Genomic DNA, 288358 nt, shown 5'->3' on the forward strand with positions numbered 1-288358 from the left:
GGCTCCTATTTCTTCTCCTGTTGCTGGCCACCTTCGCCATCCGTATAACGACGAACTGCCGTCTGTGCCAGCGTCTCGCCCGGGTCCGTGTCCTCGAAGGTCGCCGTCACCACGACGTCGGTCCCTGTCCCCCATGCGGCCAAGTTCGGCTGCTCATGAGGGATAACTAGTCGTCGCAGTCCCAGAGGCAAGAACTGCGACGCTATCGCATTGTGAAAGCCCTCGGAGCCGCCCGCCTAATGTCATTGACGTGCTTGTGGACGGTGTTCATGCATCTGCTCTTATTGAGTTTGGAGCTGCCGTATCAGTTATGAACGAAAACCTTTACCGCTTGCTTCGAAAAGTGACGACGCCAATTTCTGGGTTGTCCCTTCGTACTGCTAGTTCACATTGTATTCATCCTACAGCAGGCTGCACAGCTCGCGTTGTCGTTCAGGACGTTCTGTATGTCGCCCAATTCATCATCATTCCTGCATGCTCTCATGACGTCATCCTGGGATGGGATTTTCTTTCCCGCAACGACGCCATCATTCATTGTGCCGCCGCCGAAATTGAACTCTCGCCCTTCTCGCGTTTGACGCCAGAAGACGGTCCCTCGACACTGAGCAAGATTCTCGTGAAAGACGATACTATAGTGCCTCCAAGCTCGACGATGGGTGTATCGGTCTACTGCACTGGTCTCTCCGACACAATTGCACTTGTTTCGCCATCCGACCGTGCTTCCAGGAGGAAAGGGTTGCTAGTGCCTTTCGCGACCGTGAAAATCATCCAGGGCAACGCCGCTATTTTTCTGATCAACCTATCTCCGTACACTGTTACCTTGGTTCGAGGGAAATGTCTCGGCAGAGTGGAACCAGTCGACGACGCACAAGTCCTGAACGTACCCGAAAACTCGCGTTGTCCCGATTCGCGTACCATCAGTGCTGTTTCTACTTCTGATCCATTATCTCCTGATGTATTTGGCCCATACATTGATGACAACCTTACGTCAGTACAGCGTTCCCAGCTTCTGGACATGCTGCAAGAATACCGTTCTTCTTTCGATGTCGGGCGAAGTTCTCTCGGTCGCGCGTTCAACTGTTACGCATCGTATCGACACTGGTGCCCATACACCATTACGGCAACATCCATACCGCGTGTCGCCTGCTGAACGCCGGGAAATTAACGAGCAGGTTGACGATATGCTCCGACGCGATGTCATTCGGCCCTTGGACAGTCCATGGGCGTCTCCTGTTGTTCTTGTTGCGAATAAAGATGGTTCTGTGCGGTTCTGTGTGGACTACAGACGGCTCAATAAGATCACTCGCAAGGATGTCTGCCCACTGCCGCGCATCGATGACGCAATTGACAGCCTTCACGGAGCCCAATTTTTTTCTTCTCTCGATCTGCGCTCGGGGTACTGGCAAGTACCCATGGCTGATGACGCTCGACCGAAGACTGCCTTCATCACACCCGACAGCCTGTACGAATTCAACGTCATGCCGGTATGTCTGTGTAATGCACCTGCGACATTTGAGCGCATGATGGACACCGTTCTGCGCAACTTGAAATGGTACACGTGCTTGTGTTACCTCGATGATGTTGTTGTCTTCGCTTCAGATTTCTCCACGCATCTCCAACGTCTAAAAGACGTTTTCGCACGTGTGAGCAATGCCGGCTTGCAACTAAATCTGAAGAAGTGCCGCTTTGCAGCACGCCAACTCACAATCCTAGGGTACGTCGTGTCGAAAGATGACATTCTTCGTGACCCAGCCAAGCTTCGGGCCGTGGCCGTATTCCCCAAACCTGCGTCCGTCAAAAAACTGCGTAGTTTCGTGGGCCTGTGCTCGTACTTCTGACGCTTCATACGAAACTTTGCCACAATCATATCACCCTTGACGAAGCTCCTTGGAGGTAACGGGCCCCTTGATTCGTGGTCATCCGAGTGCGACGACGCGTTCGCAAAGCTCCACCATTTGTTGACGTCTCCTCCCATTCTACGCGACTATGACCCTACAGCTCCAACGGAGGTGCACACGGACGACAGCGGTGTAGGCCTCGGCGCTGTCCTGGCGCAGCGCGAACCCAGATTCCCTGATTATTGTCGTGGCATATGCAAGCCGTAAGCTCACGAGAGCCGAGACAAACTACACCGTTACCGAAAAAGAGTACCTGGCGATCGTCTGGGCCCTTACAAAGTTTCGACCTTATTTGTATGGTCGCCCATTTGGTGTCGTCACCGACCATCATGCACTATGCTGGCTGTCATCATTAAAGGATCCCTCAGGCCGTCTCGCCCGTTGGGCTCTTCGCTTACAAGACTACGACATCCGCGTGCCCTACCGCAACGGACGCCAGCATGCTGACGCCGACGCCCTCTCGCGCTCCCCTCTGCCTGAAGCTGACGTGCTCTGCTCAGTATCCTCGGTTGCTGCTTCTGCCATTGATGTTGACATCATCGCTACCGAACAGCGAAATGATAATTGGATCGCCCCACTGATCGACCTGCTCTCTGATCCATCCGAAACGCCATCCACGCGTGCCTTGCGTCGTCGAGCTCACCATTTCGCCATTCGTGACAGCCTCCTACACCGACACAATTACGACGCCGATGGCCGGCAGTGGCTACTCGTGACACCATACAGTCTGCGGTCGGAGATATGTGAATCTTTTCATTCTGATCCGCAATGCGCGCACTCTGGGGTATTCAAAACGTACCATCGCATTCGACAACGCTACTTCTGGCGCGGGATGTACCGCTACGTCCAGCAGTTCGTTCACTCCTGCCTCACTTGCCAACGCCGCAAACCGTCCACACACGTCACCAGCCGGTCTGCAACCGTTACATTGACCTGACCGTCCGTTTGGGCGCATTGAAATCGATTTTATGGACCACTCCCACTGACGTCCGCTGGCAACCACTGGGCCATCGTCGCCGTAGATCATTTAACGCGATACGCCGAAACCGCCGCTCTCCCTGTGGCTACTGCGCGTGATGTTGCGTCCTTCCTACTGCATCAATTCATACGGCGCCACGGTCCACCCCAGGAGCTTCTCAGCGATCGAGGCCATGTCTTCTTGTCAGAAGTCGTCGACGCCATTCTCACTGAGTGCCATTCTGTCCACCGCAAAACGACTGCTTATCACCCGCAGACGAATGGTCTGACAGAACGCTTTAACTGCACCCTCTGCGACATGCTTTCGATGTACGTCGCCGCCAACCACACGAATTGGGATACTATACTGCCCTTCGTCACCTACGCCTACAACACCGCCCCTCAGAGCACGACCGGTTTTTCACCTTTCTTCTTGCTGTACGGAAGGCACCCGTCACACACCATCGACACGATACTCCCGTACACGCCGGATCCATCTGAGTGTGCTACTATTTCCGAGACAGCCAGGCTTGCTGAAGAGTGTCGCGAGCTGGCCAAGACAAGACATTTACGACGCATGAGCAAGAGTGGCAGAAGAGTATTCGTGATGGCTCCGCCACTCCTGAACCCACGTTCCTTCCTGGTTCCCTTGTATGGCTCTCAATTTCGACCTATGTAGCTGGTTTTTCTTCCAAACTACTGCCAAAATATGAAGGTCCCTACCGTGTGATCGAGCGCACATCTCCAGTCAACTATCTTGTCGAGCCAATTGAACAATCTTCGGACAGGCGCCGTCGCGGGCATGACATAGTCAACGTGGAGCGCCTGAAGGCTTACTATGACCCGCTCGTAGTGACAAGCTGTTAGGTCGCCAGGCGGCTCCCTCTTCGACCCCGGGGTAATTGTAGAGAAGCCGCCGAGCACTGAAGTGGGTCAAACTCTCAAGTGTTTTCTAGTGGGTCTACCCAAAAAGGACGCCGCTTGCGCTGCGAGTCCGTTCTTGGCCTTGATTGTCGCCATTGTGTATACTCACTGTGTGCCTACTTCTAGTAGTTGGTCGTATGGCAAGGCGAAGGCTCACACCACAAAAAAAGAAAGAAGTGCGCATGGGCCCCCCGCTCTGGAAAAACAAGCCTTTTTCAATGAGCATTGGTCCCGTGTATATAAGCCCCAAGTGCTATTTGTTCAAACACTTCGAGATGCTTTAAATGTTAATATATTCGAGATCACACCATCTGTCAAAGCAATCGGCCAAGTGCAAATAGAATTTGACAATATCTTCCCCATGAACGCTAAACACTTGCCCTCTAAATATTTGATTGGTTTATTAGAACAACACCGGTCTCAATTAGGTACTAATACAGTAATTGCAACGAATGCATCTCTGAGTGGCGAGAAGGCAGGTGTGGGTATTTTTCTCTCTCATTATTCTCTCTCATTATTCATTTCCATTACGCCTCCCAGATTATACACCAATATTTGAAGCGGAATTAATGGCCGTTATACTAGCTATTCGTAAACTTCCTGCGACTCATTCGACAGCTGTGATAGTGACTGACTCGTATTCCGTTTGTTCATTCTTATCATCGTCGTCGACATCAGCAGTACTAGAGACTTTTAAATCATTAATACCAGCAAACATTCGTCTAGTGCGAATGATACGAGTGCCAGGCCATCGTAGTATATTTATAAACGAGATGGCTGACAAACTTGCGCGAACATCTCTTGATCTTCCGATTGTGCCAATCATGCCTCCTACAGCTTATGTAACAGCAGCGAGGTTTAGAAAACTTTCCCTTCTTGAAGACTCATCAAAACCATGATACCGAATCCAGATTTCTCGCACCTGCACTTCACATGGAATAAAAAATGGTGTCCCACGCGTAAATTGGAAGTCTTGGTAACAAAATTACGTTGCCGTGTACCACCTCTTAATTTCTACTTGAACAGTCTGGTCTGGTGCCGTCCCCTCTGTGCTCAAGCTGTAACGAACCTGAACATATCGACCATTTTCTTATCACATGTCACCGATTCAAAAATCAAAGTAAAAACTGCTTCGAAATTTTATTCAGAAAATTAGGAATATCACTTATTACTCCCAATATTTTGTCTTTTGGGGCCACTTCATTGGGACACAGCGACAGGAACATCTGCGGGGCTCTCTGCGAATTCATATATAACACAAGAAGATTAGCTTGCTGAGTCAGCGATCAGCTCTCGAATTTTACTAGTCACACTACCACTTATTATTTAGCTGATACTTTGCAATGATTCAACTTTCAGGAAAATTTCATATAACGATTCCACCACAGATATTCAACAAATTCTATTATTTCTCCCCCCCCCCCTTTTTTTCTTTTTTTTTCTGACATTGCGCCAAATTGATTTCACAGTCAAAACAGAGTAATTATATTCCCCTAATCTAGAAAATCTATAGGTATTTAGGTATTTACGTGCATTAACCACCGGCTTCTTGGCCAATCCCCCTTAGTGGGTGAGAGCCACACTCTTAAAAAAAATGGAGTGACGTACTCTCCATTTAGAGAGAAACGGCGATGTCCCCAATGTTCGTCTTCAAATAGAGAAACGTTGCTCCCTCATCCACGGAGAAACACGTTTCTCCTTATGAAAATCAACATGGCTGCCCCCCGACGAAGCGAGTAGGCTTAGCAAATGCAACGATTCTCGACTGGTAAGGAGTACACGGCACTGAAAGTTACAAAAAACGGTCCCGCTGAGCTTAATATTGAAGGAAATTGTTATAAAAACAAGCAGACGAACCTGTGGCGGTGAACACATCGCGAAAGAGAACGATGGAGCAAGTACGTTTCGTTCGGTCAGCGAAGCCACGTTCACTCCGAAAGACACGGTTTCTGCAGAGCCCTCACCTGAAGAGTGCATGCTAGGCTTGCTGTATTTATTTCTCGCAGATTCACATAGTGTAGCGACGTTATCCATGCGCTTACGGGTCCGCAGGTCACGAGATGTGCCTCCAAACCGTACACTCGATCGCAGCGAAACCATTCCGAATCCGTAGTGCAGCTTTGATAGATAGATGTTCAACAATATATAAATGGCTGGAGGTGTGAGAGCGTCAAAGCAATGAAGTAAGTGGTAGGTGGCGCCATCTAGAGGGATTGTTCAAAGTTAAAAAAAAAGTTGCCTACTGCGACGTTTGTTGTTATCACCCACTATCACGGCTTCCTTGGGGATATTTTACGCATCAACCCCATTCAAGACCACTTACGGACACCGAAAGCCATTATGTGCTGATGCAATCTATATAGCTACACATGCACACATCATCACATAGTACACAAATAGTACGCAACAAGTACACTAGCGTATACGCTAACAAGTACGCAACAAGAGCACAATCAACCATTCAAAACCAACGGCTTACAGCTCGCCGTGTTTACTCACACTCTACTGTGAAAGCGCGCCAGCTTATATAGCAATGAATTTCAACTGACATGAGTGGCACAGGTTACAAGTAGGTTTCTTTACACTTTTTTTTACGTTTTTTATCAATACCACAACATGCGCACACGTAAATATATTGTATCTGATGCTTAGGTAAACCTTAGTTAATCAATGGTTGCACAGTAATGAACGGAATAATTACTAGAGCTTATCAGGTTTTCACGAAGGCGGATGCCCCAAGCCGTGCTTAGAATGCCCACGGCAATTCGAACACTGCGCCATCTGTCGACCACTGCCACAGTTACTTTTTTTTTGAAGCCTCTGAGAGTGCAAACACTTGCCACGCGTTAGCCATTTCGGAGGTCACGTTTTTTTTTCGTTTTCTTTTTGTTACTTCGAGAGGGCGCAGCATGCAGGCCAAACTTTGTCTCTGTCGTGGTAGGTGTTCTGTGGTCACGTCGACCTCGTTTAGTTGTTTCGTCTTAACGTTTGCTTATATTCTTTTTACGTGCGTATCACAAGTGTGGCCGTTAGCCATGGATATAGTACACCACTAGCCCTTCAATGACAATGTTTTAATGCGGTAAGGACCGTCCTAGCAGTGTATACGTACGTTACAACGCGGGTCTTGCGAGATAAATAAGCGATGACCTCGCATCCGACGGTATTTTTTCGTGAGCCATGACAGTGGCTGTTGGCGTCGCGGGAGCTCTCATACTTGAGTGGAGGAACTATCGCTGCAGTGCGCAAGTTTACTATAACTTTATAGAATGTTGTGCCTGCATACTTTTCTGCTTCAGATGCCTCTCGCGATTCGCCTCGCGTGTTAACTTGCAATCATAGTGCGTGCCACAATTTTGTTGTTAGCGCTGTGGCTGTAGTGGTTATTACTCTGGATTCGGAATACTCTTTTCACAAAGGTGAGTGAGCGTTAGTATTTACTTGCTGTGCACAGCTGCTACTAGAAGTGCATTTTGTGTTGAGTTTCTCACGACAAAGGAGAATCATGGACGAGAAAGACATACTGCTCGCGTGCATAATTCCTTCCTACTTCTCAGTGCTGGCATGGGCAATTCAAAACGAATGCGGTTGAGAATTTGGTTTAACCTACAGAAGTCATTGGTTCACTTTTCACAAACGTTTAGTTATGATGATGTTTAAAATGTTCCTGATGGTTTTAATCTATTCTGGCGAATAAACGCTCGGTGAAACTTCGCAGCCTGTTTCCCTTTGTGCTTTCACCTGCGGGGTAGCATAGCCTTATTGGGTGTCGTGTGACTATGCTGATGGACGCAGGTACGACTTCCGGCCACGGCGGCCGTATTCGAAGGGGGGTAAACTGCAAAGAACATCCATATGGTGGTAGTGGCACGTATAACTCTATCAATTGTATATGATCGTACTTTCACGCATGGAGTGGTATCAAGTTTCCTACACTATTGAAAAAATAAGTGTGATGCTTTTTTACGCGCCTCGTTGAATTCATGAGTGCTGTTGGTGCCGTGCGAAACTAAAAAATGCGTGGGCTTACCAAGTATGTCGACACCGAAAAAAATCATTATTTTTTTTTACTCTCTAAGGTAATCGATAAAGCAAGACTGCTTGGGAAGCAGAGCTCCTTGTATTCGTGACAAATTGGTAGTATGAAACAACACGAGACACACATGGAAGTGTGCGGAGCATCGTGCGAGTGCCTGACGATAAAAAAAAAGAGAGGCTTTTACTCTATACTAATAAAACAAAAGAAAACGTCATTCCTGCATTGCTTACAACAATCTTAGGTTAAAGCAATCGCTCGCGACTGGCCGCGGGCGGCTATAGGCTTGGCGTGCGCATGCGCGCGAGCAAGACCCCCGTGATTGAGGAGTAACTTGAACGCTGAAGGAGAAGCGTTTCTCCTTTGGTCCTTGCCGCGAGAGGGCGCGGCAGGTAAAGCGCCCGAAAGGGAGGAAGTCGCTGCGCCGAAGGAGGAACGGAGCCCGTTTCTCCATTCTCGCTCCCTTTTTTTTAGAGTGCACAAAAGAAAGGAACAAGCAAGCAAGCAAACAAGCCTAACCGACGCGCTTGGTTAGAGCCCTGTTGCTCAGACGTCAATAAACCTTGTTGACACCCCTGGAGCGACGTGACAATTGGTTGCGGTGCTGGGTAGCCCCTCATGGATGTTTCAGACCCCTCCTGGAAGCGGCACCCAGTGCGAGTCAACACTCCCGTTCACCGGACAAGTCGCAGGATCAGGGGATTACCTCCCGAAGCTGACCTTACAGTTCACACCAGTATGATAAGCACGTCCAATAAAGCCACTTTAACAGGTACGGAAAACCCCACGGTGACTCGGTACACCCTCGAAAGTCCACAGGTTCCGACAACATTTCATGGCACCGAGTTCGAAGACGTCGAGGACTGGTTGGTCGACTTCGAGCGCGTAGCTGCTTTGAACGAATGGATCGACGCGGCCAAACTACGGCGTGTGTACTTCTATTTGGAGGATGGAGCACGTACGTGGTACATGAATCATGAGGAACAGATGACATTGTGGCCCGAATTCCTGCTTGAACCTTTCTGTGGCGTTGTGCGGAGACGTCGAGCAAAATCCCGGTCCTACTGATGAAATACTTAAAATGGTGATAGAAACAAATGCTCGATGCATTCGAATTGAGGCAAACCAAAGCAACATTGCGCAAGCAATAGACGACCTTACAGCGGCCCACACTTCTTTGGTGTCCACTGTATCAGGCATTAATGAGCGCTTGCAGTCAGTGGAACAACAAAGAGCTTGTTTCGAGGGATTTCAGGGAGACGTCTGCCGCACACGTGAATGTGTAACTACAATGCAAAAAGAACTAACCACTATGCGTGCTAGACTTGATGATGCTGAGGATCGTTCTAGGCGGGACAACCTGCTGTTCTTTGGCATTGAAGATGATCATCTGGAAAACTGGGAGCGATCATCAGCAAAAATTATCGCGCTTGCATCGGGTAGACTACAGATGCAGCTTTCGTCAGATAGTATTGTACGTGTCCATAGGTTGGAACGATACAAAGCAGGGTGTAAGAGACCCATTATTGCTAAGTTTGCTGCAGACAAAAGTAAATATTTAGTTTTCCCAAAGCGTTCTCTGCTTTCTGGAACTGAACTAAGTATAAATCAAGACTATTCACTCGCTACGCGCACTGCCCGGAAAAAACTAAGTGAGTTCAGCAAAACACTTAACATAACCACTAAGTTAACCCACAACAAACTTCTCGCAGGTGGTAGGCGCTATATTTACGATCCAGGCGAAGACAGTGTGTATGAGCGTGTTCGCGAAGAACCTTGAGACAATATGTGTAAGCCTGCGTCAACTTCTTGCTCTTGTCAGAATGCCCCTCTCTCGCCTAGGTTAACGTGCTCTAGCAGAACGCAAGCCTCAAAAAATAGGATGCCGCGAGGGGTGGTGGCGTCTTGTTTCCTATACCTGTTCTGTATACCAATATCCGCAGCCTTAGCAATGAAAAAGAGAGCCTCAGTGCTTTAATCAACGATTCGGATGCAGATGTCGTTATATTAGGTGAAACTTGGCTGTCAAACGAAATAAAAAACAACGAGCTGTTTCATTGCAACAAAAAGTTTGTTGTGTACCAACGTGACCATGACGAGAGGATTGGTGGTGGTGTTTTGATTGCTGTAAATGAAGCATTCGAGAGTTTCCTAATTTCAACTGCGAGTAGCTTGGAAATAATTTGGTGCTGTGTAACAATCAATTTCAAGAAAATAATTTTTGGTGCCTGTTATCGTCCTCCAAGTTGTGCCAGTGGTTTTTTTGAGGCGTTTCATGACTCGGTGAATGAAATCACTGTCAAATTTCCTGCTGTGCCCGTCTTTCTTGCTGGTGATTTCAATTTTCTACATATTCAGTGGCCAGAACCTTACCTGTCCTCCATTTGATCATCCGCGGAAGCTATCACTTTTATTCATGCATGCCTCGACATTAAACTGTCTCAGTTGGTAACTGGGCCAACGCGTGTAACTCCCACCGCAGCGTCACTACTTGACCTGATACTAACATCAGTTGCTGATATCGCTTCCTCTGTAACACACACCCCTGGCTTAAGCGATCATGACGTACTTCACTTTACCATTACCCTTCCTAGACCAAACCCACGTAGACAGTTGAAACAGATAAGAGACTACAGCAAAGCGGACTTTGATGCTATAAACTCCAGTCTCTGCTCTTTTCTCGATGAATTTCTTTCAGATTATTCTCACAAACCTGTTGAAATACTATGGCAGTCATTCAAAGTAAAGGTTGCAGAACTAACAGCCCAACATGTCCCTTTAAGAACTATATACAGCATTTCTAACGCACCTTGGTATTCTAGGCACCTTAAAAGGTTGTCGAATAAAAAATCACGGCTGTTTTGTGCCGCGAAACGATTACAAAGCGCCGAACGCTGGTCTGTCTATAAAACGGCAGCTAAGTACTACAATGACGCTCTCAATAGTGCCAAACACCATTTCTTTCACTTCACACTACCAGCAATGTTACAAGCTAATCCAAAAAAGTTTTGGAACACATTTAAGCTGAAAAAGGATTCAACTCTTTGCCTTGTTGATGAACACGGTAATCCAGTCCCAAAAGATCCCTGTGCTTCATTACTGAATGAAACGTTCGCTTCTTCTTTCTCCAACTCCATCATTAACAATCATCCATGCATGCAGAATCTTGACGTTCTTCCTATGGATCCCATTACCTTTAATACAACCAGCATTGCGACACTTATTGATAAGCTAAAGCGATCATCTTCATGTGGAGTTGACTCAATTAACTCTAAAATTCTTCAGAATATTAAGGAATACAGTTCCATTATCTTAGGCTGCCTCTTTACTAAATCGCTCCAAGATAACTCTCTACCTAAAGACTTGAAAACCGCGTAAGGTGATCCCACTCCATAAGTCTGGTGAGAGACATAAGCCCCGTAATTATCGTCCTATTTCTCTCACATCGGTCCCTTGCAAGCTAATGGAGCACATAATTTACTCAAACCTCGTTAAACATTTCGAATCAAATAACCTCTTTCATAACTCTCAGCATGGTTTCCGCAAATTTTTCTCTTGCGAAACACAACTAATACTATTTACTGATGATCTCCACGCTGCACTTGACTCAGGTGCGACTATTTATTGTATAATCCTAGATTTCGCCAAAGCTTTTGACAAGGTTAACCATCAACTGCTCCTACTAAAATTACATTGCTTGCGCATAGACCCTTTATTAGTTGACTGGATAAAAGAATTTCTTTCTAACCGCACACAGTTTATTTGCACTAACGATATTAATTCCTCTGAGGTGCCCGTGCGTTCAGGCATACCTCAAGGTTCTGTTTTAGGCTCACTACTATTTTTAATTTATATTAATGACTTGCCTAATAACATATTTTCCCCTATTTGCCTCTTCGCTGAGGATTGTGTCATTTACCGTACAATTACTGATCATAACGACTACCAAACCTTACAAGCCGACCTAAACAACATTTTACATTGGTGTTACCTTTGGAAAATGGAACTTAACATTTCTAAATATAAAGCAATGAGAGTTTCACGTAACCACACATCTATCGATAACTATTCCTACAGCCTGAACGCAAACCTTCTTGAATATGTCCGGTCTTATAAGTATCTTGGTGTTTACATTACTAACTCGCTATCATGGTCCGACCACATTAATCACGTCACATCCAAGTCTAATCGCATGCTCGGTTACTTAAAACAAAACTTTCCTGTTGCGCCGACTTTTTTAAAGAAAGAGCTGTACATCCACTACATCCGTCCTCTACTGGAGTACGCCGCTTGTGTATGGGATCCCGGCCACATAACACTCGTTAAATAATTAGAGGCAATCCAAAACCGGTCGTCACGTTTAATTCTTTGCAGCTATAATCGAACATCTAGAGTAACTGCCATGAAGGTCAGGCTTAATCTCCCTCCGCTTGTCATGCGTAGAAAAATCGCTCGCCTTTGCGCGTACCAAAAAATATACTATCACAATCATGTTCTAAAATCACGCTTATTACAGCCTGCATCTTTCATATTATCCCGCATAGATCACCCCCACAAAGTGCATATTCTTCGAAGTAACACCGTCACCTTTTCCTATTCTTTCCTTCCTAACACATGTCGCGACTGGAATCTTCTGTCAGCATCAACCGCCAGTATTACTGACCCTGACGCATTCCGTCAGGCCTTGACATCTTCCATGTCGATTGAATTTAATGTTGCGCACGCGATAATTCCTCATCGTATTCGTAACTTGTATTTCACACCGCATTCTCTTTTTTTCTTCTCGTTTTTTTATTATTGAATCTTTTGCATCTTTTTGGTGTTGTCTGGCTTATTACGTGTATTTTTTGCTTTTTGCCCGTTGCGCTTTTGCCCGTTTCGCTTTTGCTCGTTTTCTTATTATTGAATCTTTTGTAGTTTTTGTGCGTTGGCTGACTTATTACGTGTATGTGTTGCTTTTTGCCCCTCCCCCCTACAATGCTGTAAAGCCCTGAGGGTAAAATAAAGAAATAAAGAATTCCGCCGCCGGCTGTTGGATACTTACAGAAGTGCTGATCGCCACGAACGAGCGGAGCGAGCGATCCAGGCCCGCATCCAGATGTCCAATGAAACTGTCATGACCTATGTGGAAGATATGACGCACCTGTTCCGACGGGCTGATCCGAGTATGACAGAGGAAAAGAAGTTGCGTCATCTGATGCGGGGAGTTAAGGAGCAGCTTTTCGCTGGCCTTGTACGGAGCCTTCCGAACACGGTCGCCGAGGTTTCGTCCCACGCCGTCACGATGGAAAAGATGCTTCAGCATCGATCCACCCTGTATGAGCGGCAAGTGAACACGTCCACTGCTCAAGTTCTCACGACTATTGGGAGCAACGCCGAGCGTCTGCGCGACCTTATCCGCTCTATAGTACGCGAGGCGCTGCAAAAGGCTGCCGCACCACCACTACCTACGGTGAGTTCCATTGCAAGCATCGTCAAGGACGAGCTGCATAATGCCCTTCGTGACCGTGTGAGTCTGCATGACGCCACACCCGCCCTGGCGGACTACCACCGTGCGACCTATGTGGAAGCCTTGAAGCGCCCAGCTTCCTCTTTTCCGCTGTTTGTTCAGGCACCTCCTATGGTTTCACTTCAGTTGGCGCAGCATCTATGGTACTACGAGAACACACGCACGCCCCCACCCCTCGTTTGCGCCAGCCCTGTACATCTCGCGGAACAACCAGCACACTACCTAGACGACAGACGCGCTTCGCCTCGGAAATCTGATGTTTGGCGCACTCCTGATCGCCGACCTCTGTGCTTCCACTGCGGTGAAGCTGACCATTTGTACCGCCAGTGTCCGTACCGGCACCTCGGGCTGCGTGGCTTTTCAGTATATTCAGCGCCTCCTCGGTATGACCAGTGACCCCGGGACATTGAGGACTACCTGGCTCAACAGCGCATGCCACCGCCTTCTGGACGGCAGCCGCGCTCACCGTCGCTGAGGCGCTTTTCATCTTCGCCCCAGCGACATGCTGGCGCACGGTCCTCCAGTCCCCGCCGGGAAAACTAACGCAAGCGACCCTTGGAGGCGAGGTCAGTGGCAGTCGACGGGCTGAAGACCGCCGATCGACGCTAACAGGAAAGGGTGTAGATTCGACTGAGCGATATGTGCGGCTTTCTCTGGATATACCGGTGCTGATGGACGGCTATGCAGTAGGTGCTTTAGTTGATACTGGGGCTCACTATTCGATACTAAGCAGGAAAATGACCAGACTACTAAAGAAGGTAATCACGCCCTGGCAGGGCTTCGTGATCCGAACGGCTGGTGGCCACACCGTTTCTCCGCTTACAACCTGCACGAGCAGAGTTTGGGTATGCGGTTATACTTTTGTAGCAAGTTTTCTTGTGCTCCGTGAATGTTCACGCGACGTTATTCTTGGTGTTGACTTCCTGCAGGAGTATGGAGCTGTCATTGATCTTCAAGAGAATCGCATCACCTTCTCAGCCGACCGAGCAATCGACAAGCAGGACGACCAACAACGAGCCGACGTTCTTCGTGTTCCTGCTGAAAGCATAACGCTTCCTCCAAGAGCCAGTGTTATTGTCGACGTCACATGCTGTGGATTGCTAAATGGTGAAGCGATTACAGAAAGTAATTTTGAACACCTGATGACTCAAGGTGTTTGTGTGGCTAGGAGTATCATACAGCTACGTGCTGGCCGATCTCAACTGCTCGTTGAAAATTTCAGCTACGAACACCGACACCTTTTCCGTGGCACTTCGTTAGCGTTTGCATACGAATTAGGAACCGTTTCCATCTGCTTCTCGTTGGACGCAGTGTAGGCCGCCGATACGTCCCTAAACAATATCGATATTAATTCTAACCTCACACCAGAAAACGAGACAGCACTGTGAAAACTCTTGGTTTAATTCAAGTCATGCTGTGCTACTTCCTCTAAGGTGTGCCAGACTTCGATCACTAGACACAGAATCATCACTTACGACGACGCCCGCCCAGTACATCAACAGCCTTACCGCGTGTCAGCGAGGGAACGAGAAGGCATTCGTACGCAAGTTCGAGAAATGCTTGACGACGGCATCATCGAGCCTTCCAACAGTGCGTGGTCCTCTCCGGTCATCCTAGTGAAGAAGAAAGACGGAATGCTACGTTTTTGCATCGATTACCGGAAGCTGAACAGCGTGACTAAAAAGGACGTGTACCCGCTGCCACGCATCGATGACTCGTAAGACAGATTACGCCGCGCAAACTATTTTTCCTCTTCGTATTTAAAAGCGGATACTGGCAGATTGAGGTTGACGAGCGAGACCGCGAGAAAACGGCCTTTGTGACCCCAGATGGCCTGTATGAATTTCGAGTCCTTTCTTTTGGTTTCTGCTCCACGCCCACAACTTTCCAGCGAATGATGGACACTGTGCTTACTGGTCTGAAGTGGCAAACTTGTCTCGTATACCTTATGATGTCGTTGTTTTTCTGAAACCTTCCAGCAACATCTTCACTACCTCAGGTGTGTGCTCCAGGCTATTCAATCAGCAGATCTTACATTCAAACCACAGAAGTGTCACTTTGGTTATAGAGCACAAATTCCTTGGGCATGTAGTCAACGCGAAAGGAGTCCACCCGACAACGACAAACTTGCCGCTGTAGCCGCGTTTCCGCATCCTACAGACAAAAAGGCTGTTCGGCGCTTTCTGGGCTTGACCGCCTACTATCGACGATTTATTAGAGGGCTTTCGAAGATAACGGAACCCTTGAATCGCCTTACACGCAACGACACACTGTATGGGCTACCGAGCAACAGGCTGTTTTTGCCGAGCTACGACAACGGATGCAGTCAGCCCCTGTTCTTGCGCATTTTGACGATGATGCTGACGCAGAGGTGCACACTGACGCTAGTAACATCGGCCTCGGCGCAGTGCTTGTCCAGCATCAACACGGCATACAACGAGTCATAGCCTATGCCAGGCGCTCACTGTCCCGTACCGAGGTGAATTACACGACCACAGAGAAAGAGTGTCTCGCAGAAGTGTGGGCGATCACTAAGTTTCGCCCGTATCTCTATGGTCGTCCATTTTAAGTGGTGACCGACCACCATGTCCTCTGCTGGTTGGTCAACATACGTAATCCCTCTGGACGACTCGCCCGATGGAGCTTGCGTCTACAGGAGTTTGATGTGACCGTCGTATATAAGTCTGGACGGAAGCATGAAGACGCTGATACACTGTCGCGTGCACCCATACCTTTAGTCAATGAAGAAGAAGAGGACGATGATGGTTTTTTGGGCGTCCTTAGCTCATCTGACTTTAGCAGACGCCAGCGAGAGGATGAAGAGATTCGACCACTCATCGACTATCTGGAGGGTCATAGCGCCGTTATACCTCGCCATCTATCTCGCGTCGTGACGTCTTTCTGCTGCCGATATAATGTCCTGTACAAAAAAAAAACGCCCGTTCTACGAGCCGCGCTTACCTCCTCGTCGTTCCGAAGGGCATGTGGGACGAAGTTCTCTCCGCGTGTCATGACGAGCCCACATCTGGTCATCCAGGTTACTCGCGAACGCTCGCCAGAGTAAGTGAGGCGTACTACTGGCCCGGATTTTCGGCAATCGTGAAGCAGTACGTCAAAAGCTGTCGTGAATGCCAGCGTTGAAAGTCGCCACCAAGCAATCTGGCTGGATTAGTTCCGCCAATTGATCCACCCCACAAGCCATTTGATCAAGTCGGCATGGAAATTCTCGCCCATTTCCTTTATCGTCCGACGGCCACAAGTGGGTCAGTGTTGCAACTGACTGTTTGACCCACTATGCTGAGACACACGCGATACCACGAGTCAAGGCTTCTGAGGTAGCACAATCCATCATGTGCCACATTGTTCTCCGCCACGGTGCTCCATCTACCGTGATAACCGACAGAGGAACAGCGTTCACTGCACAGCTTATTGATGAAGTTTTTCGACTAACTAACACTAGGCATCGAACGACGACTGCTTAGCATCCGAAGAGCAACAGCTTAACCGAGCGACTAAATAAGGCAGTCACAAACATGATCTCCATGTACATCGACGTCTAACACAATTCATGGGATCGCATTTCCTCTTATGTGACGTTCGCTTATAACACCGCCGTTCAAGAAACAACCTGATTTACATCGTTTCGCCTTCTCTACGGCCGTGAAGTTCAGACGATGCTGGATGCGATGCTTCCTTGTGAAGACGCCGATCAATTAAGAACTAACGCCGAAGAATTTGCAGAGCGTGCCGAGTAAACTCGTCAGCTTGCCCGGCTATACATTGGTCAGCAGCAACAGGTCAATGCACGACGTAACAATATGCGTCACAATGACGTATCTCACACTCCGGGAGACCAAGTTTGGGTTTAGACCCCTGTTAGTCGCCGTGGCCTCTCCGAAAAGTTGCTCAGCAGATTCTTCGTTCCGTATAAATTATTACGCCACATGAGTGACGTAAGCTACGAAGTGGTTCCGGAAGCTACGTCGTCACGATGGGTACAACAAAGACAACCGACCTCTAACATAGTTCACGTGGTGCGCATGAAGCCTTATTTTGCGCGTTCTTAAAATACCACTTTTCCTGTGTTTTTTTAACTTGTGCTCCAACAATTGCCTCATCATTGGTGAACTTATCGCGTGTAACGTTTGGATATTGGTGCGCTTTTTCACTGTTTAAGCCACTTTGTTGTGATTTATTTTTTTGCAATAACTTTACAGCATCGAGACGATGCTCTTTCTTTTTTGTTGAGGAGGAATATAGCCACCTACTTCTAGTAGTGGGTCGTGTGCCAAGGTGAAGGCTCACACCACAAAAAAAAAGAAAGAAGTGCGCGTGGGCCCCGCTCTGGAAAAACAAGCCCAACCGACGCGCTTGGTTAGAGCCCTGTTGCTCAGACGTCAATAAACCTTGTCGACACCCCTGAAGCGACGTGACTATATATATATATATATTTATATACATATATATATATATATATATATATATATATATATATATATATATCGACACAAACTGTCGGCACCAACAGCCGACAGTGTGTGGCCGCTCTCATCCAGTCAATTAGAGATTTTTCAGAGTTAAGATGTGGATTCTTCAAAAAACTTTCCGCTCTTGCCAATATCCGCCAATATCCGCACGCCATTTGGTACCTGGAAGCTGCTCGTCACCGTCGAATCAAGACGTATTTGTCATTGGGAAAGGAATATCGCGTCAATCATGACTGTACCACTTGTAAACATGAAGTCGAAGGACGTGTTCTTTAGTAATTTTGCCACCTAACAACCGAGTTTGCAGTGACGTAATCTTGCCAAACCGGACGTGCACTAACATCAGCACGGCGCATTGTCATTCTAGATTGCTATATACCGTAAAGACCCGGTAACAGAACTAGGTCGACAGTTATTCCTTCTTCATTTGATACCGGTAGAAATCTGATTTCGTAGTGCACGTCCGGTTTGGCAATACTTCTTTCAGTCTGTCTGTTCGTTCGTGGAATTACAAAAGCTTCTACAAGAGGTGCCCGAATGGCTTCATCAAGTAGGAAGCCTTCTACAGATAAGGAATTTTAAAAAAGCCTGTTATATGTGACGCTTTTTACCTCTTTTCTTTTGTTCATGTTTGTCCTTTGTTTAAGGTACATTTGTTTGTGAATGTTGTATGTACACAGGCAATAAACAAAGGAACAAAATTTTGCCGTGGCGTAGTCAGTAGAGTACTCGGTTCAAAATCAGAAGGTGGTGAGTTCAAGTTCCGTCAGAAGGCATTTTTTGGATTGTTTTGTTTTTCAAATTTATTGTGAATGCGCGTTATCTTACTTATATATTTATTTATATTATATTATATTATTTATTTATTTATAAAAACCAGCGCCACTGGGCACCAGGTTTCGTTACTATGCCTGATTATGGGCCAATATTTTGCTGGTATCAGCGGCTCCCAGTGCTGGTACTGGGACGCTTGAGCATCAGCGTCCCAGTTCCAGCACGATGCTGAGTAGTCTGCGCAAAATGGTTTCACAGGGTAAAACTGGGGTTCCCTTTCTACATAAATCCAGAAATATTTAAGTAAAATAGCGTGCAATCACAATAAAAATATGAAAAAAAATTGGCAGATCCCTTGTACAGTTGGGAATCGATGAAATGCGAAGCACGAATGAGAAATGTTCATATGTTACTTTAAGATCAACACAACCTTATAAGGTCGAGGTAAATGATGCCGTACATGGCTTTCGTTACATGATTATCATGTTTGGATGTGTCGTTTACCTTCGTCATCTGTTCACGTCACCTTATACCAAATTTAGTATATGTTGAGCTAGCGAAATGGCTGGGAGCACGCTATGAGCGTGGTATGTTCTCACGTTCCTACATGACACGCGTCGTTTACCTTCGTCATCTGTTCACGTCACGTTATACCAAATTTAGTATATGTTGAGCTAGCGAAATAGCTGGGAGCACGCTATGAGCGTGGTATGTTGTCACGTTCCTACATGACACGTGTGTCAGGATTGTCATGTTCGCACTGGTCATATATTTCGTCATCCATTGACGTCACGTTACATCACATTCGGTATATATGGAGCTAGCAAAACGGCCGCGAAGGACCTAAGGGCCGAATATACCCCAATGAAGCGTTGACGCGCGTCAGCCATGGGCACAGCGACGCTACGTTTGCAAAACGCGAGCACTCTATATATTCTGACGCCAGGCGCGACTGCCGCGACCAGCGTCCGTCGGTGCGGTTCGACGGCAACCGACGCGAAATGCGACATGTTGCGATTCGCGCCGGTGCGTTACCCAGACAACACTGCGTCTCCCTCTTTTCGTGACGGAGGGATGCCGGACGCGCTACAATGCGCATGCGTCAAAGCAACGCAGTGCGGTGGGCGCCTGCGAGTATATGGCAGGACCGGTGCATGGCGTGGCACTGGCGGCGTGACCCGACGAAACGAACGCAGGTGAGCACGCGCACCGCGTCACGTCGAAATGTATTGGCGCTTTGACTGTGGCGTATAGTCATGTTCTCACATGACGCGCATCTCGTGATTATTATATGTTTGCACCAGTCGCATACCTACGTCATCTATTGACGTCACGTAATACAAAATTTGGCATATGTAAAGGTAGCGAAACGGCTGCGAGTGCATCATGAGCGTGGCATGTAGTCATGTTGGTACATGACACGCATGTCGTCATTATTATGTTACCTATGTTGTCCGTTCGCGTCGCTTAACACCGAGTTTGGTACATGTGAAGCTAGCGAAACGGACGTGAGCGCATCATGAGCGTAGCATGTAATCATGTTGTTACATGACACGCATCTCATGTTTAGGATGTTTGCGCCAGTATCCTACCTTCGTCATCCATTCACGTCCCGTAATACCAAATTTGGTAGACATGATGCTAGCGAAACGGCGGCCAGCGCATCATGAGCGTGGCATGTAGTCATGTTGGTACATGGCAAGCATCTCATTATCATCATGTTTGCACCAGTCACATACCTTCGTCACCCATTCGCGCACCGTAATACCAAATTTGGTATATGTGACGCTAGCGAAACGCCCGCGAGCGCATCATGATCTTGGCATGTATAGTCAAGTTGTTACATGACACGCATTTCACAATTTTCATTTTAGTGTCGGTCGCTAGTGTTCGCCATGCAATCATGTCATACCATACCAGTTTTGCAACATGCCATGGGAACGAAACCACCGCAAGAGATGCAGGACTACAAAATGTAAATCATGACATTCATGTCATGCATGGGATTGTTTTCATGTTATGACTACTCAAATATGTTCTTCATACAGTCATGTTATGCCATACGAAGTTTGGTATCGATATCACGATCGGAACGGCCAGGAGAGCTAAAAGATATAGGCGGCTAGATAGATAGATAGAGGGATAGATACGCTCAAATATAGATAGGCGCAAAGTCGTAGAAGTTCGCTAAGAAATGCTTCGCATTTAAAAACATTGCCTCCTGGCGGGATTTGAACTCACTACCTTCTCATTTTGAACCGATTACTCTACTGACTACGCCACGGCAAAACACGGTTGTTGGGTGGTACAATGACAATTTATCTAAAGAACACGCAATTCGACTTCACAGTTAAGATTGACGCGATATTTCTTTCCAAATAACAATTGCATCTTGATTCGACGGTGACGAACAGTTTCCGGGCATCGCATGACGTACGGATTTGCGCTCTTGCCAAAGAGCGCAAATTTTGTTGAAGAATTCACATCTTAATTCTGAAAAAGCACAAATATACTAGATGAGCAGCGACAGACTGTCGGCTGTTCCTGCCGAATTTGTTTTTTTTGATAGTTGATTCTAGCATTTGCTACTGGTCAACATGTACAGATGATTTAAAATAACTTGTTCGGTACATAGCGCACATACGAGCTATATTGAGTATTTTGTTTTCGCGCCAACGACGATATAGCAGTATACTTTCGGCATGCCAGTGTACAGATTTGCAGTTATATCGATACCTGCAACTAGGAAATCGCCAAAAAATTACTAATGCAATCCACTGAAAAACAATGCCAGTGTCTTAGTTCACTACGGCGTACCGAATCACCAACTCAAAACGGCGTGTTCCTAGATATAACTCAGTGAAGTACCGGCTTCTGGGCTCGGAAGGAAGCTTTCGGCGACAGCCTGCGTTGTTGAAATCGCGACACATATGTCATCGTCGCTTCTTGTGCGCGCACCGCACACGCGAAGAAATTGTTCGTGTCGCCTCAGGGATGTCTAAACTGTACTTCACAGTCATTATTACACTTTAGAATAGTGCCTACCTAAAAAAAAAAGCGCCAGGAGCATGCATACCGACGCGGTCGGCACGATAGGCCTCGCTGAAACGGGGCACTGGGTAAGGCCGCTCTTGAAGCAGCTGAGTTGCGATGCGTGAAGTTTTTTGCATTTGAGCTTCGCAACATTTCTAACTGTTACCTATACTGTACCTGAAGTAAGGAGAAGGTCATTCAATGTCAAACATCCATTTCCGTAGTGGCGATACTGAGCGACAACCTTTTTTTTGCCTCCGCTGGCAGTATACAGGAGGCGTGCCAGTGTAAAATTTACAGTTATATCAATACTAACAATTAAAAAAGGCCCAAAACATACTAATTCAATCCATTTAAAACATACGCTAGGCAGTCAGTTCACGAAGGCGTACACAATTACCAACTGATATTTGCGTGTTGCTACACATCAGTCAGAGAAGTACTAGCTAAACGCGGCCGGCAGCTTTCTGTGACAGGCTGAGTAGCTGAAAGCGTGAAATCGAAACAAGACAAAATAGTTGATTTAGGTTCATGTATGTCTAAACTATATTTTACAGTTATTCTCACACTTTCAAACTTTGTGCACGTGAAGCAAGTCACGCGGCCAGCACAATAGGCCTATATATTTTACAGTTATTCTCACACTTTCAAACTTTGTGCACGTGAAGCAAGTCACGCGGCCGGCACAATAGGCCTATTCTCGCTGGGCCGGGCACTGGGTAAGACCGCCCTCAACGCGGTGAGTTGGGATGGTTGAAGATTCTGTATTTCAGCTTCGAAACATTTCTAACTGATACCTGAAGTAATTAGAAATATAAGCATGGCCAGACATTCATTTACACGTTGTCGCGGAATCGAACGACAGCTTTGTCTCGCGCCTTCGCTGGGAAACCATACGAAGCGATCGAGAGAGCTCATTTACGTTTCGTCCACTTGGCGGCAAAAACGATTTTTCGTTTTAGATGCGGAGCATCTAATACTCGAGGCTTGTAGTGCGGCGCCGTCCGCAAGCTTCCTCCTCCTTCTTCCACCATCTGTGCATCCCTTTCTCCTCTACACACCGCGCGCGCTTCACTCCTCCACCATCTGTGCACCCTTCCTCCTCTACACACCGCGTGCGCTTCTCCTCTTCACGAACATTCGCTAGCTGTATAATGTAGCGCGCATGCGCCGTCACGCTTCGAGAACATTGGCAGCTGACGCGCGCGCATGCGCCGTCGCGCTTCGAGAACATCGGCAGCTGACGCGCGCGCATGCGCCGTTGCGCTTCTCCCCCTTCTCGAACATTCGACAGCTGACAGTGCATGCGCCGTCGCGCTGTATATATACTCAAGGTCGGCGCTCGCTCGCTCAGTTGCCGCTCGTCGGTTGGTTTGTACGGCGCGTCGACGTCCAAGGTCATGGTGAAATGAATTCCAACGAATCTACAAACACAATGATCGACGTCCCTTCGACCAGCGCCGCCCTTTCGCATACGTGTGTACGTGTTCACTCATTTAACACCCCCTCCTACAACCATGTTAACCAATTTAGCCATCGACCCAAGTAAGTCGCAATTTAACACTCCATTTCACAACCACGTTAACCAATTTAGCCATCGACCCAAGTAAGTCGCACTTTAACACCCCGTTAACCAATTATATGCTCCGCATCCTCCTCAGTGTTCCCCCGAGGGAAGCTGCGGGGAATTTTTTGTTAGGAGTGGCGTCCAGCTCCACTGCAACATGGAATTGTTACATCAACACATGGCTGACGCGAATATGACCGGTATACCCGGGGGCATGCGAAAAAGATGCAATTATTGCTGCGATATGCGCGCGGCACAAATATACATATGCTTCGTATCTGTTACGGTATATATATATATATATATATATTCAGCAGGAAGTTCAAGGGGTCTGGTACGTATAAAGAACAGAGCCTGTTTTCCCTGACGAAGGCCGTGCCACGGCTGAAACGTTGGCATAAAAGTATTGCTCTTTCGTACGTGTACTCGCTTGTGTTCTTTATATATATATATATATATATATATATATATATATATATATATATATATATATATATATATATATATATATATATATTCTCTTCGTGCCGTCTAATAAAGCATTTTATATCCAACGACACCGAAACATACCAGGGCACACGCTACAATAATGTGCATGCTGCGCTGGTAGAAACGGTGCTTGCTCCAGTAATAAATGTGAAGCATTTCTTAGCGAACTTCGGCGACTTTGAGCGCATCTATCTATCTATCTATCTATCTATCTATCTATCTATCTATCTATCTATCTATCTATCTATCTATCTATCTATCTATCTATCTATCTATCTATCTATCTATCTATCTAGCCGCCTACGACTTTTAGCTCTCCTGGCCGTTTGGTATGGCGTAACATGACTGTATGACGAGCCTGTTTGACTAGTCATAACTTGAAAATCATGACATGTATGTCATTAATGTCATGACTTACATTTCATGGTCTTGCTGCGCTTGCGGTGGTCTCGTTCACATGACATGTTGCAAAGCTTGTAGGGGATGACATGATTGCATGGTGAACACAAACGACATACCCTAACGTGCAAATCAAGACATGCATGTCATGTAAGTCATGAGTCATGACTACACCCCACGCACATGATGCACTCGCAGCCGTATCGCCAGCTTCACATATACCAAATTCAGCGTTACTTGATGCGAATGGATGACGAGGGTATGTGACTGGTGCAAACGTGATAATCATGAGATGCGTGTCATGTGGCATTATGACTACAAGCCACCCTGATGATGCCCTCACAGCCGTATCGCTAGCTTCACATACACCAATTTTTGTATTACGGGACGTGAATGGACGACGAAGAGATGAGACTGGTGCAAGCATGATAATGATGTGATGCATGTCATGTAACAACATGACTGCATGCTGTGCTCATGATGCGCTCGAGGACGCTTCGCTAGCTTCACATGTTCCAAACTCGGTATTACGCGACGCGAACAGACGACATAAGCAAATGACACATCCAAACATGATAATCGCACGCGTGTCATGTTAACAGCATGACTTCATGCCGCACTCATGATGCCTTCGGGGCCGTTTCGCTAGATTCATATACGCCAAAATTTGTAGTACGTCACGTGAATGGATGTCGAAGGTATGTGACCGGTGCAAACATAATAGTTTGAGATGCGTGTCATGTAAGAACATGACTACATGCCACACTCAAGGCGACAATACACTTAGACGTGACCCGGTGCGCGTGTGCTCCAGCGTTCGTTTCGTCGCATCGGCCGGTGATGCCACGCCAGGCGCCGATCTGCCTGGCATATACTCGCAGCCACTCGCCGCATTGCGTTGCTTGGACGCATGCGCGTTTGAGCACGCCCCGTGTCCCTTCGTCACGAAGCTAGGCAGACGCGGTGCATTCTGGGTAACATCGTTGGTGCGAAATGCAGCATGTCGCATTTCGCACCAGTTGCCGCTGGACTGCGCCGACAGACGTCTGTCGTCCGACTATAGAGTGTTCGCATTTTGCAAGCGTAGCGTCGCTGCGCCCAGCGTGCGCTCGTCAAAGTTACGTCGAAGTATATTGGGCCCTTCATAATGCTCTCCCCGGCGTCTCGCTAGCTTCACATATTCCAAGTTTGGTATTACGGGGCGTGAATGGACGATGAAGGTATGTGACTGGTGCAGACATGAGAATCATAAGATGCGTGTCCTTTAACAACACGACGACTTGCCACGCTCATGATGCGCTCGCGGTCGTTTCTTTATCTTCACGTATACCAAATTGGTATTGCATGACTTCAATAGACGGCGAATTTAAATGACACGTCCGAACATGATAGTCATGATATGCGTGTCATGTAAAACATGACTACATGCTACGCTCATAGAACGCTCGCGGCTATTTCGCTAGCTCCACATATACCAAATTTGGTATCAGGTGGCGTAAACAGATGATGAAGGTAAGTGACACGCCGAGACATAATAATTATGACATGAAATTTATGTACGGCATAATTTACCTTCACCTCTTAACATTGTTCTGATTTTAAAGTGACATATAAACGTTCCTCAAACGCGCTTCACATATCATCGATTACCAATGTACGTGCGATCTGCCAATTTTTTTAGCAGCGCTTTCCAGTGAAAATTCCAGCGCTTCCAGCGCTTAGCAGTGTGCACCAGCATCACAGTGGTTAAACCAGTGCCCCTACCGGTGTGACACAGCTATTTACCAGTGCGCCCAGTGAAGTGCCAGTAATTACCAGCGTGTGCCAGTGTCTCCAGCTTGTACCAGTGGCCAAGACGTACTGGCATCACCCTGGGGATGCCCCTTTAGGGGCGAAGCTTTTTATAGCGGCACCCGTTCGTTCCTCGTAGCCATTGTATTATGTAACAAGTATAATATTTTGACCTCCAAGGTGGTACTGGTGAGAGATTTCTTCTGTGCGTTGTTGAACAATAAAAGATAGAGCTCAATGTTCATACAAATGGCTGCTAAGGAGGAATGAGAGACAGGAGCATTCGGCTTTTAGTTAACGCGCACGCTGCGATCCCCATTAGCAGCAATTAGCATGTACATTGAGCACTACTTCACAAGAAAGGGTTGCTTCGTTATACTCGCTGGGTGTAACCTCCTAAAGGCTGGTGCACGCAGGCGACTAGCAGCGGTCGCGCGACCATTTGCGACTGGTGACCAAAAAGCGACTGATGTTCACACCGGCAGCGGCTGCATGCGAGTGACCGGAAGTCGCGAAAGCAGAGAGCCACGTCCGGATCTCGTTATCAGTGAGAACTCTAGAGACCGGCACCGATCAGTCGATCACTGCCAGCTGAGTGAGCAAACCGGGCGCGTCGCATTTATTGTTTTCGTCCGTTCTCGCACAGCGTTCCCAACAGGGTCAAGTTCGATTGAAGCAAAGAACTAGACATTGTCATGGTGCTGATGCGCTGTGCCATGGTGTCAGCGCTGGCATCACAGATGCCTTCAAAAAAAAAAAGCCGGTAGTGGGTGTGACGGTCATTTCGATCGCGGGAGTTGGCCGGCGATGCAAGCCACCTGCCTCCCGAGCTGCGCTGAGACGATGAAGAGTGTCTCCGAGAGTCGTACGTATTCAGAAACAGTCTTTGAATTTAAATTGACTTGCCACAGCCTACAATACAGCACAAACGCGTCTCGAACGTGGTGTCTTAAGTCGTTGGAGAGGCATGAAGCACAAACTCGTTCCAAGCGCGCTGCATTAAAGGCGGTGACAAATCATGTTCAAGCCAATAAAACGGTTCTGAATACGGGGAAAAGATAGTGCACAATTTATAAAGATAGTGCACAACAGTGTTTAACTTCTTGCGATTACCACCACGTAAATTCGACACTTTGATCGAGCTGCTGCGCCCCGCCATCTCCAAGCCAAGCATTCCGTGGTGGCCATGCTGCCACAGACCCAGAGGAATGCACTCGTTTTATCTGGCGGCAGGAAGCCAGCGCAATGAAAAAAAAACAAAAATGTAGCATCACTGACTGGTTCCAGCAGCTTTGCGACTGCAATCGCGCGACTGAAAAATCGGTCAGGAAGCGACTAGCCAAAGCAGTCGCTTTGCGACCATTTGCGACCGTTCGCGACTGTTTGCGACCAGTCGCAAATGGTCGCGCGACCGCTGCTAGTCGCCGGTGTGCACCTGCCTTTGGTTTTAGAAAGCTTTAGCGAGCAATGAGCCACAGTGCTGTGAATACAATGAACTAGTATATACCATGAACTCGAGGTGGGTAAAGGTGGGAAGTAGATACGAAGCACAAGCCGTAATGAAGTAAAAGCCGAATTCTCCTGTCTCTCATTTCCCATTGGCAGCCATTGGCATGTACATTCAGCACTATCTGCAGGAAAAAGGTTTCTACGTTATACTCGCTCGGCATAACCTCCTTAGTTTTAGAAAGGTTAACGAGCGTTGGGCAGCAGGGCCATGAATACAGTGAACTGGTATATACAATGAACTCGAAGTGGTTAAAGGTGGGAAGATAGACCCGAAGCGTAAGCCGTAAGAAAGTGTGCGTGTGCCACCTCTCGTTTAGTCCTTGGAATGTCTGCTTGATGGTGGTGCTTCTATATGGGGAATATATGATGAAAAGATGTGAGATGGCGGTACTTGGAGTGTTGAATAGATGGACGAACGGACACACAGAAAGCTGCATGGATGGACGCATGAACGGACGCAGGGGCGGATGCATGGACGAACGCAGGAACGGACGCACGAACAGACGACGCATGGACGGGTGGATGAACGCATGGAGGGTCACACAGACAGACGCATGGACGGACGGAAGCAGGAACGAATGGACGGATGAATGCTTCGCCCCACTCTTCATCATTCACTCCGTGAATATGCTGCCATTTTTTTCGCAATAGGGCAACTAGCGTAGCTAACCGCTCTCACAATCCATAATGGTGTGTCTCTGTGCATGATCCACGATGATCTGTTTGTTTCCGGATTTCGACGTCGGGAACGGCCCCAGTAAGTCAATGCCTATTTGCTGAAACGGTGGGCGAGGTGGCTCGATAGGCTGGAGAAGTCCGGCTGGCCTAGATGATGGCGGCTTTCGTCGTTGACAGTCTTGACATGTCCGGACGTAACGACTGGCGTCGGCAGCAAGTCGTGGCTAGTAATACTTCTCCTGTATTCTCGTGAGTGTACGGGAAACACCGAGGTGTTCAGCCATCGGGTCGTCGTAAAGAGCGTCAAAGGCTTCTGAACGTACTACGAGGATGTAGTTGTCCAATGTGGTGAAAAGCTTTTTTTTTGACGAGGATGCCGTTCCACAAAAAAAAAACGACGCCAGTCCTTGCTTGAATAACTTTGGAACAACGGCATGCAGTATTTCCCTGTAGGTTTTCCACATGGCCCGTGTTTTCAGGGTCGGTACGCTGTCGTTCTGCTGAGTCATCGACGCTTAAACTTCCCAGGAGCAGTCGCCATCCTCGTTGTCCTGCGGCTGCGGGTCGACGGGGGCGCGAGACAGGCAGTCAGCGTCACGTTGCCTTCGCCTCAACTTGTAAACGATGGTGATGTCGAATTCGTGAAGTCGCAGACTCCACCGTGAGAGGCAACCTGAAGGGTCCTTCAAGATATCTAGCCAACAGAGGGCATGGTGGTCGCTTACAACATTGAAAGGCCTGCCCTAGAGGTAAGGGCAAAACTTGAAGGTACTCCAGATGACGCTCCTTTTTTGTTGTGGAATAGTTAACTTCTGCCTTGGATAGCGACCGGCTCGGCTTACTATGACCCTTTCCAGTCCGTCAATGTTCTGCACTAAGACAGCTCCGAGCTTTACGCTGCTTGCGTCGCTGTGGGTTTCCATGTCAGCGTTTTCGTCGAAATCAGGAAGTATTCGCGGTGTCTGCTGGCATCGTGTTAGTTTTTTAAATGCTTGGTCCTGCGGGGTTTCCCGCTTGAACTCGACGTCGGTCTCTGTAAGGTTAGTGAGTGGCTCGGCGATGCACGCAAAATTTCTTACGAAACGCCTGTTATAGACGCAGAGACAGAGAAGTCGACGGACGGCCTTTTTGTCGTTGGGTGACTAAACTGAAGCGATGGCTTTTGTTTTCTGCGGGTCGGGACGTACTCCAGACTTGCTGATCGCGTGTCCAAGGAACGAGAGTTGCTCGTATGCAAAGCGACACTTTTCTGGCTTCAGAGTGAGTCCGGATGTTTTTATTGGTTGAAGTACACCTTCAAGGCGCTAGAGATGGTTTTTCAAAGCTTGAAGAAAACACAACTACATCGTCCAATTGATTGATATGTGGGGTTTAACGTCCCAAAACCTTCATATGATTATGAGAGACGCCGTAGTGGAGGGCTCCGGATATTTCGACAACCTGGGGTTCTTTAATGCGCACCCAAATCTGAGCACACGGGCCTACAACATTTCCGCCTCCATCGAAAATGCAGCCGCCGCCCGACATCGTCCAAGTACACGAGGGAGGTCTGCCACTTTAATCCAGCGAGCATGGTGTCCATAACACGCTGGAACGTCGCAGGCGCCGAGCAAAAACCAAACTTGAAGATGCCGTGTGGTGATATGAACGCAGTCTTTTCTCAGTCTCTTGTCTACTTCGATCTGTCAATAGCCTGTCTTGAGGTTCATCGATGAGAAGTATTTGGCGTTTCGGAGTCGGTGAGTGTCGTCGTCTATTCGGGGGAGAGGGTATACGTCCTTTGTTATGTTGTTCAGTCGGCGATAGTCAATGCAGAAGCGTAGTGTTCCATATTTTTCTTTACTAACACTACCGGTGACGCCCATGGGTTCTTTGACGGCTGGATAATGTCGTCTCGGAACATTGCGTCGACTTGTGTCTTTATTGCCTCACGTTCTTGCGTCGAAGCTCTGTACGGACTTTTACGGAGTGGCCTGGCATTTCTTCTATTGAAATTTGATGTTTCGTGACAGGGGCCCATCGAATTCCCGATGACGACGAAAAGCAGTTCTTGTATTTCAGCAGCAGGTTTTTGAGCTGCTCTTGTTTATGCGTTAGAAGGCTGGGATTAGCGTCGAAAGCAGGTTGGACGGTTTCAGTCATTGGAGTAGATTCGGCGTTGCTGGCATCAAGTAGATTCAGCATTGCTGGCATCAAGTATCTCTTCGATGTGGCAAACCATCACGCCTTTGCTCACGTGCTTGTACTCGTTGCTGAAGTTGGTGAGCATCACTGATGCGTTTCCTCCTCGCAGCTCGTCTATTCCTCTAGCGACGCAGCTTTCGTGGTTGATCAACAGATGCTGGTCGCCTTTAGCGACGCCTTGCATGTCTGTTGGTTCTTGAGTGCCTACGGAAATGCTGACGCTGCAGCGAGGAGGAATAGTGACTGGTCTTCTAGCACATTTAAGGCGTGCCTTCTTGACGACGTATGCGGCGGCAGTGCTTTATCTGAGGATAGTGTTATGGACTTTGTTCTCAGGTCGATGACGGCAACATGGAGGCTTAAGAAGTTCATACCAATATTTCATCTCTCGAGCAGTGCTGTAGTACAAGGAAGCTTGCGTGGCCACAAGTTCGGCCCAAATAAACAGTTTTTTTTAACCTGAAGCCTGCTCTCTTCATTCACATCACGACCCCATGACATCTGGTGGAGGTGCGGTGTAAATCTAGTTGTAATGGTCACTCTGACTGTACAAATTCCTGACGGCGTAACTAGGCGACCTCCAGCAGTACGAATTTCGGGGCCTTCTTAGGCTGTCCTAACTTCCTTCAATTCGCGGCGAACGTACGAACGATGATGGATTAGTCGGCCCCGTTGTCGACGAGAGCTGTGACGCTGTATCGGTCGATGAGGACGCCAAGGTCACTTGTTTGTCGGCTTGCGTTGCAGTTGAGTTGTGGCGTCGGAGCACGGCTACGACAATTTGTACCGCTGCTTTGACGTTGCGTCGTCAGGTATTCCGCTGGCTGAGAAGTATCGGCGTGAGAGCTGCGTTCGAGAACCGGCACATTCTTGAGGCTTCGTCGCGTCGCCGTCGTCGGCGGCAGCAGCGTATAGAAGGAGGATCTTCGGCAGTTAGTCGTACAGCAACCGCACCTCCATCGGTTGCTGCCTTTATGTCACAAAACGAGCGCTCAAAAAGGGCGCGCCGCCAAAGTCTCGCGATGAAGCGCCAGAGTGACGCCGCGAGGTCAACGAAAAAAAAAGAAAACAAACATACAAAGACCCCCGGGCGCGCGCCTCTCCCCTCGGAAGCGTGGCTTCGCCGACGAACCTCCTCACCCCACATCGGCAGCCGAGCAAGCACTCGAAATTTCTCGATGGAAAGAGGCGTGGTGACGCTGGCTTGAGTCATTCGTCGCGGACGGCCCTCGTATCGTCTCGACCTTTCCCCCAGCCTTGGTTGCGCATCGCGCCGACGAAATGATGAGAACTTTCTGGAATCTCGCGCGGAAGGTATTTAATCGAGCAGCCGAGACGAAAGATCAGGAGAAGACGGAAGTAGGCGCCAGAGCGCGTAGGGATTCCGCCGTGTAGTCGGCGAAGGTTTTGTCCGTAGGGACAAAGCAGGAGAAGACGGAAGTTTGCGCCAGAGCGCGTAGGGATTCCGCCATGTAGTCGGCGAAGGTTTTGTCCGTAGAGACAAGGCAGGAGAAGAAGATGATTTCCACCTGAGGGGTGACGACTCGAGCTACAGGTAAGAGTTTGTGTTTACCGCTATCGAGCGAAGACGCGTGGCAACAGCTGCGTGTGTGAAGCCGACGTGTTTCCGGCGAAGAAGTTAAAGCTTGGAGAGTGGCCAATTGAAGACGCGAGGTTTCCTGGAAGAGAAACTTCGGGAGCAGCGGAACGACAACAACGCTGGACTTTGAGTGAGTGATTCTCGGAAGAGTGTCATCTAGACTTTTGTTCCAAGAACTTTGGACTGAATAGGTTTGCTATCTCTTTAGTCTTTAAGTGTCTTGGTTGTTCAATGCATGCGACTGCATTGTAGCGCGTATTGTTGTCTGTGTCCGTTGTTTCGAGTGTGGCTGATTGTACTGTATAGTACGTTGTTTGGTGGGTGACCCATTGTATTCAAGTATTGTGGAGTGTGCATACTTGTGTATTGTTTTGATCTGCCATATTTGAGAATATAATTCTGTTTTGTTTATCAACTCTCGGCTCTGACTTGTTCTTTGGGCCACAGCCGGCGTCCGCTGGCGCACCAAAAAGAACCACCTCTAAATTGTTCACGCTTTCGTGGTGCGGTTTGGGGTGCCAATACTTCGGCCCTTGGAATTAGCCCGGCGATTCCCCCCCTAATTAACCGGACCTGTGTGACACCTTAGTTTTCCTGATACGCGCTAGGCGACCAGCCCCTGTTTGGGCCAGTGTACTGCCGACGGTGTGGTGACATGTTGCGGCCTGGTGATGGTGAACGAGATGATCCCCGGGGTGTCCTCTGCGCTACGGCGAGATAGTCGGTGATTTCACGTGGCCTTTTGCCCCGCCGTGAACGCGGCGTGTCGATGGCTAAATCACGTAATCTCATTCGGCGGTACTGGCAGCGGCGGTACGTGGGCCCGGCTTCACCGCAGTGGTAGATAAGTGGGCGGTGGTAAGGGGCGCGCCAGAGCTTAGTCTTCCACGAAGCGTAGCGATGTCCGGAAGGCGGGTGGTATGACGTCGGTGATGGTGGTGGCGGTGCCTGGCGGAAGAACTGCGGCGGGGCAGTGTCCTGATGAGGGCGTGGAGGACCATTGCGCCGCACTGCAGTGGCGTAGCTCATTGCTTCCGCTTCAGGCTGCGATACTTTGGGGATTCCAAGTGCTTGTTGGACTTTTTGACGATCAACGTCTGTGATTGAGTCCACTCTAGGTTGCTATAGCGGAAACATCTTACGCAGCTCTTCACGTATGACCGCTCGGACTGTCTAACGCAGGTCGTCGGTGCTGAAGGCTTGAACTTCGGCGTATCTCGCAATCGGAGAGCGGCGGTTGTATTACCTTGTTTTCATCTCGAGCGCCTTCATTATCGTTGTAACTTCTGTCAGGAATTTATCGACATTCTTGGGTGGGTTGCGAATGAGTCCCGCAAAGAGCTCCTGCTTAATACCACGCATGAGGAACAAGAATTTCTTGTCCTCAGCCATGCCAGGGTCGGCGTGACGGAACAAGCGGGCCAATCCTTCCATGTACTGCAAGCGTTTTTGTTTGGGAGCTGTACACGGCTCTCGAATATGGCTTCAGCTCGTTCTTTTCGGAAGAAGCTTGTGAAGGTGTCCAGAAAGCCGGCATAAAAATATCCCACGTCAGAAGTGTAGCTTCTCGATTTTTGAACCAGGTACGTGCTGAATCTTTAGAGGAAATAAACGTGCCGCAGCTTGTCATCGTTGGTCCAGGTGTTGAAAAGGGCGACGTGGTCGAACCTTTCCAGCCAGCTTTCCGGGTCTTCGAGTGGGGAACTGCAAAAAGTGTGCAGCTTCTTGTATTGCTGAAGCAAGATCGGTGCAGGTGGCGCAAGCGCTGTCATTGTTGCCGTGGTCAACGTTAAGGTCTTGGTCTTCTGTGTCGCGTCGGGTAGAAGCCCGTACTCCGGTTGCTGACCTTGTTGCATAAGGCTAACTCGCTGCTCGAGTATGGCATAGGTGTCTTCTCCACGATGGGGACTGGGCTCCCGACTTGACGGGGGTGTCCGATACATGAACGAAGCAGCACCTACACCAGATGTCACGGGGTCGTGACGTGAACGAATAGAGCAGACTTCACGTCGAAGAAGTAAATATTTTTACAGGCCGAAATGGGCAGGCAAAAGGAAAGTAAGAGACTGGCACTGATAGCGGCGAACAGAGCGTCAGCCGTCGATCAACTGTCAAGCGGGGATTTGTGTCGGCATTTATTCACTTGCCATAAAAAATTCTAGCGTTATCGCTAGCGGCGACGTATGTTCCACAATAAATTGTAATGTTCACGAAGTGGGCGTAATCTTAACAAAATGACCTACTGCCATCCCGAAGTTTATCGAACAGTGTAGGCTAGGTTTGCGCGGAGAATTCTTGGCAGTGAAACCGTGCGATAACGAAACTTGAGGACGGAACGTGACAATGTAGAGGGCACTGGCGAAGAAAAAAATTACAGTCCGATCAACAAGCGAAGTGAATAAAGTGCCGCGTTCTACGCTCACAGGTTACACTCGATTAAAAGGGTTGCCTTTTCTTTCCCTACATGAAACTAGCGCTGCTTGTCATGGTAACGCTGCTCGAAAAATAATCCCGTTAATCCGCAGAAGCAGGATATAGGGAGGACGGTGCAGGTGGTTGCCATGCGTCTTGACTATGGCTAGATTGAACGTCGCTGTTTCTCTGGAGACCACGGGCTGGTTATGGCTCGTTTCGGTCACACATGGTAGCCTATTTGCATTGTGTATTTTACGCTGTTCAGTGGATGCATTGGGCTGTGTAAGAGCGAACATCGAGATGTTTTCTTCTTCAACAAGTACGCAACACGCGTTCAGAATTCGATGTACAGTGGCGGTCAAATTCAATCTCTTTGCTAAATACAAACATAGTTTGAAAAGTAAAACCAATTTTCTAACACTGTGTCAGCTAAAAGAGTCACCCGCAACACCTTACAACATGAGGAAAAAAGACACATGGCAAATACCGTTTTCGCGAACGAATTACGGTTTTAAAAGTCTTAAGCATATCATGCCAAACTTTTTGAATCACCTAAACAACAAAGGCATTGCGCCTGATACGCTGACAAACAAGCAGTGGAAAGAATATTTAATTAGCAACCCCAGAGAGTCTGGGAATTTGATCAATTAATCTCGAGTTCATTTTCACTATGTATTATTTTATAGTATCATATTCAATTGGATAATTCATTTGGAAAGAAGTGCTTTTTTGCCTTTTTATATGCACTTGTATGAACATGAACTGTTACATGCATTTGTGTTTTCGTTATGCATACTGTTTCAAGGTAGTGTTTCTTATATATATAAATTATGTTCTTTTGTATTCCTTCTCACTTTGTTCTCCTATGTTATGCCGTATTCTTTCATTGTTTGCGATTTTACATTATGTCTGCAGTTGAAGTTAGCTGCAAATTTTGTTGATATTTTACTTGCTTGAGTTATGCGTTCTTCTACTTTTTTCGTTTTACTTGCTTCTATTTTATTTCTTGCTTACATCACCACGAGTTTGCGGCTAATCTGCTCAGGGTCAGGAATCCGGTCAAGCTGCTTTTTAGCAGCTTTTCATTCCTGTCCCTGCAGAGTGTATTAGGGAACAAACGGGGGTTAAGGATATCATAGCTGAAATCAAGAAGAAATGGACATGGGCCGGGCATGTAGCACGTAGACAGGATAACCGCTGGTCGTTAAGGGTAACTAATTGGATTCCCAGAGAAGGCAAGCGGGTTAGGGGGAGACTGAAGGTTAGGTGGGCAGATGAGATTAAGAAGTTTGCGGGTATAAATTGGCAGCAGCAAGCACAGGACTGGGTTAACTGGCGGAACATGGGAGAGGCCTTTGTCCTGCAGTGGACGTAGTCAGGCTGATGATGATGATGATGATGATGATGATGATGATGATGATGATGATGATGATGAATTCCTGTCCCTGCATCTTTTTCACTTTTTAATCTGACTTACATTTTGTTTTGTGTTGACCATTGCCATTGTATAAAAACATCTAATCACTGTACTTTAACATGATTGCTGAAAAAGATTGTTAAATAAACTGAAACTGAAAAGTTTGAAGATCACGGGATCACGTGGACAACAGCACCTCGGTGTCTTCTCACACTTACCAGATAAGCTCGAGAGAGCGTACTGCGCAAGCACATTCTTTTCTACCTGCCAGCCTGCGCTTTCGCTCCCTTCAACAGCGTGCACACCGGAACGCCGGGAAAATTTGGACGTGTTATTTTGCAGTCACCCCAGAAGCACGGAGTGATATATTGTAAAAAAAAGTATAACTTGTAGGGGCTGTGCTTGGTGCGCGCCGTTTCCTCGTCTTCGTTCCAAACGTTTCACGGCGCGCAAAACACACTTGCTTTGCCAAGAGACAGCATTGCTCGATACTCATATCACATGTGTCTATTTTAAATAAAAACAACTGACGCAATATGCGTGATGTTGCCGCCATGGACCGTCTTTAACGAATGAGCAAAAGCGGCGCACACCGAGCACTGTCATTATAAATTAGATATTTTTGTTGCGATATGATTTCTTGGTTATTCCACGGTGCCTGCAAAAGAAACCACTCGCAATAGGTGACTGGTTATATGGGTAATCGCAGGGAACTGTGGGATACGAAGGCTTCCGGTTTGATGCAGCACGCGGGTTAGCAGCGGCACGCGCGCATTTTTGTACCGCTCCGTTGAAGAAAAAAAGTCTCCACGCAATGTCAGTGCTTTAGAAGTTGTTTTTTTTTTGTTTTTGCTAACCGTGACTCTGTCGATGACAAGCTACGAAAGCCATGAACGGCAATGAAACTTTTTTGTCGCACTAAATTGATCTGCAATGCTTTTATGCTGCTCGGGGTACTGTCAGTTTGGCTAGCAGATCAGTCGATATAGAAAACAGTTTTCATTATATCGTACGTTACTGCTGATAATACAATCATCATTTTAAAGATCTCGGAGAATGGGGATGACTGTAGCACTGTGCTAAGAGTTCATTTCAGTATCGCTGCTTCGGCTGACGTCGTCGGTCGATCGGCATGAAGCGCAGCACTTATTGAGCGCGTTGAGATATTTTTTTTTCGACCATTCAGGGCAGTATAAGATGAATTTCTCATTCGAAGTCAGATGATTATTTGAAAGCTGATCTTGATAAAGCTGCGCAGCACGGCGGCACATAACCAATACAGTCAGACATAGACGGCTTCAAATAATCGAAACCCTGCGCTTGTTTAACAAACTTCTTCCTTTGGGTGTCATCCTGGCGCACAGTTTGACCAAAATAAACGCAAATGGACTCAACTAGCACTTTGTGTACACTTACTTTTGAGTGAAGCTTTCGCGTTTTTTGTCATATATATGGGTGCAATGGCCGGCGCTAATCTGGCCAGGCAGGTAGATTCCGCCCGCGCGTTCCTATAATATCTTTGCCAAGCACGCCTGCGCGACAATTTATTTCTCAATATAATATTCGCACCAAATCACGCGTAAACGTTTTTTAGTTAGGAATACACAAGTACCTGTGATAAAATGGTTTTCGCGCACTCTGGCTTCAACGTTCTATACTTAAAAGCTACCTGTCGCTGTGGCTCTCATCACAGCCATGGCCCACTTCATTTTTCTTTCTTTTGGTTCTAAGGGAATCGATACACGCCCTTTGCCTTTCACGCTCGAGTTGGAAATGGTGGTGGTGGTGGTGGTTAGAAGATGAGAAAAGGCACCTAATTTCTGCAACCCGGTCGGGAGCACGGCGCAGTGCCTTTGGAAAAGCCAATGACTCGCTTGCTTGATTCCGTGCCGACCAATTGTGTGTTCGCGCGCGCGCGCTTGCTTGCGATCTCCGGGGTCAGCGTAGCTCTGGTCGACTGGGCTTGCCCTACGTCACCTCCTGACGCCGACGACCTTCGACGACAGTGTAGCTCTGACCGACTGGGCTTTGTCTACGCCATCTACCGACGCCGACAAGAGCTCTCGCAAGTGTGCCCCGTCCTCGAACTCCAGTGACCGTGCTTCCATCTTTCCTATCTCTTCTATCCCCTCAGTTTGTTGTCGCTCGCTCTGGCTTACCACCTCACGTCTCTTCCTCTCTTCTTCTTCTTCCTCTTTTCTACACCTTTACTCCTACCCCTTTTTATCCCCCCTCACCCCCATCCCTTGTGAGCTACTGTTGAGGTGTCGCTCACTGAAGCAGACGATTACGGGGCTCACTTTTCTCTTCCTTTCTCTCTTGAGAATCAAATCACTTCTCTGGAAAAGCCAACGGCTGAACAAACAACCATGGTTTATCAGAACGAAGATAAACGGGCGACCACGCCCGTTTATCGGGATTTGGGCGACCGCGAGCGCGAATCCCGAAAAATCTGAGGCTTGTGGCGAAGCAGTTCACCGTCGTCTACTCTTCTCGAACCGGACGCTAGTAGCAGACGATGCATCCCCCAATCCCTCGTTATTTTATTGGTCACCGATTTCTCTGGCGTCCCGGTGTGCGCGCAGTTGAAAAGAGTGAAAACGCAGGCTGGCCGATAGAAAAGGGCGCCCTTGTGCAGTGCGCCCTTATGAGTTTCTTTCATGGCCCATAGAAGGCGCCCAGGCGCTGTTCTCCGCACGCTCCCGTAATCTGCACAATTTCGATCACCACTGTACCTGGTGTGAAACACTGTGGCATTACATAGCAGTGACCAATCGCACTCAATTTTTAGTAGCCTACCTCGGTGAATACTTAGTTTTCATCAGAAAGACACCATTATGCTACATGCGCCACGCTTTGCTTTGCGTGCAGTCGAGAGTACAGTGAGTGAACACAACACTTATACTGCCATTGTACTACCAAAATGTAATAAAAATTCAGATGACGAAAAATGAGATGATGACAACACAGGCGTTTTCACTGTGAAAGACGGAGGGAGTAAATCTAAACTGAATAATCGAAGCCCTATACGATATTCCAGCAAAAATCTTTACACGTACCTTCTTTTAATGACGTGACCAGGGCATCCAGTTATGTAGAGCGTAACTGCGCTTCAGTTTAGTACTTCATGAATATCCGTACGTGACATAATAGTAAAATTATGAGTCAGGCTACGAGAGCAATACAATTCCACTATAATAATTTGTTCAGTTTTCCCCATAGACGTTTCCAGAAAAAACGAGGAACACTAGAATGTCTCTGTATTTCTCAAATCGAGGTATTTTGCACCGAGACAAAATGGACTGTAATGAAAAAGAGTGATACTGCCACAAACGGATTGATGCCTCCTTACAATTACCTATCAGGAAAATGCAGCAGTTGCCATGCTTTTCTTTGCCAATTGGGTCAAATTGAATGCAGTAACAGAAAAAAATACTTTCCTTCAGTTCAGCCAGAAGATCCTGGTGGTGAATATTTCTCGTAGGAAAAAAAAGACCCTGAGTATGCTGGAATTCTGTGCGCTTAGCTCCATGGCATGATAGATAGTGAAGGAAAAGCTGCAGATTTGAGTGGGGAGTGAGGGGGCGCTTGGAGAACTACAAAATGGGTTCCGTAAACGAAGGAGGTTGGAGGGCAATGTGTTTTCATTGATGCAGTCTATTAAAATAGCGGAAAAAGAACACAGGCCCCTGTAGCTCGCATTTAGAGATATTAAGGTAGCTTACGATAGTGTGATTCAAGAAGACTGGGGGGTTTACTTGACACACTGGATGGGAAGATGGAATGACTAATCTTATAAGAGATATCTATAAAAGTAACAAGGTATTTACAGATTGGTAAGAACAGGTATCCGAACCGATAGAGATACAACGCGGGCTTCGACAGAGATGTCTCTTGTCACGTTTGTAATTAATGCTGTATCTACAGGGACTAGGAGCCAGAGGGGAGTGGACTCGGCTTCAGCCGCTTTTTTGGCAAACAAGGAAAACACGTTGAACAGTCATCACCAGCATTAATGTATGCAGGTGGTATAGTTTTATAGCCGACTACAAGGGAGACCGGCAGAGATTGATAGACATCTGTGGTACTGAGGGAGATAGATTAAATTTGAAGTTCAACAGGGAAAAATTGAGAATCGTGATTTTTAATGATAACAAAAGCAGTGAGCATAAGATAGAGGAATTCGGGCTAGAAATAGTGGATATGAATGAAATAAACTTTATTTGGACCATGCTCTTAGTACTTCAGCCCTAAGGAGGTTGGCCTCCTCATTCCAGGTAGTCATGGCTCGCTGCCGCCGCTCGTGCCCGGTTCACAAATTGTAGCTGGTTGTCAGGGTCTTGCGTCACCAGCAAAGCCTCCCACTGGTGTTCAAATGCTTCCTCTTTATACGTTTCTTTCTCTTCGTTTGCGTTTGCACTTCCTGGTGACGACGGTGGTATGTCCGGATTGTTGCGACACTCCAGCACCATGTGGCGCAGAGTGTCGCGCATGTCTGGAGGGCAAAACTTTCAGTCCCGCCTGAACGCTCCTGGAATTGTGGCGTGCATCAATGTTCCGTGCGGGTAAGTTCCGGCTTGTAGTCTTCTCCATGTCACCACTTGTTCCCTACTCAGACTCTTGTGTGCATGTCACCACTTGTTCCCTGCTCAGACTCTTGTGTGCAGGCGAGTACCACGTCCTGTGCTTCCTGTGTTGTGCCGAAATGTCTGCGTACTTCTTCGGTATGCACTCATGCTCGTCGTGACAGCCGTCGGTACGTGATCACAGCGTGTCGGAGATGTTTCGACGTGCATGATCTGGAGTCACGGCGTGCGCCGCCTGGTTCCTCGCGAGAGACTCATGTCCCGGTGTCCAAAGGATGGTTAATTCGTCTACCTTGGTGCTTTTTAAGACATGTAGTGCTGCCTTTCCAATTCTTCTGTTCATGTATATTCTACACGCCTCTTGCGAATCTGTTATAATGGTAGACCACGTATTCTTGCATGTAGCTATGGCCAGGCCTATGCCCAGCTCCTCCGTAGTACTGGCGTCCTTGGCAAGTATGGATGCTGCTTTCAACTTTTTGCCGCTTTCGTTGATCACGCTTAGAGCGAAACGGTCATTTGTAAGGTAAGCCGCTGCGTGCGTGTATCTCACATTTTCTTCATTGCTGTTGGTGCGTTGTAGTATGTGCTCTAGTAGTTTTCACTAGCTTATATTCTTCCTTTGTCCTACTTGGGATGCATGTTCCTAAGTGCAATGCCTATATATATAACTTATTTATGATTTTGTACGGTATACGCTGAGGGACGTGCATGTCATCCTCGATGTGGTAGCCCAAATCTTGGAGCAGGGCTCTACCCGTGTTCGTCAGCTGCAGTCTCTCCAGCTGGTTGACAAGGTGTGCTTGCGTGAGCTTCCCATGTGTTGCGCACTCCCACTTTAAGCAAATTTTCTGAGGAGGGAACAGGCCCATGGCCATCTTGTAGACTTTTCTGATAAGAGTGTTAAGTTTGATTCTGTGGTTATTCTTCATATCTACATACGGGGTCAGGTACGTGATTATGATTGTGACTAACGCCTGGTTCATTTTCGTGCAGTCTTCTATTTCAATTCATGGCTTTTGCTTGTCACCCATTTATCAGGTTACGGACCTAATGCATGGTTTTCTGAACCTTTTCTAACTCGGCTCGTCCGACCCCATCCTTTTGAATAAGCAGTCTGAAAATGAGCAGCGTTGAAACCTGAGGAATTACGATGCCTCCCACCTTCACTTCTGGGTCCCGTGTCTGTTGAGGTTGTCGGCCTCTTGAGCGCTTTCTTAACATTAGGTGGTCAGACTTTTCTGCGGTGCACGTCAGTCCACATGCTCCCAGATATCTTTCTGTTCGTTCGGCCGCTTTTCGCAAGCTCCAAGATATCTTTCTGTTAAGTCGACCGCTTTTCGCCAGCGTCTTGCTGTTGACCTGTGGATCCCCCTGTAGTCAAGATGGTGAGGTCGTCAGCATATATTGCATGGTAAATTCCTGCTATTCAAGAGGGTTGGAGAGATAACGGAGCCTTGGGGCGTACTCTTCGGTGGTATTTCAAACTTCTCAGAGTGCAAGTCACCTATTCTTACAGCAGCTGCCCTTTCTTTCAGAAAAAATCTAACGCAGTCATACACTTTTCCCCGCTACTATAGATGTTAAGGTGTTGCCGTATGGCTTCGTGCGACACGTTGTCAAAAGCCCCTTTCACGTCTAGTGCAAAGATGGCTCTCTAGGTGTGAGTGGTCAGTCTGTCTATGACTTTTTCTTTGATCTGCCATAGGATGTCTTGCGTGGACAGGTGAGCTCTGAATCCAAACATGGTTTTTGGAAAATGGCTGTTGTCTTCGAGATATTCGACCATGCGATTATTTCAAGCACACGAGGTCAGAGATATAGGTCCTAGGTTCTGAATTTTAATAGGCTTGTTCGGCTAAGGAATCATGATAACTTCAGCATGTTTCCATTCTGGTGGTACTCTACCGCTGTCCCAACAATCATTGATAAATTTCAAGAGAGCGTCTAGAGATGGTCCATCTAGATTCAGGAGTGTCTTGTTATTTACTCTGTCGTTGCCCGGTGCCGTGTAGCGGGTTAGCTTGCTGAGGGTCCTCTCTATCTCGGCCACAGTGAAGGGTCAATATAGTTCTATGTTGGGGTTGCCACAGCACTCATCAACGCGTGAATGAACACCAGTGTTCCGCTCAGTACCAAGGAACTTCTTTTTCACTTCTCTGACGATGGCTTCCGCGTTTCCTTGGTGGTTATGTATGAGTCGGTGCACTTGCTGTTTTGATGCGCTCTTTGTCTCTTTCTTGTCTAATAGATTTCTTAATATAGCCCATGTACGCTTGGTGCTTAGGGTCCCTTGAAGCTTGTTACAAGTGTCATGCCAGTTCTTTCTTTCCCGTTTTTGAGAGTACTCTTGCGCCTCCTTGACCAGCTTGAATATTGGAATGTTCAGTTTTCGGTTGCACTTGTGACGTTGTCAACGGTTCGCGAGGCCCCTTCGCGCCTCCCACAAGTGCAGTAAGTGAGAATTAACCACGGGGGTGTCGCACGACAATTGGATCATCCGTGTGGTGTGCTCCGCCCTTTCGACGATTCCTTGAGTCCACCTTCATATGTCGTCTATTGTAGCATCAGCAGCACTCTCGTCTTTGTGAATGGCTTGCCAGTCCGTTATGTTGGCTTTCCAAATTTTCGCCGCCGATTTGTGGTGTGGAATGATCGTTTGTATTATATAATGGTCACTGTCAACTTTTCTTTCATGCAAGTCCACTCATAATATTTGAGGCCTTGTAGAAACGTGAGGTCCGGACTGGTGTTTCATGATACACTGTTGCCAATGAGCGTGCGTGTCTGAGGGGTGTTTAACGGGGTGAGGTGGTGGTGTCGCATGACGTTGGGCATGTCTTCTTTTTTCTTTGATGCTGTGTAACCCCAAGCTACATGGCGAGCATTAAAATCACCAACCACTATTAGCCCTTGCACAGCATGAAAGATCACAGCAGAATACCAAGCCAAAAGGAAACGTTGCTTAAGAAGAAGATGAAGGAAACAGAGAGGGACATGTGAAAGGTGGGATTGCTTACGAAATCATCACTGTAGTTCTACCGAACTTGTAAACAGGAAATTACAAAAGAAGATATCTACAATAATTCTCATGGTACTTCTGTGCTGTTCGAGGCCACAACGCAAATATAGGGAACCAAGACGCACTGAAGCAAATACGAGGGCACAGACACGTTATGTAGTGCTTGTGGAGAGCAGGAGGAAACGGCTGAGCATTCGATACTGTTCCCTAAAGGGCTCCATCCTATAGTCTATGTCACACACTTCGGGTTAGGCCCCGCCGATCCAACATCGACGTGCGGCAGACTCACAGGCTTCCACATTGCGCTTCCAAGTTTGCGCCAGGCATTTGTGGTCTCCAGCCATTCGCGTCACTAATTCCATATTTGTTATATGCGAAGCTTGCAAAACGCGCAAGCACGCTATAAGCGTAGCATGTAGTCACGTTTTACATGACACAAATATTGAATATTATGTTTGAATGTAATGCTTTTGCTGTCCATACACGTCACGTATTACCAAGATTTATATATGTGAAGCTAGCGAAACAGCCGATAGTGCATCATGAGCGTGGTATATAGTGAAGTTCCTACATGACACGATTGTCGTGACTAATATGTTTGCAACAGTCATACACATTCGTCATCCATTCACTTCATGTAACATCAAATACGGTAAATGTGAAGCTAGTGAAACGGTCGCGAGCATACTATGAGCGTCGCATGTAGTCCTGTTATTACATAACAGGCATGTCATGATTATCATGTTTGCACCAGTCATATACCTTCTTCATCCATTTTTATTTATTTATTTATTTAACATACTTTACAGGCTCTCGTTAGAGCATAGGGTAAGGGGAGGGCTAACAGAAAAAAGAAAGAAAAATGAGAATGTATACAGTTCAAATATACAAATAAATGCAACATAACAGCGCCACTAATAACAGTAATAGAACAAGGCAAATACAGTCGCCAAGTATATGCACCTCCATACAAATGTCTATGAAATGATGCTTGATGTAGTGAGAGAGTAGTTTCTCGCGGAACGCGTCGTTGTTAGTGACTGGAACTATCTCGTCGGGAAGATCATTCCACAGTGAGATTGCCTGTGGCAAAGCAGATAAGTTGAACGTGCGTGTTCTGCCAAAAATACGCTTAAAGCTGCGCTCATTTCGCATGCGCGCAGACATGCGATCCGGTGTGTGTAGAAGGAAAGCGCATAGATTTCTGCTATTAATGTACTTATGAAACAACACAAGGAGGGCTATCTTGCGGCGGATATCCAATGGTTGTAAACCGATCTCGCGTTCAATTTGAGATACACTGCTGTGACATTGGTAGTTCTGAGTGATGAAGCGGGCTGCTCTGTTTTGAGTGGCTTCGATCATCTGTATTAAATAGTTTTAATAAAGTGACCAAACTGGTGAGGCATTTCTAACTGTGGACGTACGAATGTTAAATAGGCTATTTTGAGGACGCTCGATGTGGAGTAATGGAGATTTCGACGTAAATAACCAAGTGTTTTAGATGCCTTGGAACAAATGGAAGTTATGTGGGAAGACCATGAAAGTTTAGAGTCAATAATAACCCCTAGATACTTGTATGATGTAGTTCTAAATACTCCACTATTTTTAATTTTGTATGAAAAAGTGGAAATCGAGATTTTTCGGGAAACCGACATTATTTTACATTTTGAAGTGTTCAAGCTCATTAACCACTTATTACACCAACTGCAAATGAGGTCTAGGTCACCTGGAAGGGCCTCATGATCAGAGGGAGAAGTTATGGTTCGATAAATGACACAGTCGTCTGCAAACAGGCGTATATGGGATGAAATGTTAGTCGGCAGATCGTTGATGAAGATTAAAAAGAGTAGAGGGCCAAGGACGCTACCCTGCGGCACTCCTGAAGTGACTTCTGCGATATCCTAATGAGAATCATTTGCAAATGTGAGCTGTTCACTAAATAAAAGAAACTTTCGAAGCCATGATAGCGTTAAGGAGTTCAATTTAAGAGAAGACAGTTTGGAAATCAGACGACAATGGGCGACACAGTCAAATGCCTTCGAAAAATCGAGGAAAGCGCAATCTGTCTGTGTGTTCATGTCCAAGTTAGTCTGTAGATCTGTCGTGAATTCAAGTAGTTATGTATCGCAAGAGAAACCTTTCCTAAAGCCATGTTGGGTGGAACTAAAAAAATAGTTTGATTCAAGATGACTGGAAATGTGAGAAGCAATGATATGTTCAAGTAATTTACAGCTGATAGAGGTTAACAAGATGGGACGATAGTTTTAAACCTGATCTTTACATCCTGGTTTAAATATGGATAAAACTTTTGCGACTTTCCAGTCCCTAGGAAGCTGACCGGTACACAAAGACTGTCTGGAAATGTGAAATAATATTTAAGAGGACGTGGGAATTGTATTTTTTAGTATCTTTGAATTGATATTATCTAGACCACTAGAAGTAGAAACTTTGAGCTTGTTGATTAGTTTAGTGATGCCCTCAATGTTAATATCTACGGGTGCCATGAAAGGGTAATCAAGTGCCGGAAACTCAGGAATGCTAGAATGATCTTCCCGTGTGAAAACAGAAGAAAAAAATGTGTTAAATGCAATTGCACACTGGTCTCTTGGGAGAGGTAATTGATTTTTGCCTTTCAAAGTAATATCTGTCACAGCAGAAGCAGGTGATAATTGTTGCCAAAATTTTCTGGGATTGCATTTTAATAATGATGGTAGGTCATGTTGAAAGTACTTGTCTTTAGCAGTGAATAACGCAAAAGTATAACTTTTAAGACATTCGTTATATGAATTTCAAGCAGAGGCACTACAAGCGTGCATCGCGGTCCTATAAAGCCTTTTTTTTTCGATTTCTCAAAGTTCGCAAATATTTGTTAAACCAAGGGTTTCTCTTATCATTAGATATGGCAATTTCAGGGACGTATTTGTCGACTAACAAAGTAATCTCCTCTCTAAACAATGACCAATTTTCATCGACGGTATGACTTGACAATGAGGGCAAGAATGTGCTGTGATAGAATTCTTCCAATTCAAAATTCATACAACTATAATTGGCCTTACTGTAGTCTCTAATCACTTTTGTAGGTTTACGCGCAACTTTGAGAGGAATGTTTATTGATAATTGAACGAGCTTATGGTCACTAAACCCTTGAAGGCAAGAGATTTCACCTACATTATCAGGATCTGAGGTAAGTAATACATCCAAAATATTATTGCCCCATGTTGGCTGGTTGATTATTTGAGCGAAATTAAAATCAATGGCAAAATTCACAAAGTCAAGAGACATTTTTGAGGTGGCTGAACAATTGATCCAGTCAATTTCTGGTAAATTGAAGTCACCCAACAGATAGACATTAATAGTGCGGTATTTCTCAATAGCTAATGTGGGGCTGCTGCGAAGGTGATCTATAAATAATGGTTCAGAATCGGGAGGACAGTAACATACGCCTACTAGTATTTTAGTGGCACAAATCGTGCACGCGACCGAGACAATTTCTAAGTTTGAGTTTGTATCGAAGACAAAAGTAAGTATAGATTTTTTATAGCAATAAGGACATTTCCCCCACGTTTGCTTTGACGATCACGTCGGAAGACGTTATAATCGGCATTCCCGTGAAGAATTTCACTGTCAACATCCTGAGTAAGCCACGTTTCAGTGAGCAGCAGGATATCAGTTAGGCTATCTTCTAAGAATGAACAAATGAGATCACGCTTGTGCAGTGCGAATGTTAGTAAAGGAAACACATAGAGCCGGTGCAGATCTACTCCGAATTTCTCTAAAGACATGCGCACGCCTATGCCTCAGCTATCTAGCAGACAGCTTGACTGCATGAGCAGCACCATCATATATGTACGTTTTATCGCCCATGCACAGGCGATCAACGACGAGCTTGTAGGGTTTTCATTTTTGGCAAATTCGATTAGCTTTCTTCTGGCTTGTAGCGTGGGTAAAGAGAAATCTTCACGTACTGAAAATGTCGATCCCTTTAGTTTATGAGCTGAAGCAAGAACACTCTGCTTCTCTTTGAAAAAAGCAAATTTTGCTATTTTAGGCCGGTGTTTGCCAACAGCAAAGCGACCAAGTCTGTGAACTCGTTCAAATTGCGCGGCACTTGTATTCTTCTGTAGTTTCTCCGAGCAAAATTTAATCACCTTCTGCTCAGATGCATTCCAGTCCTCGTTTTCATCATCTTCTATTCCTAAAAAATAGCAAGTTACAGCACCTGAGTCTGTTTTCCGTGTCATCACATCTGGATGTGATTTCCACGAGTTTCTTAGAGATGGAGGACATAGCAGAACTCGAAGTGGCATCTGTGGTATATGAGGAGTGTAGACTACCCTCCAGCTTCGACACCCTCTCTGAAAGAAGCTTTATTTCAGCGTTCGTGTTTATATGGCCTTGTTTTATGCCCCTGACCTCCTCAAGTAAAGCAGTTTGAGTAGCTTCAATTCGACACACTGTTTCGAGTACCGCACTATCCGATTTTGGCTCAAATGTAAGAAAACCAGTATTATCTTCGAGTACTGACACTCTCTGCGAGTTTTTCTCAAATCAGCTTCTATGCGCTGCACAGTCGACAAATTCTACTGAACATATTTTCCATTTTGGCTCCAGGCCGGGGATTTAACTAGACGTCACCCGACAACACAAGCAACAACCCTAAGTACGCTGAGTGCACATTTGACAGGCAAGATAACACTTGTTTCATAGCACTGCAAAGTTCAGGTGGGCACGACAACGCAACAAGACAGTAGTCATTGCTTTTGCAACATGAAGCATTTGCGAAATATCTAACCTCGAAAAGCAGCATATTTAAGTGCGCCGTTTTCGCTGCGGTGCCGTTCCCAAGGAAGGTTGGTCTCGGTGGGCGTATATATGTGTTCGCTGCGGTGCACATCCCAATGGACGCGTCACTGTATGACCAGGGTTGCTTGGCGAGGCTCGTGTTGTCGAATGAACTTGGCTGCACGGGTAGATCCGATGCTGCAGGCGCCAGTAGATCCATTCGGCTATCAATCCAAGCGTTTGAAGTTGAAGCCAAGTTGAAGCAGGGCAGGACACAGGAGAGCATCACCTGGAAAAGCAGCATATTTAAGTGCGCCGTTTTCGCTGCGGTGCTGTGCCCCTTGTAACATATAACATTCTTGTAACATATTCCCAAACTTGGTATATGTGAAGCTCGCCAAACAGCCGCGAGTGTGTCATGAACGTAGCATGCAGTCATGTTTCACATGACTCGCATGCCAAGATTAGCTTGTTTGGAAGTGTCATTTGCCTTCGTCGTCCGTTCGCGTCACAAAATACCAAATTTGGTATATGAGAAGCGAGCGAAACAGCTGCGAGCGCATCATGAGCGTGGCTTGTTGTTTTGTGTTCACAAGACAAGCATGTCATGATTATCGTGTTTGCACCAGTCACATACCTTCGTCATCTACTCACGTCACGTAATACCAAATTTGGTACATGTTAAACTAGCGAAACGACCACGAGAGCACCATGAGCGTATGGCGTGTAGTGAGGACTTACAGGACACGCATTTCATGATTTCCACGTTAGGGCCTGCCCCTTACGTTCGCCATGCAGTTATGGTATACAATACCAGTTTTGCGGTATGTCAGGTGAACGAAACCGCGTAAGAGCACCAAATCACGCAAATCATGCAAAAATGCAAATCATCACAATCACGAAATGCCATGATTTTCATGTGATGACTAGCCACTTATACTCGTCATACAGTCGTGTTATGCCATAAAAATGTTGATATAGATCCCATCATCGAAACGCCAAAGAGAGATATAAGTCATACGTGGCTAGATAGACAAATGGATGGATGGATGGATGGATGGATGGATGGATGAATGGATGGATGGATGGATGGATGGATGGATGGATGGATGGATGGATGGACGGACGGACGGACGGACGGACGGACGGACGGACGGACGGACGGACGAATGGATGGATGGATGGATGGATGGATTAGATTGGATTGGATTGGATGGATTGGATGGATTGGATGGATTGAATGGATGGATGGACAAATGGATGGATGGATGGATGGATAGATGGATGGATAGATGGATGGATGGATGGATGGATGGATGGATGGATGGATGGATGGATGGATGGATCAAATTGGCTGAATTCGCTAAGATACGCTTCGCATTTAAAATCCAGAATTGTAAAAACTGTTTTGTTTATTATTTTACTTAAGCGATTGTCATAGAAGCTGGTGTTTTGATTTCTTACATAGGTGACCACATGCCCATTTTAGTTTTCTTCAACCCTCACTTATAAACACATCGAAGGCTCTCCAATCAAGCTTTTAAATGTAGAAGGATAAACAAAACCAATATTGCTGCTCTTGAAACATCTGTTTGTGAAATTACAAGGTCTGAACTTTATCAAGTAACAGATTCTGTTGCTGCTTACAAATATTTTATCGATCACCTTAAAACTATATATGGAGCGTTTCCTGTATCAACCAACAAATAAAGAATAAAATGAAAGAAAACTTTACATTTTGGCGGCTCTCCTAAAGTGAATGAAAACACTAGATAGACTTTCCAGTGAATTTATTGAAACTAGGCAGCCTGATCTACTAGTTGTATATAAAAAAGTCAGGAACAAACGACACCGTATTATGGAAAAAGCAACAAAAATATTACAAAAATAAGTTCGAAAACGTTCTCAGTGACCAGAAACGTGTGTGAAAAACAATAAAATGCCTATTACTGTAAGAAGAACAAATCAGCGTCACTGAAATTGTGGATGGGGATATAACTTATTCAGTGGTATCTTTATCTAATAGGTTTAATGGACAATTTTTTAAATGTGGAGCATCGATAAGCAAATAAAAAGAGACTAAATCTCAATTACTGAAACTAAGATTGCGTCCGCATCTAGCGAGTACGATATCAAAGCCGAGCCGATGGAAGCTGTTTTCAACCACATCAGCAACCGTTTATCACATATATGTAACCTTATTTTGACTTCAGGTCTGTTCCCTGATAGCTAAAATCACAAGAGTAACAGTTGCATTTAAAGTAAGTGATGGAAATAATATGAACCAGAACAGACCAATCCAGATATTCCCATTAATCTCAAACGTTTTTGAAGGAATGAATAATGTGAGAATTACGAAATTCTCCACTAAAAATGGTATACTTACCGATAACCAACACGGCTTTCAAAAATAAAAGTCTAGTGAACTGACACTTAAAACTATAAATTAGGTAATCATTAAGAATTTTGAAAACAAATTGTATGCTCTAGGATAGGCTTAAACATCACATCTTTTAAAAAATAGGCGAATGTGGTATTAGAAGAGTCACTCTAGACCTGATACGTAGTTATTTTAGAAACCACTACCAGTACACAGACACCCATAGTTCAAAATCAGTGTTGGGGGAAATTGAATATAATGACCCTCAGAGTTCTATTGGTGGGCCACTTCTTTTTTAATTATATTAATGATATAAGAAATGTTCTATTCATTCCCGATGTAATACTTCACGCTGATGACACGACTGTATTCTCTTGGGAGAGATATTAGATGTACTTCAGTCCCACGTTAATAAATGGCTCAATAATTTTCCAGAGTTGCTTACTTTAAATTGGCTGGAAATAAACACCAAGAAAGCTCAATATACAATTTTCTCCACGAAATAAAACTATCAGGAATGATATATACTTGAGATTTCAAGGTAAAATTATTGAGCGTGTAAAAACACATATTTTTCTTGGTGTTATTTTCAAAGAAAATCTCAGCCGGTCCTCCCATATTGCTAATGTTACAAAACGCATCTCACGATCAATAGGTATTATAAGTAGAGTAAAACGAATTCTGACGCGGTGCTTGAAACTTGAAGTGTAATAAGCACTAATTCATTCCCATTTGCAATACTTCCTCCTTGTATGGTGAACAACAAGCAAAACCAATAATATTGAGATACATATTCTGCAAAAACGTATTTTGAGAGTTATTGAAATAGTACCCTATACAACTTCATTTGTACCAGTTTTCAAGGCGAATAATATATTAACAATGCAACCCATCGAAAAAGAGAAGAAATGCATTACAATAATTCAGTTATAAAGTTATGACAGGATAACTTATCGACAATTTCTGTCGAAGCGGCATAATCAGAAAAATAGAACAAATATTCGTGTCAATGGTTTTACACAGACTAACTATGGCGTGCAGAAACAATCTTACGCAATAGCACACTTCTGAAATCATTTGCTGTTGTGAATAAGGTACAAGAAATGACACATAATAAATGTTACCTTTCATCATAACAAAAATATTAGTTTGTTTTGCTTGTTTTTTGTTTGTGCTGCAATCCGTATATGCATTTCTCTTATGCTCTTACATGTATCAAGTGCACTTTCATAATTGTATTCATCTTGTATTGGTATAGCTAAGTATGTATCGTATATATAATCTTGCGTATGTATTAATCTATGCTCCTGTAAAGGCCTCTGTTGTTTGAGTTATGTGTCCAGATAGGGGTGTGACACTCAGGCATTCGTGATTTTTTGTCACCCTCCTAGACACGACAAATGTACACTTGTAATTATTTGTTGTTTTAAATAAATATGTTATCTTCTCTGATTCATACTTGTAAAAGTATTTTCGGATTTTTTGCACGGCAAAGTATTCTGAATAGCTCTTTCCCTTTCCAATTTATTGAGTAAGGAAGGTAAACTATGTCTCAACGACTGCTTCAGATAATTTGTGCGCCTGTATGGTACAGGTCGTGTGTTCTTGATGTGAGTGCACGAGTAAATATTTTTGTATTCAAGTCGTGACGTACGTTTTAAGAAGGAGTTCATTATGTCAAAGCCGAAGAAAAATGAATATAGAAGTTTGTATTCGTGAAGACTTGTCTTCCGTATTATAGTATGTTCTTGAACAAGTGGCGCAGTGGAGTAAAAATTACGTACACTGGCTATTTGTCGAAGGGTGCGTTTTTTTAAGTTGAAAAACTTCACGAAAGTTACCTTTTTTGATCGTGGCCCACACAAGCGCACAATAGTTAAGATGCAGTTCAAACAAGCTGTAATATATCTGCAATTTTAACCTCTTTGGAAAACGAATGTTCACAGCAAGAAAGCACACCGATGGCAGATCACAACGATTTTGCTACTAGTTCAACATGAAGGGTGTAGTTCATATCTTCTGAAAACGTAACGACGCATACTAGTGATTTCCTTCGAATTTCGATGAGAGCGCCATCCAAAAACGATTCTTCAATAATTCTTGATTCCTACATAATCTTTGAGATTTTTTTTTGACACTCAGAGAGCTGCTCATGTGGTTTCAAAGAGGTGACTTCCTGCAGGACACCGAAATATCTTCAAATTGAAGCACTGGAGACTCAGTACCGTGCGTAAGGGGCAGCTCTGTTGTCATACCTTGACAGAGAATCCAACGTATGTTGCCCAAAAACGTTTGTGCAAGAAGCCTCGACGTGCCACCTTTGGCACTCGGCTTGGTTGTGGGTATAGCACTTGGCCTCATGTGGCAGGAAGCCCCTAATGAAAGACACCAGAAGAACGCGATTGCAGTACCAAGTGTGCCAAAGACAGCAACTTTGGACAACGGCGACACCGCCCTTCTCCGACGCCATCTGTCAGTCATGAAGAGCAACGGTGCTCTGGTCACGGCTCTCAAGAACCAGCACGTCATCGAGGTGCTGCAGAAAGGTGCGACACTTCCTAAGTACCGAATCTGTAATGACAAACAGTGAAACAATGATTATGAGTAGCTCAGCGCTTCAGGGAATTCAGGCACGCAAGAAACACAATAATTTTGGAAACCCCAGCAAACGGAAGATGGAACGGAAGCTGTTGATGAAAGGAATCTGTGAATGGGTTTTTCTGCTGTAGCTTTCGTTTCGGCAAGTAGGTTTGCGTTTTTCAAGGTTTGAACTGTTGCAGCCTTGAATAAGACAGGTACATTGGTCGGAACGTGTACTTGAGTACGCAACCTATGTTTGCGGCTGTTTTCACGCTATAATTTTGTAATATTGCGTAAGTAAGTAAGGGCACACTAATATCTAACATCGCTGTCTAACAGTCGGCTTTTTGGGGCGCACGCAGGCCTTTAGACAATTTTTGCAGGTGGTTTCGTCAATAAATTGAAATGACGCATCTGGAATCATGGCCTTCCGGTTGATAGGCTTGAGCGGCGCTGCTGAATACGCGTCACATTGTCTGCTTACCAGCCGTTAGCGTCAGTGAGCATGAGTCGGGTGAGTAATGCTGACCAGACAGCAGCACCGCAAAAAAAAAAAAAAAAACACACGTCATAGTGACACCCATCCATGCATGGCCTTTCTGCCTCAAATTTGTCACGTCATGTGTGCCCATAAGTTCGAAGCCTATGCTTTTTAAAAGTGATATGGTAAAAAAGCTTGTTCTACAGAAGTAGCAGTGTTGGAATCAGCGTCGTAAGTAATGAGGGAAAGTTTGAGTTTTTATGTGAGGAAACACCGCGTAGATGCAAATAAATAAAGTATGAGTAAAGTTTCTTGCATTTTCAACCTTTAACATTCTGAAATCATAATTTGTTGTTGAGACCTGAGCCTCCAGAAGAAGGTATAAAACAGCTACATCTTGCCGGTGCTTATTTAGGAATTAGAAACCTGCAGGCTGACAAAAATGGTTCACTTTGTATGGAGGACGATCCTTTCTGTAAGACTAGAATATTACCGAATAGTAAATGTGAGTTACAAGGAAGACACAACTGAACTATTTTCACTGTATACCCTTTTGCGCAATTCGAGGATCCTAGCTTGCTTTTGATGATGTCAGTAGTGTTTCCTAGCCTATACGGAGAGCTCCTCTAAAATAATTTGCCTTCTTAACGCAATGTCAAGAAAACTGTTCGCATTTACCCTGTACTTTCATCGCTTTCTCGCCACCGACTAGACACAGCGAAATGTACTTTATGCATTGCAGATTTGGCAGCAGAAAAACTGCAGTTGAAGGTGGCGATCTTCTGCGTAATACACACGTTCTACGTAAACTACACCAACTTGGACCTTATCGTGAACGCCAGCTGGGGGCGCCACTGCGACCATTTGCTTTTCGTAAGCAACGAGTTGGACACAACGCGCACCAGACACACAATGTACGTCGAAGAGGGCAATCCGATGAGGGCCTGTTTGGCAGTACTGCGCTACCTGTGGGAGTTCAACAATGATGCCGTCAACGTCAACTGGTTCCTCTGGGCTTCCGTCCAGTCGTTCGTCATTGTCGAGAACCTTAGGTAGAGTATCCGCTCATCATGAATGCATATTGTTAAAATTTCCCGATTGATTCAATGAATTTTTGCTGACAACATGCCCACGTTTGCTTTTCTGGCACCATATCCTACCGTCCGTGCTGCCTCGTGCTGATCGCATTTTTCATATAATATGCAGTTTACCGCCGTCCAGATTACTCAATCATTACTACCGCGCACCATCATCACTCGTTAGTAAGCATTCTCAACACTGGCCTACCTTTAAATCTTTAAAAGCCCACATCCGAGACTGCCATGGTCTGAGACCATGGCAGTCTCGAATGGATTTGTTGTTACAAGCAAAAGAAGTTCAGTTTCATGTCAGTGAAAATTTTCACAAGGCGCTGTTTTTTAATTTACTGAACGTGAATAATGTGTATTTATTACTATATATACAATAATCAAAAGGGAATTCCGAAGGCTCTGAAAACAAAGGTGAGATGTGCTCTGGCTACCCTACCACGTAACTCATTAGGGAAATAAAACAGCGTTTTATGAAGTGCGTCTTTGGGATTATTAGACATTTTACAGAATTTTCGCAAATCAGCTTTTCCTAATAGCTACCCAACTTAGCGGAAGTAAATTAACTGCAGAGAAGACTGAAGAAATTCTGTCATTCATAGAAAGTAGAGAAGATGAATTCTTTCATTGATAAACGTAAAGAAAGATCAAGCTTCACATATATCCCTGAATATCTCAATAAACACGACAGAAAGCTCCCCAAACGCAGTCCCGCCCCCAAAACTCAATACAAAGTGCAAAGGCGATAGACATATCACAAAAGTCGACGTAACAACTGTCACTGAAGGACGTGCTGCGCAAGGGCTCGATTTTTGACCAGTCATTCTGAGGTCCAGGTACTAATCATCCATGTCATCGGTTTCCCTTCGCTCATCGAAATATTCAGATCTTTTTGAGCCCACCTCTACGCCTGTGAGTGCGACATCGATAATTTTTTCACCAGTTTGAATCTTCTAACGAGTGGCTGCCAGAAACGTACTTTGCGTTCCTTAGCCGCAGCGCGTCTCTACTGCCGGTGAGGTGTTGGCGTTCGACGGTGGCTGAACTGAGAACAGTAGCGTTTCGGCTTCAATGACCACCAACCCGATAGATTGTTGGCGTCCCTGCCATTACACAAGTCTGTGTAAATATTTAGCCTCCCTGTTGTCACACATGCCGAAGGCGCGTACAGGTTCGCTCTGGAGAACTCCATTGATCTGCCAGGAAAAGTTACAGAGTGCGCTGTCAACACGGCTGCTGCGGAAGCTCCGGACACGATTCCGCCTGCGCCCACCAGAGATGACACAACGTCCCCCTTCAATGACGATGGCTCTCTTTGGGTGCTGGTGCAGAAGAATGAACGCACGCAAGCCAATCTGTCGGTCTCTCAGCCGAATCAAAGAACTCAGACAAGTGAACTTCAAGGGGATACCACTCAACGTAGGCCAACGAGATCGCGGTCACCAACCTTGCTTCTTCACGACTTCGGCGCAATCTTACGGCCACTGGGAGGCCTACGTTTGGACCAATGCACCTGCCCCACACTCACGCGAGCTATTGGAGAGGCCGCAAGCCTACCTCCTGCCGAAGTGGACCAGCTAGTTTTCCGTTGGCGTCCTGAACGAAACCTCGCAGTTAAGCACGCCACATTACCACATCACCCTAAACCTCTACAACGTCTAGCACCTTAATCAAGGCGAGCATAACTATCCTGCGTCTTTTTTCATTGCCACACGTGACAATTCGTGTAAAGGCAATATCTATGGTGTCGACCCGGAAACGAGCCCGTCTTAACCAATGAATCATCTCGCTACACCAATCGTTATCGTTCTACAGGCAAGAATGAAGGTAAAAACAAGCACGGCTCTCATTACCTTCGAAGGATTGCAGGTGCTACGATACATACGTTATTATGGCGCTGAATACCGGTGCTACGTGCATCACCACCGCAAGCAGGCTCGCACGGTTTGGCTCCGGCAGAGACATTGATCTGACAACTGCCCTATACCAATGTGCGTCACACGCAAAACGTGCGGCCTTGAGAACTAGATACCGGAGCACTCATGCTCACCGAGGAGATTACTCCACCACTGACACGGGCTGTCCAGCCCACGTTCGGCTTCCCTTCAGCAAGCAACGGGTCCGGAACGCACTTCAGCAACAGTAACAACGACTTGTAGGACATCACCCCACACCATCATCGCCGTCAAAAGGCGGCTTGTCAGCAGGAGGTTCCACTCCGGGTAGGAAATCTCGGTCACGGTCTCGGTCCAGGCGTTCTCTCGTTCCAACTCCAGGACGGGTTCATAACGACCATCTCTAAAGCGGACGGCCACATTGGAAAACACAGCACTACTGGCAACAAACAAGTCTCGTCTCAATTTGACAGACGGCAACCAGCCATACAAGGATCAAAGCTGGAGCCAAGGAACGCCCGAAAAACCTCTGGAGGTAAGCTGCGTGAAGGGGCTTTCCCTACTTTCATATTTTTCCACTACCCCACCCCCAACCTTAGCTTCAGCTTCACACTTGACACATAATGCAGAATCGAATGCGTTTCATCTGCCTCGTGCAGAAATGGAGGTCAAACTGCGGGATCTAGGTGCTCGACTTCGACGTGAGGTAGAGACTGTGTGGCTGCTATTAAGCAAGAGTTCCCCAATATGCTCAATCAGGTGGTGCCTGCTATCCAGGACAAACTCAAAAGCAAAGTAGCGACGCTTCACACCTAATTGAGTAGCAGCATCTCCTCTCTGTCTACTGAATTACAACAAACTGGGCGAAACATGCACCAAATTCTCACGGAGTTCACCTCTGCTTTAACACTCGCACCGAATACAAAGCGCTCCCACCCATACGCACGCCCTGTGTCTCTTTAGAGGGAAGATGGTGACGCGTAATCGGGATCATCTTGTGGTCTGGCAATGGAACTGCAGGGAGCTACACCGAGAGCGGGTCCCCCTGCAGCAGTACATTGCCATGACATTAGTGGCTCCTGACCTCATACTCCTTCAGCAGCCCCACAGCACCTGTTCTCTTGGAGGTTCCAAAGCGTGATTCAAGCCTCACAGGGCCACTTGTGTCTAACCGTCTCACGGTGCGCCTGCATTCAGTCGCCAATGTCATTTCCCAACAAATTATAGAAGTAATCACCCCAAACGCAGCCATAGTCTTTTCATTCTAAATCTTTACAGTTCTCATGCGCGCACGCAAAGTGTTCATTATCTATTTACAAAATTTAGTAAGTTGGATAATAGGTTCTTGTTCTGCGGAAATTTTAACACAGCGCACTCAGCTTGAGGATATCTCAAGAGCACTGCAAAAGAACGAAATTGTGGGACACCATATGTCATATGTGCTCCACGTTGCTTATTGATCCCACACAACGAAGCCACGCAGAGAGTAGCGTCCCACGAGATACGTGTCTTTATCTCGGGATGATTTGCGGTACCGGTGCAGTCCCCACAATAGGGCCCTTAGACGAAACTCTAATGAGTGACCATCATATAATCGCAACCGTCATTCCTCTTGCCAGTTTGCGCTGGCTGAACATAAAAAAATCATATAATGAACTGTGCTGAATTTTGACAACTATGGACTGCCAGCCCAGAAGTGGATGGCTTCGAAAACTCGCTCACGGCTCTTACGGCTGTCTTGATGCCACCAGGCAGTCGATCACCATGCTACGCCCATCAATACCGGTGTCGACCTGCACCAGCTCCACTTGCAGAATGCTAAAAAAGTGCTGAAAAAGCGTTGGAAGCGTCAGCGCCTAAATCACAAACTCAAACTTTGAATCGCGCGTATCACGCGACAACTAGAGGAATACACCAAGACTTTCGCGAGAAACAACTCGAGGGGAATTTGTAATCGTCATCGTTGTTTCGTTGTTTGTGTAAATCACGGTGTATCGTTGTGGTGAAATAAATTTCAACTTTCAACTTTCAACTTTCTTGTTTTGCCGGCACCCTGAGTACTGCTAAGACATTGAACACTATGTGAGCACTTACAGACCCTTCGGGCACAATCACGCCGACTCGAATGCGGTTGCATGGCCTCAATCGTTTGTTTAGAGACTCTCCTGACAGACCCCTGCAGGAATTAAAAGCACGTTATATCCCTTCAGGAGCGAGTCCTCAGTATCACCCATATGACAGATTCGCCCAGTGCCTTAGATGCTGAAATCACAATTGAAGAGGTCCACTCCGCAGTATAAAATATGCGCAAAAATTCAGCGCCGGGTTATGATTACATCCGGTACACGACACTTCGAAATCTCAACGACGCAAATCGTCCCGCCATGGTGGTCTAGAGGCTGAGGTATTCTGCTGCTGACCCGAAGGTGGTGGGTTCGAATCCCGGATGCTGCGGCTGTATTTACGATGGAGGCGGAAAAGTTGTAGGCCCGTGTGCTCAGATTTAGGTGCACGCTAAAGAACCCCAGGTGGTCGAAATTTCTGGAGCCCTCCACTACGGCGTCTCTCATAATCATATGGTGGCTTTGGGACGTTGCACGCCACATATCAATCAAATCAACGACGCAGATCTTATGCACCAGATGGTCACGTTTATCGAACATTGAATGAACGGTGCGCTACCCCATGCATGGTGACGTGCGGAAGTTCTCCTCATCCCAAAACTCGAGAATCCCACCTGCGTCGAAAATTTGCGATCAATTTCCAAAACGGCATGTATAGGCAAGCTCATTGAACATGTCCTGCTGCACTTGCAGCCATTCCGCGAAGACCAGTCTGCTCGCATGCGCAGTTCGGCTTTTGCTAGCACTAACCACGCAAGGTTTGTTGCACCAGTTGAAAGAGCAGGTTTTCGCCCATCTCGGGGTGTCCCAACCCGCACAAACCCGCGCTTTGCTTGCGCGGGAACTTAATTCAATCTTTGACAGTGTAGAGCATGACCTCAATCTCAGCAATCTCGCCGAATCGTGCTACGGCGTTCACGTTTATAACTATGCCAGGGCCATTCTTCGTGATTGTACCGCAAAGATTGGTATAGGCCCGCATCTCTCTAGTATCATCCACTTAACAGGCAGAGACACCCCTCAAAAAGCTGTGATTTCACCAGCATTATTTATTATCGCTATGACAGGTCTCCCTAAACAACTTGAGCATATTGAGGTCTTGCACCATGCCATCTATGCCGACGATATCACTCTGTGGCTGTTTCCGGGTTCCGACGGCGTATTTCAAGACTGGTTTTATTAAGCGACAGGGGCCGCGTCAGACTATGCTCGAAGGGGCGACCTCACTAGTACTCCAAAGAAGCCTGAGCTCCTTGTGTTTCGCGGCCGCAATAAAACTTCCCCATCTCACATCCATGTACTTGCTGGAGAAACAATTATCCCTCAGGTATAGTGAGCACACGTCCTTATACTTTACGTTAAAGCAGATGGCCGGGCATGGCACATCATCGCCCTACTGTCCCACCAGACGGAGCACAACATCGCCATGTTCCTACTCGTAATAGGGGCTCAAAACTTCGGGATATATATATATATATATATATATATATATATATATATATATATATATATATATATATATATATATATATATATATATATATATATATAAACTCCCGAGCTTCGAAGTTGAACCGCCTCACCGCACGCCAGTTGTGTCGGCGGAGTCGTTGGTTGGGGGCTCGTGGGAGCACTAGTGTGGCAAACACCATAAGAATATCTGGTCTCTCATGCCGGAGGCAGTCAAGGAGGGCGACGTAAAATGCTGTAGGGGCATCCGTATTGGCCAGGTCGCTAGTTGCAATGTGCAGAATAAGGTTCGAGGTACCTTTAGGCACGAAGTCCAATAGCTCTCCGATGTCGTCAATGCATGCACCAAGCTGGCAGATGAAGGCAGGTGAATGGGGGCTGGCCGGATCGAAGTGTTGATGCAGGTACTTTAGTTGTGAGTCACTGACTATTGCAGTAGAGGCTCCGTGGATCGGAAACCTCCATGTAAGTTGTTTGCGAAAAGCGCGGGCAGCAGCCATTTGTGGTAAGGCTTATAAGCAGCAGAATAACTTCGGTTGCCGCAAGGTTATAAATAGCAAAGTAGATGCGCTTTCACATACCAACTGTTTATAGTGCCGACGTTTCGACGGGAACCCCGTCTTTTTCAAGGCATAATACTATTTACACATGTTCCGTGTCTTCTTATACCGTGTCGAGACAGGAGAGAAGGGGTCAAAATAAAAGTAAAAAAGGGAAAAAAAGAAAGAAAAGAGAGAGAGAAACAAAGAAGAAAAGGCGAAACGGGAAGACAAACATTAAATAAAATATAGAAAATCTAGGAGAAGAAGCAAGACCGACACGGCGTAATTAGAAAAGGGGCAGCATCTCAACAGAGTAGGGCAGAGGTAGATGAGCAATGTCATCATTGTCAACAATACCTCCCCCGCACCCACTCTTCCCAAAGGGGCAGTGAGCCGCCATTCTTGTATCTCACCTTTCCGTGTAGTCCGCTGGCGGCTCGTTCCTCTTTGAAGTTTAGGACAAGTTAATAGGGAGGGCTTAAACGCTTCGAGTGCGTGCTGGTGGCGTCGGGAGGAATGAAAAAGCCGGTGATTGAGGCACCGCCATCGATATTCATTATATGCAATGGCTCCTTCTCAGTGAAGGAACAGAATGTGGGTTAAAAATTAAAGAAGGAAAAAAAAACAGGGGGGGGGGGAGACTATACGACATCCGGGTCAGTCACCACACAGTGGCGGCACACCGGGAAGACATGCGCGCATGTATGAAAACGCTAAGGAAACCACCTAGCTGTCAGCTCCTTTTCAGTGAAAGAACAGAATGTGCGTGAAAACTTAAAGAAGAAAAAAAAGAAAAGAAAAAAAGGGGGGGGGGGGCGTACGACATCCGGGACCACTTATCTGTGCGTTCCGGCTGTGCTTGATGAGGCAAATCATTTCTTTGTTGTCAGATGCATAGGCCAAAAGCTTTGTTAGCGGGTAATATTATTGTCGTAATGAAACCGGACTGATTAGAGAGAAGCGTTTGCGTCTTTTAGCGGTCGTAACGCTGACAGAGTGCCTGAGTGTTCATTTATTCCGTAATTTATCGTGTTAAATTTGTAGATAAAATAAGATTCCCGTTGTTCCCGTTCTCTGATTGTTTGAAAGTTGTTTTCTAGTAGTGTAACCCTGATGTCATCAAAGCTGCGGTCTTTTAATGAGCAGTGTTTTGAAAGTGGAAGGCCTGGCAGAGATCGTACATGTGCCTTATGGTTGTTGAATCTAATTCTAAACGCAGTGTCTGTCTGGCCCACGTATTGCTTGTTACATACCCCACATTCCAGGAGGTATATGACGTTGTCTGAGTCACAGTCTAGTGCACCTCTTATCCTGTGCTTAAAATCCGAGTGGGTGCTTTTCGCCACTGTCGTTGTCTGCAAGTGTTTGCATACCTTGCATCTGCTTTTTCCGCAAGGGTGACGCCCAATTTGAGGTTTCACACCAATCTTTGAATTTATTAAATGATCCTTTATATTTTTTGGCCGTCTGTATACAACAGAAGGAGGAGAAGTGAAAATTTTGGATAGTCGCACGCTATGTTCCAATATGTTAAAGTGTTTTCTTAGGACCTTGTTTATGTTCGGTGGGTTGCTCGTGAAAGTTAATAGCAAGTTTTTGTTGCGGTGTTGGTCGGCGTTTTTCTGGTGGTTGAGAAGAATCTGGCGGTCCAGATTTTCATTTTTTGATGGCGTCATCGATGATAGCTGGCGGGTATTCTTGATCAAGGAGTACTTCGCGCATATGTGTGCTGTTTCTGTGGAAGTCCTCGGTGTGGGAGCAGATTCTTCGGAATCTGTGTGCTTGGGAATAGGGAACGCTGGTCTTACAATGTCGCGGGTGGCATCTTTTGAAGTGCAGGTATTGTTGCCTGTCCGTAGGTTTTCTGTATACGTTAGTTACCAACGCACCATCGTCAACTCGAATGAGTACATCAAGAAAGTTTATTTCAGTGTTAGAGTAGGAGTGTGTAAAATAAATGCTGGGGTGTACCTGGTTGAATGCCTGTATGAATTTGAGGAGCTCGTTTTCCGAATGTGTCCAAATTATGAATATATCATCTAGGTACCGTTTATAGAGTAATGGTTTGATATTACAAGATGAAAGAAAATTGGACTCTATGTGGTGCATGAATATATTAGCGTAGTTTGGGGCCATTCTTGTACCCATTGCCGTACCGCTGATTTGAACATAGTACTGGTTGTTAAATTCAAAGCTGTTCAAATCGAGTACAAGTCTTGTGAAGATTTCAATTACTTTTTTGCTTGGATAAGTGACAGGGTTGTGTGTGACATACGATTCAACAAGCGCCCTTTCACCATCGTCATGTGGGATATTTGTGTAGAGTGAGCTAACATCCAATGTAACGAGAAATGCACCGTCTGGAATTTTCACGTCTGCTATTTCCCGAAGGAAGTGGTCTGTGTCACGCAAGAAGGACTCATGTGTGGGTGGTATGTCTTTGATTAAAGAATCAATATAACTGGAAATGGGTTTCGTTAACGTTCCCGTGCGTGATTAATGGGTCTGCCAGGGTTATTCTCTTTATGAATCTTCGGCAGCATGTAAAAACGAGCAGGCGCCGAGTGTACCGTAATAAGTGCCTTTTTAAGCTTCGAATCAATGGCGCCTTCACGTGTGAGATCCTCTAGGGTTGTTTCAATGATCTTTTTGTGCTCCGTGGTAGGGTCAAAGTCGAGGTGTTTGTAGAATTGTTTGTTATTTAGTTGTCGCTTGCCTTCCTCAATGTAGTCCGATCTATTCAGAACAACAATCGCGCCTCCTTTGTCTGCTGGTTTAATGACGAGATCTTCGCAGTTGCTCAACGTGAGTAGTGCCTCTTTTTCTTTTTTTGATATGTTATTCATGCTTGGTTTGTGCACCTTGTACGCATGTATAACATCTTTTTGAACCGCGTCTAATAGAGATCCAGATGTCGATCTCTGTTGGTGTCTGGGGTCCATTGCCGTCTGATTACCCCACGAAAAAGTGCGTTATCTTTTTCGGGTTTATCAAAGAAATATTTCTCCAATCGTAAATTTTGTGCCAAATTGTCTAGGTCTTTTAGGAGCGTGTGTTCATCATACCTTCCGTTGCCAGGGCAGAATGTGAGTCCGCGTGATAGTATTGACATGTGCGGTTCTTTTGGTTTACGAAGAAAGCCGCTATCACTTTCCAGTGACACGCGTGCTCGTTGTGATTGTTTGCGGGGGAGCATTGTTATCACTTTCTGTTAAGCGCAACGCAGGCCGCGTTTATCTTGCATGCCACTCTGGAACCATGTGGATCATTCTTGAAACTTTGCATGCTTGACGCGCACATTTTAGTAACTTCTGGAGCTCCAGAAATAAATCGAGAACGCGATATGACGCGTGTATAAAAAGCCGGCGCAGTGCGCCACTAGTCAGTCTTTTTCCGTCGACCGACGACTGTTCACGCCGCTGTTGCTGTGAGTTGTGTTTGGCCTTGTTTTGCTGGGCACAAGTTCGCCCAATAAACAGTTCGCCCGACATCACCCTGACTCCTGTGTGCTTCCTCTCAAGTGCTGCGTGTGTCACAACCGCGTGAAATCTGGTGGAGGTGCTTCTCGGTCCATGTACCGTACGCCCCCGTCCAGTCGTGAGCCAAGCCCAAGCCGCCAAGAGGACGACGCCGACCCGGTCGTTCGAGTGAGCCGAAGACAACAAGGACTACCGCCCAAATACCTGCCGCTTCGCGACAAGGACAAGAAAACAAAGGCTGCTACGAAGCCGGCATCCACGATGACGGAAGCAAGGTCTTCGGCAACCGTGGTCGTCAACCAGCCCAGAGAGCCGCCTACCTTCCGCGGATCGACCTACGAAGACCCGGAAAGCTGGCTTGACATTTACGACCGCGTCGCAGCCCTCAATAAGTGGGACCCGGACGACAAGCTGCGTCATGTGTATTTTTACCTGAAAGACGCCGCAGGGACGTGGTTCGAGATCCGCGAGTCAACGCTTCGAACCTGGGACGACTTCCGCGTTGCTTTCCTGCGCACCTTTGCAAGCGTCGTGCGGAAGGAAAGAGCCGCATCACTGCTTGAAACTCGGGTGCAGCTCCCCAATGAAAACGTAACGATCTTCACGGAGGAGATGACGCGACTTTTCCGCCACGCCGACGCCGACATGTCTGAGGACAAGAAGGTTCGCCTGCTTATGCGAGGAGTGAAGCAGGAGCTCTTCGCCGGACTGATTAGAAACCCGCCAAAGACGGTACAAGAGTTCCTCTCCGAGGCTACCACCATCGAGAAGACTCTTGAAATGCGGACCCGCCAATACGATCGGCGCATGTCGCCAGACGTCGCAGAAGTCTGAGGACTCTGCCCCGACGACCTACGCGAGACCATACGCGCTATTGTTCGTGAAGAACTGCGCCGCATGTTGCCATCGTCTCAGCCCCAAGTCGCCTCTCTCGAAGACGTAGTCCGCGAGGAACTACAGCGCTCACTGAGCGTTCCTGAACGGCCACAGCCCCAACCGGAGGCGATGACCTACGCTGCTACTGCACCTGTCGCCGCTCCTTGCCAACGCCAGGACCCAACGTCTCCGCAGTTTCGTCGCCAACCACCGCCGCCACCCCCGACACCTTCCCGCTCGCCAGTAATCCAGCGCTCGCCGAGGAAAACTGACGTTTGGCGCACCCTGAACCACCACCCACTATGCTACCACTGCGGCGAAGCCGGGCACACCTACCGCTACTGCCAGTACCGTGAGATGGGACTGCGTGGCTTCGACGTGAACGCGCCGCGTCCGCGCCCAGGTGAGCGACCTCGCGACATCGCCGACTACATCGCCGGATCGCAGTGGCAACGACGACGACCATCCCGTTCACCTTCGCCTGGCCGCTACGCCTCTCCGGATCGCTGCCAGTACACCGGCCCTAACTGGGGCCGATCCCCAAGCCCCTACCCGGGAAACTAAAGGCAGCAACCGATGGAGGTACGGTTGCTGCACGAAGCAATGCCGAAGATCCTCCTCCACCGCCGCCGCCGCTGCCGATGACGATGACCACGACGCACGAACTTTCCCGACGTAGTCGCAGTACGCCGCCTGAGCAGAGTCTTCACGACAAAGCCTCGCCGCCGACGCGACATAGCAGCGCCGGACCAAGCCGACGCAGCCGTGATCCGACGCCCCGACCTAACCGGAACGCCAGACGACGAACCACCGACCTCGACGTGATCATCGACGGCCACAGCGTCACCGCCCTAGTCGATACCGGCGCCGACTACTCTGTCATCAGTGGTCTCTTCGCCGCTAAGCTCAAGAAGGTAAAGACTGCATGGGAAGGACCGGATATCCGAACAACAGGGGGCCACTTTATAACACCGACTGGAACCTGCCCGGCAAGAGTCACGATTCACAGCCAGACGTATTCTGTGAGTTTTGTGGTCCTGCAGCAATGCTCGCGAGACGTCATTTTAGGCATGGATTTCCTGGACCAGCAAGGCGCAGTCATCGACCTAAGATCCAGGTCAATCACGCTGTCCACGGATAATGCAACGGCGTCAGACTGCAAAGTCGCTCACAATGCCTTGAATGTAACAGAAGAGCAGGTAATCATCCCGCCACTGTCGAGCGTCATCATTTGCGTCGGCACCAAAGCGTCTACCAACTTACAAGGTGTCATCGAAGGCGACCAGCACCTGCTCCTAGACCGTCAGATGTGCGTCGCAAGAGGCATAGCCAAGCTTCATAACGGCGAAGCCAAGGTAATGGTGACGAACTTCAGCAACGAATATAGGCACTTGAATAGGGGCACGACAGTAGCACATCTAAGCGAATTTGTGGAAACGAGCAATGCCTTCGCCCTCACCGATTCTCAGGGAGCCGCAACGTCGACAGCAGTTTCCGTGCCCGCCTTCGACGTAAGTCAAGACCTTTCCAGGCAGCAACAAAAGGAGCTCAAAGCCTTACTCCACCAATACAAGGACTGCTTATCGTCGTCATCGAGGCTTCGTCAGACCCCTCTCGCGAAACATCGCATCATAACCGACGAATATGCCCGTCCGCTCTGTCAGAGCCCCTACCGAGTTTCTGCACGGGAACGCGAGGCCATCAAGCAACAAGTCGACGAAATGCTGCGTGACGACATCATTCAGCCGTCTACGAGCCCGTGGGCATCACCCGTGGTGTTAGTGAAGAAGAAGGACGGAACCCTAAGTTTTTGCGTCGATTATCGTCGCCTGAACAAGATCACGAAGAAAGACGTGTATCCCCTCCCACGGGTAGACGATGCTCTGGACAGACTCTACAACGCCAAGTATTTTTCGTCGATGGACCTCAAAACCGGCTACTGGCAAATCGAAGTAGACGAGAGAGACCGAGAGAAGACTGCCTTCATAACACCAGACGGCCTGTTCGAGTTTAAGGTCATGCCCTTTGGTCTTTGCTCGGCGCCCGCGACGTTCCAACGGGTTATGGACACAGTACTCGCAGGCTTGAAGTGGCAGACTTGCCTCGTCTACTTGGACGACGTAGTCGTATTTTCTTCCAACTTCGACGAGCACCTCCGGCGCCTTGAAGCTGTTCTTCGGGTAATCAAAGCCTCGGAACTTACCCTGAAGCCAGAAAAGTGCCGCTTCGCCTACGAGGAGCTATTGTTCCATGGCCACGTTATCAGCAAGTCGGGAGTGCTCCCTGATCCACAGAAAACAGCTGCGATCGCCGACTTTCCTGCACCCACCGACAAGAAAGCAGTACGCCGATTTCTTGGCCTCTGCTCTTATTACAGGCGCTTCGTGAAGAACTTTTCGCGGATCGCCGAGCCACTGACGTACCTCACGAAGGCCGACGTCGACTTCAAATGGGAAACGCCGCAAGTCGAGGCATTTCAAGAATTAAAGCGACGCCTGCAAACGCCGCCAATACTGGCGCACTTCGACGAAGAAGCTGACACCGAAATTCACACGGACGCAAGCAGCACAGGGCTCGGCGCCGTGCTCGTGCAGAGGACCGACGGACTTGAAAGGGTCATCAGTTACGCTAGCCGGTCACTTTCGAAGGCAGAAGCCAATTATTCCACGACAGAAAAGGAATGCCTTGCCATCATCTGGGCTACATCAAAGTTCCGCCCCTACCTGTACGGCAGGCCTTTCAAAGTCGTGAGGGACCACCACGCCTTGTGTTGGCTAGCTAACTTGAAGGATCCATCAGGGCGCCTCGCACGGTGGAGTCTCAGACTACAAGAATTTGACATCACCGTCGTCTACAAGAGCGGACGAAAGCACTCCGACGCCGACTGCTTGTCTCGCGCCCCTGTCGATCCGCCGCCCCAGGATGACCGGGACGACGACTCTTTCCTGGGACCCATAAGTACCGACGACTTCGCGGAACGCCAACGAGCTGACCCAGAGCTCAAGATCCTCATGGACTACCTGCAAGGCAAGACCGCCGACGTGCTGAAAGTATTCCGCCGAAGACTGGCTTCGTTTTTCCTGCGGAACAACGTCCTCCTGAAGAAGAACTTCTCGCCGCTCCGCGCCGACCACCTCCTCGTGGTGCCTTCAGCGTTACGTCCAGAGGTTCTGGAAGCATTACACGACGACCCGACAGCCGGACATCTTGGTGTTTCCCGCACACTGTCACTAATACAAGAGAAGTACTATTGGCCTCGCCTCACTGCCGACGTCGCCCACTACGTGAAGACATGCAGAGACTGTCAGCGACGCAAGACGCCGACAACTAGGCCAGCCGGACTTCTGCAACCCATCGAACCACCTCGACGGCCATTCAAACAAATCGGCATGGACTTACTGGGGCCGTTCCCGACGTCAACTTCTGGCAACAAATGGATTGTCGTAGCGACTGACTACCTCACCCGCTATGCCGAAACAAGGGCCTTGCCCAAGGGCACTGCCGCCGAGGTCGCCAAATTCTTCATTGAGAACATCGTCCTCCGCCACCGAGCCCCCGAGGTCCTCATCACCGACAGAGGTACGGCCTTTACGGCTGACCTAACGGAGGCGATCTTGAGGTACAGTCAGACAAGCCACCGCCGAACCACCGCGTACCACCCACAGACGAATGGCCTCACCGAGCGTCTAAATAAGACCATCGCCGACATGCTGGCCATGTACGTGGACGTCGAACACAAGACGTGGGACGCCATACTCCCGTATGTAACCTTCGCGTACAACACGGCCGTGCAGGAAACGACGCAGTTTGCTCCATACAAGCTCGTCTACGGACGGAGCCCAACAACGACGCTTGACGCCATGCTACCGGTCGGCACCGACGAAGAAGACCTCGACGTCGCCAGCTACCTGGATCGCGCTGAAGAAGCTCGACAGCTAGCGCGCCTGCGTATCAAGAGCCAACAGACGGTCGACAGGCGCCACTACAACCTTCGACGACGCCACACCGAATACCAACCCGGCGACCTTGTCTGGGTCTGGACGCCGATACGACGACGGGGATTGTCTGAGAAGCTCTTGCGACGCTACTTTGGACCCTACAAGGTAGTCCGACGTCGTGGTGAACTGGACTATGAGGTCGTGCCCGATGGCTTAACGTCATCCCAACGACGCCGTGCACGACCCGAAGTCGTACACGTGGTGCGACTTAAACCTTATTACGCGCGCTGATTAGCTGTGACGCATTGTTAATGTAATTTATTGCATGTACTCTCTCTTATGTTCTGTCTTTACCATCGGGACGATGCTTTTTTAGGGGGGGGGGTAGTGACACGTGCGGTTCTTTTGGTTTACGAAGAAAGCCACTATCACTTTCCAGTGACACGCGCGCTCATTGTGATTGTTTGCGGGGAGCATTGTTATCACTTTCTGTTAAGCGCAACGCAGGCCGCGTTTATCTTGCATGCCACTCTGGAACCATGTGGATCATTCTTGAAACTTTGCATGCTTGACGCGCACATTTTAGTAACTTCTGGAGCTCCAGAAATAAATCGAGAACGCGATATGACGCGTGTATAAAAAGCCGGCGCAGTGCGCCACTAGTCAGTCTTTTTCCGTCGACCGACGACTGTTCACGCCGCTGTTGCTGTGAGTTGTGTTTGGCCTTGTTTTGCTGGGCACAAGTTCGCCCAATAAACAGTTCGCCTGACATCGCCCTGACTCCTGTGTGCTTCCTCTCAAGTGCTGCGTGTGTCACAACCGCGTGACAGTATACTCAATTATTCTTTGCTTAGTTCTTTGTCCGAAAGGTTAATAACTGTAGAAATAACTAAACGCCCTGACAGACGAGGAGCGGTATTTAAGAAATAACTTTCCTCTTTCGGAGTGGGAAGCTAAAGAACTCGACGTATTTGAGCACAAAAAAAACGGAGGAAATTGAAAAACTTAAGAGGAAGAAATTTGCGCGGGACAATGTGTCACAAGCTATACCCACTGCTGCTTATAGAAAAAATACCAAATCATCTCACGTTCAAAAAAACTTGCCACCACACCCCAAAGAGCCAAACGTTATTAACCTTTCCGAGAAAGAACTTAGCAAAGAAGAATTGAGTATACTATCACGTGGACTTACATTCTGCTCTGGCAATGGAAGGTATGATGAATTCACGCTCCAAAAAGACCTAGACAACTTCGCACAAAATTTACGATTGAAGGAATATTTCTTTGATAAACCCGAAAAAGATAACGCACTTTTTCGTGGGGTAATCGGACGGCAATGGACCCCAGACGCCAACAGAGATCGACATCTGGATCTCTATATAAACGCGGTTCAAAAAGATTTTATACGTGCGTACAAGGTGCACAAACCAAGCATGAATAACATATCAAAAAGAGAAAAAGAGGCACTACTCACGTTGAGCAACTGCGAAGATCTCGTCATTAAACCAGCAGACAAAGGAGGCACGATTGTTGTTCTGAATAGATCGGACTACATTGAGGAAGGCAAGCGACAACTAAATAACAAACAATTCTACAAACACCTCGACTTTGACCCTACCACGGAGCTCAAAAAGATCATTGTAACAACCCTAGAGGATATCACACGTGAAGGCGCCATTGATTCGAAGATTAAAAAGGCACTTATTACGGTACATTCGGCGCCTGGTCGTTTTTACATGCTGCCGAAGATTCATAAAGAGAATAAACCTGGCATACCCATTATATCAAGCACTAGAACGTTAACGGAACCCATTTCCAGTTATATTGATTCTTTAATCAAAGACATACCACCCACACATGAGTCCTTCTTGCGTGACACAAACCACTTCCTTCGGGAAATAGCAGACGTGAAAATTCCAGACGGTGCATTTCTCGTTACATTAGATGTTAGCTCACTCTACACAAATATCCCACATGACGATGGTGAAAGGGCGCTTGTTGAATCGTATGGCACACACAACCCTGTCACTTATCCAAGCAAAAAAGTAATTGAAATCTTCACAAGACTTGTACTCGATTTGAACAGCTTTGAATTTAACAACCAGTACTATCTTCAAATAAGCGGTACGGGAATGGGTACAAGAATGGCCCCAAACTACGCTAATATATTCATGCACCACATAGAGTTCAATTTTCTTTCATCTTGTAATATCAAACCATTGCTCTATAAACGGTACCTAGATGATATATTCATAATTTGGACACATTCGGAAAACGAGCTCCTCAAATTCATACAGGCATTCAACCAGGTACACCCCAGCATTTATTTTACACACTCCTACTGTAACACTGAAATAAACTTTCTTGATGTACTCATTCGAGTTGACGATGGTGCGTTGGTAACTAACGTATACAGAAAACCTACGGACAGGCAACAATACCTGCACTTCAAAAGCTGCCACCCGCGACATTGTAAGACCCGCATTCCCTATTCCCAAGCACACAGATTCCGAAGAATCTGCTCCCACACCGAGGACTTCCACAGAAACAGCACACATATGCGCGAAGTACTCCTTAATCAAGAATACCCGCCAGCTATCATCGATGACGCCATCAAAAAAGCTGAAAATCTGGACCGCCAGATTCTTCTCAACCACCAGAAAAACGCCGACCAACACCGAAATAAAAACTTGCTATTAACTTTCACGAGCAACCCACCGAACATAAACAAGGTCCCAAGAAAACACTTTAACATATTGGAACATAGCGTGCGACTATCCAAAATTTTCACTTCTCCTCCTTGTGTTGTATACAGACGGCCGAAAAATATAAACGATCATTTAATAAATTCAAAGATAGGTGTGAAACCTCAAATTGGGTGTCACCGTTGCGGAAAAAGCAGATGCAAGGTATGCAAACACATGCAGACAACGACAGTGGCGAAAAGCACCCACTCGGATTTTAAGCACAGGACAAGAGGTGCACTAGACTGTGACTCAGACAACGTCATATACCTCCTGGAATGGGGTGTATGTAACAAGCAATACGTGGGCCAGACAGACACTCCGTTTAGGATTATATTCAACAACCATAAGGCACATGTACGATCTCTGCCAGGCCTTCCACTTTCAGAACACTGCACATTGAAAGACCACAGCTTTGATGACATCAGGGTTACACTACTAGACAACAACTTTCGAACAATCAGAGAACGGGAACAACGGGAATCTTATTTTATCGACAAATTTACCACGATAAATATTGAATAAATGAACACCCAGGCACTCTGTCAGCCTTACGACCGCTAAACGACGCAAACGCTTCTCTCTAATCAGTCCGGTTTCATTACGACAATATTATTACCCGCTAACAAAGCTTTTGGCCTATGCATCTGACAACATAGAAATGATTTGCCTCATCAAGCACAGCTGGAACGCACAGATAATTGGTCCCGGATGTCGTACGGCGCCCCCCCCCCTTTTTTTCTTTTCTTTTTTTTTTCTTCATCAAGTTTTAACGCACATTCTGTTCCTTCACTGAAAAGGAGCTGACAGCTAGGTGGTTTCGTTAGCGTTTTCATACATGCGCGCATGTCTTCCCAGTGAGCCGCAACTGTGTGTTGACTGTCCCGGATGTCGTACAGTCCCCCCCCCCCCCCCGCTGTTCTTTTTTTCCTTCTTTAATTTTTAACCCACATTTTGTTCCTTCACTGAGAAGGAGCCATTGCATATAATGAATATCGATGGCGGTGCCTCAATCACCGGCTTTTTCATTCCTCCCGACGCCACCAGCACGCACTCGAAGCGTTTAAGCTCTCCCCATTAACTTGTCCTAAACTTCAAAGAGAAACGAGCCGCCAGCGGACTACACGGAAAGGTGAAACACAAGAACGGCGGCTCACTGCCCACTTGGGGAAGAGTGGGTGCGGGGGAGGTATTGTTCACAATGATGACATTGCTCATCTACCTCTGCCCTACTCTGTTGAGACGCTGCCCCTTTTCTAATTACGCCTGTCGTTCTTGCTTCTTCTCCTAGATTTTCTATATTTTATTTAATGTTTGTCCTCCCGTTTCGCTATTTCTTCTTTTTTTCCCTCTCTCTTTTCTTTGTTTTTTTTCCTTTTTTCCTTTTCTTTTGACCCCTTCCCTCCTATCTCGACAGGCTATAAGAAGACACGGAACATGTGTAAATAGTATTATGCCTTGAAAAAGACGGGGTTCCCGTCGAAACGTCGGCACAATAAACGGTTGTAATGTGAAAGCACATCTACTTTCATATATATATATATATATATATATATATATATATATATGGGAAATTAGAGTACGACGCACGTTGGTTTTGCACGGTATATTCCGACCGCAGTTTCGGCTGGTGGACCAGCCTTTGTCAAAGTACCAAGTACATGTCAACGCGCTTGCTTATAAATACGATTCACATAGGATAATAAAGATTGGCGACGTATACGAGCGATTAGACGATTTATAGCGTGAAGTGTTTAAGACAATACAGTAAAATATCATGCAAAAACATAAATAAATATATATACATACATAAAATGTAGAAAACCAAAGAACAGAAATTATTTCTTCGTGCACACCGCATAACTCTGTAAGAATTGGAGATAGATAATGAAAAAACAACAGTGAAACACGGATATAAAAATATCGAAAAACCGCGTGATATTACAGTCATATTGCGCGTCATATACACAGCTCAGTCATTGTGATATAAATAAGATGAGTAGTTGATGCTTTTATTGCGTGTGCGCGTTAAAATAGTCTCGCATCCACATTCGTGATAGCGGCGGCAATTAATAAACTCAAGTGACTGTAAACATTGGATACACAAATATACACAATAACAGAAGCATTAGAGACGGTATTCAACAAGCTTAACTGATCACGCTACGGGCCATGGGTTAAGGCTGATAATGTTTGGTGGGCACACTAGAAAGCGTGCCTCTACTTTCGTTTATGCCTGATGACACGGTGTTGAATTTGTAGATGAGGTACGATTCGCGGATTTCCCGATCGTGATGAGAATGAAAGCCCGATTCAAGTATAGTGACCCTAATTTTTTCGAACGAGTGCCCTAGAAAGCGAATATGTTTTGAGAGCTGGAGGTTAGGTTGCGTATTGGTATGCGATTTGTGGTTGTTGAAGCGTACTCGGAACAATGTTTCTGTGTGGCCAATATACTGTTCTTGGCAGACGGCGCACTCGAGCATGTATATGACATTAGAGCTAACCCACGATAAGTCTACACTCAGCCCATCCATTCTTGTGCAAGTATAGAACACTTCAATAAAAAAAAAATGGCTTCGAGCTCGAAATGGCCTTCGTGATCTTGCCCAGTCCGACAACTTTCCTCGCTTGTACTATAATGATAACTTGACACGGATGAACCGAGAACTCTTCCGATTGACCCGCTCGAAAGAAAAAGAAAAAGGTTATAACTTCGTGTAGACGAGGGACGGAAAGGTGCTAGCAAGAAAAGCGGAAGGAGCACCTACCATTCGCTTTGAAAAACTATCGGATTTGGATAAGCTGGCCTAAACATGGCGGATATGGAAAGTATCACCTGCACTGACGTCGCGAATGCAGCTAAATTCCTTTCTGGTGCCTCATCTAGTGCCACCAACACGCCCGCTTTTTCGGTGACTCTCTTATCGGTGTACCGGCCTCCCAGTTTCAATACGCGCCTTTTCTTATCTGAAATTGAGTCCACACTGTCATCCTTATTTATAGAAGAGCATGTGTGCATCATATGAGACGTCAACATTGACCTTTTGCGTCCCACTGTAGGCCCCGTTGCTGATCATCTAGACAACCTTTCTAAATAGAGCTTAGAGTGCCGAATAAATCAAGCGACTTGAGAAGAATTTTCGGCTGGCAAGTTCGTCGTGTCGTGCATTGACCACGTTTTCGTGCGTGCGCAGAACCTGCTCACAAAAACCGCAATAGTACAGACGAAGATAGCTGACCATTACTTTGTTTGCGGCTCAATCAGCTGTCAACAAATGACTACGATGCCAACCGATACAAAAAAAAACAAAACTAATTTCGGTGCTAGATTAAAAAAATTTGATAATCTGGTTGCTCATTATGACTGGAAATTTTCGTTGTCAATAAGGTCTTCTAGTTATCTCTAAGATAAATTTGTAGAAGCGTTCATAAGCTTAAAAGGAAGTGCGACGCGAACAATACACTGTAAACAACGTAAATTGGATAATAAATGGATGTCAACACATATACTCGCTCCAATAAAAGAATAGGACTTGCTTTGGACACAATGTAAGCGTTATACTAACTGTTCAGACTTGCGAGCCAAATTTAAGCAAAGCAGAAACAAGGTTAATCCTATGATTCGCTCGGCTAAATGAACCCAATTCCGAGCCAAATGTAAGGATGCCAGTAACAGCCGCAAAAAGAACCTGGGCGTTAATTAACACCTTTAGAGGCGCAAACACTCGCGTAAATATTTTGAATAACTTTTTGTAGAGTCAAGCCAATAGCGCACAGGATGATGAATTTAACAACTTTTTCTCTCGAACAATTAAAAACACAAATTCCCCAGTAGGCTCGTTCACTTTACGTCACAGTGTTAGCGAATCGGCTTATCTACCTTCAATATCACATGAAGACTTACGATCTATCATTTTCAGTTAGAAGGGTAAAACTCTGCGGGTATTGATGGTGTTTCTATAACTGACTTGCACCGTACATTTGAATACACCCATGAAGTTCTGCTAGCACTTATAAATCGCAAAATTTCTAGTGGAGAAATTCCCCTAAACTTGAAAACATCAATAGTTATACCTCTACACAAGTGCGGTGCGCGTGATAAACTTGAAAGTTATCATCCGATATCAATTCTGCATTCTACAGCACAAATACTACAAAAACATTTGTTGTTAACGATGACAAGCTTTCTCGATAGTCACAACATCTTATCGCCTTGCCAATGGTTTTCGACAGTGCAAAAGCACTCAGACGCTATTGGAAGACTTCTCTGATCAGTTGAATGAGGCGTTCAATAACAACAAAGTCGCTTGTGCGCTCTTTCTTGACGGCAGCAAGGCTTTCGACAGTGGCCGTCATACCTTGTTATTCGATAAACTTTTTCAGTTAGGGTTTAGAGGTGATTTATAGTCTTTGTTGGCAAATTTCCTCCAAGGCAGGCGTCAACTTCTATCCGTTGAACAATCTCACAGCGCGTTCAAAATTATAAAAACCGGCGTTCCACAGGGATCAATGTTTAGTCCGCTGCTATTCAATATTTTTGTGAATGACCTTCACAGCGCGATACCGGTTTTACTATATCAATACGCCGACGACACTGTGATCGTGACGACTGCAAACAACTTTTATGAGACGATTACTCTTCTTCAGTCAGCTGCCACTAAAGCCATGGATTGGTTTCGAGATAACCTTATTAATATAAATGTGTCTAAAACTAATCTAATCAGCCTCCACAATCCATTGAAGGAAGTAACCCTTGACTATCCTTTCATTTTGCATTGTTCTGACTGTTAATCCTGCTCTTGTAGTCCATTACAGTATTCATCTGTTGTGAAATACCTTGGCTTATACATTGACAGCGACTTTTCCTGGAATAGTCATCTCGCCTATGTTTGCAAAAGACTTCGCGCTGTGTTATGTCTATTATATAACATAAGATACAACATGCCGTTTTCAGTACGTGAGATGATAGCACTCGCTTTAGGTTACAGTATACGGCGTTGCGGAATAACCCTTTACGGACACTGCGCTGTCCGTTGGCACAATAGAATAAGCAGAATATTGCGTTCGATTTTTAAAAATATATCTTAACGTCCTGAACATTAATTCCAAGAAAGACATTTTCAAAACGCTGTTTATGCCAAACTTCAATGATTTGTTAATTCAAACGGTTGCTTTAAAACATTTCTGGTCCAAATAATTCCTGGTTCCGCATGTTACTTCTCGCTATTTGAGGCCCAAAGTACGTTACTGGAGGCCACGGTGTTCAACAAAGTATAGAACTAGAATACGAGCCCATTATGTACCAACTTATTTCAATGTACTTTCCCCCAGCATTTATCGCACAAAAACAAAATACAAATTAAAGAAACTGCTACGGCGTATCTGTTTACAATTGTAATGCATGTCATGTGTTATTTCACATACACTCATTCGCAAGCATGATGCTGCACAATTATCCAGTGTGTTACTTTGGTTAAGAAGCATTTGCTCTAATTCTTTCTTTTTTCCTTTACACCTTTTCACTTTCGATTGCTGTAACTGTTGTATAATGCTTGTAACTATTGCTTATATGCCCTGTTGTTTCTAATCTTATATGCACGTTATTTTTTGTCCTATCATACCGCTTAGGCCATAAAATACCATCTTGTGACGCGTCCGGTTTGTTTTGCTGTCTGCCAGGTTCTGCCACTCAAGCCACCGATTGGCTTTGGCAGGCCTAGTCACATGTACTGTTTTATTTGAAGAAAAAAAAGGTATTATTATTATTATTATTATTATTATTATTATTATTATTATTATTATTATTATTATTATTATTATTATTATTATTATTATAAGGGGCCGCGAATTTTAAGGGTGAAATTAGACGACGTACAAACGGCTTCCTGGGTGGTTTGCATATGTAGGCAAACCTTGCAGCGTGGTTTGTTGCAAGGTGCACAGCCAGATGTTTTGCGTTTGTTTAATTTTGACGATGTTAGCATATCGCGGAGATTCTTAGAGCGCCGGTAGACTACGCGAGGTGGTTCAGGAAAATATTTCTCATATGCTCACTTTGGGTAAGGATGTTGTGGTGGCGTTTGACTATAGAAAGAACCATTGGCACTTATGCCGAGTAAGTAATTACGAGATTAGTGCCAGCACGTTGTTCAGGCAAACTGTTTGCGCTAAGAATGTCGGCTCTATTCAATTGGTCTGCTCGGTCTATAGCGTCATCGACCAAGTCCGCTGGATACCGTCGTTTAATGAGAGCGCTTTCAAGTTGCTCGCAGTTAGATAGGAAGTCTTCGCGATTGGAACACAAGCGCTTAAAACGGTGAGTCTGAGTATAAAGTATACCTGTCTTACAATGTTGCACGTGACTTCTCTGAAAATGGAGAAGCTGGTTTCTATCAGTAGGTTTGCAGTGTAATTTTGTGATCAATTTTCCTTCAGAAAGTGCGACGGTGACATCCAGAACGTTAACAGAATTTGTCGAATAGCTGTGCGAAAGCTTGATTGACGGATGGAAATTATTGAATCCATCTATAAATTTTAAGAGCGTGTCCTCCCCATGTGTCCAAATTAAGAATATATCATCTATAAATCGTCTATAAAACAAAGGCTGTAGGTCAGTGCTGGACAGATAAATATTCTGTAGAATGCCCATGAAATGTTAGCATAAGTAGGGCCTATTTGGGTTCCCATTGACGTGCCACTGATCTGAACGTAATGAAAATTATTAAATTCAAAGTTATTGAGTTCAAGGATAAGCTTCAATAGCAATTGTAGGGCTTCTTTATTGATTGGTTTATTGAGGCAAGAATCCTCGTATGCATTAAGTAGTGCAGCAATTCTATCGGCATGCGGTATGTTAGTATAGAGTGAAGCGACATCCAGTGTTACAAGTATTGCATTTTGGGGAATGTTAAGACTTGATATGTCTTGAAAAAAATTATTGGTGTCCTTGACGAATGATGTAAATGTCTCGGGATGACGTTTAATAACGGAATCAACATAGCGCGACAAGTTCTCGGTTGAAGTGTTTATACCGGAGATGATTGGGCGGCCCGGATTACCTTGTTTATGAATCTCCGGGAGTATGTAAAATCTGCCGGCTACAGGGCTGAGCGGAATGAGTGACCGAACAATTTTTTCTTCAAGTTTTTTATCTCTTGCTAGAGTGATTAGTTTATCTTGCAAGATGGACTTAATACTATCTGTGCCTCATCTTACTACATAGAATTGTTGGCGTTATCCTTTCAGTGGCCGGTTTGCGGGTTCTATCTTGCGGCTACTCTCTGCGAAACTCTCCGTATAGAACTTATCTTTACCCAAAATGGACAGATCTTGCACCTCCAAAACACAATTGAAGTTCTGTGCCAAGGTACTCAACTTCTTGAAATTTCTCGTTTTCATAAACACCGCACTGTTGAAGAGCATCCTTGCAAAATATGTTCTGAAATGATTAAGTCGTGGAGACCATCGTGAGTATTCTCAACGTCTGTAAGCTCCGTCCATCTGTCGAAATGTCCGGCTATGCGCGCAGCGTTCCGACGACCTGTTTCGCTCTTCTCTGGTCTCTCTTTGTGAAACCTTTCGCGGTAACCCTCGGCGGTGTACTGGAATCGTAAAAGTAGGGTTGCCTTGAGCTGGTCATAGTCTGGTGCAGAGGTAGAATCAAGTCGGCTGATGACTGCCGATGCTTCACCTGTGAAACACAAGCTCAGCGAAAGGGCCCCTTTGTCACGAGGCCAATCTTGTGACTCTGCGACACGTTCAAATCTGTGTAAATACGCGTCGAGATCATCTCGCGCTTCGTTAAATGGGGGCAGTAATTTGTGGGGACTCGAACTAACATAGATGGTGCAGGCACGTCATTGCTTGTCTGTTGTGGGCTTCCTCGCTTGTTTCTGCCAGCTTCCTGTAGCTTGAGCCCTAACCGAAGTACGCGTTCCTAGCTTGTAGTCGCTTCTCTGTAAGCTCCAATTGCACGCGCTTATCGTCACGAGCTTGTGCATGAATGTCTCGTTGTATTGCACGTTGCGCGTCAACCTAATCTAGGAGCACGGCTTCTCCCAAAACCTGTCTTTACCGATAGCCTGCAGTGTCTCTAAATTCATAGATGCATTCGTGGCCCCTCACTTTCGGCAAGAAGGTAAAGCCGATCCTGGTAAGGCTTCCCTAAATTCTGGGCAATGGGCGCAAGTTAGTCAGACGGGCACAGGAAACACCCATAGACGAAGAGACACCAGTTTATAGACATACAGACACAGACGCGGGACTACACTACACGATATTGACACAGAGGTGCACACTGACGCCAGTAACAATGGCATCGGCGCAGTGCTCGTCCAGCATCAACACGGCAAAGAACGAGTCATAGCCTATGCCAGCCGCTCACTGTCCCGTACCGAGGTGAATTACACGACCACAGAGAAAGAGTGTCTCGCAGTAGTGTGGACGATCACCAAGTTTCGCCCATGCCTCTATGGTCGTCCATTTAAAGTTGTGACGGACCACCATGCCCTCTGCTGGTTGGTAAACATACGTGATCCCTCTGGACGACTGGCCCGATGGAGCTTGCGTCCACAGGAATTTGATGTGACCATCGTATATAAGTCTGGACGGAAGCATGAAGACGCTGATACGCTGTCGCGTTCACCCATACCTTTAGTTAATCAAGAAGAAGAGGACGATGACGGTTTCGTGGGTGCCCTTAGCTCATCTGACTTGAGCAAACGCCAGCGAGAGGATGAAGAGATTCGACGGCTCATCGACTATCTGGAGCGTCATAGCACCGTTATACCTCGCCATCTATCTCGCGTCGTGACGTCTTTCTGCCTCCGAGATAATGTCCTGTACAAAAAAACGCCCGTTCTACGAGCCGCGCTTACCTCCTCGTCGTTCTGAAGGACATGCGGGACGAAGTCTTCTCCGCGTGTCATGACGAGCCGACATCTGGTCATCCAGGTTACTCGCGGACACTCGCCAGAGTAAGTGAGGCGTACTACTGGCCCGGACTTCCGGCAAGCGTGAAGCAGTACGTTAAAGGCTGTAGTGAATGCCAGCGTCGAAAGTCGCCACCAAGCAAGCCGGCTGGATTACTTCAGCCAATTGATCCACCCCACAAGCCATTTGACCAAGTCGGCATGGACATGCTCGGCTCATTTCCTTTATCGTCCGACGGCAACGAATGGGTCAACTGACTATTTTACCCTCTATGCTGCGACACAGGCGATACCACGAGCCACGACTTCTGAGGTAGCACAGTTCTTCATGTGCCACATTGTTCTGCGCCACGGTGCTCCATCTACAGTGATAACCGACAGAGAAACAGCGTTCACTGCACAGCTTATTGATGAAGTTTTTCAACTAAGTAACACTAGGCATCGAACGACGACTGCCTACCATCCGCAGAGCAACGGCTTAACCGAGCGACTAAATAAGACAGCCACAAACATGATCTCCGTGTACATCGACGTCCAACACAAAACATGGGATCGCATTTTGCCATATGTGACGTTCGCTTATAACACCGCCGTTCAAGAAACAACCCGATTTAGATCGTTTTGCCTTCTCTACGGCCACGAAGTTCAGACGATGCTGGATGCGATGCTTCCTTGTGAAGACACCGATCAATTAACAACTGACGCAGAAGAATTTTAAGAGCGTGCCGAGGAAACTCGCCAGCTCACCCGGCTACACATTGGTCAGCAGCAACAGGTCGATGCATTACGTTACAATATGCGTCACAATGACGTATCTCACAGTCCGGGAGACCAAGTTTGGGTTTGGACTACTGTTCGTCGCCATGGCCTCTCCGAAAAGTTGCTCAGCAGATACTTCGGTCCGTATAAAGTATTACGCTCCGTGAGTGAGTTAACTACGAAGTGGTTCCGGACGCTACGTCGTCACGATGGGTACAACGAAGAAAACCGACCTCTGACATAGTTCACGTGGTGCGCATGAAGCCTTATCTTGCGCGTTCCTAAAAGACCACTTTTCCTGTGTTTTTTTTATTTGTGCTCCGACAATTGCCTCATCATTAGTGAACTTATCGCGTCTAACATTTGATTATTGTTGCCCTTTTCCATTGCTTAAGCTACTTTGTTTTACTTTTTTTTGCAATAACTCTACAGCATCGGGACGCTTCTCTTTTTTTTTGTTGAGGAGGAATATTGCCACCTACTTCTAGTAGTGGGTCGTATGCCGAGGCTAAGGCTCACACCACAAAGAAGAAAGAAGTGCGCGTGGGCCCCCGCTCTGGCAAACAAGCTTCAGGAGCCAACTTAACACTTATGCACTTGTTTCGGCAACTCATACCGACAAACTTGAAAAAACTGCAGCTCTTATGGGTACCAGGCCATCGTGGCATATATCTCAATGAGATGGCGGATGCACTAGCCACAGTATCTCTTAGCGGTCCCCTTATCCTGATTTTGCCTGACACGGCTTATGCGACAGCAATAAGGTTTAGAAACCTCTGTTTGCAATGAATACGACTGCTACTCATTGGATAAATATCGAGATTTCGCACATCTAAGATGACGCCGGAATAGACAGTGGTGTGCAACACGGTACTTGGAAGTTACTTTTACAAGATTGCGTTGCAGAATTCCGCAACTGAATTATTATTTGCATAAAGTTTATCTAAAGGCGTCACCTTTATGGCAGACTTACGAAGAAATGGAAACGATAGATCACTTCTTTTTGTTCTGTCGCCGATATTCTCATCAGCGGAAAAGATACCTGGTAGCTCCACTTGAAAAATTCGGATTAGAATTAAATGTGGCAGTACTTTTGTCGTTTGGCAGCATTAAATTCGGTTATAGCCACAGGGGCGTCTGCTCTGTGGTATTAGAATACATAATTTAAACAAAGCGACTGCCATGTTAATCTGATATTTATTATATATATATATATATATATATATATATATATATATATATATATCATTTTCGACCCACCATTACCTCTGTCTCGAATCGCATCTGATAGCCTGCATCGCTCCCTGCTCAGATATACTCCTTTTCCAACTTTCGGCTTTTCTTTCTATATTTTTTTCAGCCCAAAATTACGTTTTCTTTGAAAAACCATTAGCCTTTTAGTTAAGATTCTGCCGCCCGGTTCTTGGCCGATCCCCCTTTGTGGGTGTGCGCCAGAGTGTCAAGGATCATCATCATCATCATCATCATCATCATCATCATCATCATCAACAACAACAACAAGCCCAACCGACGCGCTTGGTTAGAGCCCTGTTGCTCATACGTCGATAAACCTTGTCGACACCCCCTGGAGCGACGTGACAATATATATACATGCACATACAAGTAACTAGAATGTTCCGCACTAACACCACAGCTGTCAATGTCGGTGTTTGAGGCGTGGAGCTGTCGAAGAGCGAAGCTCCGAGCTCTTCGACAGCTCCACGCCTCAAAAGACGAGAGCTCGGAGCAAAGCTCCGAGCTCCCGTCTGGCATACTTTGAACAAGGAGCGGGTTGCGATAGTGCACGGAGCCAAGTCTGTGGTGCACCCCGTGTGGTCGAGATCTCAGCGGGCCGGAAGAGGGCCGCGTGGACTCGGCGCGAGAACGGGGGTGAGTTGCCTCCTTTAGGTCAGGGCCGGTGCGTGGCCCGGCTCAGCTGATACAGGCCAGGAAGAAACCCAGTGCAGCAGTGTGGGTGCAGAGTTCTGCCCCAGGGATGTCTACAGGACAGTGCCACGAAGGGTGGCTTGAACGGTACCAGCCAGAAACCGCACCTCGGACAGCGACAAGCCAGCGCCAAGGGCAACGCCAACCACTCGCCAAGAACGTCGCCGCGGAACCGCAGCAGGGTACACGTGGGGCGACGTCCAGCCTAGTAGTGGTCGGAATCATGAAAGCCGCGATGGTCCCCGGACTAGCAGCGTCGGATCGAGACGTTGGGACTTGGGCCACTGCTCAACCGCCCGACGCGTTCCTTTGCTGCAAGCAAAGAGATCCCCGTCACCCGAGATCTTCACTCAATCCCCGCTACACCATCGTCGTATTTTTGTGTCGTGGTTAATAGTTTCTTACCAGACTCACGCAAAAATGAGGCACAAAACGTAATCACAGGTATGTATGCACACAAATAAATGCCTCAGTTGTTAATTTGCTGTGTCTTAAAAGCGCGTGCTTTTCGCAAACGGAAACTGCAATGGTTGCAGAGACATTTGTGCACGAGGTAACTACAACCGAATCAGTCCAGGCAAAGCCGAAGGCCAGCCAAAACGCACAATCCTCCCCTCTTCGCCACCGCGAGATAAGGGCGCACGAGAGAGCGTCACTCCAAGCGGGGCAATGTACGCGTGGGAGATTAGAGCACGTGCCGCTGTGCGATGTGGCAATGCGCGCTCATTGCTCCATCGTGCTGGTAATGCTGGAAACACGATGATTACCTTCGAGTTTCCCGTCTGCAGTGGTAAGTAGTAGATATAAATAGCTTGCAGTTTGAGCAGTAAACGACGTGCGCTTCGGTGGCTCTGTGGTTAACGTCTCGCACTCACTATTCAGAGGACCCCAGTTCGATATCACGCGCCGGAGTACATTTCTGTTTTTTTTTCTTTCTTGCATTCTCTTATACATAGATACGTGTGTGATGGCGACGCCGACGTCAACCCCGATGTCGACGCTGATGTTAACGTCTATGCTGGCGGCAAATCCCAGCTGAGAGAGTCCATAAAATTGCTATCGCAATAAAATTAAGCTGATTCACAGATGTTTCTATCGTCTTGCGCTGCTACATGCTGCAGGCACATGGTCGAGGACTTGGACTCATCCAAACCCTCATATCTGGGGGCTTTGTGGCATGGCGCTCGAACCCCTCGTCCGTCCGTTCACTCAACTTTCGTCATCAACCGAGCTGCCCTGGATCGCATAGCGCTCACTAACTGCTCCTCCTTCCGGACGATACAAAGGTGGGTGGTGTCATCTGAGTACAGTGTGTTCATAATAGCTTTGCTGGGGCCCGTCACTAGTCAAAGCAAGGCAGGCGGATGCAAGAAAAATAAAAAAACTTTATACAAAATGTCTAGCATCCAAACAGTACCAGATGTCGATTGATTAATATATAGGGTTTAACGTCCCAAAACCACTATATGAATATGAGAGACGCCGTAGTGGAGGGCTCTGGAAATTTAGACCACCTGGAGTTCTTTAACGTGCACCCAAATCTGAGCACACGGGCCTACAACATTTCCGCCTTCATCGGAAATGCAGCCGCCGCAGCCGGGATTTGAACCCGCGCCCTGCGGGTCAGCAGCCGAGTACCTTAGCCACTAGACCACCACGGTGGGGCAACAGTACCAGATCTTCGGAATGGTTAAGAATGCATTCCATTTCACCAATATATAGCTGCAAAACTTATTTTTGGCCTAGTTGTTTCATATTCATGGAAGTGTTTTCACAGCGCAAACACAGACACAACTCGAAAAATGGAAGGACCCACAAAAGTGCTGACTATAAAATAATTTTACTTCGGGAAATGTTCATGCATATATATCCCGAGGGGGCTACACCACACTTGCGCCCCACAATCGACAAAAAATACACACAAAGGTACAATCTGAGTTGATAAATGAAGCTGTGTATTACATACGCGAATAAATGAAATCAAACTCATATGAGTGCCAGGACACAGACGTGTTGCTTACACAAAGATGAGCACATTTTCAGATATGATAGGCTTTCAAGGTCAGCAGCATACGCTCATCATTGCTCCTGTCAAAATTCGACTTCCTTCAAGTCATGCCTAAAAATTGCAGCATGTGTTATTATTGCTATATTCACTCCTGAAGTTTTTGTTATCGCCCCGTTTCCATGCCTGCAGTGTTTTAGAAGGTTCAGGACTCCAGTATATCACTTTGTTAAATTTACACCCACTTTTCGAACATTGCAGATTATTCTAGAACTTACGTCGCCGCTATGAATAATGCTAGAATATTCGATGACATGCGTATGAATGCCGACACGCCTCACCTCATTTCAGTTGATCCCCGGCCGACGCTCTGTTCACCGCTATCAGTGCATGTGTTTTGCTGTAATCTGACCTTCAGTTTTCTGGCCGCAAATTCAGCCAAGTAAAGAGTTTCATCTGAACATCGAGTGTGCTCGCTTCATGAACGTAAACACTCCGTTACATTTGGTGGAGGTGCCGCTTTTCTAATGTTCTGAACGCCTCCATCATGCCGCTAACCCAGCCTAAGTGGCGAAGAAGACACCGAAGCCAACCCCGAAGAGTGAACAAGCCTCAGGCAGAGAAAACTGCAACCATAGACGGGCCCCTACGTGAAACAACAAACAGCCCCGCATCTTGACATCAACAGCAGTAACGATGACTGCCCCCATGCAGCATGCCCCAATCGTTCTGCGGCAGCCCAATGAGCCTCCAACGTTTCGTGTCTTGTCAGTCGAGAATCCGGAAAGCTGGATCGAGACATACGACCGAGGCGCCGCCTTGACCAGCTGGGACACCGAAGGGAAACTTTGCCGCATCTACTTCTACCTACAAGATGCCGCGAAGACATGGTTCAAGATTTGGAAGTCCGTGCTGCGAAGCTGGCATATCTTTGGGACAACGTTCCTCAGCGCGTATAAGAGCGTCGTCCACAAAGCACGTGCTGCGACTATCTTGTTGACGCGTGTGCAACTCCCCGACAAGAACGCGCGAATCTTCGTCACAGAAATGACCCAGCTGTTTCGTCACGCTGACCCCTCCGTGGCCGCGGAGAAGAAGCTCTGATTACCCCTGCGAGGTGCCAAAAACGGTGCTTGTGCGCAGCCCGCCGGTGCTTGTGCGCAGCCCGCCGAAGACGGTGCTTGTGCGCAGCCCGCCGAAGACGATCAAAAATTTCTCACGGAGGCCTGGACAATTAAAAAGGCACTCGAGATTCACACAAGGCAGTATAACCACACTCTTCAGCAGTACGCTACTTCGAAGCTCCTGCCCTCTGCACCGACGACCTGCACGAGACAATCCGAGCGATCGTGCGGGAGGACCTGCGCAAGCTATTACCTTCACCACAACCTCAAGTTATTATGATCGCCGACATTGTCCGCGAGGAATTTCGGCAATTGCTTGAGCCCCCCGAAGTACACCTTCCTGAACAGAAAGCTATGAGTTACGTTGCTACAGTGCTCTGCAACGCTCCGCCACTCCAGCGTCAGGATACTGCTGTAGCGCCCCGCTATATTTGGCCAGCTGGCTGCGCCGAAAAAGAAGCGAGCCACATGACTCGTGGGGTGCGAGCCACGAGAAATTTCAGAACGGCTGAGCTGCTGGCCTGGCTGGACACTGCAGTGGCGACTCTGCATACGCCTGCATCGCAAATAAAAGCTGAGACCTCAGCACGGGCTCATCGCCGCCGTCTCGCCTCTCCTTCCTCATCACTGCCTAGCCACAGTTCTACCAGCAGACACAATCGCCACCTACCACTACTGACGCCATACCACCCACCTTTCGGTCGGCGCTAAGCTACTAGGAAGACTGACGTCTGGCACACCCTTGAACACCGCCCACATTGCTGCTACTGCAATAAAGCCGGGCGTACGTACAGCCACTGCCAGTACCGCAAGATGGGACTACGTGTATTGCCATCAATGCGCCACGTCCACAGCGGGGTGAAAGACCACGCGAAATCGCCGACTATCTCACTGGAGCGCAGAGGACACCCAGAGGATCTTCTCGTTCACAATCACCCGGCCGCTACATGTCACCGCTCTGTCGGCCGTACTCTGGCCCATTCAAAGCTGGTCACCAGCCTGTATCAGGAAAACTAAAGGCAGAAACTGACGGAGTTGTGGTCTATACGATAAACTACCAAAGACCCTCCGCCGCCGCCGACGACGACAACACGACAAAGCCTCAAACCTACCACACCGCGAACGTGGCTTCAACGTTGATATTTTGCGCCAAGCAGACCTGACTACACAACGTTCAAGCAGCGGCACAAACCATCGTAGCCGTGATTCGACGCCACGACCCAACTGCAGCGCGAGGCGACGAACTAGCGATCTCGTCAGCCACCGTGCCAAATCTCTCATAGACACTGTAGCCTACTGTTCTGTCATCATTGAAATTTCCACCTTGAAGTAGTAAAAAAGTTAGGACCACTTGGGAAGGCCCTGAAATCGTACAGCCTGAGGTCACCAAGTAACACCGCAGCAAGAATAAGTGCAGCAAGCGTACTCATTATTAACAGCCGCCTTTATCCCGTAAGCTTTGTCGTCCCACAGCATTGCTCGAGAGGTGTCATTTTTGATATGGATTCTTGAGCCTCAATGGCGCGGTCATCAACCTGATACCAGTGTCTATATCACTACCCACAGAAAAAGCACTATCGTCACGTACACCATCCGGAACGCACGCCCTGAATGTGATGTAAGAACAAGACACCGTCTTTCGTCGCTCAAGCGTTATCGCTTCCGTCAGCACCTCAAAACCAGAAGACTGCCCCGCCATGGTGTTCTAGTGGCTAAGGTACTCGGCTGCTGACTTGCAGGTCGCGGGTTCAAATCCCGGCTGCGGACGCTGCATTTCCATGAAGGCGGAAATGTAGGCCCGTGTGCTCAGATTTGGGTGGTCGAAAAGAACCCCTGGTGGTCGAAATTTCAGGAGCCCTCCACTACGGCGCCTCTCATAATCTATTGGTGGATTTGGGACGTTAAACCCCATATATCAATCAATCAAGCCAGAAGACTTCGAAGGCTTCGTTAAATGCATTCAGTACCTATTGCTCAACCATGATATCTGCGTTGCAAATGTAATCGCCAAACCGCGGGGAGAAAACAAGAAGTTACGCTCACGAATTTCAGCAACAATTACAAACACGTGAACAAAGGTACGACGGTCGCCTTCATCGACGAAACTATGGAGCCACCAAGTTATACCCTCGTCGTTTCTGCAGAACCTACTTTGAAAAACGAGGCTCCAGACCTAGCTATCGACGTCAATCCGAGCCTTCTAAAGCATGAGCAATAACAGCTCAAGGCCCTTCTCCTTCAATGCAAGCGCTGTTTTTTGTCGTTGTCGACAATTCGCGAGACCTCAGTCGCGAAACATCGCATGATAGCAGAAAAAAGCGCCGGACCGTAATTTTTTTCCGGTAAGGACACTTCTTGCGTGAGACATGCTGAGACTGTAAGCGATAGCAGACACCACCGACATGACCAACAGGCTTCCTCCAGGCAGTCTACCTTCGATCCCGAGCGACCATTCCAGCAGATCGGGATGGTCCTGGTGGGGCTGTTTCCAAATGTCGACTTGCGGAAATAAGTGGATAAGCTACTGACTGCTTCCCCTGCTATGCCAAAATAACAGTCCTGCCCAAAAGCAGGACTGTTAGTTCTGCCCAAAAGTGGATCTGGCGCCGCCATGGGTGCCAGAAGCTTACACGCCGTATTTCTACAGCTTCTGCAGGTGGTGACTGCCTTTCATCCGACCTACGCAATGTGTCTTCTTATCGATGACATCGTCTGTGCGGACTGTACGTGCCCGGCCTCCATCGATGCCTGGTTTCGTCAAGCGCCACTGGGCTTATCAGCGCTGCCAGGTGCCAACGACTTTACTGGTTGGCAACAACGCCCATCGGAAGACGGAAAACTACTTAAGCTGCTCCTGCTCCCCGCCACTTCGGGATCTGGCGCCGCCATGGATACTAGAAGCTTACACGCTGTATTTTTACAGCTTCTGCAGGTGATGACTGCCTTTGATCCGACCTACGCAATGTGTCTTCTTATCGATGACGTCGGCTGTGCGGACTGTACGTGCCCGACCTCCATCGATGCCTGGTTTCGTCAAGCGCCACTGGACTTATCAGCACTGCCAGCTGTAAACGACTTTACTTGTCGGCAACAACGTCCACCGGAAGACGGAAAACTACTTAAGCTGCTCCTCCTCCCAGCCACTTCGTGATCTGGCGCCGCCATGGATGCCAGAAGCTTACACGCTGTATTTCTACAGGTTGGTTATTCATATCGTACTGTAAGGGGAAAAGCGTTCAAAAACTGGCGTCAGATCCCACTCGCCGTGTGCGTACGATTGCTGTTGACCTAATAAGTTGTATCGGGTGTTACTGTGAATGCGTTGCGGCCATTATCAAAACGTGTTTAATGTGCTGTGGTGATATTGGGGAAAACTCTGGACCTCTCTCAGCTGAGAAGGAACAGAAAATGTTTGAGGCTATCGTGCAGATACCGTCATTGATTCAAACACAGACAGACATTCTTAACGAAATTCCTTCGCTTCGGTCCGACCAGCAGGCGATTGAATCAAAAGTAACGGAACTGGCTGCCAAGGTGGAACGCGCATAAACGTGCGCCTCGTCTGTACCGTCCTTAAAAGCGCCAATTTAAAATATGTCCACACGTGTTGAAACAACCATTTCAGCACTGGCGGCATTGCATGATAGCCAAGATGATTTAGATAATTGATCACGCCATAACAACTTGATAATTTACGGCCTTCTGGACACTGCAAACGAATCTTGGGCAGAATCCGAAGAAAAAGTTATTTCCTTTTTTTCTGATAAACTAGTTATCTCAGTCCGTCCAACATCCATTAAAACAGCAGACCGATTGAAGAAGTACCAAGTAGAATCAACACGGTCGCAGATTGTCAAATTCTTGTCATTCAAAGATAAACAACCAGCGCTTGTGGCTGCTTCAAAGCTAAGGAAAACAAATTTTTCTATCGGCCAAGATTGTTCGAAAAATGTCAGGATTGCTCAACAGAAATTGGCTCAGTTTGCCCGTGACCACGGTGGTTCTCTTAAATTGAATTTCAACAAGCTAATTATGGGACATAAAGTGTTTTTCTATGACAGTAAGAGTGATTCTGTAATCCGGGCGAGCCAATAGCCATCACGAAATGCTCCCGAAAAACGACTGCTCCAAGTGAACGACTTGAAGGTTATTCTCATTTCATTTCATTTCATTTTATTACCTTAAAAGCCCAACAGGGGCATTACATAAGGGGTGGGTTTACATATGTTCATTATACATTGTTAGAAATGACATTTGAATAAGCATTATTAAACATGACGTGGAAATATGGTTTACATGATTTTGTGGTATATACAATCAGTTGGAAAGATGAAAAATGACATCCAGTAATTGTTATTCTGAAAAATGATGAGATATCTCTTGCATGAATGCGGGTGCGCTGGTTAGGGCGGCAATTTGGTGAGGCAGGCTGTTCCAATCTATGGCTGTGCGAAGGAAAAAAGAACCTGAAAAGGTAGTAGTACGAGTGCGGGGGCGGCCCACATGGTTGATGTGCCCAGTTCGATGCGATGTTCTGCCAGGGGGAATAATGTACGGCGTTTGATTGAGCGAACAATGATAAAACTTATGAAAAAGAGATAGTGATAAAACACGGCGACGAGAGGCAAGGGTCGGCAGACCTAAGTCCTTTCGCAATAAAGACACGCTGACATGATATGAATATTGAGAGTGTATGAACCTTACAGCACGGTTTTGCACGGTTTCGAGAGCGTTGCTTAAATATGTTTGGTGGGGGCTCCATACTGCGCATGCGTATTCGAGTTTAGGGCGGATTATGGTTTGATAGGCTAGTAATCTAACATGCTTTGGGGCTTGTTTTAGGTGGCGTTTAAGGAAACCAAGTGATTTATTAGAAGATGAGATGACGTTAGTGATATGTGCGTTCCAAGATAAATCTTTAGTTAGGGTAACACCGAGGTATTTGTATGAGGGCGAAGCTTCTAATGATATGTTATTGATTGAATATGAATAGGACAGAGGGTTACGTCGACGGGAGAATGTCACAACTTTACACTTAGCGGGGTTTAGTGTCATTAGCCAACAGTCACACCATTGTTGCAGACGGTTAATATTTGCCTGAAGAGAAATTTGGTGAGATGTATTAGTAATGGTTTTGTAAATGACGCAATCATCCGCAAACATGCGAATATTACAGGTTACATGACCAGGTAGATCGTTAATATATATTAAAAAGAGGAGAGGCCCGAGAACAGATCCTTGAGGAACACCGGAAGTTACACGCAGGGAGTCAGAGGTGCTGTTGTTAATAAAGACAAACTGTGAGCGGTTATTAAGGAATGCTTCAATCCATCGTAAGACGTCGGGGTGTACATTTGCCAAAGATAGTTTTAGTAGCAATCGTTGATGTGGTACCTTATCGAACGCCTTCGCAAAGTCTAAGAATATCGCGTCTGTCTGTAGGTTAGTATCGAGATTTGTGTGAAGATCATGCAGAAACGCTGCCAATTGGGTTTCGCAAGAAAACCCTTTGCGAAATCCGTGCTGTGAAGGATGAAAGTATTTATTCGAGTCTAAGAATTTCATGATTTCTGTATAAATGACATGTTCCATGATTTTGCAAGGTACGCTTGTAAGTGAAATGGGGCGATAGTTAAGTGGGGAATTCTTGTCCCCTGATTTATAGATTGGAACAACCCTTCCCACCGTCCAGTCATGAGGTATGGTGCCTGTGGAAAGTGACTGAGAAAACAATAGACATAAATAAGCAGCACTGATATCTTTAGTATTTTTTAACACTTTTGAGTTTATGTTGTCTACTCCGGCTGAAGATGATAGTTTGAGATTGTCAATTAAAGAGGAAATACCATCAACATGGAAAGTTATAACTGGCATGGTATTAGGTGTGCTTGACGCTGTAGAAGGAAATGGTAAGCTAACTTCTTTGGTGAATACTGACGCGAAAGCTGCATTGAAAATGTTAGCGCACTCCACGTCGTCGACCGTTTCACCGTCTTCGTTAATTAGCGTGTTGCTGTTTATATCTCGAGGATTGATCACCTGCCAAAATTTCCTTGGATTGTTGACCAGCATCTTGGGCAGGTCTTCGTGAAAGTACGTTTTTTTTGCTTCCCGAACAGCTGACAAGTATGCGCGTTCCGCTGTGTAATATTTATCCCATGCGCATACATTTGTGGTACCTTTTGCTGCTCGGTATAAACGTTTCTTTTTGTTATCCAACCTTTTTAAAGAATTGCTGAACCATGGTTTTTCTGGTTGCGTTCCTATCGCTATCCTTGGGATGTATCTGTCTGCTAGGCTGTTAATTTTTTCTTTAAATATTTGCCAATTTGTATGGATAGTGCGTTTATTGAAAGACGTTTCAAATGAAGCTAAAAACTCACACAGGTTATCGTACATAGCTTTGTAGTTTGCTTTCTTGTAAAGATGTATAGTTTTTTGTACTTTCAAGCGCGGAACTGCCCCAAAGTTAAAGGACGCGTGAATGACCTTATGATCACTGATTTCTTTTAGGTAGGCGATCGATGATAATTTGTCTGGTTGGTTTGTTAGTATTAAATCTAATACGTTAGCTGTGTTTTCCGTGATACGCGTTGGTTGAGACACTAGTTGACTAAGATTAAAATCAAGACAAACGTCAAGAAAGTTTTTTACCTCCGTCTCGCTTACTAAGTGGGGAGATAAGTTGTGCCAATTAATGTCTGGAAAATTGAAGTCTCCGAAAAGGAGAAGGCTAGCCTTGGTATGCTTCGATGTTATTTCGAAGAGTGCATTGTTTAGCTCAATGGCAAAAGCTGGGCTACTGTGGGGGGGTCTATAGCAAACGCCCACAAGTACTGATTGTGGAGCGGCGTGACAATGAATGAAAAGTAGTTCTAAGTTCGACCTGATACTAAGAACAGAGCACGATAGTTCCTGGCTGGCAGCTATGAGGACACCTCCGCCTCGTGCATTCGGTCGGTCAGCACGAAACAGACTGAAATTAGGCAAATCTGTCAGTACTTCCGAATCTGAAATGTGGTCGCTAAGCCAAGTTTCGGTAAGAATTAACATGTTGCTTTTAGATGTCAGCACAAGGTTGGACACATGTTCACGTTTTGAAATGAAGCTGCGTATATTAGTGAAGATTACTGAGATGGGAAGACGTGACTTGCCTATTGGTTTCGGACGACGGATTAATTTTGTCTCGATTTGTGGTTGCTATGCTTCTTTGACTGTTTGAGAAGCTTCATCGTATACGTACCGCTTTGGGCCCATGAACAGCGTTTTGAAACGCAAGGAATAGGGTGCAGATTTATCTTTAGCGAAGGCGACAAGGTGTTTACGGGCGTTCCTAACAGCTGGTGAAAAATCTTCTGCGACGCTAAAGTCAGTGCCTTTGAAGTTACGTCCTTTTGAAAGAACAGCTTCCTTCGTTTTATAAGACACAAATTTTACTATAATTGGGCGTTTGCGGCTACAGGAATGCCGACCAATTCGGTGTGCCCGCTCCATATCCTTGGGCTCAAGCTGTACCTTTAGGTAATCTGAGCAATGACGTAAAATAATTTTTTCAGAATCTGATGATGGCTCTGATGCAGACGGATCTGGAAGGCCGTAGAAAACCAAATTATTTCGCCTAGATCTGTTTTCAGCATCGTCTACACGCGCTTCCAGTTTATGGATCAGCTGCGCCGTACGTTCGCTGTCTGCCTGTATAGATTGCATGTCTCCTTGCAAGGCTATCACACTTTGGTAATTACCCTCGAGGTCCGTCAGCCTTTTACTTAACGTGTCCAGTAACGCGGTCGTAGCCATAGATTGGTTCTTTAGTTCCTGCATTTCAGCGATCATCTTAGCCTGACCAGCGGAAATCTTCTTCATTTCGGCAAGCAGCGCGGCATTATCTGGACCAGGATTGCTTTCAATATCACCGGAAAGCAATAATAGGGATCTAATCACGGAAAGACACTGAAAAACAATGGAAAAGCAGCACTGCGGGCTCGGTAGCTGCACAAGACAATAATTACTTGTTTTTTTAGCGAAAAGAGGATGAGATTTACAGACCTGCATGATGAACAGAAGCGGATTAGTGGACCGCATCATGGCAGTGCCACCGAGCCCACAGCGCGCGGGGGGTATTCGCTGCTCCTTTATAGGCCGCTGGCTGGCTGTTGACGATGGCGGTAGGGCGAATGGCATCTTGTCGAGGATCCATGCTTGGACTGGTGGCGCCATTGAACGGGACGATTGGTTGCCGATTCCGATTTGCAAATTGATGACACAGCTGGTGCACGGGTTCGCCTTGGCCAACGAAGCGCTCGTTGATTCCGCGGGAAAGGGCAGCAACATTCGCATGACGAAGGACGTCATAATCTGCATGATGAACAGAAGCGGATTAGTGGACCGCATCATGGCAGTGCCACCGAGCCCACAGCGCGCGGGGGGTATTCGCTGCTCCTTTATAGGCCGCTGGCTGGCTGTTGACGATGGCGGTAGGGCGAATGGCATCTTGTCGAGGATCCATGCTTGGACTGGTGGCGCCATTGAACGGGACGATTGGTTGCCGATTCCGATTTGCAAATTGATGACACAGCTGGTGCACGGGTTCGCCTTGGCCAACGAAGCGCTCGTTGATTCCGCGGGAAAGGGCAGCAACATTCGCATGACGAAGGACGTCATAATCTGCATGATGAACAGAAGCGGATTAGTGGACCGCATCATGGCAGTGCCACCGAGCCCACAGCGCGCGGGGGGTATTCGCTGCTCCTTTATAGGCCGCTGGCTGGCTGTTGACGATGGCGGTAGGGCGAATGGCATCTTGTCGAGGATCCATGCTTGGACTGGTGGCGCCATTGAACGGGACGATTGGTTGCCGATTCCGATTTGCAAATTGATGACACAGCTGGTGCACGGGTTCGCCTTGGCCAACGAAGCGCTCGTTGATTCCGCGGGAAAGGGCAGCAACATTCGCATGACGAAGGACGTCATAATCTGCATGATGAACAGAAGCGGATTAGTGGACCGCATCATGGCAGTGCCACCGAGCCCGGTGGCACTGCCATGATGCCAGTGCCACCGAGCTCATTGATTGTCGCAGTATTGAAAACAAAAAAGAGCAGTTTGATTCACAGTTAGATCTGGTTACCCCTGAAGGAGTGATTGGTACTGAATCTTGGTTGGACAGCACTATAACTAACAATGAGATATTCCCATCAAAATACACAGTGTACCGCAAGGACCGTAACTCACGTATCGGTGGTGTTTTCGTCGTGGTTCACAGTAGTCTGAATTGTACTCGTATTGAGGTTGAAAGTGCGTCATGTGAGACAGCCTGGTGCAAGGTCGCCCTAGCTAATGGCACTTCGATAGCATTTGGGTCGTTTTACAGACCACATGCTTCCAATACTCCTCAATGTATATTCGACTTAAATAACATATTACTGTCCTTAGACGCAACGTGTACCGTTCTTCGAGGAGATTTTAACTTACCAAATATTGACTGGCTCTGTCACCAGCCGAAAATAACCACTTCGTTACCTATTTACTCTGCATTTCGTGAAATGATTAATGCACATACCCTGTTTCAATTTGTACAAACTCCCACGAGAATAACCCCAAATGTGCTAAACTTGTTGTTTTGTTCTGAACGCACTCTAATTAGTTCTGTCAATTTATTACCCGGTATAAGCGACAATGAAATTGTTCTTGCACACCTATCTTGTGTTTTAAAGCGTTGCCATGTTCCTCCTTCAAGACAGGTGTTCCAATATGATAGGGCCGATTTTTCCTCACTATCACAAGAGCTTGATGAATTCCTGCCTTTTTTCAAACAGAACATTTCTGCCCTTGACATAGAATCTGCGTGGAACCTATTGAAAACCAAACTTTTATCGCTCACAAAGTCATTCGTTCCGTCTCGAGTAATCACATCTAAGCGTCAGGCAGATAAACCATGGATTAGTAGAAATATTCGTGCATCGATAAATAAACGACATCGCCTGTATCGCAGGTACTGCAAATTGCCGACTCCAGACCTTTCCAGCAAGATGAAGGAACTCGGTAAAAATATAGCAAAAGAAATGCACGAGGCAGAAAGCACGTATCTAGATGCAATGGGTGAAAAATTAAAAGCTAACCCAAAAGAAGTCTGGAAGTACGTCAGAAACAAGCGAATGACGAAGGAACCCATTCCAGATAATTGAGATGGCAATAATTATGCCGGGGATCTCAAGGAAAGGCTGAACAGTTCAGTAACTACTTCGAATCTGTATTCGTACGGTTGATCCCCCAGGCCAGTGGCCTGAAAACTGTTTTGAACTTACCACAAATGAGTGATATATCCTTTTGCGAGCAGGGAATAACAACGCTACTACAAAAAAGTGAATGTGAAGTCAGCCCCTGGACCCGATCACAATTCGAATTATGTATTAAAGGATTGTGCTGCATCGTTTGCTCCTTTTCTAATGATTCTCTATCAAAAATCATTTGATTCCGGTGCTTTACCACGTGACTGGAAAACAGCAAATGTAGTTCTTATATTCAATAGCGGCAATAACACACAGAGTCGAAACTACAGACCTATTTCACTAACTAGTGTTTTATGCAAGGTACTAGAGCATATCATTTACTCTAACCTAATGGCTAATCTCCAAGAAAACAATTTTTTCACCCCAGCACAGCATGGTTTTAGGAGAGGTCTCTCATGCGACAATCAATTGATTGAGTTTTCTCATGATATAGCTTTGTCGATTAATAATGGCAAACAGGTGGACTGTATTTTCTTAGACTTCCAAAAGGCCTTCGACTCGGTAGCACACAATTTATTACTTGTAAAACTGTCTGCACTTAATATTCCCAAGGCGCTTTTTGCAGTTGATTGAGGCTTACCTTACTGACCGAAAACAGTGTGTTGTTCTTAACGGAATGACCTCATCACATAAAACAGTCTTGTCAGGTGTTTCTCGGGGATCTGTACTCGGGCCTCTTCTTTTTTTGATGTTTATCAATGATATAGGCGAAGGAGTATCAAGTCGTCTCAGATTGTATGCCTGTGACTGTTGTCTTTACCGTAAAATTAATACTTTGAATGACAGTGTACAACTACAAAGTAACCTCGACAAGATTTTACTATGGTGCAATACGTGGAATATGACGCAAAATTTTTCTAAATGTAACATTGTTCAGTTTTCTACAAAACGTCATACTTTACCTACGAAATACTCTCCTGAAGGCGAAAGCCTCACGATTGTACCCAGCTACAAATATTTAGGGGTTTTATACAAAAATGAATTTTCCTGGAATGACCATATTGATTACGTAACAGCGAAGGCTAGTCGGGTCCTCAATTTCCTAAGGCGTAACTTCGAGCAAGCTCCTCCTAAGTTAAAAGAAATTCTTTACTTTTCAAATGTTCGCACTATATTAGAATATGGATGTTCCGCTTGGGACCCCGGTACAAAGACATGTATTGACGAATTAGAGTACATCCAAAAGCGTGCAGCACGATTTGTATCATCAAACTATGATTTCAGAAAAAGCTCTTCCGATATGCGGGACAATCTTGGATGGCCGTCTTTGCAGGACAGGCGGAAGTACATGCGCCTGAAACTGTTCCACCAAATTTTTATAGGTGCAACAGGCTTAAGGAAAGAAACCTACATACTTGATCCTACCTATAGATCTTCCCGCGTAGACCATTTCCTGAAGGTTAGGGTATATAGGTGTCGGATCAACCTATATAAACATTCTTTTTTTCCGAGGACAGTCCATTACTGGGATAGCCTCCCGAATGAAGTTGTACTGTCATGGCCGACTTCCTTTGATGAAGCCCTCGCAGAATGTTTGTTTAACTAGGTTTTACATGACATATGTGGGATATTTTGAGCTTTAGCTCACCATTTACAGCTTCTGCCTAGTTGTGTTTTCTACTGTCTTTCTTATGAGGTTATGTATCCATAAAGTTAACTTATGTTTAAAAGCTTTACTTTAGTATTATGTTTTGTTGCTTTCTCGTATTGTACAACCTGTATCAACCTCTTAATAACGTGATGTTTAGTCTTTTTGTAATGTTATTTATGTGTAGAGTGTTGATGTTATCTTTATTCCTACAGAATGTTTGTTGCTTTTCATGCGGTATATACTACTACCTGTATTTTTTCCTGTTTGTTTCCCCCCTACAATAATGCTCAGTTGGGCACTGTAGGTATCTAAATAAATAAATAAATAAATAAATAAATAAATAAATAAATAAATAAATAAATAAAAGCAGCTAGTGTCGCTGAGGTAGCCAAGTTCCTCGTTGAGAACATCGTCCTTCGACACAGCGCCCCAAAGGTTCTCATCACCGACGGATGTACGGCGTTTACTGATGACCCAACTTAGGCAATCCTGAGATACAGCCAAATAAGCCACCGCCGTACAACCATGAACCACCCGCAAACCAATGGTCTGGCCAACCGCCGAAATAAGACCATTGCCGAATTACTGGCTTTGCTTGTCAACGTCGACCACAAGACGTGGGACGCCATCCTTCTCTACGAGACCTTCGCGTACAACACCGCCGTACAAGAAAAGACGCAAAGTTCGGCGTACAGGTTTATCTAGGAAAGGACCCAGCAACGACACTCCACGCCATGTTACCGATTGTCACCGACTAAGAAAACTACGATGTGAGTGAATACTTCCAGCGTGCCGAAGAAGCTCGCCAAGTCACTCGCATTCGCATTAAAAACAAACAAACGACGGAGAGTCCCCGTAACAACCTTCGACGAAAGTTCGTGCAATACCAGCCTGGTGACTGTGTTTGGGTGTGGACGCTGATAAGCCTTTGTGGACTCAGTGAAACTTCTGCGACGCTACTCCGGACCGTACATGGTAGTTCAACGTCTCGGTACACTCGGTTACTCGTCGTTTGAGACGTCATTACGAGCTTTCAACGACGTCGGGCATGACCTGAAGTCGTCCATATCGTGCGCCTCAAGCCATTTTGTGCGTGAACTTGAGAAATGTATTTTGTTCTTGTTGCTGTGCTTTGTTGCTAATACCTATTGTTTACTTTCTTACTTTGTTACAGCTCTTTCGTCTTTTGTTAAAAGCATCGGGACGATGCCTTTTTCATAGGAAGGCAATCCCACATTCCCTCCTCAGGTTTTGTGTCGCCCCTATTTACTGCCAGTGATTCTCGGCCCCAACAGTGCCTACGGTATTTGAGAAGCTTCAGGACTGCAGTAGATCACTTTGTCAAAATAACATCCACTTTGCGAACATTGTAGATAATTCTCGTATCTTTGGTGCCGCTAACAATTACGCTAGAATATATGACCGCACGTGTATAAATTCCCACATGCCTCAACTCTTGTCAGTTGATATTAGGCCAACGCTTTCGGTTCACCGCTATCAGTGCTCGTGTGTCGCTCTAATCTGACCTTCAGTTTTCTGCCCACAAGTTCAGCGGAATAAATAGTTTCACCTTAAAATCAAACGTGCTGCTTTCGTCCACGTCACGACCCCTTAACAATGTGAGCCACGGGAAGAGCTCCTTTACTTGCATTCTTGTTAATCTTTTGTGAGTGTTTCCTGGGTCGCTCGTTAGTGCATCGTGCAGTTTTACCGACATAGATCTTACCACAAGAAAGCTGGATGGCATAAACCACGGCGACAGCACACGGGACGTAGGTGATACTGTGCCGGATTTCGCACCTTCCTCTGCTCAGACCACAGGTGCGGAAGCATAGCTTGGAAAGCTTGTTCAATGTAGGCAGTGCCAAAGTGACACCATGTCTGCCTGCCACTTGCTTGAGCTGAAAGAAGATGTGATGCTTATACGGGGCCACCACAGGCCTCGCTTTTTCCTGTACGGCGGTCCGCCTGCTTGGTGTATTTTGAGCATTTCCGCCAATGCAATCAAGAGTGACTTAAGAAACTCAGCAGCAAACAGTCAGATAATCTAATATGTGAAGCAAACGCTCGCAAAAGATTAACAAGAATGTGGATAAAGAAGCCAACCTTGTGGCTCACGTGCTGAAATTGTGAGGTGCCATTTTAAGAAACGTCATTCCTCGGCAGGACCAACAATGGGCATGCGCCTCTGGCTTCAGATGCTTATTATATCAGAAAAAGTGCTAATCTTTGAATAACTGCCACGTCTCTGTCTTGTGCTCATCTGAGTTTGATTTCATCACGTGTGTAATACACTACTTCATTTTTCAACTCGGATTACACATTTGTGTGTGTTTTCTTGTCGATTGTGTCGTGCATGTGTGATATGGCTCCCTTAGAGGTATATATGCACTGACATGTCTCAAAATAAAATCATTTGATAGTCAGCGCTTGTGTGGGTCGTCTATTGCTTTTCGGTGCGTTGGTGTTTGCGCTTTAAAAGTTTTTGTTTGACAAATATTGCACACAGCGAAAAACTGAAAAAATTTTAGGAAGTTTGATTGATATGTGGGGTTTAACGTCCCAAAACCACCCTATGATTACATTTTAGGAAGTTTAAATTTCTCCACAAGGGCAACGCAACAAATGCGATAGAAAAAATTGGTATATCAGTTATCGGTATAGCAGAATGCCTAGCAAATGGACACTTGCAGAGTTCTGTCAACACACAACCTAGGATGAAAAAAAAAAACAGAATATGGAGGTACAGTGTCAGTGTTAATGAAAGGGAATTCGGGAGCGCGTGGCCCGCGTGCTCTGGCGGCTGCTGGCAGCAAGTTAAAGCGGGAGCGACAGCGAGCACAGCCTTTTTTCGCGTAATCACACAGTGGGCAAAAGAAGCAGTCACTGGGGATAGGGAAACAGCGGCAAGACTGCAACCCCCTCCTGCTCCAAGAAGATTAGGCGAGAGGCCTGTAATCAGCTATAAGGGGGAGAGAGTTGCAATCTTATTGATGGCTCAATATCCCCAATGACTGCTTGCTTTGATCGCTGTGAGACGACGCGAAAAGAGGCTGTGCTTGCGTTCGCTCCCGCTTCAACGTGCAGCCAACAGTCGCTGCAACGAGCAGGGCAGGTGCTCCCGTGTTCCCTTTCCTAAAAAAATGACATTGTACACGCAAGACGCGTGAGAAGCAGCCACAGCTTGTAGTACGCTGCTGAAACGAATGCACAAAAGAACACACAATTGTATACACCATCAATTACCATGACTCTTCCAGCCAGCAGCGCACTCCTTTCGGAAACACCAGCGGTGCAGCCAGCAATGGGAAACTGCTTTGGTCTATAGCCTCAACACAAAACTTGCAGTGAAAGGCAAGTACGCATAAACTTCCCTGCGAAGAGGGGGAAGTTTATACGCACTTGCCACTATAAGAGCACGAACTTGGTCAACGACGCAATCTCTGTTTCCAGTTGTGGCTTTCTGCTAGGTATTGTGGATATTGGGCTTGCTGCGCGCCGTTTGTAGTAAGAGCAAAGAGAACAAAGGCTCCACGTCAGAAAAAAAAACAATAATTTAATCATATAAAATGCAGCATGTGACGGGGTGTCCTCAGAGACGAGACAGTGACGTAGTGACCACGATCCTCGGGCAGCTGCAATCAGCTAGCTTCGCTGATAGCATTCATGCTTCGTGGCAGCTCCGGCACTTCTACGCCGGGCAGCGTGCAGTCTGGCCCTTTCGAAGAGCACAAGTGGGCCACGCACATCGCTACTGCGAAACACGTGGCGCTATCTTTTATAGCCGGTGCGTGTGCCCCCCCCCCCCCCTCTGCCCTCAGAAGGTGGGCTGGGGACCGGAGGTCTGCAGGTTAGGCCCGGCTGCAGGGACCCTGTGGCGAGAAATAACGAAAAACCAATACCTATTTCTTGTCGCCACCAACGCCAGTATCTGCGTTCGCGTCGTTACTGCCAGTATCTGTCAGTAACGACGCTAACAAACCAGCCCAAGGAGAGAGAGAGAAAAAACAAGCACCAAGGAAGAAAATGCGCTATATTCCCAAACCCCTTTTTGCTACGGTACCGCGGACGCAGATTGTACCACTTGTTTGGTGGTATTGGTGACTGGGTGGCCAGGCTCCGATTAGGAATGTCTGGATCTCCAGCAGGTAAATCAAATCTTGTAGCGCAAAAATGGTTTGACATCGTAGACATGAGTAGTTCCATACACTTCATAAACTATGGAATATGTTACTATGAATGAAAGCTTAGATTTCTGAGTTATTCTATAAGCCCGTCCCACATGTTCACTAGGCAAGCTGAAAACGTTTGGAAGCGTCACTGAGAGGGTGTGTGCGTTTGAAGACCATGTCAGCAAGCTCAAAATTATTATTCTTCCGACGCTTATCATATTGTGCGGCCTGTTCCATGCGGAATACATCGAGATGCTGTCTGGCTTGTACTGTGTCGTTCCGCTGGTTTTTCAAGTCATCTGCAAACTTTGCATCAGGTCTCCCAGTAGTGGCTGCACGAGTCGGTGCATTGTCCTGTGGAAAACTCAATTCGTCACCCAGGTTAGGTTGCGCAGGAGTGAAACCTGTTGATCGATTCACTGTCGTTCGAGTCACAAATGCTATCTAGGCCAGTTTCAGATCCTTGTCCTTCTGACTCTCGTCATGCATGAAAAGCATAGTTTTAAGATTTCGGTTTACCGTTGCGGTGATGTTATCTTGCAGGTGATACCCAGACGTGCGCTTGTGATGAATTCCCTTCACTAGGCATCGCAGGAATCCTTAAATATCTTGCTAGTGAAGTGCGTTCCCTTGTCTGGGATCCGATGGGCAGGAAATCCCAACCTGGTGAAGGTTTTGAGAAGGCAGTCCCAAATTTTCTGCGAAGTCAGCTTGCGCAAAGGAAATAATTGAACCCATTTTGTGAAATGGTAAGTCACAAAAAACAATTACTTATTTCACCGCGGACTCATGGGAAACGAACCCATTAGGTCACTTCCTACTATTTGGCAAGGCGACGTACTCTCAACCAATTGCATTGGTCCTAGCGGTAAACCCCCCTTGTTTTTGCCCTTTCACAAACCGAACAAGAACGCGCGTAGCGTCAGACATCTCGTTTCATGTCTGGCCAAGTTACTATACGAAACAGCTTATCGTAAGTTTTCTGCTCTGAAGATTGGCCATCTAAAGCAGCCTTGTGGTAGTACGCCATGAAGTATTTGCGAAGTTTGCAAGGGTTTACATCTCGAAATGGCGATTCTGCGTTACTATCGTCATTCTGGAAAAATACTGGAACAAGAGGCCTCATTCGCCAAGCAGGTTGCAGTTCGTGTCCTCGTTGCTTGCTGTGTCAGCTGGATCACGAGCCGCAAGCTTTTCTGACACTTTAAAACAGAGGCCATCACTTTGCTGCGCCGCAAGAAGGTCCTGTTTGGTCGCCAAAGTACCACAACGGGAATGCATGGTTTCTGGTACCGTCATGACCACACACACATTTTCAGGCTCTACCTGTGGTTCAACGGACAACGGTGCACGTGAAAGTGCGTCAGCAACTGCGTGAGTGCTACCCTTCTTGTACTCAGTGACATAATTGTATCGCTGCAACGTAAGTGTCACACCAGTCCCATTTATTAGGGAGGCGATCGCCGGGCTAAATCCAAGGGCCGAAGTATTGGCCCTCCGAACCGCACCACGAAAGCGTGGACAATTTAGAAGTGGTCCTTTTTGGCGTGCCAGCGGACGCCGGCTGTGGCCCAAAGAACAAGTCAGAGCCGAGAGTTGATAAACAAAACAAATACTATATTCTCAAAGATGGCAGACCGAAAACAATACACAAGAATGCACACTCCGCAATAGTTACATACAATACGTCACCAAACAGACAACGTACTACACAGTACAATCAACCACACTTGAAACAACGGACACAGACAACAATGCCGCATGGACGCACTACAATGCAGTCGCATGCATTGAACCACCAAGACACTCAAAGACTAAAGAGATATAAAACCTATTCAGTCCAAAGTCCTTGGAACAAAAGTCTGAATGATACTCTTCCGAGAATCACTCACTCAAAGTCCAGCGTTGTTGTCGTTCCGCGCCCTCGAAGTTTCTCTTCCAGGAAACCTCGCGCCTTCAATTGGCCACTCTCCAAGCTTCAAACTTCTTCGCCCGAACACGTCGGCTTCACACACGCAGCTGTCGCCACGCGTCTTCGCTCGATAGCGGTAAACACACTCTCTTGCCTGTAGCTCGGGCCTTCACCCCTCAAGTAGAAATCCTCTTCATCTCCTGCTTCGTCCCTACGGACAAACCTTCGCCGACTACACGGCGGGATCCCTTCGCACTCTGGCGCAACTTCCGTCTTCTCCTGATCTCTCATCTCGGCTGCTCGGTTAAATACCTTGCGCGCGACTTTCCAGACGGTTCTCGTCATTTCGTCGGCGCGATACGCAGCGAAGGCTGAGAAGAGGGCGTGACGGTTGGAATGCCCTCCCCGGCCGATGACTCAACTCGGTATAACCACGCCCCTTTCGTTCTAGAACTATCGCGGGCTATCTCGGCCACCGATGTGGGGCGAGGAGGTTCGTCGGCGAAGCCACGCTTCCGAGGGGAGAGCGCGCGCCCCGGGGAGTCTTTAGATGTTTGTTTTCTTTTTCTTTTGGCCTCGCGGCGCCACTCCGGCGTTTCGTCGCGACAATTTGGCGGCGCGCCCGTCTTCAGCGCTCGTTCTGTGACACTGCCCCCCACTTCAAGAATATTATCTCATAATATTCAGAACCACACGAACGAGCGCGAACAGTCCCCACACACTCAAAGACTGTAACACAAACCGCCGCTCATGACACTTCACATTCACAATATATCACTCAATACGATTGGACATTACATTCAATCTCACACACATTAAATATAACCGCAGGTACATGAGTACAACTCTTCATCACACATTCCAAACAATACAAACGTACAAAGTTCTCTCATTGCAACAATTATACAACACTATAGATCACATCACAGCACAGACACTTCGACACTTGTGACACAGGATAACACAACATCAACACAACATATGGCACTCAACCCTGCCAAACACATTCGGATTCGACTTCAGCACTTATCCTGTGTACTTTGAGTGGCGCTTGCGCCCTTTCTTGCGGTGCTCGCTCGATCTCTTCTTATTTTTCCGTGTTCTTTTTCGGCGAGCCTTTTCCCACGACGGTATCTGAGGCGGCGTCTCAGCCATCGTTGTCACTTCCGACCATGCTAACGGGTCATGACGCTCGACGGGTCCTGTCTGTTTATTTACCAGCTTGATCATGTCTCTACATTTTGCCCGGCTGGCCAACTCCGTCTCCTTTACACTGTCGGTCGGTTGAGGTCGTGCCGACGTAAGTCCAGTTTCTCGGCCCGTGAACTCATTCGTCACGATCATCTTATCATTCATGGACACTTGCACCGCGGCTTCACCTTGGGCTCGAGTGATATCCGTCACGGGATGCTCCTCCACTGTATCTCGCGGCCGCTGGGTTGGCGAGGGCTCTATCTTCGGGTCTTCCACCAAACGTTCTGGATCATTCGGCCCTCGCGCCCCGTCGATGTTTCCGATGACAAGGTCATACAGGGGGGTCGTCATGCATAAAGCAGTAACCTTCCCGCTGAAGTACGGGGTTTCAACCTCAATCTCTGCTTCGGGAAGCATACGAACTGTACGCTCAATTAAGCAAACCGGTTTCGTTTTGCCGGTCAACTCACTTTCCCGTACCAAATTTCTCCGCACGATAACCGTGGAGCTGCCGGTATCTCTTAACACCGTAATCTTTTTGTCGGCAACTTTTCCTGGCAGCGTCGGCATTTCTTTCGTAACACCGGTTGGCTGTTTTGACATTACAGCACCCACAATAGGAATTTTCTCCCCATCCTTCAACTCTACGAATCCATCGGTGACGGCATTATTACCAGATTTGGGTGCCGCTTGCACACAAGACACCTGGTGAGTTTGACTCACTCCGTTTCGACAAGCGTCTGCTTTGTGCCCAGTCTGACCACACTTGAAACATTTTACTGCCGTAGGGCTCGTAAAGATTGTTCGACAGTTTTTCGCGCGATGACCCACTCGGTTGCACAGAAAACATCGCGGAATGCTCTCTGGTGCACGCTTCTTTTCTTCGGGAGGCAATTTCTTCGAATCATCGGGACAATCCTTCTTGACCTTGGCCAAATTAGTGCCACCTTGCGCTTCCAAGAATTGGTCAGCCAATTCAAGCATTCCTTCAAGTGACTCAGCCTTCCTCTCTTTCAAGTACAGCGACAGGCTTGGGTGGCAACTAGTAAGAAATTGTTCTCTAATTAGGAGCTCTCTAAGCTCATCGTACTCCTGTGCTGTCCCTGAAAGTTCAATCCATCTGTCGAAATAATGGCAAAGCCGGGCGGCATACTGCGTAGCCGTCTCACCATCAGCTGGCTTTCCTGTCCGAAATCTGTCCCGGAATCCTTCTACAGTAAACCTAAATCGCTTCAGCAAAGCAGTTTTCACCTTTGCATAGTTGGCTGCATCGGTCGGCGTCAGCCTACCGTACACACTGAGCGCTTCACCACTCAACTCAAGCAAGTACTCAAAGCAGTTGCCCATTGATGTTCCGGCCAATTCTGGCTCCTCGCAATCGTCTCAAATCTGTGAAGGTACGCGTCAAGGTCGTCCTTCCTTTCATCAAACGCTACGAGCAGCTTGCTTGGGTTCAAGCGGAAGCCATGATCTTCCCGTTCGCTGCTTTCAACTCTAGTTTGGACGGGAGTTTCGCTTCGCTGTTGCAAACGAAGCCGCTCGAGTTCCATCTCGTGCTGCCGCTGCCGTTCCCTTTCAGCCATCTCCGCTTCTCTTTCTTCTCTCGCCCTTTCGGCTGCCAACTTCTCTCTCTCCAACTCAGCTGCTTTTTCTTCCTTGGCCCTCTCTGCTGCCAACCTCTCTCTCTCCAACTCAGCTTCTTTTTCCGCTTTGGCTCTTTCAACCGCCAACCTCTCTCGTTCCAACTCAGCTGCTTTTTCTTCCTTGGCTCTCTCAGCTGCCTCTTTCTCCTTCTGGCTTACCCATTTCCGTAGTTCGGCGCCGGAAAGACCCATCTTCTCACCAAGCGCAACTAACTTTTCGAGATCCATTGCGTATCGCAACTCGCAAATAAAACCTTGCCACGTGCAAAAAGTATCTGCCTAAATCAGTCTATCGGAACACTCCCCTGCACTCGTTAACGAGAACACTGAGCAACACACAAAATCGTTCCGACAGCACAATCAACAACTCGAGGCTCTTTCCTACTACTTTGGACACACTGTGCACCAAAAAGTCCTGTCGCGGACGCCAGATTAATTGTCACACCAGTCCCGTTTATTAGGGAGGCGATCGCCGGGCTAAATCCAAGGGCCGAAGTATTGGCCCTCCGAACCGCACCACGAAAGCGTGGACAATTTAGAAGTGGTCCTTTTTGGCGTGCCAGCGGACGCCGGCTGTGGCCCAAAGAACAAGTCAGAGCCAAGAGTTGATAAACAAAACAAATACTATATTCTCAAAGATGGCAGATCGAAAACAATACCCAAGAATGCACACTCCACAATAGTTACATACAATACGTCACCAAACAGACAACGTAATACACAGTACAATCAACCACACGTGAAACAACGGACACAGACAACAACACACACTACAATGCAGTCGCATGCATTGAACAACCAAGACACTCAAAGACTAAAGAGATATAAAACCTATTCAGTCCAAAGTCCTTGGAACAAAAGTCTGAATGATACTCTTCCGAGAATCACTCACTCAAAGTCCAGTGTTGTTGTCGTTCCGCGCCCTCGAAGTTTCTCTTCCAGGAAACCTCGCGCCTTCAATTGGCCACTCTCCAAGCTTCAAACTTCTTCGCCCGAACACGTCGGCTTCACTCACGCAGCTGTCGCCACGCGTCTTCGCTCGATAGCGGTAAACACACTCTCTTGCCTGTAGCTGGGGCCTTCACCCCTCAAGTAGAAATCCTCTTCATCTCCTGCTTCGTCCCTACAGACAAACCTTCGCCGACTACACGGCGGGATCCCTTCGCACTCTGGCGCACCTTCCGTCTTCTCCTGATCTCTCATCTCGGCTGCTCGGTTAAATACCTTGCGCGCGACATTCCAGACGGTTCTCGTCATTTCGTCGGCGCGATACGCAGCGAATACTGAGAAGAGGGCGAGACGGTTGGAATGCCCTCCCCGGCCGATGACTCAACTCGGTATGACCACGCTCCTTTCGTTCTAGAACTATCGCGGGCTATCTCGGCCGCCGATGTGGGGCGAGGAGGTTCGTCGGCGAAGCCACGCTTCCGAGGGGAGAGCGCGCGCCCCGGGGAGTCTTTAGATGTTTGTTTTCTTTTTCTTTTGGCCTCGCGGCGCCACTCCGGCGTTTCGTCGCGACATTTTGGCGGCGCGCCCGTCTTTAGCGCTCGTTCTGAGACAGTAAGCGCCTATCAGGCCGATCGTCCGGACGGGTCAGGTACCCGTTTCAGCCAAAACAGGGCTTGATGATCAGTCTGAATGACAAACTTATTCCGAATAAAAAACATGTCAAACTTCTTTATTGCGAAATTGATGACCAGACATTCCTTCTCTGTTACCGAGTAGTAGAAATCCGCCCCGGTTGAAGTGTGGCTTGCGAAGGCAACGGGTCTGAGAGCACGAGCGCACTCTTGTAAAAGTACTGCGCCCAGGCCATAATTGCTTGCATCAATATGCAACAAAAAACCTTTGTTTAGATCTGGCTGCTAAAGGGACGCATTGCTGGTGATCACTCTCAAAAGCCTTTCAAAAGCAGCTTGTTGCTTTTTGCTACAGAGCCATTTAGCGCCTTTCCTCAGCAGCTATTTTAGTGGTCGAGCGATGTCTGCCCACTGCGCAATTAAATCACGAAAACAAGCAATCATCGCCAGAAACCTTAGCAAGCTCTTAGTGTTTTGGAGTGGCAGAAAATCTGCAATGGCTCGGAGGTTATCTGGGTCAGGCTTTAATGCACCATTGAAAATAGCAAACTTAGCAGGTTGATCTTGTTAGTAGCGAGCTGCAATTTTCCGGGTTGAACTGTTAGACCAGCTGCTGACATGTCCTGCAAAACCGTATGCAAGTGTTCAAGGTGCTCTTCAAATGTGCGCGAAAACACCATCACTTCATCAAGATACCGAAGTGCATAGTTGAACTTTACATCACCCAAATCATTATTCATCAGGCGCTGATAGGAACTCGGACTGTCAGAAAGACGAAAAGGCGTATGTACCAACTCAAGGAAGCCTCTATGGCGTGTGAATGGTATTTTAGGAATATTGTGAGGGTGAATTTCGATATGCCGGTACTGAGAAAAGCAATCTGTTGTGGTGAAGAACTTCGAGTTTCCAAGTGCGTAGGTTATGCTCGACATTGCTGGAGCAGGACAAGAATCTCTCACCGTGGCCGCGTTGAGCTTGCGGTAATCCACACAAAGGCATGCCGTACCGTTTTCATATGGTGCCAATACCACTGGGAAGGACCAAGCACTTTCTGAGGGTCGCACGGCCGCGGTGTCGAGCATCCCGTCTAGCGCTAGCTTTATCAAGAAAAGGTTTCTTCATAGACGTATCAACGACAGCAGCGACAGCGGGATGGTCACGTACTGAAGTGAATTCTGTCTTTCGTGCAGATACCGTATCGTGCCCTTCCAGCGCGATTACCGGCACGTGTAGGGCATTCTGCCGCCGTGAGGAGGAGCTACCATAGGCCTTGACTGATCAAATTCATCATTTGTGCCGATCTGTCAACCCGTTGAGGGCAGCCTGACGACACCGGAAGGAGCTTCCTGCGGCCCTACTGTGTGACGCTCCTGCTCTGAATTGCCACCTATAAAGCTACCGTCCCCACCAAGGCTCCATTGCAGCAGCGACAGCGGGATGGTCACGTACTGAAGTGAATTCTGTCTTTCGTGCAGATACCGTATCGTACCCTTCCAGCGCGATTACCGGCACGTGTAGGGCATTCTGCCGCCGCGAGGAGAAGCTACCATAGGCCTTGACTGATCAAATTCATCATTTGTGCCGATCTGTCAACCCGTTGAGGGCAGCCTCACGACACCGGAAGGAGCTTCCTGCGGCCCTACTGTGTGACGCTCCTGCTCTGAATTGCCACTTATAAAGCTACCGTCCCCACCAAGGCTCCATTGCAGCAGCGACAGCGGGATGGTCACGTACTGAAGTGCATTCTGTCTTTCGTGCAGGTTAGTAGTTAAGTATTCTAAGGTAACCTTTCTGTTCAATTCGCTGTTGCTGCTGCTACCGAAGTACTGTAGTTTTTTTTCTTTTGCAATTTATGGTGTGACTGAAACTTGTTAAGCGATGCCGATGTGTGTCGAACTTGCGAAGCGCATTGATGCAATTGAAGCGAACTTTAACAATGAGACTGACTGTCTGGCTCATGATGTCTTCGGTAAAGTCTTGTTGAGAATGCAATCTTCAGGAATTGATGTTAAGGAGCTCAAAAGCAAAATTGACGATTTAAAACAGAGCATGGATATCCTGAATGGCGTTGTTGAGACACTGCGCTCGGAAAAAGAGGTACTCGCTGCCGATAATAAAAGACTGTTGAACGAAAACAACTTGCTCTCAAAAAAGGTTCAAGAACTCGAACAGTACTCCAGAATCAACAATGTAGAAATCAAGGGCATTCCCTGCACGCAAGGGGAAGACTGTGTAGCGATTTTGCAAAAAGTTGGCGATACTGTAGGTTGCCCCCTTGTGCCCTCTGACCTTGACATTGTGCACTGTGTCCCGACGAAGGTCAAGGAAAAAAAGAATGTTGTTGCTAGGTTTTGCTCGCGTTCGAAGAATGAATTCATTTCTAAGGCACGTAAAGCTAAGTTGTGTCTTGGGGATCTTGGTATCTCTTCTGCAATCAACAGCCCTGTGTACGTAAATGATCGCCTAACGCCAACAAATAAATCATTATTCACCAAGGCTCTAACTCTAAAGAAAGCCAATAACTGGAAATTCTTATGGACAGAGAATTGTGCAATTAAGGCAAGGAAAACTACCGACAGTCAGGTTTACCGCATGGCTAAGGAATCTGATCTCTTTTTTATAATCTAGATATCCCTGTTTTTTTTACGCATACGCTGTTGTTTTTTTTTTCACCATCGCTGTATCTAATTCACCATGTCAGTTTACCTAAACACTTCGGAGTTGGATCATTTTCTTTTTAACAGCTCATGTTCGCTTATTCATTTCAATGCTCGTAGTATGCGGAAACATTACGACGACATTCAAAATCTTCTCTCTACAATCACAAAGCCCTTTCCTATCATTTGTATCACCGAAACTTGGCTTTCAGACGCTGATAAAAATCTTTTCGGCTTCCCCAACTACTCATCTGAATACGCACACAGACCATCAAGCAATCATGGTGGAGCAGCCATCTATGTATTATCAAACCTGGCGTTCAAACGACGGCATGACCTTGCACTAAATTTACCTGACTGTGAAGCTGTATGGGTAGAATTTGATCATTTGTTGCTTAACATCGACAACAAAAATTTTATTTTGGGTTATATTTATCGTTCACCCTCTACCTCCATTACCGATTTTTGCAACGCTTTAGACAATGTGCTTGAATCAATATCGTCAGAAAATAAAAATGTAGTTATCGTTGGTGACATGAATATCAACCTGCTTGATACCGCGTCCGCTAACTTCACGACATATTCCAGCTGCTATCACAGTTATGGTTTTGAATGCCTAATTACTCAAGCTACACGTCTTTCTTGTGACGGCGGATGCTCACTAATTGATCATGCGCTATCAAACCTTCTGGTCGCTCCTGAAGCAGGCATTCTTACCAGTGACATCACCGACCATTATCCCATTATTCTTAAAACTATTTCAACTCCTATTTGTCGTTCCGCATGCTTTCATAAACTTGTTCTGGATAAGAAAGCACTTATCGAGAACATTACGAAATCAGACTGGCTTGCTGTAAGGGAAACCAACGACCCTCAAGAAGCATTCTCGCGCTTTTTTCTTTACTTTTACATTACTTCCAGTCCCATTCGCATAGGAAAAAATGCAAGATCATTGCGTCACCTCAAAACCCATGGCTAACTGATAAATTACCTAAAGCAACGCGCAGACGCGAGAATCTTTACAAAAAAACCAAGAAACAGCCTTTCAATGTTAAGCCAAGAGCAAGGTACAAGAAATACTGTAACAATCTCTGTGCGTACTTAAAAAGAGCAAAAAGAAAATACCTCGAACAGAAAATATTGGAATGTGGAAATAACTCCGATAAGAAATGGAAATGAGTAAATTCCTTTCTAAATAGAAACGGCGACCGAGGAAGCATTACTTAAATAATTCATAACGGCATTGTGCACTCAAATCCACGTGACATTGCTGATACATTCAGTGACTTCTTTTTTTCGAACAATCTGCCATCGGACCAAGTTTTAGATTACAAAATCACTCTCTTACTCCAGTTCTTCTATTTGTTCCCCACTTCTGCCGATGAAGTAACCGCGGTAATTCGGAATCTAAAAACCACTAGCGCTGGTCTAGACGACATCAGTCCATCACACATAAAGCTGATTGCTCTATCTATATCTGACATTCTTGCACATGTCATTAATCTAATATTTAAAAAGGGGACTTTTCCTCGTGAACTTAAGCGTGCTAGAGTTACCCCAGTATTTAAAAAAGGAGACCGATCTTTGGTAACGAACTACCAGCCTATATGTGTGCTCCCGTTCCTCAGGAAAGTAATTGAGAAATTATTTGAAAAGCGCCTAAGTAATTACCTTCGAAAGTTTAGCATTCTTACTGATTTTCAGTTTGGTTTTCGAACAGGATATTCTACTGATCTCGCTTTATTATATCTTACTGAATTTCTAAAGCAGGCGATTGACGATGGCAGTTAAGCTGGATCTGTTTTTGTTGACCTAACAAAAACCTTTGATACTATTAACCATCAGATACTCTTCATAAAACTGGAAGCAATGGGAATATGTGGTCCTGCTCTGTTATTTATTCGCAGTTATCTCCTTAATTGAAACCAAACGGTCAGTATTTCCGGTACCTACTCCAAACAAACAACAACGAACATAGGAGTACCACAAGGGTCCATTCTGGGCCCACTTTTGTTTTTAATCTATATCAACGATCTACCTAATTTTATCATACACTGTAAATATTTGCTCTACGCTGATGATACGACGATATTTAGTTCCGATAATAGCATAGACTGTTTAATAAATAGGCTGAGCACAGATCTTCGCAATATACTACACTGGTGTAAGCTAAACAAATTACAGTTCAATCCTCAAAAAACCCAATTCATTCTCTTTTCATCACATCAGCGATCGCTAGTAACGGATCCCTCAATTAGTATCCCAAATCATTTGATCCACGCTAGTAATGATTGTGTTTACTTGGGCGTCAAACTAGATAGAAACTTTAAATTTCACTCTCATATTTTAGATGTCAAGAAAAAGCTGTCTTATGGTATACGCATCCTCATTCGGTCTCGCCCTTTTTTTTTTCACGTTTCATTCTCTTCTCACTATACTACGCATTTATTCATTCTCACATCAACTACTGTATAACTACCTGGGGCACTACCTACAACACTCACCTCGCACCGTTACAGACTGTTCAAAACAAAGCAATTAAAATAGTCACTTCTAGTTCACATTACACCGATTCAAAACAACTATTCTACAGCTACAACATCCTTACAGTGCGCGATATGATTAAGTATAATCTAGTCATATGTTTATCCAAGCATATCAATGAGCTATTTCCCATTTCCATCATCCCATCCTCCTCACTTCTCAATACCAACAACACTAGATTTGCTTACCACAAAAACTTCATCTTACCAAAAGCCCGGACTAACTATGGCAAACAAACCGCTCATTTTAGCTCACTTTCCATATGGAATTCACTTCCATCCATCTTAAAAGTAATGAATCCACACTCGTTTGTAAAAGAATTAAAAAAGCTCTTTGTCAACCAATACAACACGTAGCACTTCATTCTCATAGCCCCTCACACATGTATGTATGTGTATATATATATGTGTGTATATATGTGTGTATATATGTATGTGTGTATATATGTGTGTATATATTTATATATTTTTTTCTTTTTTCTCTTTACATCTCGTGTTTACATGATTTCTTTATATTATGAAATGTGCTTGATCACCCATATCATTATGATTATTGGAATTTTTCCCTTCCTGTCGAAGCTATGTTTTATTTGTTTTTATGTTCATCATGCACAGGAGGTCCCAATTCAGCCTCCGACTACGGGACCTCCTTCTGTATACTGTCTGTAATGACTTTACTTCATAGTAACAATAAAATTTGATTCTGAAATTTGATTCTGAACCGGGGGGGGGGCAGCCCCCCACTGAGAAAAGTTGGGAAACTTTGTTCCCCACTTTCTACAGTGCTTACTCTTGAGTACACGCTGGGGAAATCGACAAGTAAGGAACTTCGAAGTTTTCCATCACAACAGTAATAATTCAATTATGTTCTTGCGAGAGAATGAAAATGTTATGAGGCAATGGTACAACATAGTACAATTTTGCCAATTGTTCCGCTATGGAGATTTTCCTTGTAGGCTCTTCGTGGTGTGGGTCGCCTATGCGACGAGCTTTCGCGTCTTGTGCTGTAGTAATATACAGCAGGCAAGCTCTGAATAGTGGCCTTATTATAATATATCACTTGTTCATGCTTTTATTCTGTTGTGACTTGTTGTTGCAGCTACGGATGGGAACAAGCAATCATTTTAAAGACCGGTCAAAGCATTTTCTGCTTCGGAAAATTATTTTCTTCGAAAAGAATTTGTCCTCACCACTGCTCTGTCGAAATTGTTGGGAGCTGATTAGTGTGACGGATCGTTTTTGATGTTTAAGTTTTTTCGTTCTGAAACGCTAAAAAATGTTTCCGCTTTGGTCTCTGATAAACCTGATCAGTCTTTCCTATGGTAACTTGATGCCACAGCGGCATCTTGCAAAGTGGCCACGAATAAAACACTGTACTCTAGCTCAGTAGGAAGCTAAGCTTCCAAGCTTGCCCCTCAACTTGACCCACCAGACAAGAGAGAAGGCGATAGACTGTTGTTTTTTTCCTTCTGTGGGCTTATTCAAGAGTCGGGCCAGTTGGTTTTCACCCAACTTGAATTGTCTTTTAAAGCTCAAAATACATCTCGAACAGCAAAGAAGCACAGACGTGCAGCGCTGCCTATTTCTCCCTATTACTCTTTCTCTTAGCAAGTCAGAGGTCACATAAATGTATACGTACACAAAGTACTGAACGCCGATTTACTGCAAGTAGAAATAATTTATTATACACGTAATCCATCTCGCCACCTGGTATAAATAACCGCTGTCTTTGTGACTGGTAGCTAGCCTACTTGCATTACATTCAGAAGTAGATGCTCTCCAGTTTCGTGACGTCGTGTAACACGGAGATGGTTTTGTGGCACACAAAAAATTTCAAATGCCGAACAACCAATGGAAAGCAATTTGCCGTATAAAAATTTGTTCATTCTCTTACTTTTTTACTTGGTCGTGCATAAGTGATTATTACGTGATGAATAATTTTCGCATCGATCGTCGCCAATCGTAACAAGCTGTTGCTGTGTGCACGACAAAGGCTGCTACACACCATATGTACAACTAACCACCATTTAAAAATGAAGCAACGAGGGTGGTTTGACGTTATAAACGTCCACATTTTATTACTTAAAAAAAAAATTTGTTCACCCCGTTTGTGTCGGCGTATCTATGCAAGTGCCTGGTGGCCCCTTAGGGAATGTTAATACAAATACAATGAGTGTAAACAATGTAGTTCCTCGCTAACACAACATAATATGCATTTTTAAATAAAAAGGTTTAGTAGTAGATAACTAGTAAATAACAGTAATATAACAATAGCAATCTTATTATTAATTGCAAGTGCCAGTAACAGTGTTCAGACTATTACTAACGAAGCAAATTATAACACGCACAAGCCTGAATATATGCAAGAAAGTTTATTACTTGTCATCAAAAATATACCAGCTATCATTTGCTGAAAAAGCATGGTTGATTCCTCTGTCACGGAAATTGGTGTAAAGTAAAACACGCCTTTACAAGGAAAATCAAATATTTACTGTTCATTGCCGACCGTTCTTTGTGGGTGTATCCTCGTTGACGCTTGGTACGTCTACATCCCGACGATAACATTCATGATAAATGTGTTAGACAAACCAGTGTGGTATCTGTAGATATTAACCGCCAAAGCTTAATCAGAGAAAAAGGAGTGATAGCAAGATAAGCGTCGTATATTGGACGCAAAAATTGGGCTAAGGGTGACATTCCTCGACCTCTTAAAGTGTGATTGAGCTTTGCAGTATCAACGAAAGCGCGTTGTGTCTGCTATGTGTATGCAAATTAAAATAAAACTGCAAGCGCGTCCATGAAATTCTCTCTCTTCTTTCTTCATATTTATCTTACAATTTGGTCTAAAGAACTCCCCTATACTTTTCTTGGCATCATTGTCTGTTAGCGCATGTTTTATGCGCATGTTTGGCGTACTCGAAGGTCGTAGGTTCGATTCCTGCTCACGGCTGGTTATTTTTTCATCCTTTTTTCCTTCTTCTTATTTACATTTCATTGGTTCTAATAACTTCCCCTGTACATTCCTTGGCATTACTTTCTGTTAGATCTCATTAATATTGTGTTAAAACACGGAAAAACGAGCCCTTAGGTATACACTTCTTCCTCTTATTTCATTAAACGAGGGTCTCGTGCTGGCAGACTTGGTGTCATTAGGTTGTATACGAGGGACTATTATTCAGCTGCCCGCTCATAATAAGTTCACGTGCTACGTGACGCCAAACATGCGCATAAAAGAGTGTTTTCACAATCGTCGCTTGGCTGACTGTCACTCCTACTTCTAAATTCACATATGAACCCAAAAAAGTGGATGGAGGGATAGCCGCTGTGGTAGCTCAGTGGTTAGAGCATCGAACGCGTTATTCGAAGGTCGTAGATTCGATTCCTCTTCACGGCTGGTTATTTTTTCATCCGCTTTTCTTCTTATTTACATTCCATTGGTTCTAATAACTTCCCCTGTACATTCCTTGGCATTACTGTCTGTTAGATCTCATTATTATTGTGTTAAAACACGGGAAAACGAGCCCCTAGGTATACACTTATTTGCTTTATTTCTATATATATATATATATATATATATATATATATATATATATATATATATATATATATATATATATTGAAGGCCCTGCCTCCGCTCGGGTAGTCAGTTGGCCAACATTCACAGGGCCCGAGCCGGCAATGCAGGGAATGAGAACTGTCTTTCATGCATGATTCAAAATATTCACAAATAGCCTTCCGAACCGGCTAAACAAAACACTGACGCAGAAAAGAATAACGAAAATCCGGAACAAACAATCCCCGCAGACTGGTGGTCAATCGGGCATACGCAGTGAAACAACGGTATAACAGCACGAAATATAACAGGCAGAAACGACACTCACACGCAACTCGCCGTCCACTACGGGCCATCGGCTAGCCTTACAGCCGACGCCCCCAAAACCTGCGAGACGTCGCCTCTGTAGCACGTGCGGTGGAAACACCCTTCGCGCCTAGCGCGAGTGACGCCGCATCCCATCGCTCGCCTGCCCTTGAAAAAGATCCTGGGCTTCTTTCGCATCCCTTCTTATCTCCAGCCGCCTTTCCGCCCCCTATGGCCTTTTGGATGCTGACTCTCGTCCCACGCATGTGTAATGCGCTTGTGTTCTCCTCGCCCTGCTTCTACCGTGCGTGCTACAAATAAGGTCCCATCGGCCCGAGTGCCCCACATACCACAGCCACCAGTAGGTCACCAAGAAGTTCAGCCTGTGGATCCTGCCCCGAGTGCTCATCATACACCTCGTGTGCTTCTCCTACAACAGATTCTGGCGCGACAAGATCGACGCCCACCTTGACTTCCCCGTCACTGGTCTCTGCATGGATGACTACATCATCAACGGAAAGCACGAGTGAACAGTCTATGACCTGATAACTGTCGCTAACCACTACGGTGGCCTGGGAGCTGGTCACAACCCTGCTTATGCCAAGAATAAGGAGACTAATAAGTGGTGCCACTTTGATTATTCAAGCGTTCCCTCGGCCACGGAGGACAATGTTGTGTCGAAAGCCGCCTACGTGCTCTTCTACATGCGGCGAAACTCTGGAGATCGAACGTCACCCAGGAAACGCAGCCCAGCGGCGGCGGCGTCTACCAGGCAGAGCGGTCCTACGGCAGCTGACGAAGAGCGGATGGACCTCAGCTAGGGCGCCGCCGGGACGCGAGTGACAGCCATGCCTCGGAAGCGGCCTCGGCAGTGTTGACGCACGCGTCTTGTGAAAAGACCGTAAGGTGGTGCGCCATGGGCGAAACTGTTGCTGCTGCCTCCGCCGCTGAGCACGGCGAGACTCTGAGGGAGCTGGGGTCGACAAAACATAGAACCGAGGAGAATGCGTGTGGGGCCCCGGACAAGCATTTTGACCCTGGCGGGGCGCATACTGCAGCTGTGCCTGCAAGACGTCCCAACCCAGGAGAGAGGAAGTTTTGTATCAACATTGCTAATGTCCACTACGGGACTGGCTTAGCTCTTGTATCTTAATTATTGCTGCGGCATTTTCCCGCTCCGAGCTGTTTTTCTAACTTTTTTTCTTTAATCATTGCTTTGTAGCTCTTCTCATCGGAGCTCACTGCGAGCTCTCATCAGAGCTCGCTTTTCGGCGTGAAGTTCGATCTTTCCGGCATTCCAAAATTATTGTTTTTTTTGGAAAGGAGCTGTTCGTCGGGGCGGGCCAACACTGCTGGCAGGGACTGAACAAAAAAATAATGTCCATATAAATGCTATGAGCATATAAAAATATGCCCCCCACCTCCTCGAAAAGGATCGCGTAAAAATGCGATTGCATTGCGTAGCGTCCGTAAGAGGGTTCCGCACGTGAGAACCCAGCGTTAGAAGAACGTTTTCTTTCTTTTTCTTACACCATGCAGCCAATAGCGCCGTTTGCCAGACGTAGCGTTTTTATGTCGCGAGAAAAACGGTATGCGTTTTGAGCTCTAGATAGCGTGCATGGTTAAAAAACACTATGAAGTGAACAAAAGAAACAGCGTTCTCGGATCGGCAATGGCGTAAGACAGTGGCATATCGAGCACACATTTCCGGATGTTCTTGAGTGATAACAACGCATAGGGCACTAACGGTTGTACTGGCGGCGGTTTGATGCCAACAAGTCAAAGAAGAAAAAAAATTGGCCCTGTATCTGCAAGTTACACTGCAAATGTCGTCGAAAGACGATAGTCTTGCGTCTGGAGAGAGTGAACAAAACGTTTATTCGATGTTCTGCGCAAGAATATCGGTGAAGGTATTCTGAAGGCGCTGCGTCAGAGTGCCTCGAGCGTGCAGCGAAGGTGAACGAGCACGTCAAGTCAAGTCGCATGCGAGACACGAACGCTATCTGGCAGTTATCTTGGAAAATGAAGCGCGTGGCTCTGAGACGGGCGTGCGCGCCCGTCCAGAGGTGAGGAGGTGTGGAACGCAAGGCGACGGGTAAGTGCCATCACCGTGTCGTCTTAGCAAAGCTTTGCAAATGCCTGCCTTTTCGTGCAAGCGTTCTATGGTCAGCGCAGCGTTATAAACGCTATGGTCTTGAGAATTACGTATGGATGCCTTTTCCAGTAAAATCCGCACATACAGATTATATACGTGTTGTATATAATCTCTGGTGGACAAACAGACAAATGTAGAGACAGACAGACCAAAATTTTTGCGTCAGATGTCCCCAAGAAAGAGAATCGTCTTTAAAAAGCATTGAGCCGGCATGGTATGTGGCTCGAAGGCTTATGGACTGAGCGACCACCACCATAACCGAAGCCTCGGCCACGACGTCGGGTGAGAAAAGAGACTGGGAGGATCGCCTGACCAGTATTAAGAATATTACCCTACAATACAGATTGACCAGGTGCAAATTTCCGCCACCACACTGTCACGGACGGCTATTTTCGGCGACACCGCGTCACGGCAATTAACGGGCGCCGTACTCCCCGACTGACCGTGAGAAACGGCGGCACATGAAAGGGAACCGATAAGTGCAAAATGGGGTGCTCTCCTTAGAACGTCGCCACCGGCAGTTAATCCTTTTGTAACTGTGGCGACGTCTGCAAGGTCGTAGAAGGCCGCGGTATACCCCGAACAAGGATTAGACTACGAGACGCCCGGCTGAGAGCCAAACGTTTGACCGTTCCCACGGGGAAAAGCGTGGGAAACGCTCTGGTGGCCAAGCGGTATGACAACAACCCGACAGGTTGTCACTCTCGCTAGTTGAGGCCCCTCTCCCAATTAAAAAAGGGGTGGGGTCAAAATATTTTTGGGGCGGAGTTTTCCCCTCAATTAAACGCGCATGATTGGACCCTGGTGGAGGTCTCTTGTCCCCAAGGAAGAGAGCGAGGAGACACGAGGGGGATTTAAGCTCAGGCTTTTGCCCTGCTAGGCAGACTAGCCGCTGACCAAGATGGTGTAGAAACAGATCAACAAGCATCTCTTCTAGAAGTTTTTAGTGTGGCTCTGTATCGGCTGGCCACCTAAACTTAGCCGTTCGTCTAGTTGTGACGCGATATTAACGTCTGCAACGTAGACATCGGGACTTCGCCTCGAGTTAGCTCAACCTGCTCGAAGTCACCTGCAAGCACTAGCCTCCCGGAGCCACCAGCGTTGCAACACCGCCGACATCGCAGTCGTGCCATAACTCTCTTCGACTTCTCGCATCCGATTGTCGGGGACACAACGCTGCCGGTCATCACACGTATGCCTTCACCTGTTTATATCTTCGAACTTTCTCCTCCGTCGTTCTGTTGTGTTAGTTTGTGTAGCTTGTAATAGTTCTCTCTCGTAAGCTGATTTATTGTTTCTGTTATATATTTCTTTAGTTGTATCAAGTGTCGATGTATTTTGTTAGTTGTATTGAAGTGTTGTATTAGATCCCGTGTGCTGCAATACCACTAGAGTAAAGTTTGTTTTGTTTTCTCACGTCTCTGATCTCTTCATTGTCTCTGCTTGCGTACGGAACGAACCTACCTGCTGTCATTCCCGTCGCCGACTTCGCGCTGGCGAAGCTAGAGTGGCAGCTTGTAACAAAACTGGCGTCCGCGAGACAGGACGTTCCGTACAAAGAGTAAGACAGTGAGGGGTGAACGAGAACCGTGCGGACAGCGTGGTGATAGAGCCGCACAGTTGAAGCGGTTGCATCCTGCAATGATTGCACTATTTTTATAGTGGCATTATAGTGACAGTTGCAGTATGGAGTGTATGGATTTTGATAAGTGGATCGCGTACGGTAAACAGTTAGGCCTCGAGGGCGCCGAACTGAGACAATGGGTTATGGAGCAGCAGGAACAGGCGCAGGCGTTAGCCAGAGAAGAGCGGGCACTGGCCCGGGAGGAAAAGGAAAGGGAGAGAACGCAAAGAAAGAGCGAAAGAACGAGAAGCGGCAAGGGAAGCGGCAAAGGAAGCCGGAGAACGGGAAGTGCAGTTACTGCAATTAAAGATTCGCCTCAGTGAGGGTAGCAGGGTTAGCCGATCCAGCAGTGAGCACGGTGATGCCGGCGAGAAACTGTCATTTGAGCGAGACACATGGTGTCAAGGGCTACTCACGGTTCTGCCTTGCGAGGCAAATGAAGCTGTTGCGCGACTCAGTCAGCAGAATGCGAACAACGAGGTAGTTATGGCAGAGATGTTCCGGATATCCGGAACTTCTGTCTGGACAAAAGGAGAGCAGCTCAGACAAGAGTCTGAAAGAGAGCGCGAAGCAGAAAGACAAGAGTCTGAAAGCAAGGCGCGTCAGAAAGCGTTGGACATTGAACCGCGTCATGAAACGCCAGAACCAGAAATCGCGCTAGAAAAGGGCGCGCATAGTCTCGAATGCATCCATATAAATGATGTAGAGAACGAGGCCTTGGCCGGTCTCGAGGTAGAGACAGTATCAAAAAACGGTCCTAGCGAGGATGAGGTGTGTGCCAGCAGCCCTAATGGACCCAGTAAGAAGCTGGAAACCATCCTCATGCCTCGAGAGGACGTCTCGAGATCGTCACATGCAGATAGGGTTATCACAGTGGCTAAACACAGCGAGAACGCGACGCTTCAGGAGTGCAGCGATGCCATCGGAGAGGGCCCAGTTAATGGTTTCATCAGCATTAACAAAGATAATTTGGCCCGGCAGTCCGTCGTGACACCGAGTTCAAAATGTTTGAGCGTGGGGCAAAATGTAACACAAGCTCCAACGAGCTTCCCGACTTCTCAGTTCCCGACGCGACTTGATGATGGCATCGAGAGAAAGGGGGCAAGCAAACATCGCCGGAAACGAAAGAACCGGAAGCGCACTGCGCGGCGCAAGCCTAGGTCAGGCCCCACTCAAGGCCCGTGTACATGGACGCGACGGGGGCGGGCTGAGTTGAGTGGCGGGTTCAGCTTACCTCGACGCGCCCGAGTTTATGTGAACTCGCACGGACGAGTTGAGGTAAGCGGTGATCGCAGCGACGCTTTGCGTCGTGGCGAGCCGAAAGCCCGTCTTCCGGTGCCGGTTTCCGCTCCTCCAAGCCTGCGCTCTCGCCTCTCGCCGCTGTGGGCTGCGGTTGTTTACGCAGTTGTCGCTCCGCCGCTGCGATGGCTGTCGTGGTATTTTTTCTCAGTTTGCACCAGCTGTACTTAATGGTTGTGTTGGTGTCTTGTCGCTTGTTGTAGCTTGTCGCTAATACGAATTAAGAGGCGCCCTGAACCTCGTTGAAAATTTTAAATTTAAAGCAATAAGCAGTTTTTAAATGAAAATGACTAAAGACCCTCATCAATTGTTGGAACAAAGTGTACAGTTCCACCACAATTAAGTGCACCGTGTTCCTTTTGCCTCATACGCTCACTCTGTTTGGCTAATCTGATTTCTGTGGCTTTTGGACTGGACAGTGAGATCCTTAAACGATGAATTTTTAAACTGAGGGCTTGTAATTTCAATTGGAGTGCAATATACATTTTGAGTAAAATTTCAATCAGCTTACGTAAGCGTTTCTTAAAATTCTTCCAACAGGGCCTTATTTGCTGTCACGTCCACGTCAGGCCCTGTTCCTTCAAACATTTTTCGAGTTCCATGAATATGTCCTTATTTTTTGCCGCTTGCTATCGAGCAAATCACTCAGTTTTTTCTCGTTGACTAAAGCTAGCAACGTCGTTATTTCATCATCTGTCCACATGGTGCGTGGAGCCCGCGAAGATGTCATCGTGCCTAGCGCGCGCGTACCGGCCGACAGAGAAAGAGCAACGTCGGAGTGATGGGGACAGGGGAAGCGGAGACGGCGATGGGCGGGAGAGGTCACGAGCCGTCAACTCAGCGCGACCGGTTATACATGCCCTTTCTGAGCGCGGCGAGTTCGGTGAACCTACCCCCTGTTTCCGGGTCGACGGGACTCGCCGCGACGACTCTCCGCCCCGACGCGCCCGCTTATACATGGGGAGGGCGAGTCCAGAAAACCTGTTTATTTCGACTCAACGCGCCCTCGTCGGGTCAATGTAAACGGGCCTTCAGTCGCAAGAAAGACGAGAGGGTAGGCCATTAGTCCGTTTCAAGGAACGTCAATGGTGGCGTTCAGGGAAGCACAAGCGGCGAGCCAGGTGTAGAGGGAGGAAACGAGGTACGCCACCCCAACGCAGCGTGCGGTTCAGTTCGACAAATTCGGGAAATCGGCCTTTGCCCAAGGGTCAGAGTCGAAAGGGCAGAGTGGCTAAATACCGCATAGGGGAGAACACAAAAGAAAAATGGCACAGGCTTCCCCCCTGCTTCTCGTACCCCTTTCACATTACCGAAGAAAGCCGGCCGAAGTGCAGAATGAGGCGTGACGGCAAAACACAGCCTAACGTTCGTGTGTTTAGTAGCCTCAGGCCTGATGGAAAACTGCCGGGACCGCGACCTCATCATGTGCGATTCAAAAGAATCTAGTTGAGAAAGGGGTAACGGTCATTTCTAGTAACTTTTGCACAGGCGTGTTAAATATTGTTACTCAGTTGTACGCCAAGATGTGTATTCAAGTCTTTTAAATTTTGGAAGTTACGTGATGCGGTGTAATTTTTTTAAAAGGGAAATCACCGAACCAAAGGCTGAAAAATAGCATCGAAGTAATTTAATCATTGTGCGAAAATTTGCATAAAGGTAAAAACCAAGAAAATGTGTTATTTTTCTAGTGTTCATAGGTTTAGTGTTATGTCGCATGCCTTCACTGTCATGTGGATATGGCGTGAATTGGCATTTAAGGAGGAAGATGTAAGCATAAACCGAATGATTTCGTAAATGGATTAAGATTGGCGTGACCCAGTACAGTTGTCGTTGCGCGCATTGAGAATTGAGGGCTATGAGCATGTTGTTTTTTTTTCTCCTTCCGTCGGTTGTTTTCTGTTTGTATGTACGTATTTCATTGTATAAGAAGTGTATTTTGAGTTATTTTCTTGTTGCTTGGTGCATTGGTTGTTTTTACTTGCTGTAATGCACATTGAAGGATTGCACTACAGTTGAGGAGCGCACCTGTTCCGTTTTATTTTGTAGTATACATTCGTGCAGTGTATTCTGTATTGATGGCTACCGTACACGGCTATTTCCTCTTCTTGTTTGTATGGCGCATTGATATTGTTGCGTGTAAATGAAGCTGGTACTCTAACCATTGTTTGTTTTTCCTTTTGTTGTTACTTTGATGCACTCTGCCTATTTTGTGTATGAGAGGGACAGTCCTCATGCCTCCTTTGTTGGTGGTGTTTTGTTCCTTGTTGTCGAAAAAATTCCCCTCCGTGCGAACAAATGTTATGAATAACATTCTGAAAGTGGGGGGCAATGTCACGGATGGCTATTTTCGGCGACACCGCGTCACGGCAATTAACGGGCACCGTACTCCTCGACTGACCGTGAGAAACGGCGGCACATGAAAGGGAACCGATAAGTGCAAAATGGGGTGCTCTCCTTAGAACGTCGCCGCCGACAGTTAATCCTTTTGTAACTGTGGCGACGTCTGCAAGGTCGTAGAAGGCCGCGGTATACCCCGAACAAGGATTAGACTACGAGACGCCCGGCTGAGAGCCAAACGTTTGACCGTTCCCACGGGGAAAAGCGTGGGAAACGCTCTGGTGGCCAAGCCGTATGACAACAACCCGACAGGTTGTCACTCTCGCTAGTTGAGGCCCCTCTCCCAATTAAAAAAGGGGTGGGGTCAAAATATTTTTGGGGCGGAGTTTTCCCCTCAACTAAACGCGCATGATTGAACCCTGGTGGAGGTCTCTTGTCCCCAAGGAAGAGAGCGAGGAGACACGAGGGGGATTTAAGCGCAGGATTTTGCCCTGCTAGGCAGACTAGTCGCTGACCAAGATGGTGTAGAAACAGATCAACAAGCATCTCTTCTAGAAGTTTTTAGTGTGGCTCTGTATCGGCTGGCCACCTAAACTTAGCCGTTCGTCTAGTTGTGACGCGATATTAACGTCTGCAACGTAGACATCGGGACTTCGCCTCGAGTTAGCTCAACCTGCTCGAAGTCACCTGCAAGCACTAGCCTCCCGGAGCCACCAGCGTTGCAACACCGCCGACATCGCAGTCGTGCCAGAACTCTCTTCGACTTCTCGCATCCGATCGTCGGGGACACAACGCTGCCGGTCATCACACGTATGCCTTCACCTGTTTATATCTTCGAACTTTCTCCTCCGTCGTTCTGTTGTGTTAGTTTGTGTAGCTTGTAATAGTTCTCTCTCGTAAGCTGATTTATTGTTTCTGTTATATATTTCTTTAGTTGTATCAAGTGTCGATGTATTTTGTTAGTTGTATTGAAGTGTTGTATTAGATCCCGTGTGCTGCAATACCACTAGAGTAAAGTTTGTTTTGTTTTCTCACGTCTCTGATCTCTTCATTGTCTCTGCTTGCGTACGGAACGAACCTACCTGCTGTCATTGCCGTCGCCGACTTCGCGCTGGCGACGCTAGAGTCGCAGCTTGTAACACACACCAAAAACTGAACAAAAAGCAGGTAATCATGTGGCGACAGCTGCAGGACAGGACATTTTCAGACCAGGTGATCTGGAATCTCTGTTGCCCAGAGCTTTATGCATCACGCTGCAAGTTGTGCGAGGCCAGGGAAACCTTTAAAAACATGCTAAGGGACTGTGGTAAAGGTCTGGCTCCATACGGGGACGCAACCTCGAACCGAACGCGCTTGGAGAGTGCACTGCCCAGCCATGCCCTCAAAGACCAATGGTGGGCCGTCCAGCGGGCCGATGCCGCCGCCAGAGCCAAGAGCTCGGGGCCGATACCAAGGCAGGGATGTCTGCCCAAATCCCTGAATAACTCACCGGACGTCTTAAACGCGAGGAATTTTTAGCGAACTTCCGCGAAATAAAGCGTATCTATCTATCTACCTATCTATATATCTATCTATCTATCTATCTATCTATATATATATATATATATATATATATATATATATATATATATATATATATATATATATATATAAATATATATATATATATATATATATATATATATATATATATATATATATATATATATATATATATGTATACATCTATCTACCTATACATCTATCTATCTATCTATCTATCTAGCTGCTTACATTTCGGTGCTCTCATGGTCACCCCCTTAACCAGGCGTGAACTAAAATTATCATGGGATTGTAAAGTGGTTTGATGAATATGGCGAGCTGCTCAAGACATGAGTAATGTCGCAATCTCGTCGCATACGTCGTCAAACACTTCCCGCCAGGCAGTGGAACATACCCACGAGCGGGTATAAGCCACTGGTATGCGGGGATGTGCCACAGGTAATCGACACCTAGCATCTACCCAGGAATGACGAGAACCTACACAGGCAATGTTAACGCGTGAGCGTTAAGATGTACCCAATATTGGTAGCGTCGACGTGATGATTACAAAGTTTATAAAAGTCGGGGTGCCAGCGGGAATCGAACGCAAGGAGTGTGCGTGACAAGGAAGTATTTTACCAATTATGCCCGGTCTCGGAAATACCTTTTGAATAGACGCTAATCTTCGTGGGAAGTCAATACTGGTTGCAGTGCTTCTACACAAGTTTTTAAACATTACATATGTACTTCTTTGATACAGCCGTCATGTCGGGTTAAATTCAATTGTGATTAGTTGCAAAGCGTTGAATTTTATTTATGTAGCAGTGTCCAGGGCCAGCATTCTCGCGCCCATCAGCGCTTTGTATCATCTTATGGTGTTGCTCATACGCATGTTCGAGTTGGCGTTGTTGCGCTAGTGCAAATAACTGGTTATACACGCATCTGCAAGTATTCAACATATGTCTGTGTTTTCAACATTTATGTATGTACTTTGCGTCATTTCATGACGTGTAGCTCAATAAAAACTTGCAACTAGGTTTCCTTCCCTCCGCATGCTTCGCATAACGTAGATTGTCAGGTACGTGGGAACTGCCCCTTTCTTTTCTTTTTTTTGAACGAAATTGCTTCTTCCTTTCTTGACCTATACCCGCTTGGCTCGCGTAAGATATGTGGCATGAGAGACGCCTCGCTACAGCATAGGAATGCGCACAGATACAGGGCACACATGCAGTCTCTTTAGAACAGCTTCGGGCGTGGTGGAGAGCTGCACTGATAAGTTCAGATTAAGAATATCAAATATGGGCCATCCAGTGAGCACGAGATGCGGCTGAAACACAGGGCCTCTGCACCACCCCTTGCGCGGCTTAGGCTCAGGCCTCAATCCGCTGGTTTAGATAAAGTTGTTCACCATCGCTAAAAGGGCGCTTTAAAGGTATTCGCAGAAGTGCAAGCTGGATACGAATCCTTGGAATGGAAGAAAAGCTGGTCAGACGAGCTCACGTTTTGTGGTGTACACTGACCACGATAGGTAACTTGTGAAGTTGATCCCTAAGTGCGAAATCGTGTGGCGAGGGCCGCAACGCACAAACAACACGAAAGAGAATCTATCGGCACAACCACAAGAACGGCGCGTAAGGCCGCCGCAAGTGAGATGATCACCGCACCAGAGGGGTCGTTGGCGGAGCCGTGGGAGAGATTGTAGAGGCCACCAAGTCGGGCCCAGTGATGCCGTCAAGAGCGCCCCAGAAGGAGCGCTCCTTTCGAACGAGTGCGCTGCCTTGTTTGTTGCCGGTGTGATGATTAGGACGAGTGCCATAGGGACGAAATCGGAGCGGGAAATTCACTGGCAGAGGAGAAACAAGAAGACTGCTGCAAAGAGCGTGCGCGGACGGCTTCGATGGTTGTAGAGGCTTTCGATCCTGTGTCCTGGGCGCTCGGCCCGGTCGAGCGTGACCTGAACGCCAGCAAAATTTCTGGTTGTGGGACATCAACGTAAGCTCGAGCCAGCAAGCTACACAAGAAGGCGTGTTCCCACCATGGAAGCTACCGCGAAGGACTCAACACCACGTTGCGTGGTGCCTTGGTCACCGAAACAACGGTGCGCATGAGTGTCGTCTTGAAAATTTGTTGGCGTGGGAGTGAAGTGCGTTGCGTGCTAAGATGTAGATTTACGTCTCGCGTGGACGGGAACTTCCCAGTAGGCCCTCTTTGCCTCGTATCGTCTTGATTTTCTTTGAGAGATTTCTTCGTGTCTGTTCTTGTCCTCGTCCAATATAAAGAACGTCTTCTTGTTATCAGGTTGTCTTGAGTGCGTCCAATGACCTGGGCCCATTGAGTAAAATACCTTACACACAATTGGCGAGCCTTGCCAGGATCGGCACTTACCATCTTTCAGTCGAGAGTAGGTCGCGCAAAAGATGCCTGTTAACGTGCAAAGACTGCTTTGTATTGTAGAGGAGGTCAGGTGGTCTTGCGCCAGCCTAGAGCAAACGTTGCAAAAAATACCTCGAAGAGGAACGTGAGAGAATTGATGTCGAACTGCGGTACACGTACGAAAATGACAATGAGCGTGTGCGTTTGCGACGAGATGAAGAGAAGCTGTTGTCTGAGATAAACGCAGCTATCTTAGAAAACCGTGAGATTGCAAATAGGGTAGCGCTTAAGAAGGTCAATGAAGAGGACCAAGTCAATCTTTATAAGGATGAGATAGTTATCTATGATGTTGGCACAAGTCTGTCAGGTACAGTTGAGAAAAGTGTATGTTGGAGAACGTGATGATGTAGCTCTGGGTACACGGTCTGCAAGTGAATGTGTTCAACAGCCATGTGATGGCATCGAAGGTGGCAAAAGTATGGAGCAGCATGATCTCTGCAGTCGTCAGTTGAAACCTCTCGGCCAAACAAAAAGCACTTCAAGTGTATCTGAGCCTCTTGCTTCGGAGCTAAGCGAAACGCGAGTGGGAATGATAAACCCTGAAATAGAGCTAGAAGATCATGATTCACGCAAGTGGAGCAGAAACCACCCGAATACTAGTGCAACTAGAAACGCTGTGAGCCCGAAATAAAGTACCTCGTACCATGCGGAGGCAAATGAATTTCGAGACAACCGAAAGTTGTGGCGTGTTTTGGACTACGTAGCTTGGCGCTCAGGACCCGATGTTTGGATTGAGTACTGCTTCATCTATATATGAACATCGAGAAGCCACTGCGGTACACAGAAGAACATAAGAAGGGAGAACTCTGTTTCTGCTTTAGTGCGTGGAGGAAAAGGAGGAAGATTACAAACCTGGTGGACCGGTTGCAAACTCAACTGCGACCCGACAATGGACTTCAAACTGTATGCATAACAGCAACAAAGGTACCAAGCTAAAGTCATCCCTATATTCTTTGACCCCTCGACAACGCTAAGTTGCACACTATATGAACTACTTCAACCGAGCCAGTCTAAAAGCGTGCAACAAGGAAGGGAGAATGGGGTGATTATGACGAGCATGCCATAGAGGCAAAATCGGAGCGGGAAATTTATCAGAAGAGAAGAACGAAGACTGGTGAAAGGAGCGTGCGCGGACGGCTTCGATGGTTGTCGGGGCTTTGGACACCGTGTCTAGGGGGCTCGGCCTGGTTGAGCGTGACCTTGACACCAGCAAGATGTCAGGTTGCGGGACATCGACGTAAGCTCGAGCGAACGAGCTACACGAGAAGGCGTGTTGACACCGTGGACGCTACCGCGACGAACTCAACGCCACGTTGTCCGGTGCTCCGGTCACCGCAACGACGGTGCGTGTGAGTGGCGTGTTGAAAACTTGATTAGCGGGAGAGAGGTGCATTGTGTCTTAAGATGTAGACTTACGTCTCGCGTGGATAGGAACTTCCCAGTGGACCCTCTGTAGCATCGTATCGTCCTAATGTTTTTGTGAGATTTCTTCGTGTGTGTTCTTGGCCTCGTCCAATATAAAGAATGTCTTCGTGTTATCAGGCTGTCTTGAGTGCGTCCACTGACCTAGGCCCATTGAGTAAAGTTCCTTACTCACCACACTGGTGTCGACAGTGGATGAGGTGGTACGTTGTAGTGCTTAGCGGCGGGTCACGAAGCCCTCAGAGGAGGCGAGGATGACAGCGGCCTTGCGCTAAAGCTGCCACGACGGGCAGCAAGGTTCGGTTGTGACGAGGTTTCGGCTGCAATTAAGGAATCGAGGTTGTTTTGCTATGCACGACTCGGCGGCGTGAACGTCGACGCATCGTAAGCAGCGTAGGTCACGGGAGCAGGTCGTTATTGAATGCTCATAGCGACCGCAGCGGATGCATTGCAGTGGGTGTGGGAGCTGTGAGTGAACTCACTGATTGTGCTTAAAAAGCAAAATGCCTTGATGGACGGTTATGTGCTCGTAGGCGAAAGAGAGGCATTTGCCTCTGCAGGAACAAGACACGATGGGGAAGGACGAGGTGATGGTCGCAGTGATGACGTCAGTGTAGATGTGGGTGTCGACTCCAAACATCATACCAACGCAGGTGTTGGCGACGAGCCGCTTGGATTTTACCCGAAACTTGCAGATGGTCCCGTGTTGGATGATTAGAGACGGGTCGGAAGCTGGTTGCGTGTCGACGGCAACAATGTTGCGCCGATAGTAGACTCTGACACGTCAGGTGGCGGGAAATTCAGAAAGCAATCCGGCGACAGCATCTCCTGAGGCGGCCAGAAAATTGGCCGCCTCAGGAAGCGTTCCTTCCGACCGGACGAAAGATGATTGTGTCTCCCGACACGCTGGAGGACGCCTGTGAAAGCGTTCAGTCACGTGGCTGGTAAGCAGGTGGGCTATGAGAGGCGCAGAGTTGTGCCGTAGGCTCGGGCACTGGGCTGGTGGCTGATGAGGCCACAGTGGGAGCTTTTTGGGCCTTGTGGTCAGTGGCTGGGGCAGGAAGGAGAGCCGATGGAGACGCGGTGAAAGGAGGGGAAGTTTGCTCGCTCGAGGCCAGGCAGGCTGCTGGCATGGAGGGGGCGTGGCGTGCTCTAAAGAAGAACGATTGGTCTCCTCGCATGTTGAAGAAAAACAAAACTAGGTTGAAGGCTGCTCTCTCTCCTGAATAGGTGGTGGGGTGTCCTGCTGCCGCTTTTCTGAAGGCGTTTTGTTTGTCTACTAGACGGGCGTCAATGATGGCTTCGAAGAAGCGGCGCCATGGTGGTGGCTTCAATTAGATGGAATTATCCGTTTAGGTCAGGAGGTTTTCAGCTGCACGGGCATTGTTGATGGTTCCGAGGACACTGCTGTGGTAGTGTCTTCTTTTATGCTCCGTTTAGGTCGAAGTATTTGATTGGTGGCGGACATTTTTCGTCTTCTAGATAACGGTAGCGAGAAGTGAAGCCCGGAAGTGCCATAGTGTGTGACCCTTTAAAAGGCCCGCGCGCGCAAAAGCGCAGCGCAAGAGAAAAGCAGTCGGAGAGCGGAATTGAAAAAGCGACCGTCTCTGATGAAACGTGGGTGAAATTTACGTTCCCCAACTTTGCTTCCCTTCGTAACCGGAGCCGCACATTTTAGCAGCTTTGTAGCGGCACCGGTGAATAGGAGCTGAGCGCTCGTAAGCAACATCTGTATTTTAGATATTAGTAATATGAAGATACTGATAAATAATAATAATAATAATGGTAATAATAATAATAATAATAATAATAATAATAATTGGGGTTTACCATCAAAAACCAAGATATAAATATAAGAGACGCCATCGGGAAGAGCTCCGAAAATTTTGATGATCTGGTGTTCTTTAAGGAACACTGACATCGCATATTGCACACGGGCCTCTACCATTTCTCCTTCATCCAAATGCGACCGATTTAGCCTGAGACAAGTCCCTGGTCTTCGCCTGTGGTACTTGTGAGGCAAGGCAGAAATGCCTTGTAGAAGCCCTTGATTCATGTAGCCGAAATTTACTAGTGGTAGACAAGCTCTGTTATCTATGATGCTGAGCGCTGTGTAGGAAACTGCAACGTTATGCGCAAGGAGTACGTCGGTGAGAGGCGTAGCGTACTAGCCACCGTCGAACAGAGCTGGTGTGCACAGGAAACCAACGTGAAAAAGAGGTCGACAGGAAAAAAGGTCGAGAAGTTGATAACAATTGTCGTGCCGGCTGCCATTCTGAGGAATCTTTGGAGCACATCCTGCAAAAATGTCACAAAACCCATCATACCCCCACTACTCGCCACGATAACATCGTTAAGTATGTGGCTAAAACGCTTGAAGAACGATGATAATCCATGAAGACAGAGGCGCACTTCAGAACTTTTGTTGGAACTAGAATTCCTGACCTGGTAATCACTCGAGACTAGCAGCCTCTTATTCTGGATGCCCAGGTGTCACTTTCCGAAGCCCACAAGACGGAGGTGGATCAATACAAGCTACCGGAACTGCTAGGCGCTATCAATCCGCGCACGACAATTTCTACTATCACAATGACCTATTGTGGTGTATGGGCACAGGAGTCGGTAGATATCCTTCACGATCTGACAATGATTCCCGACGATTTCAAAGTGATGACAATTAGATATTTGCAGAGCGGACTTCGGGGATTTTGGGTTCACCAGCGTAGCACCGCGGTTCGATCTGCGCTTGGGGCACGGTAAAGACGTTGTCCTCCAAATAAATCAGTCCTTCTGCTCATCATAGGATAAGCTTGTCGACTGTTGCTGAATGTAAGCTCGCCCTTTTCGCCCTCAACATAATCCAGCAATTGAAAATAACCGCTCACTCGGTGTGCTCGTTGCGGGTACACAGACCACCTTTTTTGCGAGGCGCACTAGGTGAGGCATTTGAGCTTCATTGTTGACTAATAACATGAGATGTCTTTTAACTCCGACTTCTTGGGTCGAAATGAGATGCGACATTCCGACACCAGCTGGTTCATCCTTCCCGAATTCGATGTAGAATAACGCCTTGCTAGAGCCGCGAGCGTATCCCTACTGTTCTCGCTAGGCGCAGCGTGTCGATACTGAATGTCTTGCTTCTTGACGTGCTTCTCCACTTGGCTGGTCAAAAACCGAATGCTTTTGAGGTAGTCCTGAACCACGGTCAAGTTCTGGAACCGTGGGCACAGGAGGGGGGTTGCTACACTGTGCTCGCTCACAGGAAAACGGAAGTCAAACTTGTTGCCCATCCTTTCTTTCGGGGCCTTCAGCGTTCGGCTGTCCTCGGCGCTCGTAGCAAGACACACCATTATTTCACTGCGGAGAACTAGGAGCAACGAAGCCGTCACTTCTTTTTCTTTAGAAAGGACCTCCACAGTGCTGCGGAAGCTCTTTAGAAAAGGGGCCAACTCCAGCACCCGATTCCACTGTGTCGCAAGCAACATCGTGTTAGTGAAGTGCGAAGCTAACTTACCAAGAGCTCTACGGTTTTGCAACAGGCTCTCAAACATCGCAAGAATGCTGTGCCAGCGAATTGGGACATCTTTCTTTAGTCTCTGAGACCGCCGGGGTGTTGAGGTCATGGAGCACTCGTAGTCTTGAATCTCTGTCGTATTAATTCGGTCGGCCTGGTCAACCTCAAGTGCTTCGCGAACTTTAACCATCGAGAAAACTTACGCTCTGCATTTCTGCTCAATGATGCATTCTAGCTGTTGAGCCCTGTATTGAACAGCTCTCACTAGTGCCAGACACTGCACCCAAAGCTTGGGTATGCGGAGGCATGCGGAGGCATTTGTGGAGGCATGCGTCTCCGAGTAATCCGTCTACAGTAACCAAATTATGATGGGCGTGCCCCATTCACAGGTGGTGTTCGCAAGCCGCCAACTGAACGGCCATGCGTATGTTTGAGGCTGCGTCTGTCGCCGACTGCACATTTTTCTCCCTCATCTCGAATTTTTCGAGGCACTATATATATAGCTTTTTCGATGTGGCGCTGGGTCATGTTCTGGAAACAGAGCATCAGGTTGAACATCCAGAACTTCTCTGTGGACAAAAAGAAAGAAAGAGTCGCTACGTCAGTGGTAATTATGAGTGGTTATTTCATCTCACATCACCTAACACGAAACCTGGGTCCTTAAATGTTTGCAAAAAACGGTACTATCATGTCGACTGATTGCCTAAAATCACCAAACCTCGTTGTAGAGACAGCTTTAGGAAAGAACGCTGTTTAAAACGCTAACTTTTTGTTCGGTCATCTTGGTGATCAGTTTCTATTCCACTGTGTATTTACGTGTTCTGCATGCACTCGTGACTATATTAACATAAGAAAAAAATTACCAGATCCCACGCACAGTAGTAATCGATGATATGCGAAGCATGAATAACAAATGTTAATATGTGACTTTAAAATCAGCACAACGTTACGAGGTGGAGATAAATGGTACCGTACATGACTTCCATATAATGATTATCATGTGTGGGTGTGTCGTTTACCTTCGTTATCAAATAACGTCACGTGATACTAAACTTATTATACGTGGAGCTACCGTAAGATCCGCGAGCACGCTATTAACGTGGTATGTTGTCATGTTCTTAGTTGACACGCGTGTTAGAATTATCATGTTTCCACCACTCATATATATCGCCATCCGTGCACGTCACAAAACACCTAATTTGGTATATGTTCAGCTAGCAAAACAGCCGCGAGCGCTTCATGAGGGCCCAATATACTGTAATGTAGCGTTGACGCGTGTGCATGCTAGGCACAGCGACGCTACGTTAGCAAAGCGATGACACCAGGCGTGACCGACGCGACCAGCGTCCTTCGGCGCGGCCCGACGGCAACCGGCGCGTAATGCGCGCCGATGCGTTACCCAGACAACACTGCACCTCCCTCTTTTCGTGACGGGGGGACGCCGGACGCGCATGCGTCAAAGCAACGCAGCGCGGTGTGCGCCTGCTAGTATATGGCAGGACCGGTGCCTCGCGTGGCAACACCGGCGTGAAGCGACAAAACGAACGCCGGCGAGCACGCGCATCGCGTCACGTCAAAATGTATTGGCGCCTTGCCTGTGGCACGTTGTGCTGCTCTCACATGACACGTATCTCATGATTATCATGTTTGCACCAGTCACATACCGTCGTCATCCATTGAAATCACGTAATACCTAAATTGGCATATGTGAAGCTAGTGAAACGGCCGCGAGCACATCATAAGCGTAGCTTGTAGTCATGTAGTTACGTTACACGCATCTCATTTAGGGGCGAAGCTCGTTAAAGCGGCATCCGTTCGTCTCTCGTCGTAGTCGTAGTATATAAGCTGTCTTAAGCTTTAACCTGCAAGGTGTTGCCGGTGGGAGATTTCTCCTGTGCGTTGTTGAACAATAAAAAGATCACAGCATGCGTGTTAACTAAAAGCTGAATTCTCCTGTCTCTAATTCCCAATTACCAGCCATTGGCATATAGAGTGAGGACTATCTGACAAGAAAGGGTTGCTAGGTTATACTCGCTGGGCGTTAGCTCCTTGGTTTTAAAAAGCTTTATCGGGCGTTAGGCCACAGTGCCATGAATGCAGTGAACTAGAATATAGCATGGACTCGAGGTGGTTAAAGGTGGGAAGTAGACAAGAAGCGGAAGCCGTTAGAAAGTTTGCGTGTGCCACCTCTCGTTTAGTCCTTGGAATGACCGCTTGATGGTGGTGCTTCTATATGCGGATTACACGGTGAAAAGATTCGAGATGGTGGTACTTGGAGTGTTGACTAGATGGACGAATGGACACACAGAACGATGCATGAACGGACGCACGGATGGCTGCACGGACGGATATACGCATGGACAGACGCCGGGGCGGAGGCATCAACGAACGCAGGGACGTACGAACGGATGGACGTGTGGACGCACGAACAGACGCATGCACGGACGGGCGGATGGACGCATGGACGGTCACACAGACGGACGCATATATGATGGAAAGATGCGAGATGGTGGCACTTAAAGTGTTGACTAGATGGACGAACGGACACACAGAGAGATGCATGGACGAACGCACGGATGGCTGCACGGATAGATGGACGCATGGACGGACGCAGGGGTGCATGCATGGACGAATGCAAGCACGAACGCACGGATAGACGTGTGAACGAATGAAGAGACGCACGCACGGACGGGCGGATGGACGCACGCATGGTCACACAGACGGATGCATGGACGAACGGAAGCAAGAACTAATGGACGGACGGACGCTTCGCTCCACTCTCCATAATTCACCCCGTGGATATACTGCCGTTTTTTTATGATGTTTCCACCAGTGTCGTACCTTCGTCATCCATTGACTTCCCGCAATACCAAATTTGGTGTATGTTAAACTGGCAAAATGGCCGCCAGCGCATTGTGAGCGTGGCATGTAGTCATATTGTTACATGACATGTATCTATTGACTATTTTGTTTGTACTAGTCATGCTGTTACATGACACGCATCTAATGACTGTCTTGTTTGTACTTGTCACATACCTTCGTCATTCATTCACGTACCGTAATACCAAATTCGGTATATGTGACGCTAGCGAAACAACCGCGAGCGCATCATGAGTGTGGCATGTAGTCATGTTGTTACATGACACGCATGTCATGATTTTTATGTCAAGGTCTGTCGCTTGTGTTCGCCATGCATTCATGTCATACCATACCAGTTTAGCAACAAGCCATGTGAACGAAACCAACGAAAGAGCTGCAGGACCAATAAATGTAAATTATGACATTCATGACGTACATCATGATTTCGATGTCATGACTAGTCATATATGTTCTTCATACACTCATGTTATGTCAAACCAAGCTTGGTATCAATGCCGTTATCGCAACGTTTAGGAGAGATAAAGGTCGTAGGTGGCTAGATGGACAGACAGACAGACAGATAGATAGATAGATAGATAGATAGGTAGATAGATAGATAGATAGATAGATAGATAGATAGATAGATAGATAGATAGATAGATAGATAGATAGATAGATAGACAGACAGACAGACAGACAGACAGACAGACAGACAGACAGACAGAAAGACAGACAGACAGACAGACAGACAGACAGACAGACAGACAGACAGACAGACAGACAGACAGACAGATAGATAGATAGATAGATAGATAGATAGATAGATAGATAGATAGATAGATAGATAGATAGATAGATAGATACGCTCAAAGTCGCTGAAGTTCGCTAAGAAATGCTTCGTATTTAAAAGGCGGGAATGATGGCGCCCACCCACACTATCGTTCGAAGACTTAACTGAAGCACGCGCAGGCCTGCGCGTGCTTCAGCTTAGTCTTCGAACACTGCATATAGCGGAACGAATCTGTCGCACAAAGTTCGAAAGCGTAGAGAGTCCTCATAACTACGCCGTACCAGATATTCATATCCTAATTTCGGCTCGTAAAACCAAGGCAGATCGCCATATTGACAACTATGCACATACTTCCTCAATAAAAAATTAAAGACATAGATGATCCAATTTTCTAGGAACCGGTATCACACGAAAGTGAAAGGTGTCTTCATCGAGCTAGTTGAGCATTTATTTTGCTCTGTTTCGCCACAAGGTAGAAAGAATGAGTGCTAAAGAAACAAATTGCAATGTCATAAAAAAACGGCAAGTAGCTCGAAACTTTCGGTGCGCAGCTAATGCAGAAAGCACGCACATAATGAGCATATACAAACAGCATGAGCGCGGACAAATAACCGTTACAGCTCTACACTGAAAGCGCGCTCTTCAAACAGAAAGAAACGCGCACGAAACGAACGCACAAGTATACACAGGACGAGCGCGAACAACTGTCCTAATTTTTATTTCATCGTAAGTGAGCAGTGATCTCGTTTCGTAAACGTGACAGCAATTGAAGGAACCTTCGTACTCTCATGAATTGCCAGCCTTGACGGATCAGCCCGCTCGCAGTCCGAGAGACCATGCCCCGTGCAGGACTGCAGGTACGTGCTCAAAAACGCGAGGGCCGCTCAACGCGAGGCCGTGGCGCCAGCTCGCTACTGATTACGAAAACGCGGTGATGTTGAGAAGCTCTGAGGATTACCAACGGTACATGGTGTATATAATTGGCTTTCCATAAATTAGCTAGACAACATGCATTTTGTGGCATAGTGGATAGTGTCACATGCTAGAAAGTGATTAATGCCTGGTTCAATGCCTCGCTGAGAACTTCTTCTTGTCTTTTTCTTCGCGATTTCTTAAAACATATTTCACTACGCAATATACGAAACGGATATACGCCAGCGAAGCCATGGTGGACACTTTCGTGTTAAAACAACTGGACACGCGCGGTCGCCTGCCTCTGCGCAGCCTCTTCAGCAACGTTCAATGTCTTTCAATGTAGCAAGGCATTCAGTCGGGTGAACAACAATTTTATTGCAGTTGGGTCAGCGCTATATAAAGAGATGCGTGACGTAACATGTCACGTGATTACGGGTGTTATCTTATGGCTGCGCGTCCAGCCGGGTTACAGTGACACCCCTGGTTTGTCACGAAACTTTGAAAAATGGGGTAAAAAAGAAATTTTTGCTGCTTCTTTTAGACACGTTTGGCGCGTTTTTGCTAAAATGCACTAAGTGGTGCCTTGTTATGCCAATTTTAGACGCGGTTTGCAGCATAAAACATTATATTAGTACACGCAAACATCGTCTTTAAAAACACTGATTGATTTGTGGGATTTAACGTCCCAAAACCACAATTTGATTATGAGAGACGCCGTATTGGAGGGCTCCGGAAATTTTCACCACCTGGGTCTTTAAAAACACTTTGGTGTCCTTCTTTATTGCACACATATGAGCGGCGAACAAAGCTTTCTCTCTAATTTTACTAACGTAGCTACATTTTCAAACACACGATCGTATGTCTACAATTATCATGGGGAAGCATTTCTGAAAATGTTCATACCTGTCATGAATCGACAGGTGAAGGTGATGTAGCTCATTCGCTTGTAGCTGTCTGTCCAGAGATAGCACGTCAACGTGCAGAAGCGTGGTCTTTTCTTGATTATGTCCTTGACTGTGGCTTTTAACACACTCGTAAATGTCAAAAAGCACTCCTCGGCAAGGGTTGTCCGACTGGGCAGTTCTTCTTTCGAACTTACTACGTTGTACTTCAAAAAAAAAAATCTTGAAAATAAGTTAAAAAGGATAAACACATTTGGCGTACAGATTCACATTTTAACATCTATATAAATTGAATATGTTAGAAAGGTGTTATTGCGAATTGTTTAGGCGGGTCACACGTCGGTTGGATTTAATAGTAGTTAATTTGCAGATTTAATCTGGCCTTCTTATCAAGACAAGATTACTGTTTCTTCAGTCCATGAAAGTTTATTTATTAACTTTTCTGCTTTCTTGCCCTTGCTTTGTCAATTTTTCGCTACCTAATTTTTGAGCACAATTGCACTCTAAAAGCTTGAGCAGCTGATCCACTAGCACGTGTGTAACAGAAACACATAAATTTAACACTCAAAACCATAACGTTAACATAAAGATAGTGAAAGTTGTCACAATGCCAACGAATCAAAGGGTAAATGGTGGAGAGACAGAATGAGCGAAAACAAGTGCCTGAAAAATGGTGTTAAGAATTACCCATTCTTTAGCAAATGAATGTTAATAGTTATACTATATTTATTTCCAAGTAATTTTAATTAGTGAGGACATGATTTAAATATACCTACAATGCACAACTACATGCTAGATTCCAAGCCACGAAAGAATAATAAGAAATTCATGCTGTGCAGTGCATTTTTCTTCCAAGGAGCGGGGTTTCTTAGTTGCGACATGCACCCGATACGGGAGACACAGAACGATAAACATCAGCTTCAGTGTAATTGTTAATATTACCTGTAATCCAGCTCCCTCCACAAGTCTGAATGGCAACAGGTCTCTCGCAAGCCAAAAAACGAAGTCTCGGGCAAGTAGGTTTTTCCTGTTACTTGAGTCCTCGGGTCTTGGCACTGCTGCGAAAAACCTTTTCAAGTCTGTTCCTGCCGGCTTCTTCTTTTGGGTTAGAATCCTGTGAGCATCAGTTAAATATCTCTGGGAGTTTGTGGTGCTCAGCCCCTCAGCGTAATGTTTTAAGCCGCAACTGCCGAGCAAAAAATGAATTTGAAAATGAAATTACATTCACATCAAAGCACAACCATGACTACCAATCATATCGGTATTCTTTTCCCCTCACGTGTATAATATGTTTACCCTTATCACTATATTGTAATCAAAATGCCTTATCCGCGACTCTCTGGTGGCATTGTGCGGTACAGATGGCAATAATCTGGCATAACTGGCACCGTCAAGTTCGTAGAATCGAAAATGACAAGCCACCAAGTCATACGTTGAGGAACTTCGGATGGAAAAAGTGGAAAAAAGGCTACTCACTCCATGAAAGGTGTCTCCTCAACCTTGCGCTTTGCAGCGTCCAGAGAAAGGGCGCAAAAGTACTGGTCTCCTATAGTTCTTCGTTTCCCGTCTTTCACGCACATAAGGTCACCAAACGCTCGCTAAACCTTTCTAAAACAAAGAAGGTTACGCCCAGCGAGTATAACGTAGCAACCTTTTCCTGTCAGATATAGTGCTCAATGTACATGCCAATGGCTGCTAATGGGAAACGAGAGGCGGAGAATCCGGCTTTTACTTTCTTACGGCTCGCGCTTCGTATCTACTTCCCACCTTTAACCACCTCGAGTTCCTGGTATATACTAGTAATTGTATTCGTGGCACTGCTGCTCAACGCTCGCTAAACCTTTCTAAAACTAAGAATGTTACACCCAGCGAGTATACCGTAGCAACCCTTTCTTGTCAGATAGTGCTCAATGTAAATGCCAGTGGCTGCTAATGGGGATCGGAGCGTGCGCGTTAACTAAAAGCCGAATGCTCCTGTCTCTCATGCCCCATTAACAGCCATTGGCATGTAGATTGAGCACTGTTTCTTATTGTTCAACAACGCACAGAAGAAATCTCCTACCGCCACCACCTTGGAAGTCAAAACGTTATATTGTTACACACTACAATGGCTATAAGGGATGACCGGGTGCCGTTATAAAAAACTTCGTCCCTAAAGAAATTGGCCTGAATCTACATGTTACACTGTAAATGTCGTCAAAGACGACAGTCTTGCGTCTGGAGAGAGTGAAAAAAACGTTTATTTGATGTTCTGCGCGAGAAAATCAGTGAATGGTATTTTGAAGGCGCTGCTTTTAGAGGGCCTCGAGCGTGTACTGGAGGCGAACAAGCGCATCTAGGATGGATGGATGGATGGATGGATGGATGAATGGATATGGCTGTACCCTTAAGATCGGGCGGTGGCTAGCGCCACCAAGCCGTAACACTCAATGAACCAAAAACTAGATTTATTTTTTTCTTTAAAAAGTGAGTTTGAGGATTCTTACTTTGTAGTGAAGAGTTTAATTTTCGCTCGTACCTTGACTTTAGCCACCAATCAGATAACCTCTTTCTAGTTCTACCAGCTTAAAGTCTATTTTGCCCTCCCGGTCCCTAAACCATAGCGCTTTGAAAAGCTCTGCGCCATCTTCCTGAACTATAGGGTGAAGCCCTTTACAGAACATTATCAAGTGTTCGGCAGTTTCTTCTTCCTCTCCACACGCACTGCATACTGTATCTACCCCTTCGTATATGGCCCGATATGTCTTGGTTCGCAGTACTCCCGTCCTGGCCTCAAACAGTAGAGAACTACCCCGAGTATTATCATAGATCCTTTCCTTGGCAATTTCCTGCTTAAAAGTTCGATAGATCTCTAGTGCGGACTTCTTAATCATGCCCATTCTCCACATGTCAGTCTCCGTTTCCTTCACATAGTTCTTTTTGGTTGGGCCACCCGCTGTTTTCTAAGTATTTACCAGTATATTTTCCTCGTTCGCTTCCTCCATTTTGTATCGACATTCTTCATGTACAAGTAGCTGAAAACCTTCCTAGCCCAACGCTCTTCTCCCATTTCTCTCAATCACTTCTCAAATTTTATCTTGCTGCTAGCTTCCCTGCCCTCAAATGATGTCCATCCCATATCACCATGTACTCCCTGATTTGGTGTATTCCCGTGAGCTCCTAAAGGAAGACTACCTATTCCATGATGCTTAATTTCTAATCTTGCTTGAACTTCTGATCTCATGCACAAGACCGCATTGCCGAACGTCAGCCCAGGAACCATGACCCCTTTCTATATTCCTCTCACAACATCATACCTATTGTAATTTCACAGTGCCATATTTTTCATCACTGCTGCATTCCTGTTACCTTTAGTCGTCACGTATATTTCGTGTTCCCTCAGGTACTCGGTCCCATTGCTTATCCATACGCCCCGATATTTGTATTTATCTGTCATCTCTAGCGTGACCTCCTGTATTTTAAGCTCACTACCTTCGTTGTCATTGAAAATTATGACTACTGAATTTTCCTTACTGAATCTAAAATCTAACCTATCTCCCTCAATACCGCAGATGTCGATCAATCTCTGCAAATCTTCCTTGTTGTTGGCCATTAGCACTATATCATCTGCGTACATCATAGCTGGTAGGGCCTGATCAATATGTGTTCCTTGTTTGACTAAAGAGAGGTTGAAGCCCAGTCCACTTCCCTCTAATTTGGCCTCTAATTCTTGTAGGTACATCATGAATAATAAGGGTGACAGGGGACACCTCTGTCTAAGCCCCCATTTTACCTCTGCAGGCTTAGATACCTGTTTTTCCTACTTTATAACTACCTTGTTATCTTTATAGATATCCTTTAAAAGATTAGTGACAACATGTTCCACGCCTAGTGTGTCCAGTATTCCCGACAATTCCTCTTGAACCACGCTATCGTACGCTCCCTTGATATCCAAAAATGCTAGCCACAGGGGCCTGTGTTCCTTTTCTGCTATTTCGATGCACTGCGTCAGTGAGAACAGATTGTCTTCCAACCTCCTGTGTTTCCGAAACCCACTCTGCAGTTCCCCCAGCACCCCCTCATCCTCTATCCATGCCTGCAGTCTTTGCTTTATAATCTGCATCGCCAGCCTGTAGGCCACTGATGTCACTGTTATAGGACGGTAGTTGTTTATGTCACCTTTCTTCCCCTTTCCTTTATAGATCATGCTCATCCTGCTAAGTTTCCATCCATCGGGAACTTCACCATCGATTATTATTTTGCTCACTGCCTCTTTCAAAGCCTGCTTAGACTTCGGACCTAATGTCTTTATCAGCATATATGGAATGCCATCCGGGCCTGTTGATGTACTACTAGGAACCCTTTTTTCAGCCCTTTCCCACTCTCGTTGTGAAAATGGAGCCATTGCACCAGTTGATTCGTCCTTGTTTATTGTGATGCATAAAGTACTTCTTTGTGGAAATTTTTCTGTCACCCTTGTTCTTATATATTCAATAGCTTCGTACCCTTCAAGCCTAGTACCTTGGGATGTAGTTATAAAACTCTGCTCTAGGCTCGTCTCATTTCTTAGGGAGTTTAGATGGTTCCCAAATTTCGCAGCTGCCTTTTTATCTTTTTTATGTACTTTTGCCAGCCACTGAGCTCCCTTTCTTCTAATCTTTTCATTGATCAGAAGGGATGCATTCTTTCTACAGCTTAGAAAGGTTTCCCATTTTCTTTCAACATCATTTGTCGGTTCACCCCGCTGCTTAGCATGTCTGTGTTCCCTAGAGGCTTCCTGACGTTTTGCTATGGCTTTCTTAGCTTCCTCATCCCCCCAACTTTTGGGTTTGTGTCTTCTTTTCCGGGGTGACGTGTCACGCGTCTTAGCAAGCTCTAGCTTAAAGAATCTAATTAGATTCGTGTATATCCACACTGTCTTATTATCCTCTGTATTACTTTCTCAATCTGTTTAGTGGCTATTTCAATTTGCCTTTCTGAATAAAAATTTTCCTGTAGTTGCTCATCTTGTCTCCTTCCCACTTTCACTGCTCTTCCAAAATTTAGCTTGATACGCTTGTGATCACTACCCAGACTTCTGGAGCCACCTTCATCTATGTGCATTCCACTGAGCTTATCATACATCCTATGTGACATTAGTGCATAATTTATCGTCGACTGCAGTCTTCCTACCTCCCATGTTATTTGCCCTTCACACTTCTCGATACTGTTGCAAATGATCAAATGAAGCCTTTCACACATATCCATGATCATTTTGTCTGTCGGGTCGGTATACCCATCTATATCTTCTATGTGCGCATTCAAGTCTGCTAGTATAATTATCTCGCACTCTCTAACTCCTGAATGTCTTCTGATATACACTCTACCATTGCTTGTTTGTCCTCTCTGGCCTTTGCTCCCGTCCACAAGTACACAAAACCAAGGAGTGTCACTTGACCTGCCACTTTCTCTTTTAGCCATAAATGTTCCTTCCACTCCTGCTTGACCCTTTGCCAGTCTGTACTTTTATGAATGAATGCCCCAATACCACCCCCCTTTCTGTTGCCTTCTGTTCTATTACAATATTCCCCCGCGTAGTCCGGATTGTTCGGAGGTTGTTCCATGTCCCTGAGATGTGTTTCTACAAAACCGTATACCATCGGCCTCTCTTCCCTTAGCTGTTCTTCTATCTCTTCCCACTTCAGCCTGTTCCTACCACCCTGCATGGTAATATACCCTATGTCTGAATTGGCTCGGCGCTCATGGCTACGTCTATTTATGCCCTGGACTCTACCTATCTTAGATATTGGTGCCACTTTGGAATCGTCTGTTCATACCACCTGTCGAAGAGTCTCGCTGGTTGTTTTCCTCGTTACTAGCTATCCTGCACCCCGAAGGGCTCGCTTGCCCCCCAAAAAAGCTACTGCGCGTCCTGAAAGTCGCCAACCTATCTCATGACCTAGCCGCCCATCGAAGTGAATTCTGTATCGCTGAAAACCACCCCACCTATGCACCTCTCTGTTTATTTTCACCACCTAAAGCCTTTCTCTCGACTCATCCGCCATATCTCTTGGTTTGCGTTGACAACCGCTCTTTGCAGATTGCTATCACGCACCGGTTTCTCCGGTATTGTGCATATCACTACCTGTATCTTAGGAGAAGTGGCGCGCATGTCATCGACGCCTTTCGCCAGTGTGGTTGCTAGTCCTGCTGTGTCTTCATTTAAGACATCGTTTAAACCGTCTGAAATTATCACGAGGTTTCGTCTATCAGCTGTAGTTTTGAGTTTTGCGCTCGCTTGCCTCATGACTGCTTCAAGCTTGCGTCCTGGGAACATTCCTACTGCAACCCTCTTGTCACCTCTTACTCTCTCTTTGATGGCTTTTGTGCATCGATTTAAATTCGAGTCCCCGGCAATTATCACATGCTGTGACTTTTCAGCTGGAGTGTCCTGCACCTGGGGGCTACTTGCACCTGTGACGCCGGCTGCTTTGTCACCTCCCAACCCCACCACTACCTCGCTGAAGCTTGGCCTTGCGACAATTGAACCGGCTGAACCTGTTTTTTCCAAACTTCCTTGCTCTTCCTTCTCCACCGTTCTGGTTGCTGGTTCCCTACTGGTCTCTCCGTAGGCCGCTTCTTTGTTCAGCTTCGCTAGTGCTTCCTCGGCGGACCTCAGTCTTTCTCGCATTGCCCTCGTTTTCTCTTGCTCTGTCGCCAACGCAGTCGCGAGCTCGGCGATTCTCATTAGCAGTTCATTGTGGGCGACCATCATTTTCTCCATTTTTTTCTCGACCTCACATTGCCTACACTTCGCGTCAGCCTCTTCTCCATTCGCTTCTACGCTTGGGTTCACTTTAAAACACACTCCACATCCTGAACACTTTACAGTCTTTTTAACCATGTCTTTCTGACACCAATTAATTGTCCCTATGCTCGATAATTACTAAACTCGAGCCCTGCACTACGAGAAAAAAAGAAAGTCTAAGCTCTACTACAAAAATTTGCGTGTTCAATGTACGCGCACCTCCCCCACGGGGTGGCAAAAGAAAAAAAAACAAAAAATTCAAACACACACATTTGCACTAATAAATACCTGGTGACTGGCCCCCGTAAAAGCCGTACCATAAAATTAGTGCTACGAAGATTTCAACCGCTGCCTTATAATTATAAAGACAAGCTCAAAACATGCAAAAACACTTATTTGCGCAGTCGATCCGGAGCGCTCAAAAAACACGTCCATCCACCGTGACAGCCTGAACTCCGCTTGTGCCTAACGTGTCTCCGTGAAGGCACGTTAGGCACAAGCGCCATCTGGTAGTTATCTTCAAAAACGAAGGCGCCTGGCCGTGGAGAAAGATGCGTGCCAGTCTTGAAGGTGATAAGGTGTGGAAGGCAAAGCGACGGGCAGGTGCCACCTCCGTGTCGTCGTAGCAAAACGTTGGAAACACCTTCTTGAGCATCTCGTTGCACTGTCAGCGCAGTGCGATAAACACTACACTTCTTAGAGTTACTCGTGTGTGCCTCTTCTAGTATAAAGGCAGACATACAACACATAGACGTGTTCTTATGGCAACTCAGGTATGCGCAATATTTGCTTTTTTAATTGACAATCGCACAACTACGAATGCTAAACCTTGGGCAATATTGGTGGGCGCTGCGGATGGGTTTAGCCGTTTGGTGCCGTTTGATGTATCGTTAGGGCAGACAAGCAAACAAATGTACACACAGACAGACAATTTTTTTTTTCGAAGGTCCCCAAGAAAGACGATGGTCTTAAAAAAATGGCAGAATATCCACGGAGTAAATAGAGAGTTTTAGTACTGCGGAATGGTGCTACGTACGCATCACGCAAGCGCCTTTCGTTACGTGGCGTCCTTTGCCACTAATTGGCTTTTAGTACGCCGTAGTAACCGCGTACGTAACGAGCGTGAAGCGTGTCGCGCCATCTGGTAGATCAAAATAGAAGCACGTGTTGTTAACAGCCAATGTGAGCCAATCCAAGTGTTATAGCCAGATTATAGCCATATTTTAAGCCACAGAGCCGGTCGGTGCTTGCCTTCGATGCCGCCATTTTGCAAAACGAAGTCTCGCGCTGTCGCGAACTTGTTCGAGAGCGGCACGATCACCTCATACGTACGCACGCACGCATCTCATGCGTGCGTACGTAGCGGCTGCGTACGTAACGCGATACGTGCGCGATGCGGTCTGCGCATGCGCACTACGCAGAACGTGGCGTCCTTACGTACGCAACGCCGCCACGTACGCAGTGTACGCAGTACTAAAACTCTCTAATGATGGAGAGTGGGGCTAAGCATCCATCCGTTTATTCGTTCTTGCTTCCATCCGTCCGTGCGTCCATTCGCCTGTCCATGCGTGTGTCTGTTCGTACATCCATCTGTGCGTCCGTCCATGCATCCGCCCCTGCGTCCGTCCATGCGGTTATTCGTCGGTGCAGCCATCCGTGAGTCCGTTCATGGATCTGTCTGTGGGTCCTTTAGTCCATCTATTCAACACTCCAACTACCACCATCTCGCATCGTTTCATAATATATTCCCGATATAGAAGCACCGCCATCCAGCGGACATTCCAAGGACAAACGATACGTGGCACATGCACACTTTTTTACGGCTTGCGCTTCGTGTCTACTTACCACCTTTAACCACCTTGACTTTATGGCATATACTAGTTCACTGCATTCATGGCACTGCGGCCCAACGCTCGCTAAATCTTTTTAAAACCAAGGAGGTTACGCCCGGCGAGTATAACGTAGCAACCCTTTCTTGTCAGATAGGGCTCAATGTACATGCCTATGACTGCTAATGGGGAATGAGAGACAGGAGAATTCAGCTTTTACTTTCTTACGGCTTACGCTTAGTACCTACTTACCACCTTTAACCACCTTCAGTTCATGGCTTATACTACTTCGCTGTATTCATGGCAATGCGACTCAATGCTCGCTAAACCTTTCTAAAACCAAGGAAGTTACGCCCAGCGAGTATAACGTGACAACCCTTTCTCGTCAGATAGTGCTCAGTGTACATGCCAATGGCTGCTAATGGGGAATGAGAGACAGGAGAATTCGGCGTTCAGTTAAAGCGCACGCTACGAATTTTTTATTGTTCAGCAATGCACAGGAGAAATCTCTCACCGGCACTACCTTGCTGGTCAAAACGTAAGACTGGCTACACACTACGACTATGACTACGACTACGAGGAACGAATGGGTGCCGCTATAAGGAGTTTCGCCCCTTAATAGACGAGTTGGGGCGCGCCAGCTACGCGCTGGCGCCCCGCTCTGAACATTCCGGCGGCGGCGCCAAGAATGCGGTGAAACCAGGCGGTGGTGACGGCGCGGCGGCGCACAGCTCCACTTCCAGCTCCGCCACCTTCGCTTTCACTGTGTCATAGTTTTTGCTGTGAAGACAGACAGAACGGGTAGCTTCGGCAGCATCCTGCTCGCTTTTGAAGATTGTTTCTTCGAAATAAGCCGACCTGCGAAATTTAATGCAATGAACCATGGTGTCGCCATCATCAAGCATTTTGTTGCGTACTTCAGGCACTTAGAGTGTCTATCTGCGTATCTATGAATCCACCCACGTCTGGGTGCTTTTGTGGTCAAAGTTAGTATGCGAGGATGAGATATGTTGAATATGACTCTCTGCTCATGACATGAATGAATCACGTTACTTACTTTGTCAATACCTTTCTGCCAGACATGTGGGAGGGACCCGCAGGCAGGTATGTGCCACAGGTGACTGACACTCTATTTACCCCGGAACGGCAATAAAAAGGACATAATTTTAAGGTGTCAGAAAAGTCCAAAACAGCAGCGTTGACTTGATGTATGTAACAAATAAATGTTGTGTTCCTAGAATGCATTTAACACCATAATTCTGAGTGGGAATCAAATATTCTTCCTTCGAGTAGACCCTAATACTAGTGAAACGTCAATTGTGCTTGCAGTGCTGACTACCTAACCAATTTTAAAAACGTTACATATGTACCCTCATCATACACCAGTCACGTCGTGTTAACATCAGTTGTAGTGAGGCACTATCCGCTGAAGTTGCTTTCAATCAATCAATCAATTACTTTATCTTCTTTTGAATAGGAGTACAGGACTAAAAGCTAAAGAGCTTGACGAGGCCCCGTTCCTGTTCACAAGTTGGCAATGCAGCAGAATTGGCAGACAATCATGCATAACGAATATCAAATAAACTTATTGGTATAGCATTGCCAAAAGATCTACAATTTTTGTTAAAAGCGCTGAAAATAAAATGAAAATAGTGTAAATGTGTAGTCATGAAGTGGCATGAACATGAAAAAGCAATAATAGAAAAGAAAGAATGGACATAAATTGTTAGTATGTATTATTGAGGAAAATATAGTAGCTGTGCGAAGTGTTTAATGTGACAGTTTTGTTAAGACCAAGAATCAAAATCTTCGCAGTTTAAAAAGTTTAACAGAGAAGGTAGGTAGTCTGTAGGACAATGATTGTTCGTCATAAAAGTGCTTCGGGTAGGTACAGTCTAAACTTCTTTGAGTCTGGTGAGTAGAACACTTGTGTTGACATTAAGTTTAGCCAGATTTATTGTGGTATTGGTACCATGCCTAACAAACTTTTTATAACATAACATCAGCCCGCAAATGTACAAAGAGAAAACTGGAAGAATATCATATTTCGGAAAAAGAAGTTTTGTAGAGGACAGAGAGTGTTTAGCAGCAATATTTTCGTATGGCTTCTTCCTGTAGTAAGTGCAACTTGCTTAAATTCGTCACACCGGTTGTACACCACACTACGCTACAGTACTGTAACAAAGATAATACCAGTGCATTGTATATAATAATTTTCAACTTAGTGGGAAAAATAGATCGCATACGTGCAAGGACACCAAAAGCCGATGACATCTTGGAGTGTAGACCATCAATATGCGCATTCTACGTAAGGTGTCATAAAAATTATACTCTAAGAATACTAACGAATAAACATGTCTAACTTCTGAGAGCCCAAAAGTAAATTCATCTTATTTGTCAAGGCTTTTTTTCCTTAAGGCTCATATAAAATAACTTGTGTTTTTGAAGGATTTAGTTTTAGTAAACTGACTGAAGCCCAGAAATCTATAGCAGACAATGTTTTATTAGCCGTTTCTTCTATCTCTATTTCCAAGCTCCCTGTAATAAAAAGTGTAGTGTCATCTCCGTAAGAAACAAATGTTGTGTTATTTGTGCAGATTACAATGTCGATAACATAAATCAAAAATAAAAGTGGTCAAAATACTTCCTTCACGACCAACAAGAACGACGTGCTTCCTTGCAGATATTCCATTGGTGGCATCTACGAATTGTGTCCTGTCTGAAAGATAAGATTTTAAAAGAGGATGCGCTGTCCCACACGCACCATAGTTTTCTAATTTGACGAGAAAGATGGAATGATTGATTAAGACTTGAAAAAGTCGACGTATATGCCTAATGCTATTTTCTTACAACTGTCTCCTTTTATGATTATTTATGAGTCAAGAACGCTGTTTCAGTACAGCGATGCTTTCTAAACCCATGTTGAAAATCTTGAAAGAAATTTGGGTGACTAAAAATGATAACAATCTGATATGCATTAATTGTCCAATTGCTTTTGAAAACACTGAGAATATTGAAATAGGTAAGTAATTTTTTATTTTCGTTTTATTATCTTGCTTGTAAACTGGAACAACGTGCTAGATCTGAATTTGTTTTCGGAATACACCTGTAGATAATACTAAATTACGAATATGATGTCAAACACACACTTTATGGGGCGAATCTGGCTACCATCGGCGTCCAAGGAGCGGCTGTTACTAATATTACAGAAGCAAGAAAAAACTTCTGGGGGGTAGTTGGGGCGAGAAATAGAATATTACTGAACGCGTTTGCAGGCACGAATCGGGCATAGTTGCCAAGTCCATCAAAATGATATAACTGAAGTTGCAATGAAAATAAATGAATTCGGTATCACGTTTGCCGAAATGTTTTAGTAGTAGTAGTAGTAGTATTTTTATTTACAGTAAGCCGGATACAGAGCTCACTGCAGGGGCAAAGGGCTAAAGGCGAACAGCCTGACAAAGGCCCTTGTCCCTCCGCAGTCCGGGACAAGGGTTTTGGCCATCTGACTCTGAATGTCCGGAAGAACTGAACGTGTAGTAGGCTTTCGCAAAGCATTCAGTTTGCGCCAGACCCTATCACTATTTTGATTGACTGGGTCACTAAACATTGCTACGAAATAAGGATCCATTGCAGACCAAAGCTGACTTGTTAAACTATTTCGATATTTTTTTCAATTCTCTTAGTAGGGCTTGATCTTTAGACTTCATAAATAGAGCATACAGGGCATGTTTGCGTTTAACCATACCAAGAAGCTCAGGCGTTAGCCAAGATTTCCGTGCCTTGAATGCCCGTGACATTTTTTCCTTCGGGAAATGTTCATGATAAAAAGTTTGGAAAGTGCTAATAAAAGCAGTGTATGCCAACTGACTATCTTTTGCTTGGTAAACACTATGCCATGCCTCTTGGGCAATAAGCTTGGCTAAATGCTTCAAGATTTTATGAGGTAATAGATTGAATAACAACTGGCTTATAAGTTTTACTAGCAATAGAGTGCATTTCATTTACCACTGATATAATACCTACGCGATCACTAATGTCAGTGTACACAACATCAGTTTCTAACTAGTCGATGTTAATGTTTGGGATGAAAACATCTAACAGGAATGCGCCATCGATAGACGCACGTGTTGCAGAAGATATCATGTTTGAAAGACCGTAAGCTGTGATGAGTGAATGGAAATCTTTTTGTAACGGGGACATTGAAAACATGTTAATATTGACGTCACCACCTAAGACTAGGTTGATTTTCTCTTCCAATGAATGGCTGAAAAGCTTTTCAAGGGAAGCAAGAAATCGGCTTGCACCACCAGATGGTGATCTGTACATAACGGAGAACATGTTGTTACTGCCCTGCATTGTTAACACCTCATAATCAGGGGTTATATGAAAAAATTCGACCACGAGCTCAGCCAAAATATTTTCCTTGAGAAAGAGCGTGATACCACCCCCTCGCTTATCACGGCGATTATGGAACGACGATTGATAGCCAGGAAGTTGAAGCATGTCCAATGTGTGCGGTAACCAGGTGTCAGTTGGCATTATTAGTGAAAGCAATGTTTAGAAAGTGTCGTGTAGCAAGCTGAAATTGTGTGTTTTCTTTGGCAGTGAACGAAAATTTTGATAAAAACACGTCAATTCTGGCTTTTTATATGGGACTAAATGTTTTATTCCAAAAGGCACATAACCCATTATCAACCAAGTCAAACTTGGTTAGGATTTGTTAACAAATTTTGAACAGGTTCCTTAAATTCGTGCTTCCAACGACACACCCCCGGCTGTCCTCTGTTTCTCTCGCCTTGATGCGACAACCATCAGTCCAAAGAAAATCTAAAGTTGATTTATGTAATAGTGTACAAGACTACCATCCTAACGAGCACTATAGCTTCATATCAGCTTACCTGTTTTGATGTTGCTAATACCCACGTTGCTTTTGGCATCGTTACACAACTGCGAACAACTGGCTATATAAAGTACATGTGACTGTTTAACTTATGTTTGTCCGTACATATCTTTGGCTCCACTTCGCAACCTTACACTCAGTAAAAAAAATTACAACAGTCAACTTCTGTTCTCATGCTTTGCATGACTTTTATTCTCACTATAAGTTGAATCTATAAGTGAAGCGCATTGATCATCAGCATAAGGTTACCATTCCGTCTTGCCGCACCAAATTCTTTTCAGCAGCCTTCTTACCGAAAACAGCCGCCGATTGGAACCACCTTCCCTCTTCCGTTGTAGCAATAACAGACCCTTTGTTATTCAAGACTGCAATTTCTCAGCAATGCTTGTAACTATACGCAGTTTCCATTATCTATCTTTGTCTTGTATGTGCTTGAATTCTTATACATTTTTAGTTGACTTATGTTGCCTTCCTGATTTGCGCATCTGACACTTGTTTCTTTATTTTGTCTTTTTTTTCTTGTGTGTTATAAATGTTGTACCCACCCTCTCTGTAATGCCCTACGGGCCCTGAGGGTATTCTAATAAATAAATAAATAAATAAATAAATAAATAAATAAATAAATAAATAAATAAATAAATAAATAAATAAATAAATAAATGAATAAATAAATAAATAAATAAATAAATAAATCTGCCAAATTTTGTAGCTACTTGCATGTTTGTCCTCTCACGCATAAAGGTCTGACAGTTTTTTAGTGCTCCCTCCCCAACTATGAAGACGAAAGAGGTACGTCGAGCGTGGTTGACGCCAAGCAGCATGGTGGGGCTGACCAGGACGTCGTGCCCACAAGCGAAAGAGAGAGGGCAGTTCTCTCAACAAACTTCTGAAAGAGCTGCTGGAGTGTGGTAAAGAAAGGACCGAGTGGTGTGAGAGAAAAATGGGACAGCTTGAGCGGCTGGTGCAAGCTGTCAAAGCAAAGGGTAAAGGCAACGAATAAAGTAAACAAAACAGAAGTGCCTGCATTCTCAGGAAATACGAAGATTGGTCGCATAGTTACAATAATTGGCGAAAAAAACTTGACACTCAGTAAAAAAAACACTGCATGTACAAACAAAAATTCTGAGCAATAAACTTCCATATTGTATCGCTGGAGCCAATGTCGTCCCTCATAATGTTAGCTTCATCATTGCCAACTTCATCGTCAGTAGTGGGATCCTCCAGTTCACCAAAGAATTCCTTTCCTGACTGCACAAATTGTGCAGGACGCAGGCGGCCATGACTATTAAAAAGCACTGCTTGATGGAGTTCGCATCGACAAAGAAGACTCTCCGAAAGCGCTGCTTAAGCAGGCCGAAAGAATTTTCGATGGCAACTCTTTGCTGCAAATTGTGCTTATTGTACTTCTTTTTACACACTGGGAATCTTTGTTGGTAATTTTTGTAGGGTGTCATCATCTAAGGCAACAGTAGACAAGCAGAGTCCCCTAATATATACACACCACAGGACTTGTTCGAGGCATAAGCAAAGAAGAGCCCCTCCCTGAGTACTCTGGCGTCGTGCACGGGTCCTGGAAACCCATTAACACATCCATGAATTTGTTGTGGTTGCATATTCCTTGCACATCAATTGAAGGAAATTTCTTGCGGTTCAAATATGACTGGCGAGACTCTCGTGAAGTGTTTATGTTTATGTGGCAACCATCATCGCCGCCGATGGTGTTATGTGGTCCTTTCCATTCCCTTCTTGTGAAAAATCCCTCCTGTTCTGTTTCCTGGGCGCCCGGCCATGCTATAGCCACAAAACAGCTATATACTACCGTTTAGAGAAGGAAAAGTGTACCTTTGGCAGTGCAGCGAAGATGAGGTTAGCGGTGGTGTTGTGCACCTATCCGACCTAGAGACGGCACTGGTAGGCCTATCATCATCATTATGCTAGTGCAATATGGCATTATGGGCGTTTATTTGCTGCTATTTTGGGGTGGTATTCGCGCGCACGCCACCTTAGTATAAATATTTCTGCTATGCCACCAGGTGACCCAGAGGCCTCAATTAGCAAAAAAAAGAACACGCCAAGCAAGTAAGCTCACATTGGTTATTGACAATCGTGAATTCAGCAGTGTACATGTAAACAAGGAACACGGTCTCTCACGGAGTTCAACAATACACGACAAAAAAAAAAAACAGTGATAGCCATCTGTTCAATGAAATTACCCGCTGAAATTGTGCAATTGGTCTGTTCACTCGTTCAGTCAGAGAACGATATTTACCCTGGACACCTGTTGCACAGTACTTGGCACTGTGCTGCCCATTGTCTTGCTTACCACACATGCTCTCAAAAAGTGCAGTGCCAGTACAATTATCCTGAGCCGCAATATGATATTTGGCAACGCATTGGCGAGAAGCACATCGCGTTGAAGAGAAAGCAATGACCCTACGCTGTTGTGCTAGGTATCCCTGCATATACCACTGTTCTCGATATTGTGGTTAGAATATGTGTTCTTACCTGCGCATCCGATCTTTTACGACTAACTAGGTCAACTTCTGGTTGTGGCAAGCATGTGCATCCTGAGAAAACACCATTTACAGATCATGTTGAAAAGAAAACTTGGTTTACGTTTCAAAAGAGGTAAAAGGGTTGCAGTGACAGACACTTTAATTGAGCAACAGTTGGTGAATAATGCAAGCCCGAGCCAAACATTTCAGCAAGTCAACATTCTTCGGAAACTTTTCATGGATGACAAGTTAAGAGAATTAGATACCCTTGCTCTTTCTCGCCTACGGTTGATTAGCTGAAACACGAGAAAGAGGATGCCTGTTGATGCTCCCAAAAGCACTCATTCGTAAAAAAGAAATTATGCACCAGTGGATAGCCATCGCAACACACTGCACATAACATATACGCTTACGATATCGATATATAGAACACTAGTAATACTAGACAGCTGAGATGTGCTGGAAGTCATGGTAGCAATGTTAGAAATATAGGCAGTGAATAATCCTTGCAGTCAAATCTGCATAAAGAAATTATCTGAAATGTTTATTCATAAAGTAAGGGCCATTTTCTAATCTTTCGGCATTTGCACGTTAGACTGAAGATTTATGTGCGCAGCACAATCTGCTACTTCTCAGCGAAAGTACTGAAGTGATTGTTCTGGCTCAGTAGTCATGTTCTTGACGGGTAATGCAGACAACAATGTTAGTGAATATTGTTGCTTTCGCCTCCGGTGGGGTGCACACCGTATTTACATTTTTGCATGCTAAAGAATCACTAGCTTTTCCAATTTACGAGGAGTTGTTCACAGTTCATGGATCAACTGTGAGAAGTAAAAAAAAGTGTCGGAACGTGGTGTTGACACTTCCGAAATGGCTGCACAAATGTCTACAACAAAGAGTGGAGCACCCAGCAAGCATCTTGGCCAACCAAACTGTTAAAGTGGACGGATATTGCAATAGATTTAGGACTAGCAGTTACTGGTCTGCAAGACGAAATCCCCTTGTTGACCTCACTACAATTTGCAAAATTGTAGCCGATATGCCCAGATATCACAAAGCTAGGTTGCCAAAATGCTTACCGATCAACCCAAACCCTAAACAACATCAAGCGGATGAGTGTTTTTGGACTGCTACCGATAAAACAGGGATGATTTGTTTTCGCGCACTGTTGCACAGATGACGACGCTTCATATTGTACGCAATAGCAGAAACAACACAGTGGTGCCGCCACTCCTTTTCACGAGAACTGAAAAAAATTCAAGCAATTAGCTTACTCGAGTTTGATAATGATGGCTACCATTTTCAAGTCAAAAATGGTGTTTTTAGTGCTTAACTTTATAAAATGTGGGCCGTACTTACAGCTGACATATGCTCTGAAACACTCACCACAATAATAGGTACGATAAACATTGATGGTGTCACAAATTCTCATCCGGAATCGGCCTCCTACATGACAACATGCATCCTTGCACCACAATCAGAACCAATGGGAAGATCAAATATTTTGGTAGGGAACACGAACTGCTCTCCCTACTGCCTTGTGCCAGCACCGTGTGATGATTTCCTCTTCTTTAACTTGAAACAGTGGCTCGGGGTATGATTTGAAGACAGTGAGAAATTCAACATCACCGTTCGCAACAGGTTGAATTGCCAAGTGGCGTTATTTTATTCCGATTGTCTAAAGAAACTACTGTGACAGTACGAGAAGCACTAAGAAGTTAGCAGTGATTCTGTAGAGAAGTGAAGTAGGTTTTTGCTAAACTAAGCTTACCAATAAAAGCTTTTGCTAATGAATATTTGCTTGCTTGGAACCAAATAACCCCTACTTTTTGAATGACCTTCAAAGTTATGCTTTGCATAGACAGGTGAATAAATAAGTTTTTTTTTTCCGCCAATAGTGCATAGTCATCATAGACACTGCTCAAATGGTAGACAACGGCAGAAACTGAATTAACATTTTTATTCTTCACTACTTCAGAACTGTCTGCCTCACTCTTAACATGGGTATCATACAAAACTAGTCCGTTTGACTACATATTTCAAAGCAATATGAAGAAAATAGCTAATAGTTGACATCGGAATCATCAACATGTACAAACACTGGCGAGCTTTGATTATACCTACTGAGTGCTCTCAGTCATTGTTCTGTTAATATTCAACATACCTTTGAAAACGCCTTGTCATGCGTCAGGTATTTTACATAGAACATATAATATTAAAGTAAAAGGTCGTTATTTGAACTCTGTTAAGTAAAAACGCACAGCCCTGTGTATTTCTATTAAGGGAAATCACTAGACAATTTGAACACAATGTTACTCACAACAGGTTATTCAAACTGAAAGCCCCTTGTTTTCGTTGCTGCTCTCACAATCTGTCCAGAGTGATCACAACATTTTGCAAAAATAAGCTAAACTTAATTTAGTAGAGGAGGAAAACAACGTTTAAACACTAAGGCTCACTGCTTGCATGCATGTCGGTGGTGGTTTTTGGCGTATCATCAGCCTGATTACACCCACTCCAAGGCAAAGGCCTCTCCGATGATCAGCCAATCAACTTGGTCCTGTGCTTTCTGCTGCCGCGCTATACGTACAAACTTTTTAATCTCATTGGCCCACCTAACAACCTTCTGTCATCACTTCGTGCGCTTTCCTTTTCTGTGAATCCAGTCAGTTACCTTTAATGACCAGTGGTTATTCTGCCTGCGCACTATACGTGCCCAGCCCATCTCCAATTCTTCTTCTTGATTTTAACTACGATACCCTTAATGCCGATTTGTTCCCTGACCCACTTTGCTCTCTTTTTTTGTCTTAAGGTTACACCTATCATTTTTCCTTCCATCGCTCGCTGCGTCATCCTCAATTTAAGCTGAACTCTGTTTGTAAGCCTCCAGGCTTCTGCTACGTAAACAAGTACGGGGAAGACGCAGCTCTTATATACCTTCCTCTTGAGAGTTAGTGACAGATTATCAATCATGATTTCAGAATGCTTGCCGAATGTGATGCACCCATTTTTCATTCTTTCCTATTCTTTTAGTTATTTTATTCTCATGATTGGACTCCACGATTGCTACCTCTGCAAGACATGTCTTGGTTAATAAAGGAACGAATTCTTGCACAATTTCTTTTTTTTTAGAACTTTGATATTGCCACTCCCAACATGCACGTGGTATCAGTAACTGTTTAAACACTACTATAGCTGTACCTACCACTGCCTTGCTACAGTCTCTAACTTTGTGTCGTACTAGGCTATCGCGGATGGGCAGTGGATAGTGCTCACGCAATATATTTTTGTTAACTTCTCGTGGGTCCATGCATACTCTGAGCGACCCGTTCTTTTTCCCTACAGCAACCAGTGGGCTCACCCATTCAGCTGGTTCTTCTACTTTCACGATGATGGCTGTTTTTTTCATGCGGGCGAGTTAGTCACATAGCGGTTCCTTCAGCGCCAGTGGTACTCTCCTCACTGGTTGAAGGACTGGAAACGCATCTGGCCGAAGAACCAGATTGTATTTTCTTTTTACGCAACCGGTGCCTCGAAAAAGGTGCGCGAATTATGTCTCGGATGTCTCTGCACCGCTTCGTCCTATCGCATCGATGGTTGCCGAGATAATGCTAAACTCACGGCTAGTGCTCAGGCCGACAATTGCTTGGCGCCCTTTTTTGACGAAGAAGCTGGTTTTTTTTCTTTTCTGCGCCATTTTTCTCCAGTGCTACGGTCGCCATGCCAAGGTGTTCGATTACGGACCCATTGTAGGCGGTGAGCACTGCGGCGCTCTTCTACAATTCCGGTGTTTTCGATATGCGTTTGAAGACGCTGAGCGGAATAAGGTTCACCGGAGAGCTTGTATCTATTTTCAGTTCAATTTCGCAGCCGTGCACCTTAACGCCTACTGTCCAATCTTTTCCTACGTTGTTGCTGATGCCACAGGTGGTAAGGTCAAGCACGTGGAAATAGTCATCTGAGTCGTTCTGAATCTCGTTACCGGCGTGTTCTTGCAGCAGGCCGCAAAGTGATTTTTTCTTTTGCATGCGTAGCATACTCTCCCGTGAGGTGGGCACTGCCGTGGCGCATGGCTCTTATTGCATTGCGTCCAACGACTTCTTTGCAGTTTTCCGCGTTCATTCCGCCGGAAAAGTCAACCTGTACGTGTTCATTTGCACATGCAGTATTTTGTTGCGCCACTATTTCTGCTGCTTTGCACATATCCTCTGCTTTATGAGGAGTCAGGTTTTTGTCCCGCAACATTTTTTCTCTGGTGTTATTGTTATTGGTGCCGAAAACAGTTTGGTCCCTTATCATGGACTCTACAAGGCTCCCAAAATTGCAAAGCTTGGCTTGCGTCCTTAACTCTCTTGAAAATTGTTCGAAAGGCTCTGCCTCATCTTAGACCCACACGCGGAACGCATGTCGCTCGTAAACCTTGTTCCCTTGCTCGAGACAGTACTCATCGAATTTGCGCACCAGCGTGGGGTAATCGCCTTTTTGCTCACCTTCATTGAAGGTAAGTTGTTGAAGATTTCCAGTGCATCTTTGCCAGTGGTGCTGAGAAAGATCGCTGCTTTGACCACTTCTGTCCTGGGTTTCTCCACAGAAGTCGCCGTAAAAAATATGCCAAGTCTTTGCTTGAAGAGCTCCTAGTTGCGTCTGACGTTTCCAGACAGTTGCAGTGGTCCCGGTGGTTTTTCGGAGTCCATTCTTTGCTGCTTGTGGCGCCGGCAGTTGTACTTTTGACACCATGTATTATGTGTGGGTGGCAGTAAGACGACACATGATGTGACTGAGGCAGAGCAGACCACCCGCAGCTTTATTGGGCTTCCTTATATAGCGGCATACGCTGCCAGGGAAGGGAGAGGGTGTGACAGTGGGGCTCATTATCGGCTTGCGCGCTGTGATAGCCCAGTACGATACAACATTCGCAGCAATCTACACACATTGTGAAATGGAAGTGCTGCTAAATATGCACTACTACAAGCCCATTTGTTATCTAGTTATATGTGAAACTCTATGCAAAGTTTCACACGTAGAAAAAAGTAGAGTATGTGCACATCATGACATGCACTGTCCAAGAATTTCGAAGCCTGCACATTTACTGTAAACTGAATAAGTCATAAAGCAAGAAACAACAATCTGTGCTCCCAATTTCGTACAGCTTGAACATACCTGGAGTGAACATACCACGCTTTCACTGTTTTTCAGTACACGGCTTCCATTTGTCCGCCTGGCATATTGGTGGCGCATGGGGTTGTCACTATGGCAACTGTTGAGCTTCTTATGACTGGATGTGAGTAGCTCGGAAATCAATAGTCTCACCTTAGCCCACTTTTCTGAGAAGAAAAAAAAACAGTCATGAGCAAGTCAACACAGAAATGGTTGAACAAATTATGCTCATTATTAAAGTGTCTTCAACCATACCTTGCGAGGGTTTTGGTCCATCAGCTTGATTTCAGTGATGATACATTCTCCGCTGACTTCAGGTAGGTTCAGAGTGATGAGGCATTCAAGCGTACACTGATATGAGCCGTTCCTTGGAGGCTGCGGTTGGGTTGTAAGAACAAAAAAGGCCTGGTTACTGTTGTAGAAGCGTGAACGTGTTCGCGATGCATGACTAAAAAGAATGTATATGAGAATACTGCATATAAGAAAGGTAGTGTGGACATAACATCGCTGTTTTTGTGAATTGGTCCTGTGAATAGCGTTATATTGAATTTGTTTTAGTGACGTTCTTTAAAGGAGAAAGCTAGGTAATTTACCAACTGGATGGACTATATAGTTCATGCAAATGTGATATGTTTCATTACAAACTTACGAAAAATGTTCAAATGCGTATATGTATTGAAGGTTCACTTGGCTCTACTATGTATTAAATTTATGAGCATATCTTGCAGCAGACTCATTTTGAGCAAAAACGGGTAGAACTTATGCTGTGATCTGTGCTACAAATTGTAGCAGTAAAGATATTTTCAGCGAATGTGACAATAAAGTAAACAATCTCAAAAATTCACAAGGCATGTATCTCATTAGCTGTAAAAGTCAAAAACCCTTATGAAATGACAAAAACTGTAGCGCGTGCACAAGAAAAGGGCCATGTTTAGAAGCAAAGCAGCGCATTTTCACTTACCGGTGAACTCGCCCACACTGTGCAAGTTCGGAATGAATTACCGAAGAATATGATGCAAATAAGAACTTTGAGTGATTTTGAGGATGCTCTTGATAGGCATTTTGTTGAGAATGTATAGTTTGCAGTGTTCATGTGTGTGTTTCTTTAGAAATATTTCATTGGTCATAGAGATCATGTTGTAAGTATATTGAGTGAAAAAGCATGTCACTGTGTTTTTCATATAATTATGCTATATGTTAGAGTTCATCTTACGATTTTTCAAATATTTAATTTTGTGCAACTAAATTCTTCACCCTCCCTGTAACGACCCTCAAGTGAGGGTTAACAGTATGACAAATAAATAAATAAATAAAAAATAACTCCGTCTTCGGAGGCAGTCTCCAAGCGATTTGCCGGCGTTGAATTTTCACGCGCAGCCGGACGTTGGTGAAGCACAGCAGCTGACATGGTTCACAGCCTCTAGACACGTTCGCTTCGTCGTAGCGGTCCGTAAAGTCTGACACACAAGCTCGCTTTGCTATATCAAAGCTGAATTACACCGGAGCTTCGCAATGCAGATCGACAAAAAGTACCGTAGCGACCACGGTACAATTTAGACAAGTTAACCGACAGAAACACGATACCGATGGGCTGCTGCTTTTCGAGCGTCAGGATAATCTCAATACTTAAACTAAACGAATCACTGCTCTTGTAATATTAGTAAAAGTGATAGAAAATGTTTTGTTCATTTTTTATGAAAAAGACGTGGTAACTACTCTTTTAATGATTTTTTATACATGCTAAAAATAAAAATTTTAGCCGCGTTGAGCGCCCCTAACAAGGAAAATACACACTAACTTATCTGACCACAAGAAGAGAAGTTGGTAGTTCTACTATACGCGCAAATGACGAAACTCGCCGTAGTCGATTTTTTCGCCATCTACAGCCATCGCTGGAGCTTGACGGTTTCCGGAGCCTGCTATAACATCCCCACTCACTGCATTTAGGAATGCATGGACCCTTTCCACGCAGACTTGTACAGAATATTCAGTGATCTTTCTGTGGTGGGCCTGTCAATACAAGCAGCACTGATGTGCGAGACAGCCTAGAACGACCGAGCACGTTTTCGCGGCACTGATCTACGGACGGCCTCCTTACTGCATTTGGGTCGAAAGAAAAGGCTTCAAAACAGGCCACAAGTTCGTCAAACGTGCCTCACGAACGTCGAGAATCTCTTGATTTCAAAGTGAAAATATTTGCTCACAACATCTTTGGAGTGGCGCGGCATACGATGCTTGCTTTCTCCAGCAAGTTTTAGTGCAGTCACCGTCACCAGGTCATCGTATCTATCATCCTCGTTGTCGGAGTCGACCACCTCTATCACCAACTGAACGATCACGGAAAGGAATCCATCACTGATTCAAAGCACGGTGCCCACAGGTAATGTTTAGGTAACAGCCCCGACTTCTCAGAACTCTGCCACCGTCACAGAAGCCACACAACTAGACAACTCCCGAACGACAACTAGTACCAGCAGAAAAACTGCACGATACCAGTACACTCGCATTCGTTTCAGTGCGTGCGCTAGCGTTGCGCAGTAGCTGCAATCACTGCATGGATACTCCACCTAACAGCACCTTAGGCGTCACCAAAGTGAATAGGTTCAGCTTGTGCAGGATTAAGCGAATGGGCCAGATAAGTGGCAGTATATAGGCGCAGCGCCTCCTTTATTTTTTTGAATTCCTGGGTGAACGCTTTCTTTAGGCCGTTGAGCACTCGCTGCGCCTCCGCTCGCCGCTTCTGCATGGCGGCGGTGCGCGAGTAGACTACGGTAAACTGGCGCTGGATGGCCGCGCGTATTAGGAAGCTTGCAAATGCGTGTTTTCATACAAGTTTACTTGCATTCGTGCTTCTCGGCGGCTTTCATGGGCACAGAAGAGTGAAAAATAACACGAACATAACGGTGCAAAGTTTTCACTGGGGTCTGTCAGACCATGGTTCTGCTTCGACATATGCGTTCCAGTTTTATAGCATTCGCGCGTTATATTCTCTTTCAAGCTATTGCGAGCTCATCATTTGCATGCCTGAGTACATAATACTGCTGTGTACCACTCTATATATCTGACAGAAAGAAATCAGATTGTCTTTATTTGTTTTCATTTCTCGTTACTTACCAAAAAAAAAAAAAAACTTACCGGTCCCCTCATGCGTGGATTCACCTGAGACGACTGAAAGGTAAAAACTATGCTCCTTTTCTTGCAATTAATTACACTGAATGTTTCGTACTTTCCTCCAGAATATTTCTGCGCCCAACATGGTTTTAATACTGTCTCAAGGATTGGAGACAAAGCTAGCTTCTGCCCCTCAGCTGGTTCACTGCCCTCATGATCGGCTCATTACAACCAAACGAAGACGTTATGGACCGTCCGACGTGTCACTAACATTATGATATAGGACTTCATATGATGACACGTATTGATGATTTCTTGCATCACTCGTGTTCAAGCTGCTGACGCGAGAAGACACCGGATGCCGCTGGCTACCAATTTTCGCTTTTGATAAGGCATTTGAAGCTATCGCCTTGATGCACTGTGTGGCTGTAGCCCCGTCAAATTGCAGCTTCCGCTGAAATTCGGGTGAGCGTGCTTGCAGTAATCAGGCAGAACGATTGTTCTTCTAATAAATGTTCGTACTACATTCAAATATGTGGCCGACATTTGCAATCCTACTATTTTAAAGATTACAAGTAGTGGTGAATGAAGACTACCCGTCACGGTTGGCAACATGGAAATTGGTGCTAAACGGGAGTGTGCTGCATTCGAACGATCAACAAATGAGTCGATCAGTAGCAACACTGTTTCACGATCGCTGTCCTGTGCAACGGTAACATTAAGCCCCGGAGCTGACTGGGAGCCCGTGGGCACCACAGAATCAGTTGGCCTCTACTCAGCTGGCTACCGAATCAAGACGCCAGAGGGAAGCGAAAAGAAACAGAGCTGAGCAACTGTTTATTAAGGCTACAGCACTCAGTCCACGAATACCCAGACAAGCTCAAGCAACTGACTACAGGCAGCTTTTTTCGTGCCTGTAACCTTGGCTCAAGTTGAGAGTCGGCATTAGACTACAGACTTTAACAGCACCTGTTCAAAACACAGACAATGATCGCAGAAATCGCGCCACATATGGAGCTGTTCTTGTTTATTTCACGATAATTTGATTATTTAAGCTCGCAAATAGTGAAACCACCTGCCATAGTTCCTCATTTTCTGACACTTGCTTTTTCTCTGAGGCAACACTTCAGGCTATGCGAAAGGAACGGATGATGACCTGTATTTTTGGAAGCAGTCTAGTGTCATTTTGTGCTATTTAGTGCATAAACTATAGGCTTGCGCATGATGTGCGGCGTCACTAGAGAGTAGCAAGCACCGGGTAACATTATGCACCTAAGCTTTTAATATTATCTCCTGTAAAGCCTTCTCTCGAAAATCGACTTTCAGTTAGTAAAAAAAGCAACTCTCAGTCTAGCGAATGCCAGGGTGACAAAGCGATCTCACCCAGGAATTACTTGCATTCGCTATCTAGTATCGGCCTAGTTAGCAGACGACGCGCGATCGCCTCGAGTAAGTAGTCGCGAACGACTCAAGCCGTTGATACGAGCTGAGTGCCCACAACAACAAGTGCTTCACGATTCTCGTTTCCAAGTTTTCATTACACCTTAGACAATGCAACTGCAGCCAAAAGCTGAGCCGTATAGCAGCTTCGAATGCAGCCACGGCATTCGTTTGCACGAGAGACGACACGGCGGCATCTCTACTACAGTGGCGGTGCCTGGCCATGGAACACCACACTAGCAACGACGGCCGCTTCCTACTGAAATCCGTTCCCCCGGCTAGGCACTGAAAATATATAGGAGGCGCTGACAGGTGTTTTGTAGTGTTGGTCCCTGTGGAGTCTGCTCAGGAAGGAGGGCCCTGAATTGAATCGTCCTCTCGCGTGCGCGCGAGCCATGGAGGCGATCGATTCGCCATATGGGAATTACCAAGGATGGAGCTTGCAGTGGTGATTGCTGTCGGTTGTAAGTTGTCACTGATTACTGATTACAGTCAGTTGTCAGCAGCCGTCAGTTGCGCATGCTTCGCTTGGGATGTGGCGTCACATTCCATCGCAATGCATTTTGATAGCCTCTTCTTCATCTTTTTGGGAGGAGTTAGCTCAGACCCCATTACTACACGTACTTGAAAGTGAACATTCGACATAAGTCTGCCTGGTTGGGTATTAAACTGGGAGATGATATAGACTGCAACCAAAAGTCTTGAAAAAACTCGATGTTTCGAAACCGACTTGGTTCCTTCCTCAGGGGTGACTGTGGAGGCTACGTAGCAGCGTCGTCTTCAAAGCACTCGTGGGGTGGCTTATGACCTCACTCTCTCTCTCTGTCGTTTTGCCATGGAGCGCAGTCTGTGTGAATACACTGGAGTAAGGGTTCCGAGAGACTGGTTGATATTAAGGGCTGTCCTCTGTATGTGCCACGACTCGAGTAACAACCTTCTCCTCCAGTTCGGCTCGCATTCAAGGATGGTCGTCGCTTCGAAATTTATTTTGTGATCCAGCGTCTCAGCATGTTCGGCGACTGCGCTGCGCTCTTCGTAGAACTTCCGCACATCGTTGGCGTGTTGCTTCAGTCGTTCCGGTAGGTTTTTTGTCTCGCTGATATACGACGAGGGGCACTCGCCACACGGAATTTCGTAAACGACACCGGGGCACCTGCCCATTGTTGGCCGATCTTTCGGGCGGGGAGGAGGTGGCCCAGCGTACACGAAAGCACGTGCGCAATGCGAACCCCTTCTTTTCTGAAAATCCGCACTAACATGTCGCTGGTTCCCTGAACGTATGGAACCGGTACGCGTTTCGGGGGGCTGCCAATCGAGGTTGATTGGTGTTTTCGTATCCTCTGTTTATCTGCGCGGCGGGTGGTGGCTCGAATGAAGTTTTTGGGTATCCATTTTTTTGAGGTCAGCATTAACGTGGGCCTCTTTCTTTCGCTTGGTGTCACTCTAGCATAAGTTCCTAGCTCTCTCGAGTAGCGTGGTGACAACCGAGGCCTTGTGGCAGGTGGGGTGGGGACAATCTAATCGAAGGTAGCGGCCAGTGTGCATTGGCTTTCTATGAACGGAGAACTCCAGGCCGTTGCGCTTTCTTGCCACTTGGACGTCGAGAAAGGCCAGGCAGTGGTCGCTTTCAGACTCGGTCATGAATTGTATGGCTGGGTGCACAGAATTTAGGTGTTGTCTGAAGTTTTCAGCTTCAGCCATCATTAAGACCGCTGAAACATACGCAGGTTTTGACAGCCAAACACAACCTCGTCCGCGAATTTCGATGAGCGTAACACCTGCAGTTCACGGGGAAGCACTAAAATGACGCACACGCACACGTTAATTGTTCTTGCGGAACGGCGCACCATGAACCGAAGTGGGAGCAGAAAGCGCTCACTGTGGTTTTCGCGAATGAATGAAGCCCTACAAACTATTCGCTGATCAAAAGCATGCACATGGCACAAAAAGAGTTCAAAGATCTGAAGACGGTTAGCAAAAATCCACTAGGTAGATATATATTTCCGCAAAAAGACGGCCGTCTTGTGGTGGCGCTGTGGTGCAATGGGTAAGACATTTGCTTCACGTGCATGTGGTCCCGAGTTCGATTCCAGGGCTGTGCTTTCATGTTAATCTCGAAAATATAGGTGGTTGTGATACCAATGGTTTCCTAAATACCTGTGGCCGTAATATCCACCGCATTCTCGGCGAGAAACCGCTCTGAAAAGCGTAAAATATAGTACTTTTTTTCCGCCTAGCCGCATCTATGCCGGGCCGCCTCCGGAAAGTCACGCCTAACTGCAGGCCATATCTTGCGAGCAAAAATTTGTTCTAAAACCTCGGCTAATCTTTGTCCCGGCTATTCTGAAGGCCACTTGAAATTGGGCCGGTTTCTCTACAACACGGCTGCGGAGCCGCCTAGAAGCGGCGATATTTTGACCTAATTTTCTGCCTGCAGGCGTGTAGTCTAGCCAGGATTTGACTTAGAGGGTAGGAAAAAGAGTACACGATTATATAAAAGACTTTTTAACTGACCGGACTGCAAGAATGATACTAGGCGAAGCAGAATCTCAAGAGTTTAGTCTGGGCAGAAGGGGTACGCCGTAAGGCTCTGTCCTATCCCCCTTTCTTTTTAACTTCGCCCCGCCACGGTGGTCTAGTGGCTAAGGTACTCGGCTGCTGATCCGCAGCTTGCGGGATCAAATCCCGGCTGTGTCGGCTGCATTTCCGGTGGAGGCGGAAATGTTGTAGGCCCGTGTACTCAGATTTGGGTGCACGTTAATGAACCCCTGGTGGTTGAAATTTCCGGAGCCCTCCACTACGGCGTCTCTTATAATCATATGGTGGTTTTGGGACGTTAAACCCAACGAATCATTTCTTTTTAACGTGGCCATGATTGGTCTCCGTACTAGACTGAAGAAAATTCCAGGACTCCAACATAGCCTCTATGCGGATGACATTACCTTATGGGTAGCAGTGGGTAGTGACGGATACATAGAGGAAACTTTACTAACCGCAGTGAATATTGTAGAAAAATATACCTCCCACACAGGATTACAATGTTTCCCGAAAAAATCGAAACTTCTTTTCTAGGACCCGACATGCAGGGGTCGGAAAAGTATCCAGGAAAAACCTAACTATAAAGTCTTTGTTGGAAAAACGCAAATACCTACGGCCGAAAACATAAGAATTCTGGGACCCCGAATCAGCTCGAATGGCATTACGAAGAGGCGATTATATTACTGGAAGCCAATGCGCTGCAAATATGCGTCTGCTTAAACGAATTTAAAACCGGCACTATGTTATGACGGAAAATACTATGATAAGACTGGTTCAGGCTTTTGTCATCAGTCGTATTGTATATGTGATTCCGTACCTCAGACTGCAAGTGGCCGAAAAAGAAAGGTTTGACAGAATCAATAGACGAGTTTTCAAACAGGGAATCGGACTTCTAATAACTACACCTAATGATAAATTTCTTCAATTAGGGCTTTCGGACCACATCAGAAGAGCTTAAAGAAACTCAAAGAATTGCACATTATAAAAGACTAACGCAGAGTAATACAGGCAGAGCCATTTTAGAGGAACTGGGTATAAACTACGCAGATCAATTTGGCGCCAAAAAGGATATCCCGTATGAGATCAAAAAATGTTTAGTCTTACCCATTCTTAATCTTACCCATTCCAAAAAACATTCACCCCAACCATCACAAGGCAAGGAGAGCTAAAAGGGCGCAAAATATACATAATAACGTAAAAGGTGTCGGAAAACAACATACGTAGACGTGGCCTAATACTAATGAAATGACAACATGACTATAGCAGTAGTGGACTACAAAGGAATTCATAAGGTCAATGGCTCGGTGAGAACGAGCTTTGTAGAAGAGGTGGAGGAAGCAGCTATTGCAATGGCCATAGCATCCACCTCAACTTCAGTAATTGTTAGCGACTCGCAGATGGCTGTGTGAAACTTTGAACGAGGGCGAATATCCCAAATAGCTTTAAGAATATTGGCTGGATGCAAAGACCAACAACAATAGGTAGAGTCTGGGCACCCGCTCACTCCTCCTTACCCGGCCTTGAGGTTGCTCACGAGACAGCTCGAGGACTTACAGACCGAGCCTCTGGATTGCCCTGGTCAAGTGGGGAACACGATGAGAGATTTGAGCGGATGACCACTTACAGAAATATTAAGCAGTTATACAGGCTAAGCAAGAAAATTTATCCTCTCGCACACTCGTCATTGAACAAAGGACAGGCGGTGGCGTGGTGCCTACTCCAGACCCATACGTTTCCTAGTCCGGTAACAATGAACCGCTGCGTGCCGGAATTTCATTCGGACAAGTGTGTATTTTGCCCCAACAGGGCGGACTTGAGCCACATTTTATGGGCATGCCCGCAGGCCCCCATGAGAGGCGAATTTCCAGACGGGAGTGGATGGGATACCGCGCTCGTTAGCTCTGACTCTCAATTACAAGCCCGCTTAATACGGCAGGCCGAAGACGCCGACAGGGCTTAAGGTATCATGGCTGTCATCTAGATTTGGTCCTCCCTTCTCCTCTCGCACCTGAAAAAAGGAGGAGGATGTTTCTGCTAACTATATAAAGTTTGTTCTTGATCATCACCAACTAAGTCACGAAATGTGTACAACCTTTAACTCCAGCTGTCAAGTACTCACATGCCATGTAGCTTTCGTCAAGAAAAATCGAGCGCTGTCTTGTCGAAAGTAATTTACGCTAGAAGCAATCGTTTTGGAGTTGATAGCAAAAAGCGCGAAGTGTGTGCAACAGCTCTTACCTCTTCATTTTTTCTCGCACAAGTTCTACCTTCAATTATTTTATTTGGTGTGCACGTACTCAAGAGATGGCACACAGTATGTTACGTAGTTCAGAAGTAGGTTTTTTGTTGCAAGGTCCTCCTTTCTATGGCATATGGAGAAATTGGGATATTCATAATTGTACGCATTACAGTTGCATTTTGGAAAATTTTACTGCAGAATCTTTTAAAGGTTGCTATTTAAAACTGGAAAATGAAAAAAAAATATATTTTGCTCTGCAGTTTCATATTTCAGGCATTGAAGGGTTAAAGTGACCCAAAAATACATAATTAGGAGATTGTTCAGACATTTTAATCACAGAAATACAAAACTGTGGTCAGTTGCACATTGCCAAAATTGTGCACATCAGCATTAAGGGGCTAAGCAGGAGTCCAAGCAACCATCTGGCTACCATCAGACAGCAGCTGCAGCAGTGTGGTCTGTCATTGACAATTTCCATACCTGCAAACACTTATGTATATTATAATACAACAACAATTTAGTAAAACTTTTTGCTTTGAGAGAGAAAAAGAACATAAAAATGGAAAGCGACGAAGCGATCAACCCATTTGGGAGAATATGTTTAAATTATTTTGCGATATGCATTACACAACATTTAACAACACATGAATGTATGAACTAGCATCAAAACCTAGGCACTAGAGAAATATTTCTAGGAAAACTAGGGAAATATTTCTTTTGTATGCTTTTTAAATTGGGCTGGGAGAATGTACTTCACAGTCCGTATATTACTTGGGTTTTTGTTTCAAATGTCTAGTAGTAATGTTGCCAAGTCTAACAAGCCATAGCTCGTGATTAGAGTATCTTTGTGGTTCATATTTAGTTTACTTGGGCTGATATTTTTCCTCAAAAAGCATGCTACTATTTGTATATTCACCATTACTTGCTTAGGTACCCTTACTAATCTTACGCAGCTTCATTGTTGGCCTCTTGTTTCGCTTCTCCACGTTAACCTCTTTCACGAAGAAATGCTGGTGGGTAGATGTATAAAAACTGACCACCTTAAAGATCAGCTCAGTGGCATATTCATTGCATCCGATCGTGCTGGTGCATTTCTCCTTTGCGAAACTCAGCACATTCAGAATGCTTTCACAGCGCATATTACTGTTGCTGAAGCATTTTGTAAACAAGTTTTCAAGAGTTTCAACAAAGTTAAACAGCGCCCAACGTGGACACAATTGCACCCCCCCCCCCCTTATCCCTAAACCACGTGAGCTCAGCGACTTCAGAGTACTCCTCATTGGATGGAACTGTCAAAGTTTGTTTACAAGCTTCACACTTTTTTTTCAACACACACATTTATGCGAAGTAACCAGCGACATAATATGTAAACTCAGAGTCACTCTTCTCTATGTCCTGGCTGTTTTTTATTTGTGGGGTTTAACGTCCCAAAACCACCATATGATTATGAGAGACGCCGTAGTGGAAGGCTAGAAAATTTCGGCCACCTTGGTTTTTTTTAACGTGCAGCCAAATCTGAGCACACGGGCCTACATTTCCGCCTCCATCGGAAATGCAGCCACCGCAGCCAGGATTCGATCCCGCAACCTGCGGGTGAGCAGCCGAGTACCTTAGCCACTAGAATGCCGCGGTGGGGCAATATGTGCTGGCTGTGGTCATGAGAAATGGTCAGAACACTCTCTGTGACTTGCATGTTTTCAAACTCAATGAATGCGTCGACCCGTTCCCCCAGGCTGTTGCTTGGTGCGCTAGTGCTATCACTTGCTAGGGAATATAACAAAGCGATCACTGCACTTGGGTCAAAATTGCCATACCTTACACTTTTTATAAGGCTTCAGGAAGAGAGGCAGTCTATGACTCGTGAAGCGTGGCGGGAGCAATGTAAGGAGATTAGCAGAAATAAGTTTGATAAAGCTTGTGGTAAAGTGATAGTGAAGCGTTTCTGCGGCGAGACGAAAGAGTGGACTGCCCAGATTCATTTTTAAGGGATGACACACTGATATCACATGAATGAGAAGAATGAATGAAACACGCAGCACGATTTTGCACTGCTTCGATGGCGTTTAATAAGTAAATTTGTTGAGGGGTTATAATGGGTGATGCGTACTCAAGTTTGGGTCGTATTAGTGATTGGTAAGCCAAAAGTCTTACGTGATAGAGTAAGTGACGCAGATGGCATTTTAAAAATCTTAATGACCAGTTAGCCGATGAAATGATATTAGTAATGTGCGTGCGCCAAGAAAGATCAGGGGTGAGTGTTACGCCAAGGTATTTATAAGAGTCACTTGTTACAACAGGTATGTTAGCGATTTTATAGGATAATAGGAGTGGGTTTTTGCGGCAATGAAAGGAAAGTAATTTACATATTGAAAATTAAGGGTCATTAGCCAGTGGTTACACTGGTCAGAACTGTTATTAATTTTTCTGTAGATAACACAGTCGTCAGCGAACAAGCGAATGTTGCACGGTAAATTGTTAGGCAAGTAGTTGATATATATTAGGAATGACAGCGGACCGAGGACAGACTCCTGCGGTACACCGGACGTTACACGAAGCAAGTTATATTGGACATTGTTAAGGGAAACGAATTGGGAGCGGTCAATCAGAAATTGGGCAATCTAGTTTAGAACGTCGGGTGGTAGATTCAGTTGAGAAAGCTTCATTAGTAGGCGCTTGTGGGGTACTTTGTAAAACGCCTTTTCGAAGTCAAGAAAGATGGCATCTGTTTGTAGGTTAGTATCGAGGTTAGTATGCAGGTCATGAAGAAAAAGTGCTAATTGGGTTTCGCATGAAAGGCCTTTTCGATATCCATGTTGTGAGTGAATAAAAAGCGGTTGCAGTGAAGGAACTGCGCGACTTGAGAGTATATGATGTGTTCCATGAGTTTGCACAACACACTGGTAAGTGATACGGGGCGGTAATTTAGCGGACAGTCTCTGTTACCTGATTTGTGAACTGGAATGACCTTCCCACACTTCCAGTCGTAAGGCAGAATTCCTGTGGACAGAGATTGGGAGAACAGCAATAGCGAAAATTCGGCAGATATGTGCTTTGTGTTTTTTAAGAACTTGGTATTTATTTCTTCTGCACCAGTAGCAGATGACCACTTTATTTTATCTATAAAAGAAACGATACCAGAGAAGCTTATGCATATAGGCGGCATTTCAGGCAGGCTAACAGAGAACAGTTCCGTATCAGTAGGGTTAGGTTCCTTCGTAAAGACCGAGTGAAAGGCTTCTTTAAACATATTCGCACATTTAAAACTACTTGCTTCTTGACCATACTGATTAGTAAGGATAACAGGGGGTGTCATGGAGGTTTATAACTTGCCGAAAACGCTTGGGTGAATCAGTGATGATTTAAGGCAGTTCACTATGAAAGAATGAATTCTTAGCGTTGCGCACTTCTCTTAAATATGCTTTTTCTGCTACGTTGTACTTTCCCCTGCGCAAGCATTGTTTTTAGTCTTCGTGGCGCTTCTTGGCGCTTCTTGTTGTCTTCAAGTGTTCTTAATGATTTCGTAAATGAGGGTTTTTGGCGGGTGGGACGAAAGGTTACCTTAGGGATGAGTTTTTCAATTAACCGGTTGAGTTTTTTTTTGAAAAGTAACTATTTTTTGTTGTTAGGTCAATCCAAAAACCCGTCCTTAAACGACGGAAGAAAGGCATCAAGTTCACGAATGATGGCCTCATAGTTCCCCTTGTCACATAGCCGAATTGTTTTACTGCGAGCTTGACGTATTTCAGGAAAAACGTTGACATTATCGTGAATGACTTTGTGATCACTTATTTCATTATGATATGTTATGGAAGACAGGCTTCTTTGGTCTGTTGTTAAGATTAAGTCAAGAATATTGGCGGTATCGGAAGGGACTCATATAGGCTGGGATGTCAGCTGAATAAGATTAAAATTTAGGCAGACGTCAAGAGATTCGTTAGCTTCTGTTGCATTAGGCACTGACGAGGTTAGGTTCGTTCAATCGATGTTCGGAAAGTTAAAGTCCCTAAAGAGAAGGACGCGAGCATTTGAGTATTTGATCGACAGTTTCGTTAAAATACTAAGTTCGCGAGAGAATCCTGGACTACTTTTAGGGGGCCTGTAACGTACACCTAAGAGCACCGACTGAGGTGCGGAACGACAGATCAACCATAGGATTTCGAGGTCAGAGGCTACTTTGATAGCAGAGCATGAGAGTTATTTGTTTACGGCATTAAGAACGCCCCCGCCACGTGTGCCTGGACGATCCTTTCAAAAGAGATTAAAGATCGGCAAGTCGGCCAATACTTCGCTGCCGGTGACGTCAGCTGTCAACCAAGTCTGGTTAGAATAAGCGAACTGCTACTGGATGAAGACGCAAGGTTCAACACATGTCGCGTTTGGAAAGAAAACTGCGAATGTTAGTGAATATAACCGGAAAACCGAGATGGGCTTTGAGACCAAGAACAGAACAATTAGGCGATCTAGGGTGAGAATAGGGTTGCTATGATTGTTGTTCGACAGTTCCGGTAGTGTAGTTGAAGACGTAGCGATTAGAGCTCATAAACAATGTTTTGTACCGTAGAAGGAAAGGGCCGGATTTTTCTTTAGCAAAGGCGAGAAGATGCTTCCGTGCGTTCCGGACTAGGGGCGAGAAATCTATCCCAAAGCTAAAATCAGTCTTCCCTACTCTTCTCCGAATGGGCAGTGAGCCGCCATTCTTGTATTTCACTAAAGCTAAAGAACTTGACGTATTTGAGCACAAAAAACGGAGGAAATTGAAAAACTTAAGAGGAAGCAATTTGCGCGGGACAATGTGTCACAAGCTATACCCATTGCTGCTTACAGAAAAAATACCAAACCATCTCACGTTCAAAAAAATTTGCCACCACACCCCAAAGAGCCAAACGTTATCAACCTTTCCGAGAAAGAACTTGGCAAAGAAAAATGAAGTATACTATCTCGCGGACTTACATTCTGCCCTGGCAATGGAAGGTATGATGAATTCACGCTCCTAAAAGACCTAGACAACTTCGCACAAAATTTACGATTGAAGGAATATTTTTTTGATAAACCCGAAAAAGATAATGCACTTTTTCGTGGGGTAATCGGACGGCAATGGACCCCAGACCCCAACAGAGATCGACATCTGGATCTCTATATAAACGCGGTTCAAAAAGATGTTATACGTGCGTACAAGGTGCACAAACCAAGCATGAATAACATATCAAAAAAAAGAAAAAGAGTCACTACTCACGTTGAGCAACTGCGAAGATCTCGTCATTAAACCAGCAGACAAACGAGGCGCGATTGTTGTTCTGAATAGATCGGACTACATTGAGGAAGGCAAGCGGCAACTAAATAACAAACAATTCTACAAACACCTCGACTTTGACCCTACCACGGAGCACAAAAAGATCATTGTAACAACACTAGAGGATCTCACACGTGAAGGCGCCATTGATTCGAAGCTTAAAAAGGCACTTATTACGGTACATTCGGCGCCTGGTCGTTTTTACATGCTGCCGAAGATTCATAAAGAGAATAACCCTGGCATACCCATTATACGGGAATGTCAACGGAACCCATTTCCAGTTATATTGATTCTTTAATCAAAGACATACCAACCACACATGAGTCCTTCTTGCGTGACACAAACCACTTCCTTCGGGAAATAGGAGACGTGAAAATTCCCGACGGCGCATTTCTCGTTACACTGGATGCTAGCTCACTCTACACAAATATCCCGCATGACGATGGTGTAAGGGCGCTTGTTGAATCGTATGGCACACACAACCCTGTCGCTTATCCAAGCAAAAAAGTAATTGAAATATTCACAAGACTTGTACTCGATTTGAACAGCTTTGAATTTAACAACCAGTACTATCTTCAAATCAGCGGTACGGAAATGGGTACAAAAATTGCCCCAAACTACGCTAACATATTCATGCACCACGTAGAGTCCAATTTTCTTTCATCTTGTAATATCAAACCATTACTCTATAAACGGTACCTAGATGATATATTCATAATTTGGACACATTTGGAAAACGAGCTCCTCAAATTCATACAGGCGAATGTACACCCCAGCATTTATTTTACACACTCCTACTGTAACACTGAAATAAACTTTCTTGATGTACTCATTCGAGTTGACGATGGTGCGTTGGTAACTAACGTATACAGAAAACCTACGGACAGGCAACAATACCTGCACTTCAAAAGCTGCCACCCACGACATTGAGAGACCAGCATTCCCTATTCCCTAGCACACAGATTCCGACGAATCTGCTCCCGCTCCGAGGACTTCCACAAAAACAGCACACATATGCGCGAAGTACTCCTTAATCAAGAATACCCGCTAGCTATCATCGATGACATATTGGAACAGAGCGTGCGACTATCCAAAATTTTCACTTCTCCTCCTTGTGTTGTATACAGACGGCCGAAAAATATAAAGGATCATTTAATAAATTCAAAGATAGGTGTGAAACATCAAATTGGGTGTCACCCTTGCGGAAAAAGCAGATGCAAGGTATGCAAACACATGCAGATAACGAATGTGGCGAAAAGCACCCACTCGGATTTTAAGCACAGGATTAGAGGTGCACTAGACTGTGACTCAGACAACGTTATATACCTCCTGAAATGTTGGGTATGTAACAAGCAATACGTGGGCCAGACAGACACTCCGTTTAGAATTAGATTCAACAACCATCGGGCACATGTACGATCTCTGCCAGGCCTTCCACTTTCAAAACACTGCACATTAAAAGACCACAGCTTTGATGACATCAGGGTTACACTACTAGAAAACAACTACCGAACAATCAGAGGACGGGAACAATGGGAATCTTATTTTATCTACAAATTTAACACGATAAAATACGAAATAAATGAACACCCAGGCACTCTGTCAGCGTTACGACCGCTAAAAGACGCAAACGCTTCTCTCTAATCAGTCCGGTTTCATTACGACAATAATATTACCCGCTAACAAAGCTTTCGGCCTATGCATCTGACAACATAGAAATGATTTGCCTCATCAAGCACAGCCGGAACGCACAGATAAGTGGTCCCGGATGTCGTACGGTCCCCCCCCCCCCTTTTTCTTTTCTTTTTTTTCTTCTTTAAGTTTGAACGCACATTCTGTTCCTTCAATGACAAGGAGCTGACAGCTAGGTGGTTTCGTGAACTTTTTCATACATGCGCGCATGTTTTCCCAGTGAGCCGCAACATTGTGGTGACTGTCCCGGATGTCGTACAGTCTCCCTCCTCCTGTTTTTCTTTTTTTTACTTCTTTAATTTTTAACGCACATTCTGTTCCTTCACTGACAAGGAGCCATTGCATATAATGAATATCGATGGCGGTGCCTCAATCACCGGCATTTTCGTTCCTTCCGACGCCACCAAGACGCACTCGAAGCGCTTAAGCCCTCCCCATTAACTTGTCCTAAACTTCAAAGAGGAACGAGCCGCCAGCGGACTACACGGAAAGGTGAAATACAAGAACGGCGGCTCACTGCCCATGCGGGGAAGAGTGGGTGTGGGGGAGGTATTGTTGACAATGATGACATTGCTCATCTACCTCTGCCCTACTCTGTTGAAATGCTGCCCCTTTCTAATTACGCCGTGTCGGTCTTGCTTCTTCTCCTAGAGTTTCTATATTTTATTTAATGTTTGTCGTCCCGTTTCGCTGTTTCTTCTTCTTTTTTTCTCTCTCTCTTTTCTTTCTTTTTTTCCTTTTTTTTGCTTTTCTTTTGACCCCTTCCTTCCTGTCTCGACAGGCTATAAGAAGACACCGAACATGTGTAAATAGTATTATGCCTTGAAAAAGACGGGGTTCCCGTCAAAACGTCGGCACAATAAACAGTTGTTATGTGAAAGCGCATCTACATTGATATTTATAACCTTGCGGCAACCGAAGTTATTCTCCTGCTTATAAGCCTTACCACAAATGGCTGCTGCCCGCGCTTTTCGCAAACAACTTACATGGAGGTTTCCGATCCACGGAGCCTCGACTGCAATAGTCGGTGACTCACAACTAATGTACCTGCATCAACACTTCGATCCGGCCAGCCCCCATTCACCTGCCTTCATCTGCCAGCCTGGCGCATGCATTGACGACATCGGAGAGCTATTGGACTTCGTCTCTAAAGGTACCTCGAGCCTTATTCTGCACATTGGAACTAACGACCTGGCCAATACGGATGCCCCTACAGCATTCAACCGTTACGTCGCCCTCCTTGACTGCATCCGGCATGAGAGACCAGATATTCCTACGGTGTTTGCCACACTAGTGCTCCCACGAGCCCCCAACCAACGACTCCGCCGACACAACTGGCGTGCGGTGAGGCGGTTCAACTTCGAGGCTCGGGAGTTTAACTTGCGACTGCTGAGTTTGTGCCATGAGAGAGAGGGCGTCTTCTATGTGAACCACCGCATCGACGCGCTCCCGCCGTGGACCGTACTCGCGGCCGATGGTCTGCACCCGAGCTTCGCTGGAGTGTCTCTCCTGGCCTGGAACATCTACAACCTGCTCCTCGACCTACGGCGGCCATACATCAACAACTGGCCTGAACACGTGCCACAACCGGAAGCGGGGGCGTACGAGCTTCGGGAGACGCCGTCCTACTCACAAGCACTGCGGCGTGACTCTTCCGATGCCACCTGTCGAGGCGGCAAAGAGAAGAAAATGAACCAGGCAGCCCCAGAAACAGCCGCTGCCCCTTCTACAGGCCAGCATACCCCGTCGGGACCCCTCTAACCGAGTGCACAACCGCCATCACGCTTGCCACGGCTGTCGTCAACGCCTACAACACACACCCCGGAAACGGCGACGAACGGTAATCCGGGCCAACAACGACGGCCAGCTGTACCACAATCAACAGCAACGAGTGGCCAGAAGCAACCACCCGCAAGAAAAAATCAGCAGCCACCATCATCAAACAGCAAGCAGCAACCACCAGCAGCCAACAGCAGGCGTCTACAGGCCAGCTCGTCACGGGAGGCACAACGGGATGGAGCTCCAACCCAAACCAGGTACGACCTCCGGGCACCTTGCGGCTCTATTCGCCGCGTCTGTGCAAAGTGACATACTGGCTGTGCGAGTGGGCAAACACCATCCGTTTCAGATGAACTAGGCCATAGAACGGGCCCGAATTTTCTTAAACTTAGAAAAGTTGTTGACAAAAGAATACGGCACGAACTTCACGTGCATAGCCTCGAACAATATTTACTGACGGGTACGGCTCCGAAGGGGCTGCGCTTGTCGCTAACACCATCGACGCATAACTTCGCCGAAGGGGAAATGAAACGGTGGCACGAAATTCTCGATCACGCCACACAGGAGCTAACAAAGGTCACCATCGAACACTGTAGAAAGACTCTAAACGCACTGACAGACGAGGAGTGGAAATTAAGAAATAACTTTTCTCTTTCGGAGTGGGAAGCTAAAGAACTTGACGTATTTGAGCACAAAAAAACGGAGGAAATTGAAAAACTTAAGAGAAAGAAATTTGCGCGGGGCAATGTGTCACAAGCTATACCCACTGCTGCTTACAGAAAAAATACCAAACCATCTCACGTTCAAAAAAATTTGCCACCACACCCCAAAGAGCCAAACGTTATTAACCTTTCCGACAAAGAACTTAGCAAAAAAGAATTAAGTATACTATCACGCGGACTTACATTCTGCCCTGGCAACGGAAGGTATGATGAATTCACGCTCCTAAAAGACCTAGACAACTTCGCACGAAATTTACGATTGAAGGAATATTTCTTTGATAAACCCGAAAAAGATAACGCACTTTTTCGTGGGGTAATCGGACGGCAATGGACCCCAGACGCCAACAGAGATCGACATCTGGATCTCTATATAAACGCGGTTCAAAAAGATTTTATACGTGCGTACAAGGTGCACAAACCAAGCATGAATAACATATCAAAAAGAGAAAAAGAGGCACTACTCACGTTGAGCAACTGCGAAGATCTCGTCATTAAACCAGCAGACAAAGGAGGCGCGATTGTTGTTCTGAATAGATCGGACTACATTGAGGAAGGCAAGCAACAACTAAATAACAAACAATTCTACAAACACCTCGACTTTGACCCTACCACGGAGCTGAAAAAGATCATTGTAACAACCCTAGAGGATCTCACACGTGAAGACGCCATTGATTCGAAGATTAAAAAGGCACTTATTACGGTACATGCGGCGCCTGGTCGTTTTTACATGCTGCCGAAGATTCATAAAGAGAATAAACCTGGCATACCCATTATATCAAGCAGTAAACGTTAACGGAACCCATTTCCAGTTATATTGATTCTTTAATCAAAGACATACCACCCACACATGACTCCTTCTTGCGTGACGCAAACCACTTTCTTCCGGAAATAGCAGACGTGAAAATTCCAGACGGTGCATTTCTCGTTACATTGGATGTTAGCTCACTCTACACAAATATCCCCCATGACGATGGTGTGAGGGCGCTTGTTGAATCATATGGCACACACAACCCTGTCGCTTATCCAAGCAAAAAAGTAATTGAAATCTTCACAAGACTTGTACTCAATTTGAACAGCTTTGAATATAACAACCAGTACTATATTCAAATCAGCGGTACGGCAATAGGTACAAGAATGGCCCCAAACTACGCTAACATATTCATGCACCACATAGAGTTCAATTTTCTTTTATCTTGTAATGTCAAACCATTACTCTATAAACGGTACCTAGATGATGTATTCATAATTTGGACACATTCGGAAAACAAGCTCCTCAAATTCATACAGGCATTCAACCAGGTACACCCCAGCATTTATTTTACACACTCCTACTCTAACACTCAAATAAACTTTCTTGATGTACTCAATCGAGTTGACGATGGTGCGTTGGTAACTAACGTATACGGAAAACCTGCGGACAGACAACAATACCTGCACTTCAAAAGCTGCCACCCGCGACATTGCAAGACCAGCATTCCCTATTCCCAAGCACACAGATTCGGACGAATCTGCTCCCGCACCGAGGACTTCCACAGAAACAGCACACATATGCGCGAAGTACTCATTGATCAAGAATACCCGCCAGCTATCATCGATGACGCCATCAAAAAAGCTGAAAATCTGGACCGCCAGATTCTTCTCAACCACCAGAAAAACGCCGACCAACACCGCAACAAAAACTTGCTATTAACTTTCACGAGCAACCCACCGAACATAAACAAGGTCCTAAGAAAACACTTTAACATATTGGAACAGAGCGTGCGACTATCCAAAATTTTCACTTCTCCTCCTTGTGTTGTATACAGACGGCCGAAAAATATAAAGGATCATTTAATAAATTCAAAGAAAGGTGTGAAACCTCACATTGGGTGTCACCCTTGCGGAAAAAGCAGATGCAAGGTATGCAAACACATGCAGACAACGACAGTGGCGAAAAGCACCAACTCGGATTTTAAGCACAGGATTAGAGGTGCACTATACTGTGACTCAGACAACGTCATATACCTCCTGGAATGTTGATTATGTAACAAGCAATACGTGGGCCAGACAGACACTCTGTTTAGAATTAGATTCAACAACCATCGTGCACATGTACGATCTCTGCCAGGCCTTCCACTTTCAAAACACTGCACATTAAAAGACCACAGCTTTGATGACATCAGGGTTACACTACTAGAAAACAACTTTCGAACTATCAGAGAACGGGAACAACGGGAATCTTAGTTTATCTACAAATTTAACACAATAAAATACGGAATAAATGAACACCCAGGCACTCTGTCAGCGTTACGACCGCTAAAAGACGCAAACGCTTCTCTCTAATCAGTCCGGTTTCATTACGACAATAATATTACCCGCTAACGAAGCTTTTTGCCTATTTTTGCCTATGCATCTGACAGCATAGAAATGATTTGCCTCATCAAGCACAGCCGGAACGCACAGATAAGTGGTCCCGGATGTCGTACGGTCCCCCCCCCCTTTTTCTTTTCTTTTTTTTCTTCTTTAAGTTTCAACGCACATTCTGTTCCTTCACTGACAAGGAGCCATTGCATACAATGAATATCGATGGCGGTGCCTCTATCACCGGCTTTTTCGTTCTTCCCGACGCTACCAGCACGCACTCGAAGCGCTTAAGCCCTCCCCATTAACTTGCCCTAAACTTCAAAGAGGAACGAGCCGCCAGCGGACTACACGGAAAGGTGAAATACAAGAACGGCGGCTCACTGCCCGTTCGCGGAAGAGTGGGTGCGGGGGAGGTATTGTTGACAATGATGACATTGCTCATCAACCTCTGCCCTACTCTGTTGAAATGCTGCCCCTTTCTAATTACGCCGTGTCGGTCTTGCTTCTTCTCCTAGATTTTCTATATTTTATTTATTGTTTGTCCTCCCGTTTCGCTGTTTCTTCTTCTTTTTTTTCTCTCTTTCTTTTCTGTCTTTTTTTCCTTTTTTTACTTTTCTTTTGACCCCTTCCCTCCTGTCTTGACAGGCTATAAGAAGACAGGGAACATGTGTAAATAGTATTATGCCTTGAAAAAGACGGGGTTCCCATCGAAACGTCGGCACAATAAACAGTTGTTATGTGAAAGCGCATCTACTTTCATATTTATAACCTTGCGGCAACTGAAGTTATTCTCCTGCTTATAAGCCTTATATATATCAAGGGGGTTTAATAGCGACGCCACCAGGTAATAGGCAGACAGCCGGTACGGCAACAAACGTTCGGGCAGTCCAGCATCTACAGCTCGTGCACCCACTCCCGCTTCGCACTCAGCGATGGTCCCACTAGTCCTTACCTTGCGAATTCCCCACTACAATGCCCCGGTGACGAAGACGAGCCATCCTGGCGACTCAAGGTGACGAGAGAACAGGAGGGTCGTATTAGGGCTTTAGGCGTCTGACGTGGACCGTCTCACGACCAAGGCGGCGCTTGCCCGTGGACGGCTTGAGCGGTTCAATCACATAGGTGACAGAAGAAGGGCGCTGTATGACGTGGTAAGGGCCGTATACTTCGGTGCAAACTTGGTAGTCAGTCCAGGAGAGTGGAAAGGAAGTCGGAGCTACGCGAGAGAACCGACGGGGAAGGTATTCTAAACAAGATCATGGTCGTGGTGATCGTTTTGGAGGGCTTGGTTATCGGCTGCGAAGGACCGTGCAAGCTGACGACACTCTTCGGCATGTTCGGCTATTTCAGAAACTGGGCTGAACTCGGAGGCAACAGGATTGTATGGCAGAATTGTGTCAAGTGTGTTGCATGGGTCACGACCATATAAAAGAAAAAATGAAATGGAGAAAAGCCTGTTGTTGATTGAATTGCCGTATTGTAGGCGTACGTCTCGAAAGGAAGAATAACGTCCCAGTTGGAGTGGTCGGAATCAATATACATAGCGAGCATGTCTCCGAGGGTTCTGTTGAAACGTTTCGTTAGGCCGTTCGTCTAAGGGTGGTAGGCTGTTGATGTGCGGTGTACCGTACGGCATGAATGTAGGAGCTGCTGCAGAGCTTCGGACAAAAATACGCATCCTCTGTCACTCTGGAGCTCCCGTGGTGCACCATGACGAAGAACAAACCGGTGCAAGATGAAGGTTGCAACGTCATGAGCGCCAGCCGAAAGTAGCACTGCCGTTTCGGCGTACCTTGTCAGATGGTCGGCAGCCACAATCATCCATCGATTACCACCAACAGAGCACGGTAGCGGGCCGTATAGGTCAATCCCTACACAGTCAAATGGGCATGCAGGACATGGCAAAGGCTGCAGTTGACCGGTGAATAAGGGCATGTCTTGCGCTGCTGACACTGGGAACATGAGCGAATGTGTTTGCGTGCAAACGTGTACATACCCCGCCGGTAGTAGCGTTGGCGGATCCGCTCATACGTCTTTAGCACACCGGCGTGTGCGTGTTGCGGTTCAGCATGAAAATATTTGCAGATATCAGACAGCATGTGGCTGGGTATGACTAGCAGCCATTTACGACCCGCCACTTGATAGTTGCGACGGTATAACAGGCCATCCCGTATGGCGAAATGCGTTGCTTGGCGGCGAAGAGCACGCGGGTAACCGGAAGTTGATGCGTCAGAAAGCATATTCAAGAGCGAGGCCATTCAAGGGTCCTTCCGCTGTTCGGATGACATGTCTGTGACGCTGACGGCAGAGAGGGGAAGGTCCAGGGCTGATATATATTCGTATAATCATATTTCACGGGTGATCGTGAAAGCGCATCTGCGTCAGAGTGCTTTCGCCCCGATCGGTAGACGACGCGTATGTCGAATTCCTGGAGGCGTAGTGCCCAACGTCCGAGGCGGCCGGAAGGATCTTTCAGTAAAGCCAACCAACAGAGTGCATGATGGTCATTTACCACATCAAAAGTTTGGCCGTACAAATAGGGGCGAAACTTGTTTAACGCCAAAACAATCGCGAGGCACTCTTTTTCCGTAAGAGAATAGTTGGCTTCTGCCTTAGTGAGGGCGCGGCTGGCATAGGCGACCACATACTCCGTAAAACCTGGCTTGCGTTGCGCGAGTACTACTGCCCCAAGGCCGACGCCACTTGCATCCGTGTGTACTTCGGTTGGCGCAGTACGGGTGGTGAGGTATGGAGTTGGCGCAGTGTTGCGAAGGATTCGTCACAGGCTGCTGTCCAATTCGAAAGATCTGCAGGGCCAGCAAGGAGTTTGGTGAGTGGAGCGATGATGGAGGCAAAGTTCCGGACAAACCGACGAAAATAGGAGCACAGGCCCACAAAGCTCCATAGTTCTTTAACAGTAGTCGGCTTAGGAAATTCGGCAATAGCACGAAGCTTTTCAGGGTCCTCGGTGCCGCTGAAGAAGGGCGGATCTCGTTGGCGCAGGGTGGTAGGCACGATAACCAGTTGAGATTGGGCCGTGCTTTGCTGGATGGTGCCTTGCTCGGTCGTCTGATCAGGCGTTGCTGATGCAGTGGGCAGCTTCCGGCTTCGAAGTTCCACGTTTGCGTACCCAGCACACTTCCACCACTTTGCAAGGGGGTTTAATAGCGACGACAGGTAATAGGCAGACAGCCGGTACGGAAACAAATGCTCGGGCAGTCCAGCGTCTACAGCTCGTGCACCCGCTCGCGCTTCGCACTCAGCGATGGTGTCCCACTAGTCGTTGGCTTGCGAATTCCCCCCACTACAACATATATATATATATATATATATATATATATATATATATATATATATATATATATATATATATATATATATATATATATATATATATATATATATATATATATATATATATATATATATATATATATATATATATATATATATACATATATATATATACATATATATCAGGCTGCCCAACTTTTTTAGTTTAAACTAATTTTGTAACCATTTCTCTGGGTCAAATGACAAGGCATACCGCAAATTTTATTTAATTCGGTAATGGTGACCGGCACGCCGCGCCGCGGTGGTCTAGTGGCTAAGGTACTCGGCTGCTGATCCGCAGGTCGCGGGTCAGGCTGTGGCGGCTGCATTTCAGATGGAGGCGGAAATGTTGTAGGCCCGTGTGCTCAGATTTGGGTGCAGGTTAAAGAACCCCAGGTGGACGAAATTTCCGGAGCCCTCCACTACGGCGTCTCTCGTAATCAATTGATGATTTGGGATGTAAACCCCCCATATCAATTTATCTTGACCGCCACCTTGTGTTCAGTGTTCATTTTGGCATTCTTCATTTTCTGTTTCCACCATCTGAAAATACCTTCTTTTCTATTGAAAGGTGCGTGAACAGAGCAGGAGTCAAAGTGATAGAGAGCCGGGACGAGCGCGGCTGCGAGCGATTCTCCAACCGGCAACTGAAAGCTGAGTGGCTGCCCTTCAGAAACGCCTTCACGCCGTCCATGCCGGTGAGTGGCTCTTCATCAAAGCTTTTTTTTGGGTGAGTTCGTTCATTGTACAGCGAGAGAGTAACAGCCTGAACACACACCCACAACACACTATACGCTCACAAAGCTACCTTTGGCGTTACTCGCGGGAACGTAAAACATGTGCACACTAGCAGTGCATCAGTGAAAACGTAAAGTGCAGCTATGTATTTCTACTGAATGGTGCATCTTCTTTCAATAGGCTTCATAAAATTTTATCTAGTACGTTTAAATGTCACCGGACGTATGTGCCGTAGAAGATCAAAAGTTGCTTGCTGGTGCAGTTCGGCTGTTTCGCCATTGATTCTGACGCATAACTGTACTACTGCGGGGAGAGGTACATCGATACAAGAATTTTCGCTGATGCCTTATATTTTACGGCTTGCTACACCCTGGTAATTTTCTCTCGCGGACGGTTTGCAGCAGAAAACACATAAGGAGCAGATATGAACGCTGATAAGCCACCTCGCGTGTTGTGCTGTGGCTGTTTCTTTCTACCCTGCTTTGCTACAAACTAGAGCTCGATCGCCTATATTGTGTCTTTGTTTTTTCTCTACAAACCACTCTAGATACCCAATCTGCTACAATGGGAATTATTTTATGTTTGTTGTTGTGCATATTCAGAAAAAGAAAGTACGCGATTTTCGTTAGCACTTACGCTGTCACCTATTATAATTCTGTAATTGTTCTATGAATATTTTCAATCTGAAATAACGCTTTTTTGTGGATAAGAAATAGTTCTGCCAATATGCTTGTGTACTGTTTGTATCTGGCATGCACTTTCCCACTTCAACATAGGACGGAAGAAGCTGTGAGGTGACTTTCCTATGGTGTTCTAGATACAGCTGTGCTATCCTGCAATGCATAGGGTATTAGACATGATGTATGCGATTGAGGTCAACGTATTAACATTTTTATTTGATATGCCGGAAGGGCAAGAAAAAGGTTTAATGCACCAAAGCTACAACTGGGATTGGACAGACATAACCCTTTAGGATACATGACACTTTGTTTACAAAGACAAGAGCTAGAGCCTTGATTTTCAACACTTTCGCCTCCCCCCCCCCCCCCAAAAAAAAACATGTGCCTTTCAGCAAATCGTGGCGACACAAGAAATGAACTTCTTCAACGAGCACCAAAACGTAGCTACGCAAGCCTTCAGCTGTCGCCTCCAGGTAAATGCAGCCACGAGAAGAAATATATATAACAGAAGCGAAAACAAAAAAAGAGGAGGGATTAGACCAGTAAGTATTCCGCGTAGTCTTAGATATGTGTACACAAACCTGCGAACCACCAGAGAAAAAACAAACATCAAAGAACTATGAAGTAGTGCATTGCAATAAGCAGACAACAAAGGAGCCAGGAGACTAGGACAAAGCGCAATGTCCAACTGACGTGTATTAGATTGGGACGCACGTACTTATACACAGGCAAATCAAGGAAATACAAAGACCACGAAGTGAAAATAAGAAGGTGAAGTCTAGAAAATTGCCGATAAGTCACTCACGTGTACTAACAGCGACCCCCTTTGCATGATTCGCCTAAAACAAACGCTGTTTTTCGGAAAAGTGCAAGAAAGGCATGCTTACGCATGCGTTCCTCGACCGTTTGATTTCCTCAGCGTAATTCATGCAAGCACACATGCGCAAGCATGCTTTTTTTGCGCCTTTCTCGTAAAGAACTTTTGTTTTTGGTGGGTCGTGGTAAGGAGGTCGCTGTTAGTGCACGTGCGTGACTTATCGACACTTGTCTAGACTTCTGCCATTTACTTCCTGGTTTTATGTTTTCTTGCTTTGCTCGTGTTCATATATCTGCGTAGATTGATTGATCTGTGGGATTTAACGTCCCGAAACCACCATATGATTATGGGAGACGCCGTAGTGGAGGGCTCCGGAAATTTCGACCACCTGGGGTTCTTTAAAGTGCACGCCAATCTGAGAACATGGGCATACAATGTTTCCGCCTCCTTTGGAAATGCAGCCGCCGCAGCCGGAATTCGATCCCGCGACCAGCCGGTCAGCAGCCGAGTATCTTAGCCGCTAGACCACTGTGGTGGTGGGTGTATATACGTGTGTCTCAATCTAATAAACCTTATTTGCGATACTGCGCTGTGTCCTCGGCACCTCGCTCGTTCATTGCCTGCTTTTTGTGCTGCACTACATTATGATTGACTTGTTATAACTCGCCCAACTAGCAATGTTGCTAAACAAACAACAGTCTTTCTGTGTCACACAAGCAAAAAGTTCGGAAGAGTTAGCCTATATACCTTAACAGCTTCACTGTGAAAATGTCGCTTGACGTACGACAAATGAAGCAATGATTTTTAGCATGGTAGCATATAATACCACTTACAGTGTTTGAGCCAAAGAGAACTGTGCTCTAATGTACTACTAAGAAACTAAATAGTGTACCTACATCTTCTGCTATGAGTCTCTTTCACAGGTAGAAGGCGATGAACCTGGCGCGGCACGTTGAGCTAACGGTGAGTTTCACACGTCGATTTGCAAAGACGAAGGATATATATTGATGAATGGGCCCTCCATGTTGATCAGGTATTTTAGACAAACAACTTGTTGGTGAGTTGGTTGGTGCATGTACACTCTAGAATTTGTGCTCTCTTATCTGATTTCACCGCAGAAATACCAAATCATCACTCTTCTCCAACGCATTTTTGCAGCAGCCGTGCCTGAGCCTAACGTTCGTGTCGGTACATGCCAGTCCTTCAGAAGTCCTGCTGTTCGAGTACTTGACACGCGTGCTCACCGCATATGGAGAGCGAGCACGGGTCAACGTAACTGACACGTGGTTACGTTGGAATGCATCGACGATGCCTGAATGGACGGATACGGAACTGCACCGCATTCAGTTGGCGGCTAAGAGGCTGAGTCCGCATAGTGCCACAAAACAAAAGTAGCGGAGTTCAATGAGTATTCGTTGGGTCTAACTGAATATTACTGTCCTTTGACCCTTTCAATGCTGCGCCAGTTATGCTGTTGGTGGCAGGCCCGTAGACAGACATTTTTTTTTCGGGGACAGGGCAAGGGAGGATAGAATGGGGCACTTTTTAGGATGTGGACCTGGTTTGTGGCCAATCTGTGCTGTGTTTTGTTACGCGGTACTATGGGAGTGATTTTCTTTTGTATTAGAGGCAGTGCATAAATTTGAAAACAAAAAAAGCAAAATGTAGGCAGGCAGCGCTGTTCGCATTCTGTTTCTTTTGTGTCCTGTGGTGTTTTGAACAGTTTTTTGTTCATATGCTCTTTATGAGTCTCTATTACAGAGGATAACGTGGTAAGCACGAGTAATACGATCGTGCAAGCAGGTCATGTAACCTCCTTAATAAATGCGCTCAAATAATGCACTGACAAGTATTTCAAAAGGCATCATATTTATCTCAGTAAGTCATGTTAAACCAAATATTTTGTCTTCTCGATAACACCACGTAAATGTGGTATTAGGGCTACTATTTACCGGAACAACTGAGCATAATACGACTGATATAGAAGAAAGAACGACACTAAGTAAGGGTTGCCGAGTACTTAGTTGTAATTGTAGACTAACCTCGTTGGAATAGCAAATACACTGTCCGATTCTTCACTATACGATAAGGCTTCTTTGATGCACGTGCCGTAGTTTATATAGTACGTTTGTTTTGAGAAAATCTTTGAAACAATAAAAATAAATATAGTCAAGCCTGAAGGAACTGCAAAGCAGGACAACCTTCTTTGTGTAACTTCGCTTTTCTCATTCTTTCCTCTTCTTTTTCTTTCATTGTCTACCTAGCAGTTCTGTCTTATTTTTTTATATCAATTTCTATGTTCTTCCTATCTTTTTCTTTATTTACTTGAATATTTCTTACTTGCTCATTCGATTTTTTTATAACTAGTTTTGCCAGTGTCGCACCTAGTTGCGAAGTTCACACGTATTTGGCGTTTACTGACAATTCAGTGTTTTGCGGAACGGCGTTCCAAAGAACGACGTTCCAGGAACTAGCTTTTTTCTGGAGGAGCGGAAGAACACCACCGTTCTACTCAAGATCCATAGAAATATAACGGTAACTCGTTACGTTTTCGAGGTAAAGGTAGAAGTAATGTGTGGCTTCTGTAAACGCTCTACGGCATTGAACAGGAGCACTCAAGCAGTAAATCATGGAGGACAGGACAAGTGGGCGACCACGTGACTGCTTGTCCTCTCACATCAAACTGTTCGCAGATCACAGTGTAATTTGTTGGATAATTTCTCGTAACAGTGACAAATATTTTTTAAACTGATCTTAGCGCAGTTAACACGTCTCCAACATCACTTATGACACTGAATAAAAGTAAAACACAGCTACCATTCTTTTCAAGGCGCATCCACCGCATTCCCACATCCTGCGTAATATATAACAGCATAATTCAAGTTACCACTTCATATAAGTATTTTGGTGCCTTTAGAAAAAGTGGTTAACGACTTAGAGTACTTGTTACTCTACTATGAGAGTATTAAAAGCTGTCCTGTGGGCATCACTAGAGAACAGGTTGCAGATTTCACAGTCTGACGTTACAAAGTATCTTCCCATCTGCTGGACGCTGGCATCAGGTAACCGCTCATTAGTGCAACGTACCCTCAAGTATGCTTCAGAAAACCGCTGCAGGCTAGCATACAGTAGGCCCAAAAATTCAATATGCAACAGCTATATTGGATCCCACAGAAATCTACGTCACCTATGGCATCGTCTCTTAACAAAACTGTCTCACCTTGTTCTGCTCATTCACCCTACACCAGCATTCCAGCACTGAATTCTCGCGCTGAACTTCGCGATTTATTTCATCGCCGCATACCTCTCTGTTTTTTGCTTCTCTATAAACTTTGTCATCACCCATGCCTTCACCACATCTCCGAAACACCGACAGCTATATTTCCACGCACAGACCACACCTTCAAGATAAAGCGCTTTACCTGTCGCTCAGCACACTATGCTAATTTTCTCATCACCAGAACAATAGCTGCATGGAATAACCAGCCATCCCACACTGCCACTTAACCCGATTTCTCATTTCAATAAATTTACGCAGCATTTAGAATAAAATATTCACCACGCATGATCTCTTAGATGCCGTCATCCGTTTTCCAGTGTCTAATTTTCTTGTTCTGATCATTCGCCAATATATTTCTATTCTCGCAATGTTTTGTTTGGTTCGAGTGTCTGTTACCCTATATAATACCCGTTTGGGGCCTATAGAAAGGGTAATATTGTCACGACGTCAAAACAGAGGTCTTTCCGTAGAGACTGAGACACCAGAAGCAGGTCGATCTTTTTAATTAGAATGAAGCGAGTTCTTCTTCTTCGTCCATTTCGTAGTCCTTCGTGGCACATGCACAACTGTCATCGTCTTTCTTGGGCAAGCACGTGACATTTGCCTTCCTCCGAAAGAAGCATCGTCCCGATGCGCAACTTAGGTGCTCTACCAGGCGTATGAAGTGGTCGTACGAAAACGGTAACCGGGAGCTAATTAACTTGATAAATATGGTTTCATACGCACGACGTGCACGACTTCGGGCAAACGCTTTTGGCGCTTAGAACTACAATTAGTGTCGGGAACAACTTCGTAGTTCACGTCGTTCAAGCGTCGCGTGACGCTGTATGGACCAAAGTACCGTCTTAGCAGTTTCTCAGACAGTCCACATCGACGTATCGGAATCCAGACCCACACTTTGTCGCCTGGTGAGTAGCTAACAAACTTGTGTCGGTTGTCGTAGCGTTGTGCATCTTGATGCTGCTGATGACAGATGCGCACGCGCGCGAGCTGTCTGGCTTCTTCGGCACGCTGAGTGAATTCTTCGGCGTCTACATGGGTGTCGTCACACTCATGCGGTAACATGGCGTCCAATGTTGTCGTGACTTCGCGACCATAGATCAGACTGAACGGTGTCATTCCAGTGGTTTCTTGTCGAGCGGTGTTATAAGCAAAGGTCACGTACGGCAATATCTGATCCCAGTTTTTATGTTCTGTGTCAACGTACATACTGATCATGTCTGTGAGGGTCCTATTGAGGCGCTCCGTCCGTCCGTTTGTCTGCGGAGGGTATGCAGTTGTTCTCCGGTGAGCTGTACCGCTGAGTCTGAGAACCGACTCCAAAAGCTCTGCGGTGAAGGCAGGTCCTCTGTCTGTGATCACTGTTGTCGGAGCGCCATGCCGAGGTACGATGTTTTCGATGAAAAACTGAGCGGCTTCTGCTGCTGTGCCACGCTGCATAGCTTTAGTCTCTGCATAACGGGACAGGTAACCAGTGACCACAATAATCCATCTGTTCTCTGTTGTGGAAGTTGGAAAGGGACCCAGGAAATCCATTCCAATCTGGGTGAACGGCTTTTCTGGTGCTTCGACTGGATGTAAAAGACCGGCTGGCTTGCTGGGAGGCGCTTTGCGTCTTTGGCAGTCGGTGCACGTTCGCACGTGATGGTTAACCGCAGCAGGTAACTTTGGCAAGTAGTACTTGCATCGTAGTCGGCACAATGTTCGGGTGTAGCCTAGATGACCAGAAGTTGCTTCATCATGGCACGCTTCCATAATTTCTTTTCGAAGAGAGGCAGGCACGACGAGCAAGTGCGGGTTACCAGATGGTGAGAAGTTTTTCTTATAGAGAACATCATTTCGCAAGCAAAAAGATGGCAGTCCTCTAGCAAATAACCGCGGCACTTCTTTACGTCGTCCTTCTCAATATTCAATGAGTGGTAACAGCTCAGGGTCACTGCGCTGCTCTCGTGCAACAGTGGCTGTGTTGACAACTCCCAAGAATGCCGCGTCGATGTTTTCGTCATCGGGAGCGACAGTTTCCACTGGCGACCGTGAGAGACAGTCGGCGTCGGTGTGCCTCTTCCCAGATTTGTAGACGATGGTCATGTCAAACTCTTGAAGTCTTAGGCTCCAGCGCGCCAAACGACCAGATGGATCTTTAAGGTTGGTGAGCCAGCACAAAGAGTGATGGTCGCTGACAACCTTGAAGGAGCAGCCGTACAAATACGGACGAAATTTGATGACTGCCCACACCACGGCGAGGCACTCCTTCTCGGTGGTCGAGTAGTTCTCCTCCGTGCGAGAGAGAGTTCTGCTGGCGTAGGCTATCACTCTTTCACAGCCGTCTTGCCACTGCACCAGAACGGCACCTAGACCTACATTGCTGGCGTCAGTGTGAAGTACTGTAGAAGCGTCCTGGTCGAAGTGCGCAAGGACTGGAGGTGTTTGCAAGCGTTGTCGCAGGTAATTGAATGCCATTTGCTCCTGTTCACCCCAAAAGAAGGGGACGTCCTCACGTGTGAGTCGTGTCAATGGCGCCGCAATAGACGAAAGGTCCTCAATAAATTGCCGGTAATAGGCGCACAACCATAAGAAGCGTCTCACAGCCTTTTTGTCACGGGGTGCAGGAAATTGCGCTACGGCGTCTATTTTGGCCGGGTCAGGTCGAACACCCTCGTGACTGACGACGTGGCCTAGGAAGCTGATTTCGTTGAAACCAAAATGACATTTTTCTGGTTTTAAAGTCAGGCCGGCCGAGCGTATGGCTTGGAGTACGGTGGATAGACGGCTGAGATGTTCCTAGAATGATGCTGAGAATACAACAGATAGACCAAGCATGTTTGCCACTTCAGGCCCGATAGTACGGTGTCCATGAGACGCTGAAAAGTGGCTGGCGCCGAGCACAACCCAAAAGGAAGCACCTTAAATTCATAAAGGCCATCAGGCGTCACAAAGGCCGTTTTTTCACGATCTCTCTCGTCGACTTCTATCTGCCAGTAGCCGCTTCGGAGGTCCATTGAAGAGAAATAGCGCGCATGACGCAGCCGATCGAGTGAATCGTCTATGCGAGGCAGGGGATAGACGTCTTTCTTCGTGACTTGGTTCAACTTGCGATAATCAATACAGAAACGCAAGCTGCCGTCTTTTTTCTTGACCAAAACCACGGGGGACGCCCAAGGACTTTTCGAAGGTTGTATGACGTCATCCACGAGCATCTTCTGTACTTGCTTCTTAATCTCCTCGCGTTCTTTCGGAGCCACACGGTAGGGGCTCTGCCGAATCGGTCGCAAGTTGTCTTCGGTGATGATGTGGTGCTTGGTCAATGGTGTCCGCTGGACCTTTGACGTACGCGAAAAGCAGTCTTCGAATTGGTGTATATGTCCAAGCAGACGCTTCCTATCAGAGGACAGTAGCGTGGAGCAGATGTCCACCAACAAAGTTGTCGATGTAGGGACTGTCGCGTCATCTGGTTGCAAAGCACAGCAATCCCCGGCTTGGTCTATATCGTCGAAGTAGGCAATTGCGGTACCCTTCTGGATTTGACGGCGCTCGTTGCTGAAGTTTGTAAGGAGCACTTCTGCCTGTCCACCAGTAAGCGTTAGGATGCCTCTCGCGATGGAAATGCCTTGAGTGAGCAAAAGAGCGACTATGTGCTCTACTATCACATCCTTATAGGAAGGCCACCCACTGGACACAGACACAAGGCAGCAAGATCTCGGTGGGAGCGTCACATCGTCGGCTATTCGCAAACTGCCGCGTACTTCGTCGCTGCTGTCGTCGACATACGGATGTGTGCAAAATGTCACCATACGTTGAGGGAAGTTGATAATAGCGCCATGATCTCGAAGAAAATCCATGCCCAAAATTAGCTCTTTACAGCAGTCTGGCAACAGGACAAAAGTGGCCACGACGCTAGAATCCCCAATGCGAAGTCGAGCGGTGCATTTACCCGTGGGAATCATCAGCTGACCACCAGCACTCCTTATGTGTGGCCCTGTCCACGGTGTCTTTACCTTTCTAAGGCGGTCGGCGAGTTCTTGTCGCATGATTGAGAAGTCGGCCCCAGTGTCGACCAGTGCTGTAAGGTAATGTCCGTCAATGAAAACGCCAAGATCAGCGCGTACAACTTCACCGGCATTAGTATTCGTCGTCGTATTCGTCGTCGTATTCGTCGTGGTTGTCATCATACCTTCTTGCGATGATAGGGGGAACTTTTCGGTGTCTCGACAATTGGCAACGTTGCCCCCGGAGGTCGCAGCAGTTAGTTTCCCCGGCGTGGGCTAGGCGAACGACCTCTGGTGACGTGCGCGTAGCTCTGAGGAAAGTCACGGTGACGCGCAGGAGATGGAGATCACCAGCGACGCGGTGTAGTTGCTTGGCCAGTCGACAGTTGATCGGCATCGTGAGCACGACGGTCTTCAGAGCGGAAAGAAGCGAGACGAGAAAAGTTCCCGAAGCCGGAATTGCTATGACGGCAATAGCGAGCAATGTGACCTGGTTCTCCGCAGCGGAAGCAAATAGGTCGACGGTCGGCCGTGCGCCACAAGTCAGTTCGGCGAACTGGTGGTCGTCTCATGGAATCCCGTTGCCACCAAGGTACGGCCGCGGGTCGTGGCTGGAAGGATGTCGCCACAAATGACGGTGGAGGACGACGGACCACATCAGCGTAGCTCGCTGGATGTGGCTCAGGACTTGGCGCCGGTGGTGTAACGGCTTGCCTCAACTCCTGGCGGACGATTTCGGCAACAGATGCGACGGGCGGTTGGGTGGACGTGCTGGGTACAACCGCATGCAGGACAGTTTTGCTCGGACCCGTTCATCTAGTCCAGAGACCCAGCCCCTTGTCACGACTCCGGTGCACCGATTCAGTCGGCGCCTACTAGGCCTAAGCCCGGAGTCCGTACCTGTTCCGCCTCTAACCAGCATGGCAGCTCCTACCACATCCACGGCTACCCTTCCATCGCAGACCACACTTCCCTCCCAGGTGACTCTTGAACATCCTCGCGTTCCTGAAGTTTTTCATGGAGAAGAGTACGAGGATGTCGAGGACTGGCTCGAACAGTTCGAACGGGTCGCTGTATCTAACCACTGGAACGAACAGCACAAACTTGGCCGTGCATATTTCGCCCTGGAAGATAGCGCTCGCACGTGGTACGAGAACCACGAGGCTACTTTCCAATCTTAGGAAGATTTCCGCTGAAAGCTCCTCGCTACATTTTTGAACACGGACCGACGGGATCGCGCACAGCAACTGATTGAGGCTCGCGCACAAAAACCCAACGAAACAGCCGCCATGTACGCAGAGGGTATGATCCGTCTGTTTTGACGAGCTGACCCTGACATGCCCGAGGCGAAGAAGGTGCGTCACCTAATGCAGGGTGTCAAAGAACCAGTGTTTGCGGGCCTCGTATGAAATCCACCTACAACAGTAGATGAATTCATAGGAGAGGCGACTGTCATCGAGCGCGCACTGCGACAACGATACCGACACTTTGATTGCCTGCCGAACCACACGGCAGTAAGTGCTGCAGCTCAGAACACTGCCGTGTGTGAAAGTTCCCTGCGACAAATGATTAGGGAAATACTGCGTGAGGAACTTCGGGCCCTCTGCGTCCCTCCTACCCAGCACCTCCACCAGTGTCACGACGTCAAAACAGAGGTCTTGCCGTAGAGACTGAGACACCAGAAGCAGGTAGATCTTTTTAATTAGAACGCGCAAGCAAGTTCTTCTTCGTCCATTTCGTAGTCCTTCGTGGCACATGCACAACTGTCATCGTCTTTCTTGGGCAAGCACGTGACATTATGAAATAAATAGAATAAAATTATCCGGATCTTTACAGAAATTCCCTCACTTTTCACCTCTTAACAAGTTCAATAAAAAATCGTGAGTACCCCTTCGCATTCTATTCTAATCGTTGTCCAGATGCAGATCTGCCGAACACATGCATTCCTTGTTTACTCTCCACTAATCACCTGAACAATCTTATTTTGCTCTCGAAAAAGAAGAGTATGTGCTTACGAATACTGTGTTGATATTTTTGGTCTTCTTCTGTTCGTGCAACTTTTTGCTGGTTCGATATATATGTGTACAGGTCCAATAACGGCATAAAAGAGTCGCGTTTTGTGTCCTTGGGCAGGTATGAAGCGCAATTTAATAAAGCACGTTTTAAAAAAATGCCTATTTCCGATTGATGCATGCCTTTAGAATGGTTATGAAATAAAACCATGAACCCATGTGAACACCAAGTAACAATTTCAGTTTTAACCGCTAGAATGCAGACAAATCTAAAGGTTACAGTGATGTAATTGGCATTACAGGCACAGAAAAATTTTAAAATGGACACCTTTTCATAGGCTACCGAATTCAGAATGAATGTTTAGGAGTTTCCTATGCAGAGACGTCTGCTGAACAGTCGCATATGTTATTCGAGAGCCAGTTGTTTAAACTGGCGTAACAATGCCCGCAGCAACACGAGTGTTTGCAACCCCAGAATAAGTAAGCCGATATATAGCACTGGTACTCGCGAGTATGGTTACTCAAGACACTGCTACTTAAGTCAACTTCAATTGATGTCGCTTTCTTATAATTGACGTTAAACTAACGGCACGGTTGTATCGTAAGAATAAAAATGTAACTGTCATAACAATAGATATTCTGCATTGCAATTACAATTCACGTTTTCACCAACATTATGCGACACCAACATAGTGTCTTTTTCTAAAGCATGTACAAAGACGTGGCGTGACTTCATGCTAGAATATATGATTTTCACACAGTATTAAAGACTTTCATTCTAGGTGAGATCATGACATTCATTTTTTGCTTTCGTCGAGTCAACGCTGCAGCCAGTTTTTCTTAACGCTTCGCATTAAAATTGCCAAATGCTCTTCTCGCCGTTTCTGGGTAGAGATAAACTATAAATAATCTGTGGAAAATACCCGTTACCGGCGGCACATACCTACTCACAAGCATGTGTTACACGTCTCGCGGAGAAGGTTTGACCATGTCCTTCACGGGACCATGACATTTTCTATGATTTGATAGATAGATAGATAGATAGATAGATAGATAGATAGATAGATAGATAGATAGATAGATTGATAGACAGACAGGCAGACAGACAGAAAGATAGATAGATAGATAGATAGCTAGATAGATAGATAGATAGATAGATAGATAGATATGTAGATAGATAGACAGATAGATAGATAGATAGATAGATAGATAGATAGATAGATAGATAGGCAGACAGACAGACAGACAGACAGACAGATAGGTAGGTAGGTAGGTAGGTAGGTAGGTAGGTAGGTAGGTAGGTAGGTAGGTAGGTAGGTAGGTAGGTAGGTAGGTAGGTAGGTAGGTAGGTTACCAACTATAGGATTTTCTCCAAATGCGTCTAGCCTGCTTTCTCGTTTGCTTTGTACAGTAAAAAGGAAGCCTCATGAGGGATTGATTCTATTTTTCTGGGACGAGGCTTGCGCTAACATTCAGAAATGGGAACACCACGATTAGAAAAAAAAGATATATTACTGTAATATGAAGGCTATGTGACAAAACCTGCTCACTGGTAAAACATGACAATAGCGTGGGTTCATTAGGGCAGTATATAATAAGGCAAAAAAGTCCACTTCTTCGAAGGCAGCGTGACAGTTCACAACTGATCGAATGTGAATGTGATGCAACTTTGAGTATCCACCGCGTTGTTGATCGAGTGCTTCTTGTCTTGCGGTTCTATTTGTAGTGGCTCCTAGTTCTATTTCTGGCGGCTTCTGGGGCATTCGAAGGCGCCATGCATTTGGGGAAGGGGGGAGGGGTACATCGGAGGTAACGCGGGAAAGATCCAGTCGCTACTAATTTTTGTTCGAGCACTGTAGCCGCTGCGCGACCAAATGTCAACTTCTTCCTTGAAGGGCGCTGACTGCCGAGGTGCCACAGAGCTCCCCTTGTAGAACCTTAGCCATAGGAGTCGCCCAGGGAACATTCCTGGATGAGTGTATCCAGACGGAAATCGAGTGGGACTGTGTGAATGTTTCAGTCGATAGGCAGCCACGACGTCTTCGCGGCTGTTGATAGCCAGCGTGAACGTCTTCGGCTTACGGTGTAGTAAGCGAAATAGGTCATCATAGCCCCGGTGTGAGCGGCAGTCGTATTAACGCAATAGTGCTAAAAAGATCCTTTTGCAGAAATTCTGGTGTCGGTGTCGGTGGTTCGGAACAAAAAGTATTATCTTCGCTTAGCTGAAAAATCGAGCATGTTCTCGTAACAGAAATATCGAGAAAGATGCAAATAAACAATTGTAGGTGCCAGTGGGGATTGAATTGGGATCATTTGGGGCTGAGTGAGGATCAAACCCGAGTCGTTTGCATGGCAATCAGGTGTACTACTACACATCAATGGCTCTGTTTTTGAATATGGTGAAAGTAATTTTATATGCTTGGAAATGCAGTGAAATTTACTTTCATGATTCGAAACACACGTGTCGTGTATACATGCTCCACAATACATCATGAAGTATTGCCGAAATAATGCGTGGTACAAGCGAATAATGCCGTGGAATGTCAGAAGATGCATTTATCATAACGACTTCTTATTGTAAATAATCACGCACTCCTGAAGGCACACACGCTACTGTACCTTCAAGGCTTCGTAGTGCGTGCATAGTGAGTTCGAAAAGATGTTATACGTCGTACGCGCTACGAAGAGAATCATGTTCAACTCTTAAAGACGAAGCTCAAGGTTCCCCCCATTTTTCTATGACACTGAACGAAGACAGTGCAGTCACGCGTATCCTGGCTGACGAAGACGGACTGAGTGTGTGGGTCAGCAGGAATTACAGAAGTAAGGTCCCGATACGTGGTGCGAAGCTCACGAAATGAGGAGGAGGCATCATGAATGGATGGCGGAGTTGGCGGCTCGCAGAATTATCTTGAAAGACCGGGAGATGCCATAGGCCTGCTCGGCTAATGAGCAGCTGAGATCCACCTTCAATGTTGATTGGATGCCGAGATGTACGAAAGAGGGATGTCGAGCCAACGTTTTTTGGCGGGTGAGCAGTAAGGGCAGCTTTCAGTTGTCGGTGAAGTCGTTCAAGCTTACCTTTGGCGGAATAATTGTACGAACTCGTGTGAATGTGTTGGATGCCTAGGATATGGACAAGTGCGGTTAAACGGGGCGATTTAAATGGACGACCACGGTCGGTGGTGACAAGGCAAGGGCATCAAAAGCGCGACACTCGGCCGTCGGTGAAAGCCTAATCATTGTGGGTGCTGTCATGTACGAAATTTGAAACGCTTCCGGTCATCGGGTGAAGCGATCCACACATGTCAGCAAATGACACACTCCTTGTGGCTGCGGAAAAGCATGGACTATGTCCTGATGGGCGTGGGAAAACCTTGCGTCTCGAGTAAATGTTCTTGAGCAAACGTACCGTATTTTTCTTCTGGTGGCTTCAGTTTTTGCGAAAAAACACCAAAGGGCTGTCAGCTGGATACGTGTAGGTCGAGAGCGATGCTAAATGCCTCACTCGAAGCATCGGTCATGAGACAAATCGGGGCATCAGGAATAGGTTGTGCGATCAAGGTGGCGTCTGTCAGAGCATTCTTCCCAGTGACAAAAGCATCGTCGATCCACTCTAATGGCATAGCCGGGTCTTTTTGTTTTTCACCAATAGGTTCTGTCACGGGCTTTAGGAATATAGAAACACTTTGGAAGAATGCGGCGATTGAAGTTTAGTAGGCCCTTGAAATTTTCATGTTTTTCAGAAGAAGTCGGGTGTGAAAAGTCTTGAATAGCCTCCTTTTTGCTAGCAAGTGGTTGTATACCGCATACCGGCCTAAGAGCTCAATGGTAGCGATGCAAAAGAACAGGTTGCTCAAGTGGGCTTCATCTTCAGAGCCGGGTGAGCTTGCGACAAGGATGTCATCAAGGTAGGCACATATAAAATGGGCATCTGACATTGCCTCGTTCATACAGTGCTGAAAAATATGTGCAGCGTTGCGCAATTCAGAAGGCATGTTTACCGAATGGTGTGGGGATGGTCATTTTCAGAATGTTGGTTACTTCTGAAGAGTCTGGTGGCAAATTACACTCAGTTTTGGAGAAGATCGCGTACCAGCCAAATTTTATGTAAAGCCCTGTATGTGGGAAAGTGGTAAGTGGTGTGGTAAGGTCTTGGCATAAAAAGCATGGTTATCCCCACACGGTCTCCAGTCGCCAGGATCTTTCTTCAGCACCATGTGGAGTGGCGATGGCCAGTTGTATAAAAAAAAGCCACAAAATGCTGCTCAAGCATGTGCTCACCCCACGGCGGGTGTTGAGAGGCATTCTCCAGACAGCTGACGGGGCCGTCTAAAGAAGGCCAGGCCTGCGTGAAAGGCACAGCACAGTCACAGCGAAAGCTGGAAGAGCGGCCTTTCAGAGCCTTTCAAAACACTCATGGGGTAACTGTACCAAGCAGGCCACCGCTTAATAAAGCGGGATGATACTCGCTCGTCTGGTCACTTTGAGAGAGGGCGCGCGCGCCAGGCGGTAGCCATCTATAAAGAGTCCCTTGCTTGCTAGTGTCTCGTGTGGCTGTGTCTTTACTAAACGCGTAAACTAGAACATGGTGTGAGAAGTGGGATAGGCGAATCCAGCGCTGAAAATAGACAGCCTATCATCACCCGAGCGGCTTGCACTGACAAATGCTCCGCCCGACACTGGAAAAAGTTCCGCCAGCGAATTGAACTGAAGTTCGAAGCTACTGAGAACAGCAAGAAACGGAAGTCAGCACAGAAGGCTGCCATCCTTCTTCACGTCACGGGCCCAGAGGCAACTGAAGTGTTTACACCTTTCCTCTATCAGCAGAACAACGAGAGGACTATGGCTCAGTCATCAAAGCTTTCGAAGACTACTGCGCGTCTCGGTGCAGCGAGACATTCAAGAGGTACGTTTTGCGAAGTCGGCAACAGCAAGATGGTGAACCATTCCAACAGTTCTCGCGCGATATACAGTTGAAAGAGTTCACAATTGTAATTTCGGCAAACTAAGGGCTGGAAGGTGAGAAACCAGATAGTGTGCGGTATCGTCGAGAAGAAGCTACGTACAAGCCTGTTTCGGGAGGAGGACCTAACCCTGGAATCATCTCTAAAGATGTGCAAAGGCGCAAAACTGGCAACCACAAGAGTGCTCTTGAAAACAAAGCGATGGCGCAGAGAGTCGGAAAAACGGCAAACGCTGCCGGACAGTCTCGCACAAGCAGACAAAATCGATGCTGCAGCTACTATGGCAAGATTTACGAACCAAGACGCTGCCCAGCGTTCGGGAAAAATTAACAGCATATCCACAGAGTGAATGATAGAGAGTGGGGCGAAGCATTCGTCCGTCTATTTGTTCTTGCTTCCATCCGTTCATGCGTTCGTCTGTGTGACCATCCATGCGTCCATCCGTTCGTCCGTGCGTGCGTCTGTCCGTGCGTCCGTCCCTGCGTTTGTCCATACATCCGCCCATGCGTCCGTTCATGCGTTCATCCATGCATCTGTCTATGTGTCCGTTCGTCCATCTATTCAACACTCCAAGTACCACCATCTCGCATATTTTAATCATATATTCCCCAAATAGAAGCACCGCCATCCAGCGAAGATTACAAGGACTAAACGAGAGGTGGCACACGCACACTTTCTTACGGCTTGCGCTTCGGGTCTACTTCCTATTTCAACCACCTCGAGTTCATGGTATATACTAGTTCACTGTATTCATGGCACTACGGCTCAACACTCGCTAAACGTTTCTAAAACTAAGAAGATTTACACCTAGCGAGTATAACGTAGCAACCCTTTCTTGTCAGATAGTGCTCAATGTATATGCCAACGACTGCTAATGGGGAATGAGAGACAGGAGCACTTGGCTTTTAGTTATCGCACACGCTGCGAACTTTTTTATTGTTCAACAACGCACAGAAGAAATCTCTCACCGGCACCACCTTGGAGGTCAAAATGTAACCCTTGGTACACACTACGACTACGACTACGAGGGACGAATGGGTGCCGCTTTAGGGAGCTTCGCCCCTAAAACATGCACGCTCTGCAACAAAAGGAATCATTTTGCAGCTTGCTACAAGAGTAGAAGCGGCGTTCATGAGTTAGGTGCTGCTGCAACAGAAGATGCACTGGAGGAGTCCTCGGATGTTACAGATGAAAACATTCAAGTTCTCATGGTGCAAATCGGAAACGTTTCCGGAAATCAAGATTGGACCGTGGCAGGTGATCTTGCCGGGCACGCGACAGATGTGAAAGAGGATACAGGCGCGCAAGCGAACATGTTACCGTACTCGTACTCTGACAAGATTCGTTTGCCGGCCATGGTTCAATTCGGCCATCGACCACAGTGATTACTAACTATGAAGGAAGCAACATACATTATTTGAGTGTTATCAATCTGGCACTACATCTCGGAGTGCAGCAAGAGAATGTCAATTATTTTTGTTGTCAAGAGAGGCAAGCAAGTCCTGCTCTGATGGAATGCAGCTGAGCACTTCGGACTGATTCCCCCGTTCACGATGTGTCTTCAAGAAGTGACGCTAGCGCCGACTGCGCCACCGAGTTTCAAGAGTTATTCCACGGTCTGGTCTGCATGAGTAGACAATACTCGCTTCCAATGAAGGATGATGCTCGCGCCAAGATCATGCCGCCAAGGAAAGTACCACACACACTGCGAGCTCCGCTTAAGCAGGAGTTGGCCCTGATGGTCTTGCAGGGCATCATATGCAAAATGGAAGTGCGGTCAGACTAGGTCATTCCCTTTGTTATTGTTATGAAGATGAATGGCCGTCTGCGCTTACGCCTGGACCCTTGACACATCAATCGAAGCCTTAGATGCGAGCATTATCAGCTACCCTCACGTGAAAAATAGAAGCAGAGCTGGCAGGAGCGATGATGTTCACCAAGCTTAAGCTAATAGCGGGTTTCGCCAGATCCGTATAGACGAAGACACTGCACCTCTAGTGCACCACTCGGAAGATACCGATTTTTGCGCTTTTCATTTGGTATGGCGTCAGCCCCCCAAAGTATTTCAGAAGGCAATGACAGAAATGTTCGAAAGCCTGCCGGGCACATACGTATATGTCCACGATATCTTAATTAGGGGTGCATCAAAAGAGCAACATGACGAACGCCTTTGTGCATCACTAATGGCAGCGAGAAAGGCTGGTCTTACACTAAACACAAAAAAGTGTCTGTTCGCCAAGGCCGAAGTGAAATTCTTGGAAGATTGTATCAGCAAAGAAGGAATAAAACCCGAGGTCAGTCTCATTGAATGTGTTGCCAACATGCAGAAGCTATCAAGGTAACACAAAAATGAAAGGGTTTTAGGCATTAAGAATTATTTTGACAAATTTATACGTAATCTCTCAAAAAAAAACTCAGGCACTTAGGTGCCTGAGTTTTTTTAACATTGATGTTGAATACATATGGGAAGTTCAGCATGACAAAGAGTGGAAGGATCTTATTGGGGCTTTGGCATAGGCTACTGTGATCCCAGTTTTCGACACATCGAAGCAAACGAGGCTCTCAGCTGATACATCAAGCTCTGCAGTGGGCGCTGCACTTCTTCAGCTCCATGACTAAGATTGGCGTCCAGTGGGTTATCCTTCAAGGGTCAAAGGCTAAAACAAAATATGCCCAAATTGAAAAGGAACTTCTGGCCGTGACGTTTGCTTGTGAGCGTTTCAGGGTGTTCGTACTGCGGTTATCAGTGACAGTCGAAACAGACTACATACCTTTTTTGCTATTGCACAGAAGAACTGGAGTGAAATGCCACCACGATTGCAATGGTAAGTTTGAGGCTCATGCATTTATTTATAGAAATGCAGTGTGCTTCTGGGAAGCATCTGCTACTGGAGGGCGCGCTATTATGAATTCCAGGAATCCAACAGAGTGACGCAGAAAACGAACAAGACGTGTGTAGCCATGTGACCAACGTGCTAGCTAGTATTGCAAGTGAAAACATGTAGACTGAACTGACCTGTGCAATCCTAGAAGACACATACCTCAAGCAAGTGGTGGAGGCACTCCAGGAAGGACAACGAGTCTCAGGCGAAATAGCGCCATTTTGGTCAGAACTGTCATATGCTCATGAAGTGCTTTAGCGGGGCAGTAGGGTGGTCATCCCAAAGAGTCTTCGGCGATTAATGCTGCAACGTCTTCAAGAAGGCCATTAGAGAGTAAGTAAGGGCAAAGCCAGAGCACGTCTTCTGATGTACTGACATGAGGTGAATGCAGAAAATAAATCACTGATTAGCAAGTGTGTCAATGTCCGCACTTCGCCTACCCACAACCTTCAGAGCCATTGTTACCGAGGCAGGTTCCAACGCGGCCATGGCAGCGAATTGGTGTCGACCTGTTTGACCATGGGGGTAAATGTTACTTGGTAGCCTACTGTGCTTACTCAAACTACCCCGAAGTGGAACAGTTGCTTAAGTCAACAAGCCATGTCGTAGTAGACACGCTAGGTACAGTGTTTGCTCGCGACAGTATAGCAATTGAAATCCGCATGATGCAGGACCACAGTTCACATCTCGCAAGCGCAGTAAAATGCGAATTTTTGACACCATCACCAGCTCACACTACCCCATGGCTGAGAAAGGGGTAGAGGTCGTAAAACACCCCTTGAAGAAAAGTTAGTACACTGGCAAGGAGTTTTGGGTTGCACTGCTCAATTTTAGAATCTCGCTCCTGATGCACGGACGCACACCGTGTCGGCGCCTTATGATACGGTTGCTCAGGGGACGAGTTACAGACTTCTTAGCGACGTCAACGCCGTCAGTCCGGAAACATCCACAGAATCTCTGCAAAGGCATACCTCTCACACCTCTCTCCGAAGGGGACAACGTCAGAATAAAAAACGAGAAAGGGTGGTTCCCGAAAGCCCAACTAAAGAAACTTGCTGGTTCTAGATCTTGCATAGTCTGTACAGATGATTGCGGGCGTTATCGAAGGAATCGTCAGCACCAAAGAAGGATGCCCAAACACTCAGACCCACTAGATGACGAGGATGTTGTGCCGATAATCCCGTCTCTATACAGCAGAGACAACATCCTACACTAGATACAGCACCCGGATTGACAACAGCATCCGTATCACCTCGGGAACGACATCCGTTACAACAGGCACCTGCGTCGGTGCTCTACTGAACCACTCCGCTGCACGTGCACCACCCATTGCAAGACATCCTTCCAGGGACCCTGGCGTAGTCCCGGCCTAGCGTCAGGTCACTTTCCAGGCACAAGAAGCAGCCGACTCGAGTCTCAGAAGATCAACTAGGCCACATAGATCACGAACACGCTTTGTCGACTACATCACCTAAAAAAAAAGATGATGTGCCCAGCGGGCTGCCGCTTAATAAAAAGGGATGATCCCCTTCACCTGGCCACCTTGAGAGAGGGCGCTTGCGCCACGCGGTAGCCATCTATAAACAGTTCCTTGCTTGGTAGCGTCTCGTGTGGTTGTGTGCTTACTGAACGCGTAAACTAGAACAGTTACTACTGCAAGTACACTTGCTTGATGCCCACTAGGGCATTATTAATAAAATTTGGGGGTAGTAGACCGGCATTCGCTATGCTATTTTTTGTCATTCTTCCTAAAAGCGTGGTATACGCTAAGCACTTGCTAGGAATTTTGTGCGAATTGTTCATGTTGTGGCTGACGACGATGATGAATTATGGCTGAAGTGGGTATGCGCCACAGCTATTAGGTGAAGAAGAACAAGCTCTTGTAATAGGTTGGAGCATTGGATGACCAACTTGTTACGCTATTTGCATTGTGCGACGAATGGTTGTTCTTTAATTTTTTTTAAAACGCTTTATAAGTCGTATTAATGCGATTGCCTTCCCGACATAAAGCCTGCCTATGGCAAGTTTACCAACAAGTCCCAAGCACCAGTGTGGCTCAGTGGTAGAATGCTGGGCTGGCACCCTGTGGACCCGGGCTCACGCTCCACGGTGCTAGGCTTTTTTTTTATTTTCTAATTTCGCACGATGCTGCTACGGACACCGGCGGCAGCGGTGGACAGCTGCGCGTGACCGGAGTTGTGATGTCATAACAGCTTCCGCTGCAACAAATTAAAGGTGCGGTGAGTGGCGAAAAGAGACACCAGTGACACTCTGGTGTGCGGCTTCGTTATGTTGGAAAGTCGGCGAGTATTTTAGAATACGACGAAGCGGGCGTGAGAACTCGAAGTCCCGTTGACGAGGAAGTACACAATATATCGTCGATGTAGAGGTGCAGGTTGACATCGATGAAGCGATGAGCATGTATGTCTGCAATAATGTTGAAAAAACTGAGGTCAGCCACGAGAACAGCTTGCGAAATGTCAGCGAGAATGAAAATCCAGTGAAACGTCCGACGTAGTCCAAGGTCAACTATAAGGAAGCGTTGATCGTATTTGCACATGGCGAGTGCCTGCGCACATATGGCCCACAAACATGTGCCTTCTAGCAAATTGCGGCGACACACGAAATGAACTTCTTCGAGGAGCACCAAAACGTAGCTACACAAGCCTTCAGCTGTCGCCTCCCGGTAAATGCGACCATGAAAAAAAGTATATATACCAAAAGCGAAAACAATGGAAGAGGAGGGATTATACCAGTGGGTATTCCACGTAGGCTTAGATATTAGTACATAAACCTGCGGACAAGTAGCAAAAATGACAAGCAATTATAAAACTATGATGTATTGCATCGCAATAAGCAGACAACAAAGGAGCGAGGAGACCAGGACACAGCGCACTGTTCCAACTGACGTTTATTAGATAGGGACGCACGTATTTGTACACAGGCAAAGCAAGAAAAGTAAAAAACCACGAAGTAAAAATCAGAAGGTGCAGTCTAGAAAATTGCCAATAAGTCACTCACGTACACTAACAGCGACCCCCTTTGCATAATTCGCCAAAAACAAAAGATCTTTATCGGAAAAGTGCAAGTAAGGCATGCTTACGCATGCGTTCCTCGACCGTTTGATTTCCTCAGCGTAATTCATGCAAGTACACATGCGCAAGCATGCTTTTCTTGCGCCTTTCTCATAAAGAGCTTTTGTTTTTTGTGGGTCATGGAAAGTGGGTCGCTGTTAGTGCACGTTTGTGACTTATCGACACTTCTATAGACTTCATCTTGTGCCATTTACTTCCTGGTTTTATCTTTTCTTGCTTTGCTTGTGTTTATATACGTGCGTAGATTGATATGTTGGATTTACCGTCCCAAAACCACCATCTGATTATGGGAGACGCCGTAGTGGAGGGCTCCGGAAATTTCGACCACCTGGGGTTCTTTAACGTTCACGCACATCTGCGCACATGGGCCTACAATATTTCTGCCTCATTTGGCAATTCAGCCGCCACAGCCGTGATTGTATCTCGTGACCAGTGGGTCAGCAGCCGAATATCTTAGCCGCTAGACCACTGCGATGGGGGTATTTATACGTGCATCCCAATTTAATAAACCTTCTTTGGAAGACTGTGCTGTGTCCTCGGCCCCTCGCTTGTTCATTGCCTGCTTTTTGTGCTGCAATACATTGTGATTGACTTGTTCCAACTCGTCCAACTAGCAATGATGCTCAACAAGCAACAGTCTTTCTGTGTTACGCAAGCAAAAAGTTCGGAAGAGTTAGCCTATATAACATGACAGCTATACTGTGAAAACGTCGCTTGACGTGCGACAAACAAAGCAATGATTTTTATCGTGGTAGCATATGATAACACTTACATTGTTTCAGCCAAAGAGAACTACGCTCTAATGTACTACTAAAAAACTAAATAGTGTACCTAAATCTTCTGCTATGAGTCTCTTTCACAGGCCGAAGGCGATGAACCTGGCGCGGTACGTTGAGCTAATGGTGAGGTTCACACGTCAATTTGCAAAGATGAAGGATATACATTAATGAATGGGCCCTCTATGTATCAGGTATTTTAGACGAACAACTCCATGGTGAGTTGTTGCAAGTACACTCTAGGATATATGCTCTCTTATCTGATTTCACCGTAGAAATACCAAATGATCGCTCTTCAACGCATTTTTGCAGCAGCCGTGCCTGAGCCTAACGTTCGTGTCGGTACATGCCAGTCCTTCAGAAGTCCTGCTGTTCGAGTACTTGACACGGGTGCTCAACGCATATGGAGAGCGAGCACGGGTCAACGTAACCGACGCGTGGTTGCGTTGGAACGCATCGACGATGCCGGAATGGAAGGATACGGAACTGCACCGCACTCAATTGGCGGCGAAGAGAATGAGTTCACACCGTGCGACAAAACAAAAGTAGCGGAGTACAATGAGTATTCGTTGGGTCCAACTGAATATTACAGTCCTTTGAACCTTTCGATGCTGTGCCAGTTGTGCTGTCGGTGGCAGGCCCGTAGGCAGACATTTTTTTCGGGGACGGGGCAAGGGAACGCAATAGGGCACTTTTTGAGGATGTGGACCTTGTTTGTGGCCAATCTGTGCTGTGTTCTGTTACGCGGTACCATGGAAGTGATTTTCTTTTATAGTTGAGGCAGTGCATAAATTTCAAACAAAAAAAAACAACAAAATGATGAGAGGCAGCGCTGTTTGCATTCTGTTTCTTTTGTGTCCTGTGGTGTTTTGCACAGTTTTTTGTTCATATGCTCTTTATGAGTCTCTATTACAGAGGATAACGTAGTAAGCACGAGTAATAAAATCGCGCAAGCAGGTCTTGGTACCGTCTCAAATAAATGCGCTCAAATAATGCACTGACAAGTATTACAAAAGGCATCTAGTTTATCTCAGTCAGCCATGTTACACCAAATATTTGGTCTTCTAGATAACACCACGTAAATTTGATATTAGGGCTAGTATTTACCGGAAAAACTGAGCATAATACGACTGATATACAAGAGATAACGACACCAAGTAAGGGTTTTTGAGTATTTAGGTGTAATTGTAGACTAACCTCGTTGGAACAGCAATTATACCGTCCGAATTTTACTAAACGATAAGGCTTCTTTATTGCACGTGCCATAGTTTATATAATGGGTTTGTTTGAGAAAATCTTTGAAACAATAAAAATAAATATAGTCGAGCCTGAAGGAACTGCAAAGCAGGACAACCTTTTTTTGTGTAACTTCGCTTTTCTCCTTCTTTCCTCTTCTTTTTCTTACGTTGTCTCCCTAGCAGTTCTGTTTTTTTGCCATGTGGGCGAAACAGTTCGACCTGCAAACAAATCGTCCCTCTTAAGCCAGATATTGGCTTGGCTACTAATTGCTACAATACAGTATAGGTGGCGTTAGTGTTGCACCACCTCTCTTAGTGAAAAATGGCGCGTTTTTCAATATCCTCGAATGTAAGCCGACCCTGGAATTTGATACAATGAATTTAAAAAAAACTGTCGGGCTAGATTCGAACTAATATCGTATATATAGTTTTCATTGTGTTTATAAATGATCGATTCTAGAAATGCCGTGCCAAGACTGACAGTCCTATTGAAATAAGTGTCCACCATAAGAACAGTGGATTTCACCATCCACCATTTTGGTGGCTTATGGGGCTGGAAATGTTTGTGGCGTATGGTGGAGTGGATGGAGTATGGCGTATTACAGCTGGCAATGCTGGAGCGCGAAGCTGCGCCAGAACAACCGTGACGAGCTAACACTGAAGAAATAATAAAAATAATTGTATAAAAACAATGCAGAAAGCACACGTAAAAAAAGGTGCGACAACGCAGAATTGAACCCCCCCCCCCCCATTCTTCTGTTTTCCAACTGAACACACACACCACTACACTACGCCCACAGATGCAGTTATGGTGTTAAAGAAGTAGTAAACACACAATGTCACTGTTTAACTTTGGTTTGTCGCTTACTTAGATGTATGGGATCTGCACCTGCTACTAAAATTTGCACATTTGATAAACACGAACAACTGCTGCCTGTAACAATTACCATTGCAATGATGGCAACAGGGCTATGTTTTTGTTGCAATTTACAATCGCAAGAAAAAAGAAAGAACTCAGTGGACTGAAAAACAGGTAGAGTTTATCGGCGGTTACTGCCAACTTTATATATCCCTTTCTCGCTCCTTCCAAAAGGCGATATCTGTTCAGGCTTCATAACGCTTCTATGCTTATTGGATAGATAAGTCCACACAATGGATTGTGATGTTTTTCGCGCAACGCACAGCGCAGTCGCGCCAGCGCACCGCATGTTGCTCTGTCGTTAGGAACAACCACATAACGGCTTGGCCAAAACAAATGCAGTGTGCCAGAAACATTATGTTATCGTATTGTTTCAATAAGCATACGAATTTACCAGTCGGTGTTCTCGCATAAGAGTCAGTAAAGTGCCGGCGAGTGCGACCGGTGGCTGTCAGTGAGGGGAGGCGTACATTTGGTGCAAGTGCTGCAAGCGCGTCGCATACATGCTTGTCGCTTCTGTCGCTTTTTGCGCGGACAACGTACACAATAAAAAAAGGCTTCATTTAGGTTAAATGATACCGCAGCTGTGCTGTATTGCAATTTTTACTCGTCAAAATTGTGTATTCTGAAACCCAGATGCACCGATAACAATTGTGTGGGCTTGGTCGGTAGGACAAGCTTTGGTGGAAATCATGGTGGTAGAACAGAAGGGTGAAAGCAAAATTCGCTGGCGCTCGTCTCGGCGCATGTCGAAAGTGTAGGTTTATGCATATTCGCACGCACTTTGTTAACTAAAAGCACGGCTCAAGCAATAGAATGAGCAAGAATTGCCAGAGTTCCGTTTGTAGCGTGGCGACGTCAAGTGACCGTGTTATGCTCTAAAACTTCAAGGGGTAATTGTGAACTGGAGCTCATTTATTTCTTCACAACTGCGTGCCGATGTAAAACATTTATTGTCACTGTTCACAGTGACACCTCTAGTCTTCTAAACTACACAACAAAGAAACACATCGCGGATGTCAAACTGATGTAAGTACATGCGCGAACTATAAACACATTCACGGCCGCATATTCTACGCTCCAGGAAAATGGAAGCGTTGTGGACACCACAGGAATAAAAAAATAAACGTGCTAGAAAGCGCAATCAGCAGCTTTAGTTTCTTTTGACCGTAAACATTTATCTTTGCGCATACAAGAATGAAACAATACAAATGAGTAATATCACGTTCTGTCATGTGCTTTTTCATCATGCCACCATCACCATTATCCACCAAGCTTCCCTCAGGCCACTGTCATCCACCTTGCTCACCAAGCCTTTCACCAAACACGTTTTGCCTCGCAACCATCAGCCGGCATTTTCCACCCTAACCACCATTGGCTCGCCACCAACAACACCATCTGCCATCATTTTTCCACTCTCGCCGTGATCAGCCATTATGCCCATTACAGTTTCCACTATATCCACGAATATTTCCGCCATATTCACTATTCTTTCTACCATATCCACCTAACCAGGATTTTCAATAGACAGAAAGCTGTGTAACAATCTAGCAGTGAAAAAAACACAGCCATGAGGAAACTTGGATAGTGCAGACACGAAATTTCTGAAGCTCTACTTGGAGCTAAATTATTGGCTCCTTACTCATCAACGAAGGCAAATATTCAACATTTCAAGGCTATTAACGTCTTATTTCAGGTGTTCTGCTCAATATAATTATGAGTATACCTAGTTATGTCTACAGTTGCAATTCCGTTGAGTTAATATGAATCATGCACAAATGATGCAGGTAATAGAGAAATGCTCAGAATATAACCAACCACTATACATAGCCTTCATAGATTACGACAAGGTATTTGATTTAGTATAAATATCAGCCGTCATGCAGACACTGCAGAATCAGGGCGTCGATGAAGTATATATAAACATCCTGCAAAAATCTACACGGGAACAACTGCTACCATAGGGCTTCATAAAGAAAGCAACAGAATACCAATCAAGAAGAGTGCAAGGCAGGGGGACACAATCTCCCCAATACTGTTTACCGCGTGCTTATAGGAGATCTTCAGAATCCTAGAATGGGAACAGTTAGGGATAAGAATGAAGAGTACCTTAGTAACCTGCGCTTCGCCGATAACATTGCATTGCTTAGTAACTCAGGGGACGAATTGCAACTCATGATTACGGAGTTAGACAAGGAGAGCAGAAACGTGGGTCTTAAAATTAATCTGCAGAAAACGAAAGTAATGTACAACAACCTCGGAAGAGAGCAGCGCTTTGAGATAGGTAATAGTGCACTTCAAGTTGTAAAAGACTATGTCTACTTAGGGCAGGTAATAACCGCGGAGCTGAACCACAAGATTGAAGAAACTACAAGAATAAGATTAGGGTAAAGCACATTTGGCAAGCACTCGCAAATTCTGACAGAGAGATTGCCAATATCCCTCAAGAGTAAGGTATATAACAGCTGTATCCTGCTGGTACTTAGCTTCGGAGCAGAAACCTGGAGCCTTACAAAGAGGGTTCAGCTTAAATTGAGGACGATGCTGCGAGCAACGGAACAAAAAATGGTAGGAGTAACCTTAAGAGACAAGAAAAGGGCAGAGTGTATGAGGGAACAAATGGGGGTTAAGAATATCATAGTTGAAATCAAGTAGAGGAAATGAACTTGGGCTGGCCGTGTAGCGCGTAGACAGGATAACCAACTGGATTCCCAAAGAAGGCAAGCGGGTTAGGGGAGACAGAAGGTTAGGTGGGCAGATGAGATTAAGAAGTTTGTGGGTATAAATTGAGAGCAGCAAGCACAGGACCAGGTTAACTGGCTGAACATGAGAGAGGCCTTTGTCCTGCAGTAGACGTAGTCAGGCTGATGATGATGATGTTGTTGTTGTTGTACCAAAAACAGTTTGTAGTTAAAAATTACCATACAATATGAAGCTTACCAAACAGATCGATCTCACAGAGTAGTATTCCTTTCTGTCACTCCTCATCGGCTGCATTGGTGGCAAAGTAAGATTAAATTCCGCAACTGATTTTTTTCTTCTGGCGCGTTGATGATTTATACAAATCATCAAAACGAAATTAGCCAGTTCTTTGGTGCACCACAGTATGAAGCAGAGTTATAACTAACAAACAGAAGCAAAAATGTTCCAAAAGACAGGTTAGTTTAATATTAAAGATATGAACTCAGGCTTAACACCGCAAAATATAACAAAAACTTCAAGCACCTTTCTACAATTATGTAGCTAGCATCCTCAGTATGCGCTGGCACCAAATGAGTGGAGATCACGCAGTTTACTACTCAACTCGTGTGTCTCTACACATCAAGTACGTGGACATCGTTGTTGCACTCCAACTTGTCACAACGAATGAATCACGACACGAGAAGCTTTCTCTTTCCCCACTTTGTTCCCGACCCAGCGTCGTCTGATTACTCAAGCCAAAGGCATGCCTCGTTCTCCAGCAGTTTTCGATGAGTTCTATCTTGTAATGCATGACATGTGTGGCTTTTGAAATGTCCCCTTTGTGCCTTGTTGGCCGTTTACTGGCTCTTACACTGAAGCAAGTAGCGTTGCATACATCACTGCTTGTTCTTAACAGCATTTGCAGTCCTATGAGATGAAAAATGGGGTCGGTGCATTGGAACAAAGTCAATATCTGATCATTTTTATCAACGACTCCTTGAAACACATGCGAAAGGTAACAAGGAGTGTGCCACGACAAATAACAACATTCATTGCTTCTATACCATACGTTCAGGGTTTGTCAGACTCTGTCGGAAAGCGCTTCGTCTGCTGGTCATTGAAGCCATTTTCAAGACTGTATGTACCTTGGGAAACGTGTTCACTAAGCCCAAAGACCACACCACAGTGAACTGCCGGGCTGTTTACAAGGTATCGTGAGGTGACTGCGACACCACTTAGATCTGCTAAAGAGGCACGAAGCAGTCGACGATGCTTAAGGAGTACGAAAAAGAGATCACAAAACTATGCACTTCAAGACAGATCTCCTCAAACACGGCTTCACAATGCGTCAATTGTGCCTTCGAATTCCATAATGTGACGACGCTGACTCGGTAACAAAGGTGACAGAGGAGAAAGCTTCTTCAGTCGTGGTTCGATGGTCATGACTAGTCAGCGTGCAACAACAACCACGGCCCCTACCGGATGTGTAAAACACACGAGACAACCAGTGAATTTGGTGATTACGGCTTATTTGGTGCCAGTGCATACTGAGGATGCCACTCACATAGAAGGCGAAAATTGTCTGTGTAGTTCTTGTTACATCTTGTTATGTAAACACGGAGTACATATTATAATCACTAAGGAGTAGAGTTTTATTTTCGTGTAACTTTGGCATGGTTCAATTATGTCCAGATAAACAAATTGTTTTTATTCAAGCAGTTCACAAAAATTTAGAGACTTGCTTTCTATGTTTGCCTACACACTTCACTTCTGATGCAAAAAAAAACATTGGCAATCAGCATTCATGCCATATGTTGAATACTGATAATCTACAATCCCATAGTTATGCCATTGTAAGAGAACTGTTTTCCTGGCTAAATGTTATCTATGCATCTCTTCTATTTGGCTACACCACTCATGTTAATTAGAGATGTGCAACAGTTGACCACCAAATTTTTGGTTGGTAGTTAACTCAATGAGTGCTCCTCACTCTTTCACGTTTCACATTCTAAACTTAAAGCATCAAAACAACCTTAACCCACTTCATGCATTTGCCTTAAAGGAAACTCCCCAAAATTTTAAGAATAGGACAAGCTTAGTTTTTCGCTATACAGTTTGCCATATAAGATTCAAGAATTTTCGTACTTCCTCTTCATGAAAACGCTTCAAAGAGGAATTCCCTTGATTACCATGTTAAGCTGCTAATTCAAAACATAACATGGCTGATTCAAGTACCATGTCTAGCCTTCACTATACCGGTATAACCTCTGTTAGCAACACTTTGCCTCGTGCAAAGCAGCAGAATCCCTGCATTTTACTACATTTGGTTTACAATATCGCGTCTCTCTGGCCCTCAAATTACTCTAATATGCACCACTCTATAATGTCTTCATTGGAGCCTAAAGTACAACGAACAAAAACGGGGAAAAAAGCATTTAAATTTCACTTAAGAGCAGCTTCTGTTTAGATAAACGACTTTTTTTTTTCAGTCTTTCTGAAGATCTGCCTGTATTTTTGAAACATTGCTAGCACACCGCAGCTGCACACCAGTATTTGTGAGGTAGCACATTGATGAGGATGATGTCAGACGTCCCTGCAGTATATTTAACCTGAACGCTTTTCTGTCCACCTACTTCCCTTCCAACACCTCTGCTTTACATCGTGCATTCTTCCTTCCACAGAGGTGCTACAATGGTACCCTCTTTCGGGGCTTTATTGAAGGCGATAGTCTTTCTTAGGGACCTTCGACACAAAAATTTTGGTCTGTCTGTCTGCCTGTACAATTGTCTGTTTGTCCATCTTTAACGGTACCCTGAACGGCACCAAAGTCACCCAACGATACTCCAAACAGCCGACCCCATCCACAGCGCCCACCAATATTGCTCACAATTTAGCGTTCATACTTTTGCAATCGTCAATTAAAACGCAATTACTGCGCTTATCTGAGGCACCATAAAACACGTCAATATCGCTACGTAGGTGACGTATCAGCGGTCAGAAGACGACAACGAGGAAGTCGTCTATTGGTTGTGCGTGCTGCTTCCATCTTCCATCTTAGCCGATGCCATACGCATCAGTTTAAATATATATTTTAAATAGACACGCCTCGTGTCAGTTTCACGTAACATCTTTGTGGTGGAGGTGATGGGTACTTCCCCGTCTTCATCACGAAGCTCCGCAACGGCCGCATCATCATAGGTCCAACCATGTCACAGGTTGAACAACCATCGTCTTCGCCACCTGCCCCTACCGTGACTTCTACATACGTCGTTCTGCCTCCTGCTCGTGATCCCGATGTATTTTCCGGTCAGGATGGCGTTGACGTCGACAAATGGATCAACCGGTACGAACGGGTCAGCGCAAGCTATAGGTGGGACCCGACTCTTATGCTTGCCAATTTGCTTTTTTACCTCGATGGCCCACCGCATGTGTGGTTCGGGACGCACGAAGCGGAGATTACGAGCTGGGACTCCTTTAAAGAGAAGATCCGCGACCTTTTTGGCGACACCGTTGGGCGGCAGATCGCAGCGCGGAATCAACTGGCGGCTCGTGCACAGACGTCGACGGAGTCGTACGCCGCGTACATTCACGACGTCATCGCCCTATGCCGCCAGATTGACGAGCACATGAGTGAGTCGGAGAAAGTGGCCCGTGTGCTGAAAGGCATAGCAGACGACGCATTTAATCTTCTAGTTTACAACAACGTTGCCACCGTCGACGCCATCATTAAAAAGTGCCGGCGGTTCGAAGAAGCCAAAAGCCGCCGTATTACTCAGCGATTCACCCAGCTGCCCAACACGGCCGCGACCTCATTGTGTGAAGCCGACCGCGAGTCCCCCACGTATGACAACGTCACACGCATTGTTCATCGAGAAATCGAAGCCGCCTGTCCGGCTCCTCTTCAGCCACCCGTTTTCGCAACGCTCGCCTCTGACCAACAACAGCCGTCAGTGGCGTTAATACAAGCTGTGGTGAGGCAGGAGTTTGCGAATCTCGGACTTCCATCAGCATGTCCCTTGACTCGCCCTGAAGCCCTGTCTTACTCCCGAGGACACGCTCGCCGTTCACCTCCAACAATGCCCTTCCGTAACCCTTCGGAATGGCGAACACCCGATGACCGGCCTATTTGTTTTTCCTGCCACCAGCCTGGGCGCGTTTCTCGCTATTGCCGCCGCCGTTGGTCAAATTAACCACCTCAGACTTTCTCTACCTCGGCGCTCATGCATCCGACGACCCCTCAACCCTCAGTCGCCGCACCCTTCAATTTCTATTCGTCGTCATCTTACGAGCCTTCCACTGACGCCCCTTTGACCGGTCGCCGCTACCCTGACGCCCCTTCGCCCGGTCGCCGCAGTTCTCGCTCCCCGTCGCCACTACGTCGCCAATCCCGCTCTCCGCCACATCGGCGCTTTTCCTCGCCGAGCTTCTCTGGACGACCGCAGCAGGAAAACTAGATATTGCAGCTTATAGAGGTGAAGCTGCAATACCAATGACAGCCGAAAATCCTCTACTGACGCTTCCCACGCACCATAGCCTGCTTGAAGTACAGGTCAACCATGTTCCTGTGACCGCCCTCATTGACACAGGTGCGCACCTGCCTATTATGAGCGCTTTTCTACGCTGCCACTTACAAAAGCTTATGACGCCATCTACGACGCAGGCAATACGTGTTGCCGATGGTGGTACTGTACCAGTAATCGGATTGTGCACTGCTCGTGTCAGCATTGCCGGTCGTCACGCCGTGGTCCTTTTTGCCGTGCTAGCCTGCTGCCCTCATGACCTCATACTTGGCCTTGATTTCCTTTCGGCACACTCGGCCTTAATTGATTGTTCGTCTGGTACCCTCAGCCTTGATCTACCAATCTTTGCCACTACTCTGCAAAGCCCACCAGCCGCTTGAGCCCAACCACTTTCGTTCGCCAGCCGCCTCGAGCCCTCACGTACGTGTCTTTGTCATCGATCCCTCCCGTTCCTGACGGTGATTATATCGTTACGCCAATTACTGACGTTCGACTGACGCGCAGTGTTACTGTGCCCTATACCGTCGCGACCATAGCGGATAACTGTGTGTTACTTCCGCTCCTTAACTTTGGTTTCACCCCTCAACTGTTGCCCTGCCAGATGTCTCTAGCCCAGCTAACTGCCATAACAGAGGACGATTTCAGTGTTGTCGCTGTATCTGCTCTTGATCGAAGCGCAGTCTCACGGTCACCCAGATCAGACGATGCTATTTTCGAAACATGATTGGATCGGAGCTGTCACCTCACCAGGCCGACGCCCTCTGCCAAGTTTTGGCCTCATACAGTGACATTTTCGACACTGACGATCGTCCCTTGGGCCAGACTAAAATTGTCACTCACCGAATCAACACTGGTGACTCTGCGCCCATTCACCGTCGGCCGTACCGCGTGTCAGCGTCTGAGCGACAAGTGATTCAGAAAGAAGTGGCCAAAATGCTTACGAAAAACGTAATCGAACCATCAACGAGCCCTTGGGCATCTCCCGTGGTATTAGAAAAAAAGAAAGACGGCTCATGGCGTTTCTGCGTTGATTATCACCACCTCAACAAAATTACCGAGAAAGACGTGTACCCTCTACCACGCATTGACGATGCCCTTGATTGCTTCCATGGCGCCACCTTTTTTTCATCTCTCGACCTCCGATATGGCTACTGGCAAATTGCTGTAGATGAAATGGACCGAGAAAAGATCGCCTTCGTTACCCCTGACGGTCCTTGCCAATGCAAGGTCACGCCATTCGGGCTCTGCAACGCTCCAGCGACCTTCGAGAGAATGATGGACACGCTCCTACAAGGATTTAAATGGTCGACATGTTTGTGCTACCTGGACGACGTGATCATTTTCTCACCTACCTTTGCAACCCACCTTGAACGCCTTTCGACCATTCTATCCATATTTCGACGGGCCGGCCTGCAGCTCAATTCCTCCAAGTGCCACTTCGGTCTTCGTCAGATTACCTTATTGGGTCACCTTGTTGACGCTGCCGGCGTACGGCCAGACCCGGCAAAAGTACACGCTGTAATAAACTTCCCAGTCCCACGCTCTGTTCATGATGTTCGCAGTTTTGTGGGCCTCTGCTCCTACTTTCGCCGGTTCGTGAAAAACTTTGCGGCACTCGCCCGGCCACTCACTGACCTTCTCAAACAAGACGTCCCATTTTCTTGGGGCCCTCCTCACGCTGACGCCTTCTCTCAGCTAATCACTGCTCTAACGACACCTCCTCTTCTTGCACATTTCGACCCCGATGCTCCCACGGAAGTGCGAACAGACGCGAGTGGTCACGGAATTGGTGCAGTTTTGGCGCAAATTCAGTGGGGCAACGACCATGTAATCGCGTACGCAAGCCGTCTGCTTTCTAAGTCTCAACGCAATTATTCTATAACAGAATGGGAATGTGTCGCTCTTGTTGGGGTGGTTTCGAAATTCCGTCCTTACTTGTATGGCAGCCCTTTCCGTGTCATCACAGATCATCACGCGCTGTGTTGGCTTTCTTCTCTGAAAGACCCCACTGGACGACTTGGTCGTTGGGCATTACGCCTACAGGAGTATTCCTACTCGGTTGCTTATAGGTCTGGACGTCTCCATCTGGACGCTGATTGCTTATTCCGCTACCCTGTTGATCAGCCCGACGAACCAGACATCGAGCCTAGCCTCAGCGTCATGTCAGTGTCCCAGTTTCTTCAGATACGTGATGAACAACATCGTGATGCTTATCTGCGACAACTTATTGACCGTCTCGAATCTGCTCCGAACCACACGTCACTTCGCATGTACGTTCTCCTGAATGGCACGCTGTACCGTCGTAGCCTCCAGCCAGATGTCCTTGAGCTCCTTGTCGTGCCGAAAAATTTGCGTTCAACCGTGCTGCACGAGCTTCACGATGAACCAACTGCTGGTCATCTGGGTGTATCTCGGAAGTACGACCGCGTGCGTCACCGCTTCTTTTGGCGTGGTCTCGCCTGGTCCGTTCGCCGTTACGTGTCCTCCTGCGATAAATGCCAACGTAGGAAGCGACCCACTCCGCCCCCGGCTGAACTTCTTCAACCGATCTCCATCCCAACCGAACCTTTCTTCCGTGTTGATATAGATCTTCTCGGTCCTTTTCCCGAGTAGAAATCGGGCAACAAGTGGGTCGCCGTTGCTATAGACTACGCGACTAGGTATGCCATCACTCGAGCGCTCCCCACCAGCACCGCTACTGACGTTGCGGACGTTTTGCTCCATGACGTTATCCTACACCATGGCGCTCCTTGCCAATTACTCACGGATCGTGGCTGCGCATTTTTGTCCCGTGTGATCGACGATCTTCTGCGCTCTTCCTCGACGCACCACAAGCTGACCACTTCCTACCATCCCCAAACAATTGGCCTTACCGAACGGCTAAATCGGACCCTAACGGACATGCTCGCGATGTATGTGTCCTCCGACCACCATGACTGGGACCTGGCGCTACCTCACGTGACCTTCGCGTACAATTCTTCGCGGCACGACACCACTGGTTATTCTCCCTTTCATTTGCTTTATGGCCGTGATCCGACGTTACCACTCGACACCTTACTTCCAACCACTACAACGCCGTCAACCGAATATGCACGCGACGCTATTGCTCGTGCCGACCACGCACGTCAGGTCGCCCGCTCTAGATTGTCGGCTTCGCGAGCCACCCAGAAAGCCATCTACGACAGCCGGCATGCTGACGTTCACTTCTCACCCGGTTCTCTTGTTCTCCTGTGGTGCCCAGTTCGTCGAGTTGGCTTATCAGAGAAGTTATTGTCTCGGTACATGGGTCCTAACAGTATCATCCGCGAGGTAACCGACGTCACCTATGAGATCATTCCAGCATCTGAGACCACAAGCCTGCCTGCAACCACACCCATTGATGTTAAGCACGTCAGCAGGCTAAAACCTTACCACCTGCCTACTGAAGACCGTAGTTAATGTGCACCGAGACGGCGCTTTTACCGCCAGGGGGGTAATGCTACGTAGCTGACGTATCAGTGGTCAGAAGACGACAACGAGGAAGTGGTCTGTTGGTTGTGCGTGTTGCTTCCATCTTAGCCGACGCCATACGCATCAGTTTAAATATATATTTTAAATAGACAAACCTCGTGTTATTTTCACGTAACAATATTATGTATGTGTATTTTTTACTAGAAAAGGCATACAAAAGTAATTTGAAAGATGGCAGCTTCTATAACGCTGCGCTGGCCAGGCAACGCTTGTACAAAACGGCAGGTGTTTCAACCGCTTTGCCAAGACGACATTGTGGTGGTACCTACCCATAACCTTGCGTTCTACATCCTATCACCTCATAGACAGGCGCGCATGGCGCGCACGCCGTTTTCCATGATAACTGCCAGATAGCGTTCATGTCTCACGTGTGACGTGACTTGACGCACTCGTTCGCCTGCCTCCGCTACACGCTCGAGGCACTCTAACGCAGCGCCTCCAGAATATTATTCACCAATTTTCTTGCGCAGAACATCAAATAAACCTTTTGTTCACTCTCTCCAGACGCTACCTTATCGTCTATCGACGACATTTCCGATGCATTATGCAGATAGAGGGTGAATTTTTTTCTCCAGCTTCTATCATTATTCCTTGCCGGTGCTATACATACTCGTTCTAGGAACCCTAAAGTGGAAATGTAGTAGGTTAAGAGACACGAGCAATGGCTGGCGAGGTTTGCTAGCCCGTTTTCGGGGATGTTAAACCTAACCTTCACTACTTGACCACGTGACCAATAGATGTGTCTGTTTGTAAAAAACACCAGAGAAGACGACACGAGCTCCGCTGTTCCCTTTACCAGTGGACCACGCTCTACATAAACTGCGGGTGTTGTGCATGGTTCACTTGATACTTATGTCGCTACATACAAAAGCTACCCTGAAAGCTATCTTTTACTACTTCCTGGCTATCATTACACAAAGCTTCCTTTTCATGCCTTGCGGTGAGCCAAACAATCGTGATTTCATGGGCATAAACGGCGCAAGGGATTTGCCAGCCAAAATATTACAAGCGTCATTCATAGCTTAACAGTTGTATGGGTTGCCACCTTCTTTTTATATGTTACGTAGCTACATGAAACCTTCAAGAATATGGTTGGGGATCGGGATGACATCGGTCATGATGTGGTGCAAGCGTGGCGAGCAGGCAGAGGGAAAGATGAGGTCAAGCAGCGCGACATTCATACTCGGAGGGCGGACTCCTACTTACATACACGAATGCATGCTCAATTTCAGTAAAACATATGTGTCACGGACGGCCATTTTTGGCGGCCCCGCGTCGCAGCAATTAACGGGCGCCGTACTTCTCCACTGACCGTGGGAATGGCGTGCGCATGAAAGGGAGCCGAGAAGTGCAGAATGGGGTGCTCTTCTTGGAACGTCGCCGTCGACGATTGATCCTTTTGTAACTGCGGCGGCGTCTGCAAGGTCGTGGAAGGCCGTGATGTACCCCGAACAAGGATTAGGCTACGGGACGCACCGGCTGAGAGCCAAACAGTCTGACCGTTTTCCACGGGGAAAAGCGTGGAAAATCCTCTGGTGGCCAAGCCGTTTGACAACAACCCAACAGTTTGTCACTCTCGCTAGTTGAGGGCCCTCTCCCAATTAAAAAGGGGTGCGTCAAAATATTTTTGGGGCGGAGTTTTCATAAATTAAACGCGCATGATTGGACCAATGTAGTGGTCTCTTGTCCCCAAGGAAGAGAGCGAGGAGACAGGAGGGGGTTTAAGCGCAGGATTTTGCCCTGCTAGGCAGACTAGTCGCTGACCAACATGGTGTAGAAACAGATCAACAAGCATCTCTTCTAGAAGTTTTTAGTGTGGCTCCGTATCGGCTGGCCACCTAAACTTAGCCGTTCGTCCAGTTGTGACGCGATATTAACGTCTGCAACGTAGACATCGGGACTTCGCCTCGAGTTAGCTCAACCTGCTCGAAGTCCCCTGCAAGCACTAGCCTCTCGGAGCCACCAGCGTTGCAACACCGCCGACATCGCAGTCGTGCCAGAACTCTCTTCGACTTCTCGCATCCGATCGTCGGGGACGCAACGCTGCCGGTCATCACACGTATGCCTTCACCTGTTTATATCTTCGAACTTTCTCCTCCATAGTCTATTGTTGTTAGTTTGTGTAGTTTGTAATAGTTCTCTCGCGTAAGCTAATTTATTGTTTTTATATGTATTTTTAGTTGTATCAAGTGTTGATGTATTTTGTTAGTTGTATTGAAGTGTTGTATTAGATCCCGTGTGCTGCGATATCACTAGAGTAAAGTTTGTTTTGTTTTCTCACGTCTCTGATCTCTTCACTGTCTCTGCTTGCGTACGTAACGAACCAACTGGCTGTCATTCCCGTCGCCGAATTCGCGCTGGCGACGCTAGAGTGGCAGCTTGTAACAAAACTGGCGTCTGCGAGACAGGACGTTTCGTACAAGAGTAAGACAGTGAGGGGTGAACGAGAACCGTGCGGACAGCGTGGTGATAGAGCCGCACAGTTGAAGCGGTTGCATCCCGCATATGATTGCACTGTTTTTATAGTGGCGGTATAGTGACGGTTTGCAGTGTGGAGTGTATGGATTTGAATAAGTGGATCGCGCACGGTAAACAGTTAGACCTCGAAGGCGCCGAACTGAGACAATGGGTTAAGGAGCAGCAGGAACAGGCGCAGGCGTTAGCCAGAGAAGAGCGGGCACTGGCCCGGGAGGAAAAGGAAAAAGAAAGGGAAGCGGCTAGGGAAGCCGGAGAACGGGAAGGGCAGTTACTGCAATTAAGGATTCGCCTCAGTGAGAGTAGCAGGGTGAGCCGATCCAGCAGTGAGCACGGCGATGCCGGGGAGGAGCCGAGTTTGAGAATACATGCAAATAGACTGCTCGTCACCTTTGATGAAGGAAGGGACGACTTAGATGCGTTTATACGCCGGGTCGAGAGCATCGCCAGAGGGCAAAAGGGGCCTGAAAGCCAATGGGCGACGGCGCTTTCGACATGTCTTACAGGAGAGGCGCTAAGTGTTTATGGCAGACTACCACGTACAAATGCAGCGGATTACACCAAGGTTAAACCCGCCCTCCTGAAGCGCTTTCGCTTAAAGGCGGATGGGTTCCGAGACAAGTTTAATAAGGAGAGGCCAGTAGGGGGTGAAACAGCAACACAGTACGCGGCTGGCTTAAGACATTACTTCGATAGATGGGTTGAGCTGTCCAAAACTGAGACAGAATTTGAGTTCCTCCGCGCATTTTTGATTAGAAAGAGGTTTTTGCATGGATGTGGTTCTAACCTGGAATTATATTTGAAAGAAAGAAGGGCGGAATCCCTGGGAGACATGCTTGAGCTGGCAGACCAGTTTTTGAAAGCTCTGTGTGAAGCAAGCCTAGCGAAAACAAAGAAAGATGGTCCCATAACGGACGAGAAGGGGAAATACGAGAAAGGAGGCAACAGCCACGCAGCACTACCACGGTGCTATATTTGTAATCGTGGGAATCACCCGCCGCACTTGTGTCGCAACAGACCTGCCGCTAATGTAGCCATCGTCTGCTTCAATTGTGGAAAAAAAAGGACATAGGCGAACGACGGCCGGTCAGGAGCAAATAACTCACTCCAGGCGTCCTGCCTCTATGCGACAAGGGAAACGCGTGAAGATCCCATATGCGACGGGTATATCGAGCTTAGAAATGGCGAAAAAGTCCCCATCGTCAACGCCGTAAGGGTGACACCGCCGAAAAATCTGGCTGAGAACCTACCAGTGGCCACGGGGACCCTCCGCGGCACAGACATATCAGTGTTGCGGGATACGAGGTGCAACACAGTAATCGTGCGGAGGAAGTTGGTGAAGGAAGACGAGCTGACAGGTACAAGCAGACTCGTCTACTTGGTGGACGGAACAGCGAGGATGCTGCCTGAAGCACGGATTGAGGTTGACACCCCCTACTTTACTTGCAATCTGACAGCACTATGCCTGCAAGATCCACTGTATGACCTCATTCTGGGCAATATCGATGGCGTAAGACCTAAGGATCCCAGAAAGAGACTGCAAAACCGGTCTCGACAAAGGATTTAAGAGAAGAGCCTGTAGCAGCAGCTATCACTCGTTCCCAAGCACATGCACAGCCGGAAAAATTTGCCAAGCTTCGCACGCCTGGGACCATTGCCGGGAGACAACTATGGCTGCGAGCAGAGGGGAGATGCGACACTCAAACAGTGTTTTGAGAAGATCGGCAGGAAGCAAACATGCCGAAATGAGAAGGGAAGCGCCGAGTACAAACAAGAACAGGGAGCGCTGTACCGATAGTACACAGAGGCCAATGGACGACTTGTATGTCAATTAGTCGTTCCGCACTGCCACCGAGAAGCTGTGCTTAAAACAGCACACGATGGTACAAGGGCAGGACACTTGGGCACGCAGAAAACCAAGGACCGAATCTCGGAGGAATTCTTTTGGCCAGGCATCACAGCTGACGTAAAAAGGTTCGTCGCCTCATGTGACATTTGTCAGCGCACCGTACCAAAGGGCCGTGTACCACATGTTCCACTGGGGAGGGCACCCATAATTGACACCCCGTTCAAGCGAGTGGCGATCGATATAGTGGGACCGATTCACCCGCCCTTAAAGCATGGGAACCGATACATTTTGACTTTGATGGATTATGCCACCTGGTATCCAGACGCAGTGGCGCTCCCGAGTATCGAAATTGAGCGAGTGGCCGAAGGCCTGGTCGAGATGTTCTCCCGATTTGGCGTCCCCCGCGAGGTACTGAGCGACCATGGCACGAACTTCACATCGGACCTGGTAAAGGAAGTAGCGCGGCTCCTTTCCGTGCGCCAGCTCCACACCATCCCATATCACCCCATGGCGAATGGCTTGGGGGAAAAATTCAACGGCACCTTAAAATTAATGTTGAAGCGCATGTGCGCAGAAAAACCGAGAGATTGGGACCGCTACCCGGCACCTCTCCTCTTTGCCTATAGGGAGGTTCCGCCGGCCAGTATGGGGTTTTCACCCTTCGAGTTTCTCTACGGCCGCCATGTGAGGGGACCTTTGGCGATACTGAAGGAGCTGTGGACGAACGCCGACTTGACTGAAGAAGCTAAGACGACGTACCAGCATGTCTTCGACCTTCGGAACAGTTTGGAGGAAACGTGCCGCCTGGCACACGAGGAGTTGGGAAAAGCCGGAGCACGGTACTTGAAGGTGTACAATCGAAAGGCGAAGGAGTGGAGTTTCAACCCCGGAGACAAGGTACTGATTTTACTTCCCACCGACACGAACAAGCTGCTGCTGCAATGGAAGCGCCCTTTTGAAGTCCGGGAAAAGAAAGGTGAAGCTGACTACGTCGTAGACACAGCTGGCAGCAGAAAAATCTTCCATGCCAACTTACTGAAAAGATACGAGGAGAGGGAAAGCCCCTCTACCAAGGTGTGCAACGTGACATTTGGTGTTGTGGAATCGAGCGAGAACGGGAATATTCCAACCCCTGACTGGCTGAAAGTAGAAGGGCAAGAAGACGTGAATCTCTCCGACAAACTGGATGCTTAGCAGATCGGACAGCTGCAAAGAATTATCAGGGAACATGCTCGTATTTTCTCGTATGTCCCGGGCAAAACTGACTGGGTCCACCGCAACCTCGAAATCACCACGAGTAACCCCGTCCACGTGAAACAATACCCTCTTCCCTTTGTAACGCGGGAAGGTGTAGAGAAAGAGGTGCGGGAGATGAAGAAGCTCGGCATCATTGAGAAATAGAGTCACCTTATAATTCGCCAGTCATTTTGGTAAAGAAACCCAACGGTACAAATCGACTGTGCATCGATTTTCGACGCCTGAACAACGTTCTGGTGGCCGACTCCGAACCTATGACAAGAACTGACGCGGTGTTTGCTACAGTGGGAAAGAAGTATTTCTCGAAGCTCGACTTTGTGAAGGGCTATTGGCAAATCCCGCTGACCGAAGAGTCCAAAGCGAAGACGGCCTTCTCGACGACATCGGGACTATATCAGTTCCGCTTCATGCCATTCGGCATCAAGACAGCGCCTGCTGTATTTGCTAAGTTGATTCGGAAGGTTGCAGAAGGTATACCCGGTGTGGACCACTACTACGACGATGTACTGGTAGCCACCGAGACATGTGAAGAGCACCTGAGGTCTCTGGGACTGCTTTTTGAGCGCATACAGAGGGCCGGGCTTACAGGGCGCCGCAGTAAATGCGTACTTGGTGTGGAAGAAATGGACTTCTTGGGACACCGAGTTGGCAGGGGCAGATTGTGACCACTGGGAAAAACACTCGACAAGATCGAAGCTGCACCACGTCCTTCAACCAAGCGACAAGTGCGCGCCTTCCTCGATTTGACCGGGTACTATCGGGAATTTATCCCGAATTACGCAGAAGTCAGCGCTCTCCTTACAGATTTAACCCGGAAGGGCGAAGCTAACTCGGTGAAATGGACAGCAGCCCACGAGGAGGCTTTTCGAAGTCTCAAACAACATGTCTCTACGGAGTCGATACTACGGCTACCAAATTTGCACCAACCATTCGTACTTCGAACGGACGCATCGGACACAAGTCTAGGAGCCGTGCCCACGAAGGCAAGCTCCACCCCACAGCTTATGCCAGCCGAAAGCTGCTTCCACGGGAGGCTTCCTATAGTACCATCAAACGCGAATGTCTCGCGTTGGTATGGGGAATTCAGAAATTCTCCATGTACTTATATGGAGTACATTTTTGTGTCCAGACAGACCACCAGCCTCTGAGTTATGTCCAACAGGCAAAACAGCTGAACGCTCGAGTACTTCGATGGAGTTTACTACTCCAAGAGTACCAGTTCACCATTACGCATATTAGGGGTAGCGAAAACGTGGGAGCCGATTACTTGAGCCGGATATCGTTCTTGAGGTCTATGAGCATGTTATTTTTTTCCCTTCGTCGTTTATTTTCTGTTTGTATGTGCATATTTCATTGTACAAGAAGTGTACTTTGAGTTATTTTCTTTTTGCTTGGTGCATTGGTTGTTTTTACACGTTGTAATGCACATTGAAGGATTTTACTACAGTAGAGGAGCGCACCTGTTCTGTTTCGTTCGTAGTATACATTCGTGCATCGTATTCTGTATTGATGGCTGCCGTACACGGCTATTTCTTTTTCTTGTTTGCATGGCGCATTGATATTGTTGCGTGTAACTGAAGATGGTACTCTAACAATTGTTTTTTTCCTTTTGTTGTTACTTTGATGCACTCTGCCTATTTATGTTGCGTATGAGAGGGACAGTCCTCATGTCTCCCTTGTTGGTGGTGTTTTGTTCCTTGTTGCCGAAAAATTCCCCTCCGTGTGAGCCAATGTTATGAATAACATTCTGAAAGTGGGGGGCAATGTCACGGACGGCCATTTTTGGCGGCCCCATGTCACGGCAATTAACAGGCGTCGTACTTCCCCACTGACCGTGGGAACGGCGGGCGCATGAAAGGGAGCCGAGAAGTGCAGAATGGGGTGCTCTTCTTGGAACGTCGCCATCGACGATTGACCCTTTTGTAACTGCGGCGGCGTCTGCAAGGTCGTGGAAGGCCGCGATGTACCCCGAACAAGGATTAAGCTACGGGACGCACCGGCTGAAAGCCAAACAGTCTGACCGTTTCCCACGGGGAAAAGCATGGGAAACCCTTTGGTGGCCAAGCCGTATGACAACAACCCAACAGGTTGTCACTCTCGCTAGTTGAGGGCTCGATCCCAATTAAAAAGGGGTGGGGTCAAAATATTTTTGGGGCGGAGCTTCCATCAATTAAACACGCATGATTGGACCCATGTAGAGGTCTCTTGTCCCCAAGGAAGAGAGCGAGGAGACACGAGGGGGTTTAAGCGCAGGATTTTGCCCTGCTAGGCAGACTAGTCGCTGACCAACATGGTGTAGAAACAGATCAACAAGCATCTCTTCTAGAAGTTTTTAGTGTGGCTCTGTATCGGCTGGCCACCTAAACTTAGCCGTTCGTCCAGTTGTGACGCGATATTAACGTCTGCAACGTAGACATCGGGACTTCGCCTCGAGTTAGCTCAACCTGCTCGAAGTCCCCTGCAAGCACTAGCCTCCCGGAGCCACCAGCGTTGCAACACCGCCGACATCGCAGTCGTGCCAGAACTCTTTTCGACTTCTCGCATCCGATCGTCGGGGACGCAACGCTGCCGGTAATCACACGTATGCCTTTACCTGTTTATATCTTCGATCTTTCTTCTCCATAGTTTATTGTTGTTAGTTTGTGTAGTTTGTAATAGGTCTCTCGCGTAAGCTGATTTATTGTTTTCATATGTATTTTTAGTTGTATCAAGTGTTGATGTATTTTGTTATTTGTATTGAAGTGTTGTATTAGATCCCGTGTGCTGCAATATCACTATAGTAGAGTTTGTTTTGTTTTCTCACGTCTCTGATCTCTTCACTGTCTCTGCTTGCGTACGGAACGGACTAACCTGCTGTTGTTCCCGTCGCCGACTTCGCGCTGGCAACGCTAGAGTGGCAGCTTCTAACAATATGAGAGTCAATTCTTCCAGCTATAACACGAGTTCCCCTCGCACCACAACTAATTTGCTAGACAGACGCAAATCGCATCCGTTGAACTTTGAACAATGAATCTCATGATATCATATTAACTTAGATTTCTAATCCAAAAAGTAGGCACTTAATTTGATATGCCTTTGCGAAATTCAATTCAGTGTGAGGCGTTCATAATATTTGCACGCTCCTACAAAATCAAAGCACAGTACACATGGTCAGGAAAGTTTAGAGGCCATATGAAGTGCGCAAAGTGGCCGTCAATGTCTACGCGAGCGCTAAACAAAATAGTTGGTTGACATCATAGATCACAAAAATTTTTGAAATCATGACGTCATCTCAAGACATCGTCGCTTGTTTAAATTGGGCAGATCACTAAAAACCTGACAAACCGCATGAGGCGCACAAATCTTTTGGCGAGGTAATACAGTCGATCGAGAAGCAGAAAAAGATGGCCACTTCGGCTTTCAAGTCCTCTAAGACAAATATATATGGGGTCTTGAGAGTCTTGCTGGGACAGAAATTTCGCCCTCCACCTGCGCCCTTACCGGGCTTTCAAGAATGTGACGGTGCACCTGTCCGAAACTGATCAGTTCGTGCACACGGTACTGCAGATCTTTTCATTCTAGTTTCAGAGCCCAAGCACAGTGGTGTGGTATACGGCGCGATCACACGAAACGATTGCATCATGAGTGCTCACCGATGTGAGTACTCATAGCACTTATGTGAGATGGCTATTGTGAAAACTCACGCACAGCCTTTCTTTTTTCCAAGGTACCAATTCTTTTGTTTCAAACTGAAAATTGCCCCCCCCCCTTAACCACTTTGCGCTTTTACTATCTTCAGTGTTTGGACAGCACGATAGCTCATTGGGACCCTTGGCTTAGCGAGTGAAAGCTGCGAAACTAGTCCGGGTATCACATTTGTCATTTGGATGGTGCATGAGAATAGCTGGCTAGCACATTTTTGGCTGTGTCTAATGAGCACTCGAAAAGGTTCATAGGAAGAATACGCTTGATTGCGTCCATGTTTTCAGCGAACATTTCATCTTCTAGAGGTATATGGCGGCTGATGCTGAAAGTAAATGAGTTATGTCCCGCTTGGTCATTGAAGGCCAGGTGCCTAGAAAGTAAGACACAGCATGACCTACATGAGCGTACAGATTATTTTGCAAAGCTTAGCTTTGCTAGAGATAAATTGTGAAGGTCTTGTCTATTTCGCACATTTCGAGCTTTTTTTCTGTAACCTCTCTGCTAGGCAAGTCACTGCCCACTACAACAAGCAAGTGGCGTCAAATCAATGATTTTCGAAGACACAACAATTATTCGCAAGACATGTGTGCAACAGCTATGTGAGTGTAAGTATTACGCTAGCAAACACATTTTCTATCGAGATGTTGGCGTACGAAAAATAATGTTTGCAAACCTCAGAAGGCGTCGAGGCACTTGACGTTTGTTTAGTTGCGCGTGGCTGGAGACGCTGTGGAAATCACGCAGCCATCCACACTTTTTTGCTGCAGTCAGTGAAATATGGCAAATAATTCACAGTTCACAATATAATTACCACGAATATGCAAGTTCCTTTTTTCACAAGGTTGCCGAAAACTGCCCACAAACTTGTCAATGGGCCCTTTCAAGTCTGAAAAGCGCACGGAGGTCACCGAAATTGAAACTGGGGGTCCGTGGCCTCTGAAGTTATCCGCCACACACTGGTAAAGGAATCTCGGGGGCTTGGTATTTTTCAAGAAGAATTTGCAGACGATTGAAGGACCTCTCACTTAGCACCTTTCACCGCCCTGTGCAACGTTTATAGAGGCTGATTCGCCTTGTGACGAAAGCGAGGTATGGAAGGCAAAGAGGACAACATGCGTTTTGTAGTGTAGCATACGCACCAACGCGTATGCGCCTTCGGAAGATCACGAAAACCTCCATGCTCTGATTGCGCGAGAGCCTGTGCCGCCTTTGCCAGACTTGCCGTACGGCTATTTTTTGTTGCAACCTCGTTGCGACTTCACAACGTTGCGACTTCACAATAAACATCATCACATTTGGTGGAGGCTGCTGAGATCCCCGCGCAGACCTGTAGCTCCGCTCTCACAAGTTGGCCGAGAGACCACCATGAAACATGACTGGCGGTGTCATCAACCAGCCCATCCCCGCCCAGCCAGCACCATCAGCTGCCCCGTCTACCTGCCCGGCACTACCCGCCAACGGGACACACCAATCTTCAGCGGCAGTGGTGAGCAAGACGTCGAAGACTGGCTCTCCTTGTACGAACGGGTAAGTGCCAGCAACAAGTGGGACGACGACTCTAAGCTCGCCTACGTTATCTTTTACTTGGCAGACGTAGCTAAGCTTTGGTATACCAACCGCGAAACCACCATCGCCAACTGATCCTCCTTTAAGACCCTCGTGACTGAAGCGTTCCGCCGACCAGAGATCCGAAAGCTCCGCGCTGACCAGCGTCTACGCCACCGAGCCCAGCAGCCTGGCGAAACGTTTACTAGCTACATTGAGGATGTTCTCGACCTCTGCAGGCGTGTTAACCCATCGATGCCTGAAGAAGAGAAAATTTGACAGATTCTCAAGGGTATTGAGGTGGCACATTCCATATGTTGCTAGCGAAAAGCCCGACCACGGTGGCAATCCTCGTGAATTGCGCCCTCAGCGTTCCATCGCCCGACAGAGTGTTCCATCGCCAGATCCGATCTCGGCCGTCACACTCGCCAATGCCGACGTTCGCCAAGAAAGTCTGTCCAACCAGATCAAAGACTTCATCAGAGAGGAAGTCGCCCGACAGCTCTCCCTGCTTCCACATAGTGACGCGCCCACCACAATCCTGCCTTCGACACTTCAGCAGGCCATACGCACTGAAATTCCCGATGTCCTCCCTGCAGTGCCGGTGCCTTACCCACGCACATCCGTAGCACCTGATCTCTCAACTGTCAACTACGCACCTCTGCGCCACCTACATCTCTCAGCTATGCAGCTGTGGTCGCGCGGCCCTCACCGCATCCAGTCTCCTTCTCGGCTCCACCTCATCCGGCATCGCCTACGGTTTACAGACCCCCACCTCGCTTTTTCCGTCCACCTAATGAGTGGCGTACCCATGACAACCGTCCCATCTGCTTTGCGTGTGGCATCGCTGGCCACGTTGCACGCTTCTGCCGCCGCCGTCCCACACCTGCGTATGCCTCCTTTGGAACTCCTACCTACGCGTCGCAGCAGGCCACCACGTCTGCATATGAACAGAGGCACTCCGACTCGGATCGTCGCCCATCAACTGCTTCTTTCCCATCCCCCCGTCGCCGATCGCCATCGCCTATGCGTCGTCGACCACCTCCTGAGGAGGGAAACTAATCAGTGCAGTTCCGGAGGCAAGAACTGCAACTTCTTTGCAATCAAGGCCTCCGTTTTCACCGCAAAATGTTGTTGATGTCGATGTTGAGAAAGTCGCCACACTAGCGTTAATTGATACTGGGGCCACCGTTTCCGTGATGAAGGCAAAATTGGGTCGCAAACTGAAGAAATTGACCACATCTCTCTGTGGCGTGGTGCTGTCCACGGCTAGCACGCAACGCATTCATCAATCGGCGGTGTGTACGGCGCGCGTCATCATCCAAGACGTTTTGTACATCGTCCAATTTTTTGTTCTACCATCTTGCTCTCATGACCTCATCCTGGGTTGGGATTTCTTATCACGTCATGAAACTATCATAGATTGTTCCCGTGCGGAAATGTCCCTAGTGTGAATGTGAATTTCCATCGCCCCAACGTTCGCCTCTGCTCTGCAAACTCATCGCTGACGACGACATCACCTTGCCTCTGGAAGCTTGAGTCCCTAATTATCCTTTCATGTGTAGCACAACCTGACGGCACGGTGGTGTTCACGCCATCTCTGGTTTTTACTGAACGCGAGGGTATCGTTCTCCCATTTGCCGTTCATACAATTGCGTCTGGTTTAACCGTAATGCTGGTTACCAACCACCACAACTACCCCAATGGCTTACTCCGAGGTGAAACCTTGGGATATGTACAACCTGTCGACCATATCGAATCTCCATGTCACATTGCCGCAATCACTCATGCGTCTGAGCCATCAAGTTCGTTAGCCTTTGACAATGCTATTGACGCAGACCTTCCCTCCGCGCGTCGCCGCCAACTTGTTGCTCTCCTTAACAAGTTTCGCTCTTCTTTCGACTTGCAAGAACCTGCTTTGGGCCGCACCACGACTGTCACTCATACTATTGACACCGGCTCACATTCGCCTCTGCGACAGCGTCCTTACCGCGTTTCCGCCGAAGAGCGCCGCGTCATTACGGAGCAAGTAGATCACATGCCTAAACGTGGAGTCATACAGCCTTCTCAAAGCGCTTGGTCATCAACTGTGGTTCTGGTAAAGAAAAAAAATGGCACCGTTCGATTTTGCGTGGACTATCACCGCTTAAACAAAATTACGAAAAAAGATGTCTACCCACTACCACGAATAGACGATGCTCTTGACTGTTTACAAGGCGCCGAGTACTTTAATTCGTTGGATCTGCGTTCAGAGTATTGGCAGGTGCCAATGGCTGAATAAGATCGCCCTAAAACAGCCTTTGTAATGCCAGATGGCCTATAGGAGTTTAAAGTCATGCCATTTGGGCTCTGCAACGTACTTCAACATTTGAGCGCATGATCGATGCCATCTATCGTGCCCACAAGTGAAAAACTTGCTTGTGTTACCTGGATGACATCGTATTCTTTTCAGCTGATTTTCCAACACATCTTCATCTTCTCCACGAGATTCTGACGTGTCTAACTTCTGCAGGCCTACAACTTAGCCTCAAGAAGTGCCACTTCGCAGCACGAAAGCTACCATCTTGGGACATGTCATCACAAGAGACGGTGTTCTTCCGGATCCCGATAACCTTCGAGCTGTCGCTGACTTCCCAAAGCCCACATCACTGAAAGCCCTAAAAAGTCTCGTCGGCCTCTGCTCCTACTTTCGACGCTACGTGCGCAACTTCGCGTCCATCATCGCAACTCTGACGAGTCTGCTTTCCACCAGCAAAGGTATATCTGCATGGTGTTATGAATTTGCTGTGTCGTGATGGTAGCGGTGGCGAAGAGCGGCGAGCATTCGAGCGGACTCGCTGAAGCCTTAGCCCGAAGGCGAAGCAGGGAGGCAATCCGTTTTGAAAACAGCAACAAAAGGGAGCGTTTACTGTAGCAGGTTGTCATTTGTACAGAGCTGGCCAGCACGACAATGTCGGCTGGGGCAAAATATCTAACATGGGGCCGGCTCGGCCTTAAATAACGTCTTTGATTCATTCTCTCAGACCTGTTCTCGGGCTCAGAGGGGGAGACGTAGCCATACCCGGAACTTCAAGGTGGTTCGGCGGAGGAAGCGACGTTATCCCCGGAACTGCACGGTTCTTCTGCACGGAAGGCGGCGCTGGGAGGGGGGGAGACAGTTCGTTTGAACAGCGCTCGATCTCGTGAGACGTGCTCCCGAACGAGGAACATGTCTGTGGCACAACAGCACCCCCGCCGCCAGACAATGCATCCGGAGTTTTGAGCTGAATAGGGCAGCTCGGAAGGAGGGATGCTGGTTTACCGTCGATACTGTAGCCACTCCATGGTGATCTTCAGAGCCCTGCAGGGAATCACTGGAACGACGGAGTTGAACGCAAAGCCAAACCGATTTCGTAGAAGCAAGCACCCTCTGAACGTCTCTCATAGCGCCAGACCAAGGCAGCAAAGAGATCTATTTACTCTCTACTATTGTACGTTTTAGCACAAGAAACGTATTTTTTAGAGACTTCAAAACAGTAGCCGTCACGAATGCTGTGATTACACTGCGCAGTCCCGATGCCAAAAAAGGCCACGCGAAACTATCCTCAATGCCATACGAGTAGCTCGGAACCCGCTGAAGCAGCCCAAAAACAATTCAGTGCAATTTTTTGAACAATTTTACCAGAATGGTAGAGGCTGGCCTTCCTGCTAACATATCAGAGTACACTTCAAACAAGAATACATTTGTTAGTGCAATGCGACATTGTTGATACAGTTTAAAGCAAAACGAAATAAAAGACACCAAAAGTATGCAAAACACGTCAAACCAGAAGGATGTGCCTCAGCTTGTATGAGGGAGCTGGGCTGCACTTCAATAAGCTCTGCTGAGACCATCTGCATTTGTGTGCAGCTTTCCTTTCTTATAGCGCACACTAAAGTTATGGTGCTGAAGCGTCAAGTTCCACCTAAGTAAACGACCGCTTTTAGACGACATGTTGTGCAACCAAGTCCAGGGGCAGTGATCAGTTTCTACTATGAAGTTCGACCCTGAGACGTAACATGCTAGCTTACCAATTTTCCAATCAAGGCAGGCGCACTCTTTTTCTGAAGTGCTGTAAGCTTCTTCTCTGACACTGAGCTTTTTGCTGAGATACAAAACTGGCCGCTCGTGCCCTTCGACGTCCTTTTGGCACAAAACTGCTCCTAGGCCGCGGTCACTGGCATCACACTGAATAATAAAACTCTCTGAAAAGTCCAGCGCCACTAGCATGGGTCGTTTTGCGAGAGCGCTCTTCAGGCTCTTGAAAGCATTCTCTTTTCTTGTGTCCCACGAAATGACGGTGGGCTCGGTTTTGCGGAGAGAGTCCGTCAGCGGACTAGCGAGGTTTGAGTAACCTTTGACGTAGTGTTGATAATACCCCGCCAGTCCCAAAATTCCTTCAATTCCGACTTTGTGGTGGGACGACGATACTCTTAAACGGCCACAACTTTCAGCTCTGACGGGTTACGCTGGCCACGACCCACGATGTGGCCGAGATAACTTACGCTTGCGCACCCTAAGTGGCATTTCTGCGCTCTCATGGTCAGGCCTGCATCACGTAGTCGAGCCAGAACGGTCCTCAAGTGAGTCACATGCTCGACCCACGTATCAGAGAAGATTGCTACATCATCGAGATACGGCAGGGCGAAATCTCCTAAACCCCGCAACACCCGATCCATGAGGTTTGAGAATCAGTAGGGAGCATTCTTTATGCCGAAAGCAAGCATTAAAGGGCGAAATGTTCCCAATGGGAAAATGAATGCGGCATAACGAGAGGCTCGCTCCGTCAACGGGACCTGCCAGTATCCCCGTACCAGATCTAAGAGGGAGATATATGTGAATTTTGCCACGGTTTCTACTCTCTCCTCGATATTAGGTATCGGATACATCTGATCTAACGTGATCTTATTTAGCCGGCGGTAGTCCACGCATGGCCTAGGGTCTTTTCCCGAAACCTTGACTAGTATGAGTGGGGAGGTGTAATCGCTTTCACCTCGAACGATGACCCCCAAGTCACACATTTATTTATTTATTTATTTATTTATTTATTTATTTATTTATTTATTTCAACATACTGCAGCCCCGCAGGACTATCGCAGGAGTAGGCAAATACATACATAGAATAGCATAACAAGTGCGCTCGCTGTACATCAATGGTTAGTAATATACAATGAATATTCATCCAGTGATAAAGATCGAACGTAACCAGGCAAAGAATTTCACAATTCAATAGAATGAACAAAAAACTATACTTAAACGCCATCGTACGATGAGCAAAGGTAGACATGTTTAACTCATGGTAATTTCAGGTAGTCGTTGGTCTAGCGTGTGCTATATGTTTGCTGAGTAAAGGAAACCATGGGGAATTAATCAAGGTATAAAGAAACTTCAAACATTCAACGCTTCGACGGGAAGATAGACTGGTAATCTGTAAGATAGGAAGATGGGAACTTGGTGAAAAATACCTGTCAAAACGAGGATAAAGGAAGCGTACAGCTTTTTCTGAACAGAATCAATTCTGTTGATGTCCAAAGTTTTGTGTGGTTTCCACACAACAGATGCATATTCCAATATTGGACGAACCAGTGTTTTATAAGTGAGGAGCCGTATGCTGAGAGGTGCTGAACGTAAAGTGCGTTGTAGGTTGCCTAATTTTTTAAGCGCATGGTTGCACATGAGATCGATGTGTTGAGACCAAGATAAATCCTGAGTGAAAAGGAGACCGAGGTATTTGTATTGTGAAACAATTCCGAGAGGGCAACCATTAGGCGAATAGGTAAATGGAGAGGGGGAATAATGCTTGGAAAATGACAAGGATACCGTTTTTCGGAAGTTGATTTGCATTTGCCAAATGTCACACCATGATTGAAATAAAGCAAATGAATCGTTGAGGATGATGCGATCATGAGCAGTTTTAATCGTATGATACAAAACACAAGCATCAGCATACATGCGGATTTTAACAGGAACATTACTTGGCAGATCTGTAATAAAAATTAGAAATAAAAGAGGGCCTAATATTGAACCTTGAGGGACGCCAGACGTTACAGTGGAAGTGGAGGAATGAGAAGACTTGAATTGTACGCACTGAGACCTATTGGATAGGAAAGAAGAAATCCAGTTTACTAATGCTTCGTTTCTAAGAATAGCAGTGAGCTTTTTTAGCAGTTTGCAATGTGAAACAATGTCGAAAGCTTTGGAAAAGTCAATGAATACTGCGTCAATTTGATCACCAGCATCAAGAACCTGGAGGATGTCATGAGCGAATTCACTGAGCTGGGTTATGGTACTAAAGCCGCGTCAAAAACCATGCTGGGCATCAGATAAAACATTATTGCACTCCAAAAATTCTATGATGTGCTTGAAAATTATGTGTTCGAGTAGTTTACAAGAATAGGATGTGATAGAGATGGGTCTGTAGTTCAATAAGGACTGTTTTTTTTCCGGATTGGTATAACGGAAGAATTTTAGCTGATTTCCACGTTTTGGGGACAACAGACGTCGAGAGAAATTTCTGAAAGATAATGGTTAAATACCGACTAGTCCATGAGGCGTACTTAATGAGGAATTCGTTGTCTATATTATCAGGACTACTTTTCTTCTTCAGATCGAGTTTTAAAATGAGATTCAGCACACCCTGGTTTGAAACTACAATATCGTTAATAGAACTGCGAGTTTGCCCTATAAAATCAGGAACAACGGAGTTATCAAGTGTAAAAACAGATTGAAAGTAATCATTGAATGCATCTGCAGTAAGAGCTGTAACGCTTGTAACTGTGCCATTTATTTCAAATGTGTCAGTGTCAGAATCCATTGGTAGGACCGATTTCCAAAATTGACGTGGATTGTTTCGAAGCGAACCGGGGAGTGTAACTCAATAGTAAAAATCACGAGCCGCATTTGTTTTGCTTAAAAGTTCCTCCTTCAGAGCAATGAATTGTGCGGCAAGAATAACATCACCAGTGCGTTTAGCACGCCGCAACCGCCCAAGTCGGCGCGACAGGTGCAAAATTTCCTGTGTGATCCAAGGCAACTCTGAATTCGTCTTTTTGTTTTTAACGGTACGAAACGTATTATGCACTTTGAAACAATATCACTGAAGAATTTTGTTAAAGTTTACATCTTCGGAAATACTAATCGCTTGAAACTGGGAAAACGAAGTGCTAAGTGTATCAATAATACCAATATCGTCAGCATGGCTCATATTGCGGAAAGTAGAATAGATGTATCGGGCGTTCGGTACAGGACATGAAATAGATGCAAAAACAGCTTTATGATCCGATGTGCCATCCACAACAGTGCACACATTACCATAATTGCAGGCTCCGGGGCAGAAAAATACAAGATCTAAAATCGCCATGCCTCTTCTGGCGTCACTGACTATTTGCTTCAGTCCGGGAGTTAGCGAAAAAATCAATGTTTCTCTATGAGGTTGGGAAGCATGACCTAGCAGAGATAACGACGTCCAGTTCATATCGGGGACATTAAAACCACCCATACATATCAGATTTGGCGAATGAGGAGCTATTTCTTGGACGAATTCACTCAGGGAAACCAAAGAGTCCGCGATCAGGTTAGGTGGACGGTAAAAGACACCAATAGCAAAAGTGAATGTTTCAAAGTAAACTTTACACCAAACCGATTCAGTTTTAGACGGAGCATCAAGAATCGAAAATTTATGTCGGAATGTAAATATAAAGCAACGCCACCACCTCTACCATCGATTTGATCACTTCTTACGACATTGAAGCTCGGCAGCGAAATTTCAGTATCACAAATTACGTTATGAAACCAAGTTTCCGTGACACCGATGATATGAGGGAAGCAGGACAAAGAGACAAGAAATCAGAAAAGTTGTTGACTAAACTTCTTGCATTGATATTTAAAATACGGACATTATCAGAGAAATCATGGAAGTGTCAACAAGAAGTAGGAGTAGGGCCAAAGAAGATGCCATCATCATAGTATCACGATTACGAGACTGAAAAATTGTGTTAGACTGCGCGTCCCAGTTATAGCATATGTTATCAATGAACACGTGGTTGTAAACAATGCGCACGGAAGAGCCGCTGTTGTGATGAGTTCTGGTTGCCTCCCATAACTTTATTCTGATAAAACGTACGTTATCAGAATAGTCTTCGGATATGCGTTGATCGGAGCCCTTCAGCTTTGATGCGTTTTTAAGAATATGAATTTTCTCAAGAAAATCCAGCAGCCTAAAAATAATAGGGCGGGTGCGGCCTGTGTGACGTCTATCTAACCTATGACACCTTTCTATTTGTGGGTAATCCATGCACAGCGTTTCCGTGAAAAATTTTGAAACAACGTTGGACAATGCCTTATCATCATCTGGAGATTCAGGAATACCGTGAAGAATCAGGTTCTTACGGCGTAGCCTGTTTTCTAGGTCATCGTTCTGAGCCGTGAGCGTAATCACCTTCTGATTAAAAGAACAAACTGAGCTTTTTAAATCTTCTACCATATTTTTAGATGCATTAGACATAGTACTGGACGACTCTAGAGCGTTAAGTCGCGTCTCAATAGCCTCAAAGTGCGAATTGACTGAAGAACGGAGCTGGGCAATATTCTGAGCTATTTTATTTTGCCCAGCTAGCAGGCTGGAAAACATAGCAGAAACAGAAGGTTCACTATCTATAGATACCACGTGGCTATTTGCTTGACGCACATCCCCACTAGGTAACAGAGTAGATACTCCAGAGTCAGTGTCGGAATTACTAGTAGAGGTACCTTTTATACCCCTTGGCCCAGGTTTTAGCTCAACGTTTCCACTCAAGCACAGAGAACTCAAACAGTACACAAGCTGGGCGTAAATGGAAACATATAGATATACAATGGTCTGTGGGCAACAGAGCAGCAGCAAGAAACGATCATTTGAACGGATAGAGGGTGCGTTGTCCAAATAACATACCTGCACAATAAAGAAGCACCGCGTGAGCATTGTGTTGTCGCTGCTGCCGCCTTGCCCACTGAAGCTGCGCTGTGGCTGGGAGCCTTTTATATCCGATGCTGATGACATTATGAAGTTGGGCTTGATCAAAGTTTGTTGACTCAGTTGATAGTCAGCGTAGATACTCAGGGACAGCGCAGGCACAATAGTTGAACTAAGTCGATCTTTCGGCTGCAGGACAGGAAGGGCGGACTGCATATATCTGCGGTGATCGGCGTGTTGGTTTGCGCAAGTTAACGCATTCCGAACCACCGCGCCGTCCAGGCAGAGTGCCGCGGAATCCACAAGGCTGGCCAGAAACTGCACAATAAAGAAGCAACGCGTGAGCATTGTGTTGTCACTGCTGCCGCCTTGCCCTCTGAAGCTGCGCTGTGGCTGCGAGCCTTTTATATCCGATGCTGATGACGTGATGAAGTTGGGCTTGATCAAGGTTTGTTGACTCAGTTGATAGCGTAGATACTCAGGGACAGCGCAGGCACAATAGTTGAACTAAGTCGATCTTTCGGCTGCAAGACAGGAAGGGCGGACTGCATATATCTGCGGTGATCGGCGTGTTGGTTAGTGCAAGTTGACGCATTCCGAACCACCGCGCCGTCCAGGCAGAGTGCCGCGGAATCCACAAGGCTGGCCAGAAACTGCACACTAAAGAAGCAGCGCGTGAGCATTGTGTTGTCGCTGCTGCCGCCTTGCCCAGTGAAGCTGCGCTGTGGCTGGGAGCCTTTTATATCCGATGCTGATGACGTGAAGAAGTTGGGCTTGATCAAGGTTTGTTGACTCAGTTGATAGTCAGCGTAGATACTCAGGGACAGCGCAGGCACAATAGTTGAACTAAATCGATCTTTATGCTGCAGGACCGGAAGGGCGGATGCATATATCTGTGGTGATCGGCGTGTTGGTTTGCGCAAGTTGACGCATTCCGAACCACCGTGCCGTCCAGGCAGAGTGCCGGGGAATTCACAAGGCTGGCCAGAAACTGCACAATAAAGAAGCACCGCGTGAGCATTGTGTTGTCGCTGCTGCCGCTTTGCCCACTCTGGCGGATCTCGGCTTCCATGATTTCCCTTTGCCTCGGCGATACGCGGTAAGCCTTGCTAGAGATCGGTTCTTCACTTGATAACTGAATATCATGCTCTACCAAAGAGGTTTTCCTTTGTTTGTTGCAAAACACGTCTGCGCAGTCTCTAACTACTTTCGTGAGATCATCACGCTGACTTTCCGTGAGACTTTGTTCTTCGGCGATAAGCTGTAAGAGCCTGCTAGTAGGCGCGTCGCTTTCACGTGGAAAAGGTAAGAGGTCGGTCTCCACTTCGTTCGCCACATTCAGTGTCATGTTAACCACGGCATGGCGCTGAATGTAAGGCTTCATTAAATTACTGTGGTAAACCTTACCTTTCTTTCGGCCCAGTTTTACCTCGTAGTTTGTATCTGAAAGCTTGGACATTACTTTAGCTGGCCCTTCCCACTGCATGTCCATTTTGTTCTTTTTACACTGTCGTAGCAGCATTACCTGGTCGCCGATGTTGAACGTGCGCTTCCGGGACAACTTATCATAGTAAGTCTTCGCTAAACTCTGAGCCGCCTTCACGTTTTCCTCAACGAGCTCTCTGGTTTTAAACAGTCTTTCCAACAGATCTAAAACGTAGCTGACTACGCGAAAGTCTTCTTCATAACTTTCCCACGAGTCTCTCAACAGTCGAAATGGAGATCTTAAGTTTCTTCTATAGACAAGCTCGGCGGGAATGAATCCCGTTGTCCCGTGGGAAGCGGACCGTATGGCGAACAGTGCCGCGGATATGCATGCCTCCCAATCTTTGTTATGTTCAAAGCAAAGTGCTCTCAGAACTCACTTGAGTACAGCATGCATCCTCTCCACGGGGTTAGACTGTGGATGTTCTATAGAGCTGTGGATTATTTTTATTCCACAGCGTTCAAAAAAACGCTGTTGTCAGACAACTGGTAAATACGTTCCCATTGTCACTCTGAATCTCGGCTGGAAAGCCAACGTGAGCGAAAATGGACAAAAGTGCGTCCACAATGCAGGGAGAGGTGAGCTCTTTTAGCGAAACCACTTCGGGAAATTTCGTTCCCACGCACAAAACAGTTAAAATGTAGCGGCCACCTGAACGGGACTCTGGAAGGGGGTCAACAATATCAATTACGAGCCTCCGGAACGGCTCTGTGATAACAGGCACTAATCTCATCGGGCACTTCCGTTTGTCAGTAGATTTTCCTACTCTCTGACACGTGTCGCACGAAGTTTTCTACACCTTTCCAGCATCCAGGCCGATAGAAATCCTGTGCGAGCCTCGCCTTTGTTTTCTTGATGCCAAGGTGGCCCGCCCAGGCATTTCCGTGCGCCAGTTCCAAAAACTGTCGTCGGTACTTATCTGGCACTAGAAGCTGGTCGAACGTTCTACCCTCAGCGTCCCGATACTTTCGATACATGAGCCCTTCCGTCGTGTAGAATGAGATGTTTTTTCGGGCTACTCCTTCTTTCCCGTTATGATGCAGATTCTTAATGGTATCGTCACTTGCCTGCGCAGTGACGAGTGTGTTCCTGTCTACTTTACTGAGCTCTTCCCAACAAGTGGATGTGAGACCAAGCAGGGACGACTGAACGTTCTCCTGAAGCGCCCTGTTTTCATCCATCTCCACAGGCTCGTTGCATTCGGCAGCCAATACCGTATCCGGAGCTCTACTGTCTTCGATGTCCTGTGATACCCTAGTCGTTTCTTGGCCCGAGTCTCCCTGGGGAGTTGTCTCACGCTCGACCGCCTCCTCGTTCGAAACCGAGATCTTAAGTCTCCCCGCGAGAGCGCGGGACCGCGAACGCGTGAGTGCCATGCACGCGAGGGGAGATGAAAATAACTGGCCCCTTTCTTTAAGGAGCTGCTCTGATTTGTTGGAAAAAAGGTACGGAAAAGTTTGGGGCAAATTAGAGCTCATGGCCGGCTCAGTGCGCAATTTTACAAAATTTCCCTCTAGAACAACAGCAGCAATTGGCAAACAGGCACTTTGCTCTTCTGCAACCTGTCTGATCCAGGCGCATTCGCCAGTAAAGTCGCCAGGGGAGATGCAAGATGGGTGTGCTATGTCTATCGTCGCAGCTGAATCGCGGAGTGCCCGGCATTTCTTTCCGTTGACCACAATTTCGCGCATGTAAGGCTCGAGTAAATTCAAGTTCTCGTCCGACTCGCGAATGCCAGCGAAAGCAAACTTTTGCTTACAGGTAGATGAGATATGACCTTCCTTTTTACGATTGTAGCATACAATTGGTCGTTTTGATTCAAAAGCTCGAGCGGTGTTGACGCGTTTCCTCGCACTTGCTGTCGACTCAGGTGCTTCTCCTGGCTTTCTCCTTTCCCTTTCATTGTTAGTCGCTCCCTGACTGAATTTGTCACGCGGCGGAGCCATCTTTTGTGCTGTATTTTGAGAAGCAAGCCACCTTGAGGAGTTCCTCTTCTCTTTTGTATCCTCGCGATCCAACTGAAAATTCCTTCGCGTATAATACTCATCAGCTAGCTCAGCAGCTTTGTCAATATCTGTTCCCTCATTCTGTCCTGAAGCCAGAGTCTGGCATTTTCAGGCAACACACGATAAAATTGCTCGAGGGCCACACAACCAATCACCCTGTCGTGGTTACCGTAAGCATCCGCACTTCTAAGCCATTTTTTCAAATTAGACTTAAGCTGGTACACGAACTCTGTGCATGATTCACTGCCCCTTTTTGCTTGCTGAAACCGCTGCCGAACTGCCTCGGCAGACAAGCGGTACTTATGAAGGAGGGCCGCTTTGACCTTAGCATAGTCGTCAGAGTCTTCTTTAGCCAACCGTGCTATTACTTCCGCGGCCTCTCCCGGAATGACTGACAGAAGCTTTTGGGACCAGACACCTTCATTTATCCCAATTTTCTCCCACGTGCGCTCAAAGTTCAGTAAAAACAGCCCGATGTCTCCACCCGTCCTAAATGGCAGAATGAAATCTTGGATTTTCTGTGTTGGCATTTCGTCTGCCAGGGATAGCAGATTAGACTGCACCGAGGTTATGCGAAGCTGCTCAAGTTCTAGCTCTTTTATTCTAAGAGCATGTTGACGCTCTTCTCGCCTTTTACGCTCCTCAGCCTCCTCGCGTTCGCGTTTTTGACGCTCCTCAGCCTCCTTGCGTTCGCGTTTTTGACGCTCCTAAGCCTCCCGCTATTTTTCTTTAATTGTCTCCACAGCCTCTTCTACCTCCTCTTCAGTTATTCCCTCCGCTCTCATGACATCAAGAATATTTCTTTTACGACTCGTCCTAGCAACAGAAACACCCAGCTGCTCACAAACATCGAAAAGGTCCCTCACTTTGAGCTTCTCCATCGTGTACTGCAACTCGTGCACGTTCCTTTCTGAAAGAACTTTGTCTCAGAAGCTATATTCTACGACGTGAAGCAAGTCGAGAACCAGCCAAGCACTAGCCACCTAAAGATCTAAAAAGAACATACTTGGCTACTCTGTGCTAACAGGGTCTGACGACAAAAGACGAACGTCAGGCACTTACCCAGCCAGAGCGGGTGACTTCGGCCATCTCGTCGTTGCCGTCGAGCGGTGTCGTGGGTGTCCTCGGGCCTGCAAACATCTGCTCCAACTTTCCAGCCGTTGAAGTCGGCGTAGCGGGTCTCAGGGCAGCAAAACAATATCACTGTGGTCGTCCTCGGGCTTCCAGGGATGTGATCCAACTTTTCAGCCGTTGAGATCGGGGTAGCGGGTCCCAGAGCAGCAAAACGTTGAGGACAGGGGTAGCGTATCCCGCAGCTGCCAACCACTGTTTGGAATTTGCTGTGTCGCGATGGTAGCGGTGGCGAAGAGCGGCGAGCAGTCGAGCAGACTTCGCTGAAGCCTTAGCCCGAAGGCGAAGCAGGGAGGCAATCCGTTTTGAAAACAGCAACAAAGGGGAGCGTTTACTGTAGCAGGTTGTCGTTTGTACAGAGCCGGCCAGCACGACAACGTCGGCTGGGGCAAAATCCCCTAACATGGGGCCGGCTCGGCCTTAAATAACGTCTTTGGTCCATTCTCTCAGACCAGTTCTTGGGCTCGGAGGGGGAGACGTAGCCATACCCAGAACTGCAAGGTGGTTCGGCGGAGGAAGCGACGTTATCCCTGGAACTGCACGGTTCTTCTGCACGGAAGGCGGCGCTGGGAGGTGGGGGGAGACAGTTCGTCGGAACAGCATTCGATCTCATGAGACGTGCTCCCGAACGAGGAACATGTCTGTGGCATAACAATGGTCACCTGCATGTGACGACGCATTTCGCCAGCTGCGCCACCTGCTGACCTCACCACCTATTCTTCGCCACTACGACCCCGCCGCTGCCACAGAAATTCACACCGATGCAAGTGGCGTGAGTCTTGGTGCAGTTTTGGCACAACGGAAAGGCACCCAAACCGAATACGTAGTCTTTTATGCAAGTCGCGCTCTCAAGAAGACTCAATTGAATTACTCCGTGACAGAGAAGGAGTGTTTGAGCATAATCTGGGCGCTGACGAAGTTTCGCCCGTACCTTTACGGCCGTCCTTTCAACGTGGTCACAGACCATCACGCTCTATGTTGGCTGTCCACCTTAAAAGACCCGTCCGGACGCCTGGGGCGTTGGGCACTTCGATTGCAGGAATACGACATCCGTGTCGTATATCGTTCCGGCTGCAAGCATGCGGACGCCGATGCACTTTCCCGATCGCCATTAACACGAGATGTGGCTTCTCTGTCACTCCTTTTTACCACCCTGTCACCACTCGACACCACTGACATGCTTTCGGAGCAGCGTAAAGACACATATCTTGCCTTGTTAGTCGACTACCTTACCGATCCGTCTGCTGTCCATTCTACGAGAGCGCTATGCCGGCAAGCAGCCCACGTTTCCTTACGAGACAACATTCTGTACCGCTGCAACTACATGCCTGGTGGCCGGAAGTGGCTCTTTGCTGTCTCAACTCATATGCGCTCTGACATCTGCATGACTTTCCATGCAGATCCCCAAAGCTCTCACGCAGGTGTCCTGAAAACCTACGAAAGGCTGCACCAACGATATTACTGGCGAGGAATGTATCGCTTTGTGCAGAAATACGTCCAGTCTTGCACCACTTACCAACAAAACAAGACACCTCCACGGCACCTTACTGACTTGTTACAGCCGCTCCTCTGCCCGGCTCACCCATTCGACCACGTGGGTATTGACCTCTACGGCCCCCTCCCATATAGTGGCTCTGGAAACCGGTGGATTATTGTCGGCGTCGATCATCTGACACACTACGCTGAGACTGCAGCTCTACCGGCAGCGACCGCCCACGAAGTTGCACTCTTCATTCTCCGCAGCTTCATTCTACGCCACGGTGCTCCGCGGGAATTACTCAGTGATAGGGGTCGAGTGTTTCTGTCGGAGGTCATCCAAGCTATCCTCGCTGAATGCAAAATCATCCATCGCAAATCTACCGCACACCATCTACAGACAAATGGTCTCACTGAGCGCTTCAACCGCACACTTGGCTACATGCTGAGGATGTACACCTCCTCCGACCACACTAACTGGGACGCTGTATTACCTTTTGTTACATTCGCTTATAACACCGCGACGCAAGCGACTACTGGATTTTCCCCGTTATTTCTGTTGTACGACCGCGAACCTTTCCACCCACTGGACACTATACTCCCGTACCACCCTGATGCATCTGAGTGCTCCCCGCTTTCGGAAGTCACCAGATACGCTGAAGACTGCCGTCAGTTGGCTCGGTCTCTGACAAGTGAGGCTCAAAATCTACAAAAGACTCGACATGACGACGTTCACCACATGGCTCCTACCTTTCGTACTGGCTCCCTGTGTGGCATTGGGTGCCCCCGCACGTTCCTGGCTTGTCTTCTAAACTTCTGGCCCGGTACCATGGACCGTACCGGTCCGTACCGTGGCAACCTCCCCGGTGAATTACATCATCGAGCCACTAACACAATCAACAGATTTGCGCCGTCGAGGACGCGAGACCGTACACGTCGACCGTCTCAAGCTCCCCTACAACCCCCTCATTGTGCCTACACCCTGAGTCGCCAGGATGGCTACTCTTTACCCCGGGGGTATCGTAGTGGAGCATACGCACCAACGCGTATGCTCCTTCGGAAAATAACAAAAAGCCCCGTGCTCTGATTGCGCGAGAGCCTGTGCTACCTTTGCCAGACTAGCCGTACGGCCATTTTTTTGTTGCAACCTCGTTGCGACTTCTCTGCTCGAATAAACATCATCAGACTTTCATTTGTCACCTTCTGCTTGCCTTTCTTCCAGCACTTTCGTGCTTGCGCTGCAACCTTATTACAATGGAATTTAACAAACTAGCCCAAATAGCCGTTCTTCCGCGCCTTGACTTATTATTACGAGAACCGCCCCGAAGCTTTTGGCTAGGAAAATGCTCTCGTATGGTGTGAAAAATTGCATAAATATTGTCCATGCACAAAAACTGCTCCCTAACAGCTCTATATCAACGCATTCTTACATGCATAAACAAGTGGTATAAGAGTAGCCAAGCTATAAAAATGTCCGAACACACTTGTGCATCTCCGTAAGATCAGAGCAGACTACCCAAAGCTTCCAACGCATGTGATATACATACTGTATTTTTGTTAGAGCATTGGAAAATGTGGTTTTGCTCTGTGTTATAAAGACTACAATAAGTGCACATGTGTTGAGGGTGCAATATTTTTATGTGAAGAACTTTATTTTTATGTGGAGAACAATCTATTATCTGCAAAAAAGGTGATCACAAAAGGCACGCATTTTAAGACAAAACTCGTCAAACACTGCCTCAAAATGAGGCAAGCCTTCGACTTTCATAATGCGAAGACGCTGACTCAGTAACAAAGGTGACGAAGAGAAAGCTTCTCGAATCGTGGTTCAACCATTATGGCCAGTCAAAGAGCAAAAACAGCCACGGCCCCCAACCGGATGTATAAAAACATACAAGACAAGCAGTGAATTCAGTCACCTCTGCTTACTTGGTGCCAGTGCATACTGAGGCTGCCACTCACATAGAAGGCAAAATGTCTGTGTAGTTCTTGCTACTATTTTGTTGTGCAAAGTACGCGTACATAATACCATCACTGAGGAGCACAGTTTTATTTTGATGTTATTGAGCACATGTTAAGTTATATCCAGAAAAAAAGGTTTTATTCAACAAAAAAATAAAAAAGTTTATTGACATGCTTTCTATCATTGCCTAAATGTCTAACTTCCGGGGCAAAAAAAAAACATTGCCATTCAGCATTTATGCAATGTGTTGACTACTGATAACCTACTATCCCATAATTATGCTATTGTCAGTGAGCTCTTTTCTTGGCTAAGTGTTATGCGTCTCTACTGTTTGGCTAAACCACCTGTGTTAATTGAAGAAGCGCAACAGTTGAACACCAAATTTTCGGTTGCTAGTTAGCTCAACGAGTGCTGCTCACTCTTTCAGACTCGACATTCCAAATTCAAACCATCAAAACAAACAACCTGATTTTATGCTTTTGCCTTAAGTGAAGTTTCCGAATTTTTTTTAGAATAGGACAAGCTTATTTTCTCGCTGTACAGTTTGCCATATAAGAATAACACAAAAATTATGTACTTCCTCTCTATGAAGACGACATATCAGTAGCTTTGCAGCGGCATTACCTTAAATATCATGTTAAACAGCTAATTCACAACAAAACTTGGCTAATTCTGGTACCATGCTTAGCCTTCATTATACAGGTATGACTTGTGTTAGCAATATTCTACTTCGTGCAAAGCAACAGAATGCCTGCATTTTACGACATATCGTTTAACACATCACATCTCTCTAAAACGCACATTACTCCAATATGCTACACTCCGCAATGCCTCCATTGGAGCTTAAAACATACTGAACAAAAACAGTAAAATAAAGCATAGAAATTCCACTTGAGAGCAGCTTCTGCTCCGATAAATCATTTACTTTCAGTGTTTTTGAATATCTGTCTGCATTTTTGGAACATTGCTAACAGGCCGCAGCGGCACATCACTCTTTGTCAGGCAGTACATTGATGGGCCCAATGTCAGACGTCCCTGCGGCAAGTGTAAGCTGCACGCTTTCCTGTCCCGCTACTTCCCTTTCTCCACTTCTGCTTTACATCGTGCACTCCCCCTTCCAGAAAGGTGTTAAGATTGCCTCTTCTTTCGAGGCTTTACTCTTCAGATGGTAGGATTGTTCACTGCGGGTGCTAATAATACTCGTTCTAGGAACCCTACAGTGGGAATGTAGTTGATTGAGAGACACGAGCGATGGCTGGCGAGATTCGCAAGCCCATGGATGTTGAACGCCACTCCCTTTACTTGATCCCGTGGCCACTAGATGCAGCAGTTTCTAAAAAGTACCAGAGCAGACGACACGCGATCCAGTGTTCTCTTTACCAGTGAACCCCTCTGTGCATATACTGCGGGTGTTGCGCACGGTCCACTTGATACTTATGTCGCTGTATACAGAATCTGCCCAGAAAACTATCTTTCACTTATTACTGGCTATCGTTACACAAAGCCCCCTTTCCATGCCTTGCAGTGAGCCAAACAATGGTGATTTCATGGGCATGAATGGCACAAGGGACTTGCCCGACAAAAATTTTATTAAAGTGGTGGTCCCACTCCGGCAGCACCCGCTCTGCATTTTAGTCATTTGCTGACGTTTTTGCTCAGCCTAGAGATGTGAATTTTATGGCATTAGAAATCATACATTTTTCTCTTTCTAATGACAGCTAGTATTGTCGCCTAGTCGAAAGCGGTATTGCATAGTACTCAAAGCAGTGTGAGAAAAGACTAGTGCTTTTGCTGTGCAAGCCTCCGTTGCACTGGCCGTCTGGCGAAGTTGCTCAACATAACTAAATGAAATTTTCTGGGCCTGTTCATGAAGTATTAAGCAAGGTTTCCATGAAAATATATAGCCAGTGAAGCAATTAGAAAGTCATTCAGGCTTCATTCAAAGTGTGCAGAACAATATAGGTTATGAGTGAAAAACTTTTTTTTTCTGTGTGTGTGTCTGTAGAACAACAATTTTGCGTGGGTTTCCAGGCTACGATGTACTTACTGTCTGTGCAAAGTTTCTTCGCGTTCTGACGAATAGCTAATGAATAACAACTGCTTGAATTCACAAATTTATGGATCCACTTGTTTAGGCAATCCTGGCAAGACAAAAAAAACTGTCCGAGATGAAAGAAATGAAAAGTTCAATATCGAAGAAGCAAGCCTTTCTCTGAATTTCTATGAAGAGAAAATTGTCGTAAGTTAGAAATGTACGTGGACGTCCGGCAGGGTTGGAGGGACACGAGGAGGAAGAGGACGTTAGTTAGAAATAAAGAAGATGGCTGACACCCCAGCCTAGAACTGTGTATTATTACAAATTGGCGCAGCCGCGTATACTTTCTGTGCGAAAATTCAAGATGTGGGTGTACTTCACCATTGAAGCAAATCAACGCAGTGGCATCTGGATCTTGACCGCAATACCTCAAGATGAAGAGGAACTAGCACTCCCGGAAGCAGTGAGCACTGACGCATTAGTTTCCTATATAAGCGCTAAAATGAAGCTCACTCCAGACCATTTACTTGCTAAAAGAACGGTGAGGATCAACATGAAACTTCAGGATTATGAGAATTTCGTGCTGACTCCAGTAAGAAACGACGTGAAGCCTGCTACCGCTGCTTCACCTCAGAGTTCCGTCAAGCTTATCAACAAGTTTCTTGAACTGCACCAAGAACAGAATAGGCAGCAAAATGATTTAATGCGCTTGCTTGTTAACGCGGCGGAAAGATTAAGCAGACCGAGTCGCGAACGCGTGAAGCCAGACATGTTTGACGGAGAGTCTAGTAGTCCCGCGTCCTGGCTCACGTTTTACAAGTATGCATACAATGAGAACTACTGGCACAACGACGAAGATGAAGTGAAAAACATGCGACTATTCCTATCGGGCATAGCAAAGAGTTGGTACGAATGGTGTCTCAACGCTCACAGCAACAAACCATAAATATATTGGAAAGCAAGCTTTCTGAGCTCCTTCAGTGAGAACAAGGTGTTGCTATGGGACAAAGCAATAACGTTCAAATACAGATCTGGATCTGCACTCAGCTATTTTTATGAGAAAAGGCGCTTGCTACAGCTGGTGGACTCATCTTTGCCTGAGACGTCTGTGGTTCCGCTTATCATTCAAGGTTTAAGTCCGGACCTCTAGAAGCAAATGCAAGTGCGAGAACCCAAGACGGTCGAAGAACTTCTGCAGGGAATGCGACACCTTTACATCCAGGACCTAGGAACCCAGCGTCAACCCATGACACCTGCTGCAATGAATACCGGGGCACCACGAGCTGAGATACGACGCCCGCTTGCAAGCTGGAGACCTACTGCAACACCCGTATCCTTTTTGACCGCCCCGTGAGGCTCAGACCATGGCGAAGAGCTAGATGACGTAACAAAAAACAAAATAGAGAGGGTCTTGGCTTCCAACCGACGACATCAAGAGAAGCTGTTTATTTGTCTCATACAAGACTATTGTTCATCTGAGTTTTTGTCGATGGAAAGGAACGGAGTGCGTTAGTTGACAGTGGAGCAAGGGTCATGGTTATTAACGCAAATATTGTTGAGAGGGCGAAAGTAAAAGAGGGAAGACCAGTAGAAGTACACGGATATGATGTAAGACGAGATGTTCACGATAAATGGACTTGTATAACCGTATCGTGCCTCGGTAACACTATCACTGCGCAAGCACTGGCACTTGACGGAGTTCCGTATGAACTACTGCTTTCACGTCCAGTCATCAGTGCACTTCGCCTTAATATCTACTGGACAGGCGAAATTACCACAGAAGAAAAGCGCCGCGCTATCAGCGCTGCAGTTTCGCCTTCAAGAACTCCGCGAAAACCATCGTCAAGTGAAGATGTTAGGAAGCTTTACCCGGAATCGCTGTGCCTAAAAGGATATCCTACAGCAACTACGAAGTTTGAGGTTCCATTCCAGCTCAGTGAGATACGACGGTGGTGAGGAAAAAGTCCTATAATATGTCACAAGATAAGAAAGTGTGGCTTCAGAACGAGATTCAAAAGATGTTGGATGGGCAGATTATCCGTCTATCCCCGTCTACGTTCGATTCACCCATCACCATTGCACCAAAGGAAGATGGAAGTCTTTGACTCTGCACGGACTACAGACAAATTAATTAGCAGACTGAGCTTTTTTCGTTTCCTATGGCGCGTATAGACTCCATCATAGATGACACGAATGGCTGCAGAGTTTTCTCGCGCATTGACCTATGTAAAAGATTTTGGCAAGTTCCGATTTCTGAAAAGTGCAAGAAATATTCTGCCTTCATCACGCCCTTTGACATCTACGAGTATAACCAACTTCAATTTGGATAGAAGAACTCACCCTCTTGGTTGCAGAAAATGATGAACGACGTCTTGCGATCGTTCATCGGGAAGTTTTGTAACGTCTACATAGACGATATAATAGTATACTCCCGCAACGAGGAAGAGCACTCAAACCATCAGGCTAGTGTACTTCAAGCACTTTGTGAGGCCGAGCTCAAAATTAACGACAAGAAGAGTGAGTTTTTCTAAAGTAAAGTGATGTTTCTTGGAAGAGTATTTGACGGCCAAACCAAGACAACAAAACAGTAATCAGTCGAACGAATCGCAAAAATGCAGAAGCCATATGACTTGCACTCTTTGCGGGTATTTCTGGGTCGTGCAGGGCATTTCCAGCCATTCATTAGAGATTATGCGACCAAAACCAAATGCCTCACAGAAATGACTAAGAAGAATGTGCCATTTCAGTGGACAGCAGAGTGTGAATCTGTTTATCACAGCCTTGTGACCATTATTTCATCGGATCCCATCCTGACTCTTCCAGACTTCAAGTTGCCCTTTGAACTGAACACCGATGCTTCTTATTATGGCACAGGCGCAGTGCTTTACCAGAGGGATACCGACTCTCCACGGAGCCGTCAACAGAGGATCATGGAAACTATTCGTACACCTTTTCGAAAACTCAGCTGAACTACACGACTACAGAGAAGGAAGCCTTGGCAGTTTTAATGGCCGTACGCAATTTTAGACCTTACCTGGATGGCAGGAGCTTCAAGCTCTTTACGGATCAACAAGCCTTAACGTATATCCTTAACCTCGCCGAGCTTCGAGGAAAAATTGCTAGGTGGGTGAATGAGCTCCCGCAGTTTACTTTCATGGTCCACCACAGGCCTAGAGAACACCTCAAGGACGCAGATGCGCTTTCAAGACTTGCGGTAATTCCTGATCATAAAAATGTCAACGCAACGTTGTTGTGGAAGGGAACTGAAGAACTTAAGTTCCACAACAGAAAGTTCACAGTCCCAGAAACAATGGTGCCTCGAATTTTGGAGCTCTATCACGACTCCCCACACTCAGGTGAACATGACGGCTTTTGGAGGACGTATCACAAGATTCGTCAGCGTTTCCAGTGGAAACACATGAGAGAGGACGTTCAACGGTATGCTCAGTCTTGTCATCAATGTCAAGTTCACAAAGCCAAGTACCTTCAGAGAACAGATGAGATGGTTTTGCCAAGACATTCCGACGTACCATTTGAAGTCATTCATCTGGATTTCGCAGAGCTCAAGAAGAAGGCTACAGGAGTAAGAAGAACGCAGTCTTTCCTAGTGGCAATAGACCAGTGCACAAGAATAGTGACTGCACGGCCGGGAAGGGAAGACGCAAACAGTGTGATCGCTCTTTTGAGTCGGGAGATGTTCAACAATACGAAAATAGTAATATCAGACAATGGGCCAGAGTTTCTCAGTCAGCGTTTTCAAGATTGGGCGAAGGAACGAGGAGTTGTATTGCGACGCTGTGCTCCGTACCATCCTGCAGGAAATGGCATGGCTGAAAGAATCATTCGGGATTTGAAGCAGTTCATTTTAATGTATCCAGGTTTTCAGGCTGGAGGGAAGTGTTGTTTGGCTCATCACAATCGGTCGCCCACTGCGAGCATCAGCTGTAGCCCATATTTTGCAGCTTTTGGAAAGGTACCAGTGCTTCCTGCTGATCAAGAACTTTGCATTGCAGACCGCCTGCAATTGTGCGAAAAACAAAAAATTTCGGAAGCCTACCACCGATACCAGGAAAGTATGAAGAGAAACTTTGACCGTCGCCACAAGACGCGGATACCTCAGATACAACTGAACGACCTGGTGCTTGTCAGAAAAGGCCTTCCCGGCACAAAGCAGGTGTACATGGGACCTTATCGCGTGGTGCAGATCGCAGTGCAACATAGCGTTCTCAAAAGGGTCGGTTACACCAACGATGAGGGTGTACTGGAGTTTGCGACCATTGGAAACGTTTTAATGTATCACCCCAGGAGGGATGAGTCTTCAAAGAGGGGGAGTGTACGTGGACGTTCGGCAGGGTTGGAGGGAGACGAGTAGGAAGAAGAGGTTAGAAAAAAAGAAGATGGCTGACACCCCAGTCTAGTACTGTGTATTATTACAAATAAATGTAGGACAGCAGTGAGTTCAGCTCATTTTTCTACTTGCCAGGTTTGTGCGAATTCGCTTTTATTTCTTTTATTGCTAAATCACAACAATTAACACAAATTACCACGACTTTGTCATGTTTTATATTTACCAGTGCTCACTAACTTTGCGTAGCAGTGCTTGAATCAAGAGATTTTCAATAAATTTGAAATCTTGCAAACATTTTTGGTGATGGCGTCATCTGTGAAAGAATCATGAAGTTGTCTCGTGTCAGTTTTGATGTTTGTCAAAAGCGAGGCTGCTAAACATGACTATGCTGCTGAAACACGTGTGGGTTATTTCTCCAGATTCCAGAATTCAGCATCTAGCCCAGTGGGCTGTAGTCAGGGGACTTCAGAAGTGTTTGTGAAGTACAAAAAACTCGACGATTTTGAACGTGATGGTCTTTCTTTTGCGGGGGAGGGGGGGTTGAGGATTGTTTGACAGCGTGTGTTCGACATGACACTGCATGGAGGTTAGTATAGCATTGGACCTTTTTTGAGAGACTAGCCTGCCCATGCAAAGGGGTGGTGACATGATGCACATCAAGTTTTTTTGGGATGGGAGGAAGGTCACAAGACCGAGCAGCCTCTATAAACATTGCATAGAGTGCCGACAGGTGCTAATTGAGAGGTACCTTGAATCGTCTGCAAATCATTCCTGAAAAATACCAAGCCCCCAATATTTCTTTACCAGTGTGTGGCAGATAACTTCAAAGGCCACGGACCCCCAGTTTTGATTTCGGTGACCTTTGTGGAGGCGCATTTCAGACTTGAAAAGGGCACATTGACAAGTTTGTGGATAGCTTGTGGGCAAGTTTGTCGAAAACATACCTGCATGTGCGCAGTAACTACTGTGAGTGAATGAGCCATATTTTCGTGACTGCTGCAAAAAGTGCAGATGGCTGCGTGAGGTCTATAGCATACCCAGCGACGTGCAGCAAAACAGAAGTGTCTCTATGCCATCTGAAGTTTGCAATGTTGTGAAGAGGAATGGCCACTACTACAGCGACATCGACACGTTGGCGCGAGGCGCGAGCTGGGACTGCCCAGTTGCTGCAGCGACGACGCCCGTATATCAGGCCAGCTCTTGCTGCTTCTGTCCTGATGCTGCTCCCGATATTGCCTTGCATTTACATTAAATTTTGGTGGAGGCTGCTGTGATCTTCCCCGACCCTGAAATTGTGTAGCCGAAAGCGTCCGTCCGTCATGCCTGACGACGCTGCGTTCACCCCTCCCCCGAACTTCGCCACCCAGGGGCTGTCCCGGTGCCCAGCTTCTGCGGGAACCCAACATCTTCAGCGGCACAGACGAGAAAGACGTTGAGGATTGGTTGGAATCCTACGAACGAGCCAGCGCTAACAACAAAAGGGATGATGCCATGAAACTGTGTACTGTGATGTTTTATTTAACAGATGTCGCCAAGCTGTGGTACAGAAGCCACGAGACGGACATTATTACTTAGACGACCTTCAAGACCGGCATCACAGCTGTTTTTCAACGCCCTGGGGTGCGCAAACTTCGCGCAGAACAACGCTTACGAATCCGGTCCCAACAAACTGGTGAGACATTCACCAGCTACATCGAGGACATCCTCGACCTCTGCCGGCGTGTTGACCGGATTATGCTGGAAAATGATAAGATACGGCACATTATGAAAGGCATTTTCAACGACGCCTTTGAAATGCTCCTCTCGAAAAACCCTGCCACGGTCTCGGAGCTCATCGAGCGTCGTCAGAGTTTTGACGAGCTCCAATGACAGCGTCTTCTCACGCGACGCCCTAATGTCCCGGATGACACCCTCTCAAGCTTGACAACCACCACTGACCATCACTCGCTGCTATTGCAGATCAAGGAGTTTCTTCGCGCTGAGGTGGCTTGTCAGCTGTCGCTAGTATCAACAGCCGGCCAGCCACCATCACTTCTGCCAGCAAACATTCGTGAGGTCATTCAAGAGCAAGTTTGCGCAGCTCTGCCACGTGCCCGCGACCCTTCGCCATTGTCGACCCCTGTGGCCTGTGCTGAGGTGAATGCACCTCTAAGCTATGCTGAGGTTGCCGCAAGGCCACCTCTTCAGACACTTAGGTCACTACCATCAGCCGTGCCCACTCCTCGGTTCGCTCAGTCAAGGTCTCTCCAGAGTAGTGGACAACGGCGTAGACCCGACAATAGGCCGATATGCTCTGCCTGTGGGTTACCTGACCACATAGCGCGATACTGCCGTCGGCACGTCCCTGCCTATCACCAGAACTACTACCAGAGCTTCAAACCTGCCCTTCATGTGCTACCGCGCACTTCGTTCACAGGCTCTCAGCATCCCGACCAGATGTCATCGTGTGCCGACCGCCACCCTTTTGTCAACCGTCGCTGGCCATCACCTCGACGCCGTTCGCCATCGCCGATGCGTCGTCGTTCTTCATCGCCGCAGCGGGAAAACTATTTGAAGCAGTTCCAGAGGCAGGAACTGCGACACACGCGAAAAGACCAATGCCTCTCTCTTCATTGACGAATGAACTGGACGTATATGTAAATGGCGCGCTGCGCTCGCTCTTGTCGACACTGGTGCCGCAGTTTCAGTGATCAGTGCCAGACTCTGCCGCTTGCTAAAAAAAGTTATGACGCCACAAGCAAGTATATCGCTTCGTACAGCAAACGCAGAGCACGTCACGCCGGCCGCGGCCTGTACTGCTCGCATTGCGATTAACGGCATCATCTATGTCGTCGAATTACTATTGTTGGATTCCTACTCCCGTGACCTCATTTTGGGCTGGGATTTTCTCTCCGCTAATAAGGCTGCCATCGACTGGTCGCGTGCTGAGGTGGCATTTGAAGTGAACGCTACTTTACATGACGCTGTTGAAACCGGGGACAAACTATTTATTGCTGAAGACGTTACCATACCGCCTCACTCGTTTTCCCTTGCCATGGCTTCTTGCAACGCACTTACCGAGTCAAGTGCCCTTTTTACGCCATCTGCCATTTTCGTTCGTTGCAAGTGTTCGCCGCTACCTCATGCCCTTTTGAAACTTCATGACGGTGTCAGCAGACTGCTCATCTCAAATCTGCTGTCATGTACTGTAACACTACTTCAGGGCGAGTGCGTCGGGCGTGTTTACTGTCTCAACCCTTCTGCAATTATTGACATACCGACTGGTTCTTTCGCCCAACACGAAGTCGCTTGATTGACCTGTGCCTCTACTCTGCAGACTACTAGACCTGACATACTGAGCAGCTCTATCGCCGACACGTTAGCCGTTTCACAACATGCTCAGCTTCTACGACTCCTGGACAAGTTTCGTTCTTCCTTTGACTGCAAGCATAGTCTCCTCGGCCACAAATCAGCTGTGTGTCACCGCATCGACACACGGGCACCAATGCACCACTGCGTCAAGGACCCTATCACGTGTCCGCGACAGAGCGCCAGGTTATCAGTGATCAAGTAGCTGACATGCTCAAGCGTGGCATCATCCAGCCTTCGAATAGCTCCTGGACATATCTAGTCGTTCTCGTTAAGAAGAAGGACGGGTCAATTCGCTTCTGTGTTGACTACCGTCGTCTTAACAAAATAACTCGAAAGGACGCTTACCCCTTGCCGAGAATCAACGACGCCCTTGACAGCTTCCAAGATGCGGAGTTCTTCTCTTCTATTGACTTACGGAGCGACTCCTGGCAAGTCCCTATGGCGCCTGAAGATAAGCCTAAAACGGCCTTTGTCACACCTGATGGCATTTACGAATTTCACGCCATGCCTTTCGGTCTTTTCAACGCACCCGCAACATTGGAGCGGATGAAGGACAATCTTTTGCGTGGCCAGAAGTGGAAAACACGCCTGTGCTACGTAGATGCCATGGTTATATTTTCGCCAGATTTTCCCACACATCTCCCAGGCTAGATGAAGTACTTCAGTGGCTAACTGACGCCCGCCTTCAGCTCAACCTGAAAAAATACCGCTTCGGCGCAAGTCAGCTCAAGATCCTCGGCCATGCCATGTTGTCTCTAAAGACGGTATTCTTCCTGACACCGCCAAGCTTCGGGCAGTGGCAGAGTTTCCTAAACCCTCGTCTCTCAAGGATCTGCACAGCTTTCTTGGCCTCTGCTCGTATTTCGGCCGCTTTGTACGGAATTTCGCGATGACAACCGCCCTCTTGACTGAAATTTTACGGAATTACTCGAAAAGTTACGCTTGGTCACCCGCCTGTGATGATGCCTTCAAAAAGTTGCGCCACCTCTTAACCTCACCGCCAATCTTGCGTCACTTTGACCCGACTGCTCCTATTGATGTACACACCGATGCAAGTGGTGTTGTACTCGGCGCCGTGCTCGCGCAGTGCGAATCGTGATTACAGGAGTATGTAGTCCCTTACGCAAGCCGTACCATCACCAAAGCGGAGAAGACCTATTCTGTAACAGAGATGGAGTGTCTGGTAAATATTTGGGCTCTAGGTAAATTTAGACCGTACCTATATATTAACCCTTTCGGCGTAGTCACCGATCCCACCGATCACCATGCCCTTTCTTGGTTATCCACCTTGGAGGACCCTTCCGGCCATTTAGCTCGCTGGGCTTCGCGGTTGCAAGTGTTTGACATGCGTGTTGTCTACAGGTCTGTCCGACGTCACACTGATGCCAACGCCTTATCACGTTCACCTGTATTATCGGGAAGATCTGCCTGTCTATCTGCCGTGGACGAAATGGTTGCGTTTTCGGCAAACTGCGACATGGTGTCTCAGTGAGCAACGTAAGGATGACTGGATCAACGCTTTTCGGTGGTTCCTTTCAGACCCGTCGACTTCTCCATCTTCTCGAACATTGCGCCGTCAGGCGGTTCGCTTTGAGATCCGCGGTGACCTCCTTTATCGCAGGAATTACAAGTCTGACGGCCGAAAGTGGTCACTGGTCATACCTCGCCATCTTCGTGCTGCAATATATTCAGCTTTCCACGCTGACCCTCGGTGCGAACGTGCGGGCATCTTCAAAACATACGCTCGCCTTTCCTCCTGGTTTTATTGGCGATGCATGTACACCTTTGTGTGCAAGTACATTCAGTCATGCCCGCAGTGCCAACGACGGAAAGCTCTGTCTCATCACTCCTCTGGTACGATCCAGCCAATCCCTTGCCCAGCCAGGGCTTTTGACCACACTGAATTCGATCTGTATGAGCCTATTTCATTAACGTCTTTCGGAAACCGTTGGATCGTGGTCGCTGCCGACTACTTGACGCTATACGCAGGAACAGCCGCTTTTCCTGCTGCCACACCACGCGACGTATCGTCTTTTTTCTGCGAAACTTCATTTTCCATCACGGCGCACCGCTTGAACTTCTCAGCGACAGAGCACGTGTATTCGAAGTTGTCAACGCAATCCCTTCCGAATGCCGTATCATTCACCGGACTACCACCGCCTACCATCCCCAAACGAATGGCTTGACGGAAAAATTCAACTGTACCCTTAGCGACATGATATCTAAGTATGTTGCCTCAGATTACTCCATTTGGGACCTCATTCTGCTTTTTGTGACATACGCCTACAATACTGCTCCCCAGGCAGCACAGAACGCTGGCCCAATGTTGGGGATAGATCGGCAGTTCATGGCCCAAGAATGGCCCACAATTGACAATGTACCGCCAATAATGGCTGAGCCAGCCGAATAGAACAGCGATGTTGGACCAGCATTGACAAAGTACCACCGATAATGGCTGTGCCAGCCTAATAGAACGGCGATGTCGGGCCAGCGTTGACAATGTTCCGCCAATAATGGCTGTGCCAGCCGAATAGAACAGTGATGTTGGACCAGCATTCAGAACTCCTCGCCATTATTGGCCATGCCAGCGTATTAGAACGGCCACATTGGACCGAGTTGTACAACCAACAGCCAATATGGGCGGAGCCATGCAATTAGACTGGCCTTATTGGCCCGTCGTTCGAACGTTATTGCCGGCGTTATGAGCTGATATCTGCATCTGCTGCTTTTGGCGCTGTTCTGGTCTCACTCACGTTCGATTTTTCAAGTTCGAGAAAGTAATATGCGGGGCGCATGAGTGATATATTTTTTGTCATTAAATCACGCACACCTAGTTGATATGCATGATTGTTGATTGAAGTTGCGCGAGGTAGACTATTTTACTGATAAACATTTATCGAGTTTGTCGCCTGTCAGACGTCCAATGCGGTGCTTTTGCAGATGAAAATCGTGCAGGTCTGTGCGATGAAGCAACCGCGGATGCCACTGCCGTACGTGACCCAAATCGACGTGACCCGGCGGCGTTCGTTTCGTCGCATCGGCGGCGTTCGTTTCGTCGCATCACGCCGGCGATTCCACGCCAAGCGCTTTCAATTTCGTGGATATCGGACGCAAAGCGTATCGTATCGTGTGTCCTGCTATGCTATCGCCACGACTGATTTGGTTTTTTCGCGTTCACAGCGCTGTACCAGTTAACGGCACACAAGTGCTTGACGTGTGGTAACTGGAGTGATCAGTTGCGTTACGGTGATTGAATCGTACAACACACGCATTTGCCGTAAACTGACACACGCACGGACACTCGCATCCAGTATCGCAACGACCACACGAATTACCTACAACATTGCAGCGCGCGGTTGGTAAAGTGTGGTGGAGTGCGTGGGCGTCGGGCAAGTTCTCTCCGTGGGTCGTCGCGCGTTACAATTTTGTTGTAGAACGTTTTTTTGTTGATTATTTTGATGATATATATATATTGCCCTACCGTAGCCAAAAGATCAGTTAGCTTCCGCAGTACGACGCGCAAAAAAAACATTTCTGTGAGTTCATACGGGCTGATGCATAGAACACATAACACGCAGGCTGAATTGTTTATAAACAAGAAACACGCACGCTTACGGCGTCGTGTTGTTTTATCAAATGCAGAACCACAGACCCCTCTCCGCCTCCTCCTTCCTGCTTTTCTTTTTTAAGTCTGTGAAAAGAAGAAAGTGCTCTGCACAGATATGTCAAGCTGGTTCCTGTACAGTAGAGTTTTATTTCACACTCGCTGTCCTTTATTATTTTCCGTTTAGTGGGGCGGCTAAGGCTAGCTGGCTGTCTTTCGAGAAATCAATGGACGTGCACGTTCCAAACCGGTAAATGTGTCAAAAATTGCTGTAATCTCCAGAACATGAGGAGGATCAATTGACAGCTGGTGTCAGTACTAGTGCTCACAACTGAAAGGCAATATCTATGAATACCTAAATCTTAAGCTATGAGTGAGTGACTGTTTGCAGTACTGAAGACTGTTGCCTGTGTTGGCAGCAGCTGTGCATTTTTTTTTATATTTGGCATGTGAGATCTTGCACTTTCTTTCTCACAGTGTTCCTCAATATAGCTTATAATAATATAAATACAGTCATATTTTTATAGATTCCTTTTTCCAGACTCAGTGCAGAATATCAAACTGGATTGTTGTGATCAGCGAATAACTAGTTCATTTGTCTTAATTATCACAAACTCTGTGGGCACTTTCGTGGTGTGTGTGTGTTCAGGACGTCCTATAATCAGTGGGACAGTCAAACAGAACTAAAAGCAAGAAACAGCTCAGTTGGCCAGAGTAGCTGGTGCATATCACTCTTCCCATATTTCATATGTTTGTGACTTATACTGCTCTACACACATGAAGTTCACAGTGGATTTCATATTCATGTGGTATATGAAAATGTTTCCTCAAGACTTTTCAAGCTGAAACAACCCTTTTCACATTTAGTTTGACATGCAGATCAAAATATTTAGCTTATCTGTATTATTAACGGCTGAAATGGTCACGTCCATCAGAGAGGCAGTTTAATGGATGAGCCACTGAACCAAATAACACATACTCGACTTGCCTGCACTGAAGACCAAGGATGTCATCCCTCTGTCCCTCCACCACACAAAGTTCCACCTATATCACAGGTTATAAGCCCATGGCCCATGTTCAAGCATTTTGTCAAGGTTTATGCGACCTTATGTTTTCAAATGGAAACATTTTTCTAAGAGAAACAAATATAACCCTTTAGCATCAGTGGCGACATTTGTGTATGCAATTTGTTTATGCTAGCTGTGTCAACTTGAGGCCAGAATAGAGTAAAATACACAGTTCATTAGATGAACTGAACCTTCTCCCTAGTCAGTATGTCCTGACTTGACCTCAGTCTAGTGCGCACAACTATAGCTGATCACTCTAGTGAAGGAACTGTTATCTTTGATGGGTCGTTCAAATCGTGTTCTAAAACCAACGTCAAGTGTTGCTTTTCTTCTCCCGAAATTAATGCAATCAAAAACTAATTGATTTTATTTATTTATTTATTTATTCATTTATTTATTTACAGTACCTACAGCGCCCACGAGGGGCCTTAGTGTAGGGGGGAGATAACGATTTCGAAATGCAGAAAGGCGACAGTCCATTAACACTGAGTTGAACATAAAAAAAATACAGATACATAATAAAGCATCCAATGGTGACACGTAATAAACATTGACGTGTGTGAAGATACAGCAGCAAGAAAAAATATATATATTGTGAAGTCTTGGTAGTCTTGGCTGCGACAGCGTTTATTTGAGGAGAGACCTCGCAAAACGAACGGGCAGAGCCAGCACACAGACGATGACGATGATGATGACCCAGAGTGGCAATGAGGGCAAAGAGACAAGCGGATGATGGTGATTGTGATTATGCAGGGGTGAGGACAATGTAAGTTACAAATGCCCACACTAATTTCCCCCACTTGGAAGCGGACACCCTTGCCGCCGTAAGTCAAAGTGACGGGGAACGTCGCGTGAAAGGTTTCATGCGACAAACGTGGACAATATCTGTGCTGCGGTAGCGGCGGTCTGTTGGGGCGACGAGTGGTGTCACACGATAATTAACCGGCGAAGTCTGTGCTAAAACATTGTATGGCCCGATGAAGCGTGGTTGGAATTTGTCACAGAGACCAGGAGTGCGAATAGGTGTCAAAAGCAGCACCTCGTCACCAGGTTGGAAAGACACAACGCGGTGGGATTCGTCATAGATGATCTTCCGCTCGTGCTGTCTCGCTTCAGTATTGATGCGAGCCTGATGGCGAGACTAGGCCAGGCGGGAAATGTATTCTTCGCTAGAAGACTGACATGAATTCTCATGGCTGCTAAAGAAGGAGACGTCGAGAAAGGTAGTCGGGGTGCGTCAGTACACGAGGTAAAACGATGAGTAGCAAGTTATTCGCTGAACGGCGGTGTTGTAAGCGAATGTCAGGAATGGTAAAAGAGTATCCCAGTTTTTGTGGTCGGGTTGGACGTAAACGGCTATCATGTCTGCAAGGGTTCGGTGAAATCTTTCTGTGAGACCATTTGTCTGAGGGTGGTAGCTTGAAGCTGTCTTGTGAGTAGTTCCAGAAGCGCGCAGTACTTCATTTACAACTTGTGACAGGAACACTTTGCCACGGTCACTAAGCAGTACACGAGGAGCCCCATGACGCAGTATTATTGCGTGAAGAATAAAGTCTGCAACTTCCACAGCTGAGCCTGTAATAACAGAGGAAGTCTCAGCGTAGCGTGTCAGGTGGTCCACGGCAGTCACTATCCATAGTTTGCCAGCAGATGTGACGGGAAGAGGCCCCTAAAGGTCAACACCTACAACCTCGAACGGCATTGAAGGACACGGAAGTGGCTGTAGAGGTCCAGCAGGTGCCGACGTGGGGAGTTAACGACGCTGGCATGGGTAGCAGGAACCGACGTACCGAGCTACACTAGAAGATAGGCCAGGCCAGTATTAACGACATCGAATGCGGTCAAGAGTTTTTTTAAAACCAAGATGACCAGCAGTCAAGTCGTCGTGGAAGGCTTCAAGCACCTGAAGTCGAAGAGAGCGTGGCAGTACAGGAACCCAGCGCTGACCGTCAGGGTGGTAGACGTGGCGGGAGAGAACACCATTGTCCAGCTTAAAGTGCAGGAGTTGACGACGGAGTCGCGCGTTTGGTGGATGAGAAACTCCCGAAAGGTGGTCCATGATTCGTCTGCAGTATGAATCGGACCGCTGGCGGGAGATAAATGTTGGCTCGTCGTCCGAAAAGGGTTGCGTTATTGATGCGAGCGTATGAACTTTGATAGATGTGGCGGTTGAGTTCTCACCAACGCTCATGTGGGTAGTTGGAAGCGGGCAACGAGATAAAGCATCGGCGTCTTGATGTTTTCTGCCTGACTTGTAAGTTATGTCAAAGTCGTACTCCTGCAAGCGTAGTATCCACCGACCCAAGCGTCCGGACAAGTTCTTCAGTGTAGAAAGCCAGCATAAGGCATGGTGGTCCGTAACGATTGTGAAGTGACGGCCGTGGAGATAGGGACGGAACTTCTGGACCGACCAAACCACAGCCAAACACTCTTGCTCAGTTATAGTGTAGTTCTTTTCAGCAGCGGTGAGTACGCGACTGGCATATGCAACAACTTTCTCTAGGGAAGACTTGTCGCGTTGTAGAATAACGGCTCCTATACCAAGGCCGCTAGCGTCAGTATTGAGGATAGTTGGTGCGGCTTCGTCAAAGTGGCAGAGCAGAGGTTCAGACGTGAGTGCCCGCTTCAACAGGTCGAATGCTGTTTGGCATTCTTGAGACCACAGAAAGGGGACGTTGGAAGCAAGTAGTTGGTGTAATGGAGCAGCAATAGAAGCGAAGTTCTGGGTGAACCGGCGAAAATAGGAGGCGAGGCCAAGGAAACTGCGAAGCTCCTTTGCTTTTTCGGGGCGCGGAAAGTGAAGGACTGCAGAAATCTTGTCAGGGTCGGGCCGGATGCCATCTTTGCTAACAACGTGTCCTAAGACCTTGATAGATTTGCTAGTAAAAGAGCATTTCTTCGTGTTTATTTGAAGCCCGGCGCCGGCAAGGCGCGTCAAAACTTGATCCAATCGTTCTAGGTGCTCAGGAAACGTTGACGAAAAGATAATAATGTCGTCCAGGTAGCAGAGGCAACTTTTTTATTTCAGGCCGCGCAGCACGGTATCTATCATGCGCTCAAAAGTCGCGGGTGCGTTGCAGAGCCCGAAAGGCATCACGTTGAATTCATATAGCCAGTCGGGGGTTGCGAATGCCGTTTTCTCCTTATCGTCTTCATGCATGGGGATCTGCCAGTACCCAGAACGCAAGTCGATGCTTGAAAAAAATTCCGCGTTTTGTAGGGAATCAAGGGCGTCGTCAATGCACGGCATAGGGTACACATCCTTGCATGTGATCTTATTGAGCGCCCGGTAGTCCACGCAAAACCGCACAGAGCCATCCTTTTTATGGACCAAAACAATAGGAGACGACCAGGGGCTAGATGAGGGACAGATGACTTCCCGTTTAAGCATGTCCGCAACGTTTTCTTCTATAATTTTCTTTTCAGTTAGAGACACGCGGTAGGGTCGGCGGTGTACAATATACGTCCCAACAGTTTGAATTCGATGTGCTGTAGTATTAGTGCGGCCAAGCTTAGACGAGCAAATACCGAATAAATTGGCATGTTCCTGTAACAATGCGAGCAGCTGCTGCCTATGTGAATATGTCAATTCGCTGCTGATAGTGGTGGTAAAGGCGGAGGAAGAAACATGCTCACCGAGGCAAGGTTCTTTGGATGCGATGGCCTGAAGTGGCGTGACGAGTACAGGCTCGAAGTCAGCAACACGGGCCACAGTAGTGCCCTGTGGCAGTAAGATCTTCTCCGGTGTAGAGTTGACAGCGGTGACAAGTGCCGAGCCATTGCAAAAACAAACGACACTGGACGGAAGAACTATACATTGCGAACGCAAAGTGGTGACGGTGAGACCAATACATCCCCGTGATAGATGTCGTTGGATGTAATGCTGACAATTTGCTCTTGTAGTGGCGGGAGTTCGATGTCTTTCGCAGCGACCAGACGAAGTGGCTTCTGATTATCGTCGTCAAGCATGTAGTCGGTGTCAGCGAGGTGAACGACGCGTTGTCCACAACAAATCGCCGCGGAAGCAGATGATAGAAAATCCCACCCTAAAATTAGTTGGTGAGAGCAGCGGGACAGGACAGCAAACTGGACATGATGGCGGATGCCGTCGATGAAAACACGCACAGTACAAAGCGCGGAAGGGCGAATGATGTTCCCCCGGGCAGCAACTGACGTGGGGCCATCGTAAGACGTCATTACTTTCCTTAAATGTTCACACAAATCAGCACGTATCACAGACAATGTCACACCTTTGTCCACCAAAGCATCGACTCGCACTCCTTCCACTTCCACAGAAACCATGTTACACGGGCCTAATGGAGGAATTTCAGTTCTAATTCCGAATGCAGTTTTTCCTCCACAAACTGCATCACTTAGTTTTCCGAATGAATATCAGAGGTGAATGAGGCGGGCCGAAGTGGAGAAGTGGAACGGCGGAAGGGCGAAGGCGAGCGGCGTCTCGTGTTTCGGCTGTTTCGTGGTGCAGTCAATGCAGGAGGAGATGGAGACCGGTGCGGAGGAGACGAATAACGCCGACCTTGATAAGACGCCCCGGTGTACAAATCCCGTTCACGCAGATCGTTCAGACGCTCATCTTGCTGGCGCTTTCGGCAGAAACGAGATATGTGGCCGCGATAGCCACAGTAGTAGCATACAGGGCGAGACGAGCGCCACGGTGGGGAATAGAAGGCATTCGGGGCACCTGGAGATAGCGCGGTCAGGTGGGCCGAAGGGTCAGGGGGCACGGAATGGTAGTTCACAGGGGTAGCGGCAGCAACTGACGCGTAGGATGGACGTGGCAATGTCGCGTGGGCGTCGCTTGGAGGCACGGCAGCAACTTGAGGGTACGTGGCTATAGGGTGAGAAGCAGGTGGCTGTACGGGCGCAAAGCCAGTCAGGGATGTAAGTTCCTCCCTGATGATGTCACGTAAGGGCATTCCCGAAGGCTGTGTAGGTCGCGGTGTAGGAGGTGTGAAACCCATGGACCACAATTCTTCGCGTATAATGTCCCAGATGAGGTCACGCAGATGGCCATCTGACGTGGAGTGGTGGTCGCCGATGTCTGGTTGAAGGCGGACGGAGTCCAGCGCATCAAGGCGCTGGCATGTCTCCACGACATCAGCGATGGTAGCTTGGTTTTGCACAGCGAGGGCATTAAAGGCAACAGGCCCAATGCCTTTCAATATGTGGCGCACTTTGTCCGATTCCGGCATGGATTTATTGACACGCCGGCAGAGTGCGAGGACATCCTCGATGTATGAAGTATACGATTCACCGGGATGTTGTCGGCGAGTATCGAGTGTCCTCTTCGCGACGGCGGATCGAATGTCTGGTGTCCCAAAGACGTGCCGCAGCTGCTGCTGGAAGGTAGCCCAGTCGGGTAAGTCAACGACGTGGTTAAAATACCATGTCTTCGCGACTCCGACCAGATAAAAAGGCACGTAACGCAGTTTGGCGGCCTCGTCCCACCTATTAGCGGCACTTACGCGGTCGTAGTCATCAAGCCAGTCTTCTACGTCTTCTCCCCGAAGACCAGCGAAGAGCGGGGGTTCCCGCTGATGTCCGTATATGTAAGTAGGAGGGGCAGCTTGCGGCGGTGCGTGGTTGATGACATCAGTGCCGGCAGGCTCGGTCTTGGACATGCTGCCTGACTGTGGGCGCAAGCGGCGGCCTGAACGAAGCTCCAGGAGGTATAGCGGGCTGCGAGAGGTCAGAGGACCGAAAATCCACCTTCACCACGTGTGAAGTCTTGGTAGTCTTGGGTGCGACAGCGTTTATTTGAGGAAAGACCTCGCAAAACAAACGGGCAGAGCCAGCACACAGACGATGACGATGATGATGACCCAGAGTGGCAATGAGGGCAAAGAGACAAGCGGATGATGGTGATTGTGATTATGCAGGGATGAGGACGATGTAAGTTACAATATATATAAAATGCATACGCCCACACACACATATATATATATATATATATACATAGATATACACACACAGATAAAAGCAGGCGGAAAAAAAAGAGCTGAAGCGTAGATCGCTAGAGAGATGAAACGAAAGTGTAGGCAACTTTAATGTGTGCTCAGGCTACGATAAAATATGATGTTCCAGTGCAGTGGACACACGTCACACATCACACACATCAGGAGCTTATGATTTCATTCTTTTTATATCAAAACTAAATATAACTTACATCAGATTGATGAAGTCTTTAATTTCATAGAAATCGTAATGGCTTGCTGAAGCTAACACAAAAGAACACATTATTTTCCTCCTTAGAATGTAATACTGAGTGCCTTGCGATTGTACTATCTGAATTTGCCACATTTGTTGACAGTGCATTATAATTCACACCTGAAGGGGCTATACTCTTAGCAAGTGTTAACAGTACTCTTCACACGTGATTTGCAGCTAACTAAAAGAAGAGGCTTTGCCTGTCAAGCTAGTAATACATACTCAGGACATCACTACTTCAAAGATACACCAGCCGCAACCAAGAAAGGGCACACCTGCAGTGATTAGTCCACATTTTTCATGTTTTCTGCTGTGCCAATAAGGCTGGCTGAGTGAGCACTGCATCCAGTACCAGGAGGCTGCAGCGACAAAGTCCTACTTACAAAACACTCACCAGCTGAGAGGAGAAGTACTGACGTGCCAACCATCCAAAACAGAATGCCGGAGAAAAGAGTGGCAATTACTTTTACAGTCCTTAAAAACATGCTAAGAGTTTGAAGTTGTAACGTTGCTGATCTTCCAGCCAAGTGAAATAAGAATACACTGGGAAAAGACACTGAATATACGTCATCAGGAAATGACAAAACAAGAACCGACGGACGTTCGTCTTCATCACATGAACAGCCTTCAACTGATAAGGCGAGTAAGTAGCTGACAAACAATGAGTGCGCGAGGGAGAGTGGTCCCACGAGGTCTTCAGCAGTCAAATGACACAGGCTGGAATTGGGGGTGTTGCCAGGGTAGGCTCAGGGAGGCTGGACTGGAGGCCCACACCCCTCCCCCAATTTTTGCCTGACCCCTGTGTTGTATTATGACCATGTGTTACGACTATGTTCTCAAGAGGAAACATAGTCATAACACAATGGCCAAGTTCCCCGCCCCTCTACTCCTCCTGAAGTACCTCGCTTATCGTAAGTGCACCCCCGGGTATAGACCAATCCTGGCACTGACCTTGCCTAAAATACAGTAAGAATAACAGAAAACTCAAAGCGAATGCTACCACCATACTTTGACTTCTTGCTTTGCGTGCAAATGAATCTAGCGAGAAGCATGTGGAACATCAAAGAAAAGCACCACAGTCAACACCTACTAGTACCTGCTTTCATAATAGCACAAAGTACTGAAGAAGCATGCAAAGAGCGTTCCTATGAAGCGAAATATCATAAAGCAATGGGAGGCTGTGTGGCCCTGACTGAGACAACACGACAACAAAAAGAAAAAACCTTTCAGGCATGTCAGCAGTTCATGCGCATCACTGAAAAGTCGTGTAAACCTACCTTCGATGCCTTTCTTGCACACGAACATTAAAAGGAATACACTCTGATGGAGAAGAAAGCCATTACTCAAATCCGGCTCCTATGCACTAATGGGAGATACTTGGACCTGGACTCCTAACAATGGCTTCAGTACAGCTCTTCAACATACCCTCAAAAGTGCTGACTGCAAGTGGATGAGACATGAAGGCAGACTACAATGAGACACAATGAACACGTCAACCACCAACCATGAACTTATGATAGAGTGGATGTTGCAAGAAATCTTGAACACTGGGAATACTCAACGTTCCCAACCGAAATCTCGACCTCACAAACACGATAAGAATGTTCCGATGGCCTGCTGCCCATTGCCATGATGTGAAACAGGGGCATATACACACACACAACTCATTTTTACGTGATTAAAATACTGTTGCTTCCAGGTTTATAGTAACCGTCTCACCAAATTTTTCTCTAATAAGCTCACCACCTTCATCGTTGCTGGGAGTGTGTTTAAATTAAAGGAGACAGAGGGCACTGGTGGGGCTGCATGCAGATAGTGTTCTTCGAATAAACGAGCAATGGCCTGCATGGTCTTCTTTGACCACCTTTCACGCCTGAGCCATTTTTTATATTCACGTTGACATGTTAGTGTAGAAGTTGTCCCTAATGAAAGGTACGAAAGACATAAATATCAGTAAGAGACGCTTGTAAGCTTTGAGATGTCTTTTAATTATTGCAAGTTTGAAGTGTTAGAAATAAAAAAACCGAATTGTTGCTCTAATGACAGTGTCGGGAGTCTGAATAGTAGCATTATTTCAGTGTGCTAGAGTTGACTCGAAAAATAACTACTCAGGCAGAAGATACACAACAATTATGGCAACAGTGGAGTCGAAAAGAGCTCATACTAGTGGATTTTCGCATAAACAAGTAGGGGAAGATCTACTATAACCAATCTTAAGATCCAGTAAGCTTTCTGGTTTTTAGATTGGCACGACAAAGAAGGAAAAAAAACATTTGAGTAACGTGCGCGATCACAGGCTTCCTGAGTTGTCCTGTGATGATGTTTTGAAAAAAAAGGAACTAATTGAGAAGGTACAGTCAAAAGGAAAAACAATCATGCATCAGCTTTCTTTCAATTATACTGCAGGGTAAACAAATCGTTCACTTTTGTGTTCAACTTGTTTTTTTTATTTTTTGGTATTGCTGGTCAATTTTGCGTATTGTCATGTGGATGTATATATCTGTTCTGTAATTTTGAGTAAACATCAGTCGCAAATTGGCACTTGTGTTGCTGTGGCTCATTTGTTTTTTATCTTCTTCGATGTACTGTTCTAATATCATGAATCCATACCAACTTAATCTATCAGTCCTATTCAAGCTTTCTGGCTCCTATAGTTGTATTACTAAATCATGTCAGAGTTATGACCAAGCATACCTCTCAAAATGTTTAGAGGACCGTTTGATGTACGACAGGGTTCACAGCATTCATCACATTGGTCACGCGAATATTGATTTTTGATCTTCAGAGGCACATGCACGGTCCTAATCTTTAATTTTTGCAAATGTGGCTTTACAAGCTTCATTGATTTTATGATGTGAATAAGTTGGAAAAGACAATTAAGCATGACTTACGACCACGAGGTTGTTGATCTACAAAAGAAACAAAGCTCAAGATGCAAGACCACACAATCTTTTATTCCAACTGATTGAAAATTCAGGTATTTAGAATAGTGCCTACACCTTTTTCATGTGAGGTCTGGTTGCAGTAGTCAAGCTCACAGCAAACATGAAGTTACACTTTATTTTTCATAGCACTTGAGCATAAGTACCAGGAAATGAAAAATTGAAATTACATTCTCACTATTTATTTGTGGCACTCGAGAACTAGCGCATTTGTAAACCCATGCAAAACATAAATTTACTGAATCATATGATAACATTACAGCTGTTATTCAATAATTTTTGTAGCCATCATAACTCAAGTGTCACAAATTAAATGGGGCATTTTTTTCGCACATAAATTAATATTTCAGATATAACAAATGCATAAAACACAGAAAGAATATTTTCACTTTGCCTGAAGAAATGACGCTGGTAAAGTCTTTATTAGCTAGATTGACTTGACAACCAGTTAACATGCAATTTTAATCATGGCATTAAGAGGCATGTTTATTGATGTTAAGTAAGTGGGATATTTTTGCTGTTTCAGGCCATTTGTGCACTGGTGATGACTTCTGCATAGGAAGTGAATCAGCTGTCTTGTTTTCATAAAACTTCAGTAAAAGTTACTTGAGAGAAAGGTTTTTTTTAAGTGGACAGCATGACACCAATGAGGGATGGTTAGCCCATATTATTTCATTATGCATGCGTGTACAAGACTATAGTTCACTGCTACCATATGTGCCTTCCAATGCGCTGTCACACAGCTATAGGTAGAAGCTTATTTATGATGTAACATAGACGAAATGTGTAGTCACTGGCAGGAAGTTGGGCTTTGTGTCGATCAGAGCAAAAGAACATGGTCACTGGGTAGACCTACAGTCACGCCTAAAGCAAGTTATACAGTGTCGCTACTAATGTCTGCCTTGAGTGTCATGCATATACGTTTCATTAATTCCATTGCTCATTGGGAGGTAGGGCTTGGTGAAATACTGTCGGTCCATATCGGCTTTCTCTATTTATTGAAACCAAGGATTACATGAGTAATGCAGACAGCCGCTACAAAAGCAGGAGCAACAGTGCGTGACCTAGAAATGTCTAGAGTAAGAATATATTCCACCCAACCCTGAACCATGCAATCAACACAAGCCTACAAGTTTGTATTCTGCAAGGCAGCAGTATAGTCAATGGCACGATAAGGTCCTCAGAAACGTCGCTCAATCAAGTGGTCGGGCCTGCAAACATATCCAGCAATGTCACAATGTGAAGAAATCTTGAAGTGCTACAAAGCATTCAACACAGGTGGTACGTAAACACACGTGATGCCATGCACCTTATTTTATCTGCCAGGGGAAGCCTTTGGATTTTCCGCGTATTTGGGCATGAAAGAGAGTCTAGTAATATGCCTAACTGTGCTTGCAAGAGGGCATAAATGGTCAGTTCTTGGGACACAGAATGTGTTGAAGCTAATATGTCTCCTGTTACTGGCCAATGACCCTGCAGCACTGAAAGTCTAGCAGCGTCGAAGTTTATATTTCTTGCAGATGGCAGAATTTGTTGTCATGTCAACCAGTCGCCATTTTTTTAGTGTGTATATTTTTCTGGGACAGGTCAACATGTCCTTTGGGCTATGTGACAGGGCATCAATGACAATGTTGACAGTTCCTATGATATGTTTCGGATATGTCTGACATCTGCTGCAGTTCATGGGAATATGGATGCAACGATTGTAACTGAGGGAGTGTAACATATACCGATAAGAGATGTAGTCACGTATTCTATGACAAAGAAATCACGTAATTTCTTCCATGTAATAATGTAACGACATAAGCACTTACCATTTATGCCCACTTGTAAGCTCAATTAGGTATATCACAATTAGAGAGTCTTTCACATACACCCAAGTACACAGAAGATCCAAAGACTTTCCCAGGCAAGTAACATAAGGTGTAGTATAGCATCAGGCGAGTGTACGTACCACTTGAGTAGATTGCTTTGCGGCACTTCAAGATTCAGTCGCATTGTCACATTGCTGGATATGATTACAGGGCCAACCACATAATACAGTGACATTTTGAGGATCTTTTGGCTTCAGTCTCGACAAAAAAATGCTGTGATGCTGAACAGTACGTTATGTTGAGCTATTTGGTACATATTAGGCTGAAATACGTGGCGCAAGGTTGACAAAGAGAAAAAAAAAGACGAGACAGAAAGAGTGCCAACTCACAACTAAGTTTACTTTCATGAAGAATTCACAATATATAAGCTCTTGGAGGACATGTGCAGACCATTTCATTCACCGCACGTGCAGGCATGAACATTTTTATGACGTAATAACCGATAATTGCAATCATCAAATCTGGAAACCAGCAACAAACAAATATGTCTAATGTAAAGACGTCGAAAAAACCAAACACACAGACCAAAGTGCCTGTCAGTGCTTTTTTGCTGGTTTTTCCTCGCATGTTTTTTTTTTTTGAGCAGGCTTGGGTATGTTTGGTTTTTTCGACGTCTTTACATTAGGCATATTTGTTTGTTGCAGGTTCCCAGATTTCATGATTGCAATGATCGGTTATTACATCATAAAAATGTTCATGCCTGCACGTGCGGTGAATGAAATGGTCTGCGCATGTCCTCCAAGAGCCTATATATTGTGAATGCTTCATGAAAATAAACTTAGTTGTGAGTTGGCGCTCTTTCTACCACGTCTTTTTTTTTCTCTTTGTCAACCTTGCGCCAAGTATTTCAGCCTGTGATGCTGCTCAGATAGTGGGAATAAGTTTTCAGGACATGCCAGGGAACTTATTGGCCGCCATATGTACTCCGTTCACGAGTCGGCGATCTAGAACAAATTGCATTCAAGATGTCGTACGATGATGTATAGTGGAACTCTCATTTGATATTCAGGGTGTAGGATATACTGTCGTGCAAGCATCGGTTGATGCCCGAAAGTTTGTATGGGAGTTCTTTGTCTAAGGGAGCTCAATATAGTAGTATTTCTGTGTATCAATAGCACGAAGTGGAGGGAATATGTATAGTGGCCTGGCACCATGGTACAAAATAGTAGTATAGTACGTAGTTCACAAAAATAACATGAAAGGGCTTGTAGGTCTTATCAGCATCTAGTATTCGGAAATGGGAAGCTCTCAACACCTATAAATCTGCCTCGGCAGAGCCTAATACTGGATGCGGAGAACACGAGGATAGTACAGGTCAGCTTTTGGACATCAAATACACACCTGCTTATGCTGACAAATGTGCCTTGTTCAGATGTTGGATTACAGAATTCAGATGAGAACTGTGCTCATCTGATGAACTCGCGATGAGAGGTTGTTGAGGCAAGCATGACAGAATTCAAGGCTGGGGAAAATGATGAAATATATGTCTGGAATTTGTCATGCCACATGGCATATATAGAAGATCAGACACGATGAACGGCGTCACTATCAGTATGTTATTTGAAATCTACACATCTTCTTAAAGGATTTGATGGTTCAACCACATGAGGCCAATTTCGGAGGTAATTGCTGAATCATATATCTGTGACATCATATACGAATGTGAGGCGCTGGGTTGAAACAGCTAGGCTAAGTTGACTGTTGGTGCTATGCCGTCAGCATCCTGATTTAGGCCTCAGCACCATTCGCAGAACACAGTAACACCAAAAGACAGCACATACTGGGTTGAGTGAAGTCGGCAAAATCTGTAAATATATGCGTAATTTGGTATGGCTGCCTCGAAAATTCTTTTGAATTGCAGTCCAATTGAGATAGTGCTTCTAATATAATTTATGCAGTACATCAATTTTATGGCTGAGTTGCCATATGCAAAATTATTTCATCTTTATTTCTTTGTCATCAGAGCCGTGAGACTAGAGCTCTTTCTTAAAGAACGATCCCATACTGTTGTGGTGGCTCCGCAGTTTAATATATGAAACAGTGATAATGTAGTGTGCTATAATATCGTACGTTGCAACGAAAAGAAGCAGGTACAATTGCTGTGCCTTAAAAACGAGTAATAATCTGACCGATCGCTTCGCACCGATGCAGAGCTTTTTTTAGCGGTTAAGCTGTAAAAATGCTGAAAAGTAGCGCTCGTTTTGTGCACACTCTTCCATAGTCCTCATTATTTTTGCGATGTTTTGCTTATACGCTCGCTGGTAGCATAATCAGGTACTTTTCCAGAGTAATGTTAGGAATAAGTTAATGGTGGACAGGCTTAGGTGGACTGTTATGGCTTTGCACACTTCTTACTTATGAAGCATGCACATGTATACGCTTAGTTATTGTATTTTACGAGCTGCCGTATTGTGTTCACGTGGTCTGGCGTATATCGCAATCAGAGCGAGGTGTATCCGAGATTAAAATTACACACACGTGTGACCATGCTGGGTCACGTATCAAGGGCGTAGCCAGTGTTTATTTCTGGGTGAAGCATCGAACCCACGGTGTGACTGAACCGGTATTATTGTATTGAATCGTATAGTTCGAACCCAACCTTGTGGCAACGCCTAGCACCTTAGACTACCATTTAATTTAATTAGGACAAAAATTGTGCGCTTCTTCGTCTCTTTACGGCCGTCATTCTCGCTTGGTATTTACGCGTCATTCTCGCACGTACAACCGTGGCTCTTCACGCGTGTCGAGTTCAAGACTACTGCAGCTGCATACCATCCGGAACTGCGGCATGCTGAAATAAAATATAGGCTGCAATCGGATAAGCTGATGCTGGTTTTCGCGATTTTGCGAGGATCGCCTGATTTTTCTTGCCGATTCTTTGTAACGGTGTCTTTTGATCGTGATCAGACCCCTCAGGTTGTGTTTGGCGCAGAATCACGCAAACTTTTGGTGAAGACGTTAGCTATATTACAGCCTGAGAGTCTGAAATTGCGATGCGCAGATCGCGACCGTCTTATTACCTCCGCTATGATAGGTGTCCGTGTGACATGCCACGCAAGCTTAGCACAGTCGTACCACAGAACACCTACCAGATTAGAGAACGGAAACTATACCTTTGGGCTGTTGTATCAAAATAACATGCAAATACGTAGCGGCGGCGTACTGGACTGCAATACCGCGAGGTGAGATGGCGCTAGCAGTACTATCATCATCAATAAACAGACGCGTTTTTTTTTTTTTTGCAGGTGGGGGGTGCACGGCTAGTTCGCGCTGCTCGCTTCCTCTGGTTTTTTTTTTTTCGTTGCCCAATCGCGTTTTGCGTCTTTAATTATTGCCAGGGGACCTACCTGGCCTGGACTGGCAAAAATAACGTCAATCAAGTAAGTTTTGCATCGTTTATTGCGAGTGTCGAAGCCGGTACAATCAATGTATACTGTCGGGTCCGAACAAAACAAGTCACTCATACATATCGAAAGCTTTAAACCCATGTGTAAAGACTCTTGAAAGCTAACAAGCATATGCATATAACTTATATAAAGTCGTTTTCTCCCTGCTACTTTTAGAGGTTAGGACTTGAAATACGTACTATCTTGCAGTGTGGCTGTAGATAAGTAAAGATCATGTATGTTTCAACTACCTGTGGGATTTCCTAGATTTTTTTCATGACCTTAGTGCACGGAATTTCACTTCGTAGTGGTAGACACTATAGTTATGACAACTTAATTTAAACAGAAGCAGATGTGCACAAAGAAGTCTGGAACGTTTTTCTGCCAAAAAAAAAAAAAACAGTACCACATGCATTGAACACAATCTTGCTCCTCATGACAGCATTCACGTCTTTGAGGAAGCTGTGCTGCAACTGCTCATCACCTTTATGATTTAATATTTTAAGAGCCCATTGAACATATGTGCAAAGCTAAAGCAATTGAGTGCAGTCTTATGAGCTTTGGTGCATCTTTTTGTAAACTTGTATGAGTTAAACACAGTTACTAAAGACAAAACAGTTCTGGGAGTTGTTGGTAAACTGTCACAAGGCGCAACTAAATGTCGGAAAGCCTGTTAATGCCCATCACTGTGGGTGTGTTCATTATGTAGTGCAATTATTAATTTCCGACAATTCACATGCCAACTATGAAGTGATCGTGAGTCGTACAGTAGTGGGCGAATTAGGTGGATTCTGGCTTCCAGGGGTTCAAACAGATGACATCGTAGCCTCACAGAAGACAAGACTGCTTGTCGAAACATTTGCTTTGACCCCTTATATTAATGTATTTTTCATATTTTCCAGCTTGCATCTTTTAAGGGTCAGTTTAGTTCACCTGCATCAATCCAAACTGGTTCACAGCTGTGCATGAGAAGTTCTGAACTTGTGCGGCAGGAGTTCAGTGGTGTGGCATCACAAGTGAATGACAAGGTGCCGACAAGGTGGAATCCTTATTTTTGTTCGCTTAATTTATGAGGTGCAAACATCTTGGCAAAACACGCCGCATTTATAGGGGTGGGTACAGCACCTACGTCTAATGCTATGTTGTTTGTTAAGCTGTGCGAGCGGCTGCACCAAACCAGCGCTGTCAGAGCAGAAGGTACCAGAAAGTCATGAAATAGTTTTGGTGCTGTACCTCTTCTGCGCTTTTTGAAATGAATGGCAAGATTTAGAAGATGCCATTGCTGTGCCAGGCTGAAACGAATGGCGAGGTGCAGCACTTTGTAAAATGGATCATGTGGTGCAAGCGAATTGAACAAACCCTTAAGCACACAAGTGTCTTAGCGTTTCACCCCCATCGAAATATGGCTACAGTGGCTGGGATAGAACAGTGTGTTGTTGAGCTCAGGAGCGCCACACAATCTAACCAATAGTGTTACAGTTTCAACATTTTTGAAGTGTAGATTCTATGCCACGGTAGGCAGGCAATGCTTGTAACCAATCTAAAGCACCTCTCCACGATATGCGTGGTAAAACATTCACAAATACAGCATTACATGTGTGAGGTTAGAAATGACCTGTCGTAGTGGACATTCAGATGTTTCAACGTGCTTGCAGAGTGGACATTCGGGGGTAGTCATCATGTCTTTGCATGGCAGTCTGGAAAAACAAGTAACATCACCAGATATCAATGCAAGAAATCAATGCATAAAATTTTCCCAAGTAAACGAATAAACTCAGTTAATTAGTAAACAGCAGTATTTGATACATACATGTAGTGGTACCTCATAGCACGTATATCACTCAGGACTGCTTTTTCACAAGGCATGTCACGTAGCAGGTTCCTTGCCCAATGTAAACATTTGCTTCCATGTTAGGTGGGCCAGGAGGCTGTGGCAGAAAAAGAAGTATTTCTCATTTATGTGACGCTTCCTTTGTCACACTATAGCAAAACCAGACCCATAATTATGTGATGTTTCTCAAACGTGACTGCAGTAAATTAACTAGTAGGTTTTTCGGCCTAATATATGGGCTAGCTAAGAAGACACAAGCGAGGCGACAGTGATTTATTTGCCTTCTTTTATCGCAACGGCCTGGTTGGTGTTGCCTGGGGATAGAATTTCAGAATTAACTATTGAGTCAGCGACTTGTTCCCACGTGAAGCCATGCACGCCGCAAGTAACGCACGTTTTTCCGGTTACAGATTGATACGTTCAACAATTTTAAAATTTAATACTGCAATGCTCTGCCACCATGTGACGCCTACGCAGTCATTGGCAAAAAAAACTACATATGTTGAAATGAACCAACTAGCCCCGCAAGCAACCATCCTTAAAACCTGAAGTGTTTTCTACTCACCGGCCCGGGCTTGCAACGGGTGTTCATCCGATGAAAGCTTCAACGGTCGCTTCGTTCCCCGAAAGTCACTCGAATTCCCTTCGCGAAAGCATTTGAACGAGTCGAAATGAACAGAATGAGGAAGAATGTGTCGGTCGGCAGAGGCTCGAAATATTTACAGCGAAACGAAACTGTCCGAGACACATCCGAACGTACCGCGACCCATTACCTGCCGTCGCAACCGTTGGCCGCCGCTAGAGGTGTGCGCCGAGGTGATTTCGACCGGCGGCGGCGTGGGGGTCGTCCAGAGTCGGCGGCGGCCAACGTTCTAGTAACGTTGGCGGCGGCGGCGTTGTCGGCGCACACCGGTTTTTTCATCGGCAGCGGCGTGCGGCGAATTTTCGTCGGCGGCCGCGGCGCCGGCGGGCCGGCGGCGGCACGAAAACTGAAACTAAAAATTCTAAAGGTTTTTCTGCCACAGGTTACTGAATTAGTTGAAATTCAGGGATTTTCATCCAAATAGCATAAATGACACTACACAGATGTATCAACATCCCTACGAATGCAAAGCGTTTTGTAAAATAGTTTTTATTTTGCATTCATAAAAAAATAACACGTATTTCAATCTAAGTGCATGTTCTACTGTGAATGTGCAGCACTTTGCTTTTTTTTTAATTTAAGATGCAGCAGTTTGTTGCTGTTGTTGGCTACGTCATACTTTATGAAACCTTCTTTCATTGAACAATGAGCAAGCAGTGACGCACGTCACTTATGTCGCTTTTTCCGAATCTGATCTTACTTTTACACTGTACGCTGCACAAAAAAGAAGCACCTCTGCTTCTAGTTTTCTTATTGCGATTGCATGAAACCGATTTTTGAGTATCTGTCATGCTTTGAATGTAACTTTCCTTCAAACGAATGAAAATACCTACTTTTTACAATGTGAGAAGAATCTTTTCTGCAGTGGTATAGGATGCGGAAGGAAACAAATCTGCGCATTTGTTGAACTAGTTCTCAGCACGGTGTTCAATGACTGAAGTGTAGACATGAGCGTGGGCGAGGCGGGTGGTGCAACACGGACACTTGAACCCTTCAAGCTCCACCAGCACTTGCTACCCACTCTAGCGACACCAACACGACCCGCTCCCTCAGTCGTGATGCAAGTTGAAAGAAGCATTTGCATCCCCCCAAGACAAAAACCTGTCGATGGTCATATGTGCAGATGAGAGCAAATGCAATATTTGCTCAGATACACAGCCCATACTGGTCACGAGCTGGGCGTCCGTTGACCACGCCTGCAGAGAACCTTGACTCCCCCACCCCTTGGTGTTTGGTCAGGAAAGGGAGACACCCCTTGCAAGTGGGCCCCATTAAAATTTCTCTTAAAAACGTAACAAATAAGAATGCTTCATAAGTATGTATAAAACATTCAACTTTTCAATGCTTTTTTTGTAGCGTGTACACGTGCTCGATGCCCATCAGATGTGTGAGACAATCGAAATAGCAACTGCCACTCTCGACTTGTTCTGGAAAAGACTCAATAGAAGAATGCAATTACCAGTGCTGGAAACCTATGTTCATTTGTATATTTGATTTCTAGGCATGATTTGAATTCTTATATAAACAAAAATAAAACCTGCAACATATTTCAAAAAGGCTGCTATTGCAAGATGTGTGTTGCAAGACGTGATTTTTCTAGACTTACATCTCTGCAAGGCACATCTGGTGTCACAAACTTGCAAGTGTCCCCTCTTTTCCTCACGACAATTCCCGATCTCCCCCCCCCCCTCTCTAATAAAAAGGCATCAATGTAGGCCTCCGTGATTGCATACTGGTGCGTGGCGGGCCATTCCGGTGGCTAGGACCAACAGTGGCGATTTCGAATTGCTTTATTGGAGGTGCTGAAGAATCAAGAAAAGGCCGATATTTGTAAATTTCTTGAGAGTTCAGTGATAGTTTCTTTGTGAATACCGTGGATTATTGAACCTCACTTTGAGTGTAATCCTCCAATGAAAAAAAAAAATGGTTTCATCCTGTGCCACTGCAGAGTCAGAAGCCACATGTGCAGGCATCATCAAGCTTCTAAATAACATTGCTAAGATTCGGTACAATTGTACAAATTATTCTCGTTAATTGAGCATTTTTAGTATAATCCTTGCTTGGGTTAGTATGTGTGAAACATAAATCTGAGTTTTGAAAATTCTCCTTGTGGGTTTTTGCAGCAAAGACACATTGATTAAAACTGATGACTTCGGAGCTACGGCAGAGGTAACATTTGTTATATTTTTTCGGTTACGGTAACGGTAATGCGTTACCTTTTTCATGTATTTATATAACGTGGAGCCATGAAACGTTCCCCTTTTTCTTATTAGAGTAACGAGTGAGGTATTTAGTTACTTTTTACTGTAACCGATACATCACTAAATAGACTTACAGGAGTGATGTCGGCCCACACCGTCAGTTGTTGCGGTCTATATAGGCTGGCTGTAAACATTACATGGATATATTCCTTTCACCCAGCACGTAATAGGGAAGGGTTGCTTGACCATTGAGGTTCTCGACCTTTGAGAAATACACAACAGCGTCTTAATGAGATGCGTATCATCCCACCAAAGCGTGCACTTCGTTTTGTTAAAGTTTACAGTCAACGTTTGTGCTGTCGTCACGCCGTATGCTTTAGGTAGAAATTTAGCCTACTCAAAATACCCAAAGACGTCGATCCACCTTGCAACGCATGGCCACCCGCTGACGGTTCTGTATGAAAATGGCATCCACAGTGAAACATGTTGCATCTGCTGAAATTTTATCGCAACATTACTATACTGCCACGCTCGCTTGTATTTTTACGTCACTGTCTTGCGCAAAGGCACTGTGGTAGTGGTTCAGTAGCTGAGGTACTCGGCTGCTGACCCGCAAGTTGAGGGATCAAGTCCCACCTGCGGCTGCTTTATTTTCGATAGAGGCGAAAAAGCTGTAGGTCCCTGTGCTGCGATTTGGGTGCGTGTTAACGAACCCCAGGTTGTCAAAATTTCTGGAGTCCTTCACTATAAGGCATCTCTCATAATCATGTGGTGGTTTTGAAAGGTTAAACACCACATATTAATCAATTGCCTTGCGCAAAGGACGCTTGGCTGTCTGCGAAAACTCTTGATTATTTTAGAATCTTCTGATAAGCTTGAGACTTCTACGATATGGGGTCTACGTGTATAAATGGTGTCGTATCTTCGCGCAGATCATATTACCAGCGACCAATACTCTGATTACCGCTATCTGTGTAAAGCACGAATTTCTAGTACTTTGCACTTTCCTATGCACATGTTCACTCAATAAAAAGTGTCGTCTTGAGCAACCCACGTACCATCTTCTTTGACGTCGCAACCACGTGGCAATACCGTAAGTGAAATGAGAACGCTGAAATGATCGATACAAAACAGTGAGACGGGGCGTAAGTGCACGCCCAAGTTTGATCTGAGATGCGTATACCACAAGCTATTTTCTTCTATAGAACCAATATGATGCAGATTTGTTAAATTACTGTGAAGTAGAATGTCAAGAAAGAACACAAACTTGGAAAGAGACAGTGGAGACGAAAAGTGATAGGTACTGACGTAAAGTTTCATCGATCATTCCACGCCAAACGTCCAAGGCGTTTTGGCGACTATCTCAGGTATTCGAAAAATGTCGGGCTGATTTACTCTATTGAAAGCAGTTTATTGCGAAAATGTTCTCAGAGAGAAATGTTTTTGGTCACCTATATGTGACCGAAATTCCGGCAATATGCTGGGACCTATATCGAGTCCTAAGATAAAAGAACATTTACTGAGTGAGTCTATGTGGGCTCCATTTATTTTGCCGACCTATGGTTCCGAATATTTGAAACCTCCCACGATGGTGTGCCTTGTTGTCGTATTGACGATGCGGCTTGTAAAGCCGAAAATTTTATTTTTCAAATTATAAGACTCTTCATATCTCCCCCCTCCCGGAACTCGTTCTAGGGTTGGTCCTTTGATAAAAACCAGTCTTATATCTTTAAAAAATGCTTGCATATCAACTATTCATAACTCTCATTAAAGATGTGGAAATGAAATGGCCATCACTAAATGACTGGTGAGGTGAATTATTAACATTAAAAAGCATAGTAAACGTGACTAAAGAGTTAATTCTACAAAAACAATGTAACCTGAACTAATGATGCCACCACACATCTAAAACCTCATGCAATGTATATTGCATACCAGCAATGTGCAGTTATTCGAGCGCTTTTTGCAGTGAAATTTGGTCACAGAGTTAATCCCGTTCACGGTGGTGCTATTTTTAAATTTAACGGTTGAATATCTAACGAAGCATTAGGAAATTCTTTTCGTGAAACCCGTATTTTTTTGCGACGTAATTGAGGATTGTATACATTGTGCTGGCACGAAGTTCAATGCAGGTGATGTGTTTATAGAGTACACCGTTCGGTGACTGTGGTAAAATACAAACAGCAATTTATGGTAATTCATGCTACAAACTTCACGTGACCTGCTCCCAGAGAACAGAAGAATGCATAACGAAGGGCGTTACTAACAAACGGAAGAATTAAATAATTCTCGGTCTTTAATGTTGTTTCTGTAGTCCAATCTACAAACGTTGGTATTAAACGAGCATCACGGTACGAATGCATGGAATTGGGTTCTGCAGCATGTGACGCATGTGCTACTTCAGGTCACCTTTATTACGTGAAATTGGAATCCACACTGAGCTTGATATATGATTATGTACCTAATCAACGGAGAATGAGTGCTAAGCTCCGGCTTTATTATTAAGGTGGCTTCACAGACGAGAAAGCAGCTCGATTCGCGAGCAATCGAGCACCCGTTATGTTTTTCGATTGCGTTGAACTGCTTGTGCCCTCAGAGGCCACTTCAGTTTTTTTCTTGAATAATTGTGGCGATTAGGAAAGTTGTGAGCGCCAAACAAGATGTTAACAAGAACGAGAGAGACAGGACGGATGCTTGTGAACGTCGTGTGAAACCATTAGTTTGCGCTCAAAATGTCCCGATATCAATGCGCCATCTGGCTGGATTTCAAGTTTTGTTAAAATGTGGCGATGGCACCGACCATAGGCTTTTATCATGTCATTTACTACCATTTAAACAGCGGCGGCGTAATTCAGGGTACCATGAAAATTGTCGCGGTCATATTTTAAGAAGGAAGGAGACAGAAACGCACCGTTCATGCCATACGTGATCCTTCATCACACGCGGAAATAAATTTATTCAAGCTGTAACGTGGTTGAAGAATTATGTTACTTCTCGGCAATCAGAGATGCTTTTAATTCTCGAGTCTCTTTATAAGATATTGCTGCCATCTTTTTCCAACAGGCCTTCAGTTTTGTTCTACCGACATAGCAACGCCCAAGTTTTTGAAGATTTTTTTTTCCAATTCAAAAACGATTCCATTCATAGTCATTTTTGAAGCGCGTAAGAACTTCCTGTCGTTCGTCACCCATCGTTGCGTTCGTTCAGTACACACTGCAAAAGGCTTAATGGCAAAGTCGTTTTCCATGTTCAAGTTCCTCGTACCCATCCTTTCGCGCTCTTTGTGCACTTCAAGGAATGCAGAAAGACTACAAAACAACGCAACGAGCTGTACACCGTGCCGTCGGGACTGGTATGCACGGCGCGAGCATGTTGCGAGTGGTCTCGCAGTGTTCTGCCATTGCGCTCCGTTCACTGTTCCCAAAACTCAAGTTGGGTCGACACGCGGCGTCGTTGTGGCGCCATTGGTGTCGTGTTTCCCGTGTCTTTTCTTATACACAGTGTTCTGCGAATAAATGCCTCTGTTTAGCCGCTGGTGCCAAGAGCCCCGTGTACATGGACGCGACGGGGGCGGGCTGAGTTGAGTGGCGAGTTCAGCTTACCTCGACGCGCCCGAGTTTATAGGCCCGTGTACATGGACGCGACGGGGGCGGGCTGAGTTGAGAGGCGGGTTCAGCTTACCTCGACGCGCCCGAGTTTATATGAACTCGCACGGACGAGTTGAGGTGAGCGGTGATCGCAGCGACGCTTTGCGTCGAGGCGAGCCGAAAGCCCGTCTTCCGGTACCGGTTTCCGCTCCTCCAAGCCTGCGCTCTCGCCGCTGTGGGCTGTGGTTGTTTACGCAGTTGTCGCTCCGCCACCGCGATGGCTGTCTTGGTATTTTTTCTCAGTTTGCACCAGCTGTACTTTATGGATGTGTTGGTGTCTTGGCTAACACTGCACAACGCGATGGCAGCAGTGGTTCTGTTGCGGCACAGCGCTCGCCGCAGGCGTATCCGCAGCCTGACGCACCGTCCCCTGTTCACCCCTGGCTGGTCTCTCCAGGAATTCGCCGTACCGAATATAAATAATATTTTATCGCGTAAAACAAAGATTCGTGTTAAACTTACAGAAATAAATATCGTTTCTGCACCCTTTGAAATGATCCAAAGTGTATATTGTTTATATGGCGCGCCACACAGACCGATAAGTGCCTGAACATGAAAAATATTGCAAATTTTTCAAAGTTCATGTGCCAGCGCTTCCAATTTACTGTCTTTGCGACTCGTGTTTTTCCCCCACTTATCGTCAACAATGCAAGCAAGCTATGCAGAAGCGTTGTCTCTGGAAAAGTTGAAAAGCTGTAAAAATTTCTGACTTTGGTCAAGAACACTGCATTGCTTCCCCGCAAAGCACATTAACATACACTAGTGGTGAATGCGTTTTAACAAGGAAATGTGGTTCTTTTCCTACCGACTGGAATCGTTTTACCGTGCTGCGTATAATATTTCACTTTTTCGAAGTTTCGTGGCAACCTAACTGCCACCATATTTAAGAAATTAAAATTTTCTTTAGAAAATTGGTTCCGAAAATGAATAGTGTAGTAAAGTGACCAACCATTACTTTTTATAGTGTAATCGTAGATGGTCTAGCGTACTGTCTGGGATATTTGGCGTGGAACGACCCTCATCTCCTCCAAAACCTCAACACTAAACCCGAAAAAACGTTCGAAATGCCTAAGTCCATTCAGGGAATCATGAAACACGAATTAAAAAGAGCGAAACCAACCCTTGACTACGCTTTTCCTCTGGGGGAAATTACATGTATTGGTAAAGGCACTTAATTTTTGTGATAAAGTCAATTTACACCACTTGCAAAAAAACTCAAAACAAAACTTACAAAGAATAAAATACACGAAAGTATTTGCCTTTTCCTAGTCGAACCTGGCTGTGAAGAACGCAAAATAAATGCAAGCGGAGTTGAAATGCTGTGCATTAGTAGACGTTTCTGCGAATTTACGCAAATGTATTCTTATGGCGAGGTGACCAGAAACTTTCTTAAAGCGTTCATGTGCACGTATTTGAGATTTCTGGCACACAAGCCGAAATAGCCGGTCGTGAGAACGATAACCAACAAGCTCTCGTACGACGTGCCAAGCAAGATTTAAACGTAAAAGTGATCTGCATTTACCGCATAACAGAACGATGTCCTCCGCGCGTACCACGCGTACCGGCCGACAGAGAAAGAGCAACGTCGGAGTGATGGGGACAGGGGAAGCGGAGACGGCGACGGGCGGGAGAGGTCACGAGCCGTCAACTCAGCGCGACCGGTTATACATGCCCTTTTTGAGCGCGGCGAGTTCGGTGAACCTACCCCCTGTCTCCGTGTCGACGGGACTCGCCGCGACGACTCTCCGCCCCGACGCGTCCGCTTATACATGGGGAGGGCGAGTCCAAAAAACCTGTTTATTTCGACTCAACGTGCCCTCGTCGGGTCAATGTAAACGGGCCTTATATGAACTCGCACGGACGAGTTGAGGTGAGCGGTGATCGCAGCGACGCTTTGCGTCGAGGCGAGCCGAAAGCCCGTCTTCCGGTACCGGTTTCCGCTCCTCCAAGCTTGCGCTCTCGCCTCTCGCCGCTGTGGGCTGCGGT

At 46.3% G+C, this 288358-nt stretch overlaps 1 protein-coding gene across 1 annotated transcript; it reads left to right on the plus strand.

Moving 5' to 3' along the window:
• The first annotated feature begins 52627 nt into the window (after positions 1–52627).
• LOC142767663 (glycoprotein-N-acetylgalactosamine 3-beta-galactosyltransferase 1-like) lies at positions 52628–189143 on the plus strand. Its single transcript, XM_075869825.1, has 5 exons — positions 52628–52986; positions 54244–54553; positions 84417–84581; positions 185844–185970; positions 188666–189143. The coding sequence occupies exons 1-5, from the start codon at positions 52716–52718 to the stop codon at positions 188900–188902; spliced, it is 1110 nt and encodes a 369-aa protein (XP_075725940.1). The 5' UTR covers positions 52628–52715; the 3' UTR covers positions 188903–189143.
• Positions 189144–288358: the final 99215 nt, after the last annotated feature.

The sequence above is a fragment of the Rhipicephalus microplus genome, chromosome 1 (genome assembly GCF_043290135.1).
Source record: "Rhipicephalus microplus isolate Deutch F79 chromosome 1, USDA_Rmic, whole genome shotgun sequence".
NCBI lineage: Eukaryota > Metazoa > Arthropoda > Arachnida > Ixodida > Ixodidae > Rhipicephalus > Rhipicephalus microplus.

Coding starts and splice junctions, on each gene's coding strand:
- LOC142767663 (XM_075869825.1), top strand. CDS start 52,716: ATGTTGCCCAAAAACGTTTGTGCAAGAAGCCTCGACGTGCCACCTTTG. Junction 52,987..54,243: donor CATCGAGGTGCTGCAGAAAG/GTGCGACACTTC, acceptor TATGCATTGCAG/ATTTGGCAGCAGAAAAACTG. Junction 185,971..188,665: donor CCTTCACGCCGTCCATGCCG/GTGAGTGGCTCT, acceptor GCATTTTTGCAG/CAGCCGTGCCTGAGCCTAAC.